The following is a 218,122-nucleotide window of genomic DNA, read 5'->3' as shown; positions in this document are numbered from 1 at the left end:
GCTAGGGAGAAAAGATAAGGATTACTTGCATCATGTTTTAAGCTTGAAGTGAGGGGGAAGCTTCCAGGCAAGCGATCATCAGAGATGTAGTCTCGAAATGGAGGGAAGGATATGGAGTCTCCACACACAATGCTGTGACTTTGCTTCGTTATTAGTCCCATCGGGCAGTGTGACATATGGGTACCCCAAAAGCTCATTGGAGTCACAGCGTTCAATTTACTAAGATCAATTTAATATCGATGGTCGAGGTCCAAAGGTACGTGTTACCTAGATGGTGCCTCTATGGCCCGGTTTACACACTGATGGTAGGGGCAGGGTTGGTGAATCGATCTAAGTTATGCAAGTCAGCTAACGTGAATTTACAATGAAGTCCACGTACCTTAGACACTACATGGTGTCTCACTGCGGTGAGCTGACTGTGCATCTCCTGTAATCCGCCTGCGCTCTGGGGAATTATCTACTATAGAGTTGGACTGGGAATGGTTAGAGAACTAGTGGATGGGATTATCCTGTGCAGGAGGAGCGTGAATGTATCCTTGACACTCTGTCTTAAAGAAGAGGAAGACATTTGCTTCTTCTGAATTCAAGCTCTGATCAGTACTCTAAGATTTTCCTGTTGCTTAGAAATAGTTCTTGCTCAGAAGAGGCATGCAATGTTGTTGCTGGAATTAAGAACAAGCCAACTCAATATAGGATATAGAGTTGTATGCTACATCTGAGTCACTCGACCATAAAACGGCTACATCGAGTATCCACCGCAGACCATTATAGTTTATTTGAATTAATGGTACATGCACAGAAGGTAACACAATATGTGGTAGGTGGCTATGATAGCTGTTCACAGCCTAGACATTGCTGTTTTCCATACTTTGATAAATTATCCATATTTCACATGTGCAAGAGATATCTGTACCAGTTTCCGTAAAGCAATGAAGGAAAAATATCCCTAAAGTAATGACAAATAAATTGGCTTGTCTGGATAGAAGTGCAGTAATTTGTTGTATGCAATATATATATGTAATTTGCTCATGTCAAGATAGAATAAAAAATGTACATAGAATTATAAAGTACCTCTTTAAAAGGTTACTGCTAGCAGTTTTGGAAGAATAAAGCTTTATGAATATAATGTTGGCAATCTCTGCACGCTGACTCACTAATAAAGAGTTCAAAATTTTTCCTTTGTGTGTTAGTGGATGGGGAGTTTACAGAAGTGCACTTACAGTAAACCTATATTAATTTCAGTAGAGTGGCACAGAGTATAAACCGTGGAAGCAGAGGACGCTCAGTTATTTACAAATGTGAGTAAAGATTACGTGGTCAGATCCTGGGCTAAAGATTTGAACAGTGTGCGGACCCTCTGAAATCTTACACATAGTCATGTGCCTCAGGTCTGTGGACCACAGTGGAAATCATTCGCCCGAGGACAGCTACCAAAGACATAGGCTTTGGACACAGACTTCTGTTATGCTAATAAGCAATTGTGAATGCGACAGAAGCAATTGGTTACCGCTAGCAGCTGGAAAGATAAATGCGTACTATAAGAACTGTAGTCAGCACAGATATTAATTGTAGATCTTTTTTAACATTTAAGAATGTTTAATGCTGGCTTTTATTGTGGATTCCAAGAACTGGAAGATGCTGCAAGTATACACCTTGGGATAAGGTGGGATGTGAATGGTGAAGTGGCAGTTTATCTGTCGTGCAAAGGATGGGTTTTTACTTAACAAATAGGTAGAGCTGGTTTGATTAGTGTCAACGATATTCCAAAGAGAAGAAGATTCTCTTGCTCAGGCTGGCATCACATGTATTCCTTAATTGAAGTTGTGACTACATTTTCGAATGCATCCTCACATCTATTATGGTGAGCACATCACACACACTGTTTCTGTCACATTGTACCTACAGCACTGCTACGAAATAACCATGCACAAAGCCTTTGTACATCTTGCACCTGACTGAGCTCCTGTCCTGACTCATAGATATTTTAATTCACCTTTATCTTTGCAGTTTAGTTTACTTTTGTTGCCTTATGGACAAGGCGTGGAGCCGTGTGAATGGGTAGTCAGAGGAATGCAGGAGCTCTCTTCATCATTTTGCAGGGAAGCCATGATCTCTGTTTTCACTCCCTGCGCCACAGACAAGGGAGTATCCTGCTACCAGTGGTACTAACACTGAAAGGAGAGCTATGGCTTATTCCAAGCAGGCACACGTAAGACGGGGGAAGGGGATGAGAGGTGCCGTGCAAGCTGCAGCTCTTAAAGAAGCCTGTCCTATGCATTTCACAAATGCTACAGTATAGTTGCTTACGTCGTTGAGATAGAATCCTTCAGATGCAAAATGTTGTTTCCACATCCGTCCTCTCTGCAGCTTTGCTCTTGGTGCCAAATAGCCCTATACCTTCCAGACAGCTACACAGTAACTTTCAGTTTACCCAGTTAATATTTTCACTCTAAGCTACCATGTTCTTAGTTCCCTGTTCCAGATTAGACCATCTTTTCTGTCACAAGTAAGCCCACTTTGGGGTTCACTTTCTCCTCCCTTATCTGTCGCTTAATTAAACATTCCCTTCCTACTCTTCTCCAGTTTTCCTACTATTGCCCTTTTCCAATTTGTTCACAACTACTTCAGAGTCACTCCATTCAGCACTTTTTCTCTCCAATTAGCCTTTTATTTTGTTTTGTTCCTATCCGGTGAGCCCAGTTTGTATCCAGCATTGGGTCTCTGGTGAAATGGACTGTTACTGTTCACTGAGGTACTGACACATCTCATTTCCACTGGTGTCAAAGGGGTTATGGGTATGCCAGTCCTCCATTGGGGGTCGGCTACATGGTCCCAATCACAAGGATTTAAAGCATGTGCTTGACGTGAAAATGTGACTATTCCATTGACATATGAAGTTACTTGCATGCTTAAAGAATGCTTTGCTGGATTGGGGGCTAACTTAATACGTTTTTCAGTGGTGCTCACCAGAATGGTAGCTGTTATTATTAAGATAGAGGAACAAAATCCAAGACCTAGATTGAATTAAAACATCTTGGAGAGTCGCAATCTAGTACTCGCTTCCCCTTGCTCCAGTGGGGAAGAATTGGGTACAGCCTTTTTGATGGCACAATTACTTCATCTCCCTGCTGGCTGCTAAAGGGTGGAGCTTTTGGTCCATCTACTCCTACGCTAGCAGCCTACCCTTCTCACCTCCCAGAAAGAGCATGATGAAGCCCATCAGCATGTGCCCATGTGAGTACCATGGTAGGGAGGAAGAGGCTCTATGCCAATCACTCTCCTGCATGGATATGCAGCCTGGCTCATTTTCAGCCCAAAAAAGGTCCGCTCAGTCCCATAAGTTTTTAAATAAACACGGAAATAAAATGGCCACCACTGAGCGAATATAAACGTGCTAGAGATATTTCTTTCGGATTTAGAAAATCAAATTTGCCTAGAAAGCAGTGCATCTTCAACATGGGGAGTCTTTTACTTTCTACTAAATCTTCCACTATTCTTCCCAATACTTCTGTTTCTGCTCCTGGACGATAAAATATATAATTTATAGCCAATGCGTCTATTGCAATGGAATTTTTTGTTTGTTGTTTGTTTTTGACAGTAGAACAGGAGAACTTCCTTTAGACACTGAACGATAAATTGTTTTGTTGCAAATCTTGTGGCAATTGGGTTCACTGAAAGAAATGGAGAGTAGCTGACACTGAAATTAGTATTCCTCTTCATTTCACCACATGTCCTTTTTATGGTCTCCTGAGTGTTAGGATGGCAAATTACTGACAACATCAAACATGTCATGATTTGTCATAAGTTGGGATGTCAACCTTCGTTCAACTGATAGATATTTATCCATGTATCTACCAGAAATGCTATATTTTTATAATTAATGGAGTGGTCCTTCAAAAATGGATTCTTGTATCATTGGAGCACAGCTATGTGCGAGAATCGAGACAGTATCTTTTAAAAGATGAATCTCAATTAACAGCTTCTGAGCGAATGTTTTTGCAGGGAATGGTTATACAAATAGCGACTTCAGTTTGTTTTCAGTCAGGAATTGCTTGTTTCACTGATGTCACCCACCATTCTGTTGTCTCAATTGAAGAGGCTAGAATTGCCAATTCTCAGCAACTGGGATTGCACAGGATACTGCGTTATTGAGGCTCTGTTTGAATTCTAATCGTCCCTCCTTGTGAATGCACAGTGAACTTCCCTGCCAAGCCTGGTTCCCTGCAGATGTGGGTTTTTTCCAGCCAGAGAAGACTGAAGAGTCAGCTACTGAGGAAACCCTTGCTTGCCTTACTGACATAAATGGCCCCATGGAAGCCAATGAGATCGGAATATGTGACGTGAGAACATGGCAGGATATGGTTATTATTCTGAAACAGTCGTCAGTCATTGATGGCTGATTAGATATGGCAGGACGCTAGCTTTAAGTTGTGTTAATTTTTTAACATTCATATTGAATCAAATTCACACGTGTGTGTGTTAAAAAGCACTCCTTTCAAAGAACAAGCCAATTGTGCCTTTGTGTGCCTTGTCTGTGGAGAAGCAGAGAGAGGGCATTAATCAGCTCTTGTGATGCTGTAACTCTGTTCCTGGAACAGCTCTCCGTGGCCTGGAGACCACAATGGGGAAGGACCGAGCAGGAGATGCAGGTTCATTATCCTTCCAAACTCTAGAGGCAAATACTGTATACTTGGAGATAATACTGTCGAAGTGGTATTACTTCTGAGCAGAGCCTCTCAGCTTGAGGGGGGCTTGAAGAAAATTTTCAATCAGTTTCTGCTAGGTGAAGTCCTGTCAACATGGCTGCCAGCTTTGCCTTGTGGAGTTACTGTATCAGTATTCATCAGTAGTCAGGACTTCCAACACAGTGTGTCTGAAATTCAAATGTTGGCTTATCTTTTAGTATTCATGCATGCATTTTCTAAAATGTGCCTCATGTTCTCGAATCATTGCCAACTTGGGAAGTGTGCAGGTTAGGGACCTTTGCTTCCCAGGATCTCTCATGACAGGCTTGGGACTTGAAATAGGGGCAGAGATAAATTATGGTACAGGGAAGAAGAAGGAGGAACAGCTGTGTACAAACTGAAGCAACTGGAAAAGAAAGGATAACCAAGCTGAATTTAAAATGGAAAGTGGTTATAGCGGAGACTAGAACTAGGCAGAGATAAAGAGGTGAAAAATTGAAGTAGAATAGATAATGGCAAGCTAGAAAGTGACAGGATCATATTCTAACTTCTTTAGTTCAACTTTGTTTGTTCTCTCATCAGTTTTCTCTGGCTACTTCATTATCTCATATAGCCGCTCTTGCTGGCCTTTTCAATTACAGGCTCCATTTCAATCCCTTCTTTCTGCAACTTAGTGCAGGTTTAACCTTCTCCCTATTCTAATTTTCAGCTCATTGTTCTCCTTTTTAGCATGACTTGTATTGTTTTCTCTTCCTCTTCCTCTCATGTTATGTACTTGTTCTGGGCTGTACACGTGTACTCCTTTGTTGAAAGAATACCATCAGTCCAGCCAAGAACGATCGAAAAGAAATGTTGACTAAATTCCTAGAGTATCAATCCATAGCAAAAGAGGGGGAAAATAAAAACGGGGGGGGAGGGAGGTGAATTCCAGCTTCACAGAGAACTTCATTTTTGTCACAATATAACATACTTTGATATTCGTATGAATTATCTTCAAGGCCCAAAAAAAGCACATCAGGAGTCAGAAAAACACAATAAAATCAAAGCTGTGTGACTGTAATAAAGAAACGCAAAACTTTATACTTCAACGATACTGGCAAAAGAAAAGGGAAGAACAGGGCCAAAACCCAAAAGCACAGTCCGCTCTAGAAAAAGCAACTTGCATAAAGATCAAAGAAAAGACAAAAGCGCACTAAAAAGATGGAATCTGTTAAAAGCAGCTCAAAGTGAATGAAAAAGGTGCAACAATAAAACTGTTTATAAAATGAGTCAAGCGCAAACATTTTTTTTTTGTAAATGGAAAGAGAAATAATCCAAGTGTCCTCCTCTTGGTAATAAAGAATCCATGTTTAAAGAAAACAACAAAACATAAAAAATAGTCCAATCAATACATTAGCAAATAATGTATGGCAAACAAAGACGTCCTTCACACAGCTTTTAAAAGCACTAAAGCCCAGATCAATGCAGTACTTTCAGTCTTTAGTCATAACAAAACTCACTAGTCTATAGGAGTTTGCCTGAGTGAGGATTTGGGCAATGACACGAATAAGAGAAAAACCCACCTGCCCCCAAGTACAGAACTCTAAACTAAGGAAATGCCAAATGTCGTCTGTCAGCACGGAGTCCTCTACTATACATCATGGGCAACTACTTTCCTGAGTAAGGCTTTTGACACAGTCTTCATGACATTCTCAAACAACTAGGAAATGTGACGTCCACATCACATTACTCGGCACACGCACACAGGTGTAACAATGGTTTAAATACAGTATCCGAGTAGTTATGATGATACACTCTCCAGTTTGACAGAGAATCTAGTGGGCGTTCGCCAGAGGGGTCCATTCCTGGGTCCACTACTATTCAATATCATGAGTTAGATCTACAGAGTGGATAATATGCTATAAAATCTGCAGATGACATAAAGCTGGGAAGGGTTGCGATCTTGGAGGACAGCTTATGAATTCAAAATGACTTGACAAATTGGTTTGAATTCAGCAAGATGAATTCAATAAACACAGTGCAAGAGTCAAAGCACTTCAGTTAGTAAAGGAAAAATCAAATGCACAGCTACAAACTAGGCAATAACTGGCTAGCTGGTGGGGCTGAATAGGATTGAGGTATAGTGATTCACAAATTTGATAGAATAAAATGCAATGCAGCCTGCAAAAAAAGGCTAATACCATTCTGGAATGTATCTAACAAAGTGTCGTACTACAAGATGTGGAAGGTTAATTGTCTCACTCCTAACTTTGGGTGACCGTGAGCCCTCAGTGGAGTACTGTGTACAATTCTGGACACACCGCTTGAGGAAATGTGGACAAAACTGGATAGAGGTTCAAGGGAGGCAACAAAATGATGATATGGTTTAGAAAACATGGACCTAATGAGCAAAGGTCTTAAAAACCCTCTGTATGTTTTATCTTGAGAAAAGAAAGGTGACAAGTCTTGAGCTATTTAAGGTTTATTAAAAGAAGACAGTGATCTATTGTTCTCCAGGTTCCTGAAGGTAGAACCAGACAGTAATCGGCTTAATCTGTAAACAGGAGATTTAAGTAGATAGTAAGCCTGGTCTACCCGATGCGTTCTATATCGATTTTAGCAGAGTTAAACTGATTAATGCTGCACCCTTTGCCAACACAAACGAGGCCCTTTATATCGATATAAAGGGCCTCTTTAACCGGTTTCTGTACTCCTCCCCGACGAGAGGAGTACGTGCTGAATCGTATTACCATATCGGATTAGGTTAGTGTGCCCAGCAAATCCTTTTTCCTTGATGAACGTGCAACACGCCATAGCACAGCAAGCATGACCCTGCTCAGATGCAAGACACAATCGTTGGACGTTGTAAACACCGCGTGCTATTCTCGTGCAGTCTATGCTGAACCAGGACCTGCAAAAGCCAGGCGAGGAGGAGGCGGCTACAGCAGAGCGGTGACGTGAGTGATGAGGACATGGACACAGAATTCTCTCAAACCCGTGGCCCCTGTGCTTTGGAGATCCTGCTGTAATGGGGCAGGTTCTAAGCCATTGCACGCCAATTTGGCCCGGAAACAAGCACAGACAGTGGGACCGCATAGTTTTGCGGGTTTGGGACGATTCGCAGTGGCTGCGAAACTTTCACACGGCGTAAGGGCACTTTCATGGAACTTGTGACTTGCTTTCCCCTGCCCTGTAAACGCCCATAATACCAAGATGAGAACAGCCCTCACAGTTGAGAAGCAAGTGGCAGTAGCCCTCTGGAAGCTTGCAACGCCAGACAGCATAGCAGTCAGTCAGGAATCAATTTGGAGTGGGAAAATCTACTGTGAGGGCGCTGTGATGCCAAGTAGCCAAGCAATCATTAAGCTGCTGCTACGAAAGGTTGTGACTCTGGAAAACGTACAAGGTCTAGTGGATGCTTTGCTGCCAGTGAATCCCTAACTGTGGGGGGGGGTGGTGTGATAGATGGAACCCATATCCTACCTTGGCACCGGAGCACCGGGGCACCCAGTACGTAAAACTGCCAAAGGATACTACTTCAATGGTGCTGCTCGCACCGGTGATCACAAGGGACGTTTCACCACATCATGTGGGAAGGCCAGGCAGGGTTCATGACGCTCACGTCTTCAGGAACACTACTCTGTTTAAACGGCTGCAAGCAAGGGAATTACTTCCCAGACCAGAAAATAACAGTTGGGATGTTGAAATGCCTGTAGTTATCCGGGTGACCAGCCTACCCTTATGCCATGGCTCATGAAGCCATACACAGCAGCCTGGACAATAGTCAGGAGCTGTTCAACTACAGGCTGAGCAAGTGCAGAATGGTGGTAGAATGTGCATTTGGCCGTTTAAAGGCACGCTGGCGCACATTACTGACTCGCTCAGACCTCAGCCAAACCAATGTCCCGTTTGTTATTGCTGCTTGCTGTGTGCTCCACAATCTCTGAGAGAGTAAGGGGAGACCTTTATGGCGGGGTGGGAGGCTGAGGCAAATCACTGGCTGCTGATTTGCGCAGCCAGACACCAGGGCGATTAGAAGAGCACACCACGAAGCGGTGCACATCAGAGAAGCTTTGAAAACAAGTTCCATCATGGGCCAGGGTACGGTGTGACTGTTTGTGTTTGTCCTCCTTGATGACCCCCGCCCCCGATTGACTCATTCCCTGTAAGCAACCCACCCTCCACTTGGATTACAGCTTGCTTAAGGAATGAAGTCACTATCGTTTAAAAGTCATGTATTCTTTATTAAAATAGTCATTTATAAAAAGAGGGAGAGAAACTGACAAGGTATTCCCGGGTGTGGTTTGTGGAGGAGGATAGGAGGGAAGGAAAAGGCCACTAAAAATATTTCAAAGTAATGACAGCCTTTTGGTCTGGGCGTCCATGGGGGTAGAGTGGGCAGGTGCATGAGCCTTCCCCCACACGTTCTTACACTCTGGGTGAGGAAAATATGGAACATGGTGAGTTGGTGGAGGGTGTTACACGAGGGCTGCAGCGGCACTGCTCGTGACCCTGCTGCTGTTTCCTGAGCTCCACGCGAGACGTGTGGGATGTCAGTTTGCTCACGCACGCAGCCCCAGCGTTTGCATCCCACCACCCAGCTGATCTTCCTGCCTACACCTCTGAATGCTTCCTGCGGCCACCTCTCATCCGAGGCGTCTCTCCTCTCCTCATGTTGGTCCTCCTGTCCTCATGTTCACTGTGCATCTTTCCTGTAATTTGAAACCACGTCGCTTCCACTCATTCAGATGAGCTTCTTCATTGCGTGTTACTTCCATGTGATTTGCGGCCACAGTAACCCTAATCCGATATGGTAATACCGATTTCAGCGCTACTCCTCTCATCGGGGAGGAGTACAGAAACCGGTTTAAAGAGCCCTTTATATAGATATAAAGGGCCTCGTTGTGTGGAAGGGTGCAGCATTAAATCAGTTTAACTCTGCTAAAATCGATATAAACGCATCGGGTAGACCAGGCCTTACTATCTAACTTAAATCTCCTGTTTTACAGATTAAGCCCATTACTTCTGGTCCTACCTTCAGCGAACCTGGAGAACAATAGATCACTGTCTTCTTTATAATAAACCTTAACATAGCTCAAGACTTGTCACCCTTCTTTTCTCAAGATAAAACATACAGAGGTGTTTTTAAACCTTTGCTCATTAGGTCATGTTTTCTAAACCTATCATCATTTTTGTTGCTCCCTTGAACTCTCTCCAGTTTGTCCACAATTTTCCTCAAGGGTGGTGTCCAGAATTGTACACAGTACTCCAGCTGAGGCATCACGAGCACCAAGTAGAGTGAGACAATTACCTTCCACATCTTGTATACGACACTTCTGTTAATACATTCCAGAATGGTATTAGCCTTTTTTTGCAGCTGCATCTCATTTATTCCTATTCAATTTGTGATCCACTATAACCTCCAGATCCTATTCAGCCCCACCACCATCTAGCCAGTTATTGCCTAGTTTGTAGCTGTGCATTTGATTTTTCCTTACTAACTGAAGTGCTTTGACTTTGCACTTGTGTTTATTGAATTTCATCTTGCTGAATTCAAACCAATTTGTCAAGGTCATTTTGAATTCTAAGCTGTCCTCCAAAGTACTCGCAACCCTTCCCAGCTTGATGTCATCTGCAGATTTTATAAGCATATTATCCACTCTGTAATCTAACTCAATGATATTGAATAGTAGTGGACCCAGGAATGACCCCTCTGGGGCCCCACTAGATTCTCTGTCAAACTGGGAGAGTGTATCATTCATAACTACTCGGATTACTGTATTTCAACCAATTGTACACCTACCTTACAGTAATTTAATGTAGGCCACATTTCCCTAGTTTGCTTTGAGAATGTCATGAAGGACTGTGTCAAAAGCCTTACTAGGAGAAGTAGTTCCTGATGTTGATAGTAGAGGGACTCCGTGCTGACAGACGCATTTGGCATTTCCTAGTTAAGAGTTCTGTATTGGGTGGCAGGTGGGTTTTCCTTTATTCGTGTCATGCCCAAATCCTCACTCAGGCAAACTCCTATAGACTAGTGAGTTTTGTCTGAATAAAGACTGAGTACTTCATGATCTGGGCTTTAGTGCTTTTAAAAGCTGTGAAGGACAGTCTTTGTTTGCCAATACATTATTTGGCATAAGTATTGATTGGACTATGTTTTTATGTTTTGTTGTTTTCTTTAAACATGGATTCTTATTACCCAAGAGGAGGACACTTGGGATTATTTTCTCTTTCCATTTACAAAAAAAAAAATGTTTGCGCTTGACTCATTTTTTAAAACCAGTTTTCATTGTGCACCTTTTTCATTCACTTTGAGCTGCTTTTAACAGATTCCATCATTTTTTAGTGCTTTTGGCTTTTCTTTTGCATCTTTATCAAGTTGCTTTTTCTAGAGCGGACTGTGCTTTTGGGTTTTGGCCCTGGTTCTTCCCTTTTCTTTTGCAGTATTTTGAAGTATAAATTTGCGTTTCTTATACAGTCACACAGCTTTTGATTTTATTGTGTTTTTCATGACTCCTGATGTTGCCTTTTTATTGGGCCTTGAAAGATAATTCATAACAATATCAAAAGTATGTTATACTGTACAAAAATGAAGTTCTCTGTGACTGGAATTCACTCCCTCCCCCCCCCTTTTTTTTCCCCCCCTTTTGCTATGGATTGATACTCCCTAGGAATTTATTTCAACATTTCTTTTCATCGTCTTGCTGGACTGATGTTTCTTTTCAACAAAGGAGGACACTGTGCTACCAGCCAGAACAAGTGACATAACATGAAGAGGAAGAGGAAGAGAAAACAATACCAAGTCATGCTAAAAAGGAGAAGCAATGAAGCTGAAATAGAATAGGGAGAGAGGCTTAACCTGCACTAAGTTGCAAGAAAGAAGGGGATGAAATGGAGCTGTAATTGAAAGGCCAGCAAGGAGCAGGCTATATGAGATAATTAAGTAGACCAAGAAAGACTGAATGAGAGAAACAAACAGAATTGAACTAGAAGAATTTAGAATATGTGCCTGGTCACTTTCTAGCTTGGCCCATTATCTATACTACTCAATTTTCACCTCTTTATCTCTGCCTAGTTCTAGTCTCCATATAACCACTTTCCATTTTAAATTCAGCTTGGTTTATCCCTTTTCTTTTCCAGTTCTTCAGTTTAGTACAGCTGTTCTCCTTTTCTTCCCTGTCCATATTTATCTCTGCCCTATTTCAAGTCAAGCCTGTCATGAGAAGACTCCTGGGAAGCAAATGTCCTAACCTGCACACTCCCAAGTTGGCACATGATTCGAGAACATGAGGCACATTTTAGAGAAATGCATGCATGAAGTACATAAAGATAAGCCAACATTTGAAATTTCAGACACCTGTGTTTGGAAGTCCTGGACATACTGTGCAATACTTGGATACAGTAACTCCACAAGGCAAAACGGCTGGAGCCATGTTGACAGGACTTCACCTAGCAGAAACTGATTTTCAAGCCCCCCTCAAAGGGCTGAGAGGCTCTGCTCAGAAGCTAATACCACTTCAGGGGACAGTATTATCTCCCAAGTATACAGTATTGCCTCTAGAGTTGTGGGAAGGATAATGAACCTGCATCTCCTGCTGGTCCTTCCCCATTTGTGCGTCTCCAGGCCCACGGAGAGCTGTCTCCAAGGAACAGAGGTTACAGCATCACAAAGGCAGCTGATTAATGCCCTCTCCTCCTGCTTTCTCCACAGACAAGGCACACAAGGCACAATCTGGCTTGTTTTTAAGGAGTGTTTTTACACACACACGTGTGAATTTGATTCATATGAATGTAAAAAATTAACACAACTTAAAGCTAGGCGTCCTGCCATATTCTAAATACAGCCATCAATGACTGACGACTGTTTCAGATAATAACCCATATCCTGCCTGTCTCACTCACATATCCAGTCTCATTGGCTTCCATGGGACCATTTATGTCAGTAAGGCAAGCAAGAGGTTTTCCTCAGTAGCTGACTCTTCAGTCTTCTTCATGCTGCTGGGAAAACCCAACATCTGCAGGAGAACCAGCTGAGGCAGGGGAAGTTCACTGTGCATTCACAAGGAGGGGACATTAGAATATCAAACAGAGCCTACAATAACGCAGTATACTGTGCAATCCCAGTTGCTGAGAATTGGCATTCTAGCGCTCTTCAATTTGAGACAACAGAATGGGGTGGGGGGTGAAATCAGTGAAACAAAGCAATTTGAACTGAAACAAACTGAAGGTCAGCTATTTGGTATAACCATTCCCTTGCAAAAAATCGCTCAGAAGCTGTTAATTAGAGATTCATCTTTAAAAGATATGTCTCGAGAGTTCTCGCCACATTAGCCTTTTTGGCATCCAACTGATACAAAGAATCCATTTCTGAAGGACCACTCCATAATTATAAAAAATATAGCATTTCTGGTAGATAACTGATAAATATGCTATCAGTTGAACGAAGGTTGACATCCCAAACTATGACAAATTCATGACATGGTTGATGTGTCAGTAATTGCCATCCTAACACTCAGGAGACCATAAAAAGGAGATGTGGTGAAATGGAAGAGGAATACATAATTTCAGTGTCAGTACTCCTCCATTTCTTCAGTGAACCATTGCCACAAGATTTGCCAACAAAACAATTTAATCTTTCAGTGTCTAAAGGAAGTTCTCCTGTTCTTCTGTCAAAAAACAAACAAACAAACAAAAAACTTCCATTGGCCAAAGACAGACATTGGCTATAAATTATATATTTTATCTCCAGGAGCAGAAACAGAAGTATTTGGGAAGAATTAGTGAAGATTTAGTAGAAAGTAAAAAGACTCCCCATTTTAAGTGCACTGCTTTCTAGGCAAAAATATGATTTTCTAAATCCCCTGAAAGAAATATCTCCTAGCACGTTTAATATTGCTCAGTGGGAGCCATTTTATTTCCTTGTTTATTTAAAACTATGGGAGCTGAGGGAACCTTTTTGGGCTGAACAATGAGCCAGGCTGCATATCCATGCAGGAGAGTGATTGGCATAGCAGCCTCCTTCCTCCCTACATGGTTACTCACATGGGCACATGCTGATGGGCTCTCATCATGTCTCTCTTCTGGGGAGGTGAGAAGGGAGTAGGCTGGCAGCAGTAGGGAGTAGATGGAGCCAAAGCTCCACCCTTTAGCAGCCAGCAGGGAGGATGAAGTAAATTGTGCCATCAAAAAGGCTGACCCAATTTTCTTCCCCACTGGAGCAAAGGGGAAGCGAGTACTAGATTGCGACTCTCCAAGGATGTTTTTAATTCAATCTAGGTCTTGGATTTTTGTTCCTCTATCTTAATAAATAACAGCTACCATTCTGGTGAGCACCACTGAAAACGTATTTAAGTTAGCCCCAAATCCAGCAAAGCACTTTCTTTAAGCATGCAAGTAACTTCATTGATGTCAATGGAATAGTCACATTTTTCACGTCAAGCACATGCTTAAATTCCTTGCTGAATTGGGACCATGTAGCCTGACCCCCAATGGGAGGACTGCATACCCATAACCTCCTTTGACACCAGTGGAATGAGCATGTGCTCAGTACCTCAGTGAACAGTAACAGTCCATTTCCACCAGAGAGCCCAATGCTGGATACAAACTGGGCTCACCTGGAATAGGAACAAAACAAAAAATAGGCTGAATTGGGAAGAGAAAAGTGCTGAATGGATTGAACTCTGAAGTAGTGTGAACAAATTGGAAAAGGGCATAGGAGGAAACTGGAGAAGAGTAGGAAGGGAATGTTTAAATTAAAGCGACAGATAATGGGGAGGAGAAAGTGAACCCCAAAGTGGGCTTACTTGTGGACAGAAAAGATGGTCTAATCTGGACAGGGGAAAATAAGAACATGGGCTAGCTTAGAAAGTGAAAAATAGTGAACTAGGGTAAACTGGAAAGTTACACTGTGTAGCTGTCTGGGAAATGTATAGGGCTTATTCTGGCACCAAGAGCCAAAGCTGCAGAGAGGACGGATGTGGAAACACACTTTGGCATCTGAGGGATTCTATCTGCAACGCACGTAAGCAACTATACTGGTAGCATTTGTGGAAAATGCTAAGGAACAGGGCTTCTTTAGAGCTGCAGCATGCACTGCCACCTCTCAGTCCCCTTCCCCCGTCTTACTGTGTGCTACCTGCTATGGAATCAAGACCATAGCCTGCTCCCTTTCAAGTGTTAGTACCACTGGTAGCAGGATACTCCCTTTGTCTTTGTGCGCAGGGAGTGAAAAGCAGAGATCATGGCTTCCCCTGCAAAAATGATGAAGAGAGCTCCTGGCATCCTCCCCTGACATACCACATTCACACGGCTAGCCACAGCCTTGTCCATAATGCAACAGAAAGTAAACTAAAACTGCAAAGATAAAAGGGCTGAATTAAAATAATCTATGAGTCAGACAGGAGCTCAGTCAGGTGCAAGATGTACAAAAGGCTTTGTGCACTGGTATTCGTTAGACAGTGCTGTAGGTACAATGTGACAGAAACACAGTGTGGTGTGATGTGCTGTCACCATTAAGATAGAATGTGAAGGATGCATTCAGAAAAATGTAGTCACAACTTCAAATTAAGGGAATACATGTGATGCCAGCCTGAGCAGAGAATCTTCTTCCTCTCTTTGGAATATGTTGACACTAATCAAACCAGCTCCTACCTATTTTAATTTAGAAACACCATCCTTTGCAAGACAGAATAAACTAGTCCACTTCACCATTCACATCCCACCTTATCCCCAAGGTTATACTTGCAGCATCTTCCAGCTTACTTGGAATCCATCAAATAAAGCAAGCATTAAACATTCTTAAATGGTTAAAAAAGTCATACAATTATAATTCTGTGCTTGACCTACAGTTCTATAGTACGCATTTATCTTTCCAGCTGCTAGGCTGTAACCAATGGGCTTTAGCTGGCTGCATCACAACTGCTATTAGCATACAGAAGTCATGTGTCAAAAGCCTATGTATTTGGTAGCTGTCCTCGGGCAATGATTTCCAACCTGTGGTCCACAGACCCCTGAGGGGCCACAGACTATGTGTAAGATTTCCAGAGGGGTCCGCACCACTGTTCAAAATCTTTAGGCCCAGGGAATCTGACCACGTACATCTTACTCACATTTTAAAAATACTTGGAGCCTGATTTTCTTCTCTGTTCCACCGGTTTTATACTGGTGCCACTCTACTGAAATTAATATAGGTTTACTGTAAGTGCACTTCTGTAAACTTCCCCATCCACTAACACACAAAGGAAAAATTTTGAAACTCTTTAACTTTAGTGGAAGTCAGCGTGCAGAGATCTGCCAACATTATTTTCATAAGCCTTTATTCTTCAAAACTGCTAGCAGTAACCTTTTAAAGAGGTACTTTTATACTATGTACAGTTTTTATTCTATCTTTGACATGAGCAATTTACATATTATATATTGCATACACACAAAAGTTACTGCACTTTTTCTATCCAAGACAAGGCCATATATATTTGTCATTACTTTAGGGATATTTTTCCTTCTATTGCTTTACGGAATACATGGTATCAGATATCTCTTGCACATGTTGAAATATGGATAGATTTATCAAAGTATTGAAAAAACAGGCAATGTTAGGGCTGTGGAACAGCTATCATAGCACACCCTCCACATACTTGTGTGTACCTCTGTGCATGTACACTATAAATTCAAAAATAAAACTATACATGGTGCTAGCGGTGGGACACTTGTGGGTTTCTACTGGTCAGTAGACATCAGATGCTACATACAACTCTATATGCCCCAATATTGAGTGTGGCTTGTTCTTCATTTCCAGCAACAACATTGCTGCCTCTTCTAGAGCAAGAATAATTTCTGAAGCAACAGGAAAATTCTTAGAGTACTGATAAGAGCTTGAAATTCAGAAGAAGCAAGATGTCTTTCCATCTGTCTTTCAGAGACAGGAGTGTCACAGCATACATTCACGCTCCTCCTGCACAGGAAATCCCATCCACTAGTTCTCTAACCATTCCCAGTTCCAACACTTATATAGCTCAGATAAATTCCCACGAGATGCGCAGGCAGAGTTGACAGGAGAGTGGCAGCAGTCAGCTCACCGCAGTGAAGACACCATTGTGAGTAGGTCTAAGTACGTGGACTTCAGCTATGTTATTCACGTAGCTGACTTTGCATAACTTAGATCGATTCCCACCCAACTCCTCCCCTCCCCATCAGTGTAAACCAGGCCATAGATGCACCATCTAGAGTAACACAGTAGTTTGGACCAGACAGAATAAATTGAATCTTAGGTAAATTGAAGCTGTGGACTCCCGAACTGAAAGGCTCTTCTGGGGTACCCAGATATAGTCACACTGCCCCGATGGGACTAATGAACGAGCAAAGTCACAGCATTGGTGATGATGGAGAACTCCCAGTGATACCTTCCCCCTCCATTCAGACTCACATCTCTGACTGATCTCTCTGCCTGGAAGGTCCACCATCACTTCAAGCTAAACATGATGCAAAGTGAATCCTTATCTTTTCTCCCTAGCCTTCCTCCCCCTACCCACATTTTGATCACCACTGCCAATTCAGCCATCCTCAGGTTTGCAAACAGTGTTATTTTCAGCTCTGCTCTCTTCACTCCTGAACAATGCTTTTGCTACATCCTACTATTTCTTCATCTCCAAAATCTGCCAATTCTTTTCCACCTGTACTGCAGCACCTTCTATACCAACCCAATAAATATACACAGAGATATTCATTGCGTTTGGTTCCACAGAAGTATCAATAGATAATTATATACAAGCTCCTGATAGATCCTGAAATTCTACAATACCTGAAAGGCAATTTTCAGCAGAGATAAATTGAAAAAATACAAATGAATATGCAGACATTGCCCAAGGAGGTAATTCTGGCAGGGAGGAGGAACACAAGACAGACCAAATATCTTCTAAATTGTTACCACCTACAGAACCGCTCTCAGCCCTTAATAACTAGTGTTTATACTGCTGGTTACAAAAGATAGTTGCTCTACTACTACTGCTGCGCTTGTGAGATATAACATTATGAACAACATTTTTTTTTAAACATAAAAACCCACCATAATCTGCTGTTGCAGAAAAAGAGCAACTGGCCTTGACTCCAGATTATCCGATTGCCCAAGACAAAATAAGTATGTTGTTGACCCAGTTTGTGGACTCAACAGTTTTGAAATTACATTGGAAATACTTTTTCATATTACATATCCATATACCACCTCACGGATATTCGTTGTCAATACATTACATGGCTGTATGAAGTGGTTATGGGATTTGTATGATCTGGAAAGGTCTGGTCATCCACATAACAGATATGTAGGTCAATGGTCAAACGGGGGGGGAGGGGGGAAATAGACCAAAAGGTCAATATGAATTTGATCCTGCAAATCCTTATGCATCAGAGTAATCCCTGACCCATGCAAGCAGACCTACTGAAGTCAATGAAACTGTCTGTGTGTTTAAGGGCAGCAGGACTGGTCTATACATCTGCAACACCATTCCAGGAAATACTTTATGAAATCTCCATCAGGACCTCCTGTTCTGCTTTTCTCTATGAAAAATAACTGGCAAAATTTCATAACTGAGAATCTGGCCTAATACCCTATGAGAGGTAAATGGTCACTTTCAGGCCATATCTTATCCTGAATCCTGAGCCCTGGCTTCTTTGCCTTTAGTAGCAAAGAACCACCATTCTATATATACACTTAAAGACAGAAGCTATATTTCAATTCATGGGCCTCATCTAAAGACCACTGAAGTCAACAGAAAGACTCCTAGTGACTTCAGTGGGCTTTGGAGCAGGCCTTATATGTACTTTTGGACAGCAAATGGGCCTTTTACAGGTAACATGGATGTCCGTTGTGCTTCAGAACCTTTCATCACTGGCAGCTTGGCGGTTGCCATAGCTAAAACCCAGTTAATATTTTACCAAACCCTATTGTGTGTTATATATTCAGTGGTAAATGAAGTTCACCATTGGTAAGTATGCACTTTGGAGGAGAAAATTTAAACTTCTCATTCACCTTACTGGGAAATAAATTAACTGTATTAGCCCAGGAGGGACCTGGGCATCACTGCAGGCAGCTCAGTTAATACCTCTGCTCTCTATGTGCAGCTGAGGTCAAAAAAATCTAAGATGTTCGGCTGTATAGCAAAGGAGATGGCAAATAGGGAATATATTATAATGCCTTTATATAATCAAAGCAGCCTCATCTGGAATACTGGAGCAGAACTCCATCTCAAAAATGATATCCCAGAAGTAGAGGACGTTCTGAGCATGATCAAGGCCCTGGAAAAATTCCCACATAGAAAGGCTGAAAAGACTGGGATTGTTCACTTTTGAAAGGAGATGAATGAGAATGGGGGATATGATAAATGTTTATAAAATAGTGAATAGGATAGAGAAGGTAGCTCAGGAGACTTCAAATATTCCCAAGCCAAAAGGGAATCATCTAGTCTGATCTCCTGTACAACACAGGCCATAAAACTTCCCAAACATAATTCCTTTTGAATTAGAGCATACCTTTTTAAAAGATGATGGAGGGGAAGCCAGGCCAAATTTGAACAATGCTGTGACTCCACATGCCATGTTGCAATGTGCAAATCAGGAAGCAGATGCAGCCCCATGTGACTGAAGCCACAGGTGCCATTGCTAGCAGCAAGGAGAGTTTTTTGTTCTGTATGATCTATTTCATTTTTTTTTTGTGTTATTTCATATTTGCAAAAGCTACAGGGCTCTATTAAGAATAAAATATCACTCCCCTAAGCAGGCTTCCCCTGGGATTTGATCTCAGGACTTCTGGCACCATAAGCAAAAGCCATGTCACTATACTACATGGCCACTTTACCAATCTATTCTCCGTGTCTCATAATACAAGAACAAAAAGAAAAATCAACCAAATAAAAGGTAGAAAAATCAAAATCAGTAAGAGGAAATACTTTTTCCACACAACATGTAATTAGACTGTGGAACTCCTGGCCTCAGTGGTTTTCTGTGGCAAAAAGAAATTAACAAAAAGAGAATGGACATTTATAAAAGGAATATCCAAAGTTATCAGAATTATTCATATTCAGAAAGGGATATTAAACCTTATCTGTCAGAAGTTAGAAATTGACTTAACTATCAGAGACCAGGATGAAAGCAGACGTGGTTGGCCATGTCTGCCTTTGCTGAGTTCGTACACCTTCCTCCAAAAGGTACTACTGTCAAGCAGAATACTGGACTATAGTGGATGGACCTCAGGTCTGTTCCAATATGGTAATTCCATTGTTCCTTTCTGTATTATAGTAGCATCTGAAGACCCCAACCAAAATCAAGACCTCATTGTACAATTATAGAATCAGAGACACTCCCTGCCCTGAAGAGTTTCTCAAGATAACTACTGAGTGCTGTCTGTAAATTTCCTTCCCAGCTCTAAATGTCTGTCTGATGCTAGAGCCATTCTTATCCAAAGACATCAACATCTAGTGAGGGTTTGAGACAAGAAAGCCCACTCCCAGAGGAAAAATGACACAAACAATGACTCTCAGCATCTGTGACCTCAACGTTTCTGGAGAAGGGAAATGTTTGATGATGGAGGGTTTATATATTTGATGTTTTGAACTCAGCTAAATTTAACTAATTAAAAAGCATCCACCCCCTCTCTGGGATGCAGTTCTAAAGCAGTGGAAGGATGTGATCAAGAATGCTTGGGGTGCTGCCATACCCCCAGACTTGAAGTGGTTTCCATCATATACAGGGTTTACAATTTGGTTCAGTTGCTCTCAGCGCCCCCACTATACAAGTTGTTCCAGAACCTCTGGATGTGATGACAGCAAAGCAGCCCAATTAACTCATCTACAGAGACTCCAGCAGCAGATACATCAAACCAGGGGTTGCCAACCTGTGGCTCTTCAGAAGTTAATATGCGGGTCCTTGTATGGGCACCGACTCTGGGCCTGGAGCTAAAGGCGCCAACTTTCCAGTGTGCTGGGGGGTGCTCACTGCTCAATCCTGGCTCTGCCACAGGCCGTGCCCCCACTCCACCCCTTCCCAACCCCTCCCCTCAGCCTGTAGTGCCCTCACTCCTCCTCACCGCACGCCTCCTGTACACCACAAAACAGCTGATTGGGAGGTGTGGCTCAGCGGGGCTGCCAGTGGATGGGAGGCACTGGGAGTGGTGGGGGAGCTAATGGGGGTCTGCTGACATATTACTGTGGCTCTTTGGCAATGTACATTGTTAATTCTGGCTCCTCCTCAGGCTCAGGTTGGCCACTCCTGCAATAAACTCATCTTGGGCACGAAGAGAGACATGTAACACAGATCTGCACAGCTCTCTACAGTGGGATAAACACTGCTACCAACCCCAGCCACGATGAGTCTTGGGGGAACAGTGGAGGAAGAGTCTAAGGGCTTCAGTCAATAGCTCAAAGAGAAAACTAGCGAGCTGGCATCTGTTTGTGTTTATTTTGGGGCATGCCTACTCCATTCACAGGAAGGCCTGATAGTCTCATTGCAGGTGAAATGCACCTGAGGCAGGTATCACTATTTGGGCATTTAAAAGATTGTAGCCTTTATTGGTTATGGTACAGGTTGGAGACCTCTCTAAACACATTGAGTGTTTGTGTGTGTGGTGGGGGGGTGTCTGTTCTTTTTCCTTCTGTGCTGAGTACCAGGTGTTGCTTAGAAATAAAAGTATTTCCCTATAATCGATCATCCCACATACCCAGTTCAGGGCAAAGGAACTTTGTTTCATTTTCCTTAAAACAATGGTGCCTCTTTCACTGCAGGTGAGTGATAATACATTAAACCAGCTCTGCAGGGAGGCTTCATGACAAAGACAACGTCTCCTTTGCATAAGCCAGATTTCGCATGCTGCCCCGAACTGGGAAAGGCCAGAGAACCTACAGGGGCTGCAATTTCCTGTGATCATCTGCAGGGTTAAGCATCTACAGTTCTCCCCCTGGCTGCTGGAATCCCTGCGGGGGATGAAAGGGGGAAACACCAGCCTAAGCCTGCAAGCAGGATGGATGGCGGAGAGCATTCATTCGCAGAATGAGAACTGGGTCTCTTATAGAATCATGTAACTGGAAGGGACCTTGACCGGTCATCTAGTCCAGTCCCCTGCACTCAAGGGATGACTAATATCATCATTCTAGACCATCCCTGACAGGTTTTTGTCCAACCTGCTCTTAAAAATCCCCAGTGATGGGGATTCCACAACCTCCCTAGGCAATTTATTCCAGTGTTTAGCCACCTTGACAGGAAGTTTTTCCTAATGTCCAGCCTAAACTGCCCTTGCTTCAATTTAAGCCCATTGCTTCTTGTCCTATCCTCAAAGGTTCAGAATAATTATGCTTCTTCCTCCTCCTCATAACAACCTTCTATGTAATTGAAAGCCTATGTCCCCTCTCAGTCTTCTGTTCTCCAGATTAAACAAACCCAATTTTTCCAATCTTCCCTCACAGGTCATGTTTTCTAGACCTTTCAATCATTCTTGTTGCTCTTCTCTGGACTTTCTCCAATTTGTCCACATCTTCCCTGAAATATGGTGCCCAGAACTGGACACAATAGTCCAGTTGAGGCCTAATCAGCGTGGAAGAATTATTTCTCTATTCTTGCTTACAATGCTCCTGCTAATACATCCCAGAATGATGTATGTATGTTTGTTTTTTTGGCAACATCGTTACACTGTTGACTCTTATTTAGCTTGTGCTCCACTGTGACCCCCAGATCCAGAGGTGAAAGTAAGCCTGTACGGTCCAGCAAGAGCTGGTACGCCATACCGGACTGGACTAGCTTCCCTGGTGGTGATTTAAAGGGCCTAGGGCTCCAGCCACTGTGGGGACCCCTGGGCCCTTTAAATCACCGCCGGAGCTCCAGCAGCCGGGCTCAGGTGGAGATTTGAAGGGCAGGGCTCCAGCCACTGTGGGAAGCCCTTTGCCCTTTAAAGCACCACCGCTGGAGCTCCAGCAGCAGGGCTTGGGCAGTGCTTTCAAGTGCCAGGGCTCCCCACAGCAGCTGGAGCCCCGGGCCATTTAAATCACCACCAGAACTCCGGCAGCAAGGCTCAGGCAGCGCTTTAAAAGGCCCAGAGCTCGGCAGTGGCCCTAACCCCAGGGCTCCCAGCCACCTCTGCAGCTGGTAGCTCCAGGGTGATTTAAAGGCACAGGGGCTCCCAGCCACAGCTAGAGCCCTAGGGCCTTTAAATCTTTAAAGTCCCCACCTCTTCCAGTTGAGGCCATGCCCCCACTCAGGACTCCCAGCAAGTCCTTTCAGTTACTTTCACCCCTGCCCAGATCCCTTTCAGCAGTGCTCCTTCCTAGGCAGTTATTTCCCATGTCCTATGTGTGCAACTGATTGTTCCTTCCTAGGGGAAGTATTTTGCATTTGTCCTTATTGAATTTCAACTTATTTACTTCAGAGCATTTCTCCAGTTTGTCCAGATCATTTTGAATTTTAATCCAATCCTCCAAAGCACTTGCAACGGCTCCCAGCTTGGTATTGTCACCTGCGCTGTGCCATTATGTTTCCTACCCCAGGGCCTCTTCTAGCAGAACTTCCGGAAACTGGCGAACTCTGCCCTACTGCGTTACTTACTGTTCCCCCGGACACTTTGAGCTGTCGTCCTAAAAGATACAGGACACTGCGTCGTAGCGGAGTAACTCAGGCACCCACTATTGTAGCAGTCGGTCGGTCTGAGTGTTTTACACACGAGACCCACACCCCGCTGGGCTCCTGCCAAACGCCGGACAGGCCGTGGCATCTGGGGGTGCGCCCACTGCGCCCCCCCAAAGCACCGACCGGAGCCGAGAAAATACCGCCTGTGCAAAGCTAACCCCGAGGGGCCGGCAAGAGCTGCCGCGGATTCAAGCGGCTCCCCAGCCCCAGCTCTCCCGGGAGAGGCCCCCCAGAGCCTGCTCTCGCCTGCCCCCCCCCCCCGCGCGGACGCGGGCCCGAGGAGAAGTTTGCGGGACGCGGAGGGGCCGCTAGAACCCGGGGTTTGATGCGCGTAGCCCCGAAGCTGCCTCTGGCCCGTTGACACCGGAACAACCGCGCCCGTTAGTGGCGGCTCTTCTGTTTGCAAGCACGAGAAACGCCCTGCAGTTACCCAGCCCCAGCAACACCCCCCCCCACACACACACACACCCCACTTCCGGCTCAAGGAGCCTGCAGACCCGTCCCGCCAGCTTACCTGTTGCGAATCCAGCATCCCCCTCCGTCTCTGCCGGCCGTGAACCCGGAGGCTGGTGTGGGCTCTGTCTCAACCCGCAGCGAGCTCTGGCTTGATCTTGGTGCCTGCCGCGGAGAGAGCAGGCGGGCGGGCGAGGCGCAGCCTTGCTGACTGTCTAAATACAGACGCTCCGCGACCCAAAACACTGACGCTGGCCGAGACTCCCCTCCCAGGCCTCTGCTCAGGGGAAGCTGCTCGCCGAGGTGCCCTTCCACATCCAGAGAGCACGGGCTGCTTCGGAGCGAGGGTTCACACGGCCCCGCCCTTCCTTTGATCCTGGAGCAGACAGTCCTGGTTCCCAGTGGCCGTCAGATTCCTACTGAGGGTGGAATTGGGGGACCTCCGTTGTAGCGGGCTGGCCAACTACATAGACAGCGCACCCGGGCTAGGAAGGAGTTGCCTTGGAAATCGGCCCCCAACCCGTGAAATACTTTGCGTGCATATTCTTCGAGAATCAAGTTTGTGAGGCTTCTGAGCAAACTTATTGGAATCTAGGAAGTGCCTTGGTGGGTAGCAGAGAGGAAGTGTTATAGTGCAATACAGGATATATAGATTAATCGTTCAGGAAGTTTATTGCATTGGACTTTTTCATTTAAACAAAATCTGCTCTCTTACCAGAGCTATTCGTTTATATATCCACATGTATTGTTCATACAAGCGGAGTTGGTTTGTTTCTCCCCCCCCCCCCCAAAAAAAACCTAATTAACGATGTGTGGATTTTTTTGAATTCCCTTACATCTGTGTAATTATAATCACATTAGAAATCAATCAGCTCTGGTCATTACCATTAGCTATATGGCTCATAAACCGAACACGTCATGCTAATTAGCTGAATGAAACATAAGTTCTTGTTATGTAAACTGGTGCTAAACTCTAATCAGCGCTAAATTCAATCAAGACATTACTTACAGCAACTGAAAATATATTAAAGGCTCTTAAAAAGTGCGAACTGTTCCAGCTGAGCGTTCTAAATGCCAACCACAGGCAAACCGGATCCGTAATGAAGTAGGTGTGGGGGCTTGTGTAAACAGAAAGGTGTAATCTCTGTGGGGGGAGGGGAAATCAGCAGTTTCGCTTTGTAGGCTCTTCCGGACCAATTCAGGGGAGTGTGTGAATTAGGAAAGAAAAGACATCACTGAGACCCGTGTGAACAGAGAGGATGAACGCTCTCAAGCGTGATCAGTGTCTTCTAGTTCAGGGCCTCTCTTCCGTCTACGATCATAGCACCGAATTAAAAAAAAAATCACCTCCGCCGCCTCCCTCAGGATGTGACTATCCAGTCACCCATATTAAAATGCCAGGCGTGTCCAGGGTACCCTACTTGGGGTCGCAGCTCTGGAGATAGTCTCGTGAAAGGGGAACCTGAACATGTCCAGTGATTTCATCCGCTAGGCTGCTTCGATCTTCTACGGTGGAGACTTGGCCTGACGCTCTCCCCGGACAGCCCTTAGGCATGACAGAACTGAACCGGGGCTGCGGGAGGAGGCCTGCCGCCAGAAAGCCCAAAACTCCAGCTGCTGGGAGCCAGGCAGCCACTGCCCTCTTGGAAGCGTCTCCCCGTGGGGCTCACACCAAGGTCCCCTCGAGACGCGCCTGCAGAAACCACTCTCCACCGCCAGCACGTGCTGAGGGTGGGCAGAATTGGGGGAAATCCGAAATTAACGCGCCCCCTATTTTGTGGGGGTTTTGCTCTTTGAGCCTGAACTTCAGGGCCCTTGGCGGCCTCGGACCACGCGCAGGCGGGGGAGTGCAATGAGCTCCTCGCTCTGGAATCGGTTCGATTTTCCGCTATAATTATGGATGTTGCCTCTTCATGTCAATCTGTGGTCCGCCTGCAGGTGGGCAGCAGAGACCAGCCAGCAGAAGGCCAGGTGATGCTGTGGCACTGCTAGTTATTAGCAATAGCGTTGTTACGAACGCTAGAGAGAAGACACAGTCCCACCAAGGGGATTCCTAGACCCCCCCGCGCCGAGGGCTTGTCTCCCTTTCTCAGAGATGGAGCACAAGGCTAGCCTCTTTGCATCGCTTCCCAGGTCCGGCCAAATGCCGCTCGCAGTCCGATGGCAAAAGGCCTCTCACCCTAACCAGCGTTTCAGCTGGAGTCTTGCTCGGGACAAAGCTCTGTCCTACGGCAGCTGGAGCCCCTCCCTGTCCGTACACACGGCCTGTTAAAACAGGAGCAAGCAGAAAGCTGTGGACTGAACTCGGGGTGTACCTGATACACTGTCCCTAGTTACTACCGGTGTCGCTCGTGTGTAGCTAGTTACACAATTTCAGCGCAAAGTATGCCGGGGTGGTGCTCTGATGTTAAAGGAAAAGGCAGACAACTGAAGTCTAATAAAATCCTAGGACGTTAAGCTCTGCGGTCAACCATATATTCTCGGGCCTGTGTAAGAAGCGCAGGTTTAAATCCCGAGCTGGGGTTTTGGAGCTTTTTTTCCTTGTTCTTAATGAGCCTAAATTGTCAAAGCCCTGCAGCTAAAGAGCCGCGGCAGGAGCAGTGACCTGTTTCACACTCCCAGACATGTGCTGAACCAAATTCATTCTTGCACTTTTTAGCAGGATTGCGGGGGGCGAAATCAGCCCCCTACCACTTCTGCACAATGAAATAGCCAGCGATGACCTCCTTTCTGCGCGCCGGGCGGGAGCGCAAGGTTCGATCCCATTGTTAACTGTGGCTTGGCGTCTAATGTTGGGGGCTTTAATCTAGTCGCGTGCGTCTTCAGTAAATTAAATCCAGTCTCTAGATGTCTAATAAAAAGTAGTAATTAGCCCTAACGGCAGCGCTGCCGCGAGATGGAACTGAGTAATTCAGAAAGGAGAAGGGTTCACAAAAGTTGAGCTCCTTGTTCAAACGCTGACTCAGGCTTCTGATACAGTTCTGCCGGGGGTATTCTTGCATGCCACGCTGTCTCTCTTAAAGGGACTCCTCGGTTTCTGTGAGGGCAGCTACCTGCACGTTCTACAAAATTAGTGGGTAAAGTGCACAGAACTTTTACACATCAGACCAGCTGAAGATGGCTGACGCGAATGTTAACAGGCAGAGTTTCTAATGTAACGCTCTTAGCAAAATCCAGTGCGAAAGGATTCGCCTTTGCCTGCGTTAACTAGGATCAAGTGAAATCAAACGATCTGAAGGGCTGTTTAAATGAACTAATTTCAGTGCAACTCGTTGAGCCCTTTGCAAGAAAATAATTGATGTCCTCCAAAGAGGTAAAGAGGGGGATCAGCTGTTTGTAGGACCCAAAACACAAGGAAGAAATATCTTAGGACTCCATAACTGATAGGAAAAAAGATGCACCAAGACTAATAAATTAAAAAAAAAGCTTCCCTTTACTCCGTGTGATGTGCAGACGAATGGAACACTTAAACGCTTGTGCTTGGTATTTTTGCCATAATGTTTGCACATAGAATCCACGTGAATATTTTCTGGATGGAGGTAAATATTGGTTGAATTCTTACAGGGGATTTCCCCCCGGCTTTAACAGAATGTATCATCGGTAGGAGCTTAAGTAGCAGGGAGACGGAGGTGTATGGGATGGGAGGTGTCTGTACGGGGAGTACTTTGTGTACTGCAAAGTGAAGGCACCTTTCCTTCTGTATGTCCAGCCCAGATGCAGATTGCATTGAAGACATTCCATTGCTTACATTACCTGTAACACACACATAGGTAGTCACGTTTCTGGGTAATCTAAGCTTCTAGGAAACCGCTCTCTTGATTTAACACGGGATTTGAAATCAGGGTGACAGTTTAAAGTGGGTTCGAATCCCCTTCATAAAGACAGCAAACGAGCTCAGACGAGCTGTTCTTTAGGGCTGGAGCAAGATCCGGCCCTCGCTCTGCGGTGCGGTGGTGGCCCTGATCGCAGCACGATACGCTCACAAATCGGGTGCATTGTGAACTCTACACACACACACACATGTTCATTGTACGGTGCGCGGAATTCAGTACAGAGAACAATCAAATGAACTCTCATAAAAAAGTTTCTTCAGGGTCTGGATACAGCGGACCACTTGCTTCTATTAAAATACTTCTCGTGTATAACTTGTAAATAAAAGTTTAGCTGTAGGGGTTTATTATTGTTATTATTCCTTTGCTGCTGACCCGGGCTGAGACTGGTTCCCAAAGCATCTTCACACATTTGCTGCAAAACAAAAACAAAACTGTCTGTTAGATCAAATCCAAAATATTATTCCAGTGTGAAACAATTCCGCAGTTATACCTAACACTGGGAGAGCCCCGGTACTGAACCTGGAAAATGTTCTCTTCCCATTGGGTTGTATTTAAAACTTATAGTTCTTCAATATAGTTTGTTAAAGGACCGAAGAACCCCCCACCCCCCACCCAAGGGAAATTATGATGCAAACATAGTGTTTCCTCATTGAAACACCAATGGGAAACCCACAATAATACTGTACGATGCTCATGAAAAAGTAAAGTATTCATGCCTAATTCTCCCAACTTTCTAATGACTGGGCCAAAAATCTGGAAGATACAAACTCCTTATAATTTAATTCAATTGTTGAGGAGAAAAAGTTCTTCGAACAGCACAACTGCTTTTCTAACATGAATGTGATCTTAAATGTAGTGACAGATCCATATATCATATGCCTACTACTGCCCTTTTACAGCTATAACAACAAGCTAATAGAAAGGAAAATCATTGTGAAGTCTGGCACACATCCTTACCTAGTTGTGCCCAAAATGTGCAGGGGTCATAGCATGTTGTTTCACGTGTGCACGGCTTGACACAATCAGCGATGGCGAGCTGTCCTTTCCAAAGATACTGCTGTCTGTCAGGGTCGTGACCTTAATATTGCTTACACACCGTTTCCTCCTGCTCGTTAGATATAATTGTGTTTAAACAAAAGCTTCTGTCTCACATACGCAGTTTGTTCTCCTGGGAAGAGAGCTTTGTCTATTGGTTAGATTCGAGCACACCTCAGGAAATGTATTTAGCTCTGCCCCGGCTCGTGGCTTTAGCCAAGTCACCTAATCGCGCGGTGTCTACTTGCCTTAGCTGTGAAATGAACTTTGACTGTTCTCAATAAATATAACTGATTGGACAGGGCGAGCAAATGAAACAATTATCGCAGGAAACCAGCACATCATAGGACCACAACAAGGAGACCCGCCTGAGACTCCATGCTCACCCAATCAACCCTAACTGCCCAGCTGTCGCTGGGTTTAGTGCCTTCTCTCAGCTTTAGAGCCAGTCCTGTCCAGCACAGAACTGGGGTTCTCTCACTTTGGATGGTTGTATGGTATTTAGAGGCGAAATGCTGAACTAAGAAATAATGTTAAGGAAAATAGATTGATCTGATCAATACTTTTACTCAGTTTATATTGTTCCCTGTCGCCCCTCCCCATATACTAGCTAAGTGCTGAACAGCGGGAACCGAAATATTTCTTTCCAGGTCTTGCCAGCCTCTCCATGCCCTGATGAACTGGTTCAGACTGAGCCCTCCTCAGACTAACCTCAAATCTCATCTTCAGAAGGAAAAAAAAAGAAAAAAAAAAAGATGCTTCTCAAACCAGACAAATTAATTTGCCACTTACTTGATTCTTTGGTGGCATACATCTAAAGCGATACTGTATAATGAATGACGGACATGATGGTTATGCATATTATTAGTGTGATTTTGCATGCTAGTACCATTTATCATCCAATAGCTCTCAGAGGACTTGCCGCACTTTAAGATATATAGCGGCCAGACAGTACACGCTTCATCACAAGCTGGCTGATCGACACGACAGCATTACGACTTAATGGGACAACTGGTGTCAGGAAAATTAGCAGAATTTAGCACGAGATACCAGGGCCCAGATCTGCAGAGGCATTTAGGCTCCTAATTTCTATCGATGTCAATGGAAGTTAGGAGCCTAAATACCGTTATGGCTCGGGACCCACATGCCTTTTCTTTGTAATTCAAAATGCAATTGCTATAGCTTGAGCAGATGGACAATTATAAGTAAGTGTGATGATGCATGTATGGTGATAGGAGTTTGGAGAGTAGATAGTATGTCCTGAGGACTATGACCTAGAATCTGGTTTCTAGTCCTACTAACCAGTAAGTGGGATTCACAAAAGTATTTAAGCGTCTAACTCCCCTTGACTTAGTGATTAAACGCAAGACACATTTAGTCAATCCTGCCAATGAGGGTGTGTGCCTATAGTACATGGTCTCCTGTTTTCAAGGGCCATTTTCCACTTGACATCTAGTCAAGTAAAAGAGAGAGAGAGAGAGAAAATTCCAAGTAGTTTCGGTTACTACAGTTGATTTCATGTTCCTCTCTCCCCTGCTGCAGTGTGATAGCCCTTCCCCTCCCACCCACCCACAAACAGAAGGGAAAAGTTGCCAGACTGTGTAGGGCAAAGTCTGAGCTATCTATACAAAAAGTGTTGTCAAATGCACAAGTACAAAAATCAACATTAGGGACAAACTAATCTCTGTTCTCTTTCAGCTCTACTCTTCTTCGTGTTACTTTTACCCATAGGAACTAAAAATATGTCCAGACAACTGTGATTTGTAGCTCTTAGACTCCGTGCCTACCATCCCTAGCCTTGGAGGAATAGTCCACAGCCTAATGTCTGTGAAAAAGAACAGGTGGGTCGGTTTAGGGCGGCAGCCTGTCACCATTGAAATGAGTGTCAAAATCCCCAGTGACTTCAGTGGCCTAGGCTGGAGGTTTTTTTAGGGCTGATCCAGCTCCTGTTGCATTCATTTGGATCATTGAAAGGATTTTTTCTTTTCTGTAAGGTAAAGCTTTTAGAAAGTATTATCATTGCATTACTCTGAAATGCATTCCCTTAGATTCAGAATATCCGGATTTAGGAAACCTGGCATGAGAAATTAGTAAAGCGACCCAACATTTTACAAAAGGAAAATAGTACAGATATGGATCCCATGCGGGCCTTCAAATAGCACCTCAGCCTTGATCTTACTACACGCTTTGGGCAGATCCACTTTTCTGAGGTTGCAGGGTGCCTTTTTTCGCTTCTCAATTCAGTCCCTTGAGCTAATCCATTGAATATGTCTCAGAGTGCTTCTAAGCGCCTAGTCGTCTCCACTACATCAATGAAAAGCTAATCGGAGCAAATAATATGCCTCTACCCACCCCGCTCTTTAATAAGTTACATCCATATCACACCAGTACACATGGTCGCAATCAAATACCATACATTCCAGCCCCAGAAATGTAATGAGAGTAAAATATGATGCAATATGCAGATCAGGGAGAAAGCCAACATGCTGGAATGATCTGAGATTTCTATATTTTAATCTTTTCCCAGAAACTCTGATATTCCATCCAACTCACAAGCCCTACAAAAGGGCGTTTTGGAAAATCCCACATCAACCTTTTGAAAGTAGGGCCTGCTACCCGCCTTCCACTATTGCCAAGCTAAAATACTACAAAAATCCAGTCGAAGGGAAGGAAAGAAAAAAGCCCAGCCTATTTTACTGATTGCTGATCCAGAAGCCAGAAACGTTGTCCCATGATCATGCCAGGGAACTAGAAAGTTAATATTATTCTGCGAGGAGTTTGTGGTCCGAGTTCCCATAAACATCAGCATTTCACTTTACATCGTGGGGCTGCCAATCAGCTCGGGGAACTCCTGCTTGGTGGCGCCAGCCTGGGGCTCAGGTGGGTTGCTGAGTCCCACTACAGCGCGTGTTTGTTTGCTCAGCTCATTGAACAACTGCCACTCCTTGGCTTATAAAAATGTCCAGAATCCAGACTAGAACAGACTCCTGCCTCTTCCCCTTCCCTTCCAGTGAGTCCATTCTCATCAGCTGCTGCAAGGGAATCAATCCTTCAGCTGCCCTGTCCCATTAAGCATTCCTTGTAGCATAGCATCCCTGGATAAATAAGTTTTGCTGAGCTTGTGAATTGCTTAACCTGGACTAATAAAGGTATAATCATTCCGAGGCCGCCTAATGAATGTCAGTGCAATTGCCAGGAGGGGGCTCGCGGTGAAGGGGAGCTGAGGGGCTCATAACACGGAAACTGACTGAGCAAGACTTTTCCGTGCAGCAACTGTGGAGTTTTTAATGGCAGCAGCTCGGTGATTTGCTGCATTGAGGGAAATAGAATTTCCAACTGTACAATATTAACCCGGCTCTCATAACCAGGGGGAAAACTTTCATGGGAAGATGGTGATTTATTTTTTTAGAGTAAAACAGCCGCATCAGCCTTTGCGTGTGTGGCGTTTCCTGTGGAACAATTCTGTATTGTGTGGGCAGGCTCCTTTTATGACGCGTACAAGGGAGAGGCACATATGAGCCACAGGACCCGCTCCTTTAGTCTTTACACACCCCAAACCCAAAAGGCATAAAGGGATGTTTGCCTGAGTGTAGGCTGCAGGATCAGGCCTCTAATTTTATCCGGAATGTCTACGACTTCTGCCTTGTCTGCCCTTCGGATCATCTAGCCTACACTGCAAAGGCCGCTGCTGGAAGACTCCAAAGAGTATCCCTTCTCCTCTTACTAGGGGTGAAAGAGCAGCTACTGTTGTCAATGGATTTATGCGCTGATGTAAAACCATTATTTATCTGTAGCACAAGTCAAGTGAAAAGCAGACTGATGAGGTGATCAGAAGTGTACGGAAATCACAAGCAAGATGCAGGGATTTAAAGTGGGCAGGGTAGGCTTCTAGAGTCCTCCTGTATCAAAAACTGATACCAACCCCCAGCCTAAGGCGTGGAATGGAAAGAGGAGAGAAAGTTGGCAGGGAAACAGTTAAAGCTTCCGGGGAAAGCAATACAGTGTGTTTCATAAAGACAGGAGTGTGGAGCCCCCCACCACCGAGAGACACACCGGTTTGGTGCAAATTATAACTCAAAGTGAAAACAACCCAACTGCCTTCCATCACGAACCCTTCTTCATAAATTTCAATTGTTCCGTTCTGTGGCTCCTTGCCAGCGGCTGCTGATGCCAGGAATCTGGATGGGTTTATAATGAAGTGCTCGTGGCAGCTTTCCCCTATACCACAGGATGAAAACCAGCCAGTTTCTTTGTCTCTCTCAGGCTAGGGATGTTCATCATTTCTATAACACGTGGTGAAGAGGGGGAGGGAGCGGAGAGGAAGGGCCGGGGTGTCCTCAGTGGTCGCTCAGAACTAGTCTGTGAAGTGGATAATCGCAGCAGAATGGTGCAACATCCCGGACAATCGAACAGATTTCTGCACCTATTCCAGCCAAATCTTATCCATGCAATTTCTAACGTCCAATCGATCGGTCTAGACCATTGTGTCTTGGGCCTTCCTTTCTGTTATGTAACACCTGTACAGAAGCGATAGCCTGTGCACAATTTATAAACACCGCCACCAGAACCCCGGCTTCAGAGGGAAGAAAGACACTTTTAGCTCTTTGCACCTCGAGAGAAAATAAATCCTGGTGATGGCAGGTAGTTGATTATTTGTTTTATTTGAAAATAAAAGACTTACAGATATCTCACTCAAATTCAGAAAGCAAATTGACTGTCTGCCTAATCTATCTATACGCCCCTTCAGTTTTACTTGGCAGAATCTCTAGTATAAACGAACGTGCTCTCCTTACCAGGAGAAGGTATATTTGTCAGTTGTTTAAAGACCTCCATAAAAACAATCAAACTCAAAATAAGCCAGTCGCCTGGACTTTAGGAAGGTTTTACAGAGTCCCCACCCACTCTATGAAACTATTACCAAGACAAAAATATGAATAAATTGTTGCTTATTATGCTAGTATTAATTCCCCCCCCCCCCGAGCTAATGAAATTCCTTTCTGAAACCCAGGGTTGAACAACAACAACAAAAGCCTACGATTTTAACTGTGTAGCAGCCAAGCCCATATCAGCTCAGCCTTGAGAAATATATTTTTAACCTAGCCTACCGTTAATATTATTGATTATTATATCCAAGATGTGCACCCTCTCATCACAGAATCAAACTGAGGTGGATAGTCCTCCAGTCAAAAAGAGGTCCATTTGTTTATTACACTGGTTTATTTCACATTAGGTTTAGATACAATCAAAATCCTTTACGTACCTTTTTAATAAAAGTAGTATTCTCTTTGAGTACTGCAAAATTATAGCATTTACATCTTTCAAAGACTGTAAACAAAATAATACTAGCAAATAAATAATACTAGCATTGAAGTATACATTGTTTGATTTTTAGACGGCTGTATAAAATGAGATTTGATTTATAGAATATAATACAGACAATGGTATAAACAATACAGATCTAAGATTCTGTGGGCGATTTCTCAGAGATATCTGAGTTTGGTTTTCATTTTTCTCATCTTGGGGGACTTAATCACTAGGGCGATCTGAACCACAGAGTTTAAATTGCGTTTGGTTGATGATGATCTGCTGAAATTAACTCTTTTAATACAATTTAAAATAGCGCGTAACACATGGAGGATACAGCGCTAGAGGTGGGGGAAAAGGCAGGACCAACCCTTGCAAAAGGGGAAAATTTTAACAAGCCAAGATACCTTCAAAATTACATTTTGCTTCACTTATTGTCCAGATCATCACTATTACAAGTGTTTGTGCCTGCAGCTTGTTAAACTTTTTCTAAGCCTGATAAGGGGCTAATAATTTTATTGAGAGATTGTATTTTCTGTGTAAGAATAATAAAATCCCATTTAAACTTTATTGAATTAAAGCAAAATTAATTTTTTATATTCACACATATATTACAGAATAATAGTAAAAGTTCAATATACTTCCTGGAGTTTAGTTGGGCCACATTTTACAAGAGCTAAACAAGCATCAAAACATTTAGCAGCCTTAAATTCCACAATCACTCAGAATTACATAGAAATATTGAAATACTCTGGTCAGCCTTGGCTGTGAATAGTTCTTCATGTATAAATTTCTCTTTTTTTTAAACTTTTGTCAGCCAGTATACAGCAAGATTTGCATTTTATCTTTTGTGGTATCTATGTACTCAAAAATACTTTGCTTTTTTAATGTTAAACTCAGATAAAGAGTCAAGAATAACATGTTTTAAAAACAAAACTACAAAATATGAAGAACAGTGTAAATACTGAACCACTGGGGAAATGATGGCAAATTACACCAGTGATACACAGATTGTAACTAATTTGGGGTGGAAAGAGGAGAATATAAATGGAGATATGATCAATTACAGTGTCTCCTATCGGTTGGCTGCAACAACAAAAATAATTGTTCAAAGCAGATGTACACAAACCTAAGCAGGATTTAGTTTCTTTAATATTTGAATGTAAAAAGTTTGCTGTCCAAGGCTTTTCATAATCAGCTACAATTTGGGAATTTGTAAGAAATTCTCTGACTTGCTGCTTTCTCTCTGTTCAGATGATAAGTTATTTAAAGAGGGAACACTAGAAATCCAGAGAATGTTGAATACTTCCAGCCTCCCATCAAGTTTCCTCTCTCCAGTTTTAGATAAACTCTGTCTCCTTTCTCCATTTGAATCAGGACTCCATTGCTGGCAGCTTCTCGGGTCACATCTTGGTCCCCTGCAAAGGCGGAAATCACTGGCCACCCATTTAGCATCAAACTCACCTAAAGAGCAAGATAAAACAAAGCCCTCTGTAAATTAAAATCAGACTGGGATAACAGTCAGGGCTTCATAACTGCTTCCAGTATCACCTAGCAGGCAAAATAGTCACTCTATTATTTCTGCCACATGAAACTCTACATATTTCTAAAAATGAAATGTAAGTCTAATGTCAGGTAGGGTACAAATTCTAAAGAAAGGAGATCTTTTATTTCTGCTTTGGATTGACTGCCTACATCAAAACACACCACACATATAAAATAGGACACTGATCCTGTTTTGAACAATTTCAATAGGATGCCTTTGCTTTCAGGGTATGAAGAGGTCTGTCCCTACTTATTGAAAGATGGCTTTATGTGAAACCTCAAAAAGGATGAAGAGAAGAGCCACTGCAGCTACAGTCAATGGCTTTGAAGTGTATTCAGGAGGCAGTTTTCCTTTGTTAGGCAGCAAAAACAATGTACCACTACAGAGTCAATAAGCACTGTATATCTCACACTAATAATACCAGCACTGTACACATCATATTAATAATGTACTACTTGCCTAATCTGGTCATGCATAAAAAACACATACACACAATAATTTGCTCTGTACCTATATAAACTGTAATTTGCTATTTAGATTATATGATCAGCTACTCGGCAGGTAACCTATAACAGTATAAATGCATATGGTATATAAACCATATACAATACACACACATTCAGCAACAGATCTGCAGTATCAAGATTAGATGCTTCAGTCCCCAGCCTTCTATATCACCGGTTAAACCTTGTACAATTACCAAATGTTAAAAGATCCATTCCATACACCTTGCCAAACGAGAGAGAGAGACGCTGATTTTAACCTAATAATCATGATATAATTTTTCCATCTCTTTTTTTAAAGAGTTTCATAATTTGGGTTAAAGATAAATTGCATTTAGTCGAACAACGTTTAGGTTTTCCTGGAGATTAGTGCTGGGATCAGTGTTCGCGGCCTTGCGTTATACGGGCAACGGGAATGGGAAAAGCATGAATTGCTTGTACTACTAAGCGCTCATTTTGGGTGGTTCATCTGTCACCAGTATATACTCAGCCATCCCAGGACAAGCAATGCGTCAGTGGGGTCCGCGGCAAGGCCGTAGACGCGTTAGAGCAGATTTCACGATACTCTCCTATTTGAAAATATTGCTAGGGAAAGTTCAGCACTTTCTGTTTAAAACGCCTCATCCCAAGCTCATGATAGAAGGGATCAGTATCTTACCACACAACAGGAGAACTCCTAAAGAGCCACCTCTGATACAAGAAACACTATCTAGCCTCCTGACCTTCCCCTTCCCTCTGAATTTTCTTGGGTTACTGACATGAAACGCTCCACACCTGACGCTGCCAAGTGCCACAGGATAAATTCACCAGCTCTAGCTCAAGCACGAGGAGAGAAGTTTGGGGCCCTTTGGCGCCGGGCACGGGCGCGCCTAACCCCAATCAACGCGCCCAGCGAGCAAAGGCAGAGAGGAGCGGAGTCTGACCTGGATGGTTTGCCTGTTGTACACCTTCACCACGTGAAAATTAAAACTGTAAATCCCTTTCCTGGGTGAGATAAAAGTGCTTCTTTCCGAGTCGAAGTTGCTTCCGATATTCACTAGCACCTGCAATGGAAACGGGGACATCAGCATCACAGGAAGGGAGCGGAGGGACCCGCAAGGGTGCGTGCTAGGGCACTGGGCTGGGCTTTCTCGGCTCAGCATCCGGAGCTGACCTGCTCACCCACCCTCTCCACCCCCCGCAGCTAGGCACAGGCTGCCCCGGGGCGGGGCTCGGCTCGCAGGCTCCCTACCGGCGCCTCGTTGGGTCGCAGCCCCCGTCTCTGCTGCCTGCCCCCCTTTGCGCTGCTGGAAAGTTTCCGCGTCTGGGTGTTAACGGGCATTTCTGCAGAGCTGCTTCCCCGGGGGAACAGCGGGACGCTGCCATTCGCCCGCCCGCCCGCCGGTCTCTGGGGCAGGGCTAGGGGACGCGGCTACGGCAGGACCTCAAGCCACCACTCCGCCGTCTACCCCCTCCCTCAACCAGGCCAACAACTGCCCCACAGACCCCCCCCGTCTGTCCCCACGGACCCNCAGGCGCCCCTGCGCCCCACCCGCGCTACCTGGTCGAAGTAAATGAGCATGGTCCGGTTGCTCATCTCCGAGGGCTCGTGGTTGGTGCTGCGGATGGCGGAGAACGCCACCTTGGCGCTGCCCGAGCGCACCGAGATGCCCAGCGCCGTGCCCGTGGGGTCCGAGGTGGGGTTGGAGTCGCACACCACCAGGCACTTGCCCTCCAGCACGATGGGCTCCGTCTCGTTCTGCCCGCACGCCAGCCCTGCCAGCCACGCCACGCCGAGGAAGAGCTCCAGCCGCAGCATCTCGCCGCGCCGCGCGCTCAAAAAAGCCACGGAGGCTCCGCTTCGAGCCCAGGCACCTCTCCCGGCTTCCCCCGCCCCCTTCTACCGGGCCAGCTGCAAATCCAGCGTCCTGGGTGGTTTGCAAACCCGGCTCCCTTCCGCTCGGCTCTCGGCGCCCCCCCGCGCTCGGGCCAGCCCTGCCCCGGGCGGCTCCCCTCGCCCTCTATTCCAGAGCCGGGTGGAAAGCCCCGCGGCGCGTCGGCAGCGGCCCCTGAGCAGGCACAGGAGCACTCGGAGACATAGCGCGGCAGTTCCTCCCAGCCCCGCCGCCCGCAATGATGGATGTGGCCAATATCCCCGCCGCTGCCCGAGAACACAAAGGCGCCGCGCGCCGCTCCCCCCGCCTCCCTGCCAGCCCCGGCCTGGCGTCAGCGCTCCCCGGCCCGCCCCCTGGCCAACCAGCGACAGGCGCTCGCCCGGCCAGCCAATGGGCGGCCAGTCCGTCTCTTGCCACCTGACGCCCGGGCTTTTGTTATTAGGTGCGAGAGGCAGGTGCGGAGCCGCAGCCGGGACTCGCCGAAGTCTGGAAGGGGAGCTCGGACGTGCCTCGGCCGCGCGGGACAGGTAGGGGTGGCCGAGCTGGGGGCAGAGCGGCCCCAGGGCGAGGGCAGGACTTAGTGCCGCTGGGAGTTGAAAGCAGCGGGCGGCGAGGCAGGTAGGGGCGGACTCCGCCGCCAGGCTCGCAGCCTGCAGTGCCCCGCTGCCCGCGTCCAGATACACCCCCCTTGTGCCTAGTGGCACGTGCGCCCCCGCCTGGGGGGGTTGGGAGCCGCTGTGGCGCCTGCAGGGGCGGCTCTGCGGGAGCCTGCTTGCAAAGGGGACTGGGGAGCTCGGCTGCGGCCCGTGAGCCCCGAGGGCGGGGGTGAGTAGATAAAGGAGTTGAGTGGGCGGGGAGAAGCCGTGTGTCTGCAGGTCAGCGGAAGTCCGTCTGTGCAAGAGGGAAGCAAGTGCGGCCTGATGCTGCTCTCACTTACAGCTGTGTAAATCCGGATAAAGCAACTAAAATCGGTGACGTTACTCCGGATTGTGCAGAGGCAGCATGCATGGAAGGGGAGGTACAGCTCAGCTGCAGGTTGTGTGGCCCATGTTCATCCTTAGTGGAATTCCTGAGTTTTCAGCGGATTGCCCCGGGGATGAATTGGGCTGTGCGCACCAAGGGGGAAGGTGCGGTGCGTATGCATGGGGTGAAGGCAAGGTGCGGTCCAAGTCGAGCCTGGTGGTGCAGGCATTTACAGACGCCCCTTCTTTATTTCCTGAAAAGATGGGGGTGGGAGAGAGAGGGAGTGTTTCTGGGGTCCCTTATGGGGTTGGATCGTTTGGCTCTTTGCTCTCGTAAGTTCCCCCTTTGCTGCTGCACGCCCTGCCCCCGAGGGCAGGAGCTAGAAGCACGGAGGCACTGGAAAAGTTGCAGCTACTTCCCAGGTAAAAGTGTCCTTCTTGAGGTTCCATCTATATCCCAATGCAGACGACTCCTGGCTGAGTGGCTTCTGCGCTGGTGCTATAGAGACTTAAGGTTATGTGCTTTTTGTAACACACCAGTAGGTCTACTGACTTCTGTGTTACTACGGGTAAGTAAGGAAAGCAGGATTTAGCCCATGACATTGGGCTAGGGGAGGTAAATGTAGTAGGGGAGGCTCAGACACCTCCCATCAGCTGTAAGAGCTGGGAGCCTAGTTTTGTTTAAAATAAAATCTTTCCAAACCCAGCTCTAAGGAGTTGACGTTTTAATGCTATTCTAAAGGTTAGCTGTTCAGATGTCAAAAGTTTTAATAGAGCCCAGGTCCCTTCACATTCTCTGAAAGGCTGTGCAATGATCAGTGCTGCCAAATGAAGCAAGTTAATGTGATTTAAAAAAAACAGAACAGAAAGAGTATCAACTTCAGTTTCATCTTTACTGTGGTTAAAATTTGGCCTTTTTTAAAGATCTTCTCTGTAGTGATCGGAGCAAAGGACTGAGATCCAAGGAGACCCAGTTCTTAGCTCATTTGATTTTTTTTTTAGTGTCAAACCTCATGTAAAAATTGTGGGAGAGGAACAAGATTTTATTATCCACAGATGCAGTATCTCAGTTGAGCCTTAGTAAACAGGAAACTTTAAAAGCATGTATTTAGGCTTCCAGGATTTTCAATTTATTGTGCTGCTCAGGAAATGGATCTTAAGGAGACTTGCAGTGGCATCCATGTTGTTGCTTTTGGACGTCCCAATTCCCTACCCCTTGGGCTAGCACTAATGTGCAGCATACATTTAGTACTATTCAGTAAGATCAAACGTTGCTCGCTCTAGCTGGGTATGTTACCACTATCCATTTTGGATGGGATGACATAACATTGTAATCTGAAACTGCAAAAGAAAAGCATTCACTGATGAAGTATTTGAAGTGAACAATCAGACCAAAGAAAATTTTTTACTTGTCTGACCATACTAACAGATCTGTTTTCAAAACTGATTTGATATTCCCAGGTAAAATCTTGAGTGGAATTTCATAGCAAGACTCAGCTGTGCTCTTGTAATATTTGATGCCATTGTCTCCCCCCCCCCCCCAAAAAAAAACAAAACAAAACCCTCCATGCAGGTCATTATGAGTTTCTGTAGCTACTGATTTTAAATCACTTCATTTTTGAGGTCATAATTGTGAAGTCTTATTTTATAAAGATCAGATCCTGTAAACACACACACAGTTTTACTCACACGATTAGCTGTTGGTGCTAATGTCAGTACTTACATATGTATTACTTTACTTACAGTACTGAGGCCTAAGGTTGGAATAGGGCTTGGTTTAAGGGTAAGGGACACAGATGGCAACTTACAGCATCATACTGCAGGGGGCACCAAAGTACCCCAAACTCTTTTACAGAAAGTGGGAAGAGAAACAGTATGGCATCCTCCAAAATGTTGGTTCAAGGAAATAAAACGGAAAGGAATAAAAAAAAAAAAGAATAATCAAATGGAGTGAAGACAAAACACAAAACCCCAAGCATACCACCTTGAAGACAGAAAATAGAATAAAGGAGCCAGAACAATGTTAAGTTTTATATGCCAGCCTATGCTTTTGGGGAAGCCCTCAAGGAAGTGATTTATAGGTGTGTTGTTTTTTTCATTTAAATATATTGCCAGTATTGTTGACCCTCTTGACTGGGATTGGAAGTTGGGAAGCCAGTTTTTTTTCTTTAAGATAGCAGCATCCTTGAAGCAAGGGAGTTGTGACTCACCTACTGGCATCAACTGAAACAGAGCCATGCACCATGCATTTCATAGGACACTCACAGCTTGTCTCACCTTCCTAGATTGCTGGTGAAATGTCAAGGAAAGGTGTAAATTAAGATTTGATGGATAACCTTAACGTTGTAACGTTAATGTTTCTCAATTTTTTTTTTTTAATGTAACATCTATCTATAGGTCTCCCTCTTAATTTAGCACTTCTTGGGGGACTGGATGCCTCATTACCAGTGAGCTACAGAGCCATTCATTTGTGGCTCACCAATTTGAGTCCAGCCCAGATCAGAAGGGATTACAAGTTGTTTCCATCTAAAGGATGTCTGGTGGCCCTTATGAGATGAGTTTGGTGAGTCTCCATTCCTGGTCCCACATCACAAATTCACCATCAAGCTTTGAACTAATTAGCAGATGGCCAAGAACTACACAGGGCATGGAAAGTAAATGACCCCTATTACTATTAGCTGAAATCCTTTCCTCCAAATTCGTGGTTGAGGCAAGTGTGTGTGGGAAACTTGCCTTACTGCTGCATCATGCACAGGTCTGTTGGTCTGATACCTTTCTCGAGCACTATAGCCGCACAATTTCTTAAGCAGCAGCTTTGGTTATATGCAAGTTAGTTTATTACATAATTTGCATAAAATGTTAAATGGCATTGCCCAAAACATGGTAGCTATTTTGAAAATCTGTGTGTGGACAGAGGATTCTGGCTCTGAGTATGAAAGAAGAAGGATCAGCAGGAAGAATGTAAGCAATGAGATGTAAAGAGAAACATTAATTAGTGTTAAGTAAGATATCGAAACTGGGAATACTTGCAAATGCAGAAGTTTCCAGAGATTCAGGAAACAGATTAATTCATCTGCTTGCAAAACTCCAATGGCCATTGCCCTTGTATGTCATTTGAAGATCTACAGCACCAAAAGCTGTATTTGGGGGGAATGGTGTCAAGATATTGGCAAACCATTACTGACTGAAGCTGCGGTATCCTCCAGAGAAGTCATGTCTTTTAAAAATCATGCTTTCGAGAACAAGGTAAAAGCACGTTGTGTTTATGGTATCTACCCAGGAGCAGGTTTTGGAGGAGCTGCTGCTGGTTTCAAGTCTATAGAACATCTACAATTCCCTCGCCCTTCCCATCCCTCAGTTTTAAAACACTTTGAAAATCATTTCAAAAAATATATTTTGAAACTGAATGATCCTCTTGAGTTTCTGAAGAACCACTTCAAGAGCGATTACTGTACCACTCAGACCGAGTGGCTTGTTTATTTTATTCAGTAAGAATACAAAAGGCCAAAAAATACCATGTTTGACTCTTTTTAGTAGCGAGTTTAATGCTCATCAAAGGTACTAGACTGATATCTCTAGAAACAAAAATTTGGTCTACCTGCAAGGCAGGTTAATCATGAACAGCAGCAGTGCAAGCTTCTCTTCATCACAGAGCCTAAATCCTGATCTAGAAGGATCAGCTTTAGTGGCTGAGAAGGTAGTTCACTCTCCATAGATATTCAACTTTAGCTTTGCTACAGAGATGGCCCACAAGAGGCCAAATTTGTGGGGGGTTTCCCCCCCAAACAAACACAGATGTCCATAATGAACCTTATTTTTGCCTTCAAACTGAGTTTATCAACATTTTAGCTATGAATGATGCCGTCTTTTCAAAGAATGTTTACTTCCCAATTTGGTCTTTCTTGAGTAAGGACCACAAGATTTTTGCCCAGAACTGGGTAATTTGTATGAAATTCAGTTTGTTTGTTGCTGTGTTACACAGGATAAATAACAAAAAGCAATTCTTCTGTAAGGTTTGATAAATGTCAGTCTATGATTTGGGATCCATAACTATCCATATAAACAGTTTTTCACCCAGAGCATCTGTTGGGGGTTTTTGTACAAAATTTTAGAAATATAAAAATTTAATTTAGAGCAAAATTCTCTTGCTGATCCACACTGCAAGCTGTCTATAAGGTTCCCTCATTTTTTGTTATCAGAGATGTTTGCATGAAGCTATGATAATTCTGATGTCATGTTCGCTTCCACAGTGAGCAATTATGATCTCTCAGAGAACAGATTAACTTCGGCAGGAGAGTAGACAGCAGAGGCAGATGAACTGTTAGGGCCCTATCAAGCAGAAATTATCTTCAACATTCCATGTCTTGTAGAATATGTAAGGCCACAGATGCTCACTCTGCAGTAGGTCAGCCTAACTAGCTGGTGCATAGAGACTGGCACAGACGCCAAAAGGGGGTTGCCTTAGGCCAGGCTGATGATTTGGCACAAAGGTGCAATAACTGGGCTTAGCATCTGGCCAGCAATATGCATAGCTCATGCATCGCACATCCTATCTTAGGTATGCACCTAAAGAGCATGGCCAAAGTTATCATCTAGGTATGTTCAAAACCTGAGTTTCAACATGTGATTTGGTCAAATCAAAACCCGTTTCCTCCAGAACAGTCTTGTGCTGCTTCATGTTGAGGGACATTTCCACACTTGTTTTCAAACCTCAGCCAGTTTGGGTGAAAAACTCTTCAAATTAAGTTAACACTTAAAAAATCATTCTCTTCATGTTCAGAAATGTCAGAACAATTTTTTGGTAAGACTTTGGAATTAAAATTCACCTTTATGTAAAATTCCTGCATGGAAAATTTCATTCTTAAAGGTGAAAGTTGCAGAAAGTTATGAACAATCGGAAACAGGAGGTTAGAAGGAAAACTTTTGATGCAGTCCTGAGTAAAGTGGTGGCCACTATTATTATACTACAGGAGATATTTCAGTATAAAATGATCCAAATCTAAGTGACATTGGGCTCAATGTTGGCTGGTTTTTGTTTGTAAAAGTAATGCTATTCAAAAATAACTGGAAGTAACGGCTGCTGCTACTTTTTATTGGCTGTTTAAAATATACCATGTTTCACTTCTAATTCCTTACTTACCACATTTCTGGGTGGATGTTAAACACACTTTTGTTTACTTCAGTGGGAACAAAGTAGGTCATCTCTGAATTCTTTGAAAATCCTTCCCTTAACAAATAAACCACCAAGCATAGCCAGTTACATGGACTGAATTTGCTACCTGTAATAGCTAGGTGTCTAGCTCTTAAAATATTTTTCCAATATTGGGAGGAAAGCTCACCTTATCAGCTGGTCTATCTCATGACTGGGTGTCTGCTGCTGGGTTTACTGATGACTTGAGACTTAATGCATAACTTAGCTGCAATGTTAGCATGTCACCCTTTAAATACAAACAAACAACTTCATAAGTCAACGATGCCATTGGACCCAGTGGTTTAAACACGTCTCCATTGTCATAGTGACTCTGTGAAAACAGAAGTACATTGTTACAAAAACTAACTCAATAAACAGAAAATTAGTAATAAGTCAAACCTGTAATTAAATGTTAATGATATAAAGAAACAAGTTGCCAACAAATTGTGAGCTAAGAGCTGTGTGTTTTGTAATTCTTACAGCTACAGCTATCCAGGACATGGTTTCACTCAAAAAATAAACATTTAAAAAAAGTACTGCACAAATTGCATTGAAATGTCTAGTGACAGAGAAGAGAGAAGGTGTTAGCTGTTGTTTTTTTTTTCCCCACTCACAATATTTAAGGGTTGTGTTTATATGCTAAAATGATGGCTTTATTTTAGCAGATTTACTATCACATATACGCTGATTTTTTTTTTTTTCATGTAGCTTAGACAGATTGGGTTCTCCCCCCTTATTTTTGAATGTGTTTCAAGATGTGTCTCACACGTAGTGGATGCAGTAATAATATAGTAACTTAGTGGGTTTTGTCTTGAAGGATGCCATATTGGCTTACAAATGATGGGTTAAACCTTATAGTCACCCTCCGTGCTGAGGAAGCCTGTCACGCTGTGCCAAAGGTGGTGAGTGACGTTTCCCTGTGCATCCTCCCTCCCCAGAGGCTGCTGTTCTTGCTGAGGAGTGTTGCCACATTACTTTTCTTCTGCTTCACTCAGTGCAGAGAGGTGGGAGCAGGACTGAGTAAGGCTAAGTGGGAAGGAGACATGTCATGTACTATGCTTTTTGCATTGAAACATTCAAATACTACTTTGGTGTGTGGGCCATATAAATACCTAAATGGATGCACTCACAAGAGCATGGTACAGAAACAAAACAACCAAACCAACAAAAAAAGTATCTGATTGTTGCTTCTTTCTGGAGTAAGTGTGATAGTAACTGTGAATATTCAGATGTGGAGCTGGCTCCTCTGAGCTGAGCTATACTCCAGTCTCAGATACCATCTGCTCTCTTTTCCAGTCCCATATTGCCACTGCCCAGCTGGACCCAGCAACCTCACATACATCCGCAGTAGCGGGTCCACAGCCCAGCTCAACCTTGCAGATCTCCTCCTAATCCTTCATTTCTGCTCCCCCACCCACACATCTCCCCTCAGCAGTGACAGTCCCAGATCCCAATGTCCATATGTTTATTATTCCCTCAGTGATCCTGGTGACTGTTAACACAATACTACTCCCAAGGTTATGTGCCAGTCCACCACCACCATTAGCAACACTGGGGATGATTGAGGTACATACACAGCACCACAGAAATGCAGCCACCCGAGGGTGTAAAGCAGTAGGTAGACATACAACCTGAACACACAACACTATCTGTGAAAGGAGGGAGATTCTATTCTTATGGGAGCTTTTCTCTTTTCCATGTGGAGCAGTGAGGGCCTGCATGTAGGAAATTGTATGGATCTCAATTTATCTACCAGCGTCAGCCTTTCTGGTTTTTGAAACCATTGCTCCAGGGAATCTGAACATTTCACACCCAAGGAGTGAATTTTGGGGCGAGGGGAGAAGCAGTGGGGGAAAATGGTGGAACTGTATGCATGTGCCACTCTCAATACCTGCTCACCTGGTGGCTTCCCCCACAATGGGGGAAGCCAGAGTGGTTGGGTTGGATCTTCTCATTATATGGGTGCTTTAGGCCAGCACAGCTATATACAGAACACACCTGACAATCTGATCTTAATGGAATTATTCCTGTATTACATGGATATGAGAAGAGAATCAAGTGCTTATCAAGGCTAAAATAAAAAAAAATGCCATTGTAATTCAGTCTTCAGCTGATCTACGATCCCTACAATTTCTGAAAGTTCAACTTTAATTTTTTTAACTGTAGAGCAACTCGTCAGCAATTAAAATATTACCAGTAAACATTCACTACAGAGCCATTCCAATAAGCATCCCATTGGTTATTCAACAGTTAAAAGTATCCTCAACCTTTTAAGCAGAATTGAAATGAAGCTGTTATTAAAGTGCAATTCTTCTAGGCAATTTTTTTTTATAGTCCTTTGGGCTCCTGTTTAGGACAGGTCTCGCTATATTTATTCCTCTCTATATTTGAATGGGAAAATTATTGGTAATCTTGATATTTTCATGAAAAAAAAAACAAGTTAAGTTCCCTCAAACACTGACTGCAGCAGCGTTTTAAGGAAACATTCTACATAATCCCCACCAGCGAGCTCATTAACATAAATGATGGAAATCTCACCTCAGATTCCAAGTCAGCATATTTTTTTAACATACCAAGCAGATTTTCTCTCTATAACAGCAATGGAGGAATTCATTCCATAGAGTAGTGAAAATGCTCCCCTCTGCTACTGCGGATGTATGTGAGGTTGCTAGGTCCAGCTGGGTAGTGACAATATGGGACTGGAAAAGAGAGCAGATGGTATCTGAGACTGGAGACTGCAAATATAGTAGAACCTCAGAGTTACAAACTGACCAGTCCACCACACACCTCATTTAGAACCGGAAGTACACAATCAGGCAGCATAGAGTCATAGACAAAGGTCAGAAGGGACCAATCTGATCATCTAGTCTGATCTCCTGCACAAAGCAGGCCACAGAATCTCACCCACCCACTCCCACAACAAACCTCTAACCTATGTCTGATCCTCTGAAGTCCTCAAATCATGGTTTAAAGACTTCAAGGTGCAGAGAATCCTCCAGCAAGTGACCCGTGCCCCAGACTGCAGAGGAAGGCAAAAAAAAACCCAGGGCCTTTGCCAATCTGCCCTGGAGGAAAATTCCTTCCTGACTCTAAATATAGCGATCAGCTAAACCCTGAGCATGTGGGCAAGACTCACTAGCCAGACACCCAGGAAAGAATTCTCTGTAGTAACTCAGATCCTACCCCCCCATCTAACATCCATCACAGGCCATTGGGCATATTTACCACTAATAGTCAAAGATCAATTAATTGCCAAAATTAGGCTATCCCATCATACCATCCCCTCCATAAAATTATCAAGCTTAGTCTTGAAGCCAGATATGTCTTTTGCCCCACTGCTCCCTTTGGAAGGCCGTTTCAGAACTTCATTCCTCAGATGGTTAGAAACCTTCGTCTAATTTCAAGTCTAAACTTCCTGATGGCCAGCTTATATCCATTTGTTCTTGTGTCCACATTGCTACTGATCTTAAATAATTCCTCTCCCTCCCTGGTATTTATCCCTCTGATATATTTATAGAGAGTAATCCTATCTCCCCTCAGCCTTCTTTTGGTTAGGCTAAACAAGCTGAGCTCTGAGTCTCCTTTCATAAGACAGATTTTCTATTCCTCAGATCATCCTAGCAGCCCTTCTCTGAACCTGTTCCAGTTTGAATTCATCCTTCTTAAACATGGGAGACGGGAACTGCACACACTGTTCCAGATGAGGTCTCACCAGTGCCTTGTATAATGGTACTAACATGTCCTTATCTCTACTGGAAATACCTCGCCTAATGCATCCCAAGACTGCATTAGCTTTTTTCATGGCCATATCACATTAGCGGCTCATAATTATCCTGTAATCAACCAATACTCCGAGGTCCTTCTCCTCCTCTGTTACTTCTAACTGATGAGTCTCCAGCTTATAACAAAAATTCTTGTTATTAATCCCTAAATGCATGATCTTGCACTTCTCACTATTAAATTTCATCCTGTTACTATTACTCCAGTTTACAAGGTCATCCAGATCTTCCTCTATGATATCCCTGTCCTTCTCTGTGTTGGTAATACCTCCCAGCTTTGTGTCATCTGCAAACTTTATTAGCACACTCCCACTTTTTGTGCCAACGTCAGTAATAAAAAAATTAAATAAGATTGTCCCAAAACCGATCCCTGAGGAACTCCAGTAGTAACCTCCCTCCAGCCTGACAGTTCACCATTCAGTATGACCCGTTGTAGTCTCCCCTTTAACCAGTTCCTTATCCACCTTTCAATTTTCATATTGATCCCTATTTTTTCCAGTTTAACAAATTCCTCATGTGGGGAATTATCAGATGCCTTACTGAAATTGAGATAAATTAAATCCACTGCGTTTCCTTTATCTAAAAACTCCGTTCCTTTCTCAAAGGAGGAGATCAGGTTGATTTGGCATGATCTACCTTTTATAAAACCATGTTATATTTTGTTCCAATTATCATTGACCTCAATGTCCTTAACTACTTTCTCCTTAAAATTGTTTTCCAAGACCTTGCATACTACAGATGTCAAACTGTCAGGCCTGCAGTTACCCAGATCACTTTTTTTCCCTTTCTTAAAAATAGGAACTATGTTAGCAATTCTCCAGTCATATGGTACAACCCCTGAATTTACAGATTCATTAAAAATTCTTGCTAATGGGCTTGCAATTTCATGTGCCAGTTCCTTAATATTCTTGGATGAAGATTATCTGGGCCCTCCATTAAGCTGTTTGAGTTTGGCTTCTACGTTGGATGTGGTAATATCTACCTCCATATCCTCATTCCCATTTGTCATCCTCCCATTATCCCTAACCTCCTCATTAGCCTCATTAAAGACTGAAGCAAAGTACAGGTCTGTCTCATTTTACGCTGGGGTTACGTTCCGCAGTCAGCGCGTAAAGCGAAAATCGCGTATAGTCAAAATTACATTGAGTGTGGTGGCGGGCAGAATCGCCTGCACTACAGAAACAGTATATAAATTGTTTTTTCCCTTTTTTTTTTTTTTCTTGTTTTTGCCAACCGCATAAGAGGCAACAGACCTGTATTTGTTTAGATATTGGGCCATGCCTAGATTATCCTTAACTTCCACTCCATCCTCAGTGTTCAGCAGTCCCACTTCTTCCTCTTTCTTTGTTGTCTTATTTATATGGCTATAGAACCTTTTACTATTGGTTTTAATTCCCTTTGCATGGTCCAACTCTACGTGTCTTTTGGCCTCTCTCACTTTATCTGTACATGTTCTGACCTCAATAAGATAGCTTTCCTTGCTGATCCCTCCCATCTTCCACTCCTTGTAGGCTTTCTACTTTTTCTTAATCACCTCTCTGAGATGCTTGCTCATCCAGCTTGGTCTACAATTCCTGCCTGTGAATTTTTCCCCTTTCTTGGGATGCAGGCTTCTGATAGTTTCTGTAACTCTGACGTGAAGTAATTCCAGGCCTCCTCCGTCTTTAGATCCACAAGTTCTTCAGTCCAATCCACTTCCCTAGCTAATTTCCTTAATTTTTTAAAGTTAGCCCATTTGAAATCAAAACCCCTATTCAACATTCTATTTTTGTTTATCCTTCCAGTTGGCTTGAACTGAATTAGCTTATGATCGCTCGAACCAAGGTTGCCCCTTGCAACTATTTCTTCTATGAGGTCTTCACTACTCACCAAAACCCAATCTAAAATGGCATCAGAAACAAAAAACAAACAAAAAAAATCCAGTACATTACTGTTAAACATATACTACTAAAAAAAGGGAATGTTTTTTAATTTTTTTTTGATAAGGTAAGGAAACTTTCTGTGCTTGTTTCATTTAAATTAAGATGGTTAAAAGCAACATTTTCCTTCTTCCTAGTAAAGTTTCAGAGCTGTATTAAGTCAATGTTCAGTTGTAAACTTAAGAAAAAACAACCATATGGTTTTGTTTAGAGTTACGAACAACTTCCATTCCTGAGGTGTTCGTAGCACTGAGATTCTACTGTAGAGAGGAGCACAAGGCAGCAGACCTTGGGTTGGAGAGAGAAGGCTCTGACTCTGTGGCATGCTTCTCTTGCCTGCTAACTTCCTGGAAATCTTCCATGAGGATCAGCATCTGTGAAGGGAATGGACATGTGGAATGTGATGCAGAGCGTGTTCAAAGGGGCAGCTGTAATTGATTTGGGCACTATCTAGAGAAAAAAAAAGGTCTCTCTAAATAAAAGGATAGGCAACTACCGACACCCTCTTCCTCTCCCCCTCCTCCTCCGGCAGCATTATCTATTGTATATATTTGAAGTGGGGTTATTTAATCCATTCAGATAGTGTTAATATTGCTCAGTATGCGACTGTGCCTCACCATGCTGGGGCTATGCAAACTGTCAAGTCACATTACAGTGCCAGCGCTGGCTAGTGAACAGAAGCCTCAGGAAATGTCACCCTCCCCAGTAACAGCAGCAGAGATAATATTAAAGGCCTGATCCTGTTCCTACTGAAGACCATGGCAAAACTCCCATTGCTTTTAGTGGTAGAGGAACAAGCCCTAAGGGTACATGTACACTTTGAACTGGGTACGATTCCCAGCTCAGGGAGGCATGTTCGGGCTAGCTCTGATTGAGTTAGTGCGCTAAAAATAGAGTGTAGCTTCTGCAGCAGGCTGCCCCACGTACATGCCTGGCATTGCTGATACCCACATGCTGCTGTACCTACCCACTGTATTTAGCATGCTCGCTTGATGAAAACTACTATGTCTCCCCTCAAACTGGGAATTACACCCCCAAGTCAAAATGCAGACATACCCTAAGATAGGACTAGTACACCAGGCTCCCACTAAAAGCCTGAGGAGTTAAGCTGCTAGGGAACGACTAGGCTAAGTCATTATATTTGTAAGCCATCTTAAGATAAATTGTGCACTAATACATTGCATAAGATAAACTTTTATTTGAATCTGTTCTAGTCTATTTACTTGTGCTGCATTCTTATATATTGTGATATCCTGCTCTCCTCACGGTATAGTAAAATAACACTAATTAATAAGGACAAAAACTTAGGTTGGAAGAACCCAGACCATGTGGCATGCACTTTGTGTTTAGCTTTATCAGCATTGCACTAGCTGTTACCAATGTGACACAACTTGGATTATTTTTCTTTTCTTTTAACATAGTAGGGGATGGTATTTCTCACATTTGAAACAAAGGCTCCTCCTGCTAATGACGTTTGGGCTTGATTTGAACATGACAAACTTCTAAAGGTTAAGCACATTTAGTATTTTACAAAATTATATGCAGCCCTAAAATAGAGCCTAGGCCTTCAGTCCTTACTCAGGCAAAACACTCAGATTCCAGAGGGGGAAGTAGGGGCCTTCGCATTGACAGGCCTCCAGCACTCCTGTTGGCATTATGCAGAGTGCTTCCTCACAACGCCTCTAAGAGATGCCACCAGGATGCGGTGATTCTGCACTGACCCCTAATGCTGGCAATGGCTTAAAGCTGCAAGTCAGCTCACTGCAGTGATAGTGTAATAGTAAAGATTCTTGCTACAAACTAAGAGCCTTTCGAATGGAATTGTATGAGTACTCAGCTTTATAATAAACTGCTAAGAAAGATTTAATGCAAGTAAAATATCCTAATCTTGTTGATGTGCCGGAAAGACCAAAATATTTTAAGCTCACAAGAGAAATATTATTTAAATATCACTTCATATTAAAACATGAAACTTAATTGCATTAATATGTGATTATTGCATCCGACTAGGATCAAGCAACACATTTCTTTTTCCTCCACACAAAATTCAGATCTTACAATAGCCAGATGGGCACAGGACAAAACTCTCACTCATATACTTTGAGTTTTGGTTGCAAATATTATCAGAGCCAAAGTTAATCAAAGTCAATGGCATTTTTTTTCTATCAACTTCAGCGGGCTTTGAATCTAACTTGTAGTCTGCCAAATTGGGCCCTTTGTGTCATTTGTCAAACTACTGCAGGCTCATCTCGAGATTATTTTGAAAAAGAACTGGTGTCGCCACCTTTGGAACCTGAACTTGTAGCTTTGTGTTTCTTAAGGCTTACTGTATATAGGAAAACCCCTATATGTAGCAATAAGAACACTAACCCTCGTACTGGGGAATGGGGGAGAGAATATTTATAACAATACACTGCTACCTCGATATAATGCCACCTGATATAACACAAATTTGGATATAACGCGGTAAAGCAGTGCAAGGGGGGGGGGGGGGGGTGCTGCGCACTCTGGTGGATCAAAGCAAGTTCAATATAACATGGTTTCACCTATAACACAGTAAGACTTTTTTGGCTCCCAAGGACACCGTTATATTGAGGTAGCAGTGTATTATAAACCTCTCAGATATTACATCTAATACCCCAAAATTGAAAAGAAAAATAGGGGGACAAATCTATGCTACAGGGTAGCTGAGAGAAGCTGGCAGTCTGCAACTGCTCCAAGGGGGCTAATTGTTTTAAAAATTGTGGCTGCATGTGAACTTGAAGATACTGTATTTTATGATTGTATGGCCTAGTTCTTACATGAAGGTATCTTTGCACTACTCAGTGTCAAAGGGTCTTGAAGTGGGTATAAGTTGCACTCATACAAGAGCGGCGTAAAGGGGCCTTTGTGTATATGGGAGTCGAACCCTACATGTGCAGTACCTATGGTTTTGCAAATCCCGTGCTCTAAAGGGGGTGTGGGAAATTGCAAGCTGGGGCCTTCACAAACATCACAGTTATTTAAAAGTTCAAATAAATATATTCAAAACTGGATTGTGCCATTATTGCCTCCAACAGAATGCTGTTTCAAATACTTACTCAAGGAAGGTAATACTTCTATAACACTGTTCATCTGAGGCCCTCTAAGATAGCGAGGTGGGTATTGCCATTCCTGTTTTACAGATGAGGGCTGAGACTGAGTGAGTCAGATGCAGCACTAGAAACAGATCCTACATTTCCTGACTCCCTCTCCATTATAACCACTAGAGAATACTGCTTTCTGTCACTAGTTTCCGCTTAACTCCGTAGTCCACAAATGCATAATAAGGAATTAGAATTGTTTGGTTCTGCTTCTACCCATAGGTCAAAGGGCTCACTTTCTGCATTTTGTCATTTATACCAAACTTTACTAAATACAGTGCCCAACCCAAACCAACAACAAATCTGTAAATTATATATTGATATCTATAAAGCTATAATTATCTATACCAGGGGTTCTCAAACTTCATTGCACCACGACCCCCTTCTGACAATAAAAATTACACATGACACCAGGTGGGGGACCAAAGCTTGAGCCTGCCTGAGCTTAGCCGCTCTTGAGGGGGAAGGGGGCACAAGCCAAAGCCTGTGTCCCCACCACCCCAGGCAGAGATAAAGCCAAGGGTTTCAGCCCCAGGTGGTGGGGCCTGTAACCTGAGCTCCATGACCCAGGGCTGAAGCCCTTGGGATTTGGATTCAGCCTTAGGTGGTGGAGCTTGGGCTTCAGCTTCAGCCCCAGCCCCAGGCCCCAGCAAGTCTAACACCAACCCTGGCAACCCCATTAAAATAGGGTCGTGACCCACTTTGGGGTCTTGACCCACAGTTTGAGAACCGCTGATCTATACACTGTGCATTATACTTCTCAGTCTTGGGTTCTGTTGATATGACATTTCATGATCTAATTATACATGTGTTCAATGTGTCTGGAAGTAACAGGGATGCTACGTGATATGGCAGCAGCCCAAGAAATTATATAAAATAGATGCTGGTTCTGTGGGGTGGGATGGGCTAAGTCTTCACACTGCTAACAGGTTATTTTAAAAATGATAACTGTGGATTATGCAGCACTTGTGAGGAGATTTGGGCTGGGTATTTATAGCAAAGATCATTTGAGGGTCAAAAAGAGGGGGTTAGGGAAATATTGCCTTGTTGTGAGGCACTCAGCAATCTCACTTATGTTTCAGATAACCCACTCTTTGCTAGCAACATTCAGCACAGGTTTAGGGAATACAAACATTTATTTAAATTTTGAGGTTTTAAAAAAATAATTTTTGTACTTGCTTTTGAATGAGTGATTGTTCCTTTGTTGTTCAAGTGATCAGGGATTTCTTTGTTGTTCAGATTGCAGGGAATATTTGCCAATAGAGAATTGTAGCAATGTTCCATGACACTACAGAATCCTACTTTTGTTCCCATAATATGATATTATTTCTTGCTATGAGATGGCCTTCGCAAACCTGAAATGCTAGACTATGAAAACTATTGTTCTGGTAGTTCAGAAGTGCACATTTCTTCCATGGAAATCTACATCGCTACCCAAACTCATCCCCATTACAGAAAACACCATATATACATACTAGCTTTTATTTACGATTTGAAAACAAAGTGTTGCAGTCGTTTGTTTGCAATTAAATGGACACTGCCAGTCTGTTTAGGGCTCAATATGTACCTTTAATAAAGGATGGAACTCTTAAGATGCAAGCCAATTGGTGGTCTTGGATACTATATATGTTTTTCACATGTTCAAAAATATGACCTAATCATTGTGCTGAATTTGTAGACTTACAGGTTAGGATGGTAATGTGGTCTTGTGTCTCTCTAATTCTTCTATTTACATATTAGATGAACTTGGGCAAGTCACTGAGCTGCTCTGTGCCTTTGTTTCCCAATTTCAAAGTGGGGATACATTTCGCTTACTCACCTGTATAAATCATTTTGAGTTCTGTGGATGAATTCCTAAGTTCTATTCACTGTTGTTGTTGTTGTTGTTTTACTTTAATAAAATATTCCAAGCAAGCATTGCTTTGGAGTGAGTCGGTCAAATAAGTCTTTATTAAAATAGCAAAGCCTATCATGAACAAATAACTACCTTTGATGTTGATTAATATATTGAAGTGTTACTTATGGGGAGACTTCCTTTAGATCAGGTAACCTGCTAAAGATACGTTCTAAACAAATCCAAGAGCCCTTAGAAGCTCCCCTCTCATTACACTGGCACATTGCATAAACAGTGGCATGAGTTGTGGCCCCAAATCACAAACAGAAATTCTTAATATATAAAGCATTTAAATGTCCTAATAAATAACACACAATCACATAACACATATCACCGTGTTCACATTTAGCACTTCCCTGCTCCAATTCTGTCTTCCCCCTCCTCCCACTTTATTGTTTTGAATTATATGTGACTCTTGGAAAAGGAAAATTATCCACATATTACTGTAATTGAATCAAAGTGCTCTGTTACAGGAAAAAAAGGGTATTCTTTATTTTCTGGCAGGCTCAGGGCTGCCTGTTTGTGATCGCAGTGTTCTTAGTCACAACAGGAAAGCCATCTTAGTCATAAACCACACTCATTGTTACAAAATCATGACTGGGCTCTATTTATGGCTTTGCATACCCATAACTGTAATTACATGCAGCTTTTAGTAGTTTTGAGAGTCACCCAAGCATTGTAGAAATAAGCCATTTGCAATGACTTGGAATCCTGCTGATACAATACTTTTACAAACAAACTAAAATAACACATTTTGGTGGTTACATTTAAATTTGCCTTGAGGTTTGAAATCCAATGCTCATCAAGCTTGTAACATTTAATGACAAGATCGTCAAGCATGTAAATCAGTGCAGTGCTCTGCATCCTCAATATGTCCACTCTCTGGATAGTTTGTAATTCATTAGATGCAAAGTTGATCTCGTCTTGCACTTCCTACTCAGGCAAAATTACGTTAAGGGCCCAATCTCTTTCAGACCCCAATTCTGTTAGGTACTGAATAGAACTACTTATGCTTCAAATACCTTGCTGAATCAGAGGTGCAGGCAGCCAAGTGCTCTCAGGTAATGGGAGTTGAGGGCACTAAGTGCAAGATTGTTAAAAGGATTTAGGCACCTCAACAGGTATATAAGCACCTATATCCACCATGTAAGCACCACTGACATTGTTAAAGCACAGCTCAAGCATTGCCTAACCCTCTCTAGGTGCCTACATCCTCCATCCGTCTAAGTCCCCATTGTTCAGCATTTCCAGCTCAGCCTAAGTGGTACTGCTAATGAGCTGCTCAGAGCTTTAGCCAAAGCCCAAGCTCTGACAAGGGATTTTTAAGTTAGGCAGGGGAACACCTCTCTCTCCACTTAAGCCCAGTCCTGTAGCTCAGGGATCAGCAACCTTTGGGACACGACTCGCCAGGGTAAGCCCCCTGGGGGCTGCAGGAAGCGGCGTAGGCTGAGGGATGTGCTGGCTGCCCTTCCCACCGCCCCATTGGCCTGGAGCGGGGAGCCACCATCGGCCAAACCTGTGGACGTGGCAGGTAAACAAACTGGCCCGGCCCACCAGGGGGCTTACTCTGGTGAGCCGCATGCCAAAGGCTGCCGATCCCTGCTGTAGCTTGATCTCAGCCTTTCTGAGCATGCCTAAAACCGGATTACCTGTCAGACTCTGCAGCTGGTAGGCTAGAGACAGGCTGCCAGTAGGAGCAGCACAGCACCCACCCACAAATCAGGGGCACAGGGAAACATAGGATGAACTTGGGAGAGCTATTGAGAATGAGCAAGAGACTGACGGTTTTCTCTGCTAGAGTATGAACTAGCTAGGCAACTGACCTGGCTTAAGTGCCCAACTCCAGGAGAGGGTTGGCAGCTGAGGATCACAAGCAGAGGTGGGCACCTGTCTTGGTCCCATCAGCCAGGTGCACTGGGTTAATCACCTAAGCTCCTCTAGTGTCTCCACTTCTCCTTGGCATTCACTCCTGACTAGCTTGGACAGTTTCCCCACTCAGCTGGCCAGCTTCTGAAAATCTCCTTCTTACATGCTTAACTATCCTCTGCACTCTACAGCATGGAGCCACTTAACTCCAGGCTAAAAATTCTACTAGGTGGGGGGCTGAGCAGCTCTTCTCGACACCTAAATCCCTTTAAAAATCTGGCCCTATCGTGCAGGTTCATCCCCTAAATGAGAGGGCATTTTGCCTGAGTAAGGAGAGGAAAATCTGGCTCATTCTGATTTGCACCTAACCAAAGAAATGTAAATTGCTCTTAAATAACTATGTGATTTGCACTCTGAAGTGTCCTACTATGTTTATTCTGAATTTGTTGTTTCCAGCACACTTTGGTGTGCAGTACAAAATGTAGAGATAACTCCTGCTGCTTTTACATGATGTCCATCAGAGCAACTTGCATGCGTTTCACTTAATTAGTGATAATCGCATGTAAATCAGGTCTCTTACTGGATCATAATCTACAGCTCTAACACCTTGTAAATGATATAGTAACTTATGTTATACTTCAATATCTACTTCTGGATCCTTCTAATTACTCTTTGGAGCTGTTAATTTGACACAACATGCAATAAAAAAATGAAGTCTATACTCCACAATGTGATGGAAATACCATGTGTCAGGTTCTTATAAATTGAGATGAATTAAAACTACATTTTTTTTGTTAGAGCAGATGCTTTTGAAATTTTTGTGACTGTTTTACCAAGTAGGCACTAAATTTTTTTAAATAATTTTGACTTTTGTTTAAAGATTTTTAATAGCTTTAAAAATGTAGGTTATATAGGCGTGTAAACTAATGATAATGCTGTGTGACACTTAGTAGCAAGGCAAATGTTATTGACACGTCACTATAATGCACCTCATTTCCATCTATATTATTTTGGGGAAGTTGTATGAGCTGTGTTATGCAGCTAGTCAGACTAGATTACCGTATTCCCTTCTGTCCTTATAATCTATTGACCAAGTAGAACTGCATAAACTAGTGCTGATGTCAGGTTTGTTTTAAGGTTTATATGAGCAAGTGCATTGAAAGTTGAAATTATCTGTATAGGTTGTATCAACTGGATACAATTATTTATGATATTGAGGTGCAAATATTAAGGGCCCAATCTTGCGATAAGATCCATATAGGCAGATTCTTGTGCCTGTGAGGAGGCCCGTGGACTTCAGTGGGACTCTGCAAGGATGCAAGTGTCTGCTCATGTGGATTGGATTGCAGGATCAGGACCTAGAGTATGGGAATGTCATCACTGACATTAATGGCAGCTGAATCAGGCCGTAAGGCATTAGACACAGGTAATTGTTACTCTCTAGTTTATATCCATAAAATGTTGACTTTGATTTTTCATGTGGTGTTTGTGACTTTGGAGCTATTGTGTTAAAAACATACAGCCCATTGCTCCCCCTCCAGTCTACTAGCAGAGAGCTATAAAAGCAGGCAAATTAGAGCAGAGCAGAACAGCCATTCATGCTGTTTCCTCTTTGGCTCCCTATTCCCCTGCACACATGCTCCATAGAGCACTTCTACAGCAACTCCAGGTAAATGGGGATCTGCAGATTTGAATGCTGTTATAGAGAAAGGAACCACTCTCCATAACTCCTCCCTCTCCCCCCACCCATCAGCTGATCTGATGGATTTTCACTAGAAAATGCTTGCAAACTTCTTCCCATAAGCACCCATGTCTTCCATTCTCTTTTTTGTCAGGTATTGTACAGCGATGGAGGATTCTACCAGTCTGGTTCCTAAAGGAGTCAGGCTTCTGTGGGAAAAGAGAGGCCCCTGCAGTAAGGATGGGGTCAAATGCATGAACTCGGAAATCTATCGTTTTTCTGTGGATCTATGAGGTTTGCAGGCTTACATGGTAGTAAACTACTCCCAGTGGAGCAGAGAGATGATGTGGAATAAACTCCATGAGCAGAACCTCAGAGCTTCCAGCTGTATTATTCACCTCATGTGGATTGTGCCACCCATCTGTGCCTATTCCCATAAAACCTCCCTTAGCTTATTTTTGAGTCTTTCTACTCCAATTGAAAACATTTATATTCACTCTGTCATTTCTTTGTGAGCTGTGCTGTAGCTACTTTCCTTAGCATCAGTGCTGACTTTAGGACATATTGAAACCCAGCATATTCAATTTTTTCTTTGGGAGGCTGCCTGTCTTTCCAGGGAAGTCCTGAATTTGTGAGTGGGAGATGGTGACTGCAGCGGCTTCAGCTGATGTTCTGAGTTAACACAACTTTACTTTGCACACTGCTGGTGGCCATTATCTATGATGCTGCAATTCATTTTGAATGCAAGGATTTAGTATGGATTTCATGTTACATTTTAATTATATAAAGAAAAGAGTTATTTCTCTCTGACACTTTGTGCTATAAAATATAACCACATGGAACTAAAACATTTAGTTTAATGTGTTCTCAAGGCATGAAACAAAATTCATCTTGATTCTCTTCATTTATTACTGAAAAGGCTTTATTTTGAAATCCTACTTCTACTCTTTTTGTGGGTATCATCCTACCCTGTCATCTCATACCTGCTGGTACATATCAACCCCTCTTCCTCCCATTTGGTTCCCTTATGAATGCATGCATGTAGTTCAGATAATTGGCCCTTCTTGGACATTGGTTTATTAAACACACACAAGTATAAGCACTTCCCCTCGTTGGGCAGGAGCAGGGGTTCACATCTGCCCTTTTGAGCAGAGTCCTTTTTTCCCCTGGAAGGGTGTCTCAGCCCCCTCTGGGGTCTACAATCAACCTTCTGCTTGGCTCAAATAGTCTCTTATCCCTTGATGCAGGGTTCTCTGAAGCCCTTCTCCTAGGGTTTTCAGTGGAGCCACCTGCAGGCTCCATAACCAGGCAGAGGGCTGATGGATTAGAATGGAAAGATCCATACTCTGACTTCACCAATTCCTAGGCTAGTCACCTGACCTACACAGAGAGCTCTTCCTCCTCCCAGTTCATTCCCTGACTCTGGCTCTCTTCTATGCCTTAGAGGCAGGAAGCCTAAGTTATAACCATTTTTCTATAGGTTACATGCTTCTCCCAGACACATGACCTGAGACTACAATTCCTAGTTTTAGCGGGCCCCATAACACCGTGGGCTGAGCCCACATCTCCAAAGACAATTTCTCTGTTACAGGGGGCTTTATATTGCAAAGGACAGCACATATCAGGCAGTTCTTATTCCTGGTTCACGTATTCTGTTCTTTGGCCTATATTTATTTGTTTTGATTTCTGGCTATACACAGTTACAAAGCAGGATGAACATACTATGAAGCTATCTCAGGGAGTTTCTCCACTGTTATATGTACATTTTATTACCAAATCCTGTAGCAACATTTACAGCGTACTCAATGTTGCCTACCCTTGGTCTTTTGTTGTGATATCTGGTGTTTTTCTTAAAGCCCCATCTTCTTGGAATCATGTGAAGTCTCACAGTTCATTGTAAAAAGTAGTAAGTTACTAGCCCTCATAGGTAGAGGAAAATCTTGAAAATGTCACTCTAATGGTTCAAAAATCCAAAGGTAAATGAAAAGAACCCACCGCCAAAATTTTAAATAACCTCATGATTTTAATCCTATTCATGATTTTTAGGGGCCTGACTCACGCTGTTTGAATGTTTGGGTGTGCAATATTGGCACTTCAGGAGGGAGAAAGTCTAAACATTTACAAGAAAAACAAAAAAAAAAAAGTTAACCATGTCAAACACTCACCGACCAAGCTGTAAGGTAAGGGCTGGACAGTTTGCTATTAGCTACGTTCTAAAAGATAAATTTATCAGCTATTTCCCAGAAAAAAAAATATTCTGTAGTCTGTTGGAGACTAGGATCCCATTGCCAGTGTCCATATGTTGTGCTGTATGTATTCCATAACCCACTGGTAATATTTCGAGGGCAGGTTGGCAGAAAGTCAGATGCCTGAAGGGTTACAATGTGATCACAAATGAAGAGAATAGCCCTGGGATAGGCACAACCTATGGTTTGGCTTCCTCTACTGAAGTGGTACCTTTTAATACAAATAGCAAACAATGACAGTTAAAAAAAAAATCAATCTTTTCATTGCTCTAGCTTGTTCAAAGTTCGTGTATTCAATCAATAAATCTGCAAAGTCTCTCACTGTAATGTCCATTTTGCCAAGCCTAACCAATAGGGAAGTCTACTTAGATTTTCAGCAGCCCAGAATGTAGACTCAACTGAAAATATTCTTCCTTGTTTTTGCATATGAAATGTTTGTATTTCTCCCTGTGAGTTTTAATAGGGTAAATGTCTTTTTTCAATATGTCAAGTTTTTAGTGCTTGGCATGGTAATGCATACGCTGCATAATCACTGACACGTGGTAGAACCTTTCAAGGTCACCTTTCAGTGGCTTGACCGAAGAGCTCTGTAAAGCTTTTAGTCAAGTCATGCAGAAATAGAACAACCACTTAAACATCTACAAATTGTCCACAAGTGGCTATAGTTTGTAGGTGAGGCTGGCCTAGCAGAATGTATTGTATTTATATAAGCATCGCTTTCACAAGCTGACTCTACAAATGTTATACAAAAGTGAAAACCCATCCTGTTTGCCCTCCCTGTTGCCAGCATAACATACGTAAAGGGAGTGTGGCTGGAAGAAAATGGCATGGCCAGAATGCCTGTGCTAATCTGTTTGTTTTTTGGTTGCTTTTTTTCCATCTCTCTAGTGTATGCAGCCTGGAAGACTAAATTAAAGCAGCCCAGCTTAGTCTGTTCTAACAGCTCAGAGCAAAGAGCAGCACCAGGATCAAGGGAGTGTAGTGATGAGCTGCAAGCCACCTTTGTCGTGTGCACAAACCCCCTGGTTTAGCTGTGCCCCAGGATCTGGTGTACGAGATACAGAAAAAGGACACCAAACTTGATGCACAATGAGCTGCTTTTTTTCTGAACTCCCTTCACATAGTCTCACAAGGTTAGAAGGAGTAGCTTCCTCATATGTGTTTTCTGGGCTTGATTATGGTTCTCCTTTCTTTCAAAGGAGAGAACCTTTTTTTTTGAAAGGCAATTTGCCTCTATCACAATGAAATATGGGCAGTGCCAACAGTGCTCTGGATCTAAAATAGGTTGGGCAACTGAACAGGCTTCTCCCTTAGAAATATTTGTATTTGTATCTATAGAGTTAAATACTGAAAGAAGCTAAAAAAAAGAATGTGCTCTAAGGGCCAAACACTGCTGCCCTTTCAAAGATTAAAAAAAAAAATGCATACATTGAACACTTCTCCAGATCTCAGCATGTTACCAGATTGTGCTCTTTGATTTTCTCAGATGTGTGGAAGGGGTTAGTGCATCTCCTGATTCAGAAAGGCATTTAAGCTCATCTTTAAGACTTCAATGGAACTTAGGCATGTGCCTAAAACAAGTATTTTGCTGAATTGGGGCCCTAGTCCTTGCAGAATATATTGTTGCTACAGAGTGTCTTGTCCTGAGACTTCCGAACACAAAGCTGAGAAGCAGTACTTGTCATTAGCATGTTTAATTGATTGTCAGAGTCAGGAATATAATCTAGACCTCTTGACATCAGTCTTATGTCTTAACACAATACCTGATAATTACCTGTTAAAATCTAATATCCCAAATCAAAAGGTGTGAGCAAAGGCAGGCCAGACAAGGCAGAAGAAAAATACTTCAGGTACAATCCTCTCTGTCAGAGAGATGACATAAATCACCAGGGTCACCATTTAAAAATGGAATATTTGCCAAGTCTATGTATAGGGAATAAGTACACTATGCCTGTTAAATCAATGGAATTACTCCTGTGGATCAGGTCCTACTGCAGAATTACAGATGTTACTATGTGATTGTTCTGGGTAAATGTTAACATTTTATTGGTGATCAATTTAATACTGCAGATCATTTCCTTATTTAGCTTCCATAATCTTGTCCCTCTGTCCTGTCTTCCAAAGCTCTGAATGCAGTCTAGTTTTCTAACCTTGTTGTGTAATCTTCCCCTATGGAAGTTATGAATCTCTTATGGAATATTGCTATGATGAAGGTAGTGGAATGGATTCTACCTTCTTCCCTGAGAGCCAATCATCAATTGGACTTCCACAGATTGATTCAGATTGGGTTTTGGTTTTTTTTGGTTTGTTTTGTTTTTTAAAACCAGTGCCCCAAAGCTCAAGATATTTTGCCAAAAACAACAAAAAACCCAGTCTCTGCCCCAAAGAAATTAGTCTGGATGACATAAATTATACTAATTTCTGAACCTAACTGTTCATTTCAAATTTTAATTTCTAGATTAGAATATAGCTTCCATGCATTAGAAGCATCCTTTCTATCCCCTAGTAGGGGCTGATCCTATGAGCACTGAAATCAATGGCAAACCACATATTGACTTTAATGGTGCAGAATTAGACCCAGGAGGTGCTGTTTGAAGTCCCTTTGTGCTACCTGGACAGGATCATTTAAACATTTTTCCTTGTATACTGTTTTTAAGAGGCAGATACATATTCACCACACAGCAGTGGTCAAAGGCATTGGGAGAAACCCCCACAAAATAAAAATCTGATGGTTGCAGAGTTCAGAACTTCACCTCTCACCACCCCCAGAAATCAATAGATTATTAAAGCTTCTTCAAGGCTTCCACCGCTATCATATCAAAGTTTTATTATCAAATATGAAAAAATCATTACTGCAATATCAAAACATTCATAACAACAATATTAAAAAACACATACACTCTTCCTAGAGGCACATGAGTTAAGAATCCACAAGGAAAAAAAAAATTACTACAAGAATGGCAGTTAGCCAGTTCAATCACTCACAATCCCTGGTTTTGATAAAGGTACAAGAGTCAAGGTATTTTGGTGCTACAGTTTCGGATAGGAGAGCTTCAAAAGAACTGTAGAAAGAAGTGCTTGTGCAAACAAACTAAAGTCAAATCAAACCCAAAAATATATAAAAAGAGATTGAGAAATTCTCAAAAGAGCTATTACCAGATGATCTGCATGTGGATTCAGGTCTCTTGAAACCTGGTATAAATCAGCTATATTCATTAGAAGAGAACTTGTAAGCCAAAACATTGTACCAAATCAAATAATGTGAAGCCTATTCCTGCCCTCTGCTCCAGGGGTTCAATTCCCATTGACTTCAACTTTCACTATATTTAACTTCTGACAAAAGCAAGAGCCCCCAGTTAACACTGCTCTTCCCTAGGAGTGATGCATAAGGAAATCAAAGTAGAGTGAACTGCCTTTGCATTTGAGACCAAACTATACATCTTCCATACATCTCTGTGTGTTATACCTTGGAATGCAGCCATTTTTAAAACCTTGTGATAGATAGTGGTTACAGTTGACAGTTTTAGATTCAGATTACTAGAGTAGAAAAAGAATGATCCTCAAAACACTGGGCCACTATGTTCAAAAGAATCATTTCTATCCAGTTTGTCTCTGAGACTGACTTGCTCGGTTTCATGTTGTTAATTAAATAAAGCATTGCATTCAGAACTGAACCAGACTGTAAGGTTTGGCTATAGGCTTGTTACCAGGCTCACTTTGTTGTGTTTCAGTAGTGCATTTAAGGATTTTCATAGGAGCCCCTGAAATGGTCTTGGTTAGTATGCATGGTGAATCATAGAAATAAGTCAGTAACAGACTAGCGTCGCTCTTCACTGTCAGGATTAGTAAATACCATCCTACCTTATTTGAATTACACCCCCTCTTGAAAGGCTGGAGTAGCAGATAGCCCTTATAGAATTCCACAATGACCCAGATTCGGGTACTTTTAGACCCAGGCAACTAAGACAAGAGAGAGTTCCAAATTCAAGGATCTTACATTGAAAATACTTTTCTCAACTGCCATGTGATTAAACCAGAGTTCTGTCAAGTTGAGCCCCTCAGCTGAACACACACTCCATGGTACCACAGGAGGAGAGCAGCGATCTCTCAGGTGGCCAGCTCCCAAATCATTGAGGGCCTTCTAGAGATGAAAAACAACAACTTAAATTTGCAATCAGAAATGAACTGGCAGCCAGTGTAGATCTCAGAGCACAGGTGTAATATCCTCTCTGTATGTCTGCCTTCTGCTATATACAGAAGTCTGAAGTCACCCTCTGGCCCTTTAAGTGATGATCTACTTCCAGACAATAACTAGCAGAAAAGTTAACATTACACTGGGCTCTGTGGAAATCTTGCAGCAGCCTGTGGGCATGGTGCAGGGTCAGCCTACTGCTAGGCATTTATTTTGGTTGACATTTTCCTTTGTCAAGTTTCTGTTTCCTGTTATTCAGTATGTACTGCCCTGCACATATCCTACCTATTTAACAGACTTTAGATAAAAGCGAGTATTTTCCCATATCAATAAATGTTTTGGTGCGAAGCTGTGTGCTGGCCTCAGAGAACCATCCCCTGCCATCTATCTCACTACTTCACTGAGTACAAAATAAGAAGGCTTTCTGTTTAGCAACAAAACAATAATTAATTTTTCATGTGAGCACCAAAGTCTTGAAGAGCACAGAATATTTTTGAATATACCTGTAAGTGGCCCTGAAGAGAGAGGAACAACAGAACCAAGGAATTGTTTTATTTTCTCCCTTGTTAGTTATTTCAAGAAAATCTTTATGTAAAACTACAACTCTTTTAGCTTTTCCCTGACACGTTCATTCTGAAGACTACACTTGACCTTCAACTATGTCCTTTATTAGGAGGATTATACCTAAACACTCCTTCATTTTATTGCTAATGAAGGCAGATGCAATGTGTTTTCTATCTGATCCCCAGCATTAGGATTATCCCAAGAGTGGCATTTATGTTCTTATAGTTCTTTGGTATAAATAAATATCAAAGTAGGAAGACCAATCTGTACTCCACTAGGAATAATAAACTAAAATAATGTGGCATCCATTTTGCTTGGGGTATCTAAATGTGTTTTTATAATTGTAGAAGTGTATGGCTTTTCCATACAGCTGTCATGAATTCCAGGCCATTAAAAAAAAATAGAATGAGTTCCAAAGCATTTAAAAAGGGACTCTGCCTTTCAAATGATGTGTATTAAAAATAGTTTTCATTTTGGTATGACATGGTTCTCCAAAGATAAATCTCTCACTTTCTCAAAAACTGAACAAATCTCTCTCCCTCGCAGCAAATAACCACCAAACACAACAATAAAAACAAACAAAGCAATGCCTGTCCTCAAAACCTCTAACTAATTAAGCTATTTCTTTTACAGGCTGGGCAGAGATAAAAGAGCACAAGATTATTTCTGTTTAATATGTGGGCAATGCTCAGAGAATATGGTGATGGGGGGCGACAGAAGTACCTGGATGAATGGCTGGATAGACAGGTAATATGCCTTAACATACAATAGAATAGAATTATTCTGGTTATAAGTATATGGTAAAGATGAGAGGCTTCATTGTGATGTATAAAGGAGACCTGAACATGTTTGTGTGAGTGCACTCATTTCTGCTTATTTCTTACATTAGCAGTTGCCTTGTTTACCCTATTTCACCCTGAAAAACTCTACCAAAACAGAACTAATAAGATTATGACCTCACAAGTACTGTACCAAGAAAAGTGAAAATATGAGCAGTTGAGAAGTGAAGATAATTTGACGGACTGTTTTAAAATGCTTAGGTTTTTTTTTTGTTAACTCTTATTAATTTAAATGTCAAACTGGTAGGAGGAAAAAAAATTGTTAAAATAAATCACTTCACTCTCTCAATTATAAATGGAGAAAAAGCCAATTCTAGCTCTTTACCTACAAGAAAATATGCAGGAAAACCCAGATTTATAATCCTAAGATTAAAAAAAAAAGCAGAAGAAAACTTTAAAAACCCACCTTTCAGACTTTCTTTATACATAAGCAAACAAAAGAAAAAAGATGGATAAAAATCCACACTTTTCTTCAAGCCATATTTAAAAGATAAATTCAAAAAAAGTCAGATTCTGATCCCCTGGGTTATGTCAATGAGTCATCTCACAGTAGTCAGTGGAACAATTTGTGGAGTAAGGTGCTGCATACTGTGAATAAGGGTTTCAGAATCTAGTCCAAAGTCACTCAGGGAATGTTTAATAGAGAATTAGAATCTAATGTAATTACAGAAATTAATCAATGATCAGTTTATAATGTATCTGTACCAAACATTGGATGCATTTCAGTTTCTGAGTGGTGTACACATCAAATTTTGGTCCCTTTTTCAGAGTTCACAGCACCCTGCTTATATGTAGATCTGTATCTACAGAACTGAACGTAAACAAAGATATGTATGCAGTAGTTTGAGAAGCTAATGTGCTCAGAGATGCAATGTTCTGTTCAACTTGCTTCACTTTTGTATCTCACATTTGTTCATAGAAAGTAAACTGCCAAAGGAGGCAGCACTTTTTCCCTTTACTGTATTTTCCTCCTTTGCCCTGGTTTTTGCTAGTAACAATGAACCTCCAAAGGTTCAAAGGACTGTATGGTCAGCTAAATAATCAAAACTGTGGAAGTTCCCCATACGCACCCAAACCAAGCTACTCAGCCTATGCTCCTCCAGTACCATATTCTATTGCTTGTAGTGGGAAGGATCCCAGTGCTTGCTACCCCTTTGACATCAGGGTTATCTGGGAATCTCACTCCATGATATTCCAAAGGCAATCAGGTGGTTTGCACCCCCCTGCTGAATCTACAATATAATCTCCCTTTCTAAGGTGGGGTTGGGCTTTCTTCAAGGGAATTGGAGAGAAGGAACAAACCTCCTGATCATCCCACCTCAGAAAGCAAGAGGGGAGGATCCAACTGAAAATTCAGGAGGGCAGAACAGACCTCCCAAATTCTTGTGAAGGCCTCAGAGGAGGGAACCAGGCTTCTGGGCCTTCCTTCCATCAAGAAAACCTGCCATATCCGCTAAGAGTAGGTGGAAGGTTGAGGAATGATTAGTTCAGTTCATCTCCCTCTGGGATGGTACAGGGCTCTTAACTGAATGTTTGGGTCCTAGGAAAGGGAAATCTTGGGGAACATGAGCTGGGTTTGAGGGTTCTTAACATTTCTGAAGCTGCCTGCCTATCCCCAGGGTAATCTGTTTTATTGTATTCCCTTCTGTTCTTGGGTTGGTAACACTGCAAGTTATCCATTCACACACACACACACACACTCTCTCTCTCTCTCTCAGTGGAATCATTGTTTAGACTTCGAAATAACTTTACTGGAGGTCAGAAGTCCAGCACAGTAATGGTGACCCTTATAGATTTTACATACCATGTCACATTGACACTCAGTAACTGGAAGACTAGATTCCAATAGGAAAAAACCAGTAACAACCTAAATCAACTTCTTACAGTGATGGCAAGTGTCCAGCTGACCCTTTTCTTTGTTCTGGGTTGAGGTTAAGTATGTTGCTTCACCAAATTGACCCATTTAATAGCAAGGAGTGAGGAAAAATGCCTCTAACCAATTCTTTTTTGAGTACACAATGAATGAATGGCAAGGCAGTGTTTGTATGATGAACATATGAAAACATGCAGAAAAATTACAGTTCAAAGAAACACATTACGTTTACAAGTAAAAAAGTTCTAACATGAGATTTTATGGAAAAATCTGGGTATAATCAGAAGTCACTGAAGATATTCTCTCTGTTTTGACCAAACGAGATTGTCCTTTGTTTATTGTTTATCTAGACCTTAGCCCATCCAGCCCAGCAGGTAAATACATCATCGGTGATAAGAGGACTAATCTTCCACTGTAACTACATTTAATTTCCACTTGTTATTACCTTGAAATTACACATCCAAACCCATATGTTATTATTTAACATTTATAGTGGGGTAGTCCCTAGTGACCAATCAAGTCAGGTTTCCATTGTGTTAGGTGCTCTACAAATATATAGTAAATGACAGCTCCTACCCCAAACAATTTAGAATAGAGTCATAGCGTTTAAGGCGAGAAGGGACCACAAAATCATCTGAAATGAGTCAATACAAATTTTGAAGTGGCACAAAAAGCTCTGCATTTTCCCCTTGAAGACAGCTACAGGTGTGAGAGAGAGAGAGACAGACCGACCTCTTCCCAATAAGCAACCAGCCTGCTTTTAAAGCCTGATTATTTCTTCAGATTGTGGGGAAGGAGGGAAAGCTGATGAGCTAAGGGGTTGCCAGAGAATAGAATAGAAGCCCCCACCTCCTGCAAACGTTAAGAAACAGGAAGAGAAGGTGACTGAAGGGAGAACAAATTAGGATAAGTGCCCCTGTTTTTACATGTTTATCCAGACCAAACCTCGGAACCTTCCAAGATCATCCCTCACCAATTAACATATTAAGCTGGCTATTTAACACCTACGTTTGGATCTCCAGTACAAGAGTCCATAATCACACATTATAGAAGCCAAGGTCCTGCCTTCTTGGTCTCAAAGTTATCTATCAGTCGGATGGAAAGTTTTTTGGGGTGTGTGGTTTTTTTTTTGGTTTTTTTTTTTGGTTTTTTTCAACAAGAAATGTTCTGAAATCTGAATCCATGGGGAGACATAATAGATAATTAAAACAAAAAAGAACCATTACTTAGAAATGATAATTGCTTTGTCAATTTTCCTTTATTTCCTCAGTACCCAGTATAAATAGTTCCTTGGAAAATATGTAGGAAATAACATGCATAATACCGTTTTTCTACCTGAGTCTAACCTTTGTTTCCTTACTTATCTTGTTGATAAGAGGCAGGTTTTAACTGTCGTCTTTTTCATGACTTCTCAATATGCAAGTTCATACAGATTAAAGTCCATCATTTGAGGCTAACAATTACTTCAAAGATTCTCCTCATCTTGAGATGTGTAACAACAGCAGCACATTTTCGTCTAGTTCTTCAAAGGTTTTTGATCAAAATCTTGTTTTAAATAATGCCCATAGTAGTCTTTTATTTTTGAAAGCAGAAATATGAGGAATTAATGGGGCTTCATTGTCAGTTAACTTTCTAAATTGAGGCTAGTAATACTGATGCTTATTGTCTATACTATAACATTTAAATGGAAAGAAAATAAACTATTTTGTATTTATCAGGCAGTTGTGTTCCAGTGGGTGAACAGACTCTGAGTTGATGAAAATTGGCACTGAAGACTAGGCAGCTATGAAAATTTACCCCAGCTGAGGACTGCTGGAAGGAATGGCTGGGGGCTATCCATGCTCTACCACTGATTCACTGCATGATCTGAAGTAAGTTACTTCTGTCTCAATGTACCCAAATAAAAATCCCTACATATTTACAGGGCTAGCTCCTCAGTTAATGTTCCTAGTACCTACAAAGGCCTCTTCCTGCAAAGAGCTGTGGATTCCAAATGAGCGGACATCCCTTTGCACCCACACCGTCTCACGGAAAAGGTCTGTCAACTCATTTGGATTTCCTGGCTCAAGCAGGACCTGTGGGAAATTACAGGCAAATTTTCAGTGTTGAGCCTGATTTTCAGAGCTGCTGAGGAGTGAGTTCATTAGTGGGTGCTCACCATGTTCTGAAAATTAGACCGATGGTGGTCTCCGATTAGCACACAAACCCCAAGAAACCGCAAATCTGTGGCCACTTTTGACAATGTTGGCCTTCCTATTTTCTGTTGCAAAGCACATATGTAAAGGAAGAAGGTCAGCTGTACTGCTATAGCTGTTAGATCTGAATTGCTCTATGACATGAGTGTTTTCATGAGAATTTGCCAGATCTCTATAATTAACAACAAACAAAAATCTAGCTAGCATTACAATGTACATTACATTTAATCAATTTGCTATTTGTATTCATTATGTATAGCCTCCATTTTTGAGTCATGAAAAGTGGAAAGGCAATTATAAGAAGGAAGAGCATCATGGATAACAAATGATATAAGAAGAGTATAAGCGATATTAATTGGTCAACTGTGCTTGTCAGTATGTTTAAAGTGATTAAGGCAGACGATTAGATAAAACAATTTTGTCTTTGAAGTAAAGCAGAATAATATCTGGGCAATCACTGGCAAGGTATCCTGGCTAGGACTAACATAAACCCATCTACACATGAACTGTGTTAATATATGCTTTAAAAAGCTTTTTAGCTACAGCTATTACTTAAAGAAGTCAATGTAACTTTGAGTGAAATGTGTTATTTGCAGTGCCTGATAGCTTCACCAAACTATAAATAAGTCTGTCAGTATCTCTATTACAGCCCCCATTTGCCAGAGACCGCTAACTCCTCTCTTTTACATTTGAATAGCCTCAAAGAAGGCAAACAAATTAGTGGCTCAGATGTCTTTTTCTGTATAGAAAAAAAGGGAGAACAAATTATTTAAACTTTTTAATCAGGGGAATATCAAAAGGATAAAGTTTTAGCAATTTCATTGGCATGTTCTTCTGAAACACAGTTAAATATAAGTATTAATTAAAAGTAATAAAATTGTAAGAGGTTGCAGAAGAAAAAGGAAGGAAGAAAAAAATGTGGTGCCTTTTAGTATCTTGGAAAAAACACAGGTTTAGAGCAGCCACAGTATCTTCGTATAACAAAAATATGTACTGAACATGTCTACCAGCTATTTTTACAAGCATTTTAAGTAACATCATAAAGGGTAAGTATCTATGCCTGCTGCAGAAATTCTCAAAACGGGAGCTATTCATATCACCAGATCGTGGCCAGATAGGATGCTGCTGACTAAGGGGCTGCTAGAATGTGTCACTGAGCAGCCTGCAAAACCACAGGGAAGCTTGGTTGAATAGGATGTGCTTGGATAGGTCTCTGCTCAGCAGTTTGCTGTGAGCCTGCAATAAGCCGTCGTTCCACTGATTTGGTGCTAATGCCTCCACACTGAGGAGTAGAGGCAGGAAGCAAAGCCAGAAGAATGGGATACATTCTGAGGACCCCTCTCCTCCATGGAGCAACAGGGTCACCATGACAATCATGAGGGAGGGGCACCAGAGCTGGAAGATTTACACATGCACAGAGGCCTGAGGCCAAACTACAACCCACTGCCTGTCCGCATATTGGGTGGCATACTGGTCTCTTCCCTCTAAAAATGGGGATTAAAAACAGAGATCCACTGGCAGGTGGGCTCTGATATTGGCCAGACCTCTGGAAAATGGGAGAAGAGGGAGGTTAGAGAAGCTCCCTGAGAGACAAAAATGGAGAAAACAGCACAAAAATACAGCCCGTTCCCCTTCCTTTTCTGATCAAGCTCCATATAACTTTGGAGAAGACATTGTTCACAGCTGCCCCTGTTTAAGGAGACAGGATAAATCCATTGACCATTCCTCTTTTTAGGAAATATCAGGAAAATGGCAGCCCTCATTGTGGAGTACAAAGCACTGTGGTGGACATTTTGGAAGAGGTCAGTATTTCTAGAAACTGTTTGGATTTTTTTTAATGTATAAAATTCTTAATTAGTAAATATTACTTTAGCTACATTATAACCTCTGCAGTTATCCTTTAGGAAAAGCAGTGGTTGGGTGTTCTTACTATGCAGTGTCACGTACAGAATCTTAGCCTAGTCTCTGCTGGAGACGGTGGTTGTAGGGTTGAAACTGAGCAAAGAGATTGGTGTAGAAAAATCCATGTCTGACAATCACAAACTTGAAAGAGAGAACCATGGTGCTAAGGAAAAACAAAAGTCTGGAAAGAGGGGCTGATCTGTCTCATGAGACATTTGGGAAATATGGTTTGGCCATAAAGATAGCTGAGCATTAGTAATTATAGGGAGTTTCCTCTGCCACTGCCCTCTTAAGATTAGGAAGAGCTTGGCTGATATCCAGGTCTCAAAGGAAGCTTCCTTTTGTGGAGGTCTCTTATAAAGAGTCATGCAGAAATGTGTTTGGGAGATATTCAAAAAAAAGAGTGAAAAAGCTGCAAAAGGCATAATGGATTTACAGTGCCTACATTGCCTGGATAGTAATGTAGCTATTAAAATCAAGTACAAATACCCCAACTGTTTAAAGTCTCCCCCCTCCTGAAGGAAAGAACAATTACTAAAATAGTATATTAGTAAAAAATGCAGTGAATAAAAGCACTAGTAGCAGCAGCGTGACTGGCAAACACGATCAGTAAAGCCAATGCACTTTTTCAAGTAGGGTTGTTATATGAATTTGACAACAAAAGCTATCAACAAGGCATCATGAAGTTTTCATTACCAACATTTTGGACATTTATCACATAAGTACCCTGCCATCTATATATAGAGATCTTATTTTCTATCAACAATGGGGAAAGGATGTGAAGATTCTTGACTTGTTGAACTCGTTCTACAAAACACTATTTGTTTATGTTTCAGATTGCTAGGGAGTTTTTAAAAAAGAAGTAGCAGAAACATTCTTTGGGGCAAGAATTTGAATTGTTTATTTTCCAGTACAAAGGCTTGGGATTTTATGTGAGGCCAGAGAGCATGAGCTTTTTGAAGAAGAGATTGCCCATGCATTTTGGTACTAGGGTATCTTCTCTCAGGGACCACTCAGATGGAGAGAACAAGTATGAGTATATCCATGGAGATGACATTGTTTTAGTCAGTAAACAAGACAAACATATTATTCATGATAATAAAGGAGGGGATGATGGCATAGAGCAATGTTTTTCTCTCCTGCAAGAACAGGAGAGAAGAATTTTGGCAATAGTTGGGTATTAAAGCACACATAATCAATCCTAGGCAGTCACAGCATTATGAAACATCATCATTAGTCTTCTTGGGTCAAACAAATGTATGTTACAAAACAAGGCCTGCAGTCCTGCAACTTTTATATACTGCTGCCCTTAAGTGGAAGTGAAGGCACAGAATGAGCAAGTTGTGTGGAAAAAGTTGCAGGATTGGTGACTAAGAGGATAACTAAGCATGTTTTATAGGAGGAGCTAAAATAAAAAATGTATCTATCTAGAATTTAAATAGTGTGTGATGTAGTTATCTTTAAACTTTGGACTGTGCATGTGTACTACAGAATAGGCTGCCACATTGTAGGACTTGTGCTCATTTGGAAGAATATTTATATGCAGGATATTCCAAGGACTTGCACATACTCAGCTTCTATTGGCTCATGGTTGATTGGGAGTAATTATGTGGTCTTAAGAAGTATCAGTGGTCAGCCATAAAGTTCAATTATGTTGACATGGGAGATCATTAACAGGAGTCTGAAGCAATTATAAGACCCAGGATTCAAAAGTTGGTTGGCTAAAAATGACCATTTGATTAATCAGTCCTAGACTTCAACTATAATATGACCTCAAAGATCAATAACTGGTGCAATTCTTCACATCAAAGCACTATTTAATCAATTGGTTATGCCACTAACCTAAGCTATGTTACTCTCTTCATCTCTAGAGCACATATAATGCAATATGCCTCAGTATGAAAGTGCTCAAATTGGTAGATTAAGATCCATTACCTACTGTATGGCATACTTTACTTTCTACCAGTATCAGAAGAATATGGTTAAATCTGTCATTATTAATTTCTGTAATAGACTGCAGCTACCACCACATGTTGACTTCTGTTTTAGTTCAACACAAGACAGAGTCCCTCAGAGTAAATATTAATCAGGATCAATAAATCTTGTCACTGATCTTAACAGAAGCCAATATCTGACACTCGATCCCAGCCGTAGCCTTTCCTATTACCTTTGGCCCCTGCCCCCAGTGGATTTTTCCTTTCTCCTTTCCCATATTAGATGTAGTCATCCACCTCTGACTCCAGACAGGCTGATTTTCTTCCTGCCCATCCAATCTGGACATAGTGACTCTTTACTCTGTTCCCGGGACCCTGCCAGGACTGTCTTCCTCTCTCTCACCAGCCAGCATCATACCACTTTTTATAACTCACTCTTTGGAGTAAGTGTTGCAATGCACCCCCGCTTCCTCCCCTCTGCCCCACAGGCTCACACAGCCCACGCTCCCCTCTATCTCCCTGAAGGCCGCGTGTTCTGTATGATTCAGTCGTGTGACTGAATCAGTGACATACGAGTATCATCCAGTTACCCTAACCTGTTATCCACTCCGCGCTATCCTGAAACATGGATGTTATCTGGAGGTGTCAGAAATGGGAAGGTATCCGGCATGCATGGGACCTTTCCTCTTTCTGGCTCCTCCTGATTTTCTTTGCAGCAATAAGCAGCTAACGGGCAGCAAGTAACCATTAGGTTCTGCTCATGTTATTTTTCTCTGGGGGTATAGTATGATCTGGCATAGGTGATATTAGACACAGTTGTGGATGGGGATGGTTTCTGGCCCCATTTCACTGTGGTGTTATAAAAGCAAACCTACAGCCAGAAACAGTCAGCACTGAAGCACACCTTTACTGCGCCTCTGCTTTCTAGTTTGATTGACCAAATGTTGGACCTCCTTTGAATGGGCCCAGATCTCAAGGATGTATTGTTCATTATCCACTAGGGACTTCTGCCATTGCATTGCCGTTATTGTATCCCAAGACTGCGGGGATTTGCTGTAACATCAAAAAAGTAGAACAACAAACTGGAAGCCAATATTTAAAAAGCCAGATGTTCAGGGCCTCATGTAATCGTTGTGCTGAATTTGGGAGTGTAGTTAGTGACCTACTGCATAGAAGGGTGAGTATGTCTAACAATTTAACTAAACAAGCCATATGACGATGCTAATTTTATTTTATATATATAGACAAACTTGTTTTCAGATAGTTTAGTTAAATAATCTAGGAACGACTTATTTTAATTGAGGAAAGAGCTTCAGATGTTTTCCTTAAGGATGAAAATGTGTCAATATTTTCTTCCTACCTTTTTTCAGTCAAAATTAAAAACAGATTATTCTTTTCAATCAACATTGTGAAACTTGAAAAAATTTGACCAGCTCTGCTCAGCAGAAAAAATGAGAAGCATGAGAGGCCCATGGTATGTGAAGAATTTTTTCACAGAGCATCCTTTAAATCAGAGCAGTCTTTTGAAGTATTGACTGCCAACCATTAGATAACTCTTTAAACACAATCCTATAGAGGGCAAGACGTTTAAGAAAACTTTGTATGAGAAAAATGTGCGTAAAGGATCAATTATAAAGAAAAACAACATTTTCAATTGGACATCCTCCCTGGTGAAGCTATTTTAGAGCATAGTATCTAATAACCACTGTTCTGTGCCTTCAGCAAATAGATGTACAAATGGACAGACAGATCCTTCATTTAATTGTTCAGGTGCATCACACTGAAGGAATGTGCCTGTTTTGAGTCTCTCAGTGCTGGCTTTTAGACACTTTTTTTTGTTTGAAAATGGGGCACCCTGATGTCATTTTCAGACTGCCTCCGTAAGGGAGTGCTTGTGCCTGCATATGGCATTACAGCAGCAGCTATTCATCCTTCTCAGGAACTGCAGGAGGTACCTCTATTAAAAAGGCCTTTTGGTAGGGTGACCAAACAGCAAATTGTGAAAAATTGGGATGAGGGTAGGGGGTAATAGGAGCCTGTATACAAAAAAGACCCAAAAATTGGTACTGTCCCTATAAAGTCAGGGCATCTGGTCACCCTACCTTTTGGGGAATGTATTTGAAGAAAAAAGAAGGCTCATTACAAGTAACATAAGCCAGAGGGCCAACTCGCTGGCCAGTGTATCAAATAAAGTTCCTAACAGTGGCAGAATTGCAGTCCCTTTCTTCAGAGATTCCTCAAAACCAAAACAATTCAACATGAATCAAACAGATAAAATAGATCGTGCTGTGTGGCTATTTCCTAGGTCTTTTTCCTGAGCCAGACTCCTGCATGTTCCCAACAGGCGTCTCTCCCCAACCCGAGTTCCTTGCTGGTCTTTTATCTGAAGTCCAGGTGACCTGCAGGCTATTTGTGGCGTCAAATCTTGTCCCCCATCTTGCCCTTTTACATCGTGATGCAGGTTTAGCATTGGTGGTAGCTGTGCTGATTCTAAGTTATCTGCTAGGGTTGTCTGTGTTTCAGAATGTTTTGGTTTGGCAGCTGGTCTGTAAGCATCTGCACTGCAATTAATTTCTCTCAGGTTCAGCTGTAGGGAACCTTGTGTATGTTGTCAGTGCCTTTATGATGATGGTTATGAGAGTATCAGAAAAATAAATCCCTCATGTAGGAGGTAGCTAATTAGTCATAAGTGGAGTTAAGCCCAACTCCCTGAAAAGGCCATCCCACCTTATGATAGGCAGGCAATGGTGTAGGTCACACCAACTCTCCCACCCCCCCCAAAAAAATCAACCACCACCCACCAGCTCTGGCCACAGGTATCTGAATATCCTGTATGTGGACAGAAAATAATTTTTCTTATCATTCCAATTCATTTGATAACAAAAGGACCTTAAAATCCTCTCAGAAGGAAATTGCAACAATATAAAGATATTCAACAATTAAAAAAAGATACTGGTATAGAAAATATTCCGCTGCAAATGGTCTAAAGAACAGGAGCATTTTCAAAGGGAAGATTCTTCCCCGATGCCATAAACATTCTTCAAGAAAGTCAGCTGGTGAGTGATGTGCAGTTATTTAATGAGTTAATCTCTCTGAGCTATTTGAACTCTCAGAAGGGCTCCCACCCTGTTAGCTATGTGATATCTTTGAAATGAGCCTTCCAAATGACTCTAAGAATATATTTAAAAGCAGTTAATTTAAACTGAACTTTACCACAATTCCCATCTGGATCAAGTTGTGAGTAATGAGAGGAGGGGCAGGGGGGTTGTTATTGTTGAGCTCTTCTATAATTACTGCAGTCAAGTCTGAGAGAGCCACTGGGCTACATAAATTATTCCTGGTATCAGTGGAGATACATCTGTGATGATTTGGATCTCCATTTCACAAGCTTGGTCTTACTGTTCTTTCCACACAGCAATTCAAAAGAGAGTTATTGGCTGCAGTGATTTACATCTAGCTGGACATTAGCTCACTCACATATTTCCTAAACAGATCATGCAGGGCCAATAAACAGTGGCAAAAAAGTTTCCCCTAAATATCTAGTCACATTCTAAAGCAAATTTACATTTGATCATGTTCTCAACCTTTCTGACAAACATTCAAGTGCACTAGTTTTGTGAAAAGCAAATACTGAGCCCAAATGCTTAAATGATAATTGAAAGCAAATTTTGAATGATAATGCTGATTGTAATAGATACAATTCACAATCTAGGTCTCCTGCTTTGTTGGTTAGTTTTGTAAGTCGTTCACTCAAGTAGCAAAAATACTAGCATGTGGTATCTCCATTTCTGTCTCCTTTCATGTTCACTCCACCATTTCCTCCTCCGCACCAGTGATGCCATCCATAATGCCCATTAACAGCCATCTCTTGTTTCCACCTACATTCTTCTGTGCATTCTCCAGCTTATGATATGCCCTCCCCAAACAAGTTCTCCTGGCCACTTACTTCTCTATATTAAAATTCCTCCTTTAAAATTTCTGCCATATCTCCCACAAGTGAGAGAAAATTAAACTAATTTTAACATACCCATGCCTTGCTGAGTAATCACACGATCCAATCACAGAATACCAGGGTTGGAAGGGACCTCAGGAAGTCATCTAGTCCAACCCCCTGCTCAATGCAGGACCAATCCCCAACTAAATGATCCTAGCCGGGGCTTCATCAAACCTGACCTTAAAAACTTCTAAGAAAGGAGTTTCCACCACCTCCCTAGGTAACCCATTCCAATCATTGTCATCTTTGTCCTTCCTCTCACCTTTCCACCTTCTTGTTGGCTTATAACCCTCACTTGTGGCCAGGGTGTGATCTTGCAAGGACACAATCTCTTGTCCTCCTCCTTGAGCAGCATGGCTCCACAACACCTGCCTACTCAGTGCTGTTACTTAAAAGCCACAACCTGGCCTATGTATTTTCTTTTCTTTACATATAAACTTACAACAATGGCCGTATTTACAAGAGCAGACTGGACAAAGTCCACACAGAAAAAAACTTCACCTGGTATGAACCAACACTGAAGAACACTGTAGGAGAGAAATACTTGACATTTCCACTGTTGTCCCGTCAGAACAGCCTTTATGCTATGGTGACGGCCCTGGTATAAAACAGATTATAGCCCTCATTGTAGATAATGCTTTTAGTGGATAGTATTCCAGGAGCAAAAATGCTCTAAATTATTTATCCTCTCTTCTAAAATACATTGCCTCTCATTCATCTTTAGATCTTTTCTAACCTGCTCTTTCCTAATATTCAGTTCACATCAAAACTGACAGACAATCTCAGCAGCTGATTTACCAGCAGAGGCTGAGTAAGTTATTTTTAGAAAATATATAGTACATTTACTAGCACATTGGAAAGTAACTACAACTAATCAGCAATTGGTTCACAAGCAGAGTGCTTTTGTGATCATCATCAGTTTCTTATTCATGTTTGTTCAGCCATTCTTTGAGCTGGTCAGTAAACGAGATCATCATATCTGAACATTTTCCCAAAAATGTCATCCACTTTTTTCAATCAAAATTTCAGTGAAGATTTTCATCTACAAAGGGAAACATTCAGAAATTTTCACCAGCTCTACCTAGTGTCTAGTTCCCCAAATTCAGCATTCACAACCAATCTTCCAGTTATCAGTCAAAATTAGCACTAAGATTCTTCTATATTCTGTTAACTAGACACTGGTTGCATAAAAGTAGCCCATTCATAGTTTGAGGACAAACCCAGCTGGACTGAAACAGTTTGGTGCAAGGTCTCTCTCTTCGCTACGCAGTTGTACAGCGCCTAGCACAATGGGGTCCCGGTCCGTGACTGCAGCTCCTACCTGCTATTGCAATGCAAATAATTATAAATGATTTCCCCCTTTTTCCAAGCTTGTATTAGGAGGCAATCTGCATTTCCAGAAACAGCCCTACCTGTCACAGGTGTCACTGGTTCCAGCAAAGCAGTGAGAAGCTGCATTTGAACAGTAAATTGACACTTTTGGATTTACAGTTTCCATGCATGCTCTGAAGCTAAGGAAGTCAGTTACATAGTTTTCTGGGGTGAGTCATCTTCACTGCACTTTTGTCTCCAGTCCAGAATGCTCAAAAGGACTATACCATACTGAAACTTCCTTGGAAAGGCTCCAATACCTCCCTTTAGACAGCTCTTTATTTTCACTATTTGAACGATACACATGACAAATAATACAGAGTAATTGTTTTAAATTCCAATGCTTTGCCATGATAGTACAGTGGATACATTATATTTTCCTCTAATAAAATTTAGCTGTTTTCTGAACTCAGATCAGAACTGATGTTTTTGATCATATTATGCTAAATGCTATTTTAAATGCCTGATTTATTAAATTTATTATAAACTGACTTCAGAGTAGGGTTATTGTTTTATAATTTGAAAAACATCTGAGGGTCACCCTGTCCCAAAACCACTGACCAAGATTTAGCAATGGTATGTCACAGTGGTGGTGTAGTGTACTTGGTGGGTGAAAGCAGAGGGGAAGGGGTGTTAAAAGGTTGTTTAATAGTCCAGATAATAAAACTGGTTGTCCAAAAAAAAATATATATATATATATATATATACATCCACGTATCACAAGAGCCCACCCACATCCCAAAAAGTAACACGGGATATTATTTAAACTGGACAAATGGAACTGGATTCCACCTACCTACAATAATATTAAATATGAATATATAATAACAAAAAGATTTGAATACACACACATACTATAAGTTACCACTAAGTGTATTTCACTAAATATAACCCTCTAAATTAAAAAAAAAAATCTGAATCTCTATGTATTACCATGATTTTTTATTTATTTTTAATTCAAGGTTCCCCTTTTCCCAGATCTCTCACTGGGTTCTGTCTAGTGCCCAAGTCAGTTTTTGAGCCTCAAAGCACCTCTCAGCTTCCTATAGAGATGGACTTGATTCCAGTGATGCTTGTTTGCAGGTTTGCACATTAGATCAGACCCATGGGATCTTGGACTCATGTTCTGGGTCTCCAGGACAACACGTATCGATGACAGGAGATGATTGAATCCAATGCGCATGAACATCTAGGTGCAGATGCTTAGGAACATCCATCGGACACAGACTGACTTGACCAGTCAGCTTTAAGTTGACAGGCCCCTCTCCTGCATGTCAGTCTGTCCTGCCCAATATCAGCCTCTCCACTCAATCCTGCTTTCACTCTGTCCCTCTGGCTGCCCCCTCCCCTTGCCATGTTTCTCTCCATTTAATCCCAGATTATCTGTCTCTCTCTTAAGCTCTCCCATGCCTGCCTCTATCCCTCAACGGTCCTCCTCTTCTTTTCCAGCTGTCACTTCCCCTCCATCTGAGAAGAGGGGCCACCTCCTCTCCATCGCACAAGGACAGTGCGGTCACCTTGAACACACCCTAAATCATATATCCCCATAGAGGGGTGAGCTCCTTTACCATATTTACTTTTAGAAGAGGGCCAGATCCTCAGATGGTGTAAATTGACGCCGTTCCATTGACTTCAATGAAGCAATACCAATTTACAGCAGCTAAAGATCTGGTCCAATCTTTTTTAAATATATGTATTTGGAATTCAGCTTTTATAGACTTACTTATATTAATTTCCATAGAAGTCCTCACATCAACACAGGATTTGACCCCATAATATTAAATAAAAGTTACTAATAGGAGAACTTGGGAAGTAACTTCCAGCAGTAATTATGGTGTCTGGCCAGTATGCTCTCTTCCATTGTCATAAAATCACAATGAAATCTGGAGACCTAATATCAGATTATTCTACCAAAGCAGTCAGAAAATGCCCATTTTTAATTGCTAACATTTACTTGATAGTTTAAACAGCAGTGAAATGAAAGGTTCTTAAATTTTATACTACTTTAAACAATAACTGTTTGTAATGTGTTGGGAAAGATTATTAAAGTTCACTTCCATACCACAGCTGCAGGAGTCTGAATAGGAGAGTGAAGAAGCTGTAACATTGAAAAGGTCAGGGATGACATTCATCTACTCCAGCTGTCAAATCAAGGGAATGTTAACAAAACTAGTCCCTAGTATGGTAGCTACTTTTCTGCATGTAATTTGGTCTGATCCTATGTGTGTGGTAGATTAATGACTAAACCAAAGGAAGGTCCACAACTCTGCAGCAGACCATTTTCTGAGCCTGCCCTTTGTGAGTTGATGAATTCAAGTCCCCTAAACTAACTAGCTTAATTGACAATGTAGCTAAAATATTCCACAGGAGGCTGTTCAACAATTCTGAAAGTTAGGGGCTTAAAAATTGCGCTTTATTAAAAATTAGATAGGAATTTTAAATATTATTTATATACATCTATATATAGATATAGAGAGAGAATTTTTAAAGGATAGTAGCAAAGCATGAGATTTTGTAATAACACAATAGAAAAGTCTTCACCTTAGACCAAGTCCTTTGGAGATGGCCTGGTTCTAATACCACAGAGTCAAGGATCCTCACTTCAACTTCAGCAGCCAATCCAACATTCAAGCAAGTTTGTACAGATGTAACAACCCTAAATATGGCTCATCTGTCAATGAGGACTAAATCTGGGACTTTCATCACCAAAAGCACAGGCATCTATCACTTGAATAGTATCATATGAATAGTCTCATATCTTCTATGTACCCCAGCCAGTGTGCTATACAGAGAACCACCTTCCTGGGAAATACGACAGACGCAGGAGCCACTTTTGACCCACAGCATGTTCATTTTCATGCAAAGACTAATGCTCAGTCTTTAGACAAACTGATTGTAACTGTTGTTGGTCCTTTTATAATTCCACTGGTGTATGTGTTATTAACCCACATTTTAAAGGTGTTATATAAGGGCTGAACATACAATGCAAATTATCATAGGTAGCAAGGAATCAATGCTCAAAAAAGACATTTTGTTCATTTATTGCCCCATATCATACATCAAATTCTCTACTGTTTTTTGTTATGTGAAAAGATGCATAAGTAACAACCTGGCATGATCTATGACAACATATTAAACCAGGATGTAGCTTTCTGGAGAATTCAGGCATCATATAATATAGATTACTTTATTCTTCATTGTTATTTGACTTTTTAATAGAGAAATATTAAAAAGCCAGAAACAATACTGAAAATTCACAAAATAATTGCAAGTCTTCAAAAAAACAAAACAAAGTGACCTTTAAAACAGACATACTAAAAATTAAGAGAACTTCTAAATAGGTGGTTTATCACTAATTAATGACTCAGACAAATTATACTCCTCCCAGAAACAAATACAAAGAAGACTTTTCAGAATTATTCCACTCGAAGTAAATCATACATCAGTCCATTTATGCTTTTTTCTGGTAATTTTGGTGTATGTGCGCACATACCCATCCACTCACACCAAGAATGAAGGAAATTAGAGAGAGGGAGAAATATATGCCCACCAAAACCCGGGTCTAATTGAGGAATGTAAGAGAGCCATATTTTCACTCACCTCCTATGCCTAGATGTTGGAAGATACATTTCTTCATTAACTGTATATTTCCTTGCTTGTGTCAGTATGTTTTTAACATTGCATGCTTTTTCTTTCTGCAAACTCACAAACGTCTTATGCTGTGAATGGGTTGGTTGTTTCAGAGTTGGTTAATCTCAACAGAATTCTATGAGAAATCTGCGCTATATTAATAACAAGCGGTTCCAATTACAATGTAAATCTATAGAAAACACAGCTGTATTAGCAACCAAGAACTCTTCTTATAATATACTTTTCTGGGAAAACCAATACCAGTCTCAAAAACTCTTAAAGTGCATCTGGATCGGAGCCAGCTGATAGAACCAGAAATAATGCTAAAGCTACCTACACACAGTTGCCTGTGGAGTTGGAAAAGAGATCACTGTACAGAATCCAAAGAAAGAGTAAATAGATCTCAGCCCCTTTGTAGCCATGTGAAAGGAGGCTCCACTCAGAGATAACAAGGTCTAAGCAAGGTCAAGGAGAGCAGCCAGGAGCAGCAATGTCTAAACACTGGTGTGGGTATGGGGTCAAGAAGAGTTACAGAGAAGGGCGCCAAAAACTCATGCAAGTTTTAATCCCATACCTTTGCTGGAGAAAAGGTTTGTTCAAAAGAGCTTCCAACAATTTAACATCATGCTTTCTCGAAAAGACATTTTCCTTTATCCTCACCAGGAAGCCTGACAGTACTAAGACTATAGGTCTTCCAGATGTCATTCATATCTCCTAGCACACTCCATCATCCAAAGGAAAGCCACCAAGATCCCTCTGGAATTGTGTGTCTTTCTGCAAACCAAGCCAAAGGTTGAGATACAAATTTTTCCTCCTCCTCTACCCAGCTGCTACCGGCCTATGGAGTAAGGAAAAGCCAACTCAGTGTTTGAGCTCTGATCCTCTGCATAGTAACAACTCACCCCTGGGAAAATTTATTATTAAAGGAAGGTTTTACATTGATATGATAAATATTTATGCAGCACTTGAATATGCAGAGACTTCTGTTTACCTGTACCTACAATTTTAAAATTTTAATGTTGTTTTTAATTGTTTGAGATCTGTAGTGATTAAAAGCCGCTTGCAGGATTTGGGAATGACTATTCTTGATTTTCAAATATTCTTTTAGTCAAGGGGTTCTCAAATCTTCTGTAGCATGGGCCACACTTAAGAGAGGTTGGCTTGTGAACACCTACCTGCACATCCATGATTGCATAAGCTACAGTGTCTGTCCTTCCTATCTGTTGGTATGTCTGCACTGCAATCAGAGCTGTGACTGCAGCTCACAGGCATACCCATGCTAGCTTTGATGTAGCTAGCATAGCTGAAAATAGCAGTGAAGATGCAGTGACAGAGACCCCAGCATGAGCTAGGAAAGCAAAGACATATCCAGGAGTCTGGGTGGGCTTGAATAGCTCACCCTGCTACGTCTTCACTGCTATTTTTACCAGCATGCTAAAGATGATAGTTTAGTTTAAATACATACTGTTTTTAGCTGAAGTCACACCTTCAAACAGCAGTGCAGACATACTCTGACTGTGAAGACCACTGCTTCTCCTATTTGCGGTCTAGTGACATACCTTGGCCAACAGCAGCAATTTGTTACGTGGAAAAGTGATATTAGGAATTGCTATAGCCAAGATATTAACCACCATTGCCATAATATCTGACACTGTCATGTGTGGGTTCAAATTATAGCTTGGATCACAGGTGATTCTTGCAAAAATACTTCACATTTGAATTATGTTTTAGGGTGGTATAAGTACATCTGTAAAGCTCTGTAAGTATGCTTCATCTATGCTGAATGCTATGTATTATTATTTTGGTACTATTGGCAGTCTATAAAGAGAGCCTATTGACTAGAACAACAGGAATTTTGCCAAACAATGCTGAAGTGACACTGGCAGAAATGTCAGGAAGCTTGAACAATGCAAGCCTATGTTATACTTGGGTCAAGGCAGTGCTATTGTTGTCCTCCACTTAATAAGGCCTTATAAGCACTAAACTCACTTACAATTTTCTGTTAAAAGTTCATTGCCCTTGTAAAGGACAAGGAAAGGCAAATCTGTAGCTAACAAAGTAAATGGAGAGCAAAGAACAGAAGACAAATGAGGTAACGTAAATAAAAAGAGAAAAAGAATCAATAGTAACTGTTAGTTGCAAAATGATAAGAGCAATTGGTCATTTGCCCAGCATTGTGTGAGCAGAATCACTAGTGGGCAATTTATCTGCTCACGACTGTGGTGGGCCAATCAAGAAGGCAGGCAGAGCATTGTATTCTTAAGAGGTACAACTGATCCTGAATATAGAATTCCTAGTTGATTGGGCAGGTCTCACTAATCAGTTATTTTGTAAATGGGAGGACACCAAATACATCAGTTAGAACCTTATTTTTAATTCCATTTAAAAAAAAAAAAAACCCAAGAAGGCTCATTGATTAGTTTCTACATTACAATTCATTTTCATTGTGGTGCCACATGTAATCTCAATACATACAGCCAATTTGCCTCCTCCTTTTCTTACACACGCACACACACGATAGACAGACAGACAGATAGATAAAAGTTAAATTTTAAAAGCAGTGTTTCCTGACTGCTTTCATTCAGTTCGCTACCATACAACTGATTATTTTACTTTAGAGATGCTGTTTTGCTCTTTGTGCTCCAGGTCACTGATGTTGTGTAAATGCTTGATACACATAAAAAGGAGCCCTACTGTGGCACTGGTAGATAGGAAGTTCATTCTTTGTAGCATACTCCCAATTGTCACACCTAAATGAATGGAAATGAGTGGGATTATCAGGAGTCAGAGTGCCTGAATGAGGACCTGTAGCCAAATCCCGAGAGGTTCTGAGCATCTTCACCTCCCAGTGACTGAGGACTCACTCAGGATTTGGCATTCAGTCAGGAAGGATTTAAAGCAGAGAATTCCATTTCTAAACACAACAAAAAAAAAATCTCTCCGATTGATAGACAGGACAGCTGGGTTGGCAGCAGACCAGTAAATTCAAAAGCAAGTAAATACGACAGACTTCTATAATGTGCTGGAAAGACTGATACTGTTTTAGCCCAAGAACATGTTTCTTTCTTTGTGCAAAGCCCATGGTATTACCTGGAAGCCTATTTAACTGACAATTACTGACAATATGATTTCGGTGAGAAGTTCTCCCTGTGTCAAGCTCTGCTGCTGGAAGGTGCTGAACAACTTTGCTATCGTGCAATGCATCTCGTCTTCTAGCATCAGTGAAGTGCGATGGATCGATTGTGCAGAACTGATCCTTCTCTCCTTTTAGACTAGCTCTGATACAGAGAGGCCCTTTATTCTACAATGATAAAGGAACTAAATCTGTTTTCCTTCTGGAAAGGCCATTAATCTATGAGCTAAATTTAGGGATAATTGGGACCCATGAATGTCCTTCAGTGTCACCCACATAACCAGCCTGGAGGTGTTGTATTAATTTAGAATGTAATAAAGAGGCCCAAAGAGTCAGAGGTGTTAACACGATCCTGTCACTGTCCTACATTAAACAGCCTTAAACAAGATTTAGGATACAGAGATCTCAGCTTGCTTATTACCGTGACAAACACCATTAAACACTATTAACCAGTTTTCCTTCTTCTTCTGTATCTTTAATAAAAGGTTAAAATTTTACATTTCAAATGCTTTAAGTAAGGCTTTCATTTTAACTTCTTGTTCCTTTTCCCTTCAGTTGAAGAGAGACCTGGGGGGCGGGGGGGGATTTGACAGTTTGTTAGATGGTGTTAAAGAGGGTAGTAATTGTCCTTTAGAGAAAAAAGGAAGCTGGTTGAGATGGACAGGGGTGTTGTGACTGTTAAAGTCTCATCCTGTTTCATAGAAAAACAAAACAAGACAAACACACACACACGGAGAAAGAAAGGCAAAGGGTTTCTTGCTTCAGTGTTGACTCTCATTTGCAACTTAGTTGGAAAAAACACAAGCACAACATATGATCTTATCAGTCACCTTGCAAATTTGTACCAGTATTGGGCTGTTTAGGGCATTGCATTTAGCTGCCTTTCAGGGGAGGCAGGTTTGTATAATTTTTGGTGGTGCTCAGAATGGGTCCAAGTCACGACCCCCCCACACCTGCCTAAGGCTCTGCGATGGGGGTTGGGTATGGTCTCTGTGATAGGGGTTGGCTATGGTCTCTGGGCTGGTCTCTGGTAGGAGGGGCTGAGGGGTGTGGGATGCAGGCTCTGGGCTGGGGCAGGGGAGTTGGGGTGCAGGAGAGGGTGAGGTGCTTACCTCGGGCAGCTCCCGAAATCTACCTGAACACCCCTCTGGCAGCAGCTATTAGGCGGGAGGGCCGGGGGGGGTGCCTCCGCATGCCATTGCCCACAGGCACCGCCCCTGCAGCTCCCATTGGCCGCAGTTTCTGGCCATTGGGAGCTGCAGAGTCAGCATTTGGGGTGGGGGCAGCGTGCACACGTACGTACGTACGTGCCATTCTCTTCCAGGAGTGGCACAGAGTAAGGGTGGGCAGGAAGCTGTCTTAGCTCCTATGCACTGCCAGTGGCGGCAGCCACAGCTGGGCCCCTTTTAAATCATCTTTCTGGTCACAGGTTTACAGCAGTTTTACAAAATATGCAGTCTGAGCCAGACTTATATTAGACAGAAGGAAAAGGGAGAGAGGAAAGAAAAGAAATTAGGTAGGGAAGGAAAAGGATATACTGAGGAGTCAGAAGGTAGACAAAGTCTAACATCCCAGGTGGCATTCAGGATTTAGCTGGAGCTGGCGGTGTCATCTGGGTCTCTCTCTCTGCCCCAGTTTGGTCATGACATCTCTCAGGATTAGGACGAATAAAGGTCAGGGTCCTAGGCAGCCATGATAGTGAAGCTTGCTCCTTCCCTTTCTCTTGTCTTTCGGTCAGCCAGGGTTCCCCTTTGCTTCGCCTCTGTCCAGTCGTATTTTCCATAGGAAGCCCCAGAAGATAGTGATGGTTGGAATAACCCATCCACTCATTATTTTGTTCAACAGTTAGGCCTAATTTCTGACACACCAATTTTGGTTCATTAATTTCCAGTCCATTAGCACTTTTCTTGTTTACCAGACATGATCCTGGAGTTACATTAGTGGGCTTTTTTGTTTGGATTAATTCAGTCTGTTACCCTTTAGCGTCTTTTCCTATCAATAGTTACTGTTTTAGGTTATTGTGACATTTTTATGAACTTTCACTCACTTTTCACAGTTTGAGCTCACAATTAAGGTAAATTTGTAGGCCCAATTACAACAACAGAGAGTAGTATTTCCAGCTACACCTAAGTTGGTGGCCCTTCACAGTTTAGCAGCAGTTTATGTCAAAATACACAGTTTTCCCATCAATTAGTGAACAAGTGGAAATTGATGGAACCTTTCGATCCCTATCCAGATACGTTATCTCAAAAACTTAAAAGGCAAAGCTGCGTTACCTAACTTTGCTTCAGCAAAGGCCAACAAAAAAGATGCACAATTACTGTCACAGCCCATCGTACTTACCAATATTGTCTGATTGTTTCCTTGTATTCCTCCCTAGTCTATAGCCATTTGTAAGCTCCTTGAGGCAGGGACCATATTTTTGTTCCTTGTTTGTACAGTGCCTAGCACCATGGGGACCTCATCCACTGAAGTCCCTAGGTGCTATGATAATACTAATAATAATAATAAACACTTTAAGTTGAGCACATGAACAATCCCATTCAAATTAATGGGAATTAAGCATGTGTTTGAAGTAAAGCATTTTAAACTAAAGTCTGGGGGAAAGCCAACAGGAACAGATGGGCATACAATTCAGGCAGAGACATCCCTCTGGGATGAATTTATTAAAGGGGGAAACTCTATGTGACAAGTTGGACCCCTTGAATCACTGATTCTATCTGTTCTGCCACCTTGGGTCCCCTTTTAGCTAGTCTTGCTGGGCTCCTAGCCTTTTCCAACCAAGCCCACAGGCAGGGCCACACCCAGCTGCACAGAGAGACAGAGACCCACTCTGGGAAGGCTCAGCTTAATGGGCTTGCCACAGCACCCAGATGTCCACTCCCCGCTTGGAGTACAAACCCAACATTATATGGAATTTGCCTCTTCCCTCAACATGGAGGAGGGTATGCACAACATCTCGCCCCCACATCCCAGTTAGAAATCACAAACTGGTTATATTGTAAACCAGAAATAAATGTATTAACTGTAACAAGTATATTTTAAGTAGTTAAAGAGGTAGCAGACAGAATAAGGCAGATTACTAAGAAAATAAAACAGAGCACGCAAACTAAGCTTAATACACTAAAGAAATTGGTTACAAGTAATATTTCTCACCGTGGAAATTGTTGCAGGCAGGTTGCAAAGCTTCTGTGGTTCAGAGTTCCCATTATATTCCTTTTCAGACTGGACCCCCATCTCAGCCTGGACGCCCCCCTTGGCTTCAGTCTTTCTTCTTGGGCAGACAGGCCATGGAGAGGAAATACTGTTTGCATTTCTTCCCACCCTTAAATAGGATTTACATAAAGCGGGAATCCTTTATTTCCCAAACTTGACCCCCTTTCCCTCACAGTGGAAAATTTACAAGTCATCCCAGGTAATGTTTTTGTATCAGGTGACAAGACCATCTGACTCTGTAGGATCACAGAGTCCATGAGTCAATGACAGTATTGAGGCCAAACTTTTCACAGTCTGTTGTCCTCGCTGACGGGCCACCCACCCTGTCTGCCTTTTCCATTGTTGTACCTGAAGTGTTAGCAGTGGGTGTCACCCAAAGTAGCATAGTTGAAATACAGATACATAGTCAATATTCCTAACTTCAGATACAGAAATGATACAGGCATATAATTGGATAATCACATTCAGTAAATCATAACCTTTCCAACGATATCTCACATGAGCCATCTGGCATAAAGTATATCTCAGTTATGTCATTCATATAAGCATATTTTCATAAAGAGATGGAATGACATCACTATATCCTAGTGAAGAGGATAGGAAAGAAGTTGATAAAGTACAATAGGAGCTAGTGAGGAACAGTCAAATGCAGGAGCCTCCTATTTAAATATAACACATGATGGCAAGCAACTGAACTTTGACAAAATGGACAAGTGATTATATACAAATTGTAGAAGTCTAAATACAAAGACGGGTGAACTAGAGTGCCTGGCATTAAATGAAGTTAGATATAGCAGGCATCATGTAAACTTGGTGGAATGAGGATAATCAGTGGAACACCAAGATGCAAAATACCAGGATACAAAATATGTAAGAATGACAGAGTAGGTCGCACTGGTCAGGGGAGTGGCACTGTATGTGAAAGAAAGCAGACTCAGATAAAATAAAATTATTAAATGACTCAAACAGTACCATAGAATGTCTATGGGCAGAAATTCCATGCTTGAACAAGAGAATAGCAGTAGGAATTGTGATGGGGCAAGGCCAGATGGCTATAGTAAAGTACTGAGAAACAGGTATGTTAGCTAAACAAATCCCTAGTACCCTGGTAACCAAATGGCAGTTGCTCCAGGTTAATCAAGGCACCTGGAGCCAATTAAGATCTTTCTAGAAGGCAGTAGAGATAGCTACTTTAATTAGAACACCTGCAGCCAATCAATGCAGCTATCAGGGCACCTGGTTGAGACAGACATGTGTGAAGAGCTGGGAGCAAGAAAAGGCAAGAGCTGAGCCTTGGCTACACTAGAAATTTCAAAGCGCGCCGGTCGCAAGCGCTTTGAAGTGGTGTAGTGTATCAGAGTGGCCAGCATCGTAAACCACATCCTTTACAGGTGTAGGCGTGCAGTGTGGGAGCCTGCTCCCAGCGCTGCCACCCTGATTACACTGACGCTTTACAGCGCTGCATCTGCAGCACTCAGGGGGTGTTTGTCACACCTCTGAGCGCAAAAGTTGTGCATGTCGTATAAGTGCCAATGTAGCCAACGCGAGAGTGAGAGGAGTATACTGCTGCGAGGATTGAGAAGGAGAAGATTATCAGACACCAGGAGGAAGGTCCTGTGTGTGGTGAGCATAAGAAGGTGTTTGGAGTGAGGCCATGAGGGAAAGTAGCCCAGGGGGTTTGTAGCTGTCTGCAGCTGTTAGGAGGCACTATAGACAGCATGATCCACAGTCAGGCTCGGGCTGAATCCCAGGAAGTTACAAGAGGGCTGCCCATGGGTTCCCCCCAAACCTCCCAACTCCTGATCAGATACAGGAGGAGCTGACCCAGACTGTAGGTTCCACAAGAGGGGAAGATCACTGAGGTGAACAAATCCGCCAATAAGCGCAGGACCCACCAAGGTAGAGGAGGAACTTTGTCACAGAATATACTGCTGACCACCTGACTAAGATGGTGAGCGTGATTGTGAAGATTAGAGAGGCTATAAGGGCCGAAAATACAACAATAATAATAATGGGGAATTTCAACTATCCCATGTTGACTGGGTAAATGTCACCTCAGCAAGAGATGCAGAGAGAAAATTTCTAGACACCATAAATGACTGCTCCTTGGAGCAATTTGTCTTGAAACCTGGAAAGGGAGTGACAATTCTTGATTTAGTCCTAAGTGGAGCACAGGATCTAATCCAAGAGGTGAATATAACTGAACCGTTTGGCAATAGCAATCATCATGTAAATAAGTTTAACACCCTTGTAGGGGGGAAATGTAAAGAAACCAACCACAGTAGCATTTAATATCAAAAAGGGGAACTACACAAAAATGAGGAAGCTAATAAAATGCATGTTAAAAGGAACAGTCAAATGGGTGAAATGTCTGCAAATTGCATGGAGATATTTAAAAACACAATAATAGAGGCTCAAACTAAATATATACCCCAAATAACATTTAATAAAAAACAGTAAGACCACCAAAAAATGCCACCATGGCTAAATAGAGTAAAAAAGGCGGTTAGAGGCAAAAAGGTATCCTTTAAAAATTGGAAGTCAAATCCTAGTGAGGAAAATAGAAAGGAACACAAGCTCTGGCAAAGTCAAGTGTTAAAGTATAATGCAGGCAGGCCAAAAAAGAATTTGAAGAGCAATTAGCGAAAGACATGAAAACTAACAGCAACAAAAATTGTAAGCAGGAAGCCTGCCAAATAGTCAGTGAGGCCACTGGACAATCAAGGACCACTCAAAAAAGATGAGGCCATTGCAGAGAGGCTAAATGGATTATTTGCATTGGTCTTTACTGCAGACATGAGGGGGACCCCCACACCTGAACCATTCTCTTGAGGTGACAAATCAGAGGAACAGTCTGAAATTGAAGTGCCAATAGGAGGTGGTTTTGGAACAAACTGATAAACTAAACAGTAGTAAGTCACACCAGAACCAGATGATATTCACCCAAGTGTTCTGAAGGAACTAAAATATGAAATTATAGAACTACTAACTTTATTATGTAACCTACGAGTTAAATCAGCCTCTATACCAGATGACTGAAAGGTATATAACATAATACCGTTTAAAAAGGCACCGGGGGGATGCTGGAAAGACTAACTTCAATACCAGTCACACTGGTTGAAACTATAGTAAATAACAGAATCATCATACACACAGATAAACACAGTATGTTGGGGGAAGAGTCAACATAGCCTTTCTAAATGGAAATCATGCCTCATCAATCTATTAGAATTCTTTGAGGATGTCAACAGGGACAGGTGATTCGGTTAATAAAGTATTCTTGGACTTTCAGAAAGCCTTTGACAAGATCCCTCACCAAAGGTTCTTAAGCAAAGTAAGCAGTCATGGGATAATAGAGAAGGTCCTCTCATAAATCAGTAACTGGTTAAAAGACAGGAAATAAAGGGTAGGAATAAATGTTCAATTTTCACAATGGAGCAAAGGAAATAGTGTGGTCTCCCAGGGATCTGTACTGGGACTTGTGCTGTTCAACATATTCATTAAAGATCTGGAAAAAGGTGAACAGCTAAGTGACAACATTTGCCGACAATGTTCACAGTATAGTGAAAGTGAATGGGAAAGTGTTATTTACCCTACCACATAACAAAAACTAGGCAGGCATCTGATGAAATTAATAGGTATCAGGTTTAAAATTAACATTAGGCAGTACTTCACACAATGCATAGTTAACCTGTCTAGCTTACTGTCATGGGATGTTGTGAAGGCCAAAAGTATGAAGGGTTCCAAAAAGCCTTAGATAATTGCTTGGAGGATAAGTCCATGAAGGACTATTAGGCAAGATGGTCAGGGATGCAACCCCATGCTCTGGGTGTCCCCAAACCTCCAACTACCAAAAGCTGGGATGGGACAATGGGGATAGAGCACTTAAAAAAAAAAAAAAAATCACCCTGTTCTGTTCATTTCCTCTGAAGCATCTGGCACTGGACACTAAGAAGACCGGATACTGGGCTAGCTAGACAGTCAATCTTATGTTCTTACTAACCATTTTAAACATCTGCAACTGTGGGCCAGATTTTCAGAAAAGTTCTGGTCTCATTTAGGCACCTAAAAGACAACTACATTTTGGCAACCAGCAGTTCCTGTTGGAAACACAGAGCTTGAAAATGGGGAGCTGCTAGGTGCTGAAGACCTCTTTGAATATTTCCCTGTATCATCTAAGTTCCTAAATGAGAGTGAGCTGTTCTGAAAATTTGACCCTAGCTGTCAGACCTGAGCATTTCTGGAAATGTGGCCTCAAGTGATTTTGCTTAGAAAGTATTGCTCGCTGGTACCTCTGTAGAGATGCAATAGCATATGTACATGAAGCAGTGATAAGAAGGTATTTAACACTAGTCCTGAATCTGTGGATTAAAATAAATTCCAGAAGCCCTTAAAACATACACAAGGAAGTAGCATCACTTATTTTTGTTTTGCCTAATGAGCCTGACTGAGTTGAGGGTCATCTCAAAGTAGTATTTGTTGCTAGGATACAAATGTTTCCTAACACAATAATGTGTATCTGATAAAATAGCTGTATCTCTAGATGTGTGCTTCACTAATTGAAGGTTATTAGCATGAATGGGTGCAACCTTGACTGTTAGCAACTCATTCAATTTAATTTTGGTTTTCTTGTATAGCATAGGCATGTTTTTGCTGCAAATTATACCCTTAATTGTAATGTAGCCATCATATAAAATCTGTCAGAGAAAGGTTCTATCAATAGCTCTGTCCTTCCTCTTTTTTTTTTAAAGTTATAAAGCATGAAGAAACAGAAATAACTTTAGCACATGATTGCAAAGAACTGGGCTACACAAATAAGACACCAATGCAGCTTGCTATGAGTTAAGGCTTTGTTGCTGTTCAGCAATTAAATAATCAATGGGACTGTAATCCTCAGCTTCAGTGAGGTCTTTGGGATCTCAGGAATTAAATTTAGTGTTCATGAGTATTGATGAATGTCAAACAGATTCAGAAGTGGGGGTGCATGTACATGAGGAGGCCTTCAGGTGGCTCTCTTTAGAGTCCTGTGTGGCTGCTGGAACAAAGAAATCGTTCACCTCAAGCGTGTTTTTAAAAGGTGGAAATTGGCATCATATTTCCTGCCAAGTAAGCTGTTGAGCATGGGTACTACTGAAGCCCAGGAACACAGGAAATAAAGACCTTTAAAGACTGGATTCCCCAGTGAGGTTTCTGGTACCTTCCTGTGACACATATGGAAATGGAAAGTATCAGAAACAGGATACTGGACAAGATGGTTCATTGCTTTTAATCAGAGTGGCAGTTTTTATGAACCTAAAATGAAAACTCCTGGGGGTAGCAGATCAAGGTGATGGTTTGACTCATTTGGAAAAGCGTCCCTGTTCAAGACAGCAATTGCACCTGCACTTAGACTCAGATTCAGGAAAGCACTCACGTCAACATTCAAAAAAGTGTGATAAAAGATATGGCTCCTCATAAGAGGCTATGATGTCTTTAAGCAACTAAGAAAGGTGGAAGCATTTGCAGAATATCAGGCTGGTTGAAACTGATGTATTAGCAAATGAGGCCTGAATGGTCAGGCATGATTCTTAAGATGAGGCTTTTTTGTAAAAGTACAGATGCAACACAGTATAATGCAGAGGCTCCATTGTGGCTTGACCTAGTCCACTCCTCCATGTAGGATTCTATCCTAGAGTTGTTCCCACACCAGTTGGGACCTAATGGGATAAAAACAATTAGGTATGGAGTGAAGTGTCTGAATCTGTGATGGACGAGAGAGATTCTGGAGACGGTGTGGCAAATACTAGGCTTTCGGTGTCCCAACTTCTGTTTACTGAGATACAGGAGCTTGGAGAATTTCGTGACACAACTGTACGGGGAGACTTTGGCAAACCAGTAAAGTGCCTGAAACCACTATGGCTTACTGTTAAAGACAATCTAGTCAGCAAGCTGTTAAAAGCAAATCTCAGCTTGACCAAGGCAGGGAGGGGGATTTAGGGTGCCACCGAAAGGGTCGCTTGACCCCGCGTCCTTCCTGATAAGAATTGGGTTGAAATTGCTGATACATGCGTTTTCAAAGAGTAGGATATGCCCCAGGAATGTTTATTGAGGTCTCAAGGCTGCAAGTTCTGGAAAGACCCACACCTGGTTAATCTATAATCAGAAGGAACCTCTTGCTTGATCATTAAAACTGCTTACTTAACAAGGTTTCTTTAATTACTAATATATAAATAAGAGAGGAAAGCTTGAGATAGGTGGGACTCATTTCAGGACTGACCTCTCCCTCTGGATGCATCTTGTATTCCCCAGTAGCAGACGGGCTGCCGCTGTATCACTCGAAAGCCACACTCAGCTTTGGTAATGATCAAGGGTTGGGGGTGTTTTACTAACTTGTTGCGGACGTGTGTAAGTGCTTGAGACTGAGGCCACGTCTATACGACGCGCCATATCGGCGCATTACAATCGATTGCTCGGGGATCGATATATCGCGTCTCATCTAGACGCGATATATCGATCTGAAGCTGCGCTTACATCGATTCGGAACTCCACAAAACCAACGAGTTCCGGAATCGACATGCGAGCCGCACACATCGACCATGCGCGATGAAGACGGGTGAGTAGATCGATTTTAGATAATCGATTTCAGCTACGCTATTCTCGTAGCTGAAATTGCGTATCTAAAATCGATTTTCGCGCGTCGTGTAGACCTGGCCTAAGTAAAGTTTAGCTTGGAGAATTTTCATGACACAACCTGCTATTCCTGTGTGGACTGTGAATAATTGTCAGGGCAACTAGACCTATGGATGGGCATTTTTTTTCTTCCTTATTTAAATCAGAAGAGAAACCTTGATATTTCAGTACTGGGTAAGCCTGATGTTAGGTGATATTGGAGAAATACACCCTGGAGCACATGAAATACCAGACCCCCCCCCCCCCGCAAAATAAAAAAACCCTTTAAACAAAATTCTGACTTATTGGAAACATTGGACCAGATTTTGGTTTGTATTACATCCCTGCAAATTCAGGTTTATCAAAAATCAGAATGTGGCCTACTGGTACAGAACCATATTTATTACATCTAAATATGAGGGATGTGCTATGAAAACACAAAATTTGTCATGAAACATTTTCCAGGGTACTGCTGCCTGACTTTTCATGTCATGTTTACTTGTCAGGGAATTTCTATTACTCACTGTCATAGATTAAAAATGCCAGTGTATTTTCATTGTCCATCCTGTGTTTTATTGTGCAGGCTAATAAAGTCCTTTGTTTTAAAATGAGTGTATTGTGTTTATGTATTGTACCCACAGAGAAAAGTATACTTCTGCCATCTGAGAACCACAAGGGACAGTTTAATCTAATAAATTAATCTAGACTTCTAGAAACAAGATTAAATTTTCACATAAAGGCAAACTCTGACAGCTAAGGCATAAATCTTTTATTTAAAATAGAAAATAAACCCATTCAAATACAATCAGAGAAGACAGATGTAGATAAAAACAAGCAGTGATCAAAAAATGATGCATAAATTTATTATATCTGTAAAATAGATCAAAAAGGGTGACCTTAAAAATGTTCCTTAGACATCAGCAAAATTGGGCAATTTGCATATATTTAAATATTACTTGTTAGTCTAAGATGGACAGGAGAAAACCTTAACACTAAAAGTAAACACAGACACAGATGGAGAAAGTACAAATGAAAGGTCACTTTAGCTAGCAAGATGTCCAAAAAATAAATATTCATCAAATCTGTAGATGTTAGCAAATCTTATAAAATATAAATATTCCCTCACAGTTTTCAATATAGCCCCTCTGGGTGAAATATGTTGCTGATAAGCACTTTCTTGAATTGGGGCCTTTAAGCACATAACGTCCATACTGAGTCAGACCAGTATCCTGTCTTCTGACAGGGACCAGTCCCATATACTTTAGAGGGAACAAACAGAATAGGACAATTTCAAGTGACCCATCCCATCCAGTCCCAGTTTCTTGCACGTTGAGGTTTAGGGATACTGTGGACATGGGGTTGTTGTCCTTGACCATCTTGGCTCCATTGTGAGAGCTGAATATTTATTCCTAAACTTTATTTCCTATATTTTAACCAGTTACTGATCCATGAGAGGTTGATAAGTTCTTTTGAAAATCTTGCACCCTGGCTATACAAACACACATGTACATGCATTACACATTCTAATTTGTGAACTACTTTTGATATATGAGTAGTTTGTGGCTACTGGCGAAATAGTTGCCCGGGTCAGAAAGTTAAATTACGAGATGGCCAGTTAAAATCCTCCTTTATTTCTGGAATAAATATTTCAGTAACATGATGTGGAGAATGAGGAGTTATGTGTAGTTATTTTATAAATATATGTCCTCCAGATGATCTGTGCAGTGTTTTCCTGCTCAAAAGGGTTGTTAAAGGAACCACAGGAAAGGCAGAACAATGGTACAGATAAGAGGCTTTGAGAAAACAATGAAGAAACTATTTATTAGAGAGTACCCCATACCTGGCTGCAGTCAGGCTATGAATGGTTTGCTCTGACTAAGGCCAAGCCTAGGTTCAAGGAGGACGCTAAACCATTATAGGACCTGGGCCTAGAAAAAGGATTGGTGAACTAAGGGGGCTGCCCAGGGAAGGTCAGTGAGAGCTGACAAGCATACAAGGAGACAGAGAGAGAGAGCGCGCGTGCATGCTGCAAGCAGGACAGTATGCATTTCTCAGTCAGAGAGGGAAGTAACTGGGCTAGATGAAACATACCAAAGCTTGCAAGGAAAGATTAGGGTGAGGTTAGGCATGTAGGACTCTGTTTTAACCCTTTGCACTATGTGCTTTATGCCTTTGGGTGAAAGAATAAATACAGGTCTATCGCATCTTACGTGCATTTAACATGCACGATTTCAGCTTTATGCGGTTGGCAAAAAAAAAAAAGAAAAATAACAATTTTAATAATGTGCATGTAGTGCAGACGATTCCACCCGCCATTTAACTCAATGTAATTTTGACTATACACAGTTTTAGCTTTACGCGCTAACCGCAGAACGGAACCCCCACATAAGATGAGACTCGCCTGTAGTGCTTTGTTTGGAAGAAACAGTTTGAGGTCACTAATCAGCCTGTATCACAAGGTCCCAGAGGAGAAGGCTTACAGTTGCCAAACTCAGTTAGACCTGTCAGGTTACCAACGTTGATAAACAGGGTGATACAGCTCATACATCCAGTCTATGTGTGGTTGGACCATGTAGCTCCACCCAAAGTGAGGTGCAGGAAGCCAGACCTATCAGATGAGGAAGGAGTGCACACGAGACAAAAGGGGTCTAAGCCTGGCTTACCCAGTTACTGTGACACATGCTAACATGCATATGTACAGTCACAAAGACTAAAGTCATCCAAAAGAATGTGTTAAAATGTTGATATTAAATAAGGGTATCAGAGGTGAACTCTGAAAAAGTTTAAAGCAAAAAGGTACCAAAAAGAGTAATGCTATAGGACTACGTTCTGCTCTCAGGGACACTGGTGTAAACAAATAGTAACTGTATTGGGATAGATTGGGGTGGCCAACCTGAGCCTGAGACGGAGCCAGAATTTACAAATGTACATTGCCAAAGAGCCACAGTAATATGTTGGGAGCCCCCATCAGCCCCACCCTTATTACCCCACCACTTCCAGCACCTCCTGCCTGCTGGCACCTCCCCCTCCATCCCTGGGCCTCCTACTGGCTACAATCAGCTGTTTCTCAGTGTACAAGAGGATCTTGGATGGAGGGGGGAGGAGCAAGGGTGCAGCATGCTCAGGGGAGGGGGCAGAGTTGGGGCAGGGCTTGGGGTTGAGCAGTGGAAAGTTGGTGCCTGTAGCTCCAGCTCCGGAATTGGTGTCTATACAAGGAGCTGCATATTAACTTCTGAAGAGCCACATGCGGCTCCGGAGCCACAGGTTGGCCACCCCTGGTATAGATAATGAGCTGCAATGGACTTATCTAGAGTGTTACTGGAGAACAACAGAATCTAGCCTGTTTCTATCCAAAATAGATATTGTCACGTGTAAGAATTTGGACCCGAATCATTCACCATGTAATTCCATTGAAACTGTTAGAATTTGGCCATGTGTGTTTGATGGTCTAGAAAAACCTCATTATCTGCACCCCTTGGCATCTGTGCCCATTGTGTATCTAGGCATCCAAAGAGATTGACAAAGAATCACTGGAAGTTGTCTTCTTCCAACACTAAATAAGGAACTTTGTTAGAAATGAAGTGTTGCCCTTAAAGCTCATGCATCGCCCCTCTCCCAAGATCTGCAGCAACATCATCATACAAATACCTCCTGCCCTGCCCGCTCAGTGAGGAAGGCGATATGTTTATGGCACTGAAATAAATGCCAGGTTCTCTAGGACGTTGTGTAAAACTATTAGAATCACCTGCATGTTAGACAACTGAACAGAGGAACTTCTCCACTAAATGCTGTGGAAACTACTTCTTTAATCCAAATGAATATTAAACAGGTAAAGGGGAGCTAGAATACTTTTAATTACTATCTGATCCTAAGCCTTAAAGTGAATATCAGTAATACTTTTTAGTTAGTGGACTTGTTTGTATAAAATGACATTTTCTGATATTGATAGATCTCAGGGTTTTGTCCTTTTTTCCAAACTGCTTATTAATTTGCAGTAACCAGAGCGCTGCTTCTCTTGCTAGCGTGGTCATTCTTTGCATTTAAGTGAGATGCCATTGCTTTTGAAATATTTTTGCCTCTCTCCCTTTGCTAATCAATATTATTTTCAATTTTACAGTATTTAACAAACTCACTATTTTAGTATTTGCTCAGTAAAATAACTGAAGGGATTGCACCAAATGTTTTAATAAGTCAGGCTGTCTAGGAAATGATTGTGTGTTTCTGGGTTCAGTGGGAAAAGACTGAGTAGTTCTTGTAGTACTATCGCCATCTACTGTCTAACTATGGTATAGCAGCCACAAGAAGAAAGTTTTTTGTGCAAACAATATTTCCTTGTAGCTTTGGGCAGGAGGGCTTTCAATAACTTTACATTAGACTTTATCCAGGACCTCTGATGCCAGTTTTTTCCTGCAATCTGAAGTCTGGTCAAAGAGTCTTATCCGGCAGTATTCCCACTGATTTCAAGTAGAAATAACATTTACATGGAGTTTTCCAGCATAAAAATTGTTCCAAGAGTTAGCCTCCCTCTACACTGCAAAAAGAGAGCATACAGGCCAGAAGCAGCAATAACTGATTTGGTTACCTATAAGTTTAGTCTTTAATATTAACACACAGTGATAGACATCACACAAAGATTAGATAAAATTATGGTGAAGGATGGACTTACTGTTGGAGTACCCCCTCTTGGTGGCTGATAATGATATAGCCAGCTGTCCACATCTAGCACCCCTGCCAAGGTTGATCGACTGCAGCTGTGGTCCACCTCTTCTCGTGACTCAGCCCTCAGGCAAGGACAGGTTACCAGTTACACACCTAAACGTTACTGAGTCTTTTGCAATGCAAGCACTTTTGCAAAGCTACAAACAGTCCCACATTTCCCAGGATAACAGGAAGTCTAACTAAAACAAATGTCCAATCCTGCTGCTCTCAATTCTGAGCTCCGTGGTCCTACCCCATTTTCTCTGGGTTTCCAGTAGTCCAAATCCCCTTTCTGGGGCTTCACACCACCAGTTGCTAGTAGGCAAACCCAGGCCCACCCTCTCCACTGGGCTCCAGTCCAGGGACTGTTAGACATGCAGTCAAGGTATACTCTACCTGACTCCTTGATGCCATCCCCCAGACTTCTCTCTATCAAGCCTACTGGCAGACCTCTCCCACAGCATCTCCAAGTTCACCCTTCTTGCAGGGCCAGGGCACCCTCCTGAAATCCGCTAACAAACTCAGAAGAGCCCAGCCCCAGGGCTTCCTCCCTGACCCCTCCTAATCTGTGTGTGCATGTGCATGCACGCACTCTCTCTGATCCCATTGACTACAGAATTTCTCCCAGCAATCCCCTTCTTCTCCAGACTATCTGCCTTTGTAGCAACCACCCAGCTCCTCTTCCAGCTGGGCCTCATCTTTAATTAGGGATGGCCCACTCCCCAGGTGCAGCCAACTGGGCTAATTGGCCTCTCATATCCATATTAACCCTTTTAAAGCTGGGAAGGGGTATATACCCCATCACATGTGAGCTAAAGTGACTTGAGAGTTGCCATCTTGAGAGACTGAGCCTGCTTCCCCTGTAATTCTGATCAGCGGAGGAACTGCAGACTCCTTTGTGTAAAGGGTGGGGTGATACTGGCAGGTTGTTTCTACCCGAGCACTCTGCTGTTGGAATGCATCCCACCCCTGGCCATGATATAGATCAGATGTGTTGAGCTCCAAAGCCGCCTGCCAAGTCCATCTAGATGTGGAACTTTTGGGAGGAACTGAAATGCTGGGGACAATGGGGTTGGAATCTCTGAAGATGGGCAGGGGAGGGGGAATATATCTTTTGTCAGCTGGTTGAGTCATCTGACTTGGGTTGTTATGTGCTACTGACATTGTTAATTTTTTGTCTAGCTTGTAGTTTTAATAGCTGGGAAAGAGCCTGGAGTCAGTGATAGGTGCTTTTATGTATATAAATCAAACTCCATAAATATGTCTATAAAATCATATCCTACACACAGACAGCAAAAGCTTTGACTTGCTGATGTGGTATGTGTGTCAAACTAGGTGTAATTATTTTAGGTGATGTACTTTATCAAAACTGTAGATTGTCAGCTGTTAGCAATGAACTGACAGATATAAACATATTAATATGGAAAATAATTATTCCTCTGTACCCATTAAACTGCTACATGTTCTGAGTTCTGGAATTAACCCTGGCTTTCTACAGTGGATTAATGTCTAGTGCTGGGATGTGCGTGTGTGTTGGGCCCAGTTCTGCAGAACTTGCTCAAGCAAAACACCAGTGGATGGCAATGTGAGCTTTGTCTGAGTGAAGCCTGTAAGACCTGAAGCACTGTCTGAGTGTGGAGATGAAATTTGTAATCAGACTTTATCTGACCACAGGATCATGAGATCTGTCCGTTGAACTGAGTAGGATCAAGTTCAGCATTGAATTAAAGAGGGACCCTCAGTGAAACTGAAGACAGTGGCCCAATTCTCATTTACACTATGGGCCCCATATCCCAGTCTGGTAGTGTAAAGAGGCCGCACAGGGGGTCTGAACTGCATGACACTTTAAGGCTCCTTGACACTGTCGCACCACATAAAGGGGCCATAGTGTAAATAAGAATCAGTCCCCATGAAATTTGCAGGTATTAGTCACCGCACAGGTTTGACTTTACATAAAGCTCTGAGGTTCATTGCTCTTGAGGGGTTGGACTTCTAATCGTCTTTCAAAGTATGCTACAAGCAGCTCTGACAAACGTGAACATCGTACTCTGTTACACACCTAAACATTGCTGATTCTTTTGCAGTGCAAACACTTCTGCAAAGCTACAAACAATGCTGTGTAGACAGCGAGCTGCCCGCGCCAGCACCCACATAAAAGTCTATTTTTTACTCAGCTGGCCTGTGCCCTAAAACAGCAGACTGGAAGTCTGATCTTTTTATTTATACAGCAGATGTAACGTTTCATAACTAACTAATAGTGCATGGCATATTTCATTCAGTGTAGAATATAGGCCTGTTGATTTTTAGAAGTTTAGGTGTGCAAATGTGCACACACTTGCACAACTAAATTGCACGTGCAGTTACTAGAATACCACAACAATCATAGCAATTGTATGTATAAATAACCTGTTAGACTAGACATCTGCACAGAGAATTTCAATGCATGAACAAAGGCACCTTTGCATGCCTTCGCTTCTGAAAATAATAATGTATATACTCAGTATCCACAGGTCTTTCACTTATTTTGTTAGAGACATAGATAAAAGACTGCTGATGCTCTTACTTTTTGTTCTCTGACCAGGGGCAGTTCCAGGCACCAGCACGCCAAGCGCATGCCTGGGGCGGCAAGCCACAGCGGGCACTCTGCCGGTCGCCACGAGGGCGGCAGGCACGTTGCCTTCGGTGGCATGCCTGCAGAGGATCCGCTGGTCCTGCAGCTTCGACGGACCTCCTGCAGGTGCGCCGCCGAATCCACAGGACCGGGGACCTCCTGCAGGCAAGCTGCCTCATTTGGGCCATGACAGTCCCGATTTTCTTCCCTCTGTTCTGGGAGTGGCCAGAAGTTTCATTGATTTTCTTCCTCCTACCTGATTAGAGCCAGTAGTGCCAACTGCCTCTCACAAGGAGCAGAGGCAAAAAAAGGGAAGCAGCTGTAGCATCTGACACAGGGCTGAGCAATAATTTTCGCAGGGTGGCCACTCCACGAATTTTGGTAAGTCATCATGGGCCACACATTTCTACTATATTAATGGAGGGGTGTGGGGTCTGGGAGGGAGTTTGGTGCAGGAGGGGGCTCCAGGCTTGGGCAGGGGATTGAGGTGCAGGGTCTCAGAGGGAGTTTGGTGCAGGAAGGGGCTCTGGGCTGGGGCAGAGGATGGGAGTACAGGAGGGGGTTCAGGCTCTGGGAGGGAGTTTGGGTGCAGGAGAGGATTCTGACCTGGGGCAGAGGATTGGGATGCAGGAGGGGATGCAAGATGCAGGCTCTGGCTGGGAGGCACTACCAGAGGCGGCTCCTCGCCAGCAGTGCAGCGGGGTTCAGGCAGGCTGCCTGCCTGCAATAGCCTCCCCGCCGCTACCGGAACCGACCAGCTGCTGGCACCATGGCACGTCTCTGTGCGCCCCTTGGGGGGAGGGCGCAGCAGGTCTCCCTGTGCTCCCTGCACCCGCAAGCACCATCCCTGCAGCCCCCATTGGCCGGTTTCCAGCCAATAGGAGCTGTGAGGATGGTGGTGGGGGCAGCGCGTGGAGTTGCCTCCCCCCTGCCAGGGGTGCGCAGAGACATGCAAGCAGCGGCCGACTGCTTCTGGGAGCAGCGTCGGCCCACAGCAGACAGACAGCCTGCCTGAGCACCCTGCTGCGCCGCAGGACTTTGAGCAGCACAGAGATCACGAGGGGGCAGCCAAAGAGCCTGGCGGGCTGGAGAGAAATGTTACAAGGGCTGAATCCGGCCTGCGGGCTGTATTTTGCCCACCCTTGATTTCTGACGGGATAGGAGAAGTTAACAGCACCAGCCTTAGCAAGCTCCTTATCCACAGAAGTGAGGGGAAGGTAAGAGAGTAGACACCAAGGGAATTCACCAATGGAGACGGGGAAGAGACAAACCCCAGGGGAGGCTATGTCAAGAGAAGAGGGAAAATTGCCTAGAGGCAGTAAGAGAGGAACTCAGGGAAGACAAGCAGGTGGAGAGAGGAGATCGGGGACATCTACAAGACAGGGAGATGCCCCACATAGACATTCATGGAGTCGCCGGCTTGCCAACTTCCTTCCTGAATGGGCTAGAAACAAGAGTGGGCCTCGTGGCCTCTCTTAACCACAGCAGATAAGAGAAACAGACCGGCAGTCTTCTGCCACACAACAAGCAGGATTTTTCTTACACTGGCTGTTTTGGAAAGAGAAAAGTGAGCTATCACCAGTCTGGGCACATCACCCTCTTGAAGAATTGCCAGTCATGAGAGCATTCTACAGGTGCTGGCAACCATGTACTCATGCTTGCCTATCAGTCTTTATCTAAGGGGAAAATCGCTGCCCTGACAGCCATATTCAGTACAAAGAACATTTTAAGCTACCAGCCCACATTGCCTGGGTACATTTGCAAGGTTTGCTCAGTGCACAGCCAAGCTCAACTGTCAGAGGACAGCAAAGAGATTCCGTCCCTTTTCTTGACCAAACCAGAAAACAGCTCAAGGTGTAATGATCTGTGAAGTTCTACTCTATTTGGAAACAAAGAAACTGGTTAGGTTTCAGGAGAACTGCCTCAAACTAGTCTGTTCAAGCTGACATTGTCACTTCTAGACTTCTTAACGCTAGACCTCACAACATCTTGATTGTGCCATTCCCAGGTAATGAAACAACTGGCACAATCCAAGCCTTCAGCAGCCAAGATGAGGGAAATGGATGTCAGGGCACAAACAATAGAATTACTAGCATAGAAGTCACAAAGCAACACTAGTTGGTCCACTAGTTGTTGTGTTGCCCCAGAGCCAGGGACATTCAAAACCCAGAATTGAGGTCCTGTATTATAACCTCATGGACACAAGGAAATTCAGAGATAAACAAGCAGGATTTCTCTTACACTGGCCACAGATACCTTGTTTTGGAAAGAGAAAAGTGAGATATTCAGGAAAACAATGTAAGAGCAGTATCATTGCCTATGACAGCTAGGCTCTAGTGCGCCTGGCTCTGTGAGAGGGGGCAAGTCCTGCAATGAATTTGCCACAGCACAATTACATTTCTGGGTGACCTCCACTGTATGTGCTAGCAAACATGTGGAGCTGGAACAACACAGGAGCACCAATAACATAGGGCATTTTCACAAATGGTCCAGTTTTGCTTGAAAATATTCATGGAACTTGCTTACCTGGGCCACCACAGTCTCTTTTTCCACATTTTCCACCACATCTTTTGGCTTCACAGCCTATGTCAAGAGGTTTACTCTCCCATTCATGCATGTTTTCCCTCATAAATATATAAATACTATCAAGACCTAATGCAGTTCTATATCATGATTATCTGCAGAGAGAAACTATATTGGAGAACCATGAATATTGTATCAACAAATGAGACAGTACAGTGACCTCAGAAGAAATAATGTTATCCAGGGCACTATTAACTGTGTATCATTAAATATTTGTGTTGCAGCAGTGCCTAGAGGGCCACATTGTGCTAGGCACTGTACAAACACAACCCAATTTCAAGCAAGCACAATGGCTCCAGGGGAGCCACAGGGGAAGGCCACAAGTTGCCCTCTAGGAGGACCTGGTGTGAATTTCTTCTAGTGCTGTTAGCCATCGCCCCAGCAATTTGTGTTCCTCCCATCCCTTCTACATCGTGCAGGCATTGGGACTACTGACATAGTCTAAAGCTGTAGTGGAATAGATACCTTGAGCCATCTCCCTCCCACACTTGCACACCAACAAGGGGCCAGGTGCAGTGATGCACTAATGTTTCAGGCACTGATATGTTCCCAAAGAACTGGCTCTTGATCATTCAGTTTTATCACTTTTCATCCTCAGATCTCAAAGGGTTTTACAGCAGAAGGAAGTGTCATTATCCCCATTTTACAGAGGAGGAAACTAAGGCACAGAAAGGCAAAGTGACTTGTCTGAGGCTACACACCAAGTCAGTGGCAGAGCCAGATATTGAACCACCTCTCCCAAGTCCCCAGTCAAATGCCCTATTCACAGGAATATACCGTCCCCTTATTTTGCGTACAGTTTTGAATACATGTGCTTCAATGGAGAAATCTATCTGTTGAAATGAAACCTCGCTATGACGTCTGCTAAGTGAGATCACCAGCTCCACACAATCATTCTGGCAAATGCCTTAGGACTTGGAGCTGTTCAACCTGGAATGGAAAACAGGTTTTTGTTGCCCCCATTCCCCCAGGTATAAGTCTTCCCTGTCTCTTTGTTGTGCCAGCAGAGGCGAATTCCAGCACTGGAAACTGAACCAATTTACAAATAAGTTGATGGATTGAGACAGTTTCACAGGAGAAACTGATTAAATGTATGTAGATAAAATATGTTGTCATGTAAACAGCTGCTGCATGAACACAGAAGCTATGTGGACTTAATTTTATTTGTGCACTTTAAAGGTTGTGCGGGTGCCCTGCTAAAAAGGAAACAAAGTCTACATTATTCCTGAAAGTAATAAATTAAAGAAATACCCGAAACTATTAATCCTCAGAAAACATGCAGTCTCGTCTCTCCCCCTGGTTGTCAGGAAGATATATATGTAAAACTGAACTGGCACAGCTCCTGAACACGCTCACGTGTCTCACTCGATAGATCGGCACCTTCCTTTGAGACCGTCTCAATTTCTGACTTGAACAGGTCATTATACGTATGCCTCTATCCATCACTTCTGAAGTATTCTGTGAAGATACTGCCATTAGAAGCCAGTGCAGTGAAACCAACTGTCTTTTGTCTGAAAGTAAGCCATATGTTTTCACATCGGATGTCTTGGTTTCTTTATTCCAAACATATGGAGGTTTACACCTCGTAGAAACAGAGGTTCAGCCTGTACCTGCTTTCTTCTACACCACTTCTTGCTATGTAGAATTTGCCTCCTAAAATTACTGTTTTCACAAATTAACCTCCTTAGCTGGATGATGCTCCTGCTGCTGATCCCAGAACAATATCTCTGGGATGTTGTAAATATAGAAAAAAGAATTCACAACTGATTTCATTTCCGCTGCACTGACAATAAGTATAGTGCTTTGCTTCCCACATGTTTTTAATGGCACCAGTAAAGTAGGTTGAATTTAGAAGTACAGGATCCTCAGGTCTAATTGTGGCCCTACCACTGATTCACAGCTCAAGTGGGCAAATCACTTCACTGCCTCAGTTTCCCCTCCTTGAAAATGGGGATAATAATATTTACTTATATCCCCTGCAGAGGTGTTGTACAGCGCTTTGAAGACATATTGTAAAATGCAATATAAATGTTACATTTTTATCAACTATAGACAACTTGTAGCTTAACATTCCCACTTCTTGTTTGAGATACTCCACACCTTGATCTGACGACACTCCAACCACGTTTTCAAAGCATTGCAGAGAAACAGTAACTTAAAATGGGGAAGTGACTCTGTCTTCATTCTCCCTAAAGGATTTTAATTCTATTTCACCCTGCGCCTACATTTACCCTGGCGCTCTGATTTGCAGCTTGCAGAGATTTACCCGTGCTAACTTTAATCGAGCAAGCTCACTAAATAGAGCAGTGAGAATGTGGCACAGCCCACCACACCACCTTCCCTTGTGTCTATTCACGTTGCTAGCCTGTGCTGAGGCTCACGCTGCTGTTTTTAGCGAGCTAACTAGATTACAGCTAGCATGCCTCTGTGAGCTGCAAACAACACCTCCATTTGCAGGGTAGTCATAGCCTTATGCTATGATACACATGGAAAAATCTAGTGGGGGTCTTCACTTTAGCAGGAACTTCAAGTACAATGCTTTCAGCAACAACAAAGAAAAGCTGCTGTGCATAATCAGACATGCTGCATTTGAACTAGCCGCAGCATCACCCAATTCAGGAATCACATGGAAAGATAAGTGCATTGTGAGTATTTACTGACTCCCTTCTGGGCACACCCAGGGTGCAGAGGAGAATATTCAAATACATTGCAGTGCTGAACTGGACCCTGGTCTTCAGACAATCAGCACTGTGGGGCTTCTTTAGCCTTTCCAATGTGGAAAGCCACATACCGCACAGCATGGGGTAGCAAACAACTCAGGGGTGAAGGGATTAAGCTGGTCCACGAGCAAATCTCATGATGATGTCCATTGAGCATGATGTTGTTGTCTGAAGTGGTGCTGAGATTTTTATAGAGTGAGCTGCCAGGGAGAAAAACTGATGACAACAAATAATCTATAAATGTCCTATTCAAATGGACAAGACGCATGTTATTGCTAGTCGCTCACCAAGCATTTCTCTTGTCACATTCAACTTTGCAAGTGATGAAATAAAATATCCGCCATGTTTCATAATGACAGGGCACAGCTAGTTTAAGGCTATTGATGAATAAGAGGGCCTTGAGCATGGCTAGGACTGTCTGTTGTTTACCACATCAGAAAACAAATGCCAAGTCATTTTATTCAGGGTCTTCTATTCATCAATTCCTTTCCCACCAGGAGAGGAAAGGTGGGTTTAGGAATAAATCAACAGGGAGCAACATTCCCAGGATCAGAACCTGCTCTTTTGGAGGTGGAGGAGGCACTAGGGCCCAGAAGGATGGAGCCTTGGAATTAAGGAAGGGCAGAGCCGCAGCATCCCAGGATGGCCTCCAGGATGGGTTCTGCATCCTGGAGGTATAATCCTTCCTGCAGGGCACTCCTGGTCAGCTCTTCTGCCACTCCTGGGGAATGGCCAGCAGGATGGACAGTCAGTAACACAACACTAGTGGACATATTGGGCCAAATCATCACAGGCACAACTCCACCTCGTTCTAATGATTTCAATGAAGGTACATCAGGGATGTATTTCGCCAATATTTCCTTTTTCCTTGAAAGATTTGAAGGCACTGATTTGTCTACTCTGATCACCACAAGAACTGATCACACACTAAACTGTAGCCAGCGATCTGTTTATATGTTTGTTTTGAGACTGCAGTTTGGGAAGTGATTTAGTAACAAGAATTTGCATTCTTTAAGGGCAGGAGTTTTTCCTTTGATTTCAGTTGGCTTTTTGGATCAGGTTCTAAGGGACCACAGACAGCTTGATCTGCCCAAGGAGACCCCAGGAAAACATGGCGCATTACAGCGAAGGAGAAGAAACAGAATAACTCATAATAATTTCTCTGGAACCCTGTGAAGGCATTAGGGGTTACATGATTCAAGTTAGAATGTGTGTGTTTGACTCCATAACAATTAAAATTGTCAACCTATGTATTTTGGGTCGGATTCTACCCTCTGGCCCTGCGTTCATTTGTGGAAAATCCCAGAAAGAGATATTCATTTTTCATCATGTTGTAACAGTTTCAAAATGAGTTGAACACACAAAGCTTTCAGACCAACAGAGAGAACTGTTTTTGCCACTCTACGTAAAAATACTAGGAGAATGCACTTACCATGAGATTTCTCAATAATTAAATGTATTCTAATCTCATGCAGAAGCTTACCCTGGTGCTAATTAAGATGAATTGTTTCAGAAGGTTTTGAGAAAAATATCACCTTCACTTGTAAAACCTGATGACAACATCTGATGTGTTAGAGACAACCCTGATTACTTTAACGCACTGTAATGCTTGATAGATAAGGTTATACGAAAAACTGTGAGCCTATGAAGTCAACACAGTGCTGATATGGAAGAAAAGCAAAGATAGGGCTCATACAATTCACATCACAATAGAATGAATTAAAATATAAAGCTGCTTTCTAACCAAAAAACACAAGTTAGTATTTCTTGTAATAACCTTGCTTTGACATTGTTACCAATCAATTATACCACAAATAATTCAGTTTTTAATTAGTCCATCTGTTAACTGTTTAAATTCACATGACTTAGCTTTATTATTGAGATTTATAACATAAATGCTCCGGGGTCTTACTTGGTAGCTGGTTTCTTGTTAAAAAAACAAGAGCACCTTTCTTAAGGGACATTCTTGGGCGGATCACTGTATTCTTGAAGTTTGTAAATGGCTTTGACTAGCAGTTTGCAGTCTCCTTCATACTCTCATTGGAATGTTTTGTAGATCTCAGCTGACTCTGGGTCTGCTCCATGTGGCATAGTAGCGGATTTCAATGTCTCTGATTTCTTTTCACTCATCTTGCTTGCAGGAAAATTTGGAACAACTGTAGCCATCATCTCCAGTTCTTTTCCTCCAGACTGAGGGCTTTGTTGGTCAAAACATATGCCTTAAACTCAACCAGAAGCTATTCAGAAGCAAATAAAGATGACGGAACACCGGGAAAGGTGCTTTGTGTGCAAAGCACAACTTAACAAATGAACAGCCTTTGAAATGCCATGGGGCAGCAAAGTGAGAAGCCTCCACTATTGCCAACTTTCACAATATGAGCCCCACACTAAGGGATGCAGATAGTTTCATTCACTCCATTTTTGCGAAGATTTAGCTGTCTCCTGACACTGTGTAAGAAGAGTATGACACACGTGGTCTAGTCTCTTACCAGCACTTATTTCCTGACCTTCCCTACATAACAAGGACCAGGGTTACAAATGGTGATACTCCTCTCACAGCAATGGTCAATCTCCATGGACTCCACTAGCTACTGGTTACACCCAATTACTATCAACTTCCCCTCTCTTCCATTTGTTATATGTATATTTTATAGCTGCTTTCACTTCTCCTCTAAACCAGGCCAGTATTTTACCCAGTACGACCTTCTTCCTCAATTGTAGGATTGTGGCTTCTTTTGGGTTTCTAGTTAAGTGTTCATAAGCAATTCCAATTGTCATTCACATTTTTCTGATTAAATTCTTGCTCCCAGCTGATTTGGCTCCTAATTGTTTTCAGCCTTGTACAATTGGCCCTTTTTAAAGCACCAAGTATATACATTACTGGTCTAGGATTTCTTCTTTATTCAGTTGTGCATCTGTAACTCCCCTCCATGCCTTCAAACGCTGCACTCAGAGCTTACCACTTACAGCCACTTTTCTTAACAGCAGAGACGTTATTTCCATACACACAACATCGGGGTGCATCAAGCACACACATTTTCACATGGAGGACCCAATGCTGTATCTCTGCATTTGTTAGCTGTGCAAATGCATGTTTGCACACACAAAGGGTTGGGGCCTTGGTCCTTATTTTCGTGGGGGAGGAGATGACAATTTACCAAAATGCTGACTAATGTTAAGGACTTCAAAGCATTTTAGGTGATTTATATCCCCACATGTGAGAACATGATTTGACCTGTTTGTCTTTGTCACTTAATATATAATTTCATGGGAGAATCCCCCCAAAAAAGATACATATAATATAAAATAACATTTTGTGACAAGTGATGCAGTTAAAGTGGTGGCATTTTGTATATGACCAGGAACAGTAACTGGAACTGTCTACTTTTATTTAATTAAAGCTCGTTGATTTCACATCTAGAGCCTCCTCAATCCGGGATCTCCAGCCTTCAGCCTTAGGTCTTTATCTGACCCTGCAGCTGGCTTTGGATTCAGGCGCAGCTACTCTCCAACATATTGCTGCAGTCACCAAGCCACACATCTAGAATTCATTTCCTTCCAGCCCTCATTAATGCCAACTTGATAATCCCCTCTCCAAACATACACATGCTCGCAGGCTAGGGAGAACATTTCCTTAGTGCTGCTTGGCTGCTCGGATGTCACAGCAAAGTGCTTGCTGAAATGTGAAGGCAAAACCAAACAATACAATTAAAAAATGTTTCAATCATTCTACAGTTTGCAAAATGCAGATCAGACACAAGGCCAAGTGAATTACAACTACTTCAGGTATTAAAACTGATTGTTGCTAGAGCAGCAGTGAGTCAACCACCTCTAGCAACTAGACTCATGCGGCCAAGCTTGCAGACTCACAGACTGCTGTCCTGGAGCCATACATTTTGGGGGCCACACATAGGATTTATCTTAGATGTATGTGTGTATATATACATTAACACTAGGGGTTGTATGATTTTCCATTGCCCTGCACATTGCACAGTCATTTACACCAGCATAAAATGGGTATAAAATGTTATCAAGTCAGAAGTGTAGCCTTATAGATCCACTTTGCCCTGCTGGGAACAACTACAAGAGGTGCAGGACAATTGTAAATAAGGTTCATAGTATCTATGTCTGTCTGTCTGCTGGGCAAAGAGTACAAACAAATTATTTGTCAAATGTATTTGAAAAATATCATGAAGCTCCTGATATAAATTATTTGATGATTATTTGAACATCTCTACTTTTTATTAGAGAAAGCGTCAATAAAACTCTGCTGCAGTTCCATAGGAGCCTGAGAACTTGTGCCTTAATTTTCTCATCATCTGCCAAAACAGGGAAATTTTCTCACCAAAGACCTCTTTCCTTCTACTGTTTTTCATGCTCTGCTTCTGGGTGCAACCTTCTTGATTCCCCTCATTCATCCTGCATAGAAATAAAGAACACAAAGGACTGCTTTAAATGAGTGGGCAAAATAATGCCTGATCCAACATGTTAACAATATCACATAATCAGAGCACAAAACTTCACCTAAGTGCTTTCAACAACAAGCACCAAAACCTGCCATGCCATTAACAATCTTGGACAGCGCAGCAAAGCAGAGACTGTACTGGCAGGCATGCCTTGTGCACAGGACCGGTGCTAGTGTTTTTAGCGCCCTAGGCGCATGGCCATTTCGCCGCCCGGCACGCTGCTCCTGGGCTCCGGTGGACTTGCCACAGGCATTCCTGCGGAGGGTCCGGTGGTCCGTGGCTCCGGTGGAGCTGCCACAGGCGTGCCTGCGGGAGGTCCGCCGGAGCCGCACTGGAGCAGCGGACCATCCGCAGGCATGCCTGCAGCAGCTCCACTGGAGCCGCGGGACCAGGGGACCCTCCACAGGCACGACTGCGGCAGGTCCACCGGAGCCGCCTGCTGACCCCCTGGCAAAATGCTGCCCCCCAATAATCCTGGCACCCTAAGCGATTGCCTAGGCCGCCTAAATAGAAGCGCCGGCCCTGCTTATGCATTAAGAACCTTGATGGTCCAGGGCGGACTTCCAAAGGGCAAGCTAGGGATGAGCACTGTGGAATATCTTTTGCTGCTTCTCTGAGCAGAAGCAACATGTACAGCCTCTGTCTGCTGGCTAGCGCTCTGTGAGGACATCAGCTTACATGGCTAGGTGTAATCCCCTGGAGATATGGTGTGTTGACCAGGTGTCTCTCCCAGCAGCCTCTCAATTATTATGAGATTATTTGGCCTGGCATCCAAAAACTCACACAATGGTGTTGACACAGGGTTTTGTGGCTGCCCATGCCCTTTATTTCCCTCTGCATCATCTGAAAGGTAAGATAGAGCCCTGTCTAACTTACCTGGATCTGTGTACAAGTCACGTCATAATGACATCCCATGCATTGATAACATTGCTGGGAGGAATTCAGCATGGTGAACGTGGTGCTTAACTTGGCACACTAATGTACAGTAATTGGGCAAAATGTGTCGTGTTCATCCTAAATTCCAAGGAAGACCTTTAAAAGCTGATTGTTAGCAACATATTTTTACTCTATTAAAATATCAGTTTGATTTCTTTGCATATTCCATGCTGGGCAAATGGATGCCTACCGTATTTACTATCATGGTAGCTTGCAATTCTGCAAAGCAAGTAACACAAGAAATAGTAACTCAATCCCAGAAAGCCACCCCCTACCCAATCCATGTGTACAACCTCCACGATCACATCTCACCTTGCCTGCTTAGGAAAATATTTTGGGCCATCTGCCTGAAAAGTGGTGCAGAAATGCAAATTGTCATTAGTATTCTTCATAAGAAATGATTCACAGTTCATTGACTCTGAGAGCAGTCAATGGTATCAAATAGAGCTTGGGAAAGCGCTCTCCCTTCATTTTATGTCCTGATGTGCACTGACTGGAAACTGCCCATATGATCTAAGGGTAAATCTCAGCAGCATTCTGGAACTGTGTTAGGCAACAAGCAGTTGGAAATAAAACCTCTGCTGTATCAGCATATGGACTGCAGTGTAAAATAGGGGAGGCATTAAACAAATACACAGTGAGGTGATGCAAACCTCTCATTGCCTTGGCCCATTTTTGATTGCGTGAACCTCACCAGAACTGAGCAACCCAGACTAAACTAACCTTCACCCAAAAATAATAATAACCCCACACCTCTCTGACTACCCCCATCAGTCCACCTAGCACCTCAACAAATGGCTGGGAAACAGATGAGCATTGCTCAGTAACAAAGCCAAGCTCTGCCCAAACAAAGGAGTGAGCTTCAGAGCCAAGGACCATGCACAGGCAACGACCTGCCACCAGCCCTGTCCCTGTTAACACGAGGGCAGTTTGCTCTAGCACCTCTGCATGGCAGTGACACTAAATGGAGAGACCCTCTTTCTCTGGCAGGTAGGTCCTAAACATGGTAGGGCTTTGTAGGTCAAATCTTATGCCTTAATCTCAGCCAGAAGCTATTCAGAAGCAAATACAAATGACAGAACACCAGGGAAGGTGCTTTCAGTGTGAAGCACAACTTAATAAGCGAACAGCCTCTGAAATGCCATGGGGCAGCAAAGTGGAGAGCCCGCACTGTTGGCAATTTTCCCAATTTGAGCCCAAGTTTCATGATATGGTACTTTTTGAATGCTCCAGAGGCATGTAATTAGGGGAGAATCTAAGCTTCCATTTTTAAAATAAGTTTCTAGCCCTCTTGGTTGAGGAGAAAACTTGAAAATGCGGCCCCTGAAAAACTACAACACCAAAAGAGAAATGAAAATGCCCCCAAAAGTTAGTTGGAAATTAATCTCATGATTCTGGAGGCCTAACTCATTCTTTTTAAACATTTAAACTTTGCAATACTAAACCCAGCTTTGCTGAATTCATTACTTTACACCCGAAAGCCCATCAGAGAGTAGATAAAGGAACAGGTGCAAGGAGGTGTGCCACTCATCCTAAATGTCATGGGAACAACCTCAAACTGGGTGACTGATCCGAACCAACTATCTGGAGATCAGCATTTTCATCAGATCCCAGCACTTAACAGGATTAAGCCATCGCTTGCTACACAATAAAAAGTCCTAAAGCTCAAAATATCTTGCAGAGTCACCATAAGTTCACGGTGAGAATTGCACACAGAGATGAAGAGCAGTGGATGGAATTGAGAATCAGAGTGGATATTTCATTTCATTATAAGTCCTAGTGATAGAGCTACTGTGCTAAATAGCCTTTGGGGGTCAGATTTTCTAATATCTGTGGCTACGTTGCACTGCAAATTCAACACCCATCTGTGCACAAACCCCTGGCTTAGCATGTGCAAATGCACAGTTAATAGGTAACTGTTAGTGCGAGCAGTTATTTGGCAGCCACAGACACACATCTTGATTTGGAAAAGTTGGCCCCATCACTGAAAGTAGATATCATTTTTCCTACATCCTAGAGGCAGCTGGTAGAGTCAGGAGAATATGGACATTTACAGTTCCTTACAAACTGACTAATGCTGCGTTCATTGAGAGTGTTCAATATAGAACCAAGTCTCACACAGCCACATTGTGACAGGTGATTCAGCAGGGTTGCAGGGGACAACATGTAATAAATCTTCCACTCTCTCTTGTACAGTCCAAGCATGACCTGTCAGATTGCAGTCTCTTGGTGCACCGCAGGGAGAGGCAGGAAAAAAACATCCCAACCCCAAACATTGACCTGAAAAGTCCTCATGAGAAGCATGAAGGAATTGTGTCCCCGCCAAGCACTTTCTCTCTGAGTCCCCATGGTGCATTGCAGCTCTGAACATATTGATCTCCAAGTAGTTGGTCAGGCTCAGGTACCCAGTTTGGGGGACTGCCCTGCTGAAGTTGGGATGATCCCATGACATTCAGGGCACTGCCTAATGCCATAATCTGACCCACAATAAGCTTCCTGAAGACCGATGGGGCAGATGCCCAGAAGTCCTTAAAATAGAGGAACATACCCTAGGTTATATTGACAGTGCAGTATCAGACTGCCAGGTGGGCTGCCTCTCAGAGCAAGCTCTTCAGAAGTGAACATTAAGAGCGAGTAGTAGTATGTTCAAACTAGAATTTTGTATTAAGCTATCAGCTCAAAGTCAGTGGCCTGAGAGAGCGTCATTGCAAACCTGGAGAATGCCTGATATACTTCATTGCATTCAACCACACAGAAAGAACTTGAGAAAAACTTACCAAAGGCAGAGGAAAATTGGTGCTTCAGTTCCAGTTACTAACCATCAACACAAACCATGTCAAGTCAACATCTACTTATCACAACCCCCTTTAGTATATAAATATAAACATACTTGTTCCTTCCACCTCTTGTGAATTATCCATACACCACAACCATCCTTTCTGATAAAGAGCTCTCTGCCGGGAGCTGCTTTAGCAGAGATGTCTCTGAATCTTCCCAAAGATTAAAGTACTTCCAAATATGAGGTACATGCTGATCCAGGAATAAGCAAGGTTTGTACTCTGCTTCCACTGTCACTGCTTGCCATGGGAGTAGCACCATGTCCCCTGCCATATCAAATCCCATTTCTCAAAGCACTGGCTCCTTCAAAAAGGGGCTTCCGGAAATGCTTTTTTCAAGGCTAATTTTAGAGTGCTCAAGCATCCTCTGTGGAAACACGGCCTTCCTGCTATGGTTCTGTGCTCCTAATGAAGGCATTTTACAGTAGGTCGCATCTCTTACTTAGTTATATTACATCTCAACACATCTATTTATCAATGGTAGCATGGTCCAGTGGACAGGGCACTGGATTGGGTCACAGAAGACCTGTGCGCTGTTCACAGCTCGCTCTGCCATCCACCTGCGTTGTGACTGAGCAATCAAATGCTCTCTTGGTTTCCCCTCCCATCCTTTATCAGTCTTGTTGAAGGAGCTTGCAAGCTCTTCAGGGCAGGGGCTGTCTCATTCCGTACGATTGGACAGGGCCTAGGACAAGAAGGCCCTGATTACAGCTAGGATCTCTAGGCACTACTGTAATACAAATTACAAAATAAAAATGTACCCATCATATATTTGCCAAGAAGAGTGCAACAGGTCCAGGCGCTTGTCAGCAAGGACTTCACTTGACACCGCACTAACCTCATGGGTTCCAGCGTAACCTGGAATCTTTGCTCCCTAGGGCAGCTCCAGGACATCACCTCCAGGCTGGGCTTGTACTCCAGGGGGCAAGAGAAGGTGAGAGCACACTGGGTGCTCACTGCATGATCATCTTGCATCAGATGGTCTGTACAGTAGTCTGCTCAAGCAACTTCCTGGTCAGAGATGGTCACATTTCCAGCAACCTAGAATAAAACAGGGAAAAAGCTATGGTCAGTGAATGAACACGTAGAGTTCCACAGGCCCCACCCTAAAAGATGGCCCTGGAGGCAATGACCAAACACTCTCACAATCCTGGACAAGGGAGGCCCCTAAACACCGTGAATACATTCAAAGAGTTTATGCCTGTGTGCTAGAAAAACAATGATTTCTCTTCCAGCTACAGAGAGGTCAATGCACTTGTTTCGGCCTCAGAAATGAATCACCGTGTACAGAAAAATTCCTCAACACTTGTATGAATCATGCTCTCATCAGTAAAATAGGAGAGAAATGGAGTATTTTGCATTTCTGAACACTTAAATGCTTGAGATACGTAGGTGTTTGTGCACGCACAAAGGTCCATTCAAGAAACTAAACAACAGATGATGAAATCAACCAGTGGGAAGGTGACTGATGCATCGATTTGCTCACACACAAATTAACTAAAAGCAGGGGAACAATGAGCTACCACTTTTCTTCCCTGTACATTTTTGCTGGGAAATAATAATTGCCAGAGTCAGTTCAGCAATTGCCTGCACACAGCTCAGCATGTAGTTCAGTGAATTATTTGGCATGTTGCACGTTCAGTAAGATCCAACCTGTTTTAGGCTGGGATTTTCAAAACAGCCTTAACGAACTAGGCACGCAAAATCCATTGAATTTCCAGTATGAATTTTCCTTAGGATATTTTGAAAACCTCAACCTTAACTAATAGAAGGAATATTTTCACAATGAGTAGTACCTTAAGTACCTGCCTTGTCAAATGGGAAGAGTCAGGTTCTATATAGCTGTGGTATCATTTACGTGCAGCTAATGCTGTATTTTGCAAAAAAACACATTTGGCTTGTTCATACTACAGGAAGTGCCCATTTTTCTCCTTCAGTTGATACTAAATATTTTTGGTCAAGTTCTGTGCTCAGTTACACCTGAGCAACCCAGTGAAGCTGAGGCTGTATGAGAATTTAATCCTTTGTGTTGCTTTAGTACTAAATAAAAAAATTAAACCTATTTTATTTTTTCATTTTACAGTATATTAAATTCTGTCAGCATATTAAAAGGACAAACACCGAGATGGTGATATTAATAAATAACAGTTAAAACTTTTATTTTTTTGGTGCTGCAGAATACTAAAAAGCATGTTTTACTCTGGAAAGGTGAAGGAAACAAGCCTGTTTTTAAGGCACTTCCATTTGTATCATTTCCTAATTTATTTTAAAAGATTTGTTATGCATTTCAAATGTTCCTGGTATTGTGCAGCAATAACAAGGTGAAAACCATTTTTGCCAAATGTTGACCCTTGGTATGGAGAAAAATCCCAGCTACACAGTTTTTTCTAGTCTGATTTTATACTAAACTTACCCTCATAAAAGCAAAGTGCAACTACTCTTAGCACCTGAAACTGGTTGTCAATTGGGTTAAACAAGTGGACAGAAAGGACATTGCAGTTTCCATAAGGATGGAATGAAGAATTTCCCAGTATTTGTTTCATTCAGTTTTGCTCCTAAATTTTTCTCAGGGAAGACTACAGACAGAGAAGAGCATCATGCACAAATACACCTTACATGATAGGTATTAAGAAAATAGCCGACTGTGTTTGGGAAAGTAAATGAGAAATAAAAATATTTAAATACTGTGCAAACAGAAAAAATTAGAGATTGGCTCAATCCACAAAGTTCAGATCATGATCCAGACCTTCCCGAAGTTCAGAGATGTTCAGGTCCATGTGATCGGACTTGGGTCTATCTCTGGGAAAAAGAAAGAATAAATTATCTCATTATACAGATCCAATACACTGAAACACTCTTCAACACATAATGTGAACGCATTTTATGTTTAGAAATCTATAGACCAGCTCCAGTGTCCATTGAAGGTAACAGAAAACCCCTCACTGACTTCAAAGGGCTTTGGTTTCAGTCATGGGATTTAATTCTCCCTCCATCCCTTCCCGCAACTAACAGAGAGAGAAAGAAAATTGTAAGAGTTTGCTCCTCCTTCTTTGCAATATTCCTCTCCGGGCTACAGACCCCAGCAGTATCCACAAAAGTCTCCTTCCATCTTCCCCCATGTTCTCTGATGGGCATTCCATTAAACCCTCCTTGTGGTTACTGTACATTGAGGGCTCAAACGGATTTGATTTGTATTGAGTATGATTATCGACAGCTAACAACAGTGTTTACTTTCAAGCACTCCTTTCAGTTTTTCTGATGTTTTTTTATTTGTATGAGGAAGCACCAAAAGAGACTTGGATGTTCTTTTTTAATATAAAATCTAAGAAAAGCAGCTGTCATAATTCATAACAGATTTGATGTAAAACCATAATATTGAATGACATATCTCATAATATCAATTTCAGAATTGAACATTAGATAGAACTGAGCACAAATGAACGCAACGGTTTTCCTGCATTCATCAGAATAAAGACGATAAAAATCATAGACATGGCACTTACATTTTTGAAAGTTTCAGTAAACAGTGGAAGGAATTGATGACTGCAGCATGGGCCAATTAAAAGCTAGTCCGTCCCAGACCTATCCATGTGATGTTGCGGGAGAAATCCGCACACAGGGAACCATTTTGAGGCATGAGGACCAAACATTTGTGATTAAACGTATAACCCTGGGAGAAGTTTCCAGTGCAGACTTCCTATGGCACCATGGATTCGTTTTGTTTCATTGAATCCATAGCAGGATGTTTAAACAGTGTCCTCTAATGTATACAATTGCCAGGCAGGGTAGATGAAAATGAGAAGTGATGTTTATTAGGAATAGGGAATAGAAAGATCATTTACAGGTTTTAAATGCAATGGATGGATGGCCAGTGAAATTATCCATTGCCAAGGCAATTTCCCTGTGCAATGCTTTGTCCCTTTGTATAAAGACAACCAGTAAAAATGGAGGCAGTCATCCATGATGATACAGTGGCCATTCTTTTCTTTAAAACACTTGGGCATTTCCAGAATTCTAAATTGGTAGAGGCCAAAGTTTATCATGCTGTCATATTTGTACAGTGGAAGCAGAGGAACTGCTCTTTGTTTTCCTGCTGCCAGAAAGTTTAGTATGATTAAAATATAAAATGATGCCTGGAATAGCCCTATAAAAATGTCGACTCTCATCAGCAATAGAAATGTTCAGATCAAATTTATTTAACAGAGTCCTGAAACAACTGCTTCAAACCAGGCTTTCACTGATCTTTACTGATCATCGTGGGAGTTACCACTAGCTCCATTTCCATGCTTTGACCAATTCTGAAACACTATAGCCCACCTTCTGTTGCTTGAAATACCTCCCTTCCCAACTGCTCAACCAAATGCTCCATTCTCTCTCTCTTGTACCGTTTCTCCTGCAAGTGCATCCAGCCCCTTTTGTTCAAGACTGCTACCACAGCTGCTAACATATTTAAGGAGCATTGTCTCTGCATTTTGCAGGAGAAAAGAGAGTGCAGAGTCTTCAGATATTACTGAGTAACCTTTGCTTGGTTTCTTAAGAGACTGGGTAGTATTCCTTCCTTTATAGGCAGCCCCTTACCACTAGAATTTCTAAACAGAGAGGCAAATATACACACAGACAGCATGTGCATCTGTAAAAAGGGATGCTTTTTTTCTGGTAAACAGATATACCAGGCAGATAGTTCAAGGATATATAGCTTAAGCAGCTGGATGGAGCAGGAGGGCCTTGATGATACTTTATTGGAGACCTTCATACAATTTAAAAATAAATCTGCTTTGAAAATTGTGGAATGTCACACAGCATTTCTCTTACTTCCACCCATACTGCACTATTTACAATGACATTTAAATCAACTCAAATCTTTGCAATTCTTCAGCATTAGAAGAACTTGGCTCTTCACTGAAGTCAGTGGGAGTCTCTCCATTAACTTCAGTGTGGATTGGATCAAGGCCTAAAGGATTAGTTGGATTTTTATGTGGGGAGGCAGCAAGAAAGAAAAATTCTGCTCTCAGTCACACTGATGTGAATGGAGCTACTTTGCATTTACCCTGCAGTATAACCGAGAAGAGACTTTCACTCCCATTTAGACAGTAATTACAGAATGAAGTTAAAGCTATTTTTTGAAGTGTGTGCTAGCCAGTAAGATGGGCACCACAAACAGAGCTGGACCAGAAACTGTTCTCTCCTCTCACAAAACTATGAGATTTCAAAAATTGTCCCGTTCTGCATCAGGATGAACTCAAGACCTTTCCAAATATTTTATAAAAACAGAGCAAGCCTGAGACCAGTTATGGGAGCCCTGGTCAAGTTCCTGCTCTGCCTGATTTAGAACAGAACTTGAACTCAGGACTCCAGTGTTCAAGGAAAGCACCATAACCACCACACTACTGGGGTGGAGAGAGAAGGTGTCTCTTTTTCTCCTCCACCCTCTGCACTTTCCCAAGGAACATTTCATTTAAACTGACCTTTTGTGAGAAAAGTTTCGGTTTCAGTAAGTCAGCATTTTCTAACCAAAGAAAAACCAACAACATTTTGAATTAGCTTTCAGCCTCCAAGAACTGGTCATTTGACCCAAAAATTGATGGGTAAAATTCCTGGTACATCCAACGAGAGGTCTCTGTGATGGAAGCAGCTAGAAAAGGACTGAAGCTTTTCTCCTTAGAACCTACAGCTACAGTGTGCTAGTAAAGGGCCTGATTCTTACTGGCCTTACTCACACCATGTTTGACATCAGTGGGACTCCTTGAAGAGGAAAGTACTAACTGTAAGATGCATGGCAGAATGAGGCAAATGGAATTGTGACTGAAACTACAGTATTGCCAAATCAATAATAACCTTAGTAACCTCCCACTGGGACTACATTCCACAACAGGATACAGATTTCCTGCAAAGAAATAGAAAATACTCAAATAATCACCCTGTGTTTAGTTTTCAGTCTGAGAGAGGCTGATTATTTGCATTGTGTAATTAGTCTTCACTAAAACAATCAAAACATGAAAAAATAATAAATGGCAAGTTCTTGATTCGAATTCTTCATCTGCTCTTACAGCTGTTACACTAGCAGTTCTGGTGGCTTTAATAGGACTGTACATATAAGGTAAAATTACTGGCATGACAAAGAGGTTGCAAGATGAAGCATTATATTTTTAATATCTTAAAACCAGGAAAATACATTCTGTTAACCTAAAAAACTTCAGGTCTGGTTTGGGATTTATAGGTACAGGGCTTGCTTTGGAAAGAATAGGAGAACTTTAGGCTGAATGAAAAGCACTTGTGGACAGGAGTAATTTGCAAAATTATGCAACACTTTATGCAAAATTGCCAGGATTCTGCCCATTTCCTCTGGGGAAATGTGAAGGAAACTGCACTGAATGGACCAAAAATTGTTCTTTTGTTGCCAATAATTTCCTAACAGGCTATTTTATTATTAGATATGTCACATTCATTGAATGTCTCTGCAATTTTTACATTTGCCCTTTTCACACATGAAGTACAGGACTGCACTAACATGAAGACTGAACCATGCTTTCGCCTTTCAAATCACCACTAAGCTCAGCCACAAGGCATGCACAGATACAGCATGGTCTGCATCTGAGTTGCTTGTATGGTACCTGGTGGTGTGGATTAACAAAACTGACATGTCCTAGCATTTCTCAGCTAAAACACTGCATTTAGTGCCACCTAAGGGAATAGGATTGGAAAATAAGAGATTGTGCAAAGCAAACTACAATCTTGTCTCTTTTTCTCTGACTGCACAGACTGCGACTTGAACACTGTATGTAGAGGTGGTCAAAAATTTTCCAACAAAACATTTTTCTTACAGGAAATGCTCATTAATTGATATAAAAACATTCTGTAGGAACATGTATATTTTGTCAATATTACATTTTGGAAAAAAAAATTGAATTGAAGCATTTTCACAGAGCGAACATTTGAAGGAAACATTTCCATTTGTCATTTTGAAATTTATTTTATATCATTTTATAAAAGATAAAATCAGAAATCAAAAGAAAATAGATAAAAAGTTTAAATCAAACAAAACATTCATTTATTTGACCTAACAAGAATTTTATTTATTTTTCGAAATGTCATTTAATAGGAAATCTCAAATTTGTATTCTGATTCAGAACAATTTTTTTAAATGTCAAAATTGCCCCAGAATGGGAATTCCCAGTTTTGACCTGCTCTAATTATATTAAATAAACCTTTTTGGGTATCTCTTGAGGTGACAGCACAGCGGGCTCACATTATGCTGTACAGCTCAGTTCCATTCAGTGACTATCAGCATGGCACATATTGCTAAAGCTCATGGATGTACATGATTATACCTGCTCTCACTCCTTTAAAAGTTTGGGGCCAGGCACTCCCATGTTAGGACAGCTTTACACAACTCTGCTGGCCCAAAGCTATATTAAAGCTAGTTGAAGCTGCCCATAAGTGGATTACTTCATAGCGGTTCCTACACCAGTAGGGTTGTCAATTTTGGTTGGACGTATTCCTGGAGGTTTCATCACATGACAATCATTAATTAAAGATTAATCTTTAATTCCTGGAGACTCCACAACAATCCTGGAAGGTTGGCAACTGTATACACCACCAGTCCTTCCTGTAGCCAGTAAAAGGCAAAGTTGGGGCGGGGGGGGGGGGAAATGGGTGTAGCCAGGTCATCCTGTAGTAGCTTTGGTGTTTGAAGGCTTTGCTTGGGGGGGCTTATTAGGGCTTCCTTTGATTATGTGCTGCAACCCTTCTCCACTCTCTCCTGACCACACCTCCACATATAGACACTTTAAAAACAATGGTTCAAAGCCCTGCTTTTCCAGAGGAATAAGCTGTTTTAGTCACTCTCATGCCTAAATTTAGTGGCACATCCACATTATGATGTCAGCTGTTCCCATGACATTGTTTTGTTTGTGCAGCACGTTGATGATGCCGGTGGGGAGAGCTCAGACATAAAATTATCCTGTCGCCATAGTCTCAGACCACAGTCATCAGGCTTTAAGGGCTCCTAAAGCATTACATTCTTGTAGGAAATACTTGAATAGCCATTGGGCCAGAGACAGAGTTAGAACGATTCTAGAGCCCAGTGGTTAGGGAACTCATCTGGGTTTCTATGCAAGGTCCACTGAATACTGAAATATTTATACAAAGGGGAACAGCTTAGATTCAGAAGCCACATCCCAGAATATCCTATAGTTTGGTGGTTAGGGCACTCAGCTGGCGATGGGAATCCCTGGTTTGAGTCCCTGCTCCAGAGCAAGGATTTGAACCTGGATGTCCCGCACCCCAGGAATGTGCCCCAACCACTGGGCTAAAGTTATAAGCGGGCACCACACCACCATCTCCATCTCCATCGTGTGAGTCTCGCCCAACAAATAAAAACAAGACAGTTTGTTAATGTGTAAATGAACAGTTCTGACATTTCCAAAAATTTTCTTTTTTTATGTTTCAACTGAAATAATTGGCCAAAAATTGACATAAATTGGTGAAATGTTTCAGTTGACTGGAAACTGCATTTTATGGTAAAAAAAAAAAAAGTTTCAGCTGAAGAATTTCAAGCAGACCAATTTCTAACTAATCATGCCAAAACCCTGGCGCTCTTCCTCATGGTCCACATCTGCTTTACAGCCTCTGAGAAGCAGGCTACTGGGTCTTATGTACTTCACTTTCATTTGGCATGAAAGCAAAGGAGATTTAAATTTGTAGGATTCTTAGTCTGTTAGTAACAAACAACCTATTTGCCAATGTCAACAGCAGGAGGCCCTTGCAATCGATAAATCTGCAATCATAGTTCATTGTTAAATCACACAAAACAATTTCAGTGCATGTTCTGGACACAGAAAATATATTCTCCTTAATGACTGCACAGCATCAGAGGCCCTTAGATTAGCGTAAGATTCAGAGCAAAATCTCTCAGCAGCAGCTTTTGAAATACTATCATCATCTACAAGGAGCTGGTACATTTAAAAAGGTAGCCTACATGTTAATATTACTATATGCTACAGAGATGAACAGGGCCATTTCATACATACTTGGCTCGATTCTTTTTCCACCTCTTTCAGTGTAGCTCAGGGAAACTCTATTTAAATAATTTGAATTGCATTGGTGTAAAACAGATACTTTGTCAGGAAAAGAATAAGAATCATGCTCATTGTATATGGTGACTAATGCTAATGAATCCAGATTAAACAGACTTTCTACCATGTGTCTAGATCTTTCCCCCCAGCATTTTTTCAGTCTCCTGTAGTTTTATTCATTTTGCAGGTAAAATCTAACTACAGTATATCACCATTAGGAGAAAAATGCACAGAAAGGAATATTCAGATTCAGCTGAATCACAGCTGCGCAAGTCTGCAAGCCACACATATACGCTGCAAAGATCAGATGCAACGTAATATTAGCTGTCAAAGATAATTAAGTATGATGTGCAGGTTAATTCACGCAGGTCAAATACTGCATCAAAAAAGCCTCAGTTGAAAAGAAAGCCTGAAGTTGCAACAGAGAGAGAGGAGCATACAAAGGTCTGTGAATCAAGGTATCAGTCATCTATGGAGAAAGTTCTTGAAAAGTTTTGGCACATAGTTAAAAGAAGCCAAAAGTGTAATCAAGACATGTAACCATGAAGGCCTACAAACCGCAGGCCATGAACAGAAATGTAATAAGACAGTTTGCATTCACAATCATGGTACCTACCAGCTCAAATTAGGCAAATACTGCACTGTGGGTGAAATTTACAGTTTCTGTACCAGGTCTATAATCTCTTAAATCCTAGTATTCTGAGATCTTCAGCGGGTCATATGACTTTTATGGGATGAATTCACATTGGAGTGAATTTCATACTTTGTATGTCCAGCTTTGTACATCAGATTTTAACATTCAGGCTCTTCTAATATTCAGGTTCTTCTAGTATGCTCTTTCAGAAGTGGGAATGATGTTCTTTAGAGGCAATAGGATGTTTTGTGTTTTTTCCCTGATAGAATAAGCATGAGGGAGAATTTATATCTAGTTAATGCCCACCAGGGGCGGCTCTAGGTATTTTGCCGCCCCCAAACACGGCAGGCAGGCTGCCTTCGACGGCTTGCCTGCGGGAGGTCCCCGGTACTGCGGATTTGGTGGCACACCTGCGGGAGGTCCGCGGAAGCCGTGGGACCAGCGGACCCTCCACAGGCATGCCGCCGAAGGCAGCCTGCCTGCCGCCCTCGTGGCAACCAGCAAAGCACCCCCACGGCTTGCCGCCCCAGGCATGCACTTGGCGTGCTGGTGCCTGGAGCCACCCCTGATGCCCACGCCTGCCAAACCTCATTCAATTCAGGCTGTAACTGTTTATCACAGATGTGATCTCAACAGGGAGTTTTGCTTTACTAAGGACCACAGAATCAGGCCCTTAGCTGAGTTCCAAACAGAATTAATCAAAAACCTACTTACCTTCTAGTTATGAAAAATGCCACTGACATCTAAAAATAACTTGTTAAAGCTTTTCCACATTCAATAGGCTCTCTGCTCTCCAGACTCTTGAAGACCATTTGACAAATTGATTGCGAGAGAACAGCACCTTTCACAAGAATCAGGGTAAAAAAATAGATACATAAATCCCATATAACAAGCAGATATTGTAAAACAATGGAGGGTCAGAAGTCTACAAGTGCAAGGCACCAGGATACTATCAGCACAGATTGAGGACCGAGGTGTATTAACATAAAAAAATACACGACTTCAAAAATATTGTTAAATAATTTTAAGCTAAACATATTGAGTTTGGATTTTTAAAGAGCTAAGACAGTCTGTTGGGGGAGGAGAATTCAAGCCCTGTGGTAGGACATACAGCTGAAGTGCAATTTAAGGTTGATATTCCCTTCCCACCCTCTGCTCCATCAGAGTGGCTTTTCTTTTAAGCTGTCCCCTCCACTCCCCTCTGAAATACTTTTGAAGAAAGTGGGAAAAAAAAAAACTTGACAGTGCTATTAAGGAGCACAGCTTATGCTTGCCTCCCTCTTCTTTGTGTCTGAATAACTTGGCGTGGCAAGCCAGACACCTCCCCCCCAAGGTTTCTCCTCATAGTAGGTACTTCCTACAGCCCCCATCACTGTAACATCTGTGCACCTTATAGTCATTAACGCAGCTATCTTCACAATACCCCTCTGAGGTAGGGAAGTTCTAGGATACTAGATGTTAGGTGATGGCAGAAGGGATGGTGTGAAGATGAAGAAAAAATGTGGGTCACCGTCTCTTGCCTTAGATTTAGATTGTAAGCCCTTGGGGAAAGGACCTTTTTCTTCTGTGTTGTACTGCACCTAGCACAATGGGGACCTAGTCCATGACTGGGGAGAGGGATACCTCAGTGGTTTGAGTATTAGGCTGCTAAACCCAGGGTTGTGAGTTCAGTCCTTAAGGGGGCCACTTAGGGATCAGGGCAAAAAACTGGTCCTGCTAGTGAAGGCAGGGACTGGACTTGATGACCTTTCAAGGTCCCTTTCAGTTCTAGGAGATTGGTATATCTCTAATTATTATTACCGTCATGCTAATAATAATAATAATGAAGCAAATAAAAGCTATTTATAAGAAGTGTTGATGTTTCCAACCAGAACTGGTCTAGAAAGATTTTAACAGCTCAAAATATAAAAAGTTAAAGGGGCCAGTCCCCAGAATAAAAATGAGTGGAGACAGAAATGTATTGAATGTCGCTCACATAACCAGACGTGCTATTGTCCAAATAATTGTCCACATCATTGTGCACCCTTGTTAAGACTAAAATGGATCTTTTTCCAGCTAGCTCAGGGTTTTTTTCCTTTAGCTCTATGTGTAATTCTTTAAATAATTACACATGTAATAAATCAGTGAAAATCAAAGAAACTGCCCGTCCTTAGAAAGCCAGCTTAATTTCGCATGCTCTGCTGCATATTTCTAAATGCTCCAATTCTTTCAGGCCTGCTTCAACCAGCAGCCTCTTTGTGCAAGTAATCTTTATAAATAACAGCAAATTGAATTTGGCATTAGGTGAGGTGTGAAATTCTTAAGCAGGCTCCTAAAAAAAGGAGACATCAGGGTCATACAGGGGCTGCCATCATGTTGCCTTCAAGCACATGAGCTGTATTTGAAAAAGAAATCAATTACAAATTACCAAGAACACAGCACAGTACAAATCCCTGATCTCTGTACAGGCCTCAATATGTTTTTTAACTGTTGTTTTGAAACTAATTCGTTATGCAGATTGCACTGATTCTATTTAGCTATTTCCGTTCACCATCTTCACATAGCAGACCCAATCCTCAGCGAGGTGCCAATGGAGCTATACTGATTTACACCAGCTGAGGATCTGGCTCGGTGATTTGCTTACCATTGCCTGGTAGATTGTTTTACAATGCTCTCAAGGTGTCAATTCTGGAAACAGAAAACATTTTCCATTCTGAACTCTCCACCGGCTTACTTTCAGTAAACATCTCCCACATGTTCACATCACTCTCCTCCAATTCTACAGCCATCATGATTAACCCAAGAGACTCAGTGAGACCCCTTGACTATGGAATTTCCACCCCCTTGGTCAGTCACCTGTGTTTACTGACACATAGGCCATGCTGTGAAACCACTGTCTCAGGCTTTTCCAGGCAAGAAGGTAGACATTGAATGGGATTCCTTTGGCATTTATCCTGACTGCTAGGAGAATCCTTTGTAAACAAGGAGGCAGTTGGCAAATATTACATTTGTTTAATATATTGCTAATGTTCTAGCATATCATTCATTAATAGCTTTACATTTTTTAAAATTTTTTCAGAGCCTCTTGGTTCTTAAAGTATTTGCTGCCTAAATTGCAAGACCAATGTAGGAAAATAAAAATAGTTAACACTTTTTCATATGCTAAAAGCCTAATGAAATATAGCAATTGTAGTTAAAAACTGTATTTTAAAATATGTATCTATATAATGAAATATATAAATGAGAGAGAAAAGCTAGCCACATTTTCTGAAGTGCTACCTTTTCCGTAAATATGATTGTACCTCTCAGACGTTTGGACCATACTGACTGACATTTCAAATCAAGATGAATATCTCCTTGGAGCCTGGAATCAGCACTCTGTCTCTACCATTTTTTTTTCCTTTTCTTACTGTAGTTAAGTACATGAACACCAGTGCTTGGGTCAGCATGTCCACTTCATTTCTGAAGCAGCCTGACAGTGGGTATCACTTAATTCTACACACATCTAGCAGGCGTGTGCTGAGGTTGGCTAAGTTTATACAAGGTCAATTCAACCTCTACATTTCTTTTTTATTTTAAAAAATAAGTAATAAGATTACATGGCTAACTGAATCCCCTGGATAGGCCTCAGGGGGGTTGTTTTAAACAGAGTGACCTTTTTTGGAGTTTTCTATTACTAAAAAAGTAAGCATTTTTTTTAATGGTATGAATATGAGATACTTCCTCTTCAGAACATTGCAGTCGCTAGCATGTGCTTACTATAGAATACTATGGCATTTCTTTTATAAAGAGGGTGGACAAACTGTAAGGTAACATATAATGTGAAGCATAAAGTACCTGTCCCCTCCTTTAAACAAGGTAATATATCTAATCCAGTTCTGTATCTTGCAAATTAAGGGCCTGATTATGCAAGTCTTCTATGTGGCAAATCCCCTAATGGGAATAATGTAGGATCGGGCTCTAGAATATATATGTTTTTTCTACTTAGTTCTTCCCTTTCACTTGTTTTTGTGGAAAGACAATGCTTTACCAGGTTGAAAACACTTTCCAGGCCTTCAGTGCTCCATTATTTTCTTCCTCAATACATTTGCTTTAAGGAGGATTAAAATCCAGTGTCTTACTTATAGGTGCAGCTACATATGCTAAAAGAATTGCTTTAAGGTATTTTTATAAGCAGCCACCCTGAGAAATGTCATGACAAATCAGAAAGATTCAGTGATAACTTCATTTATGGAGTGCTAAAATCAGCTTAATCCATAGTATGAAAAAGTAGGAGCAGGGAGAAATCCCAAAATCCTAAATCTGCTTTATTCAAACAAGATGAACCTTTATCAGTTTTCATACATGTGTCCAAAGTAGATTGTTTGTGGCAGAGTTGGAAATCAATCCCAGATATCCCTAGTCCCAGTTCAGAGCTTTCAGTACAACACAATTCTCCTCTCCTTTGAGTCTTCAGAATTTAAAAGGGAAACTCAAATACTTTTTACAGTTTATTTTATTCTCCATTGTTAGAAGATTTAAACTATAAACATCCTTTTGCTGCTACTTGTAGTTTTCACTTTCTCCATTTGGCAAACATTGATTTTCTATTAGTGTTTCTTTCAGAACACAAGCCAGCTGCTATGTCTGATGAAAGAAAGAAAGAGAAGCTGTACTCAAAAGGAAGGAAAGCAAATATACAACTATCAGCAGGAATGATAGGCCACTTTCAGACCCTCAGCTCCTGCTAGCTCATCCCACTTCAGACTGCGTCAGATAGTATTAACTAAAAGGGTCAGACCCAACACCATCACAGCTCTGTTGTGTTTTAGTTCCGTCTTTGGGAATTAACTTCATCAGTGATCATGTGAGCAGAGATCAAAAGAGAACAAGTTTTGTTAGTTAAGTTGTGCTCTTTTGGCCAGCTGGATGGCTCCTTCCTCAGCAGAGGACTAAACATTTTCGTTACCGCAAACAGTGCCTTCTGTTCTCATTATTTCTTGGCACCAAAGCGGTAGAAGCTTTTTGTGGTGTGGTTTTGTTTTGTTGTTTTAAAAGAGACTTAAAATTCAGAAGACAATCCCAATAGATATCAACATTAAGGTCTGAAATCCAAGCTGAGATCAACCAAAATTTTACTTGACAGTATCTCTTATTTGGCTCTCCCCAAGTCTACAGTGCATCTCATCAGCCAATTTATGGTACTACCTTTGGGGAAGATCAGTCTCTTTTGTGCCAATATCGTAATGAGGAAGCTCCTCCTTTTCTCGGTCTCCCACAATAACCATTGTTCTCTGCATCAGACGGCAACTGCCCAGATTACTGTCTCCAACTCAGCCCTTTTGTCCTCTGATTTATTTTAATGACTCTTCAACAAATGTAAAGCCCAAAGTAAACATGCCTTTGCAGACACTGTGGAAAACACTGCTAGACTTGAACTAAGCTTTAGTTACAAAGTATTAAAAACCAACCTGGATGTTCACGCAGCCAAGAAATCCATTCTCTCATATATAATCTAAAGTGACCTCTCTCACTAGCTGTGTTCAGTAACACGTCCCCAGATGTGCATGGGGAGTCAGGTAAGACCCTCCTTTCATGCGGGAACTTGAGAGTATTTGATACATCTTGTAACAGAAAGTTTTCTGTTATTCAAACAATATGTTGCCATGGAGAACAACCACCTTCATGCATTGCTCATATTATGCTTCTTCCATTTGTCCATGTGGCCTCGAGGCAGAGACAGGACAGTCTTCTGCATTTGGACCAGGACCGGCTCTAGGCACCAGCAAACTAAGCACATGCTTGGGGAAGCACAATTCCAGGGGCAGCATTCCGGGAGGTTGTTTTTTTTGTTTTGTTTTTTTTGCTTCAGCAGTTGCGCTCTCGAAGGGTTTTTGTTGTTGTTGCTTGGGGCAGCAAAAAGCCTAGAGCCAGCCCTGATTTGGAAAGCACCTAGAACATATCACTGTTGACTAACTGTTCTGTTCCGAATGTAAGAAAATGCTCTCCAGCAGTACTAACCAGTTCACCCCATTTGCACCAACACCCAATTAATTCCCTTCTAACTCAGCCACTCAGTGAGTCCAGAACTTTCAATTTGCTATCTTAAACAGGCAGATAAATCCTGATTAACAGTTTCTTGGACACTTCTTCCCAGCTGACTCCTCCTTCCCAACTGCAAAAAGTTATTTGGATGTGGAATTGGAGGTAGAAATTATTTATATAATGTTGCTCCTTTGCCCAGCAATAGCAGAATTTGGGGCCTTGTAAAGTATTACATTCATAGTAATCATACAGGGGAGTTAGATTAAACACAGAAAATACTCTGTGAGGAAGGCTGCAACAAAACACTACTTTATTTCTTAAAATCCAGACTTTAAAACACAAGAACCAAAAAAGAGAGAGAGAGACAGACAGATAGACAGACACACACACACAAAAAAGCAGGCTGCTCCCTAAGGCAAAGATGCACAGCTCACCCCACTTTGCTCTATACTGGCTGTTTGTAGACTAACTGTTGCTAGGCCCAGGATGCAGGCTTCCCTGCAGAGTCCTCCAGTCTACAAGCAGGACCAGGAAAAAAACCCATTGAATTTAACACAGTTTTCAAAACACAATAGAAGACCAATTGAAACAGCAATTGGTAAAATGGAATCAGAGATTTTCTTATTGTAATTTATTAATTTACAAAATGTACATGAGTCCTGGAAATAAACCGAGGTGGTAACAGACAGGCAACTCCCTTCTGTGGAAACCTCAAGTCAGGTACAACTGCCCTGTCCCCAGAAACAGCTGTCTTGCTCCTCACTCTCTCCCGGGGCTATCACAAATCCCACCACCAACCCTTCTTGCTTAATGCACAGCCTCTTCTTCCTGCCCCAGTCCCTGTGTTTTACACCTAAGAAACTCCTAGTCCAAAGCTGTTCACTGAGATATCACGGCCTGGAAAGGAGAACCTGGGCAGCTACCCTCATTTTGTGTAGTCGCTTTGCTGTACAAAGCAAGCTGAAAGTCTTCACTGCAAGTGCACTTTAACCCACACAATATCCTTAACTCCTCTCTGGCTGTCAGTGGCACGTGACTATTTATGAAGAGTTTATTCCTTTGTGCCCAGAGACCAATGACCCTCTAGTGGAAGAGCTGTAACAATAAGGAATACAGTAAGTAGAATTCGAACTTGAACAAACTGGACCTTTTTGTCACAGGCCCTTAAATGAGAATTATTTTAAAAACAAAATTCATATTTCAGTCTGGAGTAGCTCCTGAAATTCAACTTTTATATACGTACAAAGAGACTGAGTGAGCACACCTGTAGTTATCATAGTGTGGGCAAAAGGATGAAGATAAAAAATAACCCAAGGGACAATGTATACACTGAGTTTATTAAACTTACCTGAAGTTCAGTCTGACCAGCTGTTAGAAGCAGCAGTTAGTCAATAAATACTACAACTGACATGTAAGTCCGGAGCAGGGGATGAAGCAGCAGATCCTAGTCTAGTTTCTGATCTGAATTATGCCAGTGTGAGTCTTTTCACTGGCAGAACCTGCATGCACACATCTGAGTGCATGTGCACAAAGGACATATAACAGAAGCACTACAATCTCCATCCTGGGATGCTCATGCAGACAAAATTCTCATTGTAATCAATAGGAACTTTGCCTGGGTTGGGGCCACCCGGGCAAGCCTAGGCACACCACATTCCCAGGGCCACTGTGGTTCTGCCTTCATGACTTCACCCCTATGTCATGGCCCTGATCCCACTTGGAGGGGCAGTGGCTCCCTCCCTTTCCCATGAAGCAGTGGCAGTGGCAGTGTCATGAGGTCCCATAGGAGTGGCAGTAAGGACCCTGTACCGGGCTTCTCTCTTTCAAGGCTCTTCCTTGGAAATAACTTCCATGTTTTTAGTGTCACCAAGTAAATGCACCCTGGATGCAGGAATACTTACCTGCAGGAGCAAGAAGGGACTCTTCCCCTTTGGAGAGGCAGGGGTAGCAGGGGGCTATTACTTACATTCATGGGTGCCAGGTTTGTATCATTTTTGGTGGTGCCCAGAATGGGTCTAAGCAGAGCCGTCCTGTCCATAGGATGAACCGAGACACTCACCCCAGGCCCCACGCTTCAGGAGGCACATGGGCCAGGGCAGCCTGAGGAGTTAGCAGGGGGTCTGGCACCGGCAACAGTGAGCGACCCGGCCCCAGCCCACCCCACCATCTCCCGGCGTCACTTTGGGGAAGGGGTGGAAGCCAGAAAGAGGCAGGGTGGGGGTTTGGGGAAAGGGGTGGAATGGGGGTGGAGAGGGGGCAGAGCAGGGGCGGGGTGGGGTGGGGGAGGGCAGGCTGGGGCCAGGTCATGTGCTGCTGCTGGCGCCAGGCCCTCTGCTAACGCCCCCGAGGCCCTGGACCCCACAGTAAAGGCCCAGGATGGTTGCCCAGTCTGTCCAATGGATGGGACAGCCCTAATTATATATAAGCCCAAACATTGGTGAGGCTGGGCCCATGTTCCTGAACATTGGTGGAGCATGGGCACATATGACTCGCTGCCTATGCTTCATCCTAGATGCTGAGGTTTCTGCGAGGGTGGAGAGGCTGGACCTGCTTCATTCTTCTTGTCCTGTCGCCCAGAGTTTTCAGGGGAAGTGGTGATGGCGCAGTACCCAGAGCAGTGCATGTTGGAGGCAGTACCCCACTGAGATGCATGGTGCAGTTGTGCCCCACTCTGAGTTATTATTCCAGGCTGTCTTCAGATGCAGGCTTACATCACTGTTACACTCCACTCACATTTTAAGGCTTTTTTCTTCTTTTTTTCCCCCCAGTGGAAGCTGAATTTCCGGTATATTTACAAGACTTCAGGAGCCCTTGGCATAGGCCTATAATGCCTATGTCTTGATCCAACCCTGTGTATAAAAATTGCAGGATTGGGCTCTCTGTCTCCCTAGTATATCTTGTTGGAAAGCAGGGTAGCTCACCCCACTGTATTAATGATCACACTAAGAGTCAAGGAACAGTCTTCAGTGAGAAAAGCTCTTGGCTCTTTCCTCCCACTGGCAGTATGCCAGAGAGCAACTTCGATTTCATTCCCTTAAAATGACAGTGACCACAAGAAACAAGAGATTTTGCTTTACTCATGTCACCAAAAGCTTCTCAGGTGCTACCTGAGCTGCACCGCTCATCACACCGCTGAGTCGCTGCTGAGTCTTTACAGTGCTGTGACCACCATGTGGCAAGCACAACAGAACAAACTTAATTCTGTCTGCAGTGGATTCAGCAAATGACACTAATGACAGACATAAGAAATAACACACCCACCCCCCCCGCCAACCACAGTAGGAAGTGCTATTGTTGGTGGATTGTACCTATTTTGGACAAATACCTAAAGAGATGGGACCATTATTTAACTCCTGACTCTTACATTGCTTCGCATACCAATATTGAACTATAGCCAAATGGAATTGATTATCCAGCTGGTCACATGTTCCGTATGGAATGTGACACTGCAGTCAGATGGCATTGCTGGTCTGTCCCTGTGTAGGCCATTTCAGAGTGACATTGGCTGGAAGAGCATTACCTTTCTATTTCATCTATCAGCGTGTAGCACAGCAAGAACGAATAGGGCAGTGGTTCTCAACCCACAGCCCAAGCAGCACCCAGCTGCAGCCCATGCAATATCCTCAGGGCCATAAAGGTATATATTGTGTGGATACAAGCCCACATAACACACAGAGCGCTGCATAGGCGGCCCACAATGGAAAATAGGTTGAGAACCACTGGAGAAGAGGAACAAAGGGAAGTGGAGGAGTGGTATGCAGGGAAGCGTGCAGAATGCAGGCTACCACCATGGAGACTTTATCCAGTGCTGCACATTCATATTTCTCTCTCTTCCTTCCAGGAAAACCCTGCTTAACAAAAAGCTAATTTTACACTGAGAGGCAGTATGGGCAGTCCAGCTGGCTATGATAATAGTGACAAAGGAGGTAATAGATGCTATTTTCTCCTAAACTAGACTTGCCTACCTGCAGGGAAGAAAACAATTTTAAAATTTAGCAAAAGCATTGTAGCCCATATCTGAAGGTTTGGTTCAGAATGACAGCCTGTTTCATCCAAGGATCTCAAAGTGCTTTAACCAACTTCAGTTAATTATACCTTAACAAACATCCCTAACAGGCAGGTGTTATCCCCTGTATCAGATTGGGAAATTGAGGAACAAAGGTTCAGTAACTTTAATTTCCAAGGCTTTACAGTAAATGACTGGCAGAACCAAGACCACCACCCACATTTCTTGACTGCCAATCATGTACTCTAACAGCTAGCGGAGACTTTGGTTAAGGTTGGATAATTACCACTACAGTGGACTGATTAGCTCTAGAACAGGCCTGGGAATGGTACACCCAGCATCACAGAAGAGCTCTGTGTGGCTCTAGCGCTTGTCTCCCTCACCAATAGAAGTTGGGCCAATAAAAGATATTACCTCGCCCACTTTCTCTCTCTAATATCCTGGGACTGACAAGGCTACAACTGCACTGAGTACAACATTAGCCAAACATTTTCAATTTCAACTCCAAACTAAGGTTCAAGCCAGTTCTTTAACTGAATGAGTTAATCCTTTCCATCTGAAAGAGAAGGATTCTGCAATTCCATGACAAAGAAGGGAAACATAGTTCACTGGTTAAAGGCCAGGATTGAGAACTGAGAGACTCTGCTATGCCATAGTAGACTCCAAATATGAATTTAAGCAAGTAATTTAACCCATCTGTCTTAATTTATTCACTGGCACAATGGAAACACTTGCACGACTCATTTGTGATGCTTAATTAAATGTTATAAAGTGCTTTGAAATCCTTGGAAGGAAGGTTTTACAGAAGGGCTATGGCTTTCATTCTAAAGGACAAACATTGTGGCATTTATGGCTCATATAGTCATTGACTAAGCTCATCCTTCTCATTTTTAAATTTTTAACTAAGCAATGTTTAATGAAATTTGCTAGACTAACGGCTTGTGTTGTCTCTGCTGGTAATGCAAAAGCAAACTGTTGTAAGTACGGTACCCTGAAGGCAGACATTAGGAGTTTCTCTGTTGAATCCAGCAGAGAAGTTTCTTGCATCTCTGTTGAATGCCATCATGCTGTGATTAGTTAATCATTAAGTACATGGTGCTTTTAATTAACTGCCAACTCTGCTTGGGCATCTGTTCTAAAAATCACATCCGATCATGCTTTTCCCACTCTGTGGTTATGGAGCTCTTCAATAATACAATTGTTGCTCCGTTCTTCATCTCTCCCTGCTGCAAGAGAGCTCATGCCCAGAGAACACTGCAAGGAATTAAAATGTAAATTAGTAGTAGTGGATGGGAAAAGTAGTAAATAAAAATTTTTAAAAAATTCTTGAATAAATGGTAAGAGAAAACTAATTTTTAAAAGCCAGTTTAGACTTCGGAGAAGTTCAAATTTTTGCTGGTGGAAAATAAAGGAACAATACTTTCATATTTTACTCCCATTACACAGTTTTTGTAAATACTATACAATTGTTTAAAATTAGGAAAAAATTTCTGTTTTTCAAAGAAGACTGATCACAAATATAACTCAACCTCCGAGCCATTTCACAAGACTCAAAGAAAGGAAGGAATGTATGGTGTGGGGCACATGCACACACCCACCCAGTTTACGCCACATGGTTTAGCTGGATTCAGCAATCACACTTCTCTAGCAGCTGAAGCTACATCTTCGCACACTTCACTGTTTTAAAAAAGGCACGTTTTGAGGATATATTTAAAAATGAGTTGATAACAAACACCACAACAAACCTGGTGTAAACACCTAGGGGAATGATATGAATAAGAAGGGGTTTTTGTTATGTTTTGTTTTTTTAAAGAAAGCACATATTGATTTAAAGGTAACATGAAAATTGCAAAACTTGGAGAATGAAAAAGGGTTGGGAAAGAACTTGATACGGAGACTTTCACTGCTACTGTAGATCTGGTTCAAAGCTAACTCCAACTAGTAGTGTTAAAGCTGGCTGTGGCTATTGACAGCATTTTGGAAATGGATGAGGAGGTCAGTCCATTTTCTTGTGGGCAGACATCCAGATTACAGCTGGTCCTTAATGGAAGTCTCAAGGGACCAAGGATTTGGGGGCACATAAACCAAACTTCACTGCTCTCCCCTAGAAATCGTGGGCCAAATTCAGGTGGTGCAAAAGCAGCAGAAACTGCCCCCATCTGCTTTGCTGAGGGATTCCTGCAGTGTGGTGTTATGGCTAGTGTGAGAATCAGGGCACTGCAGCTGCCTACGTGCTATTACTGGACCCCTCCCCCATACTGTCCTACTCTGTCCAGCTCAGGGTTGGTACACACCAGCTCGGAATTGGGTCTGATAAGAGGTGTAATTCCATTAAGCACCCACTTTCTCCAGCGCTGAGCTTAGCCCATGGAAAATGCTCACAAGTAAAGTGGCCGTTGCTGCTTCTCTCCATATTGTACATATTCCACAGTTTATCAGAAGGCAAGACACACATCAGTACGGCATCTCCAGCACTAAGAACAGAAGGAAGAGGAAACATTATTAAGCTTTAAGAGATTTTGAAGGAGTGGAGCTTTGCTAGGTTCATCTATTGTAATGTCTAGTAAGACACTATAGCCCACCAATAGCAAGTGTAGAGCTAGCAGGCATGAGATCATTTGGTTACTGTGATTTAAATGACTGTAGCTAGAGCTATTTTTACATAAATAACTCCATTAGAACAGAAGGTCAAAGTATTCTCTCGCTCTTTTTTTAAATTGTGTTTAAAATGTGCAAAGGTGTTCCATTTTGTAGAGAAAAGAAGTGTTTAGGAATTACACAGCAAACATGGTTTTCTCATTGTTTCCAGTCTGAACTATATTAGGACACAGCACTTACATAAACTGAGTTCAAGGTGTTCATTGGAACAGATTGTTTTCTGATGACATCATAAGAACACTGTCACTTAGGCAACTGAAAGTGTTACTATAGTAACTACATCTTTTACAGCTCTGCTATTGAAGGACACTGACCGAGATGTTAAAAACGTGAGCTGGAGATTTGCTAGTTAAATGTTTGCTGATACTGACGAAGCAGAAGCAACAAGCCTATTTCAGATATACCGGGTAGCAAATCACTTTTGACCTTCCTGAGAGTTTGAATATGGGCATCCTTGTATGGGTAATGCAGCTTTGCGTTAAAAAACTGTAATGGTCTTAGAATATTCCAGGACGCCCAGCAATGGCATTAAACAATACAGCAACCTGAGATAGGCCTAAGCCCTGACCCTTTCCCCTAGTGCAAGGCTGTTAGGATCTGAGGGATTGCTTTAGAATAGGGGTTGGCAAACTTTCAGAAGCGGTGTGCCGAGTCTTCATTTATTCACTCTAATGTAAGGTTTCGCAAGCCAGTAATACATTGTAATGTTTTTAGAAGGTCTCTTTCTATAAGTCTATAATATATAGCTAAACTATTGTTGTATGTAAAGTAAATAAGGTTTTTAAAATGTTTAAGGAGCTTCATTTAAAATTAAATTAAAATGCAGAGCCCCCCTGGACCGGTGGCAGGACCCAGGCAGTGTGAGTGCCACTGAAAATCAGCTCGCGTGCCGCCTTCAGCACACGTGCCATAGGTTGCCTACCCCTGCTTTAGAAAAAACAAACAGCTGCTACATGTGCAGGTTGTGAGATCTGGAATTTTGATTCTCTCACAGCTAGGGAGAGCCCACTGGTATGTGAGGACAGAAATTTGAATTCAGCTTGGTTCCACTTGGGGCAGTGCTTTGAAAAAGAAGGGCGCTTGATGTCAGCTGGCTTTGAAGAGTTGTGGAGATGTAAAAGAGGGCATAGGAGTGAAGCTTCTGTTTTTGTCGTCAGCAGTGCTGTCCAGACTGGGATTGGGTGAAACTCTCCAGTTCCACACTGCTTATAGTTTAATTAAGAAGTGCCAGATCTGGGGCAAATGTGTTTACGCTTCTTACTAGGCCCAGTCAAACCTTGAAACGTAAAAAAAAACCTGAGACTGAAGCCACTGAGTTTCACCACCCCCTTCCGCCTGCATGACGACCAAATCATTTGCTAATATTTACTATTCTAATTATGCTGGTTAGCTGAGTAAGCCATATGGTATTGTTTCTGTTACCTGACTGTCTTATGCAACTAGCCAACACAGCATGAATCACAGAGTTTTTACAATCAAGTACACAGTCAGTCAGCTCTCCTTTGGTAAGCATCCAAGCACAAAATTTGCCATTTCTGGATATTTGTGCTAATAAAGCTTGAGTGCTCAAATATTAGAGGGAAATATACAGGAAAGGGTCATGAACACAGTCAGATGAAAATTCACTCTTGAATCTGAATAAACGTTGGCAGACTATTTCTCTTTAAAATGCTATTGCGCTATAAGCTAGTGTTGTGGGTGGTCTACAGGTCACAGCATATGGCTATTAAGAATTGGGAGTGAACTATGCAGAGTAATTCATGGAAGTCTTGTTAATGGCAATGTGGTAGGGTTATTCTGAGGCCAGTTGAATTAAATTGTGTAGTAAAAATAGAATGTGAGTGTGAATGTAAAACGTGAAGGATAAAATTCTTCATAGTGAATCTACCGCCACATTTTCCACTAATTAGCCCACTTGCTGGCCATCTCAGCAGAGCGGTTAGAACCAAATTACACACTTACCTCTGGAGGTGGTCTCTCAACAACAGCACAATGAGATGCAATGGCAAGCAGCAATGTTATAAGACAACTGTGTTGTACCTTCCTGGGGAGAATGAAAAACTTCCATTTCCAGGTCTGTAAATCCAGCACCCATTTAGCTACATTGATCTGAAAGAACTTATTTTTTTAAATGTATCCTACTAGGTGTTTCAGAGGGCTCAGGCCATTTTTTTGTTTCAATAAAAAGAGATTCAGGCCAATGCTAATATTCATTTCTCTGTATTACATTGTGAATTTCCTATTGGCAGTGCAGTGCCTTCCTCAGCAGAAACATACAACTACCCCATCATCTGTAAGAACAGGGATGTAGAAAAGGCCAATTACCTTTTGAAGACAAGGAAATTACTTGCTTATAATTGAGTTCTCTGAATATGGTGTCCGCTGTTAGAGCCACACTCATCCTCCAACCATCCCTTGAGAGCTGGGGTTTTATTCCTATTTAAGTTATAATTATAATAATTAGTCTGAAAAGGATCTGGGAGTTGGGGGCTATGATATACCATATAGACCCCTCAGGGGATATTTTTGCACTAACTCATTATGACCAGTTCTAAACTTTACCATTTAATCTAGTTATTCAGTACCCAAGGTCACACCAGCTGACCCACGAGCATGAATCCTTAGAGGCTCTCACCTTCAGAGAACTACAATTAAAAGGTAAATAATTCCCTAGCTGCCCTCTCTGGGAAGCAATGAGATAAGTCAGGGAATGGGATCCAACCACATCCTCATTATTATTCTAGTAACTTAACTAATTGCAATGGTTACAAAACAAAAATGCAGGAGAAGTTACAGTTAATTTAGAATTGGACTGGGCAAAACTCAGTCTTCAGTTAACTGGGGGTGGGGCCAAGTGTGTGTGTGGGGTGTCACTCAGACTCCAAGCAAAAATCTAAAGGGCTACACCCTGAGAAATCAAATTAATCACTACTTCAAGGTCTGTAAAATTCATGCACTGAAACTAGGTCACAGCCTTATCCATCATAATACGTTGTATTGATTCAATAATGATTTTAAGCTTCAAAGTATTTGAAAAAAAGCTTAAGTTAAAGGGGTTTTAGACCATTTTAGAGTCCGTTAGCAGTTATCTAAACTGCAGTTCCCACCTTAAAATGTTCTTTAAAATGACATCATGATCTGGGACAACAGATTCCAAGGAATTTGCCCCCACCTGAATTTCCAGAATGAGATCAGCCTCAAGTTTTGTAAACCATTGGAGCAATAGCTTTCAACTGCATAGTCAGGGAGCACGTGTGATGGGGTCAGAGCTAAAAATAGTTCACTAGAGTCCTGAGGTAGTTAGAGCATCACTCTTAGTGGCAGTAAAATAGTGCTGCTCAAATTTCAAATATATTCACTTTGTGACTGGAATTTTACAGGAGAAATTAATTTCACCTGCAAATCAGAGACCTCCACCAACATTTGTGCCAATAAAATCAAATCCATTATGTCATGCATCAGCAATACATTCCATTGATTACAAGGACAAAATTAGAGGCTGGATGAAGACCCTTTAGAAAAGGTGGCTTTTCAAATCTAGATTAGAAAACGTAAGGCAGAAGAAGATTCTATTTTCTAGATATAAAATATCCAGAATATATACGAAGTCTTCTAGAAAACCAGAGTTTGGTACATGTTGGCATAGGGCCATTATGATGCAATATGTCAAGTTTCTATGAGGACGCCATAGTACACATTGACATTGTGCTTCCAGGATATCTCAAGAATTGTAATTCTTGGATTGACTGAGCACAGTGAATGCCATGCAGCACATAACACACAAACACCCAAAAACAAAGCTATAGGAGTCTTCTTGTTTTGCCTAGAAAATGAAGAATGCTGATACTTTATCCTGAAGTCCTGGGAGCAGCAGGTCTGGCATCCTCAGCTTGGTTCCCAGCTGCACCCAGTCCTTCTACTCACAAGACATAATTAAGTACAATAGGTAATCTTTGCTCTGAAGCAGGTCCACAAAATGAATTCTTTTATTCCTGCCCAGGGTTAATATCACATGAGGGAGCAATAGGGAGAAGTCTGCATGGTTATTGTCTGAGCTATATGTTTGCTGGAGATAAATAGACTTCAATTTCTAATGTTGCTAGTTCTGAAATATCCCACTGTTTTTCTAAATTAAATTATAGGGGTACTACCATACTAACAGCCAGACACATTAACCACAGAAACAACATTTCAGACTATTTTAAAGTCCTTGTGCTGTAGAATTTGGGGGTCAGGAGGGGAAGCAATAATTTCAGACACTGGTGTTTTAATTTGGACACTTAAGTGCTGATATGAATGTAGGGTCTTGGGATTTGGGTATGTGATAGGTTTTCTGGGGCTCAGACCCTGTGCAGAGATGCAGAGCTATTCTGAGGACTCACCCTGGTAGCCAGATCAGCTGAGTCTGTCAACTTTAACAGGGCCATTAAGCTTTTCCCACAGATCCACTGACCCCTGGCCCTGTGGGTGACACCATTTATGGGAGAAGACTCCTTAGTCTTTACCCTTTTGACAGAATCCTAAGGGTGCAGGCTCAACACACTGTTCCTTCACTGCCTATTAGAGGGTAAAGGTAGTTTCATTACTAGACAGTCTAAGACTCAAATGGTCTAATTAATTAACAGGCAAATTTATTAAGGTGCCAAGTACTTGATTTGTGCTCATGCTGGCAAATTGTCAATAACATGTCTAAATGGCCATTTGAGAGTAATAGTATGGTAATTATGTGTAAAATTGTAACTGCATCTTCAGGAGTTCTCAAACGTGGCTTTTACAGTAGATTTTTATAAATCAAAAAATATTCGAGGAGAACATATTCATACTGAAGTTTCCCTATGGTAAGTTTCCCCAGGATGATCTATTCTTGTATTTAAATGTCACATCAGCCAAAGCTACAGAAATTCATGTCCAGATCCTCTCACTCATACTGCCTAGAAAAACCTATACCAGCTGATATTATGAAATACTGAACTTCTCAGACAATGTGATTAAATTCTCATTCAATAACAAATACATTACCTAATCTCTTGGTCTGGTATCTAGCACATCCTATAATCGTAAAAGACCACAAGTCTCTCCATTAAGCCTGCTTTTAGTACACTGCATCACCAACCATTAGTTAATTTCCTCATCCAATGGTTTTAATGTAGGCTGGTTGCTATCGATATCCACCTCCCAGTGGAAACACTTTCCTTTGAGTACCCTGTTTCATCAAGCTATTAGATGTCCTAAAATCCCTTGGAGTCCTAGATTAGTGAATTCGAACTTTTTGTGTATTTTTGTTTTGAGTTTCACCTTTGTGAGAGATGTTGGTAGGTGAATGATTTCTCTGCAGTTTCCAAAGATTTACTGGTTTAATTTAATACAGCTCTGAAAACAGACTCAGACTCCTTCCTTTCCTAGAACAGTTACCATCTGTGAACACTACTAAAGCTCCTACCTTTACCTTGTTACCTACAATCCCTCATCTCTCGCCTTTCGCCCCCCATATGAAAACTAAAACCACTCTCATTATAATCAATCTATAGCTATGAATTCAACACTGCAGGGTAGAAGGTTGCAAGTTTGTAGGACTAGCTAAGGAGATATCTTTCCTGTACTTCTTCATTACAATCACAAAAAAGACTAAGCTCTAGTGGTTAGTGCAGGTGACTGGGTGTTCCAGGATCCACCACTGCCTCACTTTGTGGCCTTTCACAGATCACTTAACCTCCCAGTCTCTCATTCTACCCATCGGGAGTACTACGTAGCTAGCTCACCAAGATATTTTGGAACAAATTAGTTTATGAAGCTCCATAAAAAATGGGACATGCAAACACAGCGAGCAGCTCACATTGGAACCTAGCCATGGACCCAGGCTGGATCTGGATTAGTCTGGGAGTGTTTAGATCTGAGGTTTTGGTTCAGGCCGTTTTCCACAGAAAACAATACAACCTCTCCCCTCCTCCCAGAACACATACACACCTTTTTCAAGGAATACGTCATGCAGTAGGGGCTAATTTCTCTATACTTGCCAATGAGAGTTCATTTCTGACGTAACAGCTTCTCAAGCTTGGGTTTTGGTCCCAACATCAACATTTAAAATCTGCACCTGGAATCTTGGCATTCATAGCCAACTGTGTATATTCAGCTGTTTGGCTAAGTACCTGATCTGTCCATGGAAGTGCCTAGATGTGCAATTTTTAAAACCTCTCTGAAAACTGTACCCTAAAAATGCAGAAAATTGCCTATTTATCACAGCCAATGGACAAATTTATCTTGTAACCTTGTGGACACAAGCTACAGGAAAGAAAGCATATACACTGCTACCTCGATATAATGCCACCCAATATAATACGAATTTGGATATAAAGCGATAAAACAGTGCTCGGGGGGGACGGGACTGCGCACTCTGGCGGATCAAACCAAGTTCAATGTAACACGGTTTCACCTATAACGCGGTAAGATTTTTTGGCTCCCAAGGACAGTGTTATGTCGAGGGAGAGGTGTAATATCCCCATGGTTGGAGGTGATATTCTTATGCCAAAAGGGTGATTTTTGGTAATTCAGCTACGTGGAAGGAGAAAATGCTTCTAATTTTGTGTATATATTAGGGAAAAATGTTTTCCAGACTGGCAATGGTCCAGCAAGAGACAAGAGGTAAGAGAAAGGAGCCTCAGTATTATTTTGAAAAAGCTTTTACAATCACATAAACACACTGAGGTCTTTTATAGTACCTCAAGTTTGCAGTCTGTAAAATATACACTAGGAGCCTTTATTAAACAACAGTTAGTGTTGTTCCATAAAATATTCCCTTGTTTAAAATACTCTATTTTAACTGCCTTCAGTTTTTATATCAGTACCAATCAGATGAAGATGAGTACATTACAAAATTCCAATTGGGTAAGCGAGCTTTGCTCTTTTACTGAGGTCACTGTCCATTTAATGTTTTCATTCTGGTTGCCAGGTAATCATTCCAAGGCATATGCAAGAAAACCCACATTACTACCTCACAGTTCTGTATCCACAGTCTACATCATCATTAACATGGGCCAGCAGTAGGTGCCTTTACATAGAATTGCTGAGCTTATTATAAAATGTAGGGCAATCATGTAAGCCATTTGCAGTTAATCTCTTTGCACAGACAGGCCCAATTACTTCTGAAAGCACACTAGGGGGCTCCCCCCACCCCGCCTCCAAGATAAAAAATGGCTGACACAAACTGGAAGGCCATGGATAGTGGTGTTATGGATTGGCTGGACAACAAAAGAGCTAAGACCTTGAGGGTCTCCAATGACAGGGAGTCATTTCAGGTATGGAGAAAGAAAATAAGATACTTATTTCCCTTAAATGTCCAGGCAGTTTGTGGTACAAATTTGTAACAAAAAAACGTTAATGGAGATCTCTCTCTAAATAAGAGCCATGTGAAAATGGCAGCAGTTTAACAACAATATTCTTATTCTCCTAGACACCTAAGAAAGCTACTGTGGATTTCTTACCTCTATGAAATAAGATAAAAGATTTAACTTCTCCAGTGAGTCAGATAATTTTGCAATAGGTCAACTCTTCCCCCTACATGTACATAGACCACTGACATAATTGTAGAAAACTAACTTGTTAAGGGTTGTGCAATTTCTCTCTTGTCATTCAGCTGAAAAGGATTCGAAGATCACTTGAGACTATGAAGAGCATGAACGATAATCTGATGAAGCAGGAAGAAAGAAAAGTGAAAAGATGGCTAGCAAAACAAGCTGAATTATCACCATCGTCGTCATATAAGAACTTATACAAGGTAATGAACGGCTTTTCCAAGGGACACCATGCAATACATAAAAACAACATAAGAAAACAAGACTTGTGGTTTCTATACGAGGAGCTCTGCATGCTGCAGATGTAAGCAGATCATGCTGGTCAGGCAAGCCAGGGGATGAGAGGGGAGTTCATGGCTGGGGATAACGGAACAAGTTAAGTCTTGCTCCACCCTCCAAAACTTCTTTCCCACCATGACAACTTGAGTAGCCACCAATAATCCTTTGGGCCAGACCCTCGGCCGCTGTAAATTGTCATAGCTCCATTGACGTAATTGGTTTCAATAACCTTGTGACAATTGGCACCTGTGAGCATCTGCCCACAGGGCCGATGCAAGGATGTTTTGCTCCCTAGGCGAAACTTCCACCTTGCATCCCCCCCCCACGATAGCTCCCCCCTCTGCCCTGAGGCACCCCCCTCACCCCAGCTCACCCCTGCTCCATGCACGAGCACCCCATCGCTGCTTCGCTTCTCCTGCCTCCCAGGCTTGCGGCGCCTAAGCTGATTGGCGCCGCAAGCCTGGGAGGTGGGAGAAGTGAAGCAGCTCATCCCTGCCCCGCCTCCTCCCTGAGCACGCCATCACCGCTTCACTTCTCCCGCCTCCCAGGCTTGCGGCACCAATCAGTTCCCCTGCGTGCCACCCCCCCCTTCCTTATTTGCTGCAGGCGGCTCTCCCCACGCTCCCCTACCCCAGCTCCCTCCGCCTAAATGCCGGTGGCGAACGGGGCGGCCGAAGATCCGCCCATCGCAGTCACTGTCAAAGAAAATGGCACCCCGCCAAATCCCAGCACCCTAGGCGACCGCCTAGGTTGCCTAAATGATTGCACCGGCCCTGTCTGCCCCTCCTCCTATGACCACACTTAAGGATTTCACCAATTTCCAAATACATGGAAATTACATGAGCATGCCTCCAAATTCATGGATTCTAAAACACTGCAAAAACAACCATGTTTGGAGAAAGCAAACACTAGTGAATTTTGGCTTCCCATAAACTTGGTTTAGACGTGAATTTCTGGCAGTTGTCTGTAGTTTTGGCATTACACTGCAACAGAGGAATGTTTCTCAAGTTTTACTGTATTAACACTACCACTTGGCAGAAAAAGAAAGACCTGGACCCAGAAGATATTTGCAAATGTTAAAAAGAAAAACAAAACACACCCCTTGTACTGGTGGGTGTTGCTCATTTATCAGTGACTGAGGGTGCAACTGGGGCTGCACTGGGTCACGAAGGTTTATAAGGTATTTTGTTGTTTTGTGGAGGGGGCCTGGGGGAGTTATTTACGTGTGTGTCTCTACAGTTTACTGGCTGTACTTTGGTAGCATTTGTGGGTTTTAATGCGAGTAAGGCACTTGAAAGATAAGACAGGTGCATGAAAATTGGATCTAAATTAACACCCCCTTCAGACATTTGGAGACGTGCATGAGAAGAAAGGGTGGAGAAGAAGATTTTAGAAAGCAAAACCAATCATTATCCTAGCTTCATCATCAACCAATAGTGGGGGTATGGAAGGTTATTAAAATACACCAATTAAAATAAATTGACACTTCCTTCTCTTCCATACCCCTAACATTCCACTCCCAACTGTAAATGGGTCCATCCTTCTTGGGAAAGAGTTAAAGAAACAGCTAAATTTTCCCCTTTTCGGCCACTTCATTCCAATTTGTGGGTTGGATTTCATCTGGCTCTAGAGTTTCTCACACTTCAGATCCTAGTGTCCTTAAGTAGTAGCTCAGCATCCCTTGGGAACTATTTCTGGCATCTGTCTCCTATACTCACTCTCTTGTGAACACAGAGGCAAAGAACTTTGTTGTTGTTTTTGTTAAGCAATGCATACTATGCATACTAATAGGGATTATAAATCTGTTACACTTATGTTTATCTGAGTTGATATTGGCAAGTTTAAGCACGATCACTGTACCAGATTGTATATATTATAGATACACACTGTATAAATTATATGACCATCTAAACCAGCCCCATTTGCTAGCTGCATCTACCTGGGATGAGTTTTCATTGAGAATAAAATAAGTAGCCTACTCAGGAGCAGACTACCCCTAGCCCTGAAAAATTATACCACCAACTGGGTATTGCATAAACCTACTGCAGGACTGTCCAACCTTTGCCCCACACAAGGCTGTACTCATCATTATAAACATACTGCCAGATAACGCTATCTTAAATTGGAGTTCAGGTTGAGTACATATCAGCAAGGTAAGAGTAAAAGCTATAGGGATGTTGTAATTATCTAACACACCAAGCATAAAAAACCCAGGTAAGGTTAAACTTAAAACAAAAATCCAAACATCTTACAGAGCAGAAATGTACAGTGTAGGCACCCAACCAACCTTATTTCTGGCCTGTAGTGACACCATGCAATAACCATACAGATATGATTAGTACATAATAGGATCAGTTTAGGGGATGAAGCAGCTTTTCTTCTTTTGCTACTGGCAGTAGCAACAGTGGGAGGGGCTGATCATCCAAAAAGAAGGCATCTTTGCTGGTCACCAGCCATTGGCGTCACTCCCACTGAGAACAATAGGAGATGGTAGACATTTTAAAAGAGAGGAATTCCTCATGGAAATCCATGTAGAAGAAAATTATTTGTCAGTCTCTGCAGAAAAAAAATCTTTCAATTATTAAGAATTATGGCAAAATCCTTAACCCCCCCCCCCGCCCAAACCTTAAAATGTTGCCTGTGCACAAGATCTTAGTGAGTTTTAACTGTATGGGAGTTCTGAAGGTTCTACATTAGACTACTATTAAGATCATTAGAAACAAAAAATGGTCTGACACACAGTGCTAAATTTCTTAAAGGAATCATTTTACATTAATTTTAAATTATAAACTAAATTCACTCTATGCTCAAGAGTAAGTGATGTAATTTGTGGTAGGAAACACTGTAATCTTCACACATAAAAAGAATGGTTGAGAATCTCTGCTTTCAATGCAGAATTCAACCCACCCTTAACTAAGGACCAGCTCTTCTGTAATATAATTTTTAAAAGTAGATTACACCCCTCTAAAATTTGCTTCTGTTTGAGATTCCTCCTTGATAGGTAAATGTGAACTACTTTTTGTTTGAGTTCACCAGTAATTAAAACATGGTTATCACTCAGATTCCACTGTTATGAAGATACATATAGAGAAGATAACATATATTGCATCCCTGCTTTGTCCTGAACCTACAGCTACAGAGGGGCCAATAATTTGGCCAGTCATTCAGCATCTCTGATCTACACCAGTGTGCTGGATAGAATTCAAAAACTGTTCCCAATTTACTTTTTAATTCCTTTGAACGGCAGTGTCCAAAGCACACTGTGTTGGGTTTGTAACTCCATGCTCTGCTGAAACACAACCACCTTTAAAAAAAAACAACAAACAAACAAAAAAAAAACCTACTTGCACCAACAATTAATATGAATAATAAATATTTATTTTACAAGATACCATCCAGTGAAGTGAACCAAGAGGCAAACCAAGAAGTGCAACAAGTCTCCGAGAGAGGCTCCGCTGAAACTCCCTGGAGCCAGTTTGGTGACCATTTGCCCAACTTTGTCAGCTTTCTGCGCCTACCAACAAAAAGACCAGGTTGTGGTAGGGAAGATAACATTCATGCCTTTATGAGGCTTGGTTTACTTTCCAGGTTTTAAGCAGCGTAATCAGTTTTTCTTATTGCAATAATTAGAGTTTCTCCGACTCCGCTAAGAACAGAACTCCCTCTCTACTTTATTGATGTAGCCCTGTAAATGATTCTTTTCAAAATGCTTCTCTGAACAATAAAATATTAGTTTTTCCTTCTTCCTGTCATTTAAGTATAATTAAGAGAAAATGTCAATGAAATAGAGCTGGTGACAGGATGATTTCCTGCTGACAGGCAAATGGCAAAGTGAAGAGGCATTTAGTGGAAATTATATTTTATATATACATATTCTGTGACTTAAATTACTATTATAGCTACTGATTATCACCCAGACCATAATAGACAGGTGCAGCAAAGCCAAAGCTGTAAGTCCTCGTCAAAGAGAAAAACAACATTTTCATTGTCTTTGAAAATAAGCTTCCTTGATACCCTAGCCAATGAGAAATCTTTCCCCCTAAATGTAGTGCTTTACTATTACGAATAAAGAGGCTAATGGGTTTAAATCACAGTAGTTAAGAGTCTAAACATCAAGCAACTGATGTGGCAAATCCCAATTGTGTGTGTTCTAAAGTCTGAAGGGAGAGACAGACATCTAGACAGGTGCCTGAGGCCTCGTCTACATGGGAAGTCGATGTATCACAGACTGAATGACTAACCTATTAGTTATATTTTAGAAAAATCAGTCTTTATACAACATTCCCAAATAACTGAAACAGCATGGACCTGAACTCTTCTCAAATCCATTTTTTCCTTCTAAATTTGTTTCTACTTTTTTGCCCTGGAGTTTTACTGAAAATTATGAGGTCTTCTTTTCACTTGTTGTTTGGATGCCCCTTTTATTATGCAATACATTTAAGCATCTCTGACAGCCGAGTTTAACACAAACTCATTTTATTTACCACATATCACCACACTCCATGCTCTTCTTGCTAACTCCACAGAACCTTCCGCATTCTTATAAAGAGCTGTTCAGTATATAGCCAGTTTATCTACAGATATGTCCCAATATAAATACATTGTGTTCTGTCTCTTTTACTGGAAGTATCCACCTATGAGTACAATACAAAACGCTGCAGGTCCCTTTTTGAAACCTGCCATTCAAACCCAATAAAGGAACTCCTGGTCTATTGTTCACCCTCGCTTAAGCCAATTCTCTCAGAGGGTCTTATCCTGCAAGATGGTAAGTGCTCTCAGTTCTCACAGACGTCAAACACCAGTTTTGTGCGTTCCAATATCTGAATGGAGAAAAGATATTACAGTGATAGCACCTTGCACGATTGAGCCCTTAGTGCACATATTCAAATCCCATTCACAATGGAACCGACTAGATTCAAAAAAGATTTACAAGCAAGCCGCACCCTCTTCCTCTGACCTTCTTTTGTGCACTTGTAACTTCATTCATGTTTATATCTGCACATACGCTTTTCAAGCAGTAACACCAGTGAGTGCAGTAGAAATATTTAACACCTTCCTGCTGGGTTTGTATATGCAGGTTTTCACACTTGCATTTTTCAGCTGCCTGTGGGTGATTGCACCCACAGGTCATTTCTGAAAACTGGCCCAGAGTGTCCAGCCTGTTACTAGGGAACTGAGTTATCTTCTATGGACTTTTTATTGGGCAATATTATTTTTTGTTTTCATCAACCACCCAGGAGATGATGCATAGTCACCATCATGGTCAAGCTGGCCAAGGATGTCTAAATCTGAGGGATAGCCAAGTCACAGGAAGAGCATACCAAACAGCAATGGGGCCTGTTAAGACAGGAACTATATGCTGTAAGCAACAGGTTGAAACTCTATTGAAAATACACATTACCACTTTAAGGAGTGGAACTAAACAGAACTTCTGCAGGGGTGGGAGGGCTGATAAAGGCAACAACAAACATCTAATGATTGATGGTAGGTGGCAAATTGACAGCTTACAGCATAATATCAAGGGGGGGGAGGTGAGTCCATGCAGATATTGGATGAATATATAGTGGGACTGAGTAGTGTACACTAGGGTGATAGTAGTGCTTCTCAGTGCTCCAGCATCTAGACCCTGTATTTGGTTCAGATAGTTAGAGTTTAGGAAGAGTGTTTAAAATATTAGGGATAATACAAAGGGCAACAAAAATAACAGAAGAATTACAGAATAAGAGATATGAGGAGAGACTGCAGGAACTAAACTTATATGGTCTCAAAAAGAGAAGACTCAGGGGAGTTTGATCATAGTCTATAAATACCTCCAAGATAGTAATATAAATGAAGGAAGGGAATTCTTGAGTCTCAGAAGATAACAGGACAAGGAGCAATGGCCTGAAGCTAAGGAAGGAAAAATGTAAGACAGATTATAGTGAAGAGTTCTTAACTCCAGCCTCAGTGGATGAATTCACTGTGGCAGGGAGCAATTGTTCTCTATCGACAGAAATGCACCTTCCCCCACACTTTATTCCCTCTCTGGACAAATCGAGTGATCACTGCAAAATCCTCTCCGACTTTACCCGTTGCCAGGAGTGAACAGCCCTACCGTGTCAGGTGTGACACGTTGACTAATTTTTCTCCAGATGTGCAATCAAATATCTGATTTTTGAGAACTACATGAAGAATGAAGACATTGTACACAGTAGGATTGTGATATGGAAATGTGTTAACACAGCATCATGAATTCTAGCAGAGAGGTAGCATTGTCTCCAAATAGAGGTACACCCTGTTCTCCCTCGCCCTTCCCCCCACACACTTAGATTTCTCTCCTCCTTCTAACAGTGTTATTTCAAAGGATATTTTTGCACCTTCTGCAAACAGTGAATAAGATCCAACCCACATACTTACCCAGTGCACTCGGTGGTTTGCCTTCCATACATCTGCTTGATTCAACAGGGAATGAAAACTAAGGGGAGCTGCTCCAAATGAAACTCCTGTTGCATGAGTGCTCATTTGCTATCTGTTTCGGGGCTAGGAACTCATTTGCTATCTAATCATTTGCTATCTAATCCAGGGATAGGAACAATGAGAATATGTCCCACCACCTTACATTAGTTATAATTTTACAAGGGAAAGTTCTTTGACATACAACCAGCCCTTTGTCCTGGGAAAAGCCTAGATGAGTAGGATTCTCTTTATGTGCACTACAGATCAAATATCATACTTCAAGCACTTGTGCCATCTTCTTGTCTTTCATCCTCTCTGACATTTGCAATGGAGGCAGCCTGCAAGTCCTGTGCATTTAAGAAGAAATATCTACAGACTGTGTCCATCAGAGACAGAATGAGACCTGCAGAATTCATGAGAGATGACTGCAGAGACCCTGATGGTGACCTGAAATGGTGTGGTTGTCTACTGAAGATGGGGCTGGAGGCAGATTAACACATCAATCCAGAGAGGTGGAGCTGAGATATAGAAAAACCACGAGGCAGTGGATCACTACTGATATTCTGCAAAGGTTTCAGATCACTAAGAGTAAAGCAAATGTAAGTTAAACCCTTAGAAACCCAAAGTCCCCAAGGTTCAAAGTTGTGGGATGGTAGACAAACTCACTCAGCTCCTCTCTCTCTCTTTGCCATCAGAAAAGCACCCTCCCTTTTTCTAATGAGACCCTTCTAGCTTGCCAGAGTCTATATAGATACTTTAAAAGCCCATCATCATATTCCCCGCTTGCCTCACCTCAGTCACCGGCCGAAACTCTTCATTCTGCTCAGGTTACAAGGTGCTGTTCCTTTTCAGTTATCTTGCTGACACTACTGGTGGGAGGAAGATGGGATTTTAAGTAGACAAACTGGAATTCGATCAGGACATTGGAGGTAATACCAATGTGAAAAAATGGCCTGGAATCTTTATTGACAAATGGTTTCCATTTCATCCAAAACCATACCTGCAGGATCATGGTGCCAGCAAGCCTCAACTAAGACACGGCTCAGTGTCGGTTCAGAGATCAAGCTGCCATCTAAGAGATCATCATTGTTTCAAACTGTACCAAGGTCTTCCAGGTGTTCACTACCCAGGCCTGATCCTGTTCACATCGAGGACTGGCTAGATTATAGCTGAGAGTGGTTTTGTTGCAGGCTGTCATTTGCACTGCTCTAGATTTGCACTTTGTCTGAAGCCTGATTTCTTGCTTTATGTTTGGAACTTTGGTACAACATATTCCACTTTGAGGCCTCAACCAAAAAAATCACTGGAATTGTTAAAGAATTATTTTTTAAAAAAAAAATACCAGCCAAACTGGTTAAGTTATAATAGTCTAAAATTAAAAAAAATATGGCCAGACATTTCATATTTGGGTTCTCAGCACCTCTGAAAATCAGCCCTCTTATTGAGATGCCTGCACATGGATTCAGGTGTCCAAGTTTATAGGCAGCCATGTTTGAAATTGTCAACCTATTTGTTTTAGACTCACTGTCCTGTAAAACTTAAACAGCTAAACATTCCATTTAGTAAGCAATTAATCTACAGAATGATCCAATTCAGTTTCTTTTTAAAAAGATCCTAAACCATTGAGATGATGCAGTAAAAAAAAGATTTATACAATATATTTTGTCTACCAGTTTTAAAAGGTGTTTCTGTGGTTAGTATGCCCCCTCAATAAATTATTGCATGATAGAGCTGAACCGCTGTAAGACAGCAGTGAGTTATTTTTTTAATGTTCTCTAATCACATATTTACCAAACAGAGCACCATTGTCCCAAATGGGCCTCCTGACTAATATACTAATAAGATATGGCTCAAATCTGGAGCTAACATGTATTTGATTGAGAGACCAGACATCTTTGTTTTAAAAAAAATGTGTATATACAAACAAAACACTGTATTTGTGTGTTGCCTTTAGATTGGAACGTCTTCTGGACAAATAAGATTAATTTTTAAAAACTTCCTATGTTCAGTATTTAACCTGAAAGACATGCAGCCATTTTGGTCCCTTAGGAAAACAACATACATGTTTCATAACTTTAAAATAGTGTTGTCTAATGAAATACTAGGAAATAGGACAACATTAAAAAAGTATACAGTCCCAGTCTGAGACAGGTTTGAACTAAGTCTGGCATTTGCACTGGAAAGGCTCTTGCGAATTAGGTAACTGCTCATTTAACTCCCTGATTTGCATACAGAATGTTCACAGCTGGTAGGAAAAGATGGCCCCAATGTTTTTCCCAAAGCTAACGTCTATGCTCCCCTTAACTTTATGAACCATGGTCTTTATCCTGAAGACCTCCCTCAGGCAAAGAGTTCCACTAATGTCAATGGGACTACTTGTGTGACTAAAGTCTTCTTGCATAAATAACTTTTACAAGATGAGCTCCTGTGAGAGTTCAGATGGCAACATTACCCTTAGGACTGACTTTGCTTCTGTAGCTTTCATTGTTTTCCTACCACAAAGGATATTTTAGAAGGCAGAGCTTTGTATTTAATGTACTCTATATGAATCAGAGAAAAATCTCCCTCATGTTCAATTTTACATAATATTATAATTTAGAAAAACATACTGTTCTTATTTACAAACTAACAGGTAATAGTGGTTACCACTAAAACCTCAGCATTTGCTATCGGATACCATAGCTTGTCAAACCTAGAACAGTAAATAAACAGGGAAAATTCTGATATTTTTAACAGCAACCAATATACACAGTTCTCTTTGAATTAGCAACAAAAAGCAGATTTTTTTTAATGGAAAATATTTACTTGATATTAGAGTTTTTTGGAGGTTTAATCTTTAAGCAACTCCATTCCCAAGCAGTACAGATCCAGAAGACCAGGTCCAAAACTGAAGCAAAACTAGATTTTCGATGGGCTTGTCTACACTTACCATAACTTCGACCATAACTTTGATGCATCGATCGTACGGCGATCGATGCATCAGTGATTGATTTAGCGGGCCTAGTGAAGACCCACTAAATTGACCACCGATCACTCTCCCATCTACTCCTGTACTTCACCTGAACAAGAAGCGCAAGGGAAGTTGATGGGAGAATGTCTCCAGTCGACACAACATAACGTGGACCCCACGGAAAGTAGATCTAAGTTATGTCGACTTCAGCGACGTTATTCATGTAGCTGAAGTTGCGCAACTTAAATCGATCTCCCCACGCCCCATAGTGTAGACAAGGCCTTAGTCAATTTCCTCCTGGAGATGGCACACTTCAAACATCCAGACTTGTATTTTATTTTCAAAATATTTTATAAAGTCAACAGGCATCTATTGCCAAGAAATCTGTACTTCTACAGCTCTACACAGCAATTAACATATAACAATTGTCTCAAAATGGACAATAGTTGTTGAGGAATAAAAGAGAAAGGATGGGTCAGTGGTTAGAGTACTAGTCTAGGACTGGGGAGCCCTGGTTTCAATTCCTTGCTCCACAACACACTTTCTATGTGACCTTGGATGCATCATGTAGTCTTTCTATGCCTCAATTACTCACCTGTAAAATGGACATAATCTTACTTCTCTACATCACAAGAGTGTTGTAAGGATGAATACATCAAAGATTGTTAGTGCTCAGCTACTATGGTAATAGAGCCCATATAAGCACCTTGAGTAGAGAGGGAGAAAAGACGTTTAATATTTCTGATGTTTTTCAGACCAGAAACACTCCAAGGATTTCACACCCTTCAGTGGAACTAACTTGTCCATGCAGACAGTATTTGCTAGAACTTCCCATGGCTCAAGAGGCAGCTTTTACAATCCTCATCCAACTGACAGTGTGTCCAAGAAGGATATCAGTGCAAGACAACTTTACGCGGATAACAACAGTTTCTCCATGCAAGAGGCAATATCCATGTTTCCCTCCCTGCAAAAGCTATCGGTAACAGGAGAGAACTTCTCTTTTTCTAAACTTCATCTGCATGAAACAGCCTCTGGATCCCCAGCATCTGAAAGAAGGTTGAAGTGCATGCTTGAAAGGGCTCAGGAAGAGGAAAAAGTCAAACAAACCGTGACTCTGCCACAGATCAGACCTGAAGAATTTTTGAGCTGCAGGTTAGAAAATGTTTTGTGAAAATAGCAAAGAGAATTCCCCCATAGTTTACAGATATGTGAAAATAGGTATAATGGGTATCATTAAGAAGTCACCCTCTCCCAACAACAGCTAGCACAGAATGCTGCACAAAATATTTATTTTCTGGAGCTTGCATAGGAAATAACTGCATGCAGCATTATGTGCTAGCTTTTAGCAAATGACCTTTTAATGGTGACTATTAATGTGGGTTGGTTCAAAATGATGATGAATGATAATGAGAAATACTTATTTCTTTTTAGAGTCATTTGAAATATCAAATACCCTTACTGCTAGAGAGTGCAACCAGGGAAATCTTTAAAACCAAGGCAAAAAATAACTTGTAGACATACAGAGTAACCATCTTTACCCTGCAAATCTGTAGTTTGCAAATTATTTCATTTGACTATGTATATATAAAAATAAAAATACAGCTCAACATTTTGAAATACAAATACCTAAAATCAGGAACTTAATACATGACCTGATTTTCAAAGGTGCTGAGCACGCAAGCTCCCATTGACTTCAAACCGTTTTTATTTTATTTTCTAAAAGGTAGATTTATGTGCCTATAGTTATACACCACATATGGAAATTTTGACCAACGTTTTTGAGATACTTGCAGGATACTTTTGCTCTCTCTTTTTTCTTTTATCCAGATACCTACGTTTGTCACAGAGCAATATTAACACCTTGCTACAGCTGTGTAAGGAATCAGGAGTTCATATAGACATTCACCCCCATATGAAGGAATCTGAAATCGACATCAATACCGTTCTCTCTTCAAACCTCAGTAGGGCAGTGTAGAGCTTGAATTCCCTATCCTAAATTTTACTGTCATTAGATCAGTTTGTAATTTTCCGAAGTTATGACAACAGCACATTAAATTAATTCCCATCTGTTGCTATCCTTTAAAGCTTCTCATGTTTTGACTTTTTTTAAAAGAAGAAGAGAAATCAACTTACAGAGATTTTCAAAATGTTATGTTTAGTTAAAAAAAAAAAAGACTAATTGGACTCAAAAGATGTTATTTGAATAACCAAAATTGTAATACCGTATTTCACAGGCTCACACTGGATTCCCCAATTGGTTGTTGTTAGATCTAACCCTTTTACTACACTCGAATCTCTAATCAGCACATTAATAATAAAAAAAACTGTATTGGCAACATCAAGCCGTAAGAGGGAACCCTAAAGATAACTGTACCAATCCAGCCATCGGCGTTATGCTACATCACACATTCACAAAGGCAGCGCAACATGCTTGTGCCCTGATCGGGAGCGGTGCTGAATAGCTTTAGCTCCCCTTTCTTTAACTCTCCGGATTCGGTCCTAATTATACAAGGAAACTAGTTGTTTTTACAAAAAGTTTTTTTTTTTTTTTTTTTAATTTTAACCTCCCTCTTCCTCATAAATGTGAGTTATAGTTCCTGGTATACAGTATGTTCAGTCTGCTGCGTTCACACACACAAACCACCAAAAAGTTTAAATTGTTGTATGTGAAATGTTTGTTAAAATAGTAGATAAATACCTAAAGGAAATAAAAGCATCTTCAACAAACCACACTACGTGTGTCATAAGGACTGTATTCATTCTGTTACCCTCCAAGGGCGCATCCTGCAATGTGTCAAGTTCCCACTTTGTCTCCTACAGACTTTAACAGGAATCATGTATGTTCTGCATTTCCCAGGAGTAGGCCCCTATAGCTGTGTCAATCACATATCAGCATTCCTAAATCCTAGTAACCCGTTTCCTGGTTTAGCCAGAGTGGCTGCTCTGCCCCTTTAAGTGCAGATAAAAACCCAACACTCCAGCAGAAGTGCCAGAATCTCTCCTGCCCCGCCTCTTCCCCCCAAAGCCCTGCTCCGTCTACTCCTTGTCCCCTCTATTGCTGCTGTTCCCCTTTCACTCCCCCACCCGGATCATAAGGGACTCACCTATGGAGCGGGACTGGGAGCAGCCCTGGCTGAGTAGGGGATGGCGCAGGTGATGACCCAGCACATCCCCCACCTGCAGTAATCAGACTTTGAGTGTCCAATCAGTAGATCTGACCAGACACTGTCAGGTCCCCTTTTCGACTAGATTTTCCAGTCAAAAATTGGGCACCTGGCCACCTTACCTTCTATATGAGATTGTTAGTCAATTAAAACTTTTAACTGCATATACTTAGACCGAGCCTGTCCACTTGTTCACAGTGGGTAAAAATTTCCAAGGTGTCAAAGTGACATAGGTGTCTAAGTCTAATTGATTTTCAGTGGAACCTTAATTGCTTTTGACAATTGTACCTAGTATTCAGAACAAGTTCACAATTTTTATGAGATCATTTTACTGGGAGAAAAATCTTGCAGGACAATAGGAGTAAACAACAGGCATTTTTGTTTAGTCTGAGACTTGGCTGCGGTCATGATCATGGATGGCTGGTGCCTAAAATGAACAGCTGAATTATTACCACAAACCTGTATTGCTGATGATTAGCCTTTAAGGAGAGACAAAGTTCTTAACTGTTCAGCACTGTCAATCTCGCACCATACCATTTTGCAGATGAACACTATTGAAGGCTCTACAAATGAAAAATCCCCTACTCTCTCCTCCGAATGATTTAACACATGCAAGAGTGCCCCTTTCCAATCAGTAGATCTCTGCAAATCTGCAGATAGCTGCTTTATATCGGTGGTATCCGCAGACCATGCTTGCGGATCGCTGGTCAGATGCGGAGGGGCTCTACCAACCAGGGTAGCTAGATTGACACCCTAACATTTCGGCTCTTTCTGAATATAAATTATGCCCTATTCCCAAGATATTTAAAATAAACATTTTGGGGGGTTGGGACAGCAGATTCTAAGTTTAAGAACCAGAGATTGGTTTTTATCTCATTTCTTCATCGAGGATCAGTCAGATACAACGCCATAGAAATCAATGGCATTAGACCAGCATATAAAAGTGTGAAACCAGAATCAGGACACATGGTAAATCTGCTTCCTAGCATTAAAAAAAACCCAACAACCACCCTACAATATGCCCCACTCTAACAATTTGGTAAGGGGTTTTCAATTGATAAGTATATTACAAATGGCTTTAAGATGCACATATTTCTCTCACTGAAATCTTCATTTAATGAAAATTAATGTCTTGATTTTGAAAGGCATATAAAGAATTTAAAACCACAGTTACGGACTCCATTATTTGTCTGTTGCTTGTCTACTCAAATCATAAGATCACTGAGGTAGGCACTGTGTCCTTGTGCAGATCCCACAAAATGGAAACCACTAATTTGGATTAGAGCCTCAGAAATATAAACATATAACAACAACAACCACCAACAGTGATTAAGACTTCCTAGCATTAAACAGTGTAAAAGGTATCATTGTCAAACCTGAGCTTCTTTTCTATTGGTGCAATTTTGTACCTACAGTAGATTGCCTCCACATTTTATACCTGTAGGAAAATAGATGACAGAATGGATTAAAGGGGAAAACTGAGTGATCAAATCACTGCGGGTTGCAAAACTGTGACAACAAAAATGGAATCTCAGTTTAAAAATCATGACCAAAACACAGAAGCTTAAAATTTGGCTGTTTAAAAATAAAGATCTAGTCAAATTATATCCTTAGCCCTATCCTGAAACATTGTATCATGCAAATTAAACAATACAAACTCTTCAGGAAACAATGGCACAAAGACAATTTATGTATCTTACTTATACTGAAGCCAAATATCTTTTTTTTCTGGATACATTTATGAAGTCAGATGCATTGTGAGTATCCACCCAAGTACAGTAACAGGATACACACACGTCCTAATAAATACAACATCAGGCATAATAGTCTCTTAAAACCAATCAAGATTAGCAATTACATTCAATGATTGTATGTTCAAAATATCATTGTGTTTCAACTCTTAAAGATATCCAAGCTGGCAAATCATCAAATTCTTCTGTGACACTGCAAACCGTGCTCTGCAGAATTTCAAAGTTTTCATAATACATTGTGCCAAAATCCACTGTGCTAAAGAGATGCTTGTTTCCTGTAGATGACATATTAGTTTTTTTGTTTTTTTTTAAGAATGCGTTATTGCATCTTCCATGCCCACTGTAAATCATCAGTTCGAGGTTTCTGACCTGTTAATGCTTCTGTAATATTTTCCATTTTCCTCCAAAATCCTATTCTGTCCAAGGGGTAATTTAGCCAGCCTGGAAGGGAAAAAGTGTTGATTGAGAAAATATTTTCTCAATCATGTCTCTTTTTTGTCTTTCCCCTTGCTAAAATATTATAACTTGCTAGTTACTATTCTTCTTAAGCATAACCTAAAGCTATTGCCAACCCATACATTAATGATGTTTGAAGTACATGTCAAAGGGCTGTTTCAAAGTAATGTTAATACCCTGTGCCCCCATTCTCTTTCGTCCACCCCCGCCATGCATTCTTACATTTCTAGTGTATCACATCCTTGAGAAGACAAGCTTTTACTAGCCTGGGAATCAGTCTCCTGAACCTCATTCACTATCTTTTATACACCACTAGATCACCGTACTTTGAGATCTGTATTCTATTCAGTGCCACCATCTCAATACTCCTTCTGTGGGCATTATAGACACTTTCCACTTAAATTACCCTATTTAAGATCTATTTTTAAATTATGGACTATCAAAACAAATTTTCAAAGGCATCATCAATAATGGAGTAAATAAAAAAAACTTAGTAGATGATTATGGATTCATTTGAAACAGTCTCAAAGAATCATCAACACAGAGTTGGTACAAACTAGCTTCACTAAATCATAAGTAGCTTCTGTCCTTTAAGCCATGAGCAATCTAAAAACATATGATTTCCTTTTATAGGATTTTAAGTCAATTTAAAATTACAGCTAACAATTTACAGAGAATGAGATTTAATATAAGCACAGGTATGTTAAAACATTTTTCTACATTACTGTAATATTTGATTGTCAATGATGTGTGTTACATTCAGTTATGCAAATATCTTACCATCTGTGGCACACACATCATACAAATATGAAGAGTTGAATGCTATTACTTAAATCTGTTCCTGTAATATGACAGTCCTATATTACACTGAAACAGCTCTGTCCTCTATGAGTAGAGTTTCTAACAGTCTAACTTAGCATGAAAGATGAAGAATTCTCAGCATCGCACTCTATTATTTAAAACTCCAGTTTTAAAGTGAAAACATCTATTAGGAAGCAGCACCAAATGAAAACATCCAGTTTGCAATAATCCATTCCAATAGCAATACATTTTTTCAACTTTCCAAGTTCTTCCCCCCTCACCCCATGTCACAACCTCAGACATGCCCTGGTTCTCACCGTTTTTATTTTACCTGTAGTGATGCAAAAATAGGTTTCATGGGGTGCTACGTGATGGATTCTGTGGTGGTTCCTCGGTAAAATGATGTGCAGATCTTGCAAAACGGTGACCCACAGAGGCAGCCCAAAGTAGGAATGGGACCACTTATGATTAGTCATTGTGACAAAAATAGCTAGTGCAAACACAAAGCACTCCCAAGCATATGTCTCATGTATATATTCTGCACAGGCAAAAAACCATTTGATTAGTAAGCAGTTTGTAAGACTATGTAAACACATTCAATTTTAAAAGCAAATTGTGCAAGAGAAAGCTAAGATTATGTCGTTCAGTAATACAGAGATACAGTTATAGGCAAGAGAACAGTTCAGACTTCAATAGCTACCCTTATACAACAGCTTTGCTGACTAAACAATGCTTATGACATAAACCATGAGCTGTTTTTTCCTGAATAGGTCCAAACCAGAGGTGGACAACCCTCAGGCTTACAGAGACAGCCAACCTATGCTATTTTCATTTTGGGGGTCCTAAAACATTAATGAAAAGCAGACATAATCACACAGACACCATAACAGTGAGTCCATGCTAAACACCACTTATTAACTTACACGCCGCATAGGAAAATGTGTGCTTTAAAATAAAATAAATAAATAAATAAATAAAAAGGTCTACAGTCAAAACAGCTGGGAGGAAAAAAAGTTGAACGCTGGCATAGAAATAGGTCTCACAGAGAAGTGCTGAGCGCTGCAGCAGAAAATGATTTCAATCCTGCCTTACTTACGATTCACCAAAACTCTCACTGCACATGTAGTCGATTTTACATAGAGTTTGTGCTAATCTCCTAAAAATCCAGCAGCTAGTGCTGCATTAGGTCCCACTGCACTGAATCCAGTGCACTTCCCCCCTTCCCTTTTTGGCAAAGTGATAGGGGAGCTAGGTGTGTAGGAACTGTGCATTGCAGGACTATGGTGCTGTGCGGATCCTCCTTTCCCCACTACTTCCACAGGGGATTGCATAAGTTTCCCATATAAACGACTTTCAGCCATTCCTCTTCATAAAGCAGCCTCTGTGAAATGGCTTAGCAGCTGCTGAACAGCATATGGGTATTGTTCCCCTTTGCCTCCCTTATGTACTGGATAATAAGGTGATACCACCTAGCTCTTAACCAGTACTGAGGGCTGGATATTAGACAAAGGAAATGTACTGTGTGTGCATAGCAAATTTAGTCATACACTCAATTTCTTAGTCCTTTGAACTAACAGGAGCGATTTCCCAATGGTTTCGGTAAAAGGAATCTACATTCTGCCCCATTCCCCGCCAAAGCCCACTTCATCCAGGGAACGTGCACAAAGGTAGAAGATAGGAAACCTAACTTCGTTCCCACATTCCCATTCTTTGCTCTTCACAAACTACATTCGTTCATTACCCTTTTATTGTGCTTATTTCACATGCCACAGCTCAGCACAACAAGGCAACATTTACCGTTCTGCGATAACCTACACGTAACAATTTTTCTGTATATTTAGAACAGAAAGGAACTGTGGAATCCCTGATCCCACTGTGGAAACTGTTGACGCTAATTGGTGACTATTGGATGTATGCCCACAAATATATAATGTGCGTGCATGCACATGAACACACACACACAGCGCTCTGGCCTTGATGTCAGGTCAGGCTAGATTACTTCTTGAGGAGAAGCAAGATGGAGACACCCAGCCATTTGCTTGTGTACATAAATGCCCTGGGCATATACTCCATTTTATGGCCCTGTTTTGTTGTTTTTATTCACAGTGGCTACACACTGTTACCATGTTGTATCATAATAACTGAAGCACTTTGTGTTGCACCTTGAGGTCTTAATAGAGGACTACTACTTACTATCCTCTAGCAGCCAACTCGGGAGATAGTGAGATCCACATTCTTTCTTTGTGTGTTTGTTTTTGGACATTGATGGGGGGAAAAGTCCCATGAAAGTGAAAGATTAGCTAGGAGCAAAAAGTTTGATAGCCAAGCTTTGTCAATTACACTAATGAGTCCACACAAATAATTTACTCTCTTTTCTGTAATATGTAACAATTTCTTGAGCATTTGTTTGGATCAGAGAGAGCAAAAAGGCTTCCTAGTCAGAGCAGCACAGGCAAGCAATTCTATTCATGGCACTTAAATCTGTATTTATTACAGAAAAGATCGTATTCACAAACCCTTAAGACACACACAAACAATTATAAAGACTCATTTTAGGATATGACTATTAGACAGGAATATTATGATTATAAGTGATACTGTATAATTAGCCTCACATTTATTAGTTAAGACTTAAACCTTTTGAAAAAAGGTTTGAACTCTTGCATGAACAATCTCTCTGCCATCGCAATAATTTATCAGTTGTTCCCTCATATCACCACCAGATGGGGCTCAATTATAACTGAATTAGTTTATTATTATATAATTTTATATTATATTATAGAGGCACACAATTTTTATTATCCACATTAATAACTTTAAAATATATTATAGTTTCATACTCTCTCCTTTAACAAAAATACATATTTTAATTACCAACATAACTAGTATTATACCTCAAATACTCTCAAAAACTATTTGCTACATTGCATGCCCTGTTTAGATTAAGTTTGTATTGATAAGAAGAGCAAGTATGTTCAAGAATTACAGTGCTAGTTTTGTAGCAGGCTTCTGCCTTGCTGGGATCTATAAAATATGGAGAGTCTCACTGCCCGTTGTGAAATCACTGTGAGTACTTTAAAGCTTGCTCTCATACCAGTGCCTTGTCTAGTTCCGGGTTAAACGGTGGCAGCATGATGAGATGCAACTATAATAACTGTAGGTGGAAATCAATTACAATCAATCCAGAATTGCTTTTGCTTTATAAAAAGTAGTTTTACCTAAAAAAAGAAAAAAAAAAGAAAAAAAAAAAAAACCTTGTGTCATACAGCTTTGAAATTCAGAAATGTCTTATTTTTATTACCTACTTTCTCGCTTTCTGGAGCCTTTCCTTTACTATGTGGTTGTTGCTGTTGTTTTAACTTTCCCCTTTGCAGTTGACATGAGCAATAATTCCCATAGATAATTGAGCTTCCATTTTAGATACTCAAATGTTTCAGGACTGACTTGAAGGGGGAGAGAGAGCAAGAGCAAGGGCATTCACCCATTTTCTCAGCCTAGGCAAGCCATGCTGGGCACTCTGGTCCACGTCAATCAGCAGCACTCTGTGAGTAGGATCAGTAGCAGCAGGGACCTCAAATGTCTGTTTGATAAAGAGGTGGCACCATGGCAGCCAAAAGCAAGTGATAAAAATCACAAAATGGTAGAAAACACTGCAAATCCTCCAGATGCTTCACTAGAGTGGTGGGAGGGGCAAGTTAAAATTAAGCTGCATGCCTGTAAATCCATTCCCTTATTAGTAATTTAGAGCCATATTCAATATTTTAAAAATGAATTTCCATTACTTCAGCTTTGAAGACCCCAGGGAGCTTATCAGACCCAGCTCCTGTGGAGGCTAATCCTGATTCTGCAGCAAAAAACAACACTCCTCCCTCACAGAGCATCTGTGACTCAGGGGTTTGGCAGCACCCACTTGATTCACATGGGGCCTTCCACTGCAGCTCCACATCAATATTTCCCAACAGATGTGGTCACACAGGCATTTTCTCAAACAAGGAGTGACCTAGCAATTGATTAGCCCTCAGAATACGCTGGCTTTTAAATAAAACCTGAACACAGAAAGAGGTATCTCTTTATATAACAATAGCAACACATCGTGGTGTCAGTCAGCCAAACACTGATAAAAGGGGGGGGGGGTGCCTAAAGATGGAGTTCTAAATCCTTCTTTACAGTTGTAAACAAAATAGCCTGAACCTTTGTGAGCCCAGGTCATTTATTTAGGAGCCTAACCTTAGGCACCCATTTTTTAAAATCTCAGTCTGCATCTGTAAAACTTCCAAATAGGGAATATAGGACTGTTTCCATGGCATTTTGATCATGGTGTCATTCCAACATATTATTAGTATACAAAAAAGAACTTAAGCACACTGCAACCAGAAAGTTAAGATGACACAGTCTCTTGAAGACAACGATGAGCTTTCAGGGCCCTTTTCTGACAGTATGTCCCGATTTCTGTCTTTTGCCTAGCATTGCTACAGCCCTTTAGTATTTTAGATCTTCACTTCCACTCCATGTTGCACGTGCTTTTTTGCGCCAGAGAGGAGGTCAGCTACCTTCTCTACCCAGCTCCTTGTACACATGCTGCCTCCATCCATGCTCAGTGTATTTGACTGCAGGGTCACAGCTGGGAGGAACATGGGCAGTGAGAACAGAGTGGCCCGAGGCCACCAGGGAGAGGAGTCAGACTGTGAAGCCGGACATCTAGTGGCATTAGTACTATCAGTTCCCATCCCTTCTTAGGGCACATGATGTCTTTGGGTGATGGTCAGGAGAGGAGCAGAAAGGCTAGCAGGTGTGAAGGGAAAACAAGGGAAAGAGGTAGAGAGGAGGGAACTCACGATTTCGAAGAGAAAGGTGGTGGGGGAGGAAGACAGAAAAGGAGATACCTCCTGCTCTCTGACTTCAAACATGTTCCCAAGTAGCCAACCTGGCTACTCGTTCCACACAAGGGGAGAACAAAGGACAGAGGGGGCCCATTGCAGGACTGTGGGAGTAAGTAAAGCGTTACCATAGAACATGCGGTAGGTTGGTCATAGGTTCAGAACGCTTGGGTGACCTTGGTGTAAAAGCTTTAAGTGCTTATCCTACCAAGCCCAGTCTCCAAACCTTTTGAGCTTCTCAGCTTTTTCAATAAATCATTTTGCACGTTCTTATATGTGTTTTTGTAAAACTGAGCAGCTCATGTTTTTGTTTCTCCTGCTAGTCCTAGTGGCAGGGCAAGAACTATTTAAAAAAGAAAAACTGGAGGGTTTTGGTTATTTGTTTTTAAATGAAACCACAGCAATACTAGTTTTAACTGTAGAATTGAAGAGTGCTGTATAAATTCCTAGACAGGCCAATCCATCTAGGGCATTTCAGATCTCACTCTCAGTGCAAATGGGCAGACAATACTACCGATTGACTTTCCTCACTAACATTGTTTTACTACTTTATGTTTTGGTATCACAATGGATTTTGGAGGGAGTAGGACAGGTTACCCTGTGGTAAGCACAGTAGCTTGGCAATGGCAGAACAATAGCAATACAACAGTATATTTAGAAGTTTGTATATGGGCATGTCCTAAAACAAACCAATGGAAATACTAGGTGTTCATGGTTTAGACAACGCAATTTTTGAAATTGTACAAATTCACTGTTGGCCAGTTGCAGTTCATGCCCTGGTTAACGTAGCTCTGACTTCAAATCACTCTATAAAGCTGTGAAAACACATTTTATACCAGAAGGAAAATACATATTTAACTCAATTTAAGTTTCCTTTCCATTTATTTCTATGTCCCAGACCCACATTATACCTACAGGAAAATAACACCTCTGCAGCATGCCAAAATTGAGACCAGATCCAGGTTCCCCAGGTCCCCACTCCAAAAAAGGTGTGTTCAACCTGCTCCAGGCTCCCCCAGCTGACGTTACCTCCCCCATCCAAGGTGAATCCCAACACTCCCTCTACACGGATCCTAGGATCCAAATGTTGTAGCTCCACAGGTCCCTCTCATCCCAGAACCACGGACACTTAATCTACTCTTGCATGAACTAAGCATGGGAGCCAGATCCAGGACTTCCTGTATGCTCTGAAGGCACAAAGGGACTGGAGTGCTGCTGGATCTGGCCAGCTAAGCATTTCCAGTTCACAGCCTGCTGTATGGGGGTCATGGCTAGGAAGAAAAAGAGTAGCTGAAGTACCTCTACATGCCAACTATTCCTTGAGGCTGGAATGAGCCTGTGGGCAGCTAGGCACAAGTTAAACCAGTCCTGTGGCAGTTTTAATTACCTCCAGAATCCAGGAAGTTCGAGAAGTGGCATAAAGACACCTTTGCATCTATATCCTGCCTGCTCTGGGTTCTGTGCAGAGCAGAACTTGGCCCAAAGAGTGAAAGAACATTTTGAGACCATTAGACTCACTCTACTAGACTGACTCTGGGTGTTCCCCTGCACTTACAGTGCACAAAAGCTTGCCAGGTGCTGTACAGAAATATATTAAAACACCTGTCCCCTGCCCCGAAGAACTAACATGTTAATTAGTGACAAGACAGAGACGAACAACGGGAGGGAATAGGGGGTGTTTGGGTGGAAGCGGAGAGGCAGGGAAGAACCATAGTTATAGGATCACACGGTAACTTCATTTTGGCATAGGCACAGTGTGTCATATTCCACACAATATGTATGTTTGTTTTTTAATGTATCATACCTGTGGGTGATAAGGCAGAAGTGAGTTCAATTAAATGGTGGCTCAGTAAATGGGGATTCAGAGAGCATGTTTCATGCATAGGAAAGAGGTGCAGCTGGGAGAGGGAAACAGAAGGGGTAGGGGGCAAGAAAATGTGATGGGTCAGAGAAACATGGCAGAGTGGCGGATAGCTTTGGAAAAGTGAGAGCGAGCAACAGGATAACTGCTGAAAAAGGGGATAAAAAGGTAAATTTAGGAAGTCATAATAAATAAAGTATTTAAGAGCCAAGTACTGAAATGTGACATTTGTACTGAACCCAAATGTCATAAAAATTTAACATTTTAGTTTGAAAAGACGCTTAACTGTAGACACTTAATGAACCATCATAAACCAAAAACGATTCCTGATATGATTGTAAGCCAGGTACTATACTGTAGAATGGCAGGGATAATTCACGGAATCTCAGCCTGATGATTTGGTAGTCACAATAGTGTATAGCAGATATAAAAACAATGTTCTAAATTCCAAACCAATGAACTCTAAGTGCTTGATTTAAAAAAAAAAACAGATTTTATTTAAAAATAGACAAAAATTATCCCTGTGAATGATGGCTGAAGACAAAAGTTGAGCAGCCTTCATGGAGGATTGTGGACCTCAAAATTGGGCTTCATGTTAAGCTCCTACAAAATCCAATGATAACACTGAAGTAACACAGAGGGTCATAAAACCACAGAGCTTTAGTGGGGATTTTTAATTTTCTAATGGTGAGGAAGTGCTGGTCTCATCTACTTCCTCAGTCACAAGGCCAAACATAAAAAGGAGGTGAGAATTGGGCTTGCTAAAGGTACAGGAGGCTCAGCATTCAAAACTGTTCCATAACATACTACACACATGGTTCTTTCCATTTGCACTTAAAATGGAAAGGGGAGCAATTTATTTTGGTTACAAAAAATCCCCCAAGACTTGACAGGTGCTTCCCAAAGTTTCCACAGCTTCTCTAACATGACCTTAAGCCAAAGAGCTGAGCCTGACCTGCAAAGTTCTGATCTAGAGCTGCACTTCCCCTGAGTTTGAGGGGGTTTGGATCTGATGTTTTAGTTCAAAAACATCTCTATTAGATATTCCTTGTGGAATGCGAGGTTAAATCCCTCTTCTCTGTTTGCCCCCTTTTCCCACTGTCTCTTTTTCAGCCTTTGAACTGGTTCGTCAACAACCTAACATGACATGTTAGGAAGATTTTTAATTACTAGTAGATGTTCATAACATTGTTGCCCACAGCCCCATGATAGAGAAACTGCATAAACGTGAATCCAAGATTTTCAGTAGTTAACTCTTCCACTTGGAGCTGCAACTGCTCAGATACCATCAGCTAGTTAAAACATAGCTAAAGAAGGACATTGTCAAAAATCTTCCAGCATGGCCAACAAAAATACCCATGAGGGCTATGTAAAGGACACTGGGGGGAAATGAATATTGCATGCCATGACTAGATTCTCTTATTAAGGCCAGGGTTAGTTATGGGTCCTCAGCACCTTGCAAGAGTGCTCAACACTTTGCAGGAGCAAGCTCTGGACCAAATTACCTACATCTGGTTTGCCTATGTACATTCGAAAATACAGTGCTGATGAACAGAGAGGTGAATTGATTATTCAGTTAGTGTCTATCTCCCTGACCCCAGATTACAGAAGTTAATGTTGCTGTGGCAGGAATAAAAGCGCATTGTGGATAGCTCTGCAAATTATTTGAAAGAAAATTAATAGGAAATCTATACACGACATTTATTATTTGTTAAATGCAATATGCTTGGCGCTGTACTAGACAAAATCCAGAGAGCCCCTGCCACAAAAAGCTTTGGATTTAAGCATTATATAGGACATAATTCTCAATTCCTCTCACTTGAAAAGTTATCCATTTGTGTATTTTCTGAAATCTTTTATTCCATTTTTTTTAAAGGATTCAGCTATGGAACCACGTTTTGTCAAAGTGCTCTTGATCTGCATGTTTCTTCCCCCTCTTAAATGAGTTGTTAGTGGGAACTGAAGTGTCTGTTAAATCTAGAATACGTTAACAAAATATATATAAAGCTGACTTGTGACATGCACTTTAAGAAACGGTTACTCTGCATGTTTCCCAGCTTCTAGCTCCTTGATGCTCTCTGCCATGCTGTAGGTGGCATCCAATCAGAGAGACCGCCACTGAGGGCCAGGGAGAAGGGCTGCAGTTTTTTTATTTTATATTCCAGCTAAGTACAGGGAATGTAAGACAGTAAGGTGTGTGCAGCACGAATAATGAGTTGTGCTAATTCACAGAAATTCATTTTTTGCCATCACACACTGCTCCTTTTTCTATAGACCAACACTTTGAAAGTTCATTTTTATATGTCATTTACTTCCCTAGGGTGTAATGCTTCCTAAAAATGTGGCCATTTCTTAGACTTTGATAGAAAATTATTTATGTTAAAGCAGATTCATTATTCTGGACACACTGGACGTGGAAGATTTTATTTTATTTTTTAAATTAAGGTGATTTCAAAGAGACACATTTGGAACACACAGCAAAGACCAATATTGTCAGCCGAGGCTGAACCTTACACATGGCTCTTCTGAGCACAGAAGGGATATCAGGAGGTTTATTAAATGAGGGAATGCTAGTCTCAGTTGGACCGATCACTTGTTTAAAAAGCACAAAGGAAAAACTGATTGAGACAAGGAGGTTGCTGTAAAAAGTTACCCCATCGAACCCCAAAGAAAACAGAATCAGATCTTTGTGGTGTAAAAACACACAGCAGCAATTAAAGCCGCACAGAAAATATGAAGGTGGGAGGAAGCCTGACAACTGGCATCAAGAGGTTAAGTCTTCCATTCTTTTTAATCAGTAACTAGTTCTGTCATCTTTTGGTTCAGCGCAAAACCTCCCCAGAGAAGCGCCTCTGTTCTTTGAATGTCCATAAGGCAATTAGGTTTTACATTTTTAAAACTGAAGGGTTTTACAGGATGAGCCAATTTATATGTTTCCATAATAAGAAAAAAGACTCAGGGCTACTGAAGGATCTATTACAAAATGGCTTAGGTGGTGCATTACTGAATCATACAAAGCCAAGGGGCTTCCATGTCCCAAAGTCTTTAACAATCATTTTGTGGGAACTACCTGGGCAGAATACAGAACAGCTTCATTTTTGGAAACCTGTAAAGAAGCCATTTGCTATTTGGAGTTCCTTGAACATATGCAGAACAAAGCGCTATAAATCAGAGGGTCAGGCTTGAACACAGGCAGCGTTTGGTAGAAGGGTGCTGCAATAGCAGTGGGTGGTTAGGTTTCTTAGTTCCTGAGCCTCTTTATTGTCTTAATAATGCCGGTCAAGTCCCAATCATAAAAACAGTTGGATGAATATAGCTGTGAGCAAAAATGGGTGATAGCTTTCAAACTGGAAAATTGTAACAGCTATATCTACCAATTAAAGTTGTTCCATGAACAAATCTGATGATTAACTGGATATGTAATTAAGCCTTTATTATTAGTCTAATTGGATGGTTAGGGGAATTATTAAGGCTGTTAAGATTCTGTGCAGCAAGCTGGCTGTGCAGTACAGGCAATATGAAATTCAGCTCATTATTAGCAGGGCCAGGTGAACATGTGAGTGGAAATTTGAGCCAGCCGCACCCAAACCTTTCAAACCTAACCCAAATAAACTTGAACGTAGAGTTCAGCTCAGCAGAGAATGTGGTGATATTCCACTGCAACTTGCATCAATTGGCCAAGCAAAGACTTGCCACCGGGTTGCAGGCTAAAGGGAGGAAATTCTCAGACATTGGCCCAGGACAGCCTCAGTCTCGGACACTAGGTTCTTGAAGCCTCAGTGGTAAGGAGCTCTTGCGACATAAAGATGAGGTCAGTTAAGTAGCAGCCTGCACCGCAGTAGTCCTTGTCCCTGAAGTGTGGAGAGGAGGAGAGTGCGGACTGAGTCCCAGAGGAGTCTGGCTCTCCAAGACTCAGTCCCTGGAGCACAAAGCCAAGGAATGAGATTGGTAAATTTGCAGAATCTGAAACCAATCTGTGTGGCTGCCCGCAAAACCTGAACTTTCCCAGGCTCACTTAGCCCACAATCCTTGGTTCACTATTCTCCTACACCAGCAACAGCACAATCAGTGCACTTCAGCACAGACTCTGTGCAAAAAGGAACAGCAAGCGACAAGCTGAGCATTAACGACAAAACGACAAAGCCCACAAAGCCCACAAAACGACAAAACGACAAAGCCCACACTTTCAGCTGCCACAGCTTGTGAACAAGGGACTGCACTTTGGAAAAAGACAATCCTTACCTTTAGAATCTCTCAATGGTAAAAATCACGGGCCTGATTTTCCATTGCGTCACACCTTTTTTTCATCATTTACACCTGTGCAGAGTGAGTGGAGAATTCCAACCTGCAAACATTAAAACTTTTCAGTGGTGTCAATGACAATACAAGTTCCAAGGCAGCAGAGAACCAGACCTCAGAAGTCCCTTGACTATGACAAGAGGTGCTCACCCCTCTTTGTCCACCAAGAAAAAAAAATAATATAAACTTACCTGGTGTTTGAGAAAGGAATTTATGTAACATGAAGACCAGTGGAATTATGGTTATCAAACAGTTATCTCCATTGGTCTCAATGAAGTCATGTCTGGTTATTGCTGTTGGATCAATAAGATGCTATCTAAATGGCCTGATAAATGCCTGTTGGTAGAAAAAACAACATTTATTTTAATTATTTTTGGAGTGGTCTTACAGACTTTTCCCCAAGTTTGTGTGTTCAGTGTGAACATACAATCCATTTTCCTACCAATATGAAAAACTTTGAATTTAACACTAAAAGTATGATTTTATCAATTAAACGTAGCTTGAGAGCATTAAAAAAAAAAGTATAATTATCACCAGAACTCAAAGCGTTCACAGTTAAGAAGCTTCATGGAGCCCAAGGACTGTGGTTGGGTGATGGTGCAGGAATGCAGACATTTTCCTAGTTTGCAGACCCATCTACAACCAGCCACAACCTACCCAATACAGCAGAGGAACCTTTAGTGTAATAGCCAACACAGATACGTGACGCAGATGCCATGCCAAACACAGCAAATAGCTTTATGTATTAATAGGCAGGAGTATAACACATCTAGAGGACAAAATGGGCCACATTTTAAAAGACCAGCTCTAATTTTTGTGTTCACAATTAATGTCAGTGGAGAAAAAACAAATTATAGTTAAGTGGGTAAAAATACGGCCTAAAGATAACAAGCTACAGTAATCAATGATGTTACATTAGAATGGAATGTGTGTGCAGAACACGTATCAAATCCCTAAGGGGTTGATTGTGGGTCTGGTATTCTTCAGCATACATTAATATCTTGGATGACAACACAAATCTGAACACATAAATTTGCATGTAACACAAAAACTACAAGTGACAGAAATCACAGAAGTTTGTGTTTTTGTTTGGATGTAAGCGCTAGCATTCCTGTATGAGAGCAAGGGATTGTTGTTATTATTGAACAAGAACATCTTGGTGAAAATTTGCTACTGGAGCAATGCCTTAACTTGTGACCATTTAACATCCCAATTTTCTGTGTGCATATATTCTGTTCAGACAAGACACCGGCATATCAAATGTCTGTGGAAAGAAAACAAATATGGGATATCATTACTTCAGGAGACTGCGAGAACTTCATCTACACTGCTACTGTTACGGGTTTCATGTGTTCCTCTCCTATAACCACAGAACTGAAGCAACAGTTAGAAAAATGTTTGCTTTGACAACTAGCTTTCTACCAACTCGCATGGTTGTGGAGGTTTTGTAATTATATCAATTCATATGCTAGACTAGCTGCTAGCAGGTTCATTTGTTGTGCTGCAGCAAGCTAAGAAAGTAAAATTGTGGGAAGAAAACAATCATTAAAAAAAAACCACATGGTAAAAATTCTTTTAGATCCCCACTTCTACAAAGGAAATACTTATACAATGGCCTAAATGACAACAGGGGTATTACAACTCAGAACAGAGAGCTCTCACTAGAAAGACTTTCAAATACTTACCTTTCTCTATGAATACCATGTCACAAGATTACTACTCGAATTCTCACAATGAATGGAATAATTTACTTTACAGAATAAGCAAATTCTAAGTAAGCCAAACTCCACAAACAAAACTAAGGTTTACTTAACACAACCACAGAAAACCCTAGAGACATTACATTTACAACTTCTGCATTTGAATTTCCAGATTTAATATCACACTTTTACAACTACAAGATTTTACATTCTATGGGTACATGGATATTGACTGACACTATGGAACAAGAAGGAAGGAATTCATTAGAGAAAAGACAATATAAGAAAGAGAGAGAAACTCTGGTACAGAAACTAGATTTTTTAAAAAATAAGTTAACCAACCTATAATTAGTACAATTCAGTGCTTAAACAAAGGGTATTTCCAATAAAAACTTGGCCAGCAACAACATTACCTAGGCCTTGTCTACACTGGCAGCAACATGTAGGGTATGTATAGCTATAATTTATATAGGAAAGCAGGCTGCAGCCTGGTGGTGTAGCTACATGCAGCAGTGAAAAGCTCTGCCTGGGGAGAGGTAGCAGGGACAAGCTCTGGCAGTTTTCCACTGCTGAAGCCTTTCTCTGTGGTAGGAAAAGGCTCCAGAAGCGGGACACTAGATGCTAAAAATAAGAGCATAGACAGGAGAGGCACTGCTTAGGCATGTCGAGAGCCATGCAGGGTACATACCCTAAGGCTCTGGCATGTCTTTGCTCTACTCACCCAGCAGTGTGGATGGTGAAGCACTGTTTATTTCTGCCCATGCTTGGGGGGCATGCAGAGTCTGTACTCTTCATGGCAAGTGTAGGCAGAGCCTCAGACAGATAGAGAACATCAAAATATCTCACTGTATTGATGCTCATGAAAAAAAGTCATACTAATCTCTTCATACTAATTCTCCTTCTTGTCTACCAAGCAGCTAGAACATGTTTGGGGCTGACTAGTGAACAAATAACCACTCAATACAAATAACCATAAAAAGAAGGCTCTCTCAAGTAAGGGAGAGTTAATTTACGCTTGAGGTATAAACGTATCTTGGAACAGTTTTCCCAGCAAGCACTCTAAGTTTCCTCTGATTGTTGCTAATCATTCAGTTTATTTTAACTGCTATATTTTTATAAAAACAACACGGAGTCCCGTGGTACCTTAAAGACTAACATATTTATTTTTATAAAACTCTTAGAATCTTGTACACAAAATAAGTAATAGATTTGTGTGCGACAGTCACTGTCGCTAAGTTAATTATAACCGTACATTGAGTTCTCCCAAAGTAAATTTTTTTCAGTTACTAGTAGACTCTAAAAGGAAAACTCCAGGTAGACAAATGCAGTTTATTACTTAAGGCCCTGATCTAGCAACTGACCGCGCAGCTGCACAGATGTGCATCCACACGGAACCCCACCCATTGCAATGGGGTTCAGAGAAAGAACAGCGGTGCATCTGCATGCAGTCAATTGCAAGATCAGTGTCTCAGCTGGTAGAAAAATAATTCTGATTGGATGAAAGACAATTTTTACATTTTGATGACAAGTTTATCATCTTGTAGAAAAATGTATTTCTTAGATCAACTTTCCAGGACACAAAAGTGAATTTGAAGACAACATTTAAAAGATTGCAAAGATTTCTGAATGTCATTAGAAACATCACCAAATGTATAGTACAGCACAAATAATACAGCTATGTATGCATAATTATAGAAGCAAATGGAAGAGAATAGCACCATGTTGAGGTTCTTTCATGGAAATGGGATTGCAACACATGTCCAACTCTAAAAGATAAATCCCATGCTTTCAGACCAAATGGGAGTACTGCACATGTAAGGAGCTATTTGCTTTCAGGAGGATCTAAGAGAAGAATTTTACATGGTATTTCAACCATCTGTATCCACAAGTCCTTGAAAAGGGATTTTATGAATAGTGGAACAACAGTAGAACAAACTCCATGAACTGAAAATATTGCCAAGCAGTAAATAGTGACTTTTTAAGTGGTACTGTAGTTGCCAGCTCATTAACAAATAAGATATTGAATATCAATTGCACAAAGAATATTATATTATTTTTATGTTATTTAAGAATATGATTTGAAAGCTAATGTCCATAACAAGCATTCTGATACTAAACACTGCTCCTCGTAAAATAAAATCCTGACCTGTATCTGACCAGCTACCACATTCTAATCCTAATTTTCACATATCCAGACGACGCAAAGGGTCACTTCAGGATGGAAGGTCGAGGTGAACACTGGGCTGAGGCTGATGGGGTGCTATGTTTGCTCAGAGACTGATGTGCGGGTGTGGGAGAGAAGAGGGGAAATCTCCTGCCCTGGGTCTGAGGTGCGGCAGAGGAAGCACTCCATCATAAAACCTCCTCAGCTTCATCTCCCTTTTCTTCCTGGCCCTGCTTTTAAAGGCTAAACAGAAATTGTACTTCTGTAGAACCAACAAATTCAACAATACTAAACACTAAACTAATAAAACTAACAATTAACTAAAGACTAGTTGAGGCAGGCTTGACCAATTGAAGTGGGCGTGCTGGATGCACCGTCTCAGGCCAAGGTGGTTGAGAAAGCACTGAGAGGGATTCATCCTTGCATTCCTACATAGCCTTTGTTGCATGGCACGAGGATGAGTAGGGGGCATGAGTGCACCGAACGGGCATTACTACTGAAAATCTCCAATCCAAAGCACATACACACTTGACATGGACCATCCATAAGGACATTACTCAAAAAACTGTGTCTTTTGGAAAGAATGTCCCTTTCTGGTAACTCATGCTCTGAAAGCATAAAACAGTCTAGCCTCAGACCTGAAAGATCCCACATTACTAAGAGATTATGGCATTAAGAGATTTTGTTATCTGGTGTGTAAGAAGCAAGGAATTTCTCAAAGAACTTTAAAAAAACCCAGCACATTTAATTGGAGAAATGTGTCAATTTATTTTCCTGGTATGGCTAATAGGGCAGTAACATTTTGTTCTTGCAAATTTCTATATTCATTATGCTAAGGAAGTACAGAAATCAATCTGAGAAAAGAGAGCTAATGGGAAATATTCAGTTAAGCACAAAACATCACCATGAAAGAGCACATATTGAAATGATTGCTTAATACAAGAGCAATGATGCTGATGTGAAGTCCTGCAAGTTACAAGCAAACTGATATATTTTCAGTAGACCTTTCTCTATAGGTGGATTTCAGAGTTCTTACATTTCCAAAAGGAAGCATGAAAAAAGTGAACAATAAGAACACGAAAGGAAACATAACAAAATAGCCTTCATTTGTTTGAATAAATAATCTGCAGAAAACTGAAGACAAAATTGATTTAAACCAAGTAATTATCTGGAATTATACAGCAAGAAATTTAAAATACTCATATCTTCCACAGCTCCTCCAATGGAGGGATAACAATGCTACTTGTATAAAGAAGATGTATAGTAGCCACTTAGCAGAAGATGAAAATAATTGCTACAAAAAGAAAATTATGTACTGAGGCACTATTAGAACCATACTACCTCCTTCTAAAATAATAGCATTATTGCACTGGCTCTGGAAGAACGGATGGATCCATGGTCAACACTGACCACCGGGCTAGGAATATCTATCACACAGCAAATGACAAAAATGACTGCTAAGACTACACTCTGAATAAATACATAAATTTGGGAATCATAAACGTGTAATCTGAATAGCTATGCTGGAGTCAAACTGCATCAATAAGCTAACTGATAGCTATTAAGTGGGAGACAAAGCTTCAATGTGTTAAAATAACTAATAAAATCTCTTGGTGTTTCTTTTGGCTAAAATACACGGCATATGCAATGACAATTGTTATGAAAAGTATGAGGGCACAATGCTTTCTAGCCTTTGCAAAGAAAGGATTTTAGCCTTTAAAATCTTTTAGAAAGGCCATTTAGGAGGAAGATTTTCAAAAGCACCTAAGAGATTTGGGAGCACAATCCCCACTGACATTCACTAGGACTTGTGCTCTTAAATCTCTTAGGTAGCTTTGAAATTTTCCCCATTAACTACCCTTGGGAAGTCATAGGCTAGTTCCAATTCATTTTTTTAAAGTAAAAAAACAAACAATAATTTGCATTGTTGGGTCCCAAGGCCCTTTTCCCTGTTTACTCGAGTCGTGTTGGGTCCCTGTAATATAGGATCTGGCTGGTGCCCTGAGAGGATGCAGGTGACACAGTGAACAAACAAAAAACCAAGGAGCTGCAGGAGAAGTAACCACCAAAGTAAGATGTGGTAGGGGGACAATCTTGGTAGGGCAAGCAAAATATACAACTGACGTGCTGGCAGAAGACTGAAATTCCTCTTGTAAGACATAGCTATGTGACAAAGAGCTGTATTTCTTAAAACCCTGAGATTTCCATCCTGGAATCTGCAGGATGGGTAGTTCCAGAATGCTTCTGGCTAGACGGCTAGAAAACGGGCCGGGGGGGGGGTGGACATCAAGAAACTATGCTGCACCAGAGAACCCTGGGAAAAGATTTTGCATCAGCACCTCTGAAAACCAGGTCCCTAATTTAAAATGACAAGTTAGAACATTTTGGTCTCCAAGTTCATCTTTGGGACCAGATTCCTTCCATAACTGCACATCTCATTGTTCACAACTGAGTCAGTATATCAGCCAATTAGAGGGCTAATCTCCCATCTGCAATATGACATTATTGTCACCGCATGTGCACTTGTGTGTACAGAATTATGAAATTCTGGCACTAAAACATAGACTTTCACCCTGCCCTGTATGTCCAGTATTACTTCAGACTAATCCTTTGCTGCTTCAGGGAGGAGTCTGGGAAGATCTTTTGTCCCTTTGTTCAATGTGTCTTTCATTCATGGAAGCCGGAGACCTCTCTCTCCTTGTTTCCGTTCTTTGTCAGGTTTCCAAGCCAATTGCTAATGATGCCTGCCTCTGCACAATGACTGCAATGGGAGCAGTAGGAACTAAGTACTTCTGGGAATCAGGCCCCCTTCCTTTAGGTTCCAAAACATGGATTTAGGTGTCAACCTTTAGGTACCCAAGTCTGGAATGTTCTATAGCTATTTGCCTTCTTCTAGTTTAAATAGTCTGTTATTAATTAGCTAGATCCTAAATACATTCTTATGAGCAGGAAAGTGGTTCAAAAATAATATCCCATCTCTTTCTGATATTATTGGTATAATATTTCCTGTAATCTGATGTGCCTTCCCAGAGATATTAGTAAAATTAATGGTTGAAATTCTGGCATTATATAAGAGAAAAAGATACACCCTCAGAAATGGGGAGATTGACATTTAAGCTTCATGTGTTTGTATAGTCTTAGTATTACAGCTTCACTGTAAATTTCTTTGCTATGGAGATTGTTACTAATATGTGAACGACAACTCTGAGGGTAAGGATTCTACCTTGAAAATGAATAAAATATAAACATTACAGGAAAGAAAGACCTTGCAAGGTCAACTGTAGAGCAAGGGCAAACCCAGAAGCTACACACAGAGGCATCAAGCTGCAGTATGTGTGGTTCACAGGCAGGACTCTAAGGAAACTCTGAAAACAATGAGTCAAAGGAGAAAAGGGAAGAAGTATTCCAGCATCAGATAGGTCATGGTCTTAGCAGCTCAGCAGCAAGAAATTGTGAGGAATGCTGAGAGTATGAGAAAAATCCAACCACTTTGCCAGCCTCTCAAATACAGCCTCAAACCTGTCATTGTCTTGTGACTGATTTTTAAAGGAGGTAAAAAGTGCTTAGCAACCACAAGCTCCAAACACAGCCATGAAAGGTCAAGAAATATGGTATAAAAATTATCACCTAAATGTAAAGGGCAAATTCCCATCCCTCAATCAAGAGCAGTTAAAATAAATGCACAGTTCAGTCTCAACTACCAACCTCAGGTTATCTGAAATGCGAGGTTAAAAACTACGGTACAGCTCTTTCATATAGTTATGCACAATGCATTTCTAGCCCTTTCATACAAAAGTCTATCTTCCCAAAGATTTAAGAAAATTTGGAATATAATAGGGCAGGCGAAAAAATCTGGGTTGTACTGCAGAATTTAGGAATAAGTTATTTTTACATACTTATCTCAAAGCACTTTAAAAAGAAAAGCAAATATAATCTCAATTTTACAGATATGGACACTGAGGCACAGAGAGATAAAGAGACATGCCCAAGGTCACATAATAAGTCAGTGGCAGAAACAGACATTAAAACCCAGTTCACCTGACTCTCAGTCCAGTGCCATGATTGCACTGCCTCTCAGTTTAACACACACACACTTTCAAAATATAAGTAACTTGATTTTGCAAAAGTGGTAAATAACTAACATTTTCACTGACTTCAATATTCGATTTTACCTTGGCCTAAGGACTTTAGGGACTTGAATTCAAGAGGAGCTGTGAATGCTCTGCACTTTTGAAAATCTTGGCCATTCTCTCTAGCCTTGATCATACACACATTGCTCCTTCAATACATACAAAATGCAGCTGTTAAAGTCATTTCCCGTGATCCAGCTGATGAGCATGTCACTCCTCAATATGAATTTCTTCCACTATTGCATCAGATATAAGCTCATCATCTATTTCAAGGCTCTGCCCATTCCACTTATATCCACCTATATCAAGTTTAGCACTACCCCCAGACCATCCACTCCATCAATATTCCTTCTCATCTCCAGCCATCTGCTTCTCACAAAGTCACCTGACCTCCATGACATCTGCCATGCAGCTATCTATGCAGGTACATTAAGCTGGTCTACAAGGACCCCTTCCATGTCCAGAATTAAGACCCACTTCTTCCATCCTTCCTATCATGAATCTAGTTGACTTATATAAACATTCTTATCTCTCTCAACTTCTTGAATGTCTGGAAAATACCTTAGAGAGACAAGGTGGATGAGGCAATATATTTTATTGGACCAACTTCTCTGATTAAAAAAGAAAAGCTTTCAAGCTACACTGAGCTCTCCTTCAGGTCTGGAAAAGGAACTCAGTGTCACAGCTAAACAAAAGGTGGAACAGAATGTTTAGCATAAGTAGTTAACACAAAGTCTGACGGACTTGCCTCTTCCACCAACAGAAGTTGGTCTCACCCACCTGCCTGTCTCTCTAATATTCGGTTACCAACACGGCTACAGCACTACAAATGGAAAATATACTGTGAGGGCTACCAAGTAGCTAAATATAAATAAATAATATGCATTTAAAAAATTCACCAGATAATGTTAGACAGGACTGACTTTAGATGGAGACCGATAATTAATTTAATTGTACCATTTCTGCTAAATAAAAAGGTTAAATTATTTTAAGTACAAAACACTTCTAGTTACATTGTTATATATTGTTCCTGGGTGTTGCTAAATTGCAATTAATAATTTTGAGACTAGTCCTTTAAAATAATCCACTCTTTCTTAATGAAAACTAGACGCATTCATATATTGAAAATTCAGATCAGAAGTCACAGTGGAAAAATGAAAACATAAATATGCAAACAAAACCTAACATATCTCTGATATATATGACCAAACTTGTTGATATCTAAATAGTGTGTGTACCTGTGTATAACACACATACACATTCTTACACTTTATTTATTTGTATATACCTCAGATGTCACCACTTTGAGCCCATGCCTCATTTATGTCTATTAATATTTTGTTTTGTGAAAGGAAGGCATATATGCTATACCACATATAAAATTAAGTTAGGATAAGATGGAGCTTTTGTAAAGTATATCATACGAACAGTTTCATCAACCCTGTTACTTTCATATTACTATACAGCTTCACATATAGTAAGTATTTCAATGACCTGATTAAATGCCAGATTTGGCAACTGTGCACACACACATACAAAAATGAAGATAAGATGGATTCTTTTGTCAAAGATGTATTTGAGATTAACAGCAAGCTGGCAGATTGAATGTGTTACACTGCACTGAGGCAATTACTGTAGTAGGTAAAGCAAGTGATAAAGATTTATTTAGTACAAGGCTGATATTCATTAATCTCTTTAAACCTCATGTTAAGGTTGTTTAAAGCACTGTAGATCTTCTCTGGGAAGGGCTGTTGAATCTATGACAGAAAAGGCAGACCTGCATAAATGCAGTGCAAGTCTCCATGGACTATGACATTTCTATACCTCCACAGGGAGGCCAGTATTTTAGATTAGTTTGGTTAGCACTGCAGATGCAGCATGCTGATTTACTAAACTCTGATGCAAGTATCAAAAATAATTAGCGTGTCAAAGATCACTTTCTTTCCTCTCTTTTATTACTGTGCTAAATATGGCATTGTCACAAGGAAATAACTTATTTCACTGGTGTTCAGACACTAACGGCAGACTTCATAAAATTGTACGTTTCTAATAAGATCTGTTTTTTTCCAGTGCTGATTTTTTTTAAACGAACACATTATACAATTGCACAAAAGTCACTCAATTACACCCCTCCTTCCACATATCTCAGTATAAGGTACTAATAAGCATTTCTAAAAATTTAACAGTTACTTTGGTGCTCCAATACTATAGTAATAGGCACATTACAAATACCTAGATTCAGTGCATAAGCTTTTCTGAACTGCATTTTATATGTCACAGATTAAACTTGTTCAATGGATAACCTGAGCACTAAAGTTTCATGCTTTTACAGCATTCACTTTATAAAAAATTAATTCTTATTGGGTGGGTACCCAGAAAAATACTCTCTTTGAAACAAGTTAATTTCTTCAGTGTTTAAGTGAGATCTATTTCTCAATACATAAGAAAGAATTAACGCTGTCTCAAGAGTTTTGGTCAAGGTTCCCAGGTACTGCTGGTGGATGGGTGCTTAAAACCAGAAAGACACCCACAACCCTTCCTAATTTTTTTATTTTCAGAAAGCATATTAAAATGATTTATTTCTAGTCTACTGCTCATATTGAATGCAAGTCAACTTCTCCTTACCTTGCCAACCACAGGGATATCAACGGAACCCCAGGTATCAGCTCCCCAGTGAACCATGCCTGAGGCAAAATCAGCTGTAATAATTCCAGCAACTGGAAATAAAAAAGAATGTTACCAGTAGAAGCTAATCTACACACTGAAGTTACCTCAACCACTTACCCTATGCAGCAGATAAAATTAAAAAAAAAAAGTCACCGATTTCCAAATGCAAAAATATTTTTATGAGACCACACAAAACTAGCAAAATTCAGTTTAATCAATTTTAATTAAAAAGAAATGTAAAGTCTCTATTTAAAAACATTAAAAAGCTGCTTCTGGAATCATGCAGAATCAGAAAATCAGTTTTACATACAAAACTGCAGCAAGTCAGCAGGAGCCAACTTCATTTTAATAGTAATCCATTAATCAGTTTTTAAAGGTTTCTCTATTGTAGGTTTACTTAACCCAACCTAGCACAAAATAATGGGGTTAGCCCAGTGTTTCTCCAACATTTTTTCAACCATATTCTTCCTTATCTCTCTCTCTCTCTCCCTTTCTCTATGTGGCCTGTACAGTTTCATATCTTCACCGAAATACCTTCCAGAAATGCCTTTTATTCCAGCAACATAAGATGGTTCCATTGTGCTGAGAGCCTTTTCCAAAAGAGCAAAATTCTCCTGAGACTGGGGTTTCGAGATCTGAATGCTTAATTTCATATTCTAGCTCAACAAGAGCAAGGCTTCAAAAATACTGGATCAGGGTTTATTGTGATCAAACTATGAGAGCTACTTATATTGAACTATTCCCTCATTTTCAAATACCAGTTCAATATTAACATCTAGCAAAAATGCTGAAGATTTGTATTACTGTTTCATAAGCTTTATATACAGCATATCAGTAACTCAATCTAGTGTCCATAAAACTCTATTCTAGTTATTCAAATACAACTGAAAGGATTTTTTTAAATGGGCTAATTATCTAACTCCAAGATTCAGGATTTGCCTGTCAAACTAAAGCCAAGTAGTTAATTCAGAACAAACATAGTACCCGTTACTTTTCCCTCATCAATTCTTTGCATTGTCCTCCTTAGCTACCATGTAAACAAACTCCCCTTCGCAGTAAATAAATTCTTCATGCAAACCATCTTTGTCCTGAACTTAAAAAAAACAATTTAAATCAGTATGACATGTCACTGCAACAACTAGATTTAATAACCACCCTGAACTTGTATTCCTAGATTCCCAGGCCAGAAGGGACCAGTGTGATCATGTAGTCTGACAATCCATATAACACAAGCTATTTAACTTCCCCGCAATAATTCCTCGAGAAGATCTTTTAGTAAAACATCCAGTCTCAATTTAAAAATTATCAGTGATAGAGAATCCACAGTGACACTTGGTACACTGTTCCAATACTTAATTACTTGCATTGTTTAAAATGCATGCTTTATCTCCAGTCTGGATTTGTCCAGCTTCAACTTCCAGCATTGCATCATGTTATGTCTTTCTCTGCTAGACTGAAGAGACCATTATTAAATATTTGTTCCCCATGAAGACATTTAAACACTGTAATCAAGTTACCCCTAAACCGTCTCTTTGTTAAACTAAATAAATTGAGCTCCTTGAGTCTAACACTATGAAGCATGTTAGTATTCAGACTAAAGGATTTTCCTAAAGTCAACCGCACTTATCCTAATATTTCAAACGGGCCATTAATTTCAGAGTCTATTTTAAGGGCTAAACCCCAGAGTCTGATGGATTTTCATAGGAGTTGTTTACTTGAGCATGGGCTGGCATAAAAACAGAGCGAGAACGTCAAATTTTCGCCGTCTAATAGTGTCCTCTATGTTGCAAAAAATATTTCTCCCTCCTTCTGGGAGATCTTATTTGTCAAAATCTAGAAATGTAGATAATTTCAGTGGGAGCAGGATTATATCCTTAATTCAGTCTTCCTCTAACATGCAAACTGGGCACTATAACAACAAATGTGACAGTTAATTTTGTTTTATGGCATGACTACCACTGGTACAGACAAATAGGTACGTCCTTGTCTTCTGTCAGATAAGCGGTGGTGCCCACATGAGGTACAGGAATTTTTATGCACAGTTCTACCTCCTCTTCCATGCAGGCAAACTCCCCAGCTGATGACTGCAATGTCTGTATAATATAGGTTAGTCTGCCTTGACTTCCTAATTTCAGTCACTCAGCCCAAGCAATACATCTGATTAGACAGCTTTGTGGGCATCTGTACCTCTGTGGTCATGCCCTGGAAAATGTGATGTACAGAAAATGTATTAAAATTGTAGAGTTAGCATTCTAATGCTCAGGGGTTTCCTCGTCCTGCTTGCAGGTTAGGGAGCACTGTAGGGAAGCATGAAAGCAGCAAACAAAAAGTCTAGAGTAAGGTGGGGCAAGTTATGCCTCTGTTTTAGGGAGCAACCTGCTTTGTGTTTCATCATTCTGAATCCTAAGAAAAAAGTAGCATTACATTGCAACCTTCCATAAAGAGTATTTTATCTAACTTCTCTGTCGGTATGCTGTTACACATACCAGAAAATCATCAGGATAGTCAAAACAACTAAACTGTTTTTTGCAACACAAATTAAACATGTGAAAGTTTCCAAATGTTTTTTTCCATTTCTGTCCACTCCCATGGTGTGACTGTCACTACCTTACACAAATAGGTTTGACTAGCAATAATCTCAGCTCAAAAACCTCCTTAACCAGTTTATCCCATTTAAAGAGGCAAAAGAGACAGCACCTTTCTGCCACCCATGACAGAGAAGTCTTGGGAAAAGATCGGAAGTAGACAGGTGTGTCAGAGAGCTGAAAAGGGCCCTCAGTTAGGGAGATTGTAGGTGAAAAAGAGAAAAGGCGACCTATGAAGAAAGCTCCATATGTCTCGCTGATACAGGCAATGGCCTCTGGAACCAAATTTTTTTCCAAGTGGGGGCACAGAAATGGGTAAATGATCCCCTTACCTTGGGCTGGACAACCTCCTCGACACTGCTTTCCTCCTTTCTTCTACCTAAGGGGCAGGGCAGCTAAGAGAGACTTGTCCAGCCCTGTGACAAGCATCTGAAGCACAGTGAAAGTGCCTGTATCAGCCCTGCCTCAGGTGAACCAGTGACTATGTGCGAAGGGGACCAGTGCCCCATGTTCACATCAGGCCCACAATAAAGTGCTGGAGAGTGGAGTTGCAGTGAGTTCCTGGCTAGCTTCTTTTTCTTTCCCAGCTGAAGAATGAAGCACGTTGAAAAGGTTCAAGATGCCACCTCAGCATGAGGCACCTGCTCCTTCTTCAGCACAGGCAAGAATCAGCTGGGGAGTCTGGCTGCATGGAGGTGAGAAGGAGCTGGAGTTGACAGGAACATTTCTGTATCCCGACTGAGTACCACCAAAGTATAGAAATAGACAAAGCTTAATTTCTAATGAAAGAGGTGACCAGGTTCAAGCAATTTTTTTTAACATTCATAACTGATGCAGCAAGCCCAGAGGTGCCTGGCTATGTACTGCCACACCTAGAGTTGCTGGAAACATGCCTATTTGTCAGTATCTTGCACTTAACCAAGAAAACCCATTGAGAAAATGCCATAGATCTGTGATGTATTCTGAGATGAAGTGCCACACCATGGGAAACAGAGAAGGCATGATGGTGTGGCACGAAGGTTGTATCAACATCCACATGGGATGGCCACATTACTGACAAGTGGTAAAGTCACATGAAAATTATTCAAATACATCAACAGTGCCAGTAAAATCTTTATACCATACAGTCATGTATTCTATGCATTCCACATCCTTTACAGAAAAAACATTTTAGAAACTGTTTGAAGGAGTTTTCAAAATTTTTATATCCCTCCATATGTAAGGTCAGGTTCTCTTAGTACCCTTAGTCCAATGATGTAGGCCTCAGAATGATAAAGATGCTCTCAAATACATTTTAGAAACCTCCAAAACGTGATTACAATAGATTTTCTATTCAGAATAATGTGGTGTTTTTAAGGTTTGCTCTTCAAGGACTCAAAGCAAGTTTTAAGATTGGGCATCTCAGTGCTAAAAGCCAGTGGTTTACGCACTGGAAAGCTGACAAAGTCCCCATCACACTAGCTGGTATAAAGTTTCAAGTTTCTAGTCTGATGGGTTTCAAGACAGATATCTGACTCTAAACTTGTCACTGTTCCTAAATTGTTCCTACGCTTCAGGCCAATGTAATTCTGTGGGAAATTCCACATTTACGAGACAGGAGGAAACAGGCAAGTTGTTTAAAAATAAAAATAAATGGCAGCTGTCTGGAGGGATTTGAATGTTTGAAGTAGCCCCAGATGAGACTGATTAGTGATGGTGAGTTGGCCAAAGGTGCCTGATAACCATTATCACACAGCCTTTCAATTTACCACCATCATGTGTGTTATAGAAGGTATTATCATAATTGTGTTTTGATGCTGTTTAATTCTTACACTATGCATCTGTACTGTAAAACACACTATTTGGAGATTTATCAGTAACTGGAAAAATATTGGTGGTTTGAAATAAATTGTACACATATATATTTTAGTATATGGGAAGTTTTTAAATACTTCATTTAAAAAAAAAAAGTGCAAGAACATTTAACAACAGTGCAAGAAACTAAAAACCCCCACAGGCTTTTGGGTTTTACTCTCAAGGTCAACTGACATCATTAGACTTACATGAACTCACTTCAAGTTACAGCAGGGAAATCATGTTAGGAAATATGGATCAAGCCATCAAGCAGTAATAAAGCTGTTACCTCCAGACTTAGTATTTGAAATATTCTTTGAAACCTGTCAGAGTTTAGTATTTCCATTATTAGAATGACATTTAACAATGACGTATATCAAAAGACTTAAAAAGAATATCAAGTCAAAAGTATCAGGAAAAAATTTACAAACCAAATAACATCACATTTTATTTAGTCGATAGCCATTTTGTCCATATACATAAGACATGAAAGAAAAAAATGGAGAAAACTTCTTCAGCTTCAGGGTAATGAAATAACTACGCTATTTAGAGAGCTTCAGAAAGGTTTTAATATGGCAACTGATATGGACCTCCATTGATACAGCATATGAGTACAAAGAGTAAATGATATGTAAATATGAATTACAGTGCCAAATCCACATCAAACGGATGAAGTGACATCATCAAGCAGATGAAGTGACAAATGTAAGTCACTCAAATAGCACAATCATAAGCATGGTATAAAAATTTATGTTGTGATATCCTCAAATGTATATTCTCATTTACAGTTTAGGGCAGGGGTTCTCAAACTGGGGGTCGGGACCCCTCAGAAAGTCGTGAGGTTATTACGGGGGGGGGGGGGCAGTGTCGCGAGCTGTCAGCCTCCACCCCAACCCCCGCTTTGTCTTCAGCATTTATAATGGTATTAAATATATAAAAAGTGTTTTTAAGATATAAGGGGGGGGTCACACTCAGAGGCTTGCTGTGTGAAAGGGGTCACCAGCACAAAAGTTTGGGAACCACTAGTTTGGGAGAGATTTTCAAAAGTGCTCAGCTTTTGACTGACTAACTTTGCTCCCGATTAAGTCAACAGGAGCTTTATAATTGATTTGAAAAGGAGCTGGGTTAGGCCAGTGTCAAATGCTTTTGAAAATCCCACCCTAAATTATTTTCATGAAGACAGTTTAAACTTGTGTGACAATTTAGGTATTCCAAGTATCTCCAACTGAATACTCATTATACTTGCACAAACTCTTGGCATTAGAACCTGTTTAACTAAGCACAAGGATGGGTGCAGCAATGCTGGCCCTTATTCTTTTCAGAAACTGACAGTCGTCCAGATGAACAATCACCAGACACTGCCAGAAGGGATTAAAAGGCCAGAAACCCATCCCTATCAACTGCTGATTCTGTGTCTCCCCTCTGCCTATCTTCAGCTCCTGATTTCACAATCCTTCTTGACAGATCATTCTTATATGGATCATTATTAAATTCTAGCAACCTTGTTACCCTCTAGCCCAGGGGTCGGCAACCTTTCAGAAGTGGTGTGCTGAGTCTTCATTTATTCACTCTAATTTAAGGTTTCGCGTGCCAGTCATACATTTTAACCTTTTTAGAAGGTCTCTTTCTATAAGTCTATAACATATAACTAAACTATTGCTGTATGTAAAGTAAATAAGGGTTTTAAAATGTTTAAGAAGCTTCATTTAAAATTAAATTAAAATGCAGAACCCCCTGGACCGGTGGCCAGGACCCAGGCAGTGTGAGTACCACTGAAAATCAGCTCATGTGCTGCCTTTGGCACGCGTGCCATAGGTTGTCTAGCCCCTGCACAGAATTAGATGGAGCTACTACGGAGGCAGCTGTGCAGACAAGCAAGGGACAGCCAACACAGATCTCTGTGACTGCTAGCAGGAATAGGCACATACATGCTAGAACATCCACATTGCCTGTATGCTGTCTGGGTTACCCAAATAATTTTTCAGGAGTTAAACAGAAAGCTTCTGAACACCCTCAAACACGGTTTTATTATATAAATGTATATATTGTTTCAAACAATCATAAGAATCAACCAAAGTGATATTGCTTTTTGTACGTTTCTTTTATTCTGTATTTTTAAATTACACTGAATTCAGTAAGGTGTTATATATCCAGGCATTCCATATGTACTAGATAAGATTTACATTTCCATAAGTTAAATTTGGGGCTAAAAAAATAAATGGTTGAGTGTCCTTTTAAAGAGCTAAGTAGAATAGAGCACAGTTTAAATGAATAATGCATTTTTTAAAAAATGGAACAAAGTACTATAAGTGGAGCGCATTAATTCCCAAGCACGTGAAATTTATTGTCATGCAGGTGCCCACTGGGAATAATTTATGCACCTTCTATTAAGAAAATATTTTACATTTAAATTTACATATTTTGCTTATTAGGACTAATCTTGCGAGGATCCTTTTCGGAGGTGCCAAGCTCTCTGGTGTGGACTTTATAACGTGTCCACTTGGCAGGAAAAATAATGAAACACATACATGGGTGTTTTCCAAAGAGAAATGTTCTGTGAATACTGGGCTTCCCACATCCTCTTTGTAAACTCAGCTTGACAGTCTGCAGACTAGTTTACAGAAGTCTTCTATTTTGCCTTGTACAATCAAAACCAAGCAAAACTCACTACCTCTTGTTTCAGAACCTCTTCACTCAAATGAATTAAATCAAACCAAATCAATAGAAGTGTGTTAAATTACAAAACAAGAAGAAAACTTCACAACTACAAACTACCTGGGTCGAAAGGAAAGGAAAGGAAAGGAAAGGAAAGCAGCATTCACTTACAGTATATATAATATTCTTAACAACCTAATCTCTCTCCATCATCTCTCATTACGACTGAATGCAAACACAAACAAAGAGCTCCAGGAAATGTATTTCAGTCATCACAGGTCTTTGTGAGCAGCACAACCCTTGTGAAATTCTAAGGTTTATAAAACTGAACAGATTTTTAAATCATTCTTTATTAAAGCACAGCTGAAATCGATGTTAAATCTTCACTCTCTAAAACATTCAAAAGCACCGATGCTTGCAAGCTGTTAATAAAGCAAATCCATTCAGATCACAGTAGTTTGCCTTGCTAGAATTAAAAGCGTGACCCTCGAGACAGACTCCAGTGTTCCCCTCATCTCCTGCTGTGGGACACGGATGGGATACTGTTGCTGGGCCATGCATAGGAGAAGATAGCAATGGAATCCTCCTACTCCACATACCAGCCTCTCCTCTCTGAAGAAGATTCATGTAAACACTCTGCCACGCAGGACAAAAACAGGACATGGCTAGGACTGGAGAGGTAGGGAGTTGGGGGAGAGAGAGACACACAGGAGAGGTATATTTCTCTCCAGAAACTACATAAGGATATACCACTCTGTGATGCTTCCACACCCCTCCAAGAGATCATAGTGTGCTATCAACAGCTGGGGTACAGTACAAAGGGCAAGTACAATCAGAGTGAGCCAGTAAGGTGATATGGGGATTGTGACCCTAGATATCCATGGAGCCATAGCTTTTTCAGTCTGTGGCCTCCATATACCCTAATGGACCCCCACACTGGGTGAATAAGCTGACCCAGAAATATTGCATTAGTGAGTTCCACTTTTTTGGTTTGAGAGGAGGGCTGGAAATACTTCACAAAACAGTCAACGTGGAAGCAAGAAGTACAAGAAAGCATTTGTATAAGGGTTTCTCACTTATTTCAGCAGGCTCTAGAGATTTAGATAGTTGAGATAAGCCTCTGAGCTAGTCACCTATTAGCAATAATTACAACTGATTTAAAATATCTTAAGGCATTCCCATGCTTCACCTACAACAACACTGCCTTCCTATAACTCTACATGTAGATAATTGGAAAGAGACTTAACTAAAAAAAGGAACAAACATGAGACCAACATGCCCGGGTGTCTGTTCCCCATACTCCATTTTGTTTTTGTTCTCCTGTGGCCTCCCCTCCCTGGCTGTTAAGTTGTTTAGCAGGGCCACTGCCCTTCTCAAAAGGGAGGGCCCCTTAAAGTTGTTTACCAAGAGCCATTGCCCTTTTCAAAGGGATGGCCAATTGTGCTAGGTGGGACCACTGCCTGTTCAAAGGGTTAGTCCTGTTATCACCTTGTTAACCTGGGCTCGGTGTAGGGTGGACATGTCCAGTTGCAAGGCCTATTGTGTTTTTAAGGTCCTGGGCATGAGTCATAGGCCTCATGTGCTTCTGAGTCACTGTTGCACAGGACTCTGCCTAGACATGTCTCTGTGCTCACCTTTTTTTTTTTTTTTTCTGTCCCTGCCTCTTGAGCAATCAAAGTACTGTGGGAAACTGCCTAAGTTTGCCCTTAAAACAGACATTCTGATCAGACCTCAGAAAGGTTCCTGCTTGCTGGTCTGACAGCCAGGGGTTCTGGGGTCCTTTCTCCACTCTCGTTTTATTTTGAGCGTACCCCCGTTTTTTGAACCCCCCCCACGAAGAACGAATTGCTGCCTGAGAGATCTCCTGATTATTGAGACTGTACCAGCCTTCTGATGATTTTGCTGCTTTTACCTCTGCTGCTTCCTTTGGGCTGGTAAGAATCCCTCTGTGAAATTCTGTGAAATTCTCTATACTTTTATTTTTTATCTTAGCTGCTCTCTCTCTTCCCCAGCACCAGACTTAACCAGCACCCAGCATAGCTGTGGTTAAGTTAGGTTTAGAGAATTGTTTGTATTGTGTCTGTAAGGTTAGGTTAAGAAATATGTGTTCTGTTACTTGCTAATTTGTGTAGTCTTGGTTAAGTTAGGTCATAGATAAGATTTTGCTGTGTTCTGTATAGTTGTGGTTAAGTCTGTCTTCCTGCTGCCCCCACAGCTCTCCAGTCACCCCATACCCCTCAGTCTCTCTGCTGCAGCCCTCTGTCTCCTGAAGTTTAAATCTCCCTCTGCTCTCTGCGGTTTAAACCTGCAGCCTGCCTGCCCTCTGCCTGAAGTTTAAATCTCCCTCTGCTCTCTGCTGTTTAAAGCTGTAGCCTGCCTGCTCTCCCTCTCTGCTGTTTAAACCTGCAGCCTGCCTGCTCTCTGTCTCCTGAAGCTCTCTCTCTCTCTCCTTTTTAATCCCTTCCTCCATACTCTCCTATTACCCAAACCTCAATTGTAACTCTAGCATAAAACCCCATTGGTTAACCTTTTCTCTCTAACACACCTCACATTTTACATTTATACCAGATACATTTTACCTAGAGTTGGTTCTTACCACATTTTCCCATAACTGTTAGTTGGCTATATGCTGCTGTGACACACCTTTATATAGAAATTATTAGCTACAAGTGTTAATTGGTTACCAACTTTATTGTACCCCACTATTGAAACCCCCTATGCTTTTTGCTAAAAGAAACCCCTCCCCAATTGTCTACCTTAACAAACCCCATATTCAATTTCCTGGTTTTGCATTCTTAATAAAGTTTATTTTCACCCCACCTGTTGTGGAATTGCTCCCAAGATCCCATATACCGCTGGCAGGGAGAACCGTGCTGGCAGGGACACCGGGGAGGGCAAACTGGGGCAATTGGGCCCACAGGGCCCCCAAAAGAGTTTTAAGGGCCCAGCGAGGTCCTTCACTCGCTCCGGGAGCCCCAAAAACTCTCGCAGAGGCCCAGGCCCCCGGAACTTCTTCTGGCCTGAACAGGGACGGCGCCAAAGTGCCCAAAAGACCCAAGGCAGTGTTTACAGCTTATGACATAGGAAATATTGCCAGTCTCTAAGGGAAGTGGGTGGGAAGGACATTTTTAAACAACCAGAAAATCTGGAAAAGGTGCTGACAAGCAGTATAAGTAAGGGCAGGTCTACACAACCACTTAAGTCTAACTTATGTTGCTCAGGAGTGTGAAAAGCCCCACCTTACTTGAGGCAATGCAAGTCTTGAACTGTCCACACCGCTCTCCACTGACAAAGCTTCCGCTTCTCACCGAAGTGGTAATTATGCTAATTGCAGAGCGCTCTCCATTGGCACAGCATGTCTTCACCAGACGTGGTGCAGCGTGTACTGATGTAGTGCCGTAGTGTTAGACTTGCCTCAGTGACACGTAATGCGATTCCAAATACCACTGCACTCAACTGGATTACATGAGCTTGAGTGAGTAATCAGTGTCAGGGTACATCTACACTACGGGATTATTCATTTTACATAAACAGTTTATAAAACGATTGTTATAAAGTCGAGTGCACGCGGCCACACTAAGCATTAATTCGATGGTGTGCGTCCATGGCCGAGGCTACGTCGATTTCCGGAGCGTTGCACTGTGGGTAGCTATTCCGTAGCTACCATAGTTCCCCAGTCTCCCCTGCCCCTTAGAATTCTAGGTTGAGAGCCCAGAGGCTGATGGGGCAAAAATCATTGTCGTGGTGGGTTCTTGGGTAAATGTCATCACTCATTCCTTCCTCCGGGAAAGCAATGGCAGACAATCATTTCACGCCCTTTTCCCTGGATTGCCCTGGCAGACGCCATAGCACGGCAACCATGGAGCCCGTTCAGCTTTTTTTTTTTTTTTTTTTTTTTTACAGTCACCGTATGTGTACTGGATGCCGCGGACAGAGGCGATACTCCAGCGCTACACAGCAGCATTCATTTGCTCTTGCATGATAGCAGAGACGGTTACCAGTCGTTCTGTACCGTCTTGCTGCCGGGGTAAATTGGCAATGAGATGACGTATCTGTCCCTCTGTACTGTCTGCTTGCTATCGTGGGTGCCCCTGGCTGAGATCGGCCGGGGCACAAAAGCAAAACTGGGAATGACTTCCTGAGTCAATCCCTCCTTTATGGTTTCTAAAAATAGAGTCAGTCTGCCTAGAATATGGGGCAAGTGTACTAGAGAACCAGTGTATCAGAGAGCACAGCTGCCTCCGTGTCAGATCCCGCAGAAATGATGAGCTACATGCCATTTACGGGGGATGCCCATGCAACAACCCCACCCATTGCTTCCTCCTCCCCCAACCTTCCTGGGCTACCGTGGCAGTGTCCCCTCCATTTCTGTCATGAAGTTATAAAGATGCAGGAATAGAAATAGTGATTGTCAGTGAGACAAAATGAGGGGAGGCAGCCTCCCGGGGCTATGACAAGTCCAGGCAAGACCATTAAGCAGTGTGGGGAGAGAAGCCCAGCATCCCACTGCTATGATAGTCCAGGCAGTACAGAATCTTTTTTTATACATGAAATGGAGGGGCTTGATTGAAGCTCAGCCCCAGTTGCTATGATGAAGATGGTTACCAGCCATTCTGTCCCATCTACTGGGAGTGACCAGGAAACATTCCTATTTCTAACCCAGGCGCCTCCCCGGCCGGCCTCACCTCAGGCCCAGCCAGAGGTATTCAGCCGTTATCAAGCATTGGAGCACTCATGGGTTTGATAAGGACCGTTACCCAGTCCTACTGCACCATCTGCCATCAGGAGGGGAGAGGAGCGAATACTGTGCTCTCACTGCTGCAGCATCGCTTCTACCAGCAGCATTCAGTAGACATAGGATGACACTGAAAGAAGCCAGAACATTTTCTTTCCTTTTCTTCACGTGGTGGTGGTGGTGGGGGGATAAAATTGAGAAGCTATTCCCTGAACCACGCCGGACAATGTGTTTGACCTACAGGCATTGGGAGCTCAGCCAAGAATGCAAATACTTTTCTCGAGACTGCTGTGGCTGTTGGGATAGTGAGTCCTCAGTACCCCCCTCCCTCCATGAGCGTCCATTTGAGTCTCTGGCTTCCCGTTACGCTTGTCATGCAGCACTGTGCAGCCTGGAGATTTTTTTTTCAAACCTTTGGCATTTCATCTTCTGTAATGGAGCTTTGATAGAACAGATTTGTTCCCCATACAGTGATCAGATCCAGTATCCTCCTGTCGGTCCATGCTGGAGCTCTTTTTAGATTTGGGACTGCATTGCCACCTGTGCTGATCAGAGCGCCAAGCTGGACAAACAGGAAATGAAATCTAAATTTCGCGGGGCTTTTCCTGTTTACCTGGCCACAGCATCCGAGTTCAGATTGGTGCCAGAGTGGTCACAGTGTGCACTGTGGATACCACCCGGAGGCCAATACTGTCAATTTGCGGCCACACTAACCCTAATCCGATATGGTAATCCCGATTTTAGCGCTACTCCTCTCGTTGAGGAGGAGTACAGAAAACAATTTAAAGAGCCCTTTATATCGATATAAAGGGCCTCGTAGTGTGGATGGGTACAGCGTTAAATCGGTTTAACGCTGCTAAAATCAGTTTAAACGCGTAGTGTAGACCAGGCCTCAATTACAGATTGAATGGGAAAAATTCCTGCACTTGAATCCATGGAGCTGGGCCCCTATGACTGCAGGGAGACCCAGAAAAGTCACTGGGGTTCTGCTGCATGGATCAGATTGCAGGATCAGGGCTTTGGTCTCTGAAAGCAAACAAGTACCTTCAGAATATTTCAGGAAATGAAAACTGGAAATAAAATCAAGAATGTCTTTATAGTTGTTTGAGAATTAGGTGAAGAGAATGCATCTGAGCTGTTAAAATATTTGTATTATGGTTGCGATATGTCCATAAGGTATTCATCAGAAAGTACTCTCATATCCGTACTTCTCAAGACTATGCTCCCCAATGTATAACACTCATGGAGTGTGGCTGGAACAAACTTCTGTACAAGTCCCCCTTGTGAATTAAATTCATACCAGCACTACAGGAGCGCTACATTATCCATAAAGTGTTCCCATCCCTGCCTCATATACCCAGCACTTGAGAGGCCTTTTGTGGGATACAAGGTGAATGGAGATTTCAACTGAATCTGGTCCTAAACTGTTTTTCCACAGCTCAATTGGCTGGACAACCTAACGTTGCAATTGCAAAGTCAGTCAGCTTCACTAGAGAGGAATAGCTACTGCTTTAACTGGACACCTGAAATGAAATCTGTATAGCACCCTGAGAATGCCCATGTTTGTACATCAGGTTCTTATTTACATTTGAGGCATTAAAATAGACTTCACGGTTGATTGGTTCTTCTAGACCAGTGGAATTAGGCACTCTAAGTACCTTAGTATTTGGAGTATGACAGTGCAGGTACTACAGGTGGCAAAACAAATAATAGATACAAATAAATTGTGATAAACCAATTCTTTTTATTTTTCAGTGGAAGTTTTGAGTTTGTGTTGCTGCAGACAGACTTGCCATAAATTTGTTGCTGCATTTATATTTAATATGTGTAAAAGAGGGATGAAATAGACTTTAGAAATGCTGGTGAAATATTTATAAAACCACAAAGAATCTATGTAACTGGAAGAGAGGAAAATAAAATAGCTCACACATGGGATTAAATATACAAGTCTAGCTTTTAACCTGACAGTCTGCCCACAGTGCAACTGAGTACATTGCCAGCACGTCACAGACTGCAACACCTGAGCTGGCAGGGTGAGAAAAGTGATAAAAAGAGGGTGCAATAATGTAATTCTGTCCTTTAACACGTTCATCCCAAAATATTCCTGCAGATCTGTTCCACACAAAGGCATCTTTAAGAGTACAGTCCTCCTCTACTACACAAGAGTTTCTAACAAGTTTCTCCTCTTGACGAAAATATCAGCAAAACATTTTTTTCCAGGATGGCACTAAAGTTCAAGATTTCTTCCCTCTTTTTCTCATTATTTCAATATATTTAAGTATTACAGATGAAAATTTCACAAACCATATGCTACAAAGAGCAACTTAGACATGGCATTAAAACAATGTCCAGAAAGTCTATAAGCCCGAGGTAATATCACCAAGTGAATGCTAATTATGGTGGAAAAGACACTATATGGACACCAATTCATCAAGTAGTAAATGTGATAACACAATCCACTGATCCTTTCTCAGTGTTCTCTCTTCATTTTTTTAATATATTAGGGTGACCAAATGTCCTGATTTTATAAGGACAGTCTCGATATTTGAGTTTTTTTCTCATATAGATACCTATTACCCCCCACCCCCATCCCGAATTTTCACACTCGCTATCTGGTCACCCTATTATATATACACATACATAAGTTAAGCACATAAGTGCTTTGCTGGTTCGGCCTATAATTCTATATCCTGCTATTTCAAAAATACAAAACATAGGTGCTTATTCAAATCCTCTGGCCTAGAACAATACTGCTATATTGTATTGTAGTGTACACGGGTAGTTGTGATACCAACCTTAGTTCTGCATTTCTCTACATTTCTGATTTTGCAATTCTTACAGCTAAATTAAAAACACGTTTACAACAGTATTTGCCATATTGCTGCAAAATGTGAAGATGTGAACTGTGCGTATTGCTAATTTTAAAATATGTTGAGGGTTAAAAGACTGAAACACTTACCTACACCTGCTATTATTTTATGAAGATGATTTGCTGAAAAATGGATTAACAGGAGCAGAAAGTCAACTGTGACCAAGATTATGCAAAGGATAACAGAAACCCATTCCTGCAACCGTTTACCTACAAAAGAGAAAAAATAAGAAACAATAAACTTAGTGCAAACTGACTGGAAAAGAGGAAGGAGAAGGACACCAGGGAAGAAAGTGGTAGGAAAGAAGTGAAGGAGAAAAAGAAGGAAAAACTACAAGTATATTACAAACACTATTTGTCTTACTAAAAAACTATTTGTCCTTCTGCTGTGATTCCTTAGTAAATCGTGCCCAGAACACAGGCGTTAAAGGTATGCAAGTGAGTGGATCATAAGAAAAAGAAATGACCAATTGCAGTCAGCAATGTCTTCTGCTCAAGGACTAATGTTTATAACGAGGAAAATAACGCTTGGGAATGGAACCTGACCATCTCAAGGAACCCTTCCATCTTGAAAGCAGTCAGCTGCTAGCCTTTCCTTTGGGCACCTGCATAAAGAAAGGATTAAGCAGAGCTGAAGTTAACCTGTTGTTCACTGAGGAGCAAGGTAGTGCTCAAGAAATCCGTCAGAAGACCTCGAATAAGGCCTCAGTCTTGCCCAGGGATCCAAAGTGCTTTTCCTATCTTCTCCATATGTAAGGTATTTTCCAAGAAGCTGTGAGAAGAGAGACATCTTGTTAGAAAAGTGGACTAGCCTCTGCCCTCAGTTTATCATCTCTCTCAGGAGGTCATGGGAAGAAAGTGCTAGGACTTATTCATTAAAAGTATGTTTTCTAAATTTTCAACTCCTTTTAAATAATTTAAATCCTAAATAAATAAAATTTAGCATGTGAGACAGTGCACCAGGGGCAAACCTAAATATCAATGTCAGCCACACATGGGGTCTTCTCCAGTGTCATGGTACCAAATCCTGTCTTGCCACAGTTTAGTATCACCTCAGATTACCTACAGCAGAGGCAAGTGCCACAAACTTCAGCTGTAAAGACTCTAGGACAGTGGTGGGCAACCTGCAGCCCATCAAGGTCATCCGCCGGGGGGCCGCCAGATAGTTTGTTTACATTTGCATGGCCGACCACAGTTTCCAGTGGCCGCAGTTTGCTATTCCCAGCCAATGGGAGCTGCGGGAAGCGTCGGCCAGCACATTCCTGCGGCCTGCACTGCTTCCCGCAGCTCCCATTGGCTAGGAACGGTGAACCGCGGCCACTGTGGGAGGCTGTGCAAATATAAACAAACTGTCTGGCAGCCTGTCAGCAGATTACCCTGACAGGCCACATGTTGCCCACCACTGCTCTAGCACCTGGCCGACCCCAATATACACTCTTCCACTGCCTTCAACTCCACGTTCTGTCCTGGGCCACAGACATCCTGCTTCCGAGATTCACTTCTCCCACCTGGCCTCCTAACTGCCACAGAATCTCCTCCTCGGTTTATGACCCATCCTCCTCTTCAGCTGGAGGTTTAGAGCAACATAATGACCACCATTAGCAGGCTCCCCAGACTGCTGTCTGCTGACCAGACACTGCTTAGCTGATTCAGCTCACCAGTCCAAAAGGCACTGCCCAACCCTAAACTTCCAACTTTCATGTCAGATACATCTCCCAAGCCATTCAAGACAGCGGAGTTAGCTATATTAAGGCCTGCAGTCGATTTAGATGATTTAAATTACTTAGAAGGGGCATAGAATTTAGAAACCAACCACAGTTGGTGTAAAATCAGCATGTCATCTTTGAACTCAATGGAGCTAGCACGATTTACACCAGCCAACAATCTGGCCCCCAAGATTAAATCATCAAAAAAACTTAATTCTCAGGCAGACTCAGAGAGTGATGACAAACTGAGGGCAGACGCTAGTCTATTCCTTATAATTCAGGTTATGTAAGGACTAATGGCCTCGACTAACAAAAACATCTCTTCTTGCACCTTCTGGAAAAATCACCACACCACACAAGAAAAGTGAAACTACTATAAATTAATGTCAGTATTAACTTTGAAGAAGTGCACAGAAATTAGTTAACTCTTTTCAGATGGTCTTCCACTGACTTGCTGGAAATGTAAATGTCCAAATAGCCACCTCTCCTTATTACAGTGCCACCAGCTAACTCTTCGTGCAACCCCAGTTACTGTATTCAGGCTATTTAAAGAAGCCTTCATAGAAATTGAGAACTTGATTCTGCTCCCATTGACTTCAATGGTTCATGATCAAGCCTTTTAAGGTTGCTGTATGCCAAGTTAAAATGTCAATGTTGCAGATACCTATTAAGAAATTTAGAAGCTTTTAATTCCATAAGAACCTACAAGCACTTTAGCATAGAAAGCTGGGACCATTAATGTTGGGCTAAACACAGTGAAGTAGAATCAACCTTCAAATGCACATTACACTAGTTCTTGGATCTGGAATTAAGTTCCGACATCACGTATATTATAACATTAAATCTCTCACAGTGTACTATAAGCAATTCTCTACTGGCCCAATCTACTAAAATGATTTATGCACAGAAAGCTTAACTGTACAGTAGGGAGACTGCTGCACATTTGCTCCCTCACAAAGAACTCTTGTCATTCAAGTCACTAGTACAAATGCCGTTTGGGCAGATTTTCGACTGGTAAGAGATTTAGAGTTTTAAAATAAACTTTCAGTGCAAAAAGACAACATACATACTATATGGAATGTATACCATTTCTTATGCACAAACAAATATATTTTATGGCAATCACATCACCAAAAAACCTCACCAGCATTAAATAAGAGACCTGCCATAACACAACCTGTTACTCCTTAGAGTGATTAAAATATGATTTTGCCATATTGAAGCACTTTCAGACCTCACAGTTAGAAACGCTTTCCCTCCTCACCATATTCATGATGTTTGTTTTAACAGATTACCTGCATGCCTGTCATTATGTTGATGAACAAATGTAGGAGCACTTATGATTAAGATGTCTCTATTCTACTAGATAAAAATAAATACTTACAAGGAAATATGTTCAGGTTTCTTCTGGTTTCGGCTCGCTGTTTCATCCGGGAAAAGAGTACATAAAACTACTGAAAACATTTTTGTGTTTCCTACTTGGAAAGATAGAAAAAACTTCTGTTTGAAAGGCCTGATTCTGCAAACTGTCTGCCCTCAAAACTTCCCACAGATATCCTGATCGGATACAAGCTACTCATATGACCATTTATGGCTGTAACAGAAATTCAAGAAACATTGCTAGAATAAGCAGATACCAAAAATATGGAGTTGTTTTTAGCAAGTAGAATTTATAACAATGAAGAAACTATCTTCCACCATTCTGTACATTTAAGTCATCTTGAAACATCCAGTAACTTTAAAATTAGAACCTGTCAGGAGACATTTTCCATTTTATTTTGTCTAAACACGTCTCTCTCATTTTAGGGTCTCCACAGATTTTCATGAAGTTTCCAATAAAAATGATTTTGTTGATGCTACAATAAAACGAGGTGACAAACCCACAATTGAAAGCCCATGAAACAGCAGAATTACATGGGATGCCAGTATAGCTGTGAACAGGGGACTGCACAATTTGCTACCAAGCTCCTTTCTCTCACCCCTCCAATTGTGTACCCTTTTACCCTCTGCATCCACCTTCTCCCCTGTTGAAATCAAGAATGAAGGGTAGATATTAAAATTAACTAATACAGTAAGTGAACTGAAGAATTAGTGTCAGTCTAATAAATTAAACAAGGGAATAACCTAATTTTTTCCCCATTTTTTCCTTTTTTATTACCAACAAATTAGAGGGCTCCAGTAGATTTTATCAAATACTGAGCTCTCCACTCTCTTTCTCAAGCTGTATAAATGCCTTGAACTCCCAAAAGAACATCACCATTCCTTAGCCCCATGTAGCTCTCTTTCATTTACCCACTTCCACAGCACCATTTTCAAAGATTTGTTACAGCCAAAGGGAACAAAGTGGAAATCCTGAAAGGATCTCTGCAGATTTTTCCAGAATTTTCTCTCTGCCCCCTCCACCAACTGTCCATAAGACCTTAACTCCCCTGCTGCCTATATCCTTTATGGATAACTCCTAAGATACTTAAAGATTAAAACAAAGGACAAGCCTCACAAGTCTTCCACAGAAATGCCAGCCGTAATAGTTTAGTCACACAATCCGAACACAAAAGAGAAGCCTAACCTTACCTTTGAAGTTGCAAGCCTTAGTCAATTTCAGAAAACAGAAGATAGGCACGACACAAAACATTATATAATTTATTGCATTACCTACACCCACACAGACTCACTCAATACAATCTGAGCAGACATACTAAATACAAAACCAGGTGTCATCTATTAAGATCAATATGTTTTATTTTTTAAAAAATAGTATTAAGCTATGTTAAAATAAAATGTATAAACATCTTCATGGAGCAACATTGCAAACATGTAGGAAATAAGAAAAATATCTCTTTAATGCACAAGCCATTCAAAACTGGGCTCCAAGTGTTGTGAGAGGCTAACTACAATAGATAGCCTGCAGGCTCCTTTAGAAATGTCCAGGCACGGAATGTAGAAAGGAACGACGGTGCTTCTATAGTAGCATCAATTCCAATTGAAGCAAAATAATAGGAAGGAGCACAATATCCTACATTTGTATCACAAAAGGCTAAATCTCAAATATTTGTGTACGGTCACTCAGCTAGATGCTAAAAAAAAACAAAACCCAGTCATATGTATTTTTTTTAAATATGATCAAATGTTGCAAACCGCAGACTTCTAATTCACATATGTCTAAGTGAGTGCAATTTTTTTTCCCTTTAAGATACCATTTGCTTTCCTTTCAAATAAGCCATAATTTCTAACTATTCCCGTGGTGCAGTTTAACCTAAATAAATCTGTGCAGGTACACTTTTGTAATCACTTATTTTGTAGTGTACTAACCTCTACTATGGATTGTACATAGACATGAGATTAACTGAGTATACACATATATAAAAAAAAAAACAGGCTAACTTCTGCAATAAAAAAGTTTCATCCCATGTGAATTAAAAACCTTACGTGTTGTCGCTGGTCCTAGTCCTCAGTGCTCTGGCACAGGACTGTTTTCTTTGAGTAGAACTGTGTCTACAGCTCCATCTCTGTAAGGGTTCACCACTGGTACATGCTGCGGTCATTATGGCCACACAATTATATTGACTGTGCCTTACCTAAAGCGTTCTGTATGCGAACAAAGAGCAGATATGTATAGCGATCACACACTGACGTGCTCCTAAACAATGGGCCTGTGTCACAACTGGACTGAGATCAGAAAGTAGCATGCGAAGTCACAGGGAAGCAAGCCTCGCTAAAATGACTGGTCAAAACCAGCATGTCCCAGTGTCCTTTATGGAGCCAAACCAAATACTAGAGACTGCAAGAAACTTCCTAAACTATGCAAGTGCAAAAGCTGCTTAAGATCCTGTCTCCTGCTCTACTGCGTGAGGGAAGAGGGTACAAATAACTTTATAGGAGGAAGCAAAAAGATCACCGAAAGCAGAAAGCCTGGGTGACGGCCCTAGGCACCAAAGACTGTCTCTGAACCTCAAGCTACGGGACAGAGAAGTGTTCTCTCTCTCTCTAAGGCTACGTCTACATTGTAAATTACTTCAGTATAATTTACATTGCTCAGCAGTGTGAATAATCCACACCCCAAGCAAAATAAATTATACTGACCTAAGTGTCTGTGTAAACGGTGTTATGTCAGCAAGACAGCTTCTTCCATCAACATAGCTACCACCTCTCACACAGAGGCAGGAGTTATTAAGCAGACAGGAGAACTCCCTCCAGTTGGCTCAAAGCATCTTCTCCAGAAGATCACTTAGTCTGACCTCCTGTATAACACAAGGCATGGAATTTCACTTAGCAATTCCTGCATCAAGTTCAGCAACTTTTGGATGAATTGGGATATCTTTTTAAAAGGCATCCAGTCTTGAAGTAAAGTGACAAAGAATCCACTACATCCCTAAGTAAGCTGTTCCAGTGGTTAATTATCCTACGTTCATAACTGTATGCAAGGCAAAATATTCTGCTCAGGAGATATACTGAAGTTAATACAGTCTAATCTGCCAGTTCCAATGGACTAAACAGTCTAATCTGCCAGTTCCAGCTGACTTTGAGAAATAAATTTATACTAAGGAGATAGGACACAACATACTCCCTTGCATAAGAGCAAGAAGTGATATACTGTTTCTCTCTCTCTAGATCAATGGTGGTCAACCTGCAGCACGTGGCCCATCAGGTTAATCCGCTGGCGGGCCACGAGATAGTGTCTACATTGACCGTCTGCAGGCACAGCTTCCCACAGTCCCAGTAACTGCGGTTCGCCATTCCCAGCCAATAGGAGCTGTGGGAAGCAGTGTGAGCCGCAGGGACATGCTGGTGACCACCTCCTACAGCTCCCATTGGCCAGGAAGTGCGAACCGCGGCCACTGGGAGCTGTAGGCGGCTGTATCTGCAGACGATCAATGTAAACACTGTCTTGCAGCCCGTCAGAGGATTACCCTGACAGCCTGCCGGTTGTCCACTACTGCTCTAGATTCTTATATCTGACACCACATCGCAGACTTTGATTCCTTAAAACATGTGCCAATTACTGTGTCCAATAGGCATCAGCCACGTAACCCAATACAAAGAGTCAGGTTTGGAAAGAGTACTTTTTCACATTCATGTATTTGGTGTCAAAGTGAGCTGAGAACCAAACAACAAATAACATGCACATGCTAACAAATGAAGACCAAGTGACATGATGTACAAATATACAATCAAACGAACTCTGTAAATTAATGATAGTGTGTCTAGAATATACTGTACTTGAAAATAAACTAAAATAGCTTTAAAAACATGAATGTTCAGCCATGTTTTTAAAGATGCCAATTGTACGAGACTACCACTACACAAAATATAATATCTAACAAATCACTTGTTAATTGATTTACCCACCTTAAGCTTTTAAGACTAGACAATGCAATGAATAATACATTAAAAAAAATATAACACTTTTCATCCCAAAGTACTTTAGAAACTTTGGTTGCTGTAAAACAGGGTTTCTCAAACTTCACTGCACCACAACCCCTTTGGAGAATAAAAATGACTACATGACCCAAGGAGATGGAATTGAAGCCTGCGTCAGCCCAAGCCCCGGTGGGGAAGGGGCCAAAGCCGAAGCCCAAGGGCTTCATTCCCAGGCAGGGAGCTAGGGTTGCCAGGAGTCTGGTTTTTGACCGGAATGCCCAGTCAAAAAGGGACTCTGGCGGCTCTGGTCAGCACTGCTGACCAGGCCGTTAAAAGTCTGGTCGGCAGTGTAGCAGGAGCCCGGTGCTCTGCATTGCTCCCAGAAGCAGCCCCCAGGACCCTGCGGCCCCCTAGGCACTAGGGCAGCCAGGGACTGGGAGGCTCCATGCACTGCGCCCGTCCCAACTACCAGCTCTGCAGCTCCCATTGGCCGGGAACTGCGACCAATATGAGCTGCAGGGGGCGGCACCTGCAGGTGGGAAGATACCACACAGAGCCACCTGCCCACCCATGCACCTAGAGGCTGCAGGAACCTGGCGGCCACTTCCTTGGAGCTCAGTAAGCGCTGCTTGGACCCTGCACCCAACCCCCCTGGCCCAGCCCGGAGCCTCCTCCTGCGCTCCAAACCCCTTGTCCCCAGTCCCACCCCCATCCAGAGCCCTCACCCCAACACACAACCCCTTGCCCCAGCCCGGAGTCCCTTCCTGCACCCCAAACCCTTCATCCCCAGAGCCTGCAGCCCCAGCCCAAAGCCCATACCCCCTCCCACACCCCAACCCCCTGTCCCAGCTCGGTGAAAGTGAGTGGAAGTGGGAAAGAGTGAGCGACAGAGGCAAGTGGGGATGGAGTGAGCGTGGGGAGGGGCTCAGAGAAGGGGTGGGGCAGAGGTGTTTGGTTTTGGTATGATTAGAAAGTTGGCAACCCTACAGGGAGCCTGTAACCTGAGTTCCGATGCCCAGAGCTAAAGCCCTTGGGCTTTGGTCCCAGGCCCCAGCAAATCTAAGCTAGCCCTGGCAGCCTCATTAAAATGGGGCCGTGACCCATTTTGGGGTCCTGACCCATAGTTTGAGAACCGCTGTTGTAAAAAATGACTGAGTAGCAAGAATAATTTAACCCAACTGTGAAATGCAGATACCTATGAAGCGAAACACAGCAGCTAACAGTGTTCAGTAACATGTAACAGGTTAGGACCAGATGTGAAGAATATTCTACCCAAACAAATTTTATTGGGAATTTTGATAAGAATGCGATTTCCCAAACTGGATATTGGCCAAGACACATGGGATAGGAAACACCTTTTTTTGTTGTTGTTTTTTGCCAGAAACAGCTTGAAATCTATAAATCTTAACGATGTGTGATAATTAAGTTCTCTCTCTAATCTGACAGTCAGCACCTCCAGCAACACAGCACCCAATAGCATCATTGTAGGGCACTGCCTGGAGGAAGATGGTCCATTCAGCTCCATCTTCAGCATCACCTTAAATGCTCCCTACAGCAGGGTTTCTCAAACTGGGGTTGCTGCTTGTGTAGGGAAAGCCCCTGGCTGACTGGACTGGTTTGTTTACCTGCCCCATCCACAGGTCCTGCCAATCGCGGCTCCACTGGCTGCAGATCACTGCTCTGGGCCAATGGGAGCCGCTGGAAGCGGCGTGAGCCAAGGGATATACTGGCCACCACTTCCAGCAGCCCACATTGGCCTGCAGCAGCGAACCGCAGCCAGTGGGAGCCGCAATCGGCTGGACCTGCGGACGGAGCATGTAAACAAACCGGCCTGGCCCACCAGGGGCATTCCCTACACAAGAGGCAACTCCAGTTTGAGAAACCCTGCCCTCGAGCATTCTTATCCAGATAAGGAGGGTCATCTTGAATGCCTAGCTTGCAAAACCTGACAAAACTTGATCAGAAGATGGAAAGCTGCAGAATATAAAGAAGGGAAGAAATTTGCACTAGCAGAGTTGACTTTTCATCTTTAATTTCTATGAGTATGTGTTAATCCAGTTCCACACGGGTAATGTACATAATTAGAATCGACCCAGCGGGTCAGGCACTTCAGCTTCAAGTGGAACTAAATTCATTTGAGTTCAAACTTAGAAATACTGGACTTTTGAAACAAAATCCCCTTATAGGAATATAGTCCCATGTTAGGCATGGGTGACCTATGGTTTTAAATTGAGATCGGATGCTGGCATGGATAATTGGCTCAAAACATGACCAAAAAAGAATGAACTCATGAGAAAGGAGGATTGTTTGTGTTAAAATTTTAGTGACCCTGGGAATATCGATGTAATCTTATTTAAGGTTTGGGTGCAGGAAACAGAAATTTTAAAAAATGGTTAATTGGGTACCCCCAAGTGCAGTAACTAATTGGCTCGTTTAGTTTATTATAAAGAATTGCTTAGTCCAAGGTTAGGCAGAAATATGGCAAAGTTAGACCAGAAGAAAATCACAAAGAGAGCAGATTTCATTGTTTCATCTGGTCTTCACTAAGGCCTGATAACAAGCAATGATGGTAATTGTCTGTTATAATGTAAAAAATAAAACAAAGTTTTCTTTGTCAGAGCTTTTCCTTACCCCTCTGGAATCACACCATGATGGGAAGGTATCTCCCAGATCAGATCCTGTTCCAACTATTTTGGCCAAAACTTATCCCAGTATTGTGGCTAGGATATAGAATATAAGACTAAGTATATACTTCTATTGGTATTTTGGATGTAATCAACCCTTGGTTTTGGACTAATAAAGGAATACCTGTGTGGAAACTGAGTCATGGAAAATCTTAATCAAATTATTAGGAAAATTATTTCCAGTATCTCTCATTTGTACACAGTATTTTTTAATTTGAGTTTATATTCTGAAGACTCTTATATGAATGAAGAAAGTCTGCAGTGTGACTTAGGTCAGGTAGATTGGAAGGCACAATTGCTTATAAAAAGCTAGTCACGATAATTTTTAAGATGGACTAATTCACCTTCTTCCCCCCAAAGAAAAGCAACCAGATTTTAAACAACATTATAATATATTTTTCTGACAAAACTCAATTGAGCATCTGCATGCCAGTTAAATAAAAGTTTAAATACATTTGAAAAAGGATATTTTGGTTAATTTATAGATAACTATACACACCCATAATACATATCTATATCTCCAGAATGGTTAACCAAAGTATTAATAATTGATTAAAAGTTTCATTGGTAATCAGTTAAAATACTATAATATTTTAAATTTCCACGCTAAATCTAAAGCAGTCTACATTAGAGAAATTTGCACTGAAGCAACTATTGATGTAGTTACACTGAGGCACATCCCTAAATTAAACTAGACAATAATTCACACTGAAGTAAGCCCATGTCTATGCTGGGGAATTACATTAGTGTAACTACATCAAAATAGCTACAGCAATGCAAATTTCACTAATGTAGACTGGGCCTTATTTACTCCTCAAAAAAAAAAAAACGAGGAAAAATAAAATCCACCACATAACAGAATATATTATAAGATCCAAACACCAAGCATACATCACTACCTGGTATAAGTTTTTATTCAACATGAGGTGTTCAATATGAATCTTAGATACATGGGGGTACATCTCCAAATCTCCAAACATCTTGTAAATCTATAGTGACTATTGTCAGAGTAGCTGATTTTGCAAACTACAGTTACTTTTAAAGTTGACATCAGATACTGGTGTGTATCTGCCTCTCTCTTTGTATACTCTCTTTTTCTCCATTAAACAGATGTGCTCCAGAATTTCGGAGCTTTGCATTCATCATGATTCAAAGTCCTCATTTAAGAAAAATCTCTCTATGTCCATGTGTCTCTTTAATGCATGTTCTAATAACCGCTTCCTGCGCAGCAGACAGTTGCATTGGCAGACAAGAGATTTTTGTGAAATAGACAACTCCAGAAGAACTCAGACCTGAGTGAATGCCACAATTTATTAACTCAGATTGTGAAACATTACATTTACTACTCTTTTCTCAATACGGAGCTGTTCCATAAAGGTAAATTTGGAATTAGAAAGCTGTGTTAAAAAGGCAGCTGAAGGAAGTTTAAAGCCAGGAGAACATAAAATTGTAACATGTTTACTCAATTCCAAAGACTTTTAAATTTACTTAAAACAAAAAATCCTCCCATGCTTCAGCATCCAACTATGACGTTATCAATTCAAAAACTAAATAAAAATATATATTTGAAAGATTCTCTTACAACTGACCAGTAAGGAACTCAGTGAACATTGCTGGCTTTCAAATGATATTTAAGTCTTGGAGAGAAAAAACTCTTTCAAAGAATAATAGACTTTTTTTATTTTATCTTCAATGGTCATATTTCCATAATATGAACTGCTTGATAGTCACTTTCCCTTTAAATTATTTTTTAACCATACAGGCAGTCACATCTGATTTCTGATTTTCCTTAGCTTACTTTTCCTTTCAATTACTTCAGTTCTTAATACGAACAATAAGAGTGCTCATCGCATGTCCTCTGTAGGACTCCTGGAACTTAGATACTCTATAGACAGGTGCATAGACAAGGATTCAAAGTCTTTGTTCCACTGTCCAGACAGAATATGTTTAATCTTTTTCCTACCTTTTCTATGCCATTTAAACTTTAACCTAGTAGTAAGTTTTACTGCCTTGATTCACAATTCAAAGGTTTAAAGATGAAAAGTCCTTGCCTTGGAACATAGCTTGAAAACTTCATTCTTAGTCTTTATTTCTTTTGAACTTCTTCTTGCGGTTTTTGTCTTTATTTTTCCAGGGTTCCAACTTTACAGTATAGGGCTTTTCAAACCCAGCAGCAGGGCTACTCAGAGGAAAGAAAAGTGGAGCAAAAGTCACTGGAACCAGCTCACTCTAATGGAAAAGATTTAAATTGCTGACTGAGGCTACATCATTTCTGATTTAGAGGGTTAGTCAATGCATTTTTCTTCTGTACAACAAGCTATTGCAAGTCCCTTATATACCAATTATATACATACATCTTAATCTGCTAAGGCATCAGTGTGGGACAAGGATGAAAACAAAGTAGTAGTGGAACCACACTTTGCAACATGCCCAACTTTTCCCATAAATTCATTATTTCATGATTCACAATTTTGAAAGAGTAATCACTCTCAAATGTGAAAGAACAGCAAGTTTATATGTATCAAGGTAGTCTGATACGGGCATCTGATATGAAACACCCCATATAAGAAGGAACCGTTTAGAGAGTTGTTAAAATATACTTGCATTTAGTGCAGTTACAACATCCAGGTTCTGGAAAATTCAGTAACTTTCCTGGGGTGTAAATGGTTTTTATGGAACACATGTGCCTCTAGGATGTGTGCAGGACCTACTTGTGGACTGAAAGCAACAGAGTGAATGTCTGGTCTTATGGGACATGTAAGGTAAAGAAACTGAGCACAGAGTCATTCTGCTCCAAGAGTATTTCTTTCTATTTACTATCAGTGTAACTAGGCCTGCCCTGTGCACAAGTAATTCAACAACACCAACAACCCCTCTGTTACATGGATAACAACGCAGGGCTAATATATAAACCTCCCAACCCATCAAAACAGCCCTATTCCCAATTTACAGCCCATTCCTCTGGCCCCTAGTGGGGCTGCACAGGGGATATGTGGTTACTGTGGTCCTCGGCACTATACCTATTAGTGCTACTCACCACGGTTGCAGATGGAAGCTCTCTTAAGAAATGGGAGGTTTCACCCGTCTCTTCACCTGTACATTGGATTACGGAAGAGGGGGTGCTAGAGACTGTATATTGCCCACTTGCTCTCACACAATGAATTCCCTTTCAAAACGATCAGCTAGGAGACCTCAGTTGAAGGCTTCCTCAACAGACTTAGTCAGCTATGAAAAGCAGTATTCCCTCCCCCACTGCTGGGAAATCTGTAAGGCCTGGAGAATGCTCCCCAAAGCGTAATTATCATATACAGCAGCCAAAGTAGAGGATGTGCAGTCTGCACTTCAGGGCATGGGTCCTGCACAGGTGACTACATAAAAGTAAAACCAGCTTTATATAGTGAGAGCCATGGGGCTGCAAGTTCCTGGGAATAAGGAGCAGTCCCCAGAGCCAGTGTTCCAAGGCAGGCCACGGAGTTTCCCAGGGCTCTACAAACCTTTGAAGATAGGACCCAGTGCTGGCCAAAACTATCTGGGCTCTATCACTAACAGCCTTCACTTCCATCACACTACACAAGGATTTGACACCAAACAATTAGAAAGGTATTTCTAACTATTCTGGTTCCATTACATTTTCACATCAAAACCATATCATATTTTTAAAAATATTTTCTCAAATGTAAAAATGCAAGATTTTAACAGTGGCCTATAAATTATATCACAACTTTATTAAAATTACCCTCATCGATGGGCACTTCGAGATCAAGAATTAGGGGCAGTCATAAGATGTTTCAAGAAAGTAAACATTGCTTGTAGATGCTGTTACATTTTCTCATATTGTTTAAGTTATTTTAGTGTTACTACACACTCCTCTTTGATAAAATCATCATTATCAGTTAAAAGGGAGCTCTAATGAATGTCTTCTTCAACAAGGTGAAAGCCATCATGAAGGCAGGATTACAGCACACAGACTGTCAGGTAGCAATGTGATAAAGCTACTATTACAAGCACAAATCCTGAAGCTATAAAAAGTATTTAAAGTAATTATGTAGAGGATATGCCCTCATACTCTGCCATTTAAATACCATTTAACTCATCATTTAAATTTACTAACAGATGTAAACTCGTATCAAATACAAAAACGATGTCAATCAGTGCATTCTCTGTTCTTTTTAAGAAATTTCAATTTTAATTTATACAGCCAGCACAACCTCCTAAAGTGCTTCATTCACTATTAAATTTAGATTTACAGCCAGACAATTAAAAATGTAAAGGGCATATGTACACTATACTTAGTTATAGTATATTTTTTAATTGGAAAAGTTGGTAAAGGTCTTCCTAACCCTCAGGAAGGAGGCCCTTGAAGAGTGATGTGGAGGACTAGAAGAAAGTGGTGGAATCTCCATCCTTAGAGGTATTTAAGGCCCGGCTTGACAAAGCCCTGGCTGGGATGATTTAGTCGGTGTTGGTCCTGCTTTGACCAGGGGACTGGACTAGATGACCTCTTGAAGTCTCTTCCAACACTAATATTCTATGATTCTACGAAAGTACAATAAGATTGTGTTTTGGGAGGGTGAGCCGAAGGTGCTGTCCAAACTAGATCAAAATTAGTTCTCAAAAATGGTTCAAAGTCCTTCTTAAAACCTTTTTAGGCTTATTTTTGTGCAGCTTTCCCTATCCTGAGCAGTTCACCAACATTATCTCCGTGCCTTCTTGCATTTTAACTATTTCCCCATGTACTGAATCTGTCTCATTTAGGGCACAGTCCGGCAAACAACTCCCACTAGTTCCATGTTCATCACTGTACATATAGGTAGTGGAGTGGTCACCTACTCCTGCCCTGAGGGATTTAAAGACAGGCCGGGGAGAGGGCTGTGGTAGGGCAAAAAGCTGCTAGGCTGATTGGGGAAGTAGCTGCAGCTGGGCCACGCCCCAATCAGGCCTCAGCTGGCCCTATATAAGAGGCTGGGAGCCAGAAGCTCAACAGTCTCTCTCTGTTTGCAGAGGGAGATGGGCCTGGCTGCAGGGACAGGGTACCTGACTGGAGCAGGGCTGGGGAATGGCAGAGGAGCTGGGGAGCTCCAGCCTGGAAAGCCCCAGGCTGTGGCCTAGCAGAAGGCAAATAGGTACTGGGGGTTGCAGAGGGCAGCCCAAGGGTAGGCAAAGGCAGCAGGTCCAAACCCAATCTTACCAGTGATGAGTAGGCTTGCCAGTGATGATACTACAGTCTGCCCCAGGGCGTGGGAGCTAGACAATGACCGGCAGTAGCCGTATACTGAGGCAAGGTAGGGATAGTGGGTGTGGGAGCCCCTGGGGAGGGAAGACCCAAAGAGAAAGGGGTTACTGCCAGGAGGTAGCACCCCAGATAAAGGGGCACCAGGTCCTGGGAGGGACACGGGGGCCAGTGGTAAGGTGGATCACCAGCCTGCAGAGGGTGCGCCTACAGCTGGAGAGCTAATTCCTGGAAGAAACCAGCAGGAGGCACCGCAGGGGTGAGACCCACATTGCTACAACATACATATGGCAGGGAGAGGTGCAGCAGGTGAATGAATAGGAAACAGGATGAGGCAGGAAGAGACACAGGACATTGAAAGGGAAAGAAAGGGGGAGAGAAAGACAGGAGAGATGCAAGAAGCACAGAGTCTGGCAATGGAGGGACTGAATCTACCTAGGGTTTTATAGTGCCATCCAAGCACCTTCCACATAAAATCAATATCCAGCTATGGATTTCATTGAGTCTCTGACACTTCTCCCTTTTCAGGGTCAAAACTCTTCTTGAGGCAGAGAGATTGAGAGGGAGGAGGTCAAAGCAATCAGACAGTCACAGGAGGAAAGAATACCTAGAGTCCACACAGAAGAAAACAGGTTGTGATCGTGTGCAGAGCCCTGCAAATCCACAAATATCCGCAGATGTGGATATCCAGGAGCCATTTTTGCAGATCACAGATTGGATGCGGATACCAAATTTGTATCTGCACAGGGCTCTAATCATGTGCATCCAGACCTTTCTGAATACACCCTCCTGCTGCTGCTGCCGCCGCCACCACAATCCTCTGCCCATCTCCTTTCCCCCTCTAGGACTTTTCTTTTAAGACTAGTACAAATTAAAACAAAACCAGGACTACATGATTCAAAGGAAAGATATCAAGACACTAACAAGGAAGAAAAAAAGGGAGTGCCAGATGGGTCATTGCCATGCCTTAACCACACTGCCACAACTGTGCTCAAGGACCTTAACTACACTTCTGACATAAGTTGGCGCACCTCACTTGCGCCCTTACTACATCAGCTGGGGAACTGGAAGGCAGTTTATGTTTATACTGTTATGCAGGACATAACCCACAGAAACAGAGTCTGAGAGTTTCTACTGCAAGGGCTGTAAGATTAGCCTAGGAATACGTAAATGAAGGGAAGACCAGATAAATATACAAGATGCCATTTGAAAGACTTGCAGAGATTTTTTTTCTTCGCTTATATATCAAAGAAAGCCCGATGGGTTTGAGGTTTTCCCTGCTTGTTTTATACTTGAGAAACATGAGATATCTCAAGTCTGTTCTTCCCAGATCTTGCTGAAAGACTTACAGGTCATATATTTTTAACTTTAACACTTTAATGGAAGGGTGAGGAAAATATTCCTTTCTCCCAAATGTCAGCTGAAGAACAAGTATTAACCACACACACACAAATTTTAGCATAGCAATTTCAAATTCCTTTCCCCTCTCATTTACTCCGCATTCCTTCTCTTGGCTCTTGTGTTGTCACCATTTCACTAGTTCTCTAGTCATCATAAAGTTTTCCAAACAGAACATGACTCAAATTTCTAATGTAAAAAACAAGCAGAAAGTAAACCTTTTAAGCACCTTCTACATTATAAAGCAGAAAAAAATGGGTTTGTGCCCATTATTGCACCTTGTAGATCATTTTTTAACAAAAAGGAGACTAGTTGAATAGTGAATGATGAAGGCATGATGTTAAGAGTTTTCATGGTATTTGAGGATTTTCTCATCTTGTTGCTCTGGAAGCAAGGAGATAATATATAGAACTCACTACACAAGATGGAGAAGTCACTCACCTTTGTGAAGTAACTGGAGTTCTTTGAGATGCATGTCCCTGTGAGTGATCCACTTCAGGTGCACATGCACCCCAGGCATCTCTGATTGGAGAATTTCGACAGCAGTGGCCATTCAGCCTATGCATGTGTCCAACTCACCCTCATGCCTTGCATCAAAAATAGATAGGGCTGCATGGGCAAACTTGTCCCAGTTCCTTCTCCACCACATAGGAAACTGAAGCAAAGGGGAAGGAAGGAAGGTACTGGAGAACCCATAAAGACACACATCTTGATCTCCAGTTACTGCACAAGGTGAGTAACCTCTCCTTCTTCTTCGAGTAGTGTCCCTATGGCTGCTTCCTGTCAGGTGACTTCCAAGTAGTATCCTTAGAGTAGGGAGCTTTGGAGCAGAGTCCAGTGCTGAAGCCAACTCTGCACTCCCAAGGACTGCATCCGATCTAGAAGAATGAACCACTGCATAATTCTTGGGGAAAAGTATGTATCAAAGTCCAAGTTGCAGCTTTCATGTCTCAGCAATGGAAACATGTTTAAGTAATACTATAAAGGTAGACAGAGACCTCATGGAATGGGCTAACTCCCTAGGAGGAGGTTGTATATCGGCAGATACATAACAAGAAATCATACACCCCGAAATCCACCTCAAATGTCTCTGGGAAAAGAATGTGGACCCTTTGGATGTAACAGAAAATGAGATGAACAGCCTGGGAGACCTTCTAAATGATTTGGTTCTGCCCAGATGAAAGGACAATGCCCTCCTGACATCAAGAGTCTGGAAGGCAGCATCCTCCCTAGTCTGATGTGGCTTCAGGGAAAAAAAAGGTGGGAGGGGGAGATGGATGACTTAGCTGATGTGAAACACCACCTTAGGGGAAACTTGGGATATGGCCATAACTAAACTTTGTCCTTGAAAAATTCTCTGCCCAAGAGAAGTGACAGCTGAGGATCCAGAAGCCTAGAGTGGGTGCTCTCAAGAGACCATGCAGGGGGAACACAGGTGTAGTTGCCTTCTACTGTGACAACCTCAACAAGCTGATTATCTGTCTCTTTCTATGCCACATAAAATTTCTGCAGGTAGTCAAAGTGGGAGGATTTGCCGGAACTGTTACACTCAAAGAAGATCATTCATTTTTATCAAAGCTGAATCAAGCAAACAAAGAAAAAAACATACAATTTGAGGGTCACAATGTAAGGTGTATAAAAGGAGTTGTAGATTAGTTTGATTAAACTGGGTGAGACTTGTATCCCCAAGTGTCCAAATCCCTCAAAGGGTGGGGACAGGATTATTGACATGAAAAATTAGAATATGCTTAATTATTACCTAATGGTTTGACCTCAGCCTTGGTTAAATATACGTGGACATTTATAGTGCCGTAGGCCTTTAATAGAGAGGTTCTACTTCCAGACATAAAGCAAGAGGTCACATCTGGAAAGGACAATTTATGTTCTTTATAGCGGCTTGGCATGGCCTGAGTCTCAAGAGAATCTCTGACAGCTACTGCAATTGGTTCAGTGGAAACAGCAAAGGGAAGATGGTGACAAAGGATACCCTCACCTTGTGGTGCTCTTTAAGGAGAAAGCTTCTGATATTAGGTGACATTCAAATGAAAGAAAACTGTAGAACAGTTGGATGATGGTTATAAACTGATGTCCAAAATTCAGTTTACTACGACTGTATGATAACCCCAAAGAACTCTGGTGAATGTCTTCTCTGCATCCAATGCTAGGAGACAGCCACATTAATTCACTTGGTTAACTTGATCAATATGCTTAAATGCTTGTGAAATTGTTATGAGTTGTGCCTGCTCTTTGAATAAAGCCAGACTGGTCACCATGAATGAGCAGTGGTAGGGCTAAAGACAGTTGGTTTGCTAAGACTTTCACCAGTATTTTATTCATCAAGATTATTTAATGTATTAATCCAATTTGGTAAAACCTACAGTTCTTTGTACAGCTATACTGGATTTTAAAAGAGAAAATGGGCAATTTTCCTTGTTCAGTGGTTTGATGGATCTGAGGCACCCCTGAGACCATGTATAGAACCAGTTGCTGAAACCAGCTTTTTTAGTTCCTCCACAATATTATACATTTGTGTTGCAGTTGTAGTACCACATGTCTGTTACAGCTATCTCCCTATTCCATTTTGTTTCTTACAGCTGTCCCCATACTCCATTTTGTTTTTGTTCCCCTGTGGCCTCCCCTCCCTGGCTGTTAAGTTGTTTAGCAGGGCCACTGCCCTTCTCAAAGGGAGGGCCCCTTAAAGTTGTTCACCAAGAGCCA

General features: G+C 41.6%; 2 protein-coding genes and 1 long non-coding RNA gene across 5 annotated transcripts; 1 reads left to right on the top strand and 2 right to left on the bottom strand.

Moving 5' to 3' along the window:
* Positions 1–33,341: 33,341 nt before the first annotated feature.
* CBLN1 (cerebellin 1 precursor) lies at positions 33,342–38,098 on the bottom strand. Its single transcript, XM_032787076.2, has 3 exons — positions 37,539–38,098; positions 36,922–37,041; positions 33,342–35,413 (listed from the first exon to the last, which is right to left on the bottom strand). Exons 1-3 carry the CDS (start codon positions 37,794–37,796, stop codon positions 35,216–35,218), a joined length of 576 nt encoding a protein of 191 aa, XP_032642967.1. The 5' UTR covers positions 37,797–38,098; the 3' UTR covers positions 33,342–35,215.
* Positions 38,099–38,341: 243 nt separating this feature from the next.
* Positions 38,342–147,014, top strand: LOC116828670 (uncharacterized). Of its 3 annotated transcripts, none has more exons than XR_012657273.1 (4): positions 38,342–38,399; positions 65,922–66,035; positions 69,723–69,871; positions 146,880–147,014. It is a non-coding gene; the product is annotated as an uncharacterized LOC116828670 (long non-coding RNA). The 3 variants fall into 3 exon arrangements; XR_004374580.1 differs by lacking the exon at positions 146,880–147,014 and adding an exon at positions 86,104–86,604; XR_004374579.1 differs by lacking the exon at positions 146,880–147,014 and adding an exon at positions 80,846–80,944.
* Positions 147,015–161,228: 14,214 nt separating this feature from the next.
* Positions 161,229–185,745, bottom strand: LOC116828653 (plasmanylethanolamine desaturase 1-like). The gene is given in 5 exon segments (XM_032787042.2): positions 161,229–161,837; positions 162,985–163,191; positions 173,882–174,026; positions 184,310–184,401; positions 185,336–185,745. Coding segments are annotated over 5 exon segments (597 nt in total). The 5' UTR covers positions 185,367–185,745; the 3' UTR covers positions 161,229–161,715.
* Positions 185,746–218,122: the final 32,377 nt, after the last annotated feature.

Source organism: Chelonoidis abingdonii, chromosome 19, assembly GCF_003597395.2.
Source record: "Chelonoidis abingdonii isolate Lonesome George chromosome 19, CheloAbing_2.0, whole genome shotgun sequence".
Taxonomy (NCBI): domain Eukaryota; kingdom Metazoa; phylum Chordata; order Testudines; family Testudinidae; genus Chelonoidis; species Chelonoidis abingdonii.
This window is presented reverse-complemented; position numbering and strand designations above follow the sequence as displayed.

Excerpts from the sequence above, each read along its gene's own strand:
- CBLN1 (XM_032787076.2), bottom strand. The coding sequence starts at position 37,796 with ATGCTGCGGCTGGAGCTCTTCCTCGGCGTGGCGTGGCTGGCAGGGCTG. Across the intron at positions 37,042-37,538 it reads TGCTCATTTACTTCGACCAG|GTGCTAGTGAATATCGGAAG; the intron begins GTAGCGCGGGTG and ends TTTCCATTGCAG. Across the intron at positions 35,414-36,921 it reads ACAACAGGCAAACCATCCAG|GTGAGTTTGATGCTAAATGG; the intron begins GTCAGACTCCGC and ends CTTGCTCTTTAG.